General features: G+C 44.5%; 4 protein-coding genes across 15 annotated transcripts in view; 1 reads left to right on the top strand and 3 right to left on the bottom strand.

Annotated features, from left to right (window-relative positions):
* Positions 1-46,648: 46,648 nt before the first annotated feature.
* Positions 46,649-120,792, bottom strand: LRWD1 (leucine rich repeats and WD repeat domain containing 1). Of its 11 annotated transcripts, XM_073565638.1 has the most exons (18): positions 120,585-120,725; positions 116,355-116,463; positions 107,406-107,532; positions 105,775-106,009; positions 105,577-105,696; positions 104,823-104,975; positions 103,875-103,979; positions 101,462-101,872; positions 101,216-101,339; positions 99,037-99,122; positions 70,360-70,567; positions 66,874-66,946; positions 66,572-66,712; positions 63,657-63,760; positions 61,535-61,696; positions 60,515-60,633; positions 54,765-54,829; positions 46,971-47,188 (listed from the first exon to the last, which is right to left on the bottom strand). In XM_073565638.1, exons 3-18 carry the CDS (start codon positions 107,486-107,488, stop codon positions 47,182-47,184), a joined length of 2,196 nt encoding a protein of 731 aa, XP_073421739.1. In that variant the 5' UTR covers positions 107,489-107,532; positions 116,355-116,463; positions 120,585-120,725; the 3' UTR covers positions 46,971-47,181. The 11 variants fall into 11 exon arrangements, with proteins under 11 accessions (XP_073421731.1, XP_073421736.1, XP_073421738.1 ...); XM_073565630.1 differs by lacking the exon at positions 54,765-54,829 and having other exon boundaries at positions 46,649-47,188; positions 120,614-120,792; XM_073565635.1 differs by lacking the exon at positions 54,765-54,829 and having other exon boundaries at positions 46,649-47,188; positions 116,370-116,463; positions 120,614-120,792.
* Positions 120,685-133,168, top strand: ALKBH4 (alkB homolog 4, lysine demethylase). Its single transcript, XM_073565639.1, has 3 exons — positions 120,685-120,819; positions 126,128-126,322; positions 131,509-133,168. The coding sequence occupies exons 1-3, from the start codon at positions 120,718-120,720 to the stop codon at positions 132,160-132,162; spliced, it is 951 nt and encodes a 316-aa protein (XP_073421740.1). The 5' UTR covers positions 120,685-120,717; the 3' UTR covers positions 132,163-133,168.
* Positions 133,169-146,567: 13,399 nt separating this feature from the next.
* On the bottom strand, positions 146,568-182,501 carry PRKRIP1 (PRKR interacting protein 1). Of its 2 annotated transcripts, XM_073565627.1 has the most exons (7): positions 182,306-182,501; positions 172,276-172,354; positions 171,143-171,243; positions 170,835-170,920; positions 157,887-157,939; positions 151,591-151,668; positions 146,568-147,042 (listed from the first exon to the last, which is right to left on the bottom strand). In XM_073565627.1, exons 1-6 carry the CDS (start codon positions 182,426-182,428, stop codon positions 151,616-151,618), a joined length of 495 nt encoding a protein of 164 aa, XP_073421728.1. In that variant the 5' UTR covers positions 182,429-182,501; the 3' UTR covers positions 146,568-147,042; positions 151,591-151,615. The 2 variants fall into 2 exon arrangements, with proteins under 2 accessions (XP_073421728.1, XP_073421727.1); XM_073565626.1 differs by lacking the exon at positions 151,591-151,668 and having other exon boundaries at positions 182,306-182,500.
* A 55,798-nt stretch (positions 182,502-238,299) lies between these two features.
* The window catches only part of SH2B2 (SH2B adaptor protein 2), a 121,422-nt gene continuing 74,691 nt past the window's right edge, over positions 238,300-285,030 (bottom strand). The window contains exons 3-9 of the mRNA XM_073565624.1: positions 267,754-267,855; positions 258,853-258,944; positions 252,697-252,791; positions 248,994-249,179; positions 245,962-246,155; positions 242,662-242,833; positions 238,300-241,079 (exon numbers count right to left, since the gene is read on the bottom strand). Coding sequence (XP_073421725.1) covers positions 240,781-241,079; positions 242,662-242,833; positions 245,962-246,155; positions 248,994-249,179; positions 252,697-252,791; positions 258,853-258,944; positions 267,754-267,855 — 1,140 coding nt within the window. The 3' untranslated portion in view covers positions 238,300-240,780. The remainder of the gene's footprint in view (positions 241,080-242,661; positions 242,834-245,961; positions 246,156-248,993; positions 249,180-252,696; positions 252,792-258,852; positions 258,945-267,753; positions 267,856-285,030) is intronic.

Raw genomic sequence — 285,030 nt, 5'->3', positions numbered from 1 at the left:
GTCTTATTTTTTGCGGGACAAGTTGATGTTTTTATTGGTACCATTTTCAGGCACGTGACTTTTTTGATCGCTTTTTATTCCGATTTTTGTGATGCAGAATGAACAAAAACCAGCGTTTCATGAATTTCTTTTGGGGGGGGGTGCGTTTACACCGTTCCGCGTGCGGTAAAATTGATAAAGCCCTTTTATTTTTCGGGTCAGTATGTTTACAGCGATACCTCATTTATGTCATTTTTTTATGTTTTGTCGGTTTTATGCAAGGAAAACTATTTTATATAAAAAATAATTATTTTTGCATCGCTTTATTCTGCGAGCTATAACTTTTTTATTTTTTCGCTGATGACGCTGCGTGGTGGCTCGTTTTTTGCAGGACAAGATGACGTTTTCAGCGGTACCATGGATATTTATATGCGTCTTTTTAATCGCGCGTTATTGCACTTTTTGTTCGGCGGTACGATAATAAATCATTATTTTTTGCTTCGTTTTTTATTTTTTAAGGGGTTCGCTAAAGGGGTTAACTAATGGGACAGCTTTATAGGGCAGGTCGTTACAGACGCGGTGATACCAAAATACCAAATATGTGTACTTTTATTGTTGTTGTTTTTTTTATTTCCAAAAAATGAATTTATTGGGGGAATATTTTTTTTTTTCTAATTTATTTGGCGATTTTTTTTTAATTATTCTAACACTTTTTTTTTTTTAACTTTATTACATTGTCCCAGGTGGGACATCACTGTCCTGTGACAGATCGCTGAACTGTCACATCACAGATCACTGTGACAGATCAGCGATCTGTCACAGGCAGTGCAGCAGGCTTCCTCGTTGCCTGCACTTTGCAGGCACTGAGGAAGCCAGCTCCCTGCAGGCCCCCGAAGGTCCCCGTCGCCATCTTGGATTCGGGGTCCTGCAGGGAAGGAGCCCCCCGCAGCAGTGCTGCACATTGCGCTGCCGTGGGGGGCTCAGGGAAGCACGGAGGGAGCCCCCTCTCTGCCGATGCGTCCCTTTAACCCCCGGTACACCACGATCGTGTTTGGTCGCGGTGTGCAAGGGGTTAACATGTCGGGGGCAGTCCGTGACCGCCCCTGACACATTGTGCTGGGTGTCAGCTGTGATAATCAGCTGACACCTGGCCGCGATCAGCGGCGCTCACCACGTGGGTGCCGCTGATCGCTATGACGTACTATGCCGTCCCTGGGAATTAAGTCCCAGGGCACATGGACGGGATAGTATGTCATATGGGATTAAGGGGTTAACGGATACATCACCATTCTGTGGTATAGAACACTGTAAATCTTCCTGTAAATGACTGTAGAAAAAGAGTGGCTGGGAAAAAAAACGGATGGAAAATGGATGGAAAAATAAAAAATCGTATAGAAATCGCATGACACTGGCATAACACTCCACCCTTTTTCCGAGTCCAGAAATCGGACCGTTTTTTTAATCGCCCATGGGTATGAGGCCTTACACTCAACACAAGAGCATTCGGCCAAACAAATGTTCCTGTGTAAGGGATTGCTGGTCACGATGGTGGGCGGCCGAACAACGTGTATGTCATGTTTAAGATTAGTCTCAGGCCGACGTCCACGTTCTTGCAAAAAATAAAAAATAAAAAATCTGCATCTCTTCTATTCTACGGAATTGAATTTCAATCACTTTATCTTCCATGTAACTTTGGTTCAGTAGAACTATCGAGCAATCTAAGGGCTGTAACATGAACACTAAAATCCACTTGTATTTACGGTAAGTAGTACTCCAAACACAGAAATTTATGTTATCCACAGGAGCATGGAGGGCTTGGCTGTTTTTCCATACTCTTCTCTAAATTCTCTTCTAGAAGTCCAACCACAAGACAGGAATCCTAATGAATAGACTGATTAAAGTAGCAATTCTAACAAGAGAAAGTAAAAAAAAAAAGTACATTGTATAAAAAAAAATAATATACAGTAGATACACACTCACCTATTTAATTATACCCCATCCATCAAGTTCAAATGAGGGAAGGAAGCGGTTAAAAGGGACAGGGTACAAGCATAATGCACTAACCAACCAATCTACCTTCAAAGAGCAAGTTTTTCCCTCATTTCATTCAGAGCGTAAATCAACAATCAATATTTAGGACAAAAACGTTATGCAGTTACATAAAATAAAACCTTGTTTTCTTCTAAAGGAAAAAAAGTAATTAAAAAAAATCAAGTAAACTTTTTTTTGGAAACAAAATGGTTCCCACTGTATACCGCTCCTAAAGGTAGGAGCTGCAAGAGTACGATGCTTCAGGAAGCATCAGCACTTTTTTTTTTCAGGTGGCAACTTTGCAGCTTTTTTTTTTTCTTGCAGTTTCCTTAGCCTTTTTCACAGTTCTTGTATACCAAAAGTTTTTTTCAGCATTTTTCCTTTTTTTTTTTAAACGTCCAACAATAAAAAAAATTAGTGTTTTTTTAAGCAAAAAAAACAATGGTGACATAACACTCTTAAGGATGTCCGGGCATCTTTAGTTTTCCCATTGAATTCTATTATAAAGTACTAGCTTAGCCCTTGCGAAATTTTCACACATTGGTCATCGGGGGCACAGGCAATTTTAGAAAAAGCAAGCTGGTCAAATGTAAATGTATTTCATGAGCTGATGAACACAGACAGGTATTTATATATGTAGATTGGTAATATCAAAACAATTTATTGTAAGTAGAGGCCAAAAAAATGTTTTCTGGTTGAGGTGCCACCTGCAGGTCAATGTGTCTTTCTGCAGGTTTATGAAAATGAATGTTTAAACTGTATTTAGTGATAAAATTGTGGATGTGTGGTTTGTTTGGCTATTTTCTTGCTGAAGGGGGCAAGTTTACCTTTCAAATGGTGTATCGTGTGTGTGTGGGTGCAGTATGAATGGGGATACAAAGGAATCACCGAAAACTAGTGTTTAGAAATAATAGAATAGATTGAGCGTCTTCATAGCAGAAACCACCTAAAGAATAGTCAGATCACTTTTTTTTTTTTTTTTTTTAACCATTTGGCCTCATTGGGAACCTAAAGGGGTTGAGACGCTCAGAAGACTGAACATATGAACATTAATTTAGTGTTTAGTTAGCACCATTTCAGGTGCTTTTCAGAATGAAAACCACTTGAAAGCTTTGCACCAAATTTTTTGTATGGGTAATTAATCTACTTGCACAAGTTAATCCTGTTCTCTCTTAAAAAGAATATATGTAAAAGAATCAATGTAATTATTCGAATCTTCCCTCATAACCAACATCCTCCATTACCCTTAGGCTGTGTGCACACGCTGTGGATTAGGTGCGGATTCATCCGCGCGGATTTTGTACAATCCGCAGGTGAAACCGCAGGTCAAAAGACCTGCGGTTTTACCTGCGGATTGCTCTGCGGTTTTGCCCTGCGGTTTATCATCTCAATGGAGGAGATGGCAAACCGCAGGGGAATCCGCAGAAAGAATGGACATGTCAATTCTTTCTGCGGATTGAAAACCGCAGATAATCCGCGCGGAAAATTCCGCACCGTCTGCATTGCGGTTTTTGATTCCCATAGGGAATCATGGTACTGTACACCGCAGCAAAAACTGCTGCGGGTCCGCAGCGGCCAAAACCGCTGCGGAACCGCAGCAAAATCCGCAGCGTGTGCACACAGCCTTATTAGCTTTCTTTCTCTTGCACCCTTTAGCTCCTGGGCATCCTTTCTGTAAACTGCTGCCCAGAACTGACCTGCATATTATTATTATTATGCATTTATATAGCGCCATTTATTCCATGGCGCTTTACATGTGAAAAGGGGAATTATAGACAGGTACAATAAACATGTGTAAGACAAGGGACACACAAGTACATAAGGAGAGGGGACACTGCCCGCGAGGGCTCACAGTCTACAGGGATGGGTGAGGATACAGTAGGAGAGGGTAGAGCAGGTCGTGCGGTGGTTCAGTAGACTGAGGATCATTGCAGGCTGTAGGCTTGAAGAGGCCACACTAATACATTAAGTGGTAGTATTTCATCCATATCACATCCTGTGAGTCCCGTGCATCTCTTTTAATACAGGACATGCTGATTGGCATTGGATACTGTTATTTAGTCTGAGTTAAACTGACCTCAGACTTTTAGATCCTTGCAGCACATGGGCCGCACAGTCAGGATCCTCCGGTATTGGTACCGAGAGCGGGCGTTAGGTCAGGATCACACATTCAAGAAACACGGCCGAGTCTCACATGTTAAAGGGAATCTGTCACCGGAAATTTGAGGGCTATGTAAATGCCCTGTGTCCGGTCCGATGGGCGGTGTTTCTTCTTCTTTTCTCCACCCCATCTGATATTTTTCTGAATTAGAGCAGTTCTCCATATTTCGCGCAATTTTGCCTCGCTCACGCGCAGTATGCTTTGCCCAACTGCGGGCAAAGCTGAAAATCATTACTGAGTATGTGCCGGTGCACTATGTCCCGGAACACAGCGAAATACTTCTGGGACATAGTGTACCGGCGCATTGCGCAGTAATGGTTTTCGGCTTTGAAATATCAAAAAAGAGTAAATATACACAGGCGCTTCAGGCTCAAAAGAATTTATTTATAGTTGTAACGAAGTGGGGGGGAGGGTAAACTTAAAAGCTGCAGGTGTTTGAACAGGTTCTGTGTCGTTTCCTGTTGGTAGTGCACCTAAAAAATAAAAAAAGTAGTGAAACACCGTGCTAAAAAAGTTTACAATCAGATAGCCCCAACCAAGGGGGAGTATAGTAAACTTGTTGTACTAATGGCGAGTGGTGGATCCACTTACTTGTTGAATAAAAAGTGTTGACGTGCTTTTGTGTAGAGCTCCTGAGAGACAGCGTGGCTTTTAAATCTGTCATAGGGTTTAGAATATCAAGCGTGCATCAATCACTTATGTTGCCTAGCTGAATGAAGAATCATGTGGGAATTAATGGCTGGATGTGCCTCCTAATGATAGCTAGGCTGGATGGTATATTACTTACTAAGGGTACTATAAGAAATTACCCTCTACTGCTGTGTTTCCATGATGAGTACTTGGTGAGTTTTTGACGCTGCAGATTTTCAGTTTTCAGCTTGCCAGATTGGGTTACTTGTTTTTCTTCATTGAGTTTTTGAGTGTTTTTACATGGGTTTATTGTTTTTTTTTCAGTTTCGCGCATATTTATTTTTGTATATCATGTTTTAATTAAAATTAATTAGTTTTCTAAACTTCCTTTTTGCTGTGAGCTTTGATAATGCTTTATTGAAAATGTTATGTGTGCGTATGGATTGCATCCATTTTTTTGCTGCTGAAATGTAATAAAAACCCATAGGCATTTTTTATATGCAGATATTCAGCGTCTCATTAAAGTGTACCGGAAATCCCACACATAAAACATATAATTCGCAAGATTTAAAAAATTTGTAATAGGGTGAACTGTGATTACACCAGGAGAGCACTAGGACCCTGTGGTGTTTGCCTGCTGCTGCTAAGACCAGGTGCTGTGAGTGCCTGGGAGTCTGTGTGTGCTGGGGGTGGGGCCCAGTGTCAGCTGTCTAGAGCTGTAAGGAAGCTTCCAGATACAGAGTGACTGCCCAGAGAGACACTGTGTGTGTGGAGCAGCTTATGAGAAGCAAGGAGACTGGACACTGTAAGAGACTGTTTACTGCAACCCCTTCATCTTGGGAGCCTGAGGCCTTGCTGTGGAACAAATACATAGCGTTCCTGAGAGCTGTGTGACTGTGGAGCTCTGTTGCGTCCCTGTTGTGATGAGTTGAGAAGCAATATTTGACAGATATTTTATAGAGAAACTGGCGTATTGCTTGTAGGAGAATTCGTGAGGATTACAGGAGGAGAGACAGCGTCTTAAGGCGACAGAACTATAAGTCTCCGGCGTTTGGGCTCGGCACCGGCCGACAAGACGAGGAACCTTGTGTTGCTGCAACTGATTGGCGCCGAAGATTGGGACTGACTGCAGCCTATGCATTCTATATGCCTAAAAGGAGACTCACCTCAGGTTCAAGGTACCATAGTCATAGATACCCGGGTATCCCTAGTTGAAGCGCTTAATGATCTTTGTATTATATTTATATGTATTGTTATTGTAGGATTTTGTAGGCTATACTCGGTGTGCTATTCCAGGGGGTCCCTTGATATCACTACATTTGATTTGCACTTATTCTCTGAGTACCTGAATTGACCTTTCTGTTAGGTAAATTTATTTAAAATCCACTCTTCAGGGAACCTTGCATTGGCCTAGTGATTTCAGCTCCGGCTGAGTTTGTGTACTGTATAAGGGTATTTCAATCTGTTTCTTCCACATGCTAATTTCTACTTTATCTGCTGTTAGAGTAAAGATACTTTTGGGATTTCTGTCTCAGTCTCGGTTTGTGACCCACTGGTTTTTATTCGGACCTCTGGTCATTACAAATTCAACACACCTCAATTTTTGTAGTAAAAAAGTAGACATGTCCAAGAGTGGTAAAGGATCCAGCTTTCAGAATATATATATATATATATATATATATATATATATATATATATATATATATATATATTTTTTTTTTTTTTTTTAATTTAATACATTGAAAAAAGTAAAAACATATACAAACTTTGCAAAAGGTTGAAGTGAACACTTTCTGTAAGAACCAACGCGTTTCAAACGTTACAACATTCTTAGTCCAGGTTCGAAATGTGTTGTTTTTTATGAAGGGTGATCAGAAGGTGAAATCTCTGTTCCCCTGTACTTTACACACTCTCCCCTGCTCCAGGACTGAATCTCTGGTGCCACTTATGGTGTCTGTTATTGTCTTCATCGCTGACTTCATATTGACAGCGCTGCCGGCGATTAGTGAGCTCAGCAGCTTATGTTATCAACTTGAGCAGAGTCATGGAGATAAGTTACTGTCTGCAGCGCTGTCATCGATGTAATGATGAAGTCAGTAAGGATTTAGGGCACTTTTACATGGAGATATTTTGCATCAGTATTTGTTAACTGACTCCAAGAGTGGATCCAAAACACAGACGAGGTGAAAGTGATTGTTATTTTTTTTTCTCTGTGTTTGCTTCTGTCTGTTAATTAGCTTCCAAATACTGATGTAAAATACTGCCCCAAATACTCACTGTGTAAATGAGGCGAGGAAGCTGCTTGTAATCCGATGTAATATAAGTCCTTAGTCCAATGATGACTGCACACTTGCTTGTCTTCTCTGCTCCATGATATTCAGCAGAGCAGGAGCAACACCTGGGGCAAAACTGTGGCCAGCAGATGTGCAGCCCTATGACACAGTGACATGTCATAGACCCCGACTCCCAAACAAAATGAATCTGACAGACGCACACAAAATAAATACACAAAGCATTGTAATTTGGTGTCAAACGTTCTCAATTTTATTTAAATTCATGACACCAAAAATGGCACAACCCCCGACTCACGAAGAGTCACCCTCCAGCACTCAGGAGAGGAAAAACCCCCTGTGGTGGAAACCTCTAGGGAACCAAAGCTGGTGGATCGCCCTTCCCTTGGGCTTAGAGAGTTAGTGCCGATATCGCAGATGTAACTGCAGAATTTTACAATTTGTACATTTTACTAAATTTACAGAGAAAGACATAACAAATATAGACTATAAATGTGATAACCGGATGTGGGAGAGATCTGGCTGCGATATTGGTCACCACATTGGTTGATAGACCCAATTTAGTTGATCTGATTGCCCAGATGGATGAACCATTTCTTCCTTATAGATCCAGGTCCAACTCTCAAAAATGTAGACTTTGTTAATGGGATTGTTCATAATGCATATTCCCTAATAGGAGAAATATCCCCTCCCCCCTTCCTCCACCCCAATTTATCACCCATTAAAGTCATAGGTGCTTCCATGAACTCCCAAAGGAGAGCAGCTCTTTGTAGAGGGTAATAGAAGGGGATCCTGTGCTGGGGACCCCCCTCTGTTACTTTCTCATGCCCTGGGGGTGTCTGAAGCAGACAACCCCTTCCCTGCTAGAACCTCCAAATTTCACCAAGGTCGGCACATTACGTGGGGTGGTCAAGCTCAACGTCCTCAGGCGCATCAGTAATGGCACTGATCGTGGCAGCGCGCCCTTCTATTATGGAATCTTCTTTATCACACGTGTTTATGACCTCATAACAGTTGTCATGGTTACTTCAGGGGCTATTACTGATGCAGGACCCAAGTATTAACCCTTTCATAAATGGTAATTCACTTCATTATAGAGGCAACTAACTGCGCTTGTCACCAAGCAGGCGCCTATCATTATGGCTTTCCTTAGGCACCATAATAAATACAGATTAAATGTGCAATTGTTTCAGGAGGGTTTTGCACTTTTTTGATCCAGGGATTGGGTTTATAGCTAAAATGAGTTTTAAATGTTTCTGGAAGCACAAAAAAACAAACAAAAAACACCTGTTTAGTGTTTGATGAAGTGAAAACCGCCTTAACGAGTGCCCTGTTGTTGGCGTATGCCTGGTTTGACACCCCTTTTCTGTTGTACACAGACGGTAGTCTTCATGAATTGGGGGCGGTACTAGCACAGGCGCAGGATGGCCGAGAGTGTGATTGCCTATGGCAGCAGGTCTTTATGAGACAGAATGCTTTGTCGAGTATCTAGCAGGAGCTGAGGTGCTAGTCATGATAGATTACAACCCGCTGGCTCACTTAGAGAATTCAAAACTGGGAGTGTTGGAGCAGCAGTGGGTCGCCCGCCTTGCTAAGTTCAATTATAGCATTAAATTCCGCTCTGGCTGAGAAAATGGAAATGCAGATGCATTGTCAAGGGTACCCCTTGGGTCCTTGGGGGAAGATGTTGATGACCAACTTGAGGACACTGAAACTACGGCCTTGAGGCAGATACCGTTCTTCCGAAGTGTGGTAAACTCAAGTGGGGTGGCCTCTGGGATGCCCTGTGTCCTGGCTAAAGCGCCCTTAGATTGGACAAAGGTCCAGGATGAGTGTCCAGACATTGAATTTGTGCGCAGTTTGGTACAAAACGAGGTCTGTATGTGCACATGTATTCTCCTTAAAAATCCTTTAATGATTCAAAAAAGGTATATGCCGAGAATATACCCAAAATAGACTAGCCTAACAGATACCGTATATTAGGCCTATGATTGCCCCTACCTGACTGTGGAGGATGGCACTCTAAAGAATGATTTTTTGGTGCCCCCACTCAACGTAGACTATCCCTTACTGCCCTATTACGCCCTATCACAAAGGTGGGAAAACAATATATTAAAGGGCAGAGATGAAGAGAGTCTTGGAACTAAAGATGATTTACCAAAGCTTATCTGATAAACATATACCGTATATACTCGTGTATAAGCCGACCCCCTTAATTTTACCACAAAAAACTGTGAAAACTTATTGACTCACGTATAAGCCTAGGGTGGAAAATGCAGCAGCTACTGGTAAATTTCAAAAATAAAAATAGATACCAATAAAAGTAAAATTAATTGAGACATCAGTAGGTTAAATGTTTTTGAATATCCATATTGAATCAGGAGCCCTATATAATGCTCCATACAGTTCATGATGGCCCCATAAGATGCTCCATACAAAATACACCCCATATAATGCTGCAGAAAGGTCAATAATGGCCCCATAAAATGCTCCATAGAATAATATGCCCCATATGCTGCTCCATAAAGGTTATGGCCCCATAAGATGCTCCATAGAATAATATGCCCTGTCCCCATAAGATGTTCCATAGATTATGCCCCATATGCTGCCCCATAAGATGCTCCATAGAATATTCCCCCATATGCTGCCCCCTTAAGATGCCTTATAGAATATGCTCCCATATGCTGCCCCCATAAGACGCTCCATTGAATACGCCCCCATATGCTGCCCCCATAAGATGCTCCATTGAATATACCCCCATATGCTGCCCCATAAGATGCTCCATTGAATATGTCCCCTTATGCTGCCTCAAAAGATGCTCCATTGAATATACCCCCATATGCTGCCCCATAAGATGCTCCATTGAATATGCCCCCTTATGCTGCCCCATAAGATGCTCCATTAAGTATGCCCCCATATGCTGCCCCCATAAGATGCTCCATTGAATATGGCTCCATATGCTGCCCCCATAAGATGCTCCATTGAATATGCCTCCATATGCTGCCCCCATAAGATGCTCCATTGAATATGCCTCCATATGCTGCTGTGGCGCCCTGCGTCTTTACTAACACAAAAGGGTTAAATATGTACTGTTTTGTATGTGTTTTGTGAGCAATGGGAGTTATGCTTTCTCTGCTAGAGACCACAACACCCCCCCACAATTCACATCCCTCCCTCACTTGTCTGAAGCTTAGAGCTTTGCAGACACACCCTAACTGGGAGGGGGAGGAGTAGAAAGTTGTTGTTTCAGTGAAGAAGGAGGAGAATGCTCTTGGGAGCCATTAGACATGTGCTTGATCCAGGAGGGAGAGCTAGTAGCATCAGGGTGTCAGCCCCTAGACCATCAATGCTTTCAGAGCAGAGTGGTAAGCTGAGAGACTTTGTGGATTATACAACCAACAGCATCGTGTTTTTCCCCGGAAAACTGCAGCGAATTAGGATCAGTGAAGGATTGTGCCAGGAGGAACTTGAGCTGCTTCACAAAGGACCCAAGCTGCAAGTTGCCAGAAGAGAAATACACAGTGATTAGAGGCTATATCGGAAGTTTTAGACTCTGGGAAGCCTTGGTCCCAGAAGGGATTATAATAATAATAATAATAATAATAATCTTTATTTATATAGCGCCAACATATTCCGCAGCGCTTTACAGTTTAACAGTTTCAAAACACAAGTCATAAGTAACAACGCTAATAATACAATAATTAAAGCAAAATAAGACGAAATAAGACTAGCAGGAAGCTTACACTGAGTCACAGCAGCAGAGAGAAAGGATAACTCCCATTTTGCAGAACAGACTGTAACCTGGCGAGAGTTGTAATATCTCCTTTGAACTGCACCTGAACTACAGTAAATGATAAAGTGACTTTCCTTGTCTCCTGCCATATTACTCCGTGCCTTCTACTTCCATCACAATCTCTGGGGATCAGCCCTGGTTGGAGAGGGTTAAACATCTGCACTGCCATCACCATCTACTCCCCCAGGGATCATCTGCAGTGCCGGCTATACTACAGTCGAACACTCCAACTGGCGTCACGAATCACTACCTAAACTTTATTCCCCATTCAATTCTACCCCTTTTACATGACCGCCTGAGGCAATGGACCGGGTCACTGCCACTGTGCCATTTCCCATTGAAGAGAATGGGCCCAGTGCCGAGTATCCCACGGCCTCTGGGGCGCGTCATTTTTGGCGTCATTGACAGGATTCGAACAGGATACCGTGCAAGCCTAAAGTCCTACAGGAGCAACGACCTGCAGCAACTGAAACGGTGAGTCGCACCCCTGCAAGGGTTAACTAGGGGGGAAGATGTCTAATCCCGGCGATGATCAGGGTGCAGCAGCTGCAGCTCCCATATTGCCTCTCACCATGCCTTATATACCGGGTGCGACATGGCTGCCACAGTACAATGGTGAATCGCACACCTTAAGTGACTTTAAAGAGACGCTGTGCAGCATGTTTGAAATTTACCCTATGTCAGAGGACCAGAAAGCTAGTATACTTACACGTAGGCTCAGTGGCGCTGCTCAGAGAGAAGTTAAATCTTGGCCAGCGACTGATAAAAAGACTGTAAAAGGCATTTTTGCTAAATTAAGGGATACTTTTGACACCCGTACTGCTTCAGAAATAAAGATGCAATTTTTCAGCTGCAGACAGAAACCACAGGGCACTGTTAGAGACTATGCCCTTAGCCTGCAGGAGGCGCTGAAGGCCATTAAAGAGAATCTGTCACCTTTTTTGGCCTTTCACCTGCTGGTATAGACATTCTGTAATGCTGTAGATAAGCCTCCGATGTAACCTGAAAGAGAAGAAAAACACGTTATATTATACTCACGGAGGTGGGGGGTCCGGTCCTTCTTCATGCGATGACGTCCTCTTCTCCCATCCTGTAATGGCTCCGGCGCAGGCGCACTGCTCTTGCCTGTTGAGGGCAGAGCAGAGTCCTGCAGTGCGCAGGCATCAGGAGAGGTCTGGCACCTGCGCACTGCAGAATTCTGCTCTGCCATCAACAGGGCAGAGCAATGCGCCTGCGCCGGAGCCATTTCAGGACGGGAGAAGAGGACGTCATCGCATGAAGGGAGGCGCCGGACCGGACCGCAACACCCATCGGACCGGACCGCCCACCTCCGTGAGTATAATATAACATGTTTTTCTTCTATTTCAGGTAACATCGGAGGCTTATCTACAGCATTACAGAATGCTGTAGATAAGCCCCTGATGTCTATGCCGGCAGCTAATAGGGGGAAAAAAGGGTGACAGATTCCCTTTAAACAAATTGATCCAGACAGTGTAAGAGATGAGAACAAAATGCTGAAAGAACAGTTCATTGAAGGTCTTATGTCTGATTATAGTAAGGCACAACTGCGCATGATGTCATTGCAGAACCCTGACATGGACTTTGTTCAGTTTAAGGACAGATCCATCCGTAGCTTAAGAGAATCTACCTATATCTGCACTGAGTCAGTTAAACACCCAGCAGTTACATACCACCAGGAGGCTGTATCCTCACCCTAGGTGCCTGCAGTACAGCACGTGCAGATTCCAGTTGATAATTCTACTGCAGATTTACGGCTGCAAGTACAGGAACTGACTAAAAATATGGCTGATCTATGTAAAACTGTTCAGACTCTCCAGACTTGTTCACCCACAGAGAGGATCCAGCTAGCATCAAGTCCGGATGATCTCCCATGGCGACGGCCAAAGAGGATGTCGCAACATCAGCGACGACTGACTCGCACCGGCAGGAGAACAACAGACCAATTTGACTCTTCTGGTAGACCCATCTGCAGACGGTGCCATAAGTTGATCATATTGAAAGAGAATGTCCTTTAAATGGGCGACCCCTGGGGCCGAGGACCAACCCCCAGGAGTAAGACAATCTGGTCCAACTAACTGGAGAAATAGGTATGTTGGAGGACGTCCACTTATACCCGTGGTAGTGGATGGTATCCCCTTCATTGCCGTCATGGATCACAGGTAACCACAATGCCTCACACACTGTATCAGAGATATTGGACTGATGCTGATTTCACCCAACTTCTTGATAGTGACTTGTCATTAATAGCAAGTAATGGTCAACCTCTGACACAGGTGGGGTACAAGGAGGTTGTCATTAAACTGGGGAAAGTGGAGCTTAAAGCTTAAGGTCTTGTGGTGGTAGAGGTGAACAGAGCAGAGTGTCAACCTATCATAACATTAGGCACAAATGTGATTGAAAATTGTTTAAGTGAGGTCATCACCATTTTGAAAGACATAGCCGAGTCGGCCCCATACAAAGAACAGCATGCCCTCAATAAAGATATCAAGGCCCTTGTGAAGCAACAGCAGGTAGTGTTAACTTGTGGAGAGATTGGTAGTGTAAGGGTACCGTTACACTTAGCGATGCACCAGCGATCCCGACAACGATATGGATCGCTGGTGCATCGCTAAGTGGTCGCTAGTGAGCTGCCACACAGGCAGATCTCACCAGCAACATCGCTGGGGTCGGGGGTCGCTACTTACCTGTCAGACGCGGCGATCCTGACATCCCCCCGCCCGCATCCACGCGTCACTCGTCGGCGCCACAGGAAGCCCAGCAGGAAGCGCCCGACGAGAAATGATCCAGGACCTTCTCGCGCGATCAGCGATAATCAGCGGGGGAGCCGGTCGGAGGTAAGTATCACATGTGGCGATATCGCTAGCAATATCACTGCTACGTCACAAAATCTGAGACTTTACAGTGATATTGCTAGCGATATCGCAGTGCGTAATGGGGGCTTAAAGGTGAGTGATCCCTACTCCATTATGCTTCCTCCTAGGAGTGAAACCCTCATCTGGTGCAGAGCAGCCATAAGCATCAGAGGACGGGACTACCAAGCTCTCCTTGAACCAGTCTATTCAGATAGCAGACCTACTGTGCTGACGGCCAGGGGAATTGTTGATGTTAAAAGGGGAAGGGTCCTGGTTCATGTTCTGAACTGTGGAGAGGAGGAAGCTTGCTTGCCCCATTATGCAACCATAGTAAAACTATTCACAGTCAGCAACAATGATATTCAGGCTTTAGAACCCTTGGATCCGTCAGATGCGACGGATGGCAATGGCTCTTCTGTTCAGACGGAGGAATGGTTCCAAAAGATACATGTTGGCACCAACTCCACTCCTGTACATGAGAAAAATGGAGTGCAGTGGGTGGTACAAGAATATGAGAGGGTTTTCAGTAAGCATCCCTTGGATTTTGGGCAGGTAAAAGGGTTTCAACATAACATCCCCACAGGAGATCACCCACCTATCAAAGAACGGTATCGTCCTGTACCTCCAGATCATTATCAGTGTGCAAAAGGTATGCTAAGAGAAATGAAATAAGCAGGCGTAATCAGGGATAGCTACAGTCCTTGGGCAGCTCCCCTGGTGTTAGTCAAAAAGAAAAATGGTACAATGCGCATGTGTGTAGATTACAGATAACTTAGCAAAATTACTCACAAAGATGCATACCCCTTACCGCGCATAGAGAAGTCTCTAGCAGCGTTAAAATCAGCTAGTTACTTCTCCACTTTGGACTTAACCAGTGGGTACTGGCAGGTTCTTGTTGCTGAGGCAAAGAAAAAACTGCATTCACTACTCCTATGGGGCTATGTGAATTTAACTACATGCCGTTCAGATTGAGCAGTGCTCCTGGGACCTTTTAGAGAATTATGGAATGTTGCCTGGGACATATGAACTTTGAGACTGTGCTATTGTACTTGGATGATGTGATTGTATATTCCAGGACCTATGAGGAACATCTGCAACACCTGGCAGAGGTCTTGGAGGCGTTGTCCAACTTCGGCATAAAGGTAAAACCATCTAAATGTCATCTTCTAAAGCCCAAAGTGCAGTATTTAGGTCATGTCGTGAGTTCAGAAGGAGTAGCACCCGACCCAGACAAAGTGACTCATCAGAGACTGGCAGGTAACCACCAACATCCTTGGGGTTAGATAATTCCTAGGCCTAGTGGGATACTACAGACACTTTATCAAAGACTTCACTAAATTGGCAGCCCCTCTTCAAGATCTCCTATTTGGCCAACCCAAAAAGGCCAGAGGTAAGAGTCCCCTGATTGAGTGGAATGCTAGGTTGGATGAGTCATTCAACAGCCTTAAGCAAGCACTTACAGGAGAAGAGATCTTAGCGTATCCAGACTATGATCAGCCGTTTATCCTGCACACCGATACCAGCAATGTTGGGTTAGGAGCTGTCCTATCTCAAGTGCAACAGGGTAAGGAGAAAGTCATTGCATATGCCAGTCGGAAGCTTCGTCCTACTGAGAGGAACTCTACCAACTATAGGTCCTTCAAGCTAGAATTCTTGGCTATCGTTTGGGCAGTGACCGAGAGGTTCAAGTACTATTTGGCCTCATCTAAATTTACCATCTATACAGACAACAATCCGTTAACCCATCTGGAGACCGCCAGGCTCGGCGCCTTGGAACAAAGATGGATGGCTTGGTTGTCCAATTATGAGTTCGTCATTAAATACCGAGCTGGTACTAAAAACGCCAATACTGATGCTTTGTCCCGTATGTCAAATGCTCCTGATCCAGCAGAAGATCTAGAAGACCTGGAAGAAATAGAGATGCCGGCATTCCACCGCCACGGTACCTCCCAAGACTCTAATCACGTGACAGGGAGAAGTCTTGCCGTTCATGAAGTTTCCCTTAATTCATTACCTCACCATGGTTGAGCTGAGATGCAGGGCAGTGACCCGGCTATATGTATAGTCAAAGAACTCCTTTGACTATACATACAAAAGCAGATTCGTCTCCAGCTCCTGATGCGCCTGCAGATGTCCAGCAGTTGTGGAAAGAGAGGAAGAACCTGTTCCTTTATGAAGGCAAGTTGATCCGAAGAGTTATTTAACACTAAAACTACCGGAGGGGTCATTTTGACCCTTTTGCTATTACTTTTTCCTATAATTTCTAAAATTTTAACAAATGAGTTCTGACTTTTTGTGACTTTTATTTATTCATAGTAGTGTATATTTTAGGACACAAAAATGAATTGTAACTTTTTCAGGGGCCCGGATTTTACAATTCATACCTATAAGTACTGAAGGGGTCAATTTGACCCCATACATAAAAGTAGTAGTAGGCAAGTCACCTAATATTACAGAGTACAGAAAATCACAGTGCTTCTCCCTAGTTGTAGAGTGTAATTGTATCTTTGCATATCAGGGATGATTCAGCATTTTGTTTTGTCTAAACTTGTCTGAACATGTTTGATCCATGTCTCTTGTAGCGATTTCTGTCTGCACTTCAGTAGCAAACATTACAGTTGAAGCTACAACTCTGAATGTTTGTACAGTGTCATTTTATTACTTCTGCGATCTTACAAGTCCCTTTTTGCGACGTATATTTGAAGCATGAGTAAGCAGAGGGGTCTGACAAGTGATGACATTTTGAAATGTCTTCAGAATTTATCTGAAAATGAGTCAGAAAAAGTGGCCCATCATCCGCAATGTCTGAACCACAAACAAAAGGACAAGAAATCCGCAAGCGTCGAAAATGTGGAGTTGGAAGATGCAACGAAATCAAAACAACTAAAACTTGCGCAAGCTGTAACAAACCAGTTTGTGGAAAATGCACTGGGAAAGTGGAAGAAAGTACTGTTTGTGTTAACTGTTGGACACCGCATGCTATGACCATTTAAAAGGAAAATGCGTGCTGTACTTGATCTTAACACTGTTCATACTAAGTTAAAATAAATGTTCTTTAATTTGTTGGCAACAAAAAAAATATTTTTACTCCAGAGTCAGTACTTTTGAATGGGGGTCAAAATGACCCCTAATGGTAGTTATAGGTATTATGAAACATGTGGTAGTTCTAGTGTTAACCCACGTATGCATGAACTGGTTTGGCAGATTGTGGTCCCCAGAAAAGACGTGCCCATGGTCTTAGAAGCTTACCACAATCAAGCGGGACACTTTGGTTGGAAAAATAATAATAATAATCTTTATTTATTGTAACAAATTTTATTCAAGTAAGAGGCACGATCATGGGCTGATGTAGCATGCAACAGGGAATTTACTGAAGTAGGCTTCCTGAATACGTCCGTCTGGATGCGCCGGCCGGCATCGACCTCCAGACGGACGTCCAGGAAGTCCACGCATGCATAATCAAAAGAATATGTTAGACGGATGTTTTTAGTATTACCATTTAGTGTCCTCATAAAATCACCGAGCTGGTCGATCGTCCCATCCCACAAAAACAATATATCGTCTATATAGCGGTACCAGCACAGCACATGGGACGCGTCGCGCGGGCCCCCGTCACCAAAAACCTCCCTCTCCCAGGCGCCAAGGAAGAGATTGGCGTACGAAGGCGCACAAGCCGCGCCCATGGCTGTGCCCCGCTTCTGCAAATAGAACTGATCTTTAAAGACAAAAAAATTGTGGGTAAGGACGAAATCGGCCAGCTCAAGGATCAGCCCACGCAGAGGTCCTTTACTATTTGCCAGTTTGGGATCACATGATTAGGGCTGGGGGCTTTTCTGCAAGGTCCTAATTAGATCTTGTGTTCTTGCAATGATTGGGGCGCATGCGCTGTTGGCGCTTTTTCTATTGGTCAGTCTAGGTCACATGACCGGGGTGGGGGTGGTATAGCCTGGTTCCCCTTTGCCTCCACTCCCGGTAAGTGCCCCTGGGACTTCATTTCCCCATGCTTAGACCGCAATTTTACACTGCGGTTTATTTTCTCACACTTATGCCCTTGAGTGATGTTCACTTTATTGTAATTACATTTAGGCCACTGTGCCTGGGTACTATGTATTAACATTGTTTGTGGGGTTGAAGTATTCCCCGGGGACATAGTCCGGGATTATTTTCCATCAACATGGAGGTGTGGGGCACTGTGGGTGGATACTGTCTGTTTTTTGTCCATGAATGCATACTATTATATACATGTCTTTTGTAGTACTTACTTGAATAAAATTTGTTACAATTTTTATTGCATGCTCTGTGTTTTCTCCTGGTATTTATTGAATTGTTTGAGTTTATGCCTTTTTTTGGCATTGGAGGACAGACTTGCTGTTCCTTCATACGCCATATGATGATTAAAGGGTTTTTGATTTCATTAATCTTTATTTATATAGCTCCAACATATTCCGCACCGCTTTACAGTTTAACAGTTTCAAAACACAAGTCATAAGTAACAACGTTAACCAGGGCCGGCCCGAACGTATAGGCGAACTAGGCGGCCGCCTAGGGCGCCGACCCAAAGGGGGCGCCAGAGAAAAAATAGAAAAAAATTATAAAAAATCTTTTCAAAAGGCAAAAAGTTTTAGGGATGGAAAGAAAAGTGTACATAAATTTTTTTACCATAAATTTAAAAGAAAAACCGTTGAGCTTCAATTTACGCATGGAAAGGAGGCGCAAAACTACAACTATTTGTCCTATACAACTTCTCAGAAGATTAAAGAGTTAGGAGAGAGTTAATTAATTATTGTTGTTGTGGTTTATTTTGCTCCTAAATTTATATCCCAAGTTTTCATCTACTGCCAAGAATAGTAGGGGCGCAACAAAATAGTTTCGCCTAGGGCGCCGTAATCTCTCGGGCCGGCCCTGACGTTAACAATACAATAATTAAAGCAAAATAAGATGAAATAAGACGACCCTGCTCATGAGAGCTTACAATCTACAATGAGGTGAGGGAGATACAAAGTACAGGTGTGTATTTACAATGATGCATTTACAATGAAGGTCCAGCCATCTTGATGGAGTGAAGGATGGATGGAGATAGTGAATGGGCTACACACGTACACCTACACATAGAATGACTTTGATTAGTGAACGTGATAAGCCACTGTGAACAAATGTGTTTTGAGGGAGCGTCTAAAACTATGCAAATTGTGGTTAGTCCTAATTTCTTGGGGTAGAGCATTCCAGAGGATAGGAGCAGCACGAGAGAAGTCTTGGAGTCGGGAGTGGGAGGTACGGATTAGTGCACAGGTTAGTCGAAAGTCGTTTGCAGAGCACAGCGATCAGCTAGGCCGATACACAGAAATGAGGGAGGAGATGTAGGAAGGTGCCGCACCGTGGAGAGCTTTGTGGGTGAGAACAAGTACTCTGAATTGGATCCTATAATGAATGGGCAGCCAGTGTAATGACTGATGAAGAGTGGACACGTCTGAGTACCGATTAGCCAGATGGACAACCCTGGCTGCTGCAATAAGTATGGACTGGAGAGGGGATAGTCGAGTGATGGGGAGGCCAATTAATAGAGTGTTGCAGTAATCCAGGCGGGAGTGGATCAATGCTACAGTGAGGGTTTTTGTTGTTTCCATGGTGAGAAAAGGGCGGATTCTAGAGATGTTCTTTAGGTGTAAGTGGCAAGAGCGGGCAAGAGATTGTATATGGGATGTGAAGGAGAGATTGGTGTCAAACGTAACACTCAGACAGCGCGCCTGCTGCCGGGGTCTTATTGTGGTACCACCCACGGAGAGGGAAATGTCAGATTTAGGGAGGTTAGTAGACGGCGGCAGCAGAAGTTCAGTTTTGGAGAGGTTGAGTTTCAGATGGAGAGTGGACATGATATTGGAGACTGCGGACAGACAGTCACTGGCGTTCTGTAGTACAGAGGGGGGAAGACGTATATAGTTGTGTGTCATCAGCATAAAGATGGTACCAAAAGCCAAATCTGCTGATGGTCTGTCCAATTGGGGCTGTGTAGAGAGAAGAGAAGGGGGCCAAGGACTGAGCCCTGAGGTACTCCGACAGCAAGAGGAAGAGGAGATGAAGTGAAGCCAGAGAATAAAACACTGAAGGAGCGGTCAGAGAGATAGGAAGAGAACCAGGAGAGAGCAGTGTCCTTAATGCCTAGTGACTGGAGCCTAGAGAGTAGGACATGGTGGTCAACCGTATCGAAAGCTGCAGATAGGTCAAGAAGAATGAGCAGAGAGTGGTCACCGTTATGTTTTGCTGTCAGAAGGTCATTGGTCACTTTGATGAGTGCAGTTTCAGTTGAATGTAGGGGGCGGAAGCCGGACTGTGAAGGGTCTAGAAGGGAGTGAGTGGAGAGGTAACGGGTAAGGCGGGAGTAAACTAGGCACTCCAAAAGTTTAGAGATGAAGGGGAGATCGGAGACTGGTCTGTAGTTGTTTGTGCAGGATGGGTCGAGAGTGGGTTTCTTTAGTAATGGAGTAACGATGGCGTGTTTGAAGGAGGATGGGAAAATGCCCGAGGAGAGGGAGAGATTAAAGATTGTAGTTAGGTGGGTTGTGACGACTGGAGAGAGAGACTGGAGGAGATGTGAGGGAATGGGGTCGGTAGTGCATGTAGTCAGACGAGAAGAAGAGAGGAGTCTGGAGACTTCTTCTTCTGTGATAGGATCAAATGTGGAAAGTGAGCCAGGGGAGATGCAGGAAGGGATGGGAGTCACAGCACTTGGTGGTTGGGAGCAGATTTCCTGACGGATATTATCTATTTTTTCTGTAAAGTGGGAGGCCAGGTCATCAGCACAAATGTCTGTGATAGGGGCTTGTGCTTTTGGCCTGAGGAGGGAGTGAAAAGTGTCAAAAAGTTTCTTGGGGTTGATGGCTAGTGAGGAGATCAGGGTGGTGAAGTAGGTCTGTTTGGCGAGGTGAAGGGCAGCGTTATAGGTTCTTAACATAAATTTGAAGTGGATGAAGTCTTCTAGTGCGGGAAAAAGAAATCATCCGTGACCGGTTCTTCTGGACAGGTATGAGACGGTCTATTGAACAGTGGTGTAGGGAATGCGGTCCATGTAATCTCAGAAGAAAGAATTCTGCCAATCAAAGGGCCCCCTTGAAGACCATCATCACTAAACAACCTTTGGAACTGGTGGCCTTAGACCACGTGCAACTAACCCCAAGCCAATCAGGGTATACCTATGCCTTAACAATAGTGGATCACTATTCCCGTTTCCTAGTGGTCGTTCTGGTGAAAGATCAAACAGCAAGAACAGCTGCAAATGCATTCCAGGAATATTTCTGCAGACCCCAAGTGCTGACAGACAAAGTTCCAGTCTTCGAAGCAGAGGTCTTCTAAGAATTTTGCTCCCTGTATGGATGTAAAAAGATCAGAACTACACCATACCATACACAAGGCAATGGTCTTTGCGAAAAAGTGAACCATCTGGTAATCAATTTATTGCAGATCATACCATTAGAAGAAAGGAACCAATGGCCTGAGAAATTGCCTGATTTGATTGAAATGTACAACCATATCCCAACCAGCGCAACAGGATATGCCCCAGCTTACTTGATGCGTGCACAGCCAGGTAAACTCCCCATCGACCTGGAAATGGGAGTCCTATCTCCTGAAACCATATTCAGCCAATTGGACATGGATTGGAATACAGAAAGACAACTGCAGTATCAAAAAGTTCAGCAATGTGTAGAGGAAAGTCTTGCACAAGCCAGGCAAAAACAGGAAAGGAACTTTAATAGACATGCTGTGGCAACCCCCTTACCAACAGGTGAACAAGTGCTAAAGAAAAAGAGAAGAAACCACAAGTTAGATGACCAATGGGAGGCTCAGCCTTCCACTATTCAACCATCTAGCTATGATAACAGCAAAGTGTGTACGATCTCCAAAGACGGCAGAAAAACGTGTACTACCATATTCAGAGACAATCTGAAAGTATGTCCAGCACAACTGCGTGAAAGAGTTGAGAATAAGGAAGACTCTCAGCTAAAGGAAAAGACTGATACAAAGATTTGCACTGTTCTAGGTGAATTCCCTAGTTCATGGCTACAAGTTAACAACGCAGTGGTAGTTCCAGTGATGGTGTTCCCACAAAGGTCTTTACCAGAGACCAGAAACACCAAATTGTTCTGGAAGCGATGAATCGCTAATGCCAACCACTAAAACTGTGCATGAGGAAGAATCAGAAAACTTGCCCACAGTCAGCAGTGAACCTGTTGTACCCATGGTAGGTTCAAAGATTCATAGTAAGCTGCCTAGTATTCCTATCTTGCGCTAATCACAGTGTAGCACACAGGGCCAAACCCTTCTCGCTATAGAAATTATTTGTAAAAATATTCTAAGATTAATAAGTTTTGAGTTGTACTTACAGTGAACTTTGCCTTAGGTAACGTTACTAAAAATGTTAAGTTGTGCCCACAAGGACTGATGTGTGAGATTTTAGTAGTTATTATGCCTTATTCTACTACAAGAACTCTTGTAATGACTTTTAAACTTGAGAAGAGAAAACATTCATAGCGCCTTGGCAGGAAGCCATCTAAAACAGCCAGTGCAGTGAATTTCATATTATGGTCTGTGTGCCATGCAGCTGCACTCAGGGACGATCCAACCAATCAGAAGTGGTTTTGGGCTGTAAGCCACGACTCAACTCAGTTAATGTGACTGTTCACCCATACCCAGGTTAAATGTTATGTCATTTTGTTATATGCTTATGTTCCTTGTGTAGCTGGAGGACGTGCTACCTTTAACTGGGGGGAATGTGGCGCCCTGCGTCTTTACCGCCACAAAAGGGTTAAATATGCAGTTTTGTATGTGTTTTGTGAGGAATGGGAGCTATGCTTTCTCTGCTAGAGACCACAACACACACCCACAATTCACCTCCCTCCCTCACTTGTCTGAAGCTTAGAGCTTTGCAGACACACCCTAACTGGGAGGGGGAGGAGTCAAAAGTTGTTTCAGTGAAGAAGAAGAAAATTGCTCTTGGGAGCCATTAGACATGTGCTCGATCCAGGAGGGAGAGCTAGTAGCATCAGGGTGTCAGCCCCTAGACCATCCATGCTTTCAGAGCAGGGTGGTAAGCTGAGAGACTGTGTGGATTATACAACCAACAGCATCGTGTTTTCCCCCAGAAAACTGCAGCGAATTAGGATCAGTGAAGGATTGTGCCAGGAGAAACATGAGCTGCTTCACAAAGGACCCAAGCTGCAAGTTGCCAGAGGATGCCAAAAACTCATGAACATCACCAATAATGGAAGGCATAACCCTGGTGTGTTATAAAGTCACACAATATAGAAAATTAACTTAAACCAGTGCCGTATTGCTGTGCAAAGACTGCAAGATGTTTTGGCGCATAACTTATCGTGATTCAGATGCACCCCAACGCGTTTCCTCATCAATAGCACGGTTCATCAGGAGGTTACAGAGATACAGATGCCAGATGCCATGATGGATGATGACATACACCGGCAGTTCCAGGGTGGACTTAAATAACTCCCATCAATTAAGCATACCTCAATAAGCTCCGCCCACCCAATCGCTGGCGACATTACCGGGTCATAAAACTATGCTACATTGCAGATATACCAAAAAGTGTCACCCCTAACATGCGCTCCAATGCCTTATTTCTGGTACACCAAGACACGCGCTGTAATATCACAGGATACACTGGGTGGTCCAAAACATGGAATGCAAATGTCATTTCCACCTCCCTACTTCCGGGCGCCCGGGTATCCACCATATGGAACACACGCATCACATCCTGCTCATGCCTATGAAGCACCTGACAGTCACGTTATGCGTTCCAGGTTGTGGAATGCACGGAAATAAACAACAGTAGAGACCTACACACTGTATAACATAGAGGAAATCCCGCACTTCAGTCCTAATATCCACCATTCATAAAAGAAGCAGGGCATTGTCTTTTGGATACAAAATCTATCATTATCAAGAAAGAGCATAGATTATATATAAATGATTAAACAATAAATACTAAAGAACATCTGATACCAATATTTAAACCCTAATAGGGACATGTAAAAAACATGTAATAATATGGCATTTAAACAGAGCATATCATCAATTTAATGGGCAAAGCGAGACAAAACAGGTGCATAATTAATTCAAATGAAACATGTATAAGAGAGGCATTCATTCAGCCCCTTTGGGGAGAGGGATTGCAATCTGAAAATCCACTCAGCCTCCCGTTTCAGGATTAACCTGTCCAGGTCCCCTCCCCTTATTTTGGGATTAACCAGCTCCATCATGGTGAAGGTGATGTCACTCAATCGACCATCATGCACCTCATTCATATGGCGAGCCACTGGTGTATCTCTTTTATTCCTGATGTCACTGCGGTGCTCACCTACCCTCACCCTAAGTTCTCTCTTGGTTTTCCCAACATAGTCCATGGGACAAGTACAAGTGGCCTTATATACGAAGCCCATGGACCTACAGTTTCCAAAATCTCTAATGAAACAAGTCCTACCATTGGCCGCACTAGAAATGGTCTTCCCCTGAGTCATCATACCACATGTAGAGCAATTTCCACACTTATAGAAACCTAGAGGCTTCCTGTCGAGCCAGGTACCTGCCTTACCCGGTCTCTGATAGAGGCTATGGACCAGCCGATCCTCGATCAAGTGACCCCTCCTATATGTAATACTTGGTCTGGCCAAGACAAATTTACTTACATTGAGGTCCACTAGAAAAACCCCAAGTGTTTTTTTAGAACCTGGTAAACCCTTTTCACATTGCCGATCAAATGTTCCAATGAGTGTAACCAGATTCTTTTGATCATCAGTCTGGACCCTATTATTACATGCAGGGGGCATTTATGCACATTTAATCGAAGTACATGTATCAAAGTACTGGCAGTTATAACATGGATGAATGTGACACGCATCTCTATTCTCTTCATACAGGTAACCAGCTCTTTCAATCTCTGCTCTGAATCAACTCCTGTGTTTCTCCACTCCATTCAATGTCAGCAAGCAGTTAATCCTGAATGCTATATATGTGTTTTCAACTATGCAAGCTTATATCTGGTAACCAGCTCTTTCAATCTCTGCTTTGAATCAACTCCTGTTTCTCCACTCCATTCAATGTCAGCAAGCAGTTAATCCTGAATGCTATATATGTGTTTTCAACTATGCAAGCTTATATCTGGTATATAGTTATTTCAACTTACTCTGCTTGTCCCCTTATGTTGTGAGGTCAAGAAACTTTTCAAAGTGCTTTATGATCCATGTAGTGCTTGACATCTGTTTATCTGACCACAACATTTTATTGGGTCCTGCTGTCTCAATTTAGTTTGATTGATTAACGAGAAGAGAGAGAGCACAAAAAAAAAATCTAAGCCTTAGCCTCCTATATATTCAGACATAGCTTGGGTGAGCATTTATGCAGGGGGCATTTATGCACATGTAATCGAAGTACATGTATCAAAGAACTGGCAGTTATAACATGGATGAATGTGACACGCATCTCTATTCTCTTCATACAGGTAACCAGCTCTTTCAATCTCTGCTCTGAATCAACTCCTGTGTTTCTCCACTCCATTCAATGTCAGCAAGCAGTTAATCCTGAATGCTATATATGTGATTTCAACTATGCAAGCTTATATCTGGTATATAGTTATTTCAACTTACTCTGCTTGTCCCCTTATGTTGTGAGGTCAAGAAACTTTTCAAAGTGCTTTATGATCCATGTAGTGCTTGACATCTGTTTATCTGACAACTTTTTATTGGGTCCTGCTGTCTCAATTTAGTTTGATTGATTAACGAGAAGAGAGAGAGCACAAAAAAAATCTAAGCCTTAGCCTCCTATATATTCAGACATAGCTTGGGGGAGCATTTATGCACATGTAATCGAAGTACATGTATCAAAGTACTGGCAGTTATAACATGGCAGTTAGACAGGGCAGGAGACAGGTAAGACCTTTATATACATCTGCTCCCTGTACATCTGGAGTACAACAAATATATACCATATGCATTTGTGTAACTTATATCCTGGCCGTTGCATTCACACACATCCACCGCCCTGGCATTAACTCTCTACACTCCATCCATATCGGCCCCTCCCTCCTTTCCTCTCCTATGTATACCACTCACACTCTTTTCACATTGTTAAATTGCACAGATCCAGTCAGTCCCACCATTCAACATAAGAGACGCTCTCACAAATCACTTAACCATCTGCTCACTCTGTCTATCCTCCTTCTCATCCTTCTCATAGTCGCAGGAGACATTACTCCCAACCCTGGTCCCCCATGTTATAGAAAGTCAAACCCCCCCAACTGCTTCACTCAGAAACCCCTCTAATCTTATTAATATTCCCTGCATGCCATCTGTCTCTCTTAATTGTGCACTTTGGAATTCTCGCTCAGTGTGTAACAAACTCTCCTTCACTCATGACTTTTTCCTTTCTAATTCTCTTAACCTCCTGGCTCTTACTGAAACCTGGATCCAGCAGTCAGACACTACCGCTGCTGCAGCTCTTTCATACGGGGGACTACACTTCTCTCATACCCCAAGATCAGACAATAGAGCAGGTGAAGGCGTTGGTCTGCTATCACCAAAATGTACCTTTCAGGTTATCCCTCAACTACCCTCACTAGTCTTCCCTTCTTTTGAGGTCCATGCCGTCAGACTCTACACCCCCTTCTCCATGCGAGTAGCGGTGGTGTATCGTCCTCCCGGCCCCTCCCATCAGTTCCTGGATCATTTCACCACTTGACTTCCACATTTTCTCTCCTGTGACATATAGGCTGAACTAGATGGACATAAGGTCTTCCTTCAGCCTCCAAAACTATGTTACTGTTACTATGTTATCCCTACCCTCATCATGTGAGATTTCAACATCCCCATTGCTCTTCCCCTCTCCCCATCTGCTACTCACCCTTTATCTCTAACCTCCTCGTTTGGCCTTTCGCAGCTTACTAATTCTCCAACGCATGAAGACGAAAACTCCCTCGACTTGGTCTTCTCTCGGCTTCGTGCAGTGGATGATTATGCAAACTCCCCTCTCCCGCTCTCTGACCACAATTTTCTTTCATTCTCTATCAAGAACTGCCAGGCTGCTCAGGTCACCCCCACTGTCCATACTTATATAGAAACATACAGGCCATTAACACCCAGAAACTTATGAAGAACTTGCAGTCTTCATTGGCCCCTATCTCCTCCCTCTCATGTCCTGATTCTGCATTGAAGCATTACAATGAAACACTTCAAAGTGCCCTGGATGAATTTGCACCCCCTATAAATAGAACACAACACAGACAGCGACAACCCTGGAACACCCTGCAAACACGTTTCCTGCAGCGGTGCTCCAGGTGCGCCGAAAGTCTGTGGAGAATATCCAATCTACACGAAGATTTCATCCATTATAAGTTTATGCTTAGAACATACAACACTGCCCTTCACCTCTCCAAACAAACCTATTTCAACACCCTCATCACCTCGCTGTCCAATAACCCGAAACGTCTCTTTGACACTTTTCATTCTCTACTCAACCCAAGAGTACAGGTCCCAACCACGGAGCTCCGAGCTGACGATCTGGTCAATTACTTCAAAGAAAAAATTGACCAGATTCGACAGGAAATTATCTCCCAATCACCTCATACCGTGCACTGTCCTCCCTCCCCCACTGCATCTAGCTCACTCTCTGATTTTTAACCAGTTACAGAAGAAGTAAGCAGGCTCCTTGCATCTTCTCGCCCAACCACTTGCAACAGTGACCCATTTCCGTCACATCTCCTCCAGTCCCTTTCCCCTGCTGTCACCCCTCACTTAACTAAAATATTTAACCCCTCTCTCTCTCTTCTGGTATCTTTCCCTCCTCATTTAAGCATGCCATCATACATCCACTACTTAAAAAACCATCTCTCGACCAAAACTGTGCCGCTAACTATAGACCTGTCTCTAATCTTCCCTTCATCTCTAAACTCCTGGAACGCCTGGTCCACTCCTGTCTTATCCGCTATCTCTTTGATAACTCTCTTCTCGACCCTCTCCAATCCGGTTTCCGCTCTTTACACTCTACTGAAACTGCCCTCACTAAAGTTTCTAATGATCTACTAACAGCTAAATCAAATGGTCATTACTCCATGCTAATCCTCTTGGATCTCTCTGCAGCATTTGACACTGTGGATCATCAGCTCCTCCTCACTATGCTCTGTTCCATTGGGCTCAAAGACACCGTTCTCTCCTGGTTCTCCTCCTATCTCTCTGACCGATCCTTTACTGTATCTTTTGCCGGTTCCTTCTCTCACCTTCCCCTTACTGTTGGGGTTACTCAAGGATCGGTTCTAGGCCCCCTCCTCTTCTCCTTGTACACTGCCCCTATTGGTCAAACAATCAGTAGATTTGGTTTCCAGTACCATCTCTATGCTGATGACACCCAATTATACGCTTCTTCTCCTGACATCACGCCAGCCTTTCTAGAAAACACCGGCGATTGTCTAAACGCTGTGTCTAACCATCATGTCCTCACTATATCTGAAACTGAACCTGTCAAAGACTGAACTCCTTGTGTTTCCTCCCGCTACTAATGCACCTATACCCAACATTGCCATTTCTATGTGTGGTTCCACTATTACTCCCCAGCAATATGCCCGCTGTCTTGGGGTCATACTTGACTCTGAGCTTTCCTTTGCCCCCCACATTCGATCACTGGTTCACTCTTGTCATCTGCACCTCAAAAACATTTCTAGAATTCGACCTTTTCTTACTTTTGACTTTGCAAAATCTCTTACTGTTTCTCTTATTCATTCTCATCTCGACTATTGTAACTCTCTTCTAATCTAGCCAGGATCATATTCCTCACCAATCGTTACACCGATGCCTCTACCTTGTGCCAGTCATTACACTAGCTACCCATCCACTCCAGAATTCAGTATAAACTTATTACCCTCACCCACAAAGCCCTCCATGGCTCAGCACCACCCTACATCTCCTCCCTTGTTTCAGTATACCACCCTACCCGCACCCTCCGTTCTGCTGATGACCTGAGGTTAGCATCCTCAATAATCAGAACCTCCCACTCCCATCTCCAAGACTTTACACGTGCTGCGCCAATTCTTTGGAATGCACTTCCCAGGTCAATACGATTAGTCCCCAATCCCCACAATTTTAAGCGTGTCCTGAAAACGCATTTATTCAGACTGGCCTAACGCCTCAACACATTAACCTAATCTATCCCTGTGTGGCACAGCCAAAAGTTTTACCATAACCAGGTTCCCCGCATCATGTTCCCACATGCTTTATGCATCCATTAGCCCTCTGTGTCTCTACTGTTACACACTTAACATTATGGCTGGTACATACAATCAGGGCAACTGTTACCACCCACCTTTCGTGTCTACCTCTTTCCTCATAGACTGTAAGTTTGCGAGCAGGGCCCTCATTCCTCTTGGTATTTGTTATAATCTATGTGATTATTGTTATGCTGTAATGTCTATTGTCTGTACAAATCCCCTCTGAAATGTAAAGTGCTGCGGAATATGTCGGCGCTATAGAAATAAAATTTATTATTATTATTATTACTAAGGAGGGTTTGCCTATCAACAAAAGCCTCATTTAGTGGTCCATCCAAAGCTTGTTAAGATGGACGAGTCATCATCCAACCCCTCTTTAATAGGGAATACCCAAAAGACAGTTTCTCCGGATCAGAAGGAACTGTTCTGATTTGGGTACCTTTAGAAGGCAATCTAGGGATCTGTATTACAGATTTAGGAGGAGGGGTTATCGATGCAGTGCTCACCAAGGTGTTGCCATTGTGGGGTACATTTGTTCCTTTGACTGAGAATGAAATACTGAGTCCATCTTATGAAGTCATTACTGTGGGCTTGTATCAGATAATTTTTTATAACGGATGATGAAATGGAGTACTAATCATGGTTCATGATGTTTGATATTTGAAGTATTTATATGTTTATCAGATATCAATCATCTTTAGTTCCAAGACTCTCTTCATCTCTGCCCTTTAATGTATTGTTTTCTCAGCTTTGTGGTAGGGCATAATAGGGCAGAAAGGGATAGTCTACGTTGAGTGGGGGCACCAAAAAATCATTCTTTAGGGTGCCCACCTCCAGTCAGGTAGGGGCAATCATAGGCCTACTATAGGGTATGTGTTAGGCTAATCTATTTTGGGTATATTCTTGGCATATACCTTTTTTCACTGGGTAGTTGTATTTTAAATTGAATCATTAAAGGTTTTTTTAAGGGGAATACATGTGCACATACTCATTTTTGCTTTCCTTAACTTATTTGATATGTCAATACAAAACGAGGTCTGGCCTAGTTCAGAGGACAAGGCTCAACTGTCCACAGAAGGAATGAAACTACTGCGACAATGGGACAAGTTGTGTGTGGAATGGGGCCTTTTGTATTGTAATGTGTACCTAACATCTGAGTTGCAGCACCGGTACCAACTGATAATCCCTGTGTGGATGGGTCCGGTCGTTGCTTGCGAGACGCATGGGGGGCTCACTTTGTAAGTGAAGACACTTCAGTGGTTGCAGGCAGACGCGTGTTGGCAGTGTCGGGTCTGTGGGCTCAGCAAAAGCCCTGAGCAGCAGGCTCCCATGCAGTCTATTAAGACTTCGGCTCTGCTAGAGCTACTCATGATAGAGTACCCTATCAAAACGTAGTCAATGTCGGGGTACTCCTATTGCCTGGTAATGACAGATCACTTTACCAAGTATGCTGTAGCTGTGTCAACAAGAGACCAGATGGCAAAGTCGGCGGCTGCGGCCGTGTGTCGACATTTCTTCCAAGTGTTCGGGTGTCCGCAAGGAATACACTCGGATCAAAGGGCATGCTTCCAGGGGATGCTGATGAAGGAGCTGCACCAGCTGTATGGTATCGAACAGTCGAGAACAATGTTTTATCACCCCCAGGGTAACGGGGCATGTGAGCGCTTTAGTCGGATCCTGTTGCAAATGTTGAGGACATTAGAGGGTCAACAGCAGGCACGCTGGCTTAAGTATCTCCCCGAATTGATGTGGGCCTACAATAATAGAGTGCACAGCACTACTGGCTATTCACCACACATGTTGATGTTTGGGAGACCTGGCCTGGACATTGAGGGTTTGAACATGCCGGATCACTCCTCCAATCCCCCTCAGACTGCATCCGAATGGGTACGAGAACACCAGCGACGGTTGAGGGTGGTGCATCAGGTGGTGGGTGATCGTCTTCATCAGGTGGCCCATAGGGACATGCGACCCGTGCAAACAGAGATATTCTCTCCGAGAGATAGAGTGTCAGTGAGGGCAAAACGACAGTCAGGAAAGCTGAGTGACCGATGGGAGGCGACTCCGTATCTGATAAAAAAAACAAAAAAAAACAAAACAGGTGAATCCTGAAATTCCAGTGTACGAGGTGAAGCCGATGGGGTCAGGGGGGCCAACCCGTAATTTTCACCATAACATGCTACAACGGTGCTGGCTTGAAGATTCGGCTCCCATTCCCAAGGAGCCACAGGCTGCGTCCCAAAGGATGGGTACTCTTAGTGATCTTGAATTTGATGGTGTGCCTTCTCCCGCCCTGGCTTCCTTGCCACCTTTGACCAATCTGTCCCCATGTGACGAGTGTTGAGAATGTGGTGGATCCTGCTGAGCAAAGAGTATCAGGTCAGCTGCTTGGTCCTGACACTGTGTCACAGAACGTCGTGCTGCAGGAGGAGGCAACCTCACTCGCTCCCTCTGGCAACAGCACGGAAAAGGCTTTCGCTCCCTCTGGACCTGCGCCTGTTGGAGTAGGCCTCAGGTGATCTACCCGATCTACGGCAGGAAAACTGCTCCAGCGATATGCTTAGGATGCCTTTGAGTGGAGAGGTATGTCAGGGACGCCAACCTCTAGTGGGGTGGCATGTAAGAGGGTGAACTGTGATTACACCAGGAGAGCACTAGGACCCTGTGGTGTTTGCCTGCTGCAGCTAAGAGCAGGTGCTGTGAGTGCCCGGAAGTCTGTGTGTGCTGGGGGGGTGGGGCCCAGTGTCAGCTGTCTAGAGCTCTAAGGAAGCTTCCAGAATCAGAAAGGCTGCCCAAAGAGACAGTGTGTGGAGCAGCTTGCGAGAAACAAGGAGACTGAACGCTGTAAGAGACAGTTTACTGCAACCCCTTCATCTTGGGAGCCTGAGGCCTTGCTGTGGAACAAATACATAGCGTTCCTGAGAGCTGTGTGACTGTGGAGCTCTGTTGCGTCCCTGTTGTGATGAGCTGAGAAGCAATATTGGACAGATATTTTATAGAGAAACAGGTGCACTGCTTCTAGGAGAATTTGTGGGGACTACAGGAGGAGAGACGGCATCTTGAGGCTACAGAGCTATAAGTTCCCGGCGTTTGGGCTCGGCCCCGGCCGACAAGACGAGGAACCTTGTGTTGCTGCAACTGATTGGCGTCGAAGATTTGGGACTGGCTGCAGCCTATGCATTATGCCTGAGAGGAGACTCACCTCAGGTTAAAGGTACCATAGTCATAGATACTCAGGTATCCCTAGTTGAAGCGCTTAAGGACCTTTGTATTATATTTATATGTATTGTTATTGTAGGTTTTTGTAGGTTATACTTAGTGTTCCATTCTAGAGGGTCCCTTGATATCACTACATTTGATTTACACCTGTTCTCTGGGTACCTGAATTGACCTGTTAGGTAAATTTATTTTAAATCCCAGTGTAATACACTCTTCAGGGAACCTTGGATTGGCATAGTGATTTCAGCTCCGGCAGAGTGGGTGTACTGTATAAGGGTATTTCAATCTGTTTCTTCCACATACTAAGTTCTACTTTATCTGCTGTTTGAGTAAATATACTTTTGGGATTTCTGCCTCAGTCTCGGTTTGTGACCCACTGGATCCTATTCGGATCTCTCCTCATTACAAATTCAACACACCTCAATTTTTGTAGCAAAAAAGTAGACATGTCCAAGAGCGGTAAAGGATCCAGCTTTCAGAATATATATTTTTTTAATTTAATACATTGAAAAAAGTGAAAACATATACAAACTTTGCAAAAGGTTGAAGTGAACACTTTCTGTAAGAACCAGCGTGTTTCAAACGTTACAACATTCTCAGTCCAGGTTCGAAATGTGTTGTTTTTTATGAAGGGTGTTCAGTAGGTGAAATCTCTGTTCCCCTGTACTTTACACACTCTCCCCTGCTCCAGGACTGAATCTCTGGTGCCACTCATGGCGTCTGTTATTGTCTTCAGCGCTGACTTCACATCGACAGCGCTGCCGGCGATTAGTGAGCTCGGCAGCTTATGTTATCAACTCGGGCAGAGTCATGGAGGTAAGTTACTGTGTGCAGCGCTGTCATCGATGTAATGATGAAGTCAGTAAGGATTTAGGGCACTTTTACATGGAGATATTTTGCATCAGTATTTGTTAACAGACTCCAGGAGTGGATTCAAAACACAGACGAGGTGAAAGTGATTCAGTTAATTTTTTTCTCTGTGTTTGCTCCTGTCTGTTTTTTAGCTTCCAAATACTGATGTAAAATACTGCCCCAAATACTCACTGTGTGAATGAGGTGAGGTAGCTGCTTGTAATCCTGCTGTAATATAAGTCCTTATTCCAATGATGACTGCACACTTGCTTGTCTTCTCTGCTCCATGATATTCAGCAGAGCAGGAGCAACACCTGGGGCAAAACTGTGGCCGGCAGATGTCCGGCCCTATGACATAGTGACGTGATAGACCCCGACTCCCAAACAAAATGAATCTGACAGATGCACACAAAATAAATACACAAAGCTTTGTAATTAGGTGTCAAACGTTCTCAATTTTATTTAAATTCATGACACCAAAAATGGCACAACCCCCGACTCACGAAGAGTCACCCTCCAGCACTCAGGAGAGGAAAAAACCCCTGTGGTGGAAACCTCTAGGGAACCATGGCTGGAGGATGGCCCTTCCCTTGGGCTTAGAGAGTTAGTGCCGATATAGCAGATGTAACTGCAGAATTTTACTAAATTTATAGAGAACGACATAACAAATATAGACTATAAATGTGATAACCGGATGTGGGTAGAGATCTGGCTGCGATATCGGTCACCACATTGGTTGCTAGACCCAATTTAGTTGATCTGAGTGCCCAGATGGATGAACCATTTCTTCCTTATAGATCCAGGTCCAACCCTCAAAAATGTAGACTTTTGGTTACTGGGATTGTTCATAATAAATAATCCCTAATAGGAGAAATATCCCCTCCCCCTTCCTCCACCCCAATTTGTCACCCATTAAAGTCATAAGTGCTTCCATGAACTCCCAAAGGAGAGCAGCTCTTTGTAGAGGGTAATAGAAGGGGATCCTGTGCTGGGGACCCCCCTCTGTTACCTTCCCATGCCCTGGGGGTGTCTAAAGCAGACAACCCCTTTCCCTGCTAGAACCTCCAAATTTCACCAAGGTCGGCACATTACGTGGGGTGGTCAAGCTCAACGTCCTCAGGCGCATCAGTAATGGCGCTGATCGTGGCAGCGCAACCTTCTATTATGGAATCACCTTTATCACACGTGTTTATGACCTCATAACAGTTGTCATGGTTACTACAGGGGCTATTACTGATGCAGGACCCAAGTATTAACCCTTTCATAAATGGTAATTCACATCATTATAGAGTCAACTAACTGCGCTTGTTACCAAGCAGGCGCTGATCATTATGGCTTCCTTAGGCACCATATAAAACAAAGATTAAATGTGCAATTGTTTCAGGAGGGGTTTTGCACTTTTTTTGATCCAGGGATTGGGTTTATAGCTAGCACGTTACACTGAAACAAATAAGGGAAATTCTTGGAAAATAATATTATAGGGAATTGCATTTCAAGCATTTTCCTAATGTACAGCTTGCATAATTACATAGTTTGAACTTGATGATTCTAGGTGTTTTTTCAACCTGGGTTTAGTAATGGATAATTTCTTTTCCTCTACTTGATCCATAAATAAAACGTATTTTAATTGCAGTTATTTCAGGTAGTGGGATAAATATTCTCCGGTCACGATTACATAATGTTATCCTTGGATTAAAAGAGGCAGAGGAACATAAAACATGCAAAGGATCCCAGATGGTGATTTGTTCTGGTTGAGCATTAAAGGGAATCTGAGAGCATTATGGCTGTGTTCACACACACAGTGTTTTTAGCGGTATTTTTAGCGGATTTTCCAATAAAACTAAAAATAAGCTTCCCATTCATTTCTATGCATTTTGCACTTTTTGTGCATACTGATGCGTTTTTTACCGCAAAAAAAAATACTTCGCGGTAAGAAAATGCAGCATACTCATTAATTTTGCGGATTTTTCCGCGTTTCTATGCTTCTTGAAAACGCGAGGAAAAAAACGCATAAAACCCGCAGAGAAAAAAAGTGCGGTTTCTGGGAAGGGAGTCAGGTTTTTCAGCAGAAATTTTCTGCTACGTGTGCACACAGCCTAAGATGTAGGGGCAGAAAGCAGCCAATCAGTGGTTGGCAGGGTTACCCAGAGATCATGAATAAGGAGAAAGATCACATGACAGCAGGTGTATTAGTCCTCTAGTGATAGTCTCCTGCTGATAAATCAGTCATTTTATAAGAGTTACAGCAAGCAGCCCAGTAAGTGATCTATCACTGGAATCAGGGTCGCTGCCCCTGTATTATGCTGCTCTCAGATTAGGTGGCAAAAGCCTGGTGACAGATTCTGTTTAATGGCAGTAAAATGAGTTTTAAATGTTTCTTGAAGCACAAAAAACGCCTGTTTAGTGTGTGAAGGGGGATTTTATAGAGAAACTTCTCAGCTACCAAAATTGAAAACTAACTGTTGCTGATTACTTGAATCCTCTGTCCAGTCAGATCAAAGAACGATTCCACCATCATGTGCTGCCAGAGGAAGATCAGGAAATCAGTGATACTGCTCCGTTGTCCTTTAGCACCATAGAATGGATTTATTATACAGCGCTTATTCATATCCGTGGATTGTCGGATACTGCTGGGTATAACAGCCGTCCGGAGGCGAGAGCAAGACATGTTCTCTGTAACCACACTGACCACGAGGATCATGGACAAATGACACCCCTATATTCCCTAGTATTCTTCAAGAGACTGTATCAAAATGTTTTGGGTTTTTTTGTGCATGTTTTTCTTAGCTGGACAATCCCATAATTCAGACCCCAAATTCTCTCCCATTGGCAGCAGACTTGTCTCTCATCTCCCGTCTCACAATCAGTGAAATTACCCTCTACTGCTGGGTTTCCATGATGAGTACTTGGTGAGTTTTTGATGCTGCAGATTTTCTGCAGTATTTCATTTTCCAACTTGCCAGATTAGGTTACTTGTGTTTCTTCGTTGCGTTTGAGTGTTTTTACATGGTTTTATTACTTTTTTTTTTTGTTTTTATTTATTCTTGCATATCATCTTTTAATTAAAATTATTTAGTTTTCTAAACTTCCTTTTTGCTGTGAGCTTTGATAATGGTTTATTGATAATCTTATGGTTGCTTATGGATTGCATCCATTTTTTTTTTGCTGCTGAAATGTAATAAAAACCCATCTGCATTTTTTATATGCAGATATTCGGCATCTCCAGGGGCAGGCTGGGCCGGGCAGCAGATGCCCCCTGGGCTGCCCCCCAGAAGCAGTTTCAGGCCACTGTCTGTACATTTAAATGGGCCGGCTGTCGCATCCCAGCACTGCAGACCAGCCCACACTGTGTGCAGTCAGTAAACTCACCTCACTAGCTCATGGGTTTCTCTCTTTTTTGCAATATGCACAGGATCTGTCTTTTGCACACTTTGACGGATTGTGACTGAGTGCAAAAGACTGAAGTGTGAAAGAGGCCTTAGGCCAGGTTCACATTGTGTTAATGCAGTCCGTTCAACGCATAGCGTTGACGGACTGCATTAACGCTACTGTCATATTGTGATCGCGCTTACCGATCACACTAGTGCAGCTTCCCCATCTGTGCTATCAGTGACGGACCCCTCGACGCTGCAGACCACGTCCAAGGGTCCGTCACAGAATGACGGTACATCGCGAACGCATGCCGGTTATGACATGCGTTGGCGATGCGCTCGTCTATTGCAGTCTATGGGTGCATTAATGCCGCTATGTAACCGTTAAAAGCTGCCCACAAACGCAATATGAACCCAGCCTAAGTCTGATTTATTGCAGCAGCCTGAACTTTCAACAGATAGAGACTGCAGGCCATGTATACAGCACCCTGCTCTGAATGACCCTGGGCCTATAGGACATCATATAGTATTTATAGGACCATATATTATAGCATGTGAGGTTCTGTAGGCGGAGGATCAGTCAGTGCATATTACAGTATATTGTATATTTGTAAACTGTAGAACACCGATAGTGTTACATATCATCTGATGTCTGTAGCCCAGTATATTATACACTAATCTATATACTGTCTGTGCTGTACTGTGTGCACAGACATCACATGGACTGTGGCATAACTAGAATCCTACGAGTACAGGTGCAAAATTTGGACCGAAGCCCCTACTAGTATGTTGGTTGGATCTATGGGCCTGTAATAACGTCACCCATCCTGTAATAACGTCCTTGACCTGTAATAATGTCCCCCATCCTGTAATAACATCCCCTGTCCTGTAATAACACTGCTCAACCTGTAATAATGTCCCTCAACTTGTAATAACATCCCTTGTATTGTAATAACATCCCGTCCTGTAATAAGTCTCCTGTCCTGTAGTAATATTCCATGTCCTGTAATAACATCCCCTGACCTGTAATAGCTTCCCTTGTCACGTAATAAGTCTTCCATCCTGTAATAACATCTCTTCCTTTAATAAGTCTTTCATCCTGTAATAACATCCCTCGTCCTGTAATAAGTCTCCTGACTTTTTAAGCGGGATCACGGGAGGCCAGGTCCCTCCAGCTGCAGAACTGGGGCAATGATGTGGGCCCTGAGCAGGAGTAGGGGGGTGTCCCAGCGGTGCAATGCTGCGGGCCTGGAGTTGGCGGTGAGAAAAGCGGAGTGCATTGCTTTCCTGGCGGCCATGGGCCACCAAAGATTGGGATTTTGGTCCAGCTAAGATTTCAGTCTGCGTATGCGCTGCCTATGGCGTCCATCTTCCTGAAGCCCTCCACCAGGAAGCAATGCACTCCGCTCTGCCTCACCGCCAACAGCGGGCCCGCAGCATCGCACCGCTGGGACACCTCCTCCCACTCACGGCCCACAGCATCGCACCGCTGAGGCACCTCCTCCTTCCACTCACTGCCTGCAGCATCACACCACTGAGACACCCCCTTTTCCCACTCAGGGCCCACAGCATCACACCACTGAGACACCCCCTTTTCCCACTCAGGGCCCACAGCATCGCACACCTTGGACACCCACTCCTCCCACTCAGAGCCTGCAGCATTGCCCCACTTCGTATTGTCAGTGTGTTAATATAGTCACCTATCACTGTCTTCTCTGGTATCCAGTGCCACTCCGCTCCTCTTTAGTGACATGGCAATTTACACCTTCCAGATAACACGGCGGTCTTTTACAATGTGAGAATATGGGGCCTCATTCTGACGCTCCATAGATTTACATTGTGAAAGCCACTCCCAGGTTATGAAGAGCAGAGCGTGAGCTGTACAGTTTGCAGAGCGGTAACGTCATTGAGAAGAGCAGAAGAACAGCGCTGGATACTGGAGTGCTTTACTGCACTTCTACAAGCATATCACTGTCTTAAGGATAGAAATGCAGAAGAACAGTGTGTATTAAGTCTGACGATTGTACTCTGTGGCTCCGCAGAGGACCTTTCATTTCCTTTTTTTCCTTTAATAATAATAATAATAATAACTTTTATTTATATAGCGCCAACATATTCCGCAGCACTTTACAATTAAGCGGGGACATGTACAGACAATAAATTCAATACAAGTTAAGACAATTCAAACAGTGACATTAGGAGTGAGGTCCCTGCTCACAAGCTTGCAATCTACAAGGAAATGGGGGGACACAGTAGGTGAGAAATGCTTGTTAATTCAGGTCTGGCAATTATAATAGGGATTTTCATATAAAGCTGCATGATCCGGTCATCAGCCCGTGTGTTTAAGTGCAATAGACAAGTATCAAATGCAGTTATCATGTGCATGAAGGGTGTGGAGACAGATGAATAGTAGGGTGCAGATTCAGAATAATATTTGGAAGGAGGGAACAGGGCAAAGTTAGCTTGCTGAGTAGTTGATGTGGTAGGCTTGTTTGAAGAGATGGGTTTTCAAAGCGCGCTTGAATAGGTCAGGGCTAGGTATCAGTCTGATCGTCTGGGGAAGTGCATTCCAGACAGCTGGAGCAGCACGAGAGAAGTCTTGGAGACGAAGATGCGAGGTTCGGATTACGGGGGATGTTAGTCTTAGGTCATTTGTAGAACGGAGGGCACGTGTAGTTCCTTTGATTCATGGACTCACTTGGCCGATTGCAGTGATTCTAATGTGAACAACCCTTAGGCTGGATTCTCACCCTATGTCAATATGAAAACTAGGTCCACTACACAGAGGATAGACCTAAAGGCCAATTATATTGTGATTTAAAGAAGCAAAACTCTCCCCCCCCCCCCCCAAAAAAAAATAAATAAATATAGTGTTTCGTAGTGTCAGTGTGTTAATATAGTCACCTATCACTGTCTTCTCTGGTAACCAGTGCCACTCCGCTCCTCTTTAGTGACATGACAGCAATTTACACCTTCCAGATAACACGGCGGTCTTTTACAATGTGAGAATATGGGGCCTCATTCTGACACTCCACAGATTTACATTGTAAAAGACACTCCCAGGACCTTCCATGATGTGACCAATAGAAGCTGCTCAGCTGCGGTCATGTGACTCGCAGTGCACACTGGGAGTCATGTGACCGCAGGTCCTATTGGTCACATCATGCAAAGTCTTGAAGCGATGAGCTGCCTGAATGAGCTGCTGCTGCCGCTCGCCCTGCAAGAGGAGGATGACAGCAGACTCGACACAGGAAAGCCACGGGGGAGCTGGGAGCAGGAGTGATCATCAGTAGATGTCTATAGTGACTGGGGGTGAGAGCAGGCACATGTAATATGCACCGCTCCCGTCTACCAACTCGGCGCCGTTTCAGCACCGAGGTGATGGACAGCGGGTGCAGTGAATATTACATGAGCCTAATGAGCGGGAGCACAGGACCTCCCGCTCACTGTCTCTGCAGCCCCCATCCAGCCCACCCCAGCCCCGACTCCATGCCAGAGCCACCGCGCCCCCCCCCCCCCACTCTATAGCACAGCAGCACACAGATTCGCTTTATAAGATGCACCCCCCACTTTCCCCCAAAATTTGGGGGAACAAAAGTGCGTCTTATAAAGCGAATAATACGGTATTTCACTAGTCCTACCTGTATACCTCATGTTAATGGTCTTGTTGATGAGAAGTGTTATATTCTGTCTTTATGTTAGATTTCTTCCAGGGTGTGCGTTACCTAGAAAAAAATCCCTGGCTCCTGACTTAATTCTAATACTAACCACCTCCCATCAGCGTCAATTATGGCCCCAGAATTCCACATCTGCGCCCTGCACTCCCTCAGAAATACACACCTCATCCTCCTTTCTATGGACGCTGCATTCAGGGATCTTTAAAGCAGGCGCCGGCGAGACACTGTGACCTCCGGTGTGCACGCCGATAATATACTCTCCCCACTTGCTCTCTGCACAGTCATCGCTAGAAACCATGTGTACATGGCGATGACTATGCAGGGAATAAGTGGGGAGAGCACCTTATTGGCGTGCACACTGGAGGTCACAATGTCTCGCCGGCGCCTGCTCAGAAAACCACCATGGTTACTTACCGGTAACCGTTTTTTCCGGAACCCATGACAGCACACCTGAGAGAGGGATCCGCCAGGACAGGAACCTACTGAGATATAAGGGGCGGCACCTCTCCCCTGCTTCAGTTGGTTACAGAGCATTGAGAGGACTTCCCAGTAAGTTACATGTTAATCCAACACCACATCACACAAATGCACCCTACTAATAGTGCACACCCATACGGTGAAAAGGGGGGGGGGGAATATACGGGTGCTGTCATGGGTTCCGGAAAAACCGGCTACCGGTAAGTAACCATGGTGGTTTTCCCTTCACCCATCACAGCACACCTGAGAGACTTTTGGAGACCTCGAAATACCTTAGGGAGGGACCACCGCTTGCAGCACCCTTCTACCAAAGGTTAAGTCAGCAGAGGAGGATAGATTTAATCTATAGTGCTTAAAGAAGGTGGAATGTGAGGCCCAGGTAGCGGCCTTACAAATCTGTTCAATCGATACCTCTGCCTTTTCAGCCCAGGAGGTCGCCACGGCTCTAGTGGAGTGAGCCCTGATGCCGTCAGGAATTGGGATACCACTAGCTGAGTAGGCTACACTAATGGCCTCCCTAATCCATCTAGCAATAGTCCCTTTTGAAACCCCATAGCCTTTCCTGGCACTCTGAAAAGCTACGAATAGGGACTGAGACCTCCTCCATTGGCTAGTGACAGATATGTATTCTAACAGGCAGGGCTGTGGAGTCGGAGTCGTGGAGTCGGTGCTCATTTTGGTGGAGTCGGAGTCGGTATAAAATGGACCGACTCCTAAAATATATAATAAATTGGGTACAGTAATTCAATGCAGGATGTGCTGAATATTTTTTCATAGGAGTTTGGGAAAGTTATGAAATGTCCTATAAATGGCTGTTATATTCCTGATCTAAGGCTACATTCACACACAGCGTTTTTCCTGTGTTTTTTGAGGATACGTTTTTCAGCTGCAAAAGCTGATCATCTTTTTAAAAAACTGCATCACCTGAAAGGTTTTTGAGCTCATAATGTTTTCAATAGCAAAAGCAGATTAGAAATCTGCTCTATCTATCCATTTATCCATATCTGTACCAAAAAGAATGAAAACCGGGTAGTACACCAATATATATTCTGTTCTATCTAAATATCTTGATTATTGGATCATAAAAATGATTAAATGTCTGAGGTTCACATTGTACTACAATAAATTTTTCACTTAAATATAAGCAATATGTGTGGGAGTCGGAGAGTCGGAGTCGGAGTAAGGGAAATTGAGGAGTCGGAGGTTTGGCTTACCGACTCCACAGCCCTGCTAACAGGGCTCTCTTAACATCCAAACTATGGAACTTTTCTTCTCCTGGATTCTTTGGGTTATCGCAGAAGGATGGGAGGATAATCTCTTGACCCCGATGCAAATCTGACGCTACCTTAGGCAGATAAGCGGGGTCAGTTCTTAGCACCACCCTGTCCTGAAAAACTTGTATGTAGGGTGGATTCACAGAGAGCCTGCAGGTCGCTTATTCTACAGGCTGATGTAAGGGCCACTAAAATGATTGTTTTTAGGGTCAGAAATTTTATGGGGAGCTGATGTAATAGCCTCTAGTACTAGGTTTAAATCCCAGGGGGCTATCCTGGGTATTGGAGTAGGCTTAGCCCTATGACAGGATTTGATGAATCTGGCTATCCATCTATTTGCTGCCAGGTTGCAGTTATAGAGAGCCCCTAACGCAGATACCTGAACCTTAAGCGTATTCACCGCTAACCCCAGCTGTAATCCTGTTTGTAAAAACTCCAAGATGGCACTAATCGGGGGTTCTTGTTCTAACGGCTTACTTAAGAACTGCAGGAATTTATTCCATGTTCTGCTGTAGATATTGGTTGTCACCGGTTTCCTACTCTTTAGCAGGGTGGCCACCAACCCGGGAGAGAACCCTCTACCCCTTAAAAGTGACCTTTCAAATTCCACGCCGTCAGATGGAATCCTTTGTCTTGTGCGTGGAATATCGGCCCGTGAGCTAGAAGGTCCGGGATTTCTGGCAGAACCCATGGATCGGAAAGGGACATCTTTCGCAGTAGAGCAAACCAGGGCCTTTTTGGCCAAAATGGGGCATCAGAATTTCTCTGGCTCGATCGCTCCTGATCTTCTTGACCACTGTTGGGATCAGAGCAACTGGGGGGAATGCATAGGCCAGCTTGAAGTCCCACTGAATGTGCAAAGAGTCCACTGCCCATGGATTTTCCCTCAGGTTTAGAGAGCAAAACTTTTGTGTTTGCCTGTTGTGCTTGTTGGCAAAGAGGTCTATTACTGGTTCCCCCCAAAGCTGCGTTATTTTTTGAAAAACAGACCGATTCAGAACCCATTCTCCTTGCCTCAGAGTATTGCGGCTCATGAAATCGGCCTCTATGTTTTCTGCCCCTTTTATGTGTAAAGCTGTTAAGGAGTGTAAGTGTTGTTCCGCCTTGCCCAAGATGTCGTCTGCTGCTTTCATTAGGGAGTGTGATCTTGTCCCCCCTTGGTGGTTCATGTATGCCACCGTCACTTTGTTGTCCGACATGATGCAGACATTGCGGCCCCTGAGTAGGGGGAAAAAAGTGGGATAGGACTTTGTTCACTGCCCACAATTCTCTCAGATTGGAGGATGCCCTCCTTTCGTGAGGTGTCCAGGACCCCTGGCCTACACAACCCCTTAGGTGTGCCCCCCACCCCAAGGAACTTGCATCGGTTAGAATCACATCTGTCACCTGATTGTCCCAAGGTATTCCTGTGGTCAGGTTTGTACTGTCCAGCCACCCGTCGAGAGAGTCTCTGGTCTCTAATGAAAGTTCCATACCTCCTTCTAAACGCCCTTTTAGCGATCTTTGTGCTGATAGTATCTCCCACTGGAGTTGACGGGTGTGAAATTGGGCCCATCTGACCGCCGGAATACAGGACGTCAGGGTGCCCAGTAGAGACATCGCTTTCCTCAATGTCATCTGAGGTTGGTTTCGGGCAGACAAGGCCATGTTCCGTACCTTCCCTATTTTGGCCTCCGGAAGCAGACACGCCTGCTGTTCCGAGTCCAGGATAAATCCTAGGAAGGTCTGTTGCTTTAGGGGTTGTAATTTTGATTTTTTGAAATTATCCACCCTAATTCTTGTAAGGTGTCGGTCACCTGGCTTAACTGCACTGGTTCTCTGAGTTTCCCACTATGAGAAAATCTTCCTGGTAGGGTATTATGATTGTATCGTGAATCCGGAGGAAGGATGTTACTTCCACTACGACCTTGGTGAAAATTTTCGGGGCTATGGATATGCCAAACGGAAGGGCCCTGAATTGGAAATGTCTCAGTACGCCTTGGATATAAAGTGCTACCCTCAAGTATTTTTGGAAATCTGGATGGATAGGGATATGATAATATGCATCCTTCAGATCGACTACAGGCGTAAAGCAATCTTGATGTAGTAGCTTTATGGCCGTAGTCACTGACTCCATTTTGAAGGTCTGATTCCCTATCCACCGATTGAGTCCTCTGAGGTTTATAATTGTCTTGAATGATTGGTCCGGTTTTTTTATCAAAAAAAGTGGTGAATAGAAGCCTCTCTCTTTCTGTGTGTCTGGGACTTCGTAAAGGACCTGTTTGTCTATTAGGTTCAGAATCTCCGCTTCCAAGGACAACTGTTCTTCGGACGCTTTTCTGATAGGGGTAACCACGAACATGGCTTTCGTCTGGTGAACAAAGTGGATTTTCAGGCCTTCTCTTAAGACGCTTAGGATCCAGGTATTGGAGGAGATCTTTTCCCAGGCCTGGGAAAAAAAAAAAGAGTGCCAATCTCCCCCCTACTGGAATACTGGCGTCACTGTGGTGATTTTTTTGAGGTGGAGGTACCCCCACCAAACATAAATCCCAACTTTTTTTTCTTTTGTCCTCCCATCTCCCTCTGTCGGCCGGAGGACGCCCCCTATTGAATCTTCCCCTCCGAAAGGGTGTCTTCTCTGCTCTGTCGGGAACCTAGGGAAGCCTTTTTTCCTGTCGCTTGCCTTTTCCAGAATATCATCTAGGTTCTGCCCGAATAAGAACCGACCATCACAGGGGAGGGAGCACAGTTTAGCTTTAGACTGCAGGTCTCCCGGACAGCCTTTAAGCCAAAGTGCCCGTCTAGCAGCATTTGATAATCCTGCCGCCCTAGCCGACAACCTCATGCAATCCGCCGAGGTGTCTGCTAAAAAAGCTGCTGCTCCATGCAAGAGATACATATCCGCCAATATCTTGTCTCTTGGAACCCTTGATGCTAGCTTTTCCTCCAACTGCTGCAGCCAGATCATCAGGGAGCGTGCCGTGCAGGTGCCCGCTATTCCCGGTTTTAAACCTCCCGCTGTTGCTTCCCATGCATGCCTCAGATACGAGTCTGCTTTCTTGTCTAGCGGGTCCCGAAGAACCCCTGAATCTTCCAGGGGAAAGGCCGATTTCTTAGACCTGTATAACGCCGCGTCTATTTTTGGGACCTTGTCCCATACTTCCGCATCTTTGTGCTCAAAGGGGTATCGCCTCTTAGAGGTGGAGGGAAGAGCCCCTGATTTTTCGAGTTTCCTCCACTCTCTCTCAATAAGCCCCTGGATCTTCGTGGTCACTGGAAAGGTCCGTTTTTTCTCTCTTAGAGTCCCCCAAACATAACGTCTTCTAGGGTTTTTGCAGTTTTCCCTTCCTGTAGGCCCATCGTTGTTCTAATTGCCTTTTTGACCAATTTTAAAAGCGATTACTCCTGTGGTGGAAGGGACGTTAAATAAAAGATACACCTTGACAGAATGCAGCATTAGTGCTGCACAAGGTGGCTTCTGGGGGGTGTGACAGGTTCCCTTTAAATGTGGCTGACAAGCTAGAAAAGCTCGATGACTTTCACTCTAGGGCCTAGAGTCTAGGAGATGCAGAATATCTGTGTCTTATGCCAAGTTCCCACAAAGGGTATTCACTGCATTTTTTATGCTGCATATTTTTTCCCCATCAAAGAGTGGGATTTATAGACTTCTCATGACCACATTTTGTAATGCAGCGCGAACTGATCTGCAGTGCGTTTTTGAAATTCAGAGGTCTTTTTTTTTTGTCTTGCAGTAAATATGCTTTGTATAGACTCGAATGAGATGAGAAAAATCTGCAGGGAGAAAAAAAAAAAAGGAATGACGCATATGCATTTTTCGACAGCGGAAATAAACTAATAAGACATGCAATCAGCATAGGTTTTATCAATAAAGTTTTCACAAAGCTAAGTAATGGGAAATTTCCAAAACAAAGCAGCTTTCAATAAAAAATAAATGTAAAAAAACTCTCAAACACAATGAAAAAAAAAAAACAAGTAGCCTAATATTGTTCATCGGTGCAGAAAATCTGCAACATCAAAAAGGCACAAAATACTTATCTTAGGAACTTGATCTTGGTGAACAAACTTACATCATACCACAACATAGATCAGGAATGTCAAACAAATACAAAGGACCAAAATTAAAAACTTGGACAAAGTCCATGGCCAAACTTGATATGTATTAAAATACCATTGAGGAAGTTTTTTCCTTATGAAATCTATTGATGAAACTTTTTGTATGGAAAAACTTAAAAGGGCTTGTCCCACGTAATAAAGTACCTTTTAATTAATAAATCTTAGAATAAAATAAGCACATCACAAATTGTGAATAATGAGAGAAGTAAAAAACATATGGCCTAATTTAAATATGCAATAAAGTATAAAAAAAAAAATTGAATACAGATAAAATATGATGCCAACAGAAGTGCCTCCCCAAACACAGTATGATACCCCCCACATGCATGGTATGATGACCCTACTTTACCCACCCAGTAAAGTATGGTGATCCATCACAGTATGATGTCGCAAATATGATCCCCGCACAGACCTGCGGATAGCATAATGGGCTGCACATAGTCTTCCATAAAGTATGAGCCCCACATAGTCCTTCATACTGTATAATGGGCACCACACAGTGCTCCATACAGTATAATGGACCAACATAGTCCCTAGTGTCGCGGGCCAAATATAATCACCCTAAGGGCCAGAGTTTGTCTGACTCGCATGTCACTCTTCTTGATTGCAATCAATGAAAAAATAAAATAAAATTAACTCCATTACGAGTAACCGTGGTAAATGTGAACCTTTAATGTTTCCTGTGGTGCCTTTTAATACAACACATTGATCTTTGTAATTCATTCCACAAAAGGTAAAACACATTTAGCCTCTTCCTTTCGGTTCTTGGCATGCAGTAAACAAGATGAAAACAAGATTACCAGGAACAACAACCCTCACAATTTCTGCAACAGTTTAAAATGAGAAAAAAAAACTATCAAGATTTTTAAAAATGTCCTTAAAAGGTTATCACACACATACAGCAACATCTAACATGTACAAATTATTTCTGGTCTGAGAATGGTAAACTGCAAAAAATAAAAAAATGTAAAAAAAAAAAAATAAATAAAATTACGTATTTTCCATTGGGAAATTCCTTGTACAATTAAATATAAAAGTTTTTTCAAATCACAGTATTTTCCATATAGCAATAATATTTTTGTCAGTTAAAGCCACTAAGTATTCCATCCGGGGGTCCACAAGCACGGTGTTAATCACACTTTCTCCAACCTTCTCTTTTTTTGCAACAGGGTATGGCCAGTCTATAATCTGTCAGGATAGAAAGAAAATATTGTATAATGGTAAGATACACTTGTAGAATACATTACCGATGATTGTTAAAATGTATCTATAGTACAGGAGCTATGATACAGTACCACATTCTTACATTACTGTGACCGTGTATCCAGGGCCGGAACTACAGTCCAATGGGCCCTGGTGCAAAAGTTTGGTACGAGGGGGGGGGGCGCGTGGCGATGTAGTGAGCCAGGAGGACGCGCTGAGACGGAGCTCCTCGCATTCTGCTATTCATCCTGCCATTCTAGCAATCTCACTGGCATTTAACCCCACGCACCTTATTCTCCCTAGACCTCAGGAGTCATCCGGTGCCCGGGGGGACGTGATCCGCAGCTTCGGTGAGCCAGGCACTGGGGGCACCGGTGGGGATGCGGGACCTGAGGACGCCGGCCATCTTAGCTGTGCGCTCCGACAGGAAGGAGGCACAGATTTGCAGATCCTAGCCGCGTGGAGCCGCTGGAGTGGAGTCTTTTCTCAGGAGGCACAAGAAGGGGAGACGCGGTGAGAGCTCTGGAAAATGAGCCCCGCGCTCCCTCACTGACATTTTAGCTAACCCTCTGGTGTTTGTGCCGGGCACTCCTGGACCCCCGTGGGAGAGCGCTGCTGGGCTCCTGTGTGCTGGTGGTGGTTGAACGCTGGGACGGCCGGCGGGACCTGCAGAGGCAGCAGCCATTTTTGAAGCACACGCGCTGCCTGTGAAACGCAGTGCTGGTCCCCGTAGCTGCGGCGCTGACGGGCAGGTGAGCACATATCCTTCAAGGACTGTGGAGGGCAAGCGGTGAGTGCCCTGAAAGATTGGGCCCCGCGTTCTTCCTCTTTGCTACGTCACCTAGCCTGCTGGTGCTATTACTTTAAGGGCCTGGGTCCCTTCCTGGCTGCTGTCTTGTGGGGCGCTGTGGTCTCCACCCCCCCCCGCCCCCGCCTCCCGGGTTATAAGGGCCCTTGTTTGCTGCTTGGAGCCAGACATTGTTTCCCTGCGTGGCCGTGTAGCTCTGTGTCACCTTTGGGGCTCTGCTGCCACTGTATGATAGCCCTGCTGCGCCTATAATAAAGGTCCCCAGTGTACTGTTCTTAATAAGCAGCTGTGCCATATTGCTGTTAAAATGAGCCGCTCTAAGGGGACAGGAGCGGCTGAAAGACTGAAAGAACATGCTAGAATAGATCATTCTAACGTCTCAAGACCCCTTAAAAATAACCCCTCACAGGCTCAGCGTAAAAGCCGCTCTTCTGGAGGCGAGGATGAGAGTGAGCAAGAGGAGTTAACCCTTAAACAGGCGTCTGAACAACTCATGCAGGCCATCTCCTTAACCAGGACATCTCTGACTGGGAAGATTGAGGACGTGCACACTGAGGTGGGACGCCTCCGAAAAGATATACAAGCCATGAGGGGCCGCATTACGGAGGTGGAGACACGGTGTCCCAGGTAGAGGATACCATCACACCTATGGAAGCAAAGTTAATGAAGGTGGCAGGCTCTATGAATGCATGGAGGCAAAAAGCAGACGACCTGGAGAACAGAATGCGTCAAAATAATATCCGAATTATTGGGCTCCCGGAACGTTCGGAGGGTCAACACCCGGAGCAATTTCTGGAAGATTGGCTCAAAACTACTTTGGGAGACGAATTCTCTCCAACATTTGCGGTGGAGCGGGCCCACACAGTCCCCACTAGGCCTCTTCCTCCTGGAGCCCCACCTAGACCTTTTTTTGGCACGTCTCCTTAACTGCAGGGACAGGGATGTGGCTCTGCGTTTGGCATGGCAGAAAAGCCCCATTAAGTTCAACAACGCCACGATCTCTATTTTCCCAGACTTCTCCATGGAACTTCAGAAACAACGGGCACAGTTCATGGAGGTCAAAAAGAGCCTCCGGGCGAGGAATGTTATGTACTCATGATTTATCCGGCCCAGCTTCGAGTGGTTCATGAGGGTTCCACCCTGTTTTTCACGGAGGCGACGGAGTGGCTACGGTCCCATAAGGGGTCTGCTGCAAAGGAATCCTAGTGCATATATTGCTAGTCAATACCTTTGCATCAATGGTCTGATTGGAGCTCTATCCGCATGCATCCAATTACCAACAATACCGGACACTCTGCTCAGTGATGGTATCCCCTTGTTTGCTTCGTGACGGGCGTACAGGACTCTGCTCCCATACTGTTTGTTGTTTGTTTACTCTGTTTTTTCTTTGTTGTGGTTTTATATGTTTTTTTAGGTAAGATTCGCAGCCAACGACAATTTTCATCTTTAAGTGATGTCTCCAAATTCTACCTGGGTAATGATGTGCCCCATATTCAGCAGAGTAGAACATGGGGTCTGAGTTGATCTGTATGACATGGAATGTGAGGGGTATAAAAACTCCTCGGAAAAAGATTAAGGCTTTCTCGCAGGTCCGACATTATCACCCTCACATTGTGGCCCTAGTGGAGACGCACCTGACCAGGGATAGTTTGGTGTGCGCAGAAGCCTTGGGTACAATGGTCTGTTCACGCATTCCATACCAGCTACTCGAGAGGGGTTTCATTGTTGGTACATAGAGACGTTAGATGGGAAGCCAGGGAGACTGAAGGTCGCTTTGTTTTTGTGCATGCACTGATAAACGCCAGGGAATGTGTGTCTATAACCCCCCTCCGGCTAGTATGTCCCTTCAGAGGGCAATGAGTTTTGCCCTGGATTATCCGGATGTGGATGTTATTTGTATGGGAGATTTCAATATGGTTATGAACAACTGCCTTGATAAATTGAGGTTGGATGATGGAGTGACTGGGGGGGGCCCCCTTCACTGACTACAACTTCGCCGTCACTGTTTATGGGGGGGGGTGGGTGGCTGGACTTGTGGAGGATGCGTCACCCTGAGTTAAGAGAATATACCTGTCACTCGTCCACTAAACGCTCTCTGTTGCGCATAGATTACATATTTGGTTCCAGCGGTCTGGCGATGTGGGTGGATAACAGAGCATGGCACTAGGGGGATCTCAGACCATAGTCCGGTCATCCTTAAACTTAAATATGGACAATTAAACAAAGGGATAGTCTGGAAGTTGAATCCTTTCTGGTTGAAATTAATAGAAGATATGGCTTTGGTGATAAATTTATAAAATGGATCAAAAATACTATATATGAAACCCAAGGCCCGTATCATAGTAAATAACTCTATAACTGAGTCTTTTCCATTACATAGGGGGACTCGTCAAGGCTGCCCTCTTCGCTCTTGCGACTGAGGCACTAGCAATGCGTATAAGGCCTGGTATTAAGGGAATTGATGTAGCGGGTCGGGTGGACACTTTAGGCCTATATGCTGATGATATGGTGGTATTCATGGATGAAGCGGAAGAAACTTTGCCGCAAGTGATAGCCCTTATAGATAGATTCAGCAAATATTCAGGCTTATATATAAATTGGGAGAAGTCGGCTGTTACCCCTTTCTCATGCCCCGATGCCGCAGCTAGAGGCTCTCTCCTCACTGTCTATTGCATCTAATTTTAAATATCTGGGTGTCTACATATCCCGTGATATTAAGTTATAAATCAAACGCACTATCCACCCACTGCTGGAACGAAAGTTAAATTTGCATCCTGGAGCAAACTTTCGTTGTCTGTAGCCGGGCGCATTAACTTGATTAAAATGATATTACTTCCCAAGCTTAGCTACTCCCTTCAGCACAGTGCTGTGATGGTGCCCAGATCTTTCTTTCTGAATCTCAACTCCCAGATCACGTCTTTTATATGGGGGAAAACTAGGCCCAAACTTAAATTGGCCACCTTACAAAGACCTAAAAAGGGAGGTGGAGCAGCGCTGCCAAATTTTTTCCTGTATTATTTAGCTGGGCAAGCTAAAGCTTTAAGTAACTGGATGCCGGATAGCTACATTCCCAACTCTGAAAGTCACCAGCTTCATGCTGCACAGACTGATTGCCCACTGGGTTTCCTTGAGTTAGAAAGAACTAATACCCCTCATCTGCTGCCCTTGCTCCGATTGGCACGATTAACATGGAGGCAAATCAAGAAAGTGTCTGGGTTCAAAGATTTTATAGCATAAATGCCCCTGTGGAATGATTATTTTCCAGAATTGCTAAACCACCCGTCCACTGAATTTTGGATTCAGCATGACGTTTCTTCGATGGGGGACTTGTATGATCGGGGAACCTTGAGGTCCTTTGAGCAATTACAGGCTACGCATGATATCCCAAGATCCCAGTTTTTCCACTATTTACAACTGAGATCAGCTCTTCAATCGCATGTGAGATATAAGGGTGTAGGCCGTACTATTTCATCTCTGCCTCTGATAGGAATCCTTAAATCGCAGGGCCCTCAGGGTATCATCTCTTTATACACATACATGCTGTCAGCGGGAACAGAATATGTGGGAACGACTCATCCCTAAAACACAGGACGAGGAGTGGGAGGAGATTTTGGAATCTCCGATTGGAGTATCACCATCTATTAACAGAATTATACAATTATATATAATTAATCAGTCGTACATGACTCCGACACGACTTTTTAGGATGGGTCGATTCCAATCATCAGAATGTTTACGGTGCCACTCTCCAGACGCAGATTTTATTCATATGGTATGGCAGTGTCTCGCTGTCCTAGATTACTGGAAAGAGGTTACGTCATTACTGTCATTCCTAGTACAAGCCCCGGTCCCTCTAGAGCCACTGGTCTGCTTGTTTGGGGTATGGGATGAGGAGATCTGGGATCGATATAAGGGGGTCTTCCTGCGTGAGACGTTATTTATTGCACGGAAGGTACTGGCATTATGGTGGATGGGAACTTTGTCCCCCTCCCTTAGAATTTGGATTGACTTGGTGAATTCGATTGTTCCATACGAGCGCACGTTATACCAAAAGGGGATGCCCGGGTAAATTTGAAAAGATTTGGGGGAGGTGGAACTCCTCTCATCTTACCCCTGCAAGGTTGAGACATCACATACGAGATCGTAAGCTGTAGGATACTAGGCTGCGGAATAGTAGGTGTAGGTTGATGTAGTGGTAGTTTAAGAGTTTCTGTTTAGATTTCCTTATCCGAATAATACATGTTAAAGGATTATGTGATTTGTTCGTTATACATGTTTTATGATATATAGTCAACTGTCCTTTGCGAAAAATAGTGTGCAATGTCTTGGTTCTATATTCTATAATGGACGGAAACATGTATGCTCTGTGGAAAATGTTTACTACCATAAAAAAAATGCACAACATTCAATTGGTCTATGTCCTGAAGTTCAATAAACGAATTAAAAAAAAAAAAAAAAGTTTGGTACGAGATCTGTATATATAGTGTACGCCATCCTGAGTGCCTTCCTATTATAATGTACCCTATTCTGCTGCTTTTTTCCCCCTAAGGCTAGTTTCACACTAGCGCTTTTGAGCGCAGCGACGGCCTGCGCACGGCCACTAAGCCCCGCCCCCTGCCGCGCCTCCGCCAGTAGCTCCGCCTACCGGCGCATGATGCTGCATGCGTCCCCTATCTTTATCACTGGGGGCGCAGGCCGTGCGCAGTATGCGTTTGGCGGCGCATGCGCCTTTTTGACGGTGCGCCAAGCGCAACCAATCTGCAGTAGGTTGCGTTTGGCGCAGGTCGGCGCACCGTCAAAAGGACGCATGCGCCGCCAAACGCATACTCCGCACGGCCTGCGCCCCCAGTGATAAAGATAGGGGACGCAGGACGCATGCAGTGTCATGCGCCGGTAGGCGGAGCTACCGGCGGAGGCGCGGCAGGGGGCGGGGCTTAGCGGCCGTGCGCATGCCGTCGCTGCGCTCAAAAGCGCTAGTGTGAAACTAGCCTAACAAAAAAAAAAAAAAACAAACCCACACACAAAAGATGTTCTCACCTTCCTCCACTCCCACGATGTACGGCGTCCTCCGTACCTGGAGAAAAGGCTGGCAGCTGACTTTTACGCCCCAACCACTGGCAGCTGAATGTGCGACCAATGACGCATACAGCGGAGATAAGTGCCAGTGTCTGAAGGCCCCTTTCCCGCATGAGCCCAGCCAGGGTCGAACCCTCTGTGACCGTGATCGTTACGCCCCTGCCTGTACCAGATCTTTTGGAACAACGCAGGCACCCTCCGGCATATAAAGCAGACAGCAATACAGGAGGAGGCGGGGCAGGGACGAAACACAGCGATGGACAGCTGGTAGGCGGCTTAAACAGAGGGACACACAATACCTCTGTGATTGATTCTAGGTATGAGGACCTAGTTATAAAAGTCAATATTTCGCTGTTAATGGGGGGTCAGAAACACAAGAGCCACCATCACAGAATGCAGCCTTAAGGGCCTGTCACACTAAGCGATATCGCTAGCAACATCGTTATAACGTCACAGGTTTTGTGACGTTATAGCGATATTGCTAGCGACATCGCTATGTCTGATACTTACCTCCGACCCGCTCCCCCGCTGATTATCGCTGATCGCGCGAGAACGTCCTGGACCGTTTCTCGTCGTCAGCTTCCTGCTGGGCTTCCTGTGGAGAGACGAGCGTGGACGCGGGCAGGAGGACGTCAGGATCGCCTAGTGTGACAGGTAAGTAGCGACCCCCGACCCCTGCGATGTCGCTGGTGAGATCTGCCTGTGTGGCAGCTCACTAGCGACCACTTAGTGATGTACCAGCGATCCTGACCGCATCATATCGCTGGTCGGGATCGCTGGTACATCGCTAAGTGTGACAGTACCTTTAGTGCTGCTGAACGTGGCTCTTTTAGTTAAAAACGCCTTGGGGGGGTAGAAGAACTTCAAAAACTGACTGATCACACAGTCACTATGGCTTCTATTATATTAACACCTAGAGCAGACTGCTACCAATTCATACCCCTCAGGATTTTACTCCACAAAACACAGAAAAACGCAGCATACTAAAGGTTACTTCACAATTACTGAAAGAGGGCCAGGCTCATGGTACTGTGCCCACAATGGTGTATGGTCAGTGTGTATTGATGTAACAAGAAGCAATAAGCACCGATCCAAGGGAATGTGCCGGCGGGCAGTCAGAACCCAAGGGAATGTGCCGGCGGGCAGTCAGAACCCAAGGGAATGTGCCGGCGGGCAGTCAGAACCCAAGGGAATGTGCCGGCGGGCAGTCAGAACCCAAGGGAATGTGCCGGCGGGCAGTCAGAACCCAAGGGAATGTGCCGGCGGGCAGTCAGAACCCAAGGGAATGTGCCGGCGGGCAGTCAGAACCCAAGGGAATGTGCCGGCGGGCAGTCAGAACCCAAGGGAATGTGCCGGCGGGCAGTCAGAACCCAAGGGAATGTGCCGGCGGGCAGTCAGAACCCAAGGGAATGTGCCGGCGGGCAGTCAGAACCCAAGGGAATGTGCCGGCGGGCAGTCAGAACCCAAGGGAATGTGCCGGCGGGCAGTCAGAACCCAAGGGAATGTGATGGCGGGCAGTCAGAACCCAAGGGAATGTGACGGCGGGCAGTCAGAACCCTTACTGTGCTTTGCAAATCTCGATCTTACTTCATTAGAGAAGTGTAGACAGAATAAATGAAAGTACCAAATTTTTTCACATGCTTCAAACCATACAATGAGAATGATAATGATATTTACTTAGATTTGCAGCTTGTTTGCTTTATGACAGGTGACTGCACTGTTCTGGCATCCTGCAGTAAAACCTTGTAGGAAAAAAATAGTAGCTGTAACGACCAATTACTAGTGATGAGCGAACGTGCTCGTATAACATGTATCCGGGCATGCTTGGGTGTTGACCAAGTGTCTTGGGCATGCTCATATACTATGTTCCAGTCCCCGTGGCTGCATGATTTGCGGCGGTTAGACAGCCTGAACACATGTGGGAGTTGCCTGTTTGTTAGGGAATCCCCCCCACATGTGTTGGTGCTATTGAACAGCCATAAAACATGCAGCTGCAGGGACTCAAACATACCGAGCACACCCAAGATACTCAAATAACTGTTAGTAGTAGTTGTAGTTTAAATTAAGGTGTAGTATCATTTTGAGATTTATGTCACCAAGTGGTTATAAAGACAAGATGTTCTGCTCATCTGTTGACTTGGTTTATTATCCTCACAGCAATGCATGGACCTATGAAACCAAAATTTGGATTAAGAATCTAATGTGCAAGGTTGCTGTCCTTTTATGATTGTGTGGACATATGCATGTATACTACTTGGCTATATACATATGTGTATACGTTGTTTTATGGTTAATAAACAGATTTAAAAAAAAAAAAAAAAAAAAATGATACTTAGATAACACCTTATCCAAGCACGTTCGCTCATCTCTACCAATTACGTTTGTTATATTTCCACAGTGGATTTAATGGCTATGGAAACATGATTTTTTACACATTAGTAGCTACTTTTAGTTAAAGGTAATCTGCCACCCAGTTTTTCCTGTGCTGTCTAAGAGCAGCATAAAGAAGGGGGCAGAGACCACGATTCCAGCAATAGATCACTTACTGGGCTGCTTAGTGCAGTTTTGATAAAATCCATTTTCTCTGCTGCAGATCTAGCAATGCTCCAAATGCTAAGCCCTTTATAACTCCGCCCCCATCCCTGATTGGCAGCTTTCTGTTAATGCACAGTAAGTTGCCAATCAGTGATGTGTAACACTGAGTAGTGGGGACTACATGGCACGAGACAACTAGTCCACTAGTGATAATCTCCTGCGGATTAAACACGGATTTTCAGCCACAAGTCGCCAAGGAGGTGCCATTGCTGCATCAGGGTCTTTGCTGCCACATCATGCTGATTTCAGAGCAAAAACCTGGAAACACATTTCCTTCAGTAAACCTGCACTGAGGGCGCCTGCAGACGAGCGTATGAAAAACTGTCCGAGTTTCAACTAGAAAACGTGGACGATTTTTAACTACTTTTCATCGGGGTGTCAGGTTTATTTTTATGTCCATGCGCTATCCATTTTCATAAGTCTACATTAAAAATTCATATAATCAAATTGTTTCCTAGGATAAAAGAAACACGGATGACACACAAATAATTTGCGTGGGACCAATTTTTTTTTTTGTTATTATTGAACGGAAATGGAATGTTCTGCTTTCATATCGATGTTGTTAAAACCCAATAAATTATTAATTTTTTTTAACCGTCTTTATTGAGTGAAATACAAAGTATACATATGTCCAATAACATAACAGAAGAACATTTATGCAATATTATTAACGTTAAGACGGCATTTTTTCAACTATAACCCCCCCCGCCCCTCCCCCTGGCAAACTCCATAACACAATTTCAATCCAGTCTAACAGCAGGGATATTATCGGCAAGCTGCTCTCATGGTGAGCTGGAAACAACTACCGTATTTTTCGCTTTATAAGACGCACCTGATTATAAGACGCACCCCCAAATTTGGTGAAGAAAAAGAGAAAAAAATGTATGTTAAATGGAGGTGTGTCTTATAATGCCAGTGTCCGTCTTACAAATCATATATATGTCCCTCATCCTGGTATCTATATAACCCCCATCCTGGCACATGGCCCCCTAGTGCTGGCACATAGCCCCCCATCCTATCCTGGATATGACCCCCCCAGTCACTATATGCCCCACTGCTGGCACTCACATGGCTCCCCTCTATATGCCTCCCTGCTGGTACGCACACGGCCCCCCCGTCCCTATATTTCCCCTGCTGGCACACATTGTCCCCCTGTCCCTATATTCTCCCCTGCTGGCATTCACACAGCCCCCCGTCCCTATATTCCCCCATGCTGGCACACATTGTCACCCCGGTCCTATAATCCCCCCTGCTGGCACACATTGTCACCCCGGTCCTATAATGCCCCCTGCTGGCACACATTGTCACCCCGGTCCTATAATCCCCCCCTGCTGGCACACATTGTCCCCCCAGTCCTATAATCCTCCCCTGCTGGCACACATTGTCCCCCCCCTCCATATATTCCCCCCTGCTGGCACATACACATATTGCCCCCTCCCATTCCTTTATTCCCCCCTGCTGGCACACATGGCCCATTGTTCATATATTCCCCCCTGCTGGCACACACTGTCCCCCCATCCCTATATTTCCCCCTGCTGTCACACATGGCCCCCGTCCCTATGTTTCCCCCCTGCTGGCAAGCACATGCTAAAATAATAAACAGTTAACTCACCTACTGATGATCGCTCCTGCTCCCAGCTCCCCATGGCTTATTTGTGTCTATGCTGAGTCATCCTCCTCCTGCAGGGCACACGCAGCTGCTGCTCATTCAAGCAGCTCATTGTAGCTACAGGACCTTCCATGATGTGACCAATAGGAGCTGCTCAGCTGCGGTCATGTGACTAGCAGTGCACACTGGGAGTCATGTGACCGCAGGTCCTATGGTCACATCATGCAAAGTCCTGAAGCGATGAGCTTTCTGAATGAGCTGCTGCTGCTCACCCTGCAGGAGGAGGATGACAGCAGACTAGACACAGGAAAGCCACGGGGGGAGCTGGGAGCAGGAGCGATCATCAGTAGGTAAGTGTCTATAGTGACTGGGGGTGAGTGCAGGCACATGTAATATGCACCGCTCCCCTGTCTACCAACTCGGCACTGTTTCAGCACCGAGGTGATGGACAGCGGGTGCAGTGAATATTACATGAGCCTAATGAGCGGGAGCACAGGACCTCCCGCTGTCTCTGCAGCCCCATCCAGCCCACCCCAGCCCCGACTCCACGCCAGAGCCGCCGCCCCCCCACTATAGCACAGCAGCACACAGATTCACTTTATAAGACGCACCCCCCCACTTTCCCCCAAAGTTTGGGGGAACAAAAGTGCATCTTATAAAGCGAAAAATACGGTATGTATCGCCTGGCGTGTGGAAGATGTCTGAGGACCATGTGAAAAGAAAAAAAAAAAAAAGTGTTCAGTGTCTTAATTATGTAAGGCCTCTATCCAATCCATTTTGAAGAGATATGTTACTTTTGTAGTAATTAGGCTTAAAGAAGGTGTTACATCCTGTGCCCACAAATGGAGAATGCTTTTACGTGCGGCTGCCGCCCATATAAACAAGGTGCGGCACTGCTGGACAGAAAGCCTCACCAACTGGTCCTGTGCGAGAATATTAAATATGGCCCACTCCGGGGAGAGAGAGAGATAGATATGCCAAAAGTGTTGATGAGATGTTGCAGAAGTGTATCCCACACCGCCCTTATTTTTGGGCAGTCCCAACGGCAATGGAAAATATCAGCTGGAGAGTGTAAGAATTTAGGGCAGGGATAGTCCCCTGAAGGGGACATTTTAGACTTGACCTCCGGGGAGATGTATGCTCTATGAAATATCATGAGACATGGTTATGTAACGGTCATTTGGTAATACAGAGTTAATACGTAGAGTGGCTTTCAAAAGGTCATTTACCCGACAGTTCGTTAATTGAGCAACCCATTTTCCTGGGCCTAGTGAAGTCTGACCAATGTATAGAAGGCTTTAATGATTTATATATAAGACTCATAGAATAAGTTTCCATTTGGGTTTTAATGGATATTAAATTTAGAGGGTGTGTTCTAGTATCATCCGGTATGTCTCGCAATATTGAGCTTACGTAATGTCTAATTTGAGAGATCGTAAAATTGTCTTCTGTAAGGATTGGGTATTTGAAAACCATGTCCTCTAAGGTAAGAAGGCATTATTTGTTAATGTATCTCAGACCAGTCTACAGCCATTGTTTCCAAGCACCTTGTAAATGGGAGGTGACTTGCCTTGTCGAAAAGAGGGGTTACCTTGAAAGGGAAGAAACATCGAGATGTGGGGGGTCAAGACCGCTAATTCGTCTAGCTTGACGCCATCCTAAGATTACCGACCATAATAGAGGATTATCTCTAACCTCCACTGGAATTTCAACATTTCGTAGGTGAAGCAATGCTGAGAGGCTGAAGGGTCTACACATGGCCTCATCTACTGGGGTATTAGTGAAGCGATTAAAGGCGTATATCCAATCAAGGGAATGGCGAAAAGCAGCCGCTATACTGTAGAGGCGTAAATTTGGGAGATTAAGTCCACCTGAAGATTTGGTTTGCTGTAGCTTAAAAACACTAATTCTAGAGCCCCCAATAAATTGGCGGAAGGCTCGTGTCAGTAGCCCATCAGCTTTAGAAAGTAGAACCGGGAGCGTCTGTAAAGCAAAGAGTATTTTAGGGAAAGAGATCATTTTAATTAGCTGGGCTTTACCTGCAAAGGATAATTTAAGGGATTTCCAGGATTGAATTTCTTGTATAACTACAGAAATAAGAGGCTGAACATTTAATTTATAGATATCATGAGGATTTGATGGTAGGTCAACGCCAAGATAAGGTAAAGAATTTCTCCTCCACTGAAAGGGAGCAATTTTAAAAATAGCTAAAGCATGAGATTTATTAAAGTTTATACGAAATCCCGAAACTGCTTCAAATTCATTAAAGGCATCAATTATAGAGGAAATGGTTTCCTTAGGATTGGATATCATGAGTAAGATATCATCAGCAAATGCCAACGTTTTAAGTGTATGGTGACCGACCCCTATGCCCCCAAAGGAAGGGATCATCTCCAGATATCTTAGTAAGGGATCAAGGGCAATATTAAACAAAGGTGACAGAGGACAGCCTTGCCTCGTCCCCCTGAAGATGGAAAAAGGGGTTGACTGGATACCATTAAGCCAAATCGAAGATTGGGAGTTAGTGTAAATTGTGCGTATAAAATTAAAAAAGGTAAAGCCAAACAGTCTATACTTCAGAGTTCTGATAAGATGAGACAAGGACACACGGTCAAAAGCCTTATCAGCGTCGAGGCTGACCAGTATATTCTGCTTGGCCTTAGCCTGATAACTGTGTGATGGCCGCTAACGACGTCCTGATATTGTAAGTGATAGACCGACAACTGACAAAGCCCGTTTGAGATGAGGCAAGAATACCAGGAAGCATAGACTGTAATCTATTAGCCATGATTTTGGTGAGCAATTTAAAATTAACATTTAAAAGGGAAATCGGGCGGTACGAGGCAGGGCGAAGCGGATCTTTGCCCGGCTTTAGTAGTAATAACCCAATAAAAATATTTAAAGTAAAAATAAAATATCAGACAGCACAGGTCTGATATATACACACACATCTGCATGAGCCCCAAGTTTCAGTCTGCAATCTACATTCATTTTCAGATCCCCCAATATGAAGTATGCAGCCTGAGCCAAGTTTCAGGTCTCTTTTCCTGGAGCGTTTCTCCCTGCAATACAGGCTGGATGTTAAGTGTGTGTGCATCCAGAGTGCTGCCCGTCATCAGCTAACCTGAACAATGTATAGAGAACATATTGTATGCCTCATACATACACTATAAAAGTCAACATGAGCCAAACATGGCCGAAGCATGCACTGCAGCATACACACCTTTGTTGGCTCCTTTAAAGCCTTGCAAGGCATGCCTTTTTCTAATTCAGCCTTGCAAGACTCAAGATCATATATCCATATCTTTCCAGCTTCATCACCACAAATGACACAGTGTCCATCTGTAAAAAAAAGAATAATTTGTATCACTCGTTCATCAATAAATTCATTCGCTATAATGGGGGAATGGTTCACTTTTAATAAACATTTCGATTTGTGACCGAATTTAATGGCTAAATAAATGAACAGTACTGTTTAAAAACAGGAAGATAGGTAAAAAAAAAAAAAGGCATGTAAAGAGGGTCTATCCCAGAGAAAGGCTATATAGGAAAAGACAAGGATGATCTTACCTCTGGAATGCCCAACAATCCTGAGATCAAAAGGGATTATTGCACTAATGTAACGCTTCATCCCGTTCTAAGTTTTCCCTGCTCAGTGACTCTCCAGCCATCTCACCATGCAGGTAATTACAGCTTACTGCCAATGGGCAGGTGAAGGGGTAGACCTACACCACCACTTCTGCCCTTCTGTCTCAGGAAGGTCAGGATTCCTGAGGCCGGACCTCCAGTAATCACAAAGTAATGATAAATCCCAGTGACGTGATCATTTTTAGATATGGAATTCCCCTATGAAGTGCCAAAGTCTCGTTAATACGTTTTTGATTATTGTTTTAATCGTTTCATTGTATTAGTTGATTTTGTTTGCCCATTTCACACATCTGATTTTCTATGAGTTTGTTCATGCGTTCTTTTATGTTTTTGCAGACTGATTGTCAGTCCTCCACAAAAAAAATACCCATTTGTTTGCAGAAAATACAAAAATAAAAAACTGTACAACATACACAATCTGTGAATCATCAGAGTACTGTTCATAGATTTTTTTTTTTTTTTACTTTTTTGCACACGAGAAAAATAAATGCCACAGTATCAAACAAGAATTAAATAGTTTCTCTCATATGCAATAAAAAAAAAAATAAATAGACAAGTGAAACTGTCCTCATTCTGTGGTAAATGTGCACCTTACCTATAGAGGTCGTCGGGGAAAGGTAAGGCAGATCTGTCTCGGACCATTTCAGTTCTGCCAATACGTGGGCTTCTGCTTTCCTACTGCTTTTAGACTTTGGTTTCTGAAAAGATTTCTTCCAGCTCCATATGTATATCGATCCTTGCATTGCACTTTTAGAAACTGGGGGGGGGGGGGAAAAAAAAAAAAAAAAAAAAAAAAGTTATTACAGTACACCATCAGCCTATTAATTTGTGTGTTGAATCTGCTACATGAACACATCTAAAATACATGCATGTGTGACTTTATGGGGAATTTCTAGCTCAATCAGCTTATGGAAATTCTCCTTTTAAACAGCATTGTTTAAATTTTTTTTCAGTTTGATCTTTAAGACAGAAGATAATCTTTGATAACAATAAAAAAAAAAAAAATCACCAGCACATAATAAAGTGATGGCTTCCAGTCTATAGTAATATAATAGTCCTTTAATAACAGCTCTGCATATTGCCTGTATCACAATATTTCAGGTGACAACGATTGTATCGGCTCTAGCGCCAAGAGACTAAACTATAACAACAACGGATAGGGAAAACCTGTCTAGATCGCCCACCAAAGGCACCTAGTATTCAGTGTAGTCATGTACATAAGGCTGCTCTATAAATCACGTCAAATATGCAATGGTGACTACATAGTGTAATGCATTTTTTTCTGTAAGAAGCTATTTCAGTGTGATGAGATGCTGACTGTATTGGTCTTTAGTGATCACTGGGGTAGACACTTGGGTTTTCATTTCTGAGCCACATTGGTACACAAACAAGATGATATAAGCAGCTTGTCTGTAAGGCTGTGTGCACACGTTGCAGATTTTTAGCGTTTTTGCTGCGTAAACGCAAAAAATCCGCAACCTATTGTAGTCAATGGAATTCCGCACATGCTGTGCTAATGCTACGTATTTTTCTGCGGCAGAATCGCATCACGGAAAATTACACAGCATGCTCATTTTAGGGAATCACGGGGATTCCGCACACACAGGAATGTATTGTTCCACTTACTTTCCGCTTGTGGCTAAGCCCACCATGCCCAAAGTAAGCGGAAAATGTGCGGATGGTACCCAGGGTCTGGAGGAGAGGAGACTCGCCTCCAGGCCCTGGGTACCATATCCCTGTTAATAAAAAATAAATAACTAAAAAAAAAAAATAAAAAAATAAAAAATGGGATATTCTCACCTTAAGGCGTCCCCGCCTGTCAGCCACGCTCCCGGCATCTTCCGGTCCCAGTGATGCCTTGCGACAATGACCTGTGATGACGTAGCGGTCTCGCAAGAGTCTACGTCATCTGGGGTTATTGTCGCAAGGCATCGCTGGGAATGGGACTTGCCAGGAGCATTGCTGAGGCCTGGGAACACTGCGGGGTACGCCGGAAGGGGAGAATATCACGATTTTTTATTTTTAACATTCTATCTTTTAGTATTGATGCTGCATAGGCAGTCTCAATAGTAAAAAGTTGCTCACACTTGTCAAACACTATGTTTGACGAGTGTGACCAACCTGTCAGTTTTCCATGCGATGCTACAGATCGCTTGGAAAACGCTAGCATTCTGCAAGCTAATTATGCTTGCAAAACGCTAGTTTTTCGCGGAAATTCCGCATTCGGATTTCCCGTGGCAGGGAGTTGTGGAATCTCCGTGGCAACTCTGCACGTGTGAACATAGCCTAAAGCTGTAGATTTCACGTAGAGCGATCCATGAGTTTATATTATATCCAAAAAAGATAATTAAAATGGTTTTGCAGAGAAAAGTCTGCAGACAGTATGCTGGATCTGAGTGCGTGATGCTCAGAGTCATGATTCCCCATGACGAAGCTGCACGAGACACGCACGTCTGGGTACGGGGCTGTGTGGTTTGATACACAATGGTATATGGTTGGTATAGTTTACACCTGACTTTTTGGTATAATGCTTTTGTAAGAGCTATTTTTTTTATGTCTGGCTTATTGTATTGTATATATATCTAAAGCACTTTATATAGACAAACTCCAAAAGGATATATTAGCAATATTAGCCAACATTAAAACAATGTACTCAATTAACTTTTCCTTGGACACATACATCGCTTGAATGTTTACATATGTCTTGTAAAACTTACCTACAAGATCATCGCTCAGAAACGCCAAGCCATCCACAATGTGGAAATCTGAATCTTTGGATTCCTTATTGTATATGGGGAAATTAAATTCAACTTCATAAGAGCTGGTGTAAAATAAAATGGTGACACTTCAGAGTTATTTGACTTACTACACATGGGTATTCTTCACCCCTTGCTAAAACATTTTTCTATGATAATTCTATAAGCATCTATTTAATTGATTATTTACACTGCTATCTGCAAGGAGTCTATGTAAGTCTTCGTAAAACAGGCTTCAGACATGACCCTGACGGAGACTGAGTTAAATAAGTCAAAAGGCCCCGTTACTCATAACGATGTCCCAGCGATCCCACCAACGATCCGACATGGATGGGATTACTGGGACATCGTTAGACAGCCCCTCCAGTGATCAAGACCAGCGAGCAAGCTGGTTTCCAATGTAAACTGCGGGTATCCAAGAGCCGCGCGGCTCTTAGTTACCCGATGTTTACGTTGGAAACCAGCGTCGCTGATCGTTGGTCTCTCGCTGTCACACGCAGCGATGCGTGCTGGCCAGCAGAAGACCAACAATCAAAAAATGGCCCAGGACGATCGTGCACGATCAGCGATACCCGGCAGGGAGGCCGGTCGCTGATCCCAGTCACACACAGCGATATCACTGGAGAGATCGCTGATGCGTCACTAAATCAGCGATCTCGCTGTGTGTGACAGGGCCCAAAGAGTCTAGTATGAAAAAGCGACATACTCCTGCCAGTCTGACACAAAATGGACACTACTGGAAATGTGACGAGGAGAGTCCACACTTTCCTACTTTGGATTCCATTTGCCTTATTTAACTCAATGGCGCCATGATCAGCATTTAGACAGAAGTCCAAGACAGGCAAGAACGCAAAACACAGTGTGATCTGCCCCACAGAATCAGAATTTAAAATTTTATTCTTTCATTTATTTCTAATTCCTGGATTTGTTCTATCATTCAAAGGCAAGAAAAATTCCTAATCATAGAAGAATAAAGTTACATTATGTACTTCTGACTGTGTGAAGGCTGTGTTCACATCCATTGGTGGCTCTGGAGCAAAATGCACAATACAGCATTATTTTTTTCCCCTTAAAATAATGGACACCTTAAAGAAACCCGATAGACCCCATAAGCTTAGAATCGGGTCTATTGGGCACTAATCGTGTCTATTGTGCAACATTGCTGAGATGAACAGAGCAAACAAGGGGAATGTCAACTTAGCTGATATACAGTGGGGCAAAAAAGTATTTAGTCAGTCAGCAATAGTGCAAGTTCCACCACTTAAAAAGATGAGAGGCGTCTGTAATTTACATCATAGGTAGACCTCAACTATGGGAGACAAACTGAGAAAAAAAAATACAGAAAATCACATTGTCTGTTTTTTTTTCATTTTATTTGCATATTATGGTGGAAAATAAGTATTTGGTCAGAAACAAAATTTCATCTCAATACTTTGTGATATATCCTTTGTTGGCAATGACAGAGGTCAAACGTTTTCTGTAAGTCTTCACAAGGTTGCCACACACTGTTGTTGGTATGTTGGCCCATTCCTCCATGCAGATCTCCTCTAGAGCAGTGATGTTTTTGGCTTTTCGCTTGGCAACACGGACTTTCAACTCCCTCCAAAGGTTTTCTATTGGGATGAGATCTGGAGACTGGCTAGGCCACTCCAGGACCTTGAAATGCTTCTTACGAAGCCACTCCTTCGTTGCCCTGGCGGTGTGCTTTGGATCATTGTCATGTTGAAAGACCCAGCCACGTTTCATATTCAATGCCCTTGCTGATGGAAGGAGGTTTGCACTCAAAATCTCATGATACATGGCCCCATTCATTCTTTTATGTACCCGGATCAGTCGCCCTGGCCCCTTTGCAGAGAAACAGCCCCAAAGCATGATGTTTCCACCACCATGCTTTACAGTAGGTATGGTGTTTGATGGATGCAACTCAGTATTCTTTTTCCTCCAAACACGACAAGTTGTGTTTCTACCAAACAGTTCCAGTTTGGTTTCATCAGACCATAGGACATTCTCCCAAAACTCCTCTGGATCATCCAAATGCTCTCTAGCAAACTTCAGACGGGCCCGGACATGTACAGGCTTTAGCAGTGGGACACGTCTGGCACTGCAGGATCTGAGTCCATGGTGGCGTAGTGTGTTACTTATGGTAGGCCTTGTTACATTGGTCCCAGCTCTCTGCAGTTCATTCACTAGGTCCCCCCGCGTGGTTCTGGGATTTTTGCTCACCGTTCTTGTGATCATTCTGACCCCACGGGGTGGGATTTTGCGTGGAGCACCAGATCGAGGGAGATTATCAGTGGTCTTGTATGTCTTCCATTTTCTAATTATTGCTCCCACAGTTGATTTCTTCACTCCAAGCTGGTTGGCTATTGCAGATTCAGTCTTCCCAGCCTGGTGCAGGGCTACAATTTTGTTTCTGGTGTCCTTTGACAGCTCTTTGGTCTTCACCATAGTGGAGTTTGGAGTCAGACTGTTTGAGGGTGTGCACAGGTGTCTTTTTATACTGATAACAAGTTTAAACAGGTGCCATTACTACAGGTAATGAGTGGAGGAAAGAGGAGACTCTTAAAGAAGAAGTTACAGGTCTGTGAGAGCCAGAAATCTTGATTGCTTGTTTCTGACCAAATACTTATTTTCCACCATAATATGCAAATAAAATGAAAAAAAAACAGACAATGTGATTTTCTGGATTTTTTTTTCTCAGTTTGTCTCCCATAGTTGAGGTCTACCTATGATGTAAATTACAGACGCCCCTCATCTTTTTAAGTGGTGGAACTTGCACTATTGCTGACTGACTAAATACTTTTTTGCCCCACTGTATTTATAAACCTAGAAAACATTTACTAAAACATTTATGGAACAGAAACTAGAATTATTACCGTTTTCCTTGTTGCTTGTTTAATGTTATGTCCCAAACAAAGCAACCATCTTCACAAGCGGCCATCAAGTGCTGATCTGGGCTTGCAGGGACTGGACATAGACGCAGGGGAGTAGATGTAGTATCCAGGGTTAGCAACTGGCTGATAACCAGATAAACGGTGATAAAATGTCAAACAAAAGTAGATTGCTTTAGCTTAGAACTCAGGGACTGGTAAAAGGGATCATTCGATAAATATCATTTATTTCTCAACTGTCCTACAGAATGCAGCTATACATACATAGCCATAAATACACTCCATACCTGGCTCTAAAGGTATATTCGTGATCAGGCACACCTATGTCCCATAAGATAATTCTCTTGTCATAAGATCCAGCTAATGATAAAAAAAAAAAAATATATATTATATGATCATAACCAGAATATATCAATGTTTGCTAATAAGGAAACATATGCATGAGAAAATTATACGGTAAATGAACCCATCAGGTTTTCTATATTTAAACTAAATTCACTGCCCTTAAAAGTCATCCTGAACAGGACTCCAGCAACCTGCTCATGAGTTCCCAGCACATCTAAGAAAACACGCTAAGTAATCTTCTTGTGTTGTTGGCTAATCGGCGTGGACTGGTCCAGTAGCACAACAATGATCTGCTGAAAGTCTCCGCCAGCTTCCAGCATGCGTAGTGGTACAGTACAGCATTAAAGAATCATAGAAAGTAAGAATTAGAACTGACCTCCAGGGTCGTGTCCAACCCTCTTGCTCAATGCAGGATTCACTAAACCATCTCAGACAGATGTTTGTCCAGCCTGAACTCACCGCTAGTGATGAGCGAGTATACTTGTTGCTCGGGTGTCCTCTGAGTATTTTGGCGTGCTTGTAGATTTAGTTTTCACCTCAGCTGCAGGATTTGCGGCTGCTGGCCAGCCTGAATACATGTGGAGATTCCCTAACAAACAAGCATTCCTCACATGTTTTCAGGCTGGCCAGCAGCCGCAAATCTTGCAGCTGAGACGACGAAAACTAAATCTCCAAGCACGCCAAAATACTCAGAGGACACCCGAGCATGCTCGGGAAAACACGAGCAACGAATATACTCGCTCATCACTAGTCACCGCCTCTCGTGGCAGCCTGTACCACTCATTTATCACTGTCAAAAAGTTTTTTCTAATATCTAAACTGTATCCTCGCCTTTTCAGTTTCATTCCATTGCTTCTCGTGTTTCCATGTGCAAAAGAGAATAAGTATGATCCCTCTACACGGACAGCCCTTCAGATATTTGTAGACAGCTATTAAGTCTCCTCTCAGCCTTCTGTTTTGCAAGCCAAACATTCCCAGATCCTTTAACCGTTCCTTGTAGGACACACTTGCAGTCCGCTAACCATCCTGGTAGTGCTTCTCTGAACTTGTTCCAGCTTTTCAATGTCTTTTTTAAACTATAGTGTCCTGAACTGGACACAGTATTCCAGATGAGATCTGACCAAGGAGTAGTAAAGAGGGATAATCACTTCACATGATCTAGACTCTCTGATTCTCTTCATACATCCTGGAACTGTGTTTGCCTTTTTTGCTGCTGCATCACACTGTTGATTCATGTGCAATCTGACCTATTAGTATACCAAAGTCTTTTTCACACCTGCTGTTGCTTAGTTCTTTCCCTCCCATTCTGTAGATCTAATTTGTTTTTCATGCCCAGATGTGGAATCTTGCATTTCTCCCTGTTAAATACCGTGATGACGTTTATTCTCAATTATGCCAGATGTATTTTCCAGTAGGTCAAGAGACATAAGTCATTGTTCATATGAGCCTGAACACTGACTCCTGAATTAATGCTTGTTGAAGGACTACTGTTTACCCATTATATCAGCTCCTACAGTTTACTGTGCTGCTATCCTTGGAGGACAGGGACACAGGGTCATTAATCAAGGTTTGCTAATATATTGATTACCAATTGTATAAGTCCATGCAGTTTGTTAAACATTGAAGGGCAAACTATGCAGATTGATTGAATACTCAAACAATGAGAGTTAACCTCATCCCACCTGCCCCTTGACCTGTGGATGATGGTATAAAAAAGGGACCTCGACCCTTCTGCACAGAGACTTTACAGAACAGCTGCCAGGCACCACAGCTCCAACCAGAGGAATACAGATTTTATCCACTGCCCACCACTGAGCCCATGGAGATGTTTGGAGTACCCAAGTTGGGACAATCATGCCACCTGACCACGTGCCGCAATGGACTATCAGCTTCCTAAGCTGGTCCTTACCTCCTCTCTGTGGGTGCCCGCCAAAAGCGGGGTGCCACTGGTGGTTGGCCTTGGAAGCCCCGAAATTGCTGCCGCTCTAATCCCAGCAAGCCAGCGGAAGGGTGAAAATCTGTAATTTGAACTCTTATGTGCTTGATGGGACTGTACTATATGTTATTGTCTGTTGGTGGTACAATAAAGTATCACCACACTGTTTTATCCTCACCCTGTGTTCTTTGAGTAGTATTATGGCCATGGAGTATAAAACGTTCAGTGGGATGAGCCCTGATCCATGCGGTCTTTCTAAAGACATTCGGGCCAGCGGACGAGAGCACTCACTGACCCTTGTGTCTCCACAAATTCCATTCTATTAATTGCTGCCCATTGTTCAAGCTTATCAAGATCCTTCTGAAACCCCTTTCTTTGTTATCCATCACTCCTAGCTTTGCATCATCTGCAAATTTGGTTAGTTGACCTTCAGTTCCCTTATCTAGACAAGTGATAAAAATGTTGAACAACACTGGGGCCAGGACAGAACCTTGTGATACCCTACATGGAACACTCTTCCAACTGGATGCGCAACCATTAATTAACCACTCTGAGTACAATCACTAAGCCAGTTATGAATCCAACTAACCGTAGCCTTGTCAATCCCATACTAGGTCATTTTTCGATAAGGATAGTATGAGATACTTTATCAAATGCTTTTCTGGAGTCGAGATATACTATACTGCATTTCCCTGATCCACCCAGTCAGTGATTCCATCATAGAAGGAAGTTAGATTAATCTGGCATGACTTGTTTGCTACAAAACCATCCTGGCTCTGGTTAATTACTGTATTCGTATCCAAGTACTTACATACATGCTGTTTAATAATTTGTTCAAAGATCTTTCATGGTATAGAAACAAGGCTCACTGGCCTGTAATTTCCTGACGTAATCTGTTCTGAACAGAGAGACCATAGGGCTGTGGTGCGAGAGATAGTGCGCACACTAGCGTTGTGGACAGTGTTACTTTATTAGAGGGGCTTCCCTTGTGCCTCAGCAGCACTCTCTGCTGTAATCAATCCATTCTCACACCGATCAGAGCAGAGCTGAAAAACAGTTGCAGACACCAAAGTGCTGCAGGAAAAACTGTGATAAAGTACTACTGGTGATTGGCAAAGAAAACTCTTCTAATGAAGTAAAGCGTTCCCCAATGCAACAGTGGGTACATTACCTTTCCCTTTACAGTCTCTCTGCGTTAAGCAGTGAGAACACGCAAATTAGCAAAAGATCTTGCTGCTTAGTGAAAAATAATATACAGGCTGCTGCCTGTGACAAGTTTTCTTTGCCGCTTCACTGTTCCTCATCATCAGAAGTACCTTATCAGAAATAAGTACTTTATTGATCTCATCTCTGCAGATTCAGCCTCCACACAAATACATATAAGTTTTAAATAAGTAAATTTTTGCAGAATGACTGAAATTTTTTTTTTATTTAAAAAGGGAAGGTCTCCCATCCACTCCCCCACCACCACTATTACTGGCCTTATACTTACTGAATAGGAAGGTGTCCTGCGTTGGGCTGAAACACATGATGGAGATGGCCTTTTTATGCGCCTTTATCTCACCATAGCATAATCCAACTTTAGGCTCCATTAGTTTTATAACACCAAATTTTCCACCAGCAGCTAGAACATTAATTTTTCTTTTCTGTCCTTCTTTGCACATCATTGTTAGCGTTGTCCATGCCAGAGCGAAGAACTCCTACCATTTATAGAGAAATTTATTATAGCGCCATTTATTCCATGGCGCTTTACATGTGAGGAGAGGTATACATAATAAAAAAACAAGTACAGTAATCTTAAACAATACAAGTCACGACTGGTACAGGAGGAGAGAGGACCCTGCCCGGGAGGGCTCACAATCTACAAAGGATGGGTGAGGATACAGTAGGTGAGGGTAGAGCTGGTCGTGCAGTGGTTTGGAGGATTGATGGTTACTGCAGGTTGTAGGCTTGTTGAAAGAGGTATGTCTTTAAGTTCCTTTTGAACGTTTCCATGGTAGGCAAGAGTCTGATATGTTGTGGTAGAGAGTTCCAGAGTAGGGGGGATGCTCGGGAGAAATCTTGTATGGAAATCTTGGATTGTGAGAAGAGGAAATAAGAGGGGAGTAGAGAAGGAGATCTTGTGAGGATCAGAAGGTTGCGTGCAGGTAAGTACCGGGAGAATAGGTCACAGAAGTATGGAGGAGACAGGTTGCGGATGGCTTTGTATGTCATTGTTAGGGTTTTTAACTGGAGTCTTTGGGTATTGGGGAACCAGTGCAGGGATTGACAGAGGGGAGAGGCTGGGTAATAACGGGGGGACAGGTGGATTCGTCGGGCAGCAGAGTTTAGGATAGATTGGAGGGGTGCGAGTGTTAGAGGGGAGGCCACAGAGCAGGAGGTTGCAGTAGTCAAGGTGGGAGATGGAGGCATGGAATGATGACGAATTCTGTTTTGTCCATATTAAGTTTTAGAAATCTAGCGGAGAAGGATGAAATAGACAGACATTGTGGGATTATGAATAGTAGGGATGTGATATCTGGTCCAGAGAGGTAGATCTGTGTGTCATCAACATAGATGTGATACTGCAAGTCGTGAGATTCTACGAGCTGTCCCAGGCCGAAGGTGTAAATGGAGAAGAGCAGTGGCCCTAGGACTGAACCTTGCGGGACTCCGACAGATAGGGGACGAGGTGAGGAGGTGGTGTGCGAGTGGGAGACGTTGAATGTCCGGGTCTGTTAGGTATGATGAGATCAAAGATAGTGATGCCAAGCGATGAGAGTGTCTGTATTAATAGGGAATGGTCCACTGTCAAAGGTAGATAAAATGTCCAGGAGGAAGAGAACAGTAGTTTTGCTTGGCTTTGGCGGTTAATAGGTCATTGCTGACTTTAGTTTCAGTGGAGTGATGCAGTGGGAAGCCAGATTGTGATTGGTCACAGAGGGAGAAGGAAGAGAGGTTGGAGGACAGTTCAAGATGGACGAGTTGTTCCAGTAGTTTTGAGGCATGGGGAGAAGAGATATGGGGCAATAGCTAGACACAGAGGATGGGTGTGATTGAGGCATGTTTGAAACATGAGGGGAAAACACCAGCTGTTAGTGATAGGTTGAAGAGATGGGTTAGGGTTTGGATGAAGACAGTGGTGAGATTTGGGATGAAGTGGGATGGAATCGTGTCAAGTGCACAGGTGGGGAGATGTGATCTTGAGAGTAGAGTAGAGAGTCGATCTTCTGTAATGGTGGAAAATTTGGTTTTGGAGGAGGGCTGAGCAGATAGGAGGAGGAGCTCTGAGGGTTGTAGACCAACGCTTTCTCTGATGTTGTTATCTTCAGCTTGAAAAATGAGGCAAAGTCTTCAACTGAGATGAGTGGAGAGGGAGGAGGTGCTGGGGGACGGAGGAGAGAATTGAAAGTGTTGAATAGCTGTTTAGGTTTGTGAGACAGGGCGGATATGAGAGATGAGAAGTAGGTTTGTTTTACTGCAGCGAGTGTGGCCTTGAAAGTAGTGAGGGACAGTTTGAATGCGTTGAAGTGCTCGTTGGAGTAGGATCTTTACCATCTCCGCTCAGCAACCCTAGAAGCCTGCCTCAGTTCTTTGGTCAGGCTGGTGTGCCAGAGTTGTCTGTTGATTTTGCAAGCTTTGGTATGTGTGAGAGGGGCAACCAATTCCAGAGCTGCAGCTATTGTGGTGTTACATAAAGAGGCAGAAGCATCCACAATGTGTAAGGAACTTATGTTTCTAACAGGGAGAAGGGACTGAGAGTGAGTGTAGACTGATGTTTTTAAGATTTCTGTGAGGATTTGTGGACAAGGAGAGGAGAGGTAAGAGAATGTAAGTAGGTTGTGGTCAGAAAGAGGAAGATGCGAGCTAGAGACGTTAGATAGGGAGCAGAGTCGGATGAAGATGAGGTCCAATGTGTGGCCATCTTTACGAGTGGCTTCAGGTGACCACTGAGCGAGGCCGAAGGAGATAGAAGTTTAGTGGCAGCTGAGAGGGAAGTGTCAATGGGCTGACTCAGAGGGGGTGAGCCAGGTTTCGGTGATGGCTAGGAAGGAAAGACTGTAATAAGATGATCATGGATGTAGGAAAGTTTGTTGTAGACACAGCGAGCGTTCCATAGCGATCCTGTTAGTGGGAATGGGGGTTAGGGGCTTGGTGAATGGGTATAAGGTTAGAGCGGTTACGGAAATGTGTGAGAGCTCGGACAGGAGGTAGAAATGACTGTGTGAATGTGTTGAGGAGGACTAGGATTTCGAAAGATATCGCCGGCAGTGAGGAGGAGCAGAAAAAAAGTGATAGCAGGTTGAAGCACGAGAGGGCTGTCTGTGTTTGGAGAGAGAGGATTGTATGTTGAGGAACAGTTCTGAGGAGGTGGTGAGCTGGATGGGGAGGACGGAGGGAGAGATGACCAGTTGCTTACTAGGTGTAGGGATTATGGGTGTTAGTAGAAAGTGAAGGATTATAGGGGTGATAGTGAAAACAAACATTGTTTACAGTGACTGTATCCAGCTACCTTCATTTTCCTTCTGGTTCAATTCTGGATTAATTCATAGCTCACACTTCTATGATGCACTGGGTAGACTGTTGTCTTGCAGATGTATTGTTTACAATATATTTGCTAAAAAAAAAAAATCAGTTGTGGAGCTGAGGGAAGTGGTCTGTGCTCATCTTGGTCAAATAATTAAGATACTATCATAATAAACTAATGTTTTAACCCCTTAGCGACAGAGCCAGTCTGCAGCTTAATGACCAGGCCAATTTTTCCAATTCTGACCACCGTCCCTTTATGAGGTTATAACTCTGGTACGCTTTAATGGATCCCGCTGATTCTAAGACTGTTTTTTCGTGACATATTGTACTTCATGTTAGTGGTAAAATTTCTTCGATAAGTCTTGTGTTTATTTATGAAAAAAAAACGGAAATATGGCAAAAATTGAGAAAATTTTGCAATTTTAAAACTTTAAATTTTTATGCCCTTAAATCAGAGAGATGTGTCACACAAATTTCTTAATAAATAACATTTCCCACATGTCTACTTTACATCAGCACAATTTTAGAAGCAAAATTTTTTTTTGTTAGGAAGTTAAGGGTTAAAAGTTGACCAGCGATTTCTCATTTTTACAACAAAATTTACAAAACCATTTTTTTTTTTTTTTTAGGGACCACATCATATTTAAAGACATTTTGAGGGGTGTACATGACAGAAAATACCCAAAAGGGGCACCATTCTAAACACTAGACCCCTCAAGGTGCTCAAAACCACATTCAAGAAGTTTATTAACCCTTTAAGTGCTTCACAGGAACTAAAGCAATGTGGAAGGAAAAAATTAACATTTAACTTTTTTTTTGCAAAAAATTTACTTCAGAACCAATTTTTTTTATTTTCACAAGTGTTAAAAGAGAAAATCAACCACAAAATTAGTTGTACAATTTCTCCTGAATACTCCGATACCCCATATGTGGGGGTAAACCACTTTTTCAGCACACGGCAGAGCTCACAAGGGATGGAGCGCCGTTTGACTTTTTCAACGCAGAATTGGCTGGAATTGAGAGCGGATGCCATGTTGCGTTCGGAGAGCCCTTTAATGTGCCTAAACAGTGGAAAACTCCAACAAGTGATCCCATTTTGGAAACTAGACCCATTAAGGAACTTATCTAGATGTGTGGTAAGCACTTAGAACCTTCCAGTGCTTCACAGAAGTTTATAACGTAGAGCCGTGAAAATTAGAAATCTATTTATTACCACAAAAATGATCTTTTCGCCCCAAAATTTTTATTTTTACAAGGGTAACAGGAGAAATCATACCCGCACAGTTGTTGTGTGATTTGTCCTGAGTACGCCAATACCCCATATGTGGGGGGGAACCACTGTTTGGGTGCATGGGAGAGCTCGGAAGGGAAGGAGTGCCATTTAGGAATGCAGACTTTGATGGAATGGTCTGCGGGCATCATGTTGCGTTTGCAGAGCCCCTGATGGGCCTAAACAGTGGAAAACCACCCACAAGTGACCCCATTTTGGAAATTAGACCTGTATGTACTATTTTTTTTTTATTTTGATCACTATGATCCTTTATCACAGTGATCAAAATAATGAATGGAATCTGCCAGCCGGAGCCGGCAGATCACCGGCAGGCGCACTGCGCATGCGCCAGCCATTTTCAAGATGGCGGCGCCCATCGGAGGACGCCGGCGGGACGTGGGACCACTGGGAGGGGACGGAGGGCCACGGAGAGGTACCGGGGGGATCGGGGACCCTATTTCTCTCTCCTCTGATGTGCGATCACATCAGAGGAGAGAGAAATTAAATGTAAAATCGCGGCTTTTTTTTTTTTTATAGGGTTAATAACGGCGATCGCAAAAGCGGGGTCGGTAAAAACCGACCGATTCATGTTCTCTGGGGTCTCGGCTACCCCTGGCAGCCTAGACCCCAGAGAAAATCCGACACTGGGGGGCGCTATTCACTTAAATCACAGCGCCGTGAATTAACGGCGCTGTGGTTTTAGTACCCTTAACTACCGCCGTTAAAAGGCGTATCGGCGGTCGTTAAGGTTAAAATAAGATGGAAAAAAAACAAAAAAACAAACCACCAATTCCCCCCCTAAGGAATTACTAAGATTATGACAGATATTCTCTACGTCAATAACCGACAAAAAACCCTATTAAAATATAACTTTTATTAAGTACAAAAACAAACAATATAAAATTGCGCAGATGTCCCCTATTATAAAGCCTAGTAGAAAACGGGCTATTGTATTGCTGGAAAGAGATAAGGTATTAGGCCGGGGTCACACTGGCGAGGAATGCGGGCGAGTGAGAGGCGCTAAAAGCACACATTAGACACGGACAAATGATTCTCTATGGGGTCACTCGCACCAGGCGTATATTTCTCATCCGTATCCTACGCTCCGTGCCAATCGCAGCATGCTGCGATTGTCAGCGTACTACGCCCGTAGTACGCCAATGCAAGTCTATGGGCGCGCAAAAAATACGGATTACACACGGACCAGACGTGTGACCTGCGAGCAATACGCAGGTCTTTTGGCTGGTGACAGGAAATAGGCCAATCCATCATCAGGAAGCCTTGACATGCAAATGAGCTCAAAAAGCGCTCCAGACATCCAGGAAGTACGCCTCCACGGAGTATAGCAGCAGCATGGCGTCCACGTACATAAATGTTGAGATGCTCATTGTCCTGGTGCAGGAGCGTCCCGAAATATGGGACCAACGCGATGCAAATTATGCAAACCGGGCAAGAAAGGAGGAGTCATGGAGGCGCATCTGTCGCCAGATGTATCATGACTTTTGTGACCGACCACGTGAAGAGCAGCATAAAATTCGTAAGTACAAGCCAAAACATGAGTAACCTTAGCGCGCAACAAAAAAGGAATATAGAATCAGCACCCCCCTTCCTGTGCATGTACTTTTAGCCTCATGAGGCCGTTAGATTTGGATGCGACACGTGGCTTCACACAGGCATAATTTGGGGTTAGGCCACAAGCTCCTCATCCTCCTAGACAAAACAATTAAGTGTAGCTACAGAGACCCTGTGTATCTGCCCAATTACATATGCCACCATGGGTATAAAGCACACCCCAGAAGGCCCCATGCCTAGACTACTGGTAGAAAATGTGACCTCTCAAATATGTGAATTTGACAATATTTCCTGTCACATTGCAGGTGAAGATGTGATGAAACGCTGGCGAAGCATCCGGGACCAGTACCGCCGGGAACACCAGCAGCGGTCCAGGAGTGGGGATGCTGGATGTGTTAAAAGGAAGTACATCTACTATGACCGGCTGTCCTTCCTCGTCCCAATTCTGGATCTGAGACCGTAAGTAGATACCTCACACCACATTACACCGATACTTTACAGGGCCAAAAATATTGATGTATTTTTGCCTCTGTTCTATTTCATAACAGAACTCAATCCAACCTTACGGATCGAGGAACGGCCTCAGAGACAGAGCCCATAATAGATCCTGTAGGGGATGAGGTGGCTGGCCCATCTTCTCCCCCTACAAGAAGGATGGCAGAAGATGAGGCATCACAGGACAACGCAATGGCTGCCCAACACACAACACCACCAGGACGGTCTGCTGCTGCCCCATCACCCATCCTGGAAGAGCCGGGCAACTTGAGCAGCAGCCCAACTGGACAGATCAGGGCCTCCCCACAGGCTGCTCTTACATCACGGCGAACACGAAGAAGGCGCCAGGTCACTATTCAAGAGAGCAGGACCAATGTGGACACAGGGGTGCTCAATTATTTATCAAGAGTAACTACAGATGATGGGGAGGAGGCCTACGCACGTAGCCTCACCCTTTATCTCCGTGCCCTTACCCGTGAGGTCAGGCTCCGTATTAGGGGATGTTTTCAGATCCTGCTTGATGCAAGCACCCCCCCCAATACCCCATATGAGCTATTCGAATATCTGGAGAGGTGGCAGCTCTCCCCCCGAAATCTAATGCGCATGAGACCATCCATACAGATGCTTGCTCAAGCAGGGTCCGAACAGCCCCTAATACGTGGGCCAACACCTCAACCCCTTCCTCCCACTACCCAACCTTCTATTCAGCAGCCACAAATGTCAGCCTCTAGCCAACCCCACCAATATGGCCACTTGTACCCACCCAGTGTTGGAGGCTGGTCCCAACCTGGTTGGGGACGATCTGGCCATCTTGGTGGGTATGAGCCACGTGCCTACCACAGCCAACAAGATGCCCCTCACCATCATTACTCTGGCCAGTATCCCCAACAGTCCCAGGAGGCAGGACAATTCCAGCATCATGGGCAACAGTATGGCCCCACACAGGGCAATGTTGGCCACAGTGTCCAGCAGCACCCACAGGCTGCTCTTCCACGTTCCCCTTCCCCAACCTATGAGGATTTATAAGTCTGATGGCCGGAGATGTCCAGTGCGGTTTAACTGGTGGTCCAAATAGAAAGGAAAAAACAGGTGTTCTCCATCACCAAACTTTACCTAATTTAACATTCTAATTTTTTCACAATGTTTTCCAATCATATGAAAGATTCCATCACGACAGGCAAGGCTACCTCACGCCTTTCAGACAGATATTACATGTGTGTACAAAAGAGAATATTTCAACGCGCTATACTGTAAAATGAAAGGATGAAAATACAATACTCACTTGCTAATGCCTAGGAAAGGCGTGCTGGCCTTAGTGAAGTAGTCACCTTTTTTGCTAGCAATCTATAGTAAAACAAATCAAGGCGACCAGCCTTCAGATTATCACGCTCTCTCTATGTCTTAACAAGTGAGTTTTGTTTTTTCATCCTTTCCAGTATAGCATGGTTAAATATTCTCTGTTCTACAGACAGGCAATATCTGTCTGAAAGCAGTGAGGCAGCCTTGCCTGTCATGGCGGAATATTTCTATGATTGGAAAACATTATGAAGAAATGTGAGTGTTATCTTTTAGCATTAATTTTGGTGATGGAGCTCACCTATTTTTTTCCTTTCTAGTTTAATATTGTCATGCAGCAATGTTATTGCCTAATCTTTTTTTGGGTTATGTTATGTAATGTTACTTTTCAAAAAATTTGAAGGCGGCACAAAGGGTCATTTTGCCCATTGCCAAAATGTTCTTATGGCAATATTATGTTTGCCTTTAAGCAACCAAACAAAAAAAGGCAAAACTAAAAATTTGTCTACTATAGTTAACGTCTCTGTGTGATTTTTCACAAACCCTGTCAACATACTAACATACACTAACCAATGCAATGAAACAGTCATAGAATCATAAGGGGTTGAGTAATATATATTTAGACACACTTTTAAAGAAACAAATTATAACAGACACAGCATGCTCTTGCCAAGAAGTTGCCCCCTCAGGTGAGATAAAGTAATTAGTGAAAATATCACGCACTGAGGCCAGAGAGCGGTCTACGTTGAGGGTTCATAGGTGGTCTCACCCTGCGCACATTGTCCGGCCTACGCACAACACCATCAGAGGAGGAACATTCATGTATCCTGGTAAAGTTATGCAGAACAACACAGGCTTTCACAACTTCATTCACATTTTGTTCACTCAACTGAATGGCAGACTGGAGTACCCGCCATTTTGCACAAAGAATCCCAACGGAACACTCCACCAGTCGCCTAGCACGTGATAGGCGCAAGTTAAAAATTCTGCGCCTGTGGTCAAGGTTGCGCCGGGGATATGGCCTCATGACATTGCGCGATAATTGAAAGGCCTCATCTGCCACAAGGACATAAGGGACTGATTCTTCAGGGGAGCCTGGTAGCTGGCGTGGTGGTGGTAGATCCAACCGGTTGGTGCGTAGCCGCCAAGCCATTATGGAAGTATTGAAGACTCTAGAGTCTCCCGTCCTTCCATAGGCCCCAATGTCAACAATTATAAACTTGTATTGAGGGTCGGCCAGAGCCAACAATACAACAGAAAAGTATTGTTTATAATTGAAGAATTGGGAGCCAGAGTTCGGCGGCTTACGCACCCGGATATGTTTGCCATCCAGGGCCCCAATACAATTTCGAAACTGGCAGTCCTCCTCAAAGTCCCTTGATATCCTCAGCCAATCTTCCATCCTGGGCTCAGGCATGACCACTTGATGGAGTCTTGTCCAGATTTCTGTACATGTAGACCTCACTATGCCTGAAATGGTTGATCTTCCAATGAGAAACTCATGGTGGAGGGCGGCATAAGACAGGCCAGTGGACAGGAAACTGTAGAACAACATAAATTGATAAGTTTAGAATACCTAAAGTCCAAAAACATCAGTTACATGCCGACCAAACTTGGGAGGAATTGAGATAGAATAACACACACATATTTGGTTGCACAATGACTAAGTGATATGCAGTACATATTAGAGCTAACATTCTGGTGTGTAAGTTGAAACATATTTGGAGTAAGATGAGGGCATAAAACTTTGTCCAAGAAGGCAAAAAAACCATACTTTAGCCCACACATTATGAACATAGAGAATGTGGTTGTGTAGTACATACCGTATTGTGAGTAGAAGTCGCTCCTCTGCAGATATCGCTTTGCGCATCCTTGTGTCCTGAAAGGTTATCCCAGGGCGCACTGTCTCCAAGAGTCGATCAAATGTGGAAATGCTCATGCGACAGTACTGGTAAAATTTCAGTGGATGCTCCCGCAGAGAAGAATAGAGGCGGTGAAAATGACCTCTTGTGAGTCGTTGCCTCAAAAGTGGATGGACCCACATGCGTCTCCTCCTCCGCAGATCCACTATCACTGGGTATGGTTGCCCAAAGCGCCGTGACAAAAGCCAGTTAAAGAGAACCTGCTCAGTTGTATTGAATCTCAGACCCTCAGCCATGTTGCACAAAGAACACCAACACACCTCGTGAAAGCAAGCTCACAAATGGACAGAATGGAGGCAGCCACCTGTTTCTGAGTGTATAAATAGGGTGCAGGCTAATGATTTAAATTGTTAGCAGGCCTCAAAACCGTTAAATGTCCATTTTGTAAGGCTGCGAGAAAATCTCGCCATACGGATTGCATACGGATACCATACGGATCACATACGGATGCAGACATGCGCAAAATACGCGACCGCACCTGGCTTACGGATGACCTACGGAGCACTATTTAGGGGTCATTCATCCGTATTACGCATGTAAACTACGGAGCGTATTTTGCGTATTTTAGTGTGACTCCAGCCTAACAGTCAAACAAAATCTAACCAGCTGAATCTACCAATCCAATCATGTGGTCAGAAAAACCTGAATCATAGCAGTTAAAAACTGCACATTACTATTATAGCCCAAAAACCTCAAAAAACAGGGGGGAGAAAAAAAAAAAAAAAAAAAAAAAAAAAAAAAAAAAAAAAGGGGAAATGGACATAAAGAAGATGTATAAAAATTAATACGTGCCACCATCTGATAACCATTTCACTCAGCCGATGTGAAGAAAAGAGTGACCTGGCCCTATACAAGATGACTATCTGAACACCTACCTAGGTGCGGAGGTTGGCACCCTAAGGGTATGTGCACACGCTGCGGATTCCGCAGCAGTTTTAGCTGCGGTGTACAGTACCATTCAAATGAATGGTAAAAAAAAAAAAAAACGCTGTGTAGACGTTGCGGAAAAATCCGCGCGGTTTTGAAACCGCAGAGACATGTCAATTCTTTCTGCGGAATCCGCAGCGGGTTCCTATCTCCACCATTGTGGAGATGGTGAATCCGCAGGACCAAACCGCAGGTCTTTTGACCTGCGGTTTATCTACGGTTTTTGCAAAATTCGTGCGGATTAATCAGCAGCGGATTCCGCAGCGTCTGCACACACCCTAAGGCTGTGTGCACACGTTGCGGATTCTGCTGCGTTTCCGCAGCGGCTTTGGCCCTGCGGAAACGCAGCAGTTTCGCAGACATGGTACAGTACCATGTAACCCTATGACTTTTCAAAACCGCTGTGCTCACGATGCGGTTTTTTCCGCGAGGTTTTGCTGCGGTTTACAAACCACAGCATGTCAATTGTTTGGGCGGTTTCCGCAGCGGTTTCACACCTTTAACATAGTAGAGGTGTGAAACCGCAGGTCACTTTACCTGCGGTTTTACCTGTGGATCCGCGCGGGAAAAAAACGCAGGTGAATCTGCAGCATGTGCACGTAGCCTAAGAAATACGAGAATGGCGCCCCCGCTCGTGCGATGGCTATCCCTAATCTCCTATATCATACTATAAAACGACAGATTAGAAACAGAGGGCCAGATGGCCTGTATCCATTTGCTTAGAATATCTTCATGAATGCAGTAAAGTAGACTTATACAATCATATATGCATGTGAGGAAAGGTAGAAAGTCCAGACAGTCTGAATAGATGAATAACACTCACACAGTAGAACCAGTTACATATAAATTTGTAGCAAATTATGCCCTTTCCCAAAACCACTGTTATGTATATGAATTATATATAAAAATTATCACATCAAGTACCCAGATAAAAACTGCCCATTAGACACAATGATGAATCACTGGTAGGTAAACAGGAACGGCTTATCTGATAAATTGTCAGAAATCATGAAAGCAAACAAAGACACCACTGAATGTACCAGATTTTCAAGTCTCAGTGTAAATTAGTAGGGGTGCTACAGTCACTCCAGATATCAGATGTATATCATACCCCTAGTTTAAATCACCAGATACTGACAACAATAAGCCCATTCATGGGGAAAAAAAAACCGGATTACTTACCGGTAATACTCTTTTGTAGAGTCCACGACAGCACCCACTGAGAGAGGGGATCCGCCCCCGGAACAGGAAACCTACAGAGAGATAAATGGGGCGGTCCCCCTCGCTCCCTCAGTTTGTGTTACCGAGAACAACGGAGGAACCGCCATACATGTTTTAGTCAAACTGTTTGGGCGATTCATCTATCTTACCCCTATGCAGTTTTAAGCTTACTAAGTTTAATCACATATCCAACTTAAATCATAATCTCCACCACCAAGGAGACCCATGTGTGAAAAAATTCTTACGGGAGGGAAGTGAGCGGGTGCTGTCGTGGACTCTACAAAAGAGTATTACCGGTAAGTAATCCGGTTTTTCCTCTTCGCCACGACAGCACCCACTGAGAGATTTTCAGAGATAATCACTTGGGCGGGCACACCGTGTTAAGGACTGATCTACCAAAAGTTAGATCCTCGGTAGAGGACAAATCTAGTCTATAGTGACTATAAAAGGTAGATGGAGAAGACCAGGTTGCAGCCTTACATATTTGTTCAATTGGGACGTTCGCCCTCTCGGCCCAGGAGGATGATATGGCTCTAGTAGAGTGCGCCTTAATCCCCAGTGGAGGGTCTTCTCCTTTTGTCAGATACGCCATTGTGATCGCATCTCTAATCCATCTGGATATCGTGCCTGATGTAACTGCAGACCCCTTCCTGCTGCCCTGGAATGAGACAAAAAGAGACCTACTCTGCCTCCAGGGACTGGTCCTATCAAGGTAGGCTAGCACAGCTCTTTTCACATCTAAGGTGTGATATTTCTCCTCGTCCTGTGTTGACGGGTTCTCATAGAATGAAGGTAGGCATATCTCTTGAGACCTATGAAATTTAGTTGCCCGTTTGGGCAGGTAGGACGGGTCCGTCTTTAAAATGAGACTGTCTCGTGTTGTTAACAGGAACGGTGGGTCTACTGACAGAGCATGAAGATCACTCACTCTCCTGGCCGATACTAAGGCCACCAGCATAGCCGTTTTCAATGAGAGGCACTTTACTGATGCTGAGCTTATGGGCTCAAATGGTGCCTGAGTGAAGGCATCCAAAACCAGAGTAAGGTTCCACGCTGCAAGTCGAGGCACATGCACCGGTTCTGCTCATTGACAGGCCGAGATAAACCGAGTCACCCATCTATTTGCTGCCACGTTATAGTTAAACAGGGCTCCTAGGGCTGACATGTGGACCTTAAGAGTGCTTACTGAGAGTCTAAGTTCTCGGCCTCTTTGTAGAAACTCTAGAATGGCCGTAATGGGTACTTCACCAGCTAGTTTTGTTGGGTGAAAGGCCAGGAACTTCCTCCACACCTTAGCATATATTTTTGTCGTGGACTCCTTCCTGCTTTGTAGCAGGGTATTGATTAGGTTCCTTGAGAAACCCTTCTGCCTCAGTAGCTCCCTTTCAAATTCCAGGCCGCTAGGTGCAGGGCTTTGGCCTGTGGATGGTAGCAGGGTCCCTGCGAGAGAAGATTCTGGTGCAGCGGCAGGATCCACGGGTCGGTTACCGACATGGCTCTCAGCCATGAAAACCACGGTCTTTTTGGCCAAAACGGGGCTATCAAGATGACCCTCGCCCTCTCCTGTCTTATTTTCCTGACTACTGTTGGTAGTAGCACCATCGGAGGAAAGGCATAGGCTAGTTGGAATGCCCAGGGTGCTTGGAGGGCATCTAGAATGTCTGGGTTGTCCGACCTGTAGAGAGAAGCAAACCTTTTTACGCGCCTGTTGGCTCTGGTTGCGAATAGGTCTATCTCCGGTCTGCCCCATTCTGACGCTATCATTTCGAAGACGTCTCTGCTGAGGACCCACTCTCCCTGGTATAGGGCCTGGCGACTGAGATAGTCTGCTCGGGAGTTGTCCACTCCTCTTATATGGAGCGCTGACAAGGAGAGAAGATGGACCTCGGCCATCTCCAGAATCTTTCCCGCAATAGACATCAGTGGCATTGACCGCGTGCCTCCTTGCCGGTTTATATAGGCCACTGCGGTGGTATTGTCTGTCTGGATCTTTACGTGGGCGCCTCTTAACTGCGGGAGGAAGTGAGATATCGCATAAAAAAATCGCTGTTAGCTCCTTTACATTAGAGGAGGCCTCTATTTCATTCTCCCGCCACCAGCCTTGTACCATGTGCTCCTCTAGGTGGGCTCCCCAACCTAAGGGGCTGGCATCCGTGGTAAGTATCTTGGAGGGAGTCACCCACCACTGTACTCCCTTCGATAGATTGGAAGGAATTAACCACCATTTTAGGGATTCAACCACCTCGGGCGATAGGGACATCTTCCCTTCCAGCCGCCCCTGCAGTCTATCTATCTCCTGCAGAATAGCCCACTGTAGTTCTCTAGAGTGGAACTGAGCCCATTGCACCGCTGGAATGCATGATATCAGTGACCCCAGCAAGGACATGCCCTGTCTCAATGATATTACGGGTCTTCCTGTAGCATTCTGTACCTTGTCGATTATGGCCATTACTTTGGCGTTTGGCAGAAAGCACTCCTCAGTTACGGAGTCTACTTGCAGGCCCAAAAACCTTTGACAGGTCACTGGCTCTAGTCTGGATTTCTCCCAGTTAATTAGCCAACCCAGTGTTTGTAGGGATGAGATAATCCTAGCTATTCTTGCTTCACACTGTGAAACAGAATTCCCTACTATGAGTAGGTCGTCTAAGTAAGGGACAACTAGGGTGTCATTCAGCCTTACATATGACATTACTTCCAGCATTAATTTGGTAAATACCCGAGGAGCCAGGGATAGCCCGAATGGCATTGCCGCAAACTGGAAATGCTGAATCCGACCTCTGAACCAGACTGCTACCCGCAGGAACCTTTGGTGCCCTCGATATATGGGGAGATGGTAGTAGGCGTCCTTTAGGTCCAAGACCGCCATATAACACCTGGGAAACAAAAGCTTTATTGCAGACTTAATCGACTCCATTTTAAACGACCTCAGTCTTAGGAAGGTATTAAGTTTCTTTAAATTTATTATAGTCCTGTAAGAGCCATCTGGTTTTGGGACAAAGAATAGAGGAGAATAAAAGCCCATCCCTGTTTCGTCGTCTGGGACCTCCACTAGAACCTGTTTAGTTAGCAGTACCGCAATCTCCATCTCCAGTGCTTCCTGCTGAGATCGGGACTTCGTAGAAGTCAATAAGAAGGAGTTCGGTGGATACCGAACGAATTCTAATTTTAGGCCTGATGATACAATACTTAGGGCCCACGGGTTTGATGTCACCTTCATCCATTGGCGGCTGAATCTTAATAGCCTGCCACCTACCGGTATAACGGTTTTATCGGGATCTGTCTCCTCTGAAGGGACGTTTCCCGAATAGGTTGCCTCTTTGCTTGGGGTCCTTATTTCCCCAGCGATCCTGGGGTCTAAAGTCTTTCTTTTTACCGAACGGCGGCTTCCTGTAGGCCCTCCTGTTGAACGGAACATACGGGTTAGGGAACCCCTTTTTCCTCTCCCCCGCTTTTGTCAAAATTTCATCCAGTTCTGTACCAAACAGGTACTTACCCTGGCAGGGTATAGCACACAATCTAGTTTTTGTTTGTGTGTCTCCTTTCCACCCCTTCAACCATAAGGCCCGCCTGCCTGCATTGGTCAGTCCCGCGGCTCTAGCCGACAACCGGAGAGAAGCCGCGGAGGAGTCGGAGAGGAAGGCCGTTGCTCCCTTAATGAGGGGCATAGAGGAAAGAAGCCTACTCCTAGCTACTCCATTTTTAATATTGTCCTCCAAGTCGTTCAGCCACACCAACATAGATCTTGCCGTACATGTGGCTGCTATTGCGGGCTTAAAGGCTGCCGTACAAGCTTCCCACGATCTTTTGAGGAATGTATCAGTCTTACGATCCGAAGAATCAGCCAAAGTTCCCGAATCCTCCACCGGCAAGGAGGATCTACGGGAGGTAGAGGCCACTGCCGCATCCACCTTGGGGGCTCTCGACCAGGCCGTTAACTCCTCATCGTCAAAGGGATACTTACGCTTTGACGTTAAGGGGAGGAAGGTCCTTTGGCCTTGTTTCTCCCATTCCCTCTTAACTAGGTCCTTTATAGCTGGGACCACTGGGAATGCTCGGACCTTTTTACGAGAAATACCCGCAAACATAATGTCCTGAGGGGTCTTGGGGTCCTTACTCTCCGGCAACCCCATGGTATTTCGGACAGACTTCACAAGATTACTGACACTGTCCGTGGGGAAACACGTCTGATCCTCGTCCTCTGAGGAAAGGTATTCCTGGGACTTATCGGAATCTAGTTCTCCGGTATCTGACGGCGACCTTGACGCCAGCGAGACTCCTCCTTTAGATGAACGTATTTCTCTCACGGAGGAGTGACCCCCTAGACTACTGGAACCGCCTAAGGCCCGTAGTTCCTCTCTTATCATTGCCCGGATATCCTCCTTCTTTCGTGAGGATTCCTCCTGCAAGGCCTCCTCAACACATGATTGGCATAATCTCTTTGGGTGGCCATCCGGGAGGGGCTGCGAACATAAGGCACACTCTCTATGTTTCGCCTTCTCTGTTCTTTTATCCTAAAGGGGGTATGGACCAGAAAGAGAAGGCTATCAATTATCTAACCTAACCAAAAAACACTCACCCGTGAATTTCGTCAGCAACTACCGGCTGCGGTGTCCGGGACCCAGGCTGAGGCGAGGCATGGGACGACTTCTTTTCCTTACGTTTCTTCTCTAACGGCTCATCTTGCTTGGAAGGCCCAATGGATTCCTTCCTAGAGCTGCCACTTCTTCTGGTGCTATTGGGTCTCCTCGTAGCACTGCTCTGTCTACTGCCAAGTGGGGATACCACTAGCTGACCTAATGGGAGCGAAGCTGAGTCATCTAAGGACGACATGACTGCGCACTAGCGCTGTGTCTGTGGCTTCCTTTTAAAGCCTTTGCTATAGCTGCTCCTCCTCTTTTTTCTTTTTTTTTTTGTCCACCATTTTTTTTTTTTCCCCCCTACTGCGCATGAGCGGGCGTTGTCCTGCGGTCTCTGCCTTCAGCCTGATCCCGGAAGTCCTCCTCCACTTCCGGGTTGCCTCTCCTGGAGCGCTGGGTCACCGCAAATAGTGATGCGGCCGGCGACACCGCGCGTCTGCGCCCCCCTCTCCACGCACGGGGTCCTTCTCCTGCCAGGTATGACTTCCAGCAGCGCCGCTCAGCACACACCGCACAAGCCCTTCTGCCACACTGGGAGGGGGGGGGGGGGCGCCGGTCTCAGTACGCCCGATGGCGTTTGTAATGCGTCCACCCCCTCGGGGGGGGGGGGGGAATATAGCCATAACCCCAGTGAGCTTTGGCACCACTTTCGCCTCCAGCCTCACCTGCATTACGCCAGCTCTGGGGGGGGGGGGGGAAATACACCTCTCCGCCCGACGCTGCATCCGGTCCTGGGGCCCCTGCTGCTCATATTCTGCACGCAGGCGGCTACCAGACCAGGCATCCTCTTCTGCGGGTTCCTTTCCAGGAACAGGAAACCAAACTGAGGGAGCGAGGGGGACCGCCCCATTTATCTCTCTGTAGGTTTCCTGTTCCGGGGGCGGATCCCCTCTCTCAGTGGGTGCTGTCGTGGCGAAGAGGAAAAAAAAAGTACTTATCTGTGAATATATACTCCTTCATAATGATATCCATAAGGTCCGTGATAACATCATTCCTCAAATATAGTCCGCACACTCTCAACGAATTTCCCCCTACTGCGAGTTCATCAGGAGAGATGTATATTGGTCAGAGCGGTCTGGCAGTGTAGACTAATCCAATTGATGAGGCTTTTCTTCACATAGGCTGAGTGAAATTGTTATCAGATGGTAGCACGTATTATCAATTTTTATACATCTTTTTGTCCATTTCCCCTTTTTTTCCGTTTTTTGAGGTTTTTGGGCTATAATAGTATTGTGCAGTTTTTAACTGCTATGATTCAGGTTTTTCTGACGACATGATTGGACTGGCAGATTCAGCTGGTTAGATTTGGTTTGACTGTTATACCTTATCTCTTTCCAGCAATACAATAGCCCGTTTTTTTTACTAGGCTTTATAATAGGGGACATCTGTGCAATTTTATATTGTTATTTTTGTACTTAATGAAAGTTATATTTTAATAGGGTTTTTCAGTTAGTCGGTTATAGGTAACCCTTGTTCACATTATACTTGTTAGTTGGTACCTCAATAACCTACTCAAAGTACCTCTGACCCTCATTGATATTTAAAGAGGTACTCCAGGCAAATTAAAAATTTTTGTACGGTCCCTGTTCTCAAACTATAAGAGGAGGAGCTGCCCATTGGTGTTGAATTGAAAATTAAGGTTTGAGAAACAGAAACGTTTACCCAGCATAATAATCCAGAGAATAGAATGCTTTGGGAAAAAGGCCAAAAAACACGGAGATTGTTTTGAATAGCACAAGCTGACAAAAGGTGGTGTTTAAAACAGCAGTTTTATGGAGGAGGAAGAATATTGGACAATAACATGCATCTTCGACCAAAAGAATCTTCAGCAATCCTGGTTGTACAAAATAGGGATTTTTGTGTACTCACCGTAAAATCCTTTTCTCCGAGCCATTCATTGGGGGACACAGAAAGTGGGTGTTATGCTGCTGCCACTAGGAGGACACTAAGCAAATCAGAAAGAAAAAAGTTAACTCCTCCCCTGCAGTATACACCCCGCAGCTGGATGAGATCTCCAGTTCAGTGAAAAAAAGCAGTAGGAGCTTAAACAGTCAACAGTAACGAACTATGTCAAAACCTAAGAATGCTACAAATGAGCCAGTAGGCTAAACAGGGCAGGTGCTGTGTCCCCCAATGAATGGCTCGGAGAAAAGGATTTTACGGTGAGTACAATAAAATCCCTATTTCTCCTACGCCTCATTGGGGGACACAGACAGTGGGACGTCCTAAAGCAGTCCCTGGGTGGGGAGCATACATCTGCTAATACCCCATGTACCTCTGAGTTAAGACTGAGGTACTGCCGATTGCAGGATGCGTCTGCCGAGAGCTGCATCTGCAGAGGCCTGAGAATGAATTTGGTAATGTATGCAGACTGGACCAAGTCGTAGCCTTGCAGACCTGTTCTGCCGCGGCCTGGTGCCGAATGGCCCACGAGGCACCCACTGACCGGGTAGAGTGCGCCTTAATCCCCGCAGGGACGGGAGCGTTACGGACACGGTAGGATTCCTGAATCGCAGAGCGAATCCACCTGGCTAGCGTTGCTTAGGACGCAGCTAGGCCTTTCCTATGCCCTTGAGGAAGTATGAACAGGGCATCTGACATGCGGAAGGGAGCCGTCCGCGAGATGTACCGTCTCAGCGCCCTAACCACATCCAGGGTGTGGAGGGCCTTCTCAATGCGATGGACTGGTGCCGGACAAAAGGAAGGCAAAACAATTTCCTCGTTGAGATGGAAAGAGGAAACGAGCTTGGGCATGAAGGACGGGGACGTTCTGAGAACCACCTTGTCCTGATGAAAATTCAGAAACGGAGAACGGCAGGACAGAGCTGCCAATTCCGAAACTTGTCTGATTGACGTGATGGCTACTAGAAAGACCACTTTCCAAGAGAGGATGGTCAATGACACGTCCTGCAGCGGTTCAAAAGGATCCTCTTGTAAGGCCCCGAGAACCAGGTTAAGGTCCCATGGTTCTAATGGATTCCTATAAGGAGGCGCTACATGGCAGACTCCTTGAATAAACGTCCTGACCTGAGGTTTGGTGGCAATTCTTTGTTGGAAAAGCACTGACAAGGCCGAAACTTGGCCCTTGAGCGAGCTAAGCGCGAGGCCTGATCTTAGTCCGGATTGAAGAAACTCCAATATTCTCGGAATGGAGAATACCAGAGGGGAACGACCATGATCCTTGCACCATGAAAAGAATATTTTCCAGTTGCGGTGATAGATACGTCTGGATGCGGGCTTCCTAGCACTAATCATGATGGAGATGACGTCGGGAGAGAATCCAGGATTCAACAGCCATAGTTTAACATAGTAACATAGTTTTGAAGGCTGAAGGAAGACCTTATGTCCATCTAGTTCAGCCTATTTTTAGTGCAGCTGTTCTACATTGTTGATCCTGGGGAAGGCAAAAAACCCAGAGTAGAAGCCAATTTTCTCCATAGGGAGAAAATACCTTCCCCTAAGCTGGGTCAACCATCTACCTATAATATTCTGTTATTCGTAACCTTCTATACTGTTACTCACAAGAAAAGCATCCATTCCTTTCTTAAATTCATTCATTGAGTTGGCCATCACCACTTCCTCAGGAAGAGAATTCCAGAGCCTCACTGCTCTTACTGTATAGAACCCTCTTCTATGCTGGTGCAGAAACTGTCTTTCCTCCAAATGAAGAAAATGCCCCCTTGTTCTTGTCACAGTCCTTGGTACAAACAGTTCATTGGAGAGATCTCTGTATTGCCCTCTGATATACTTGTACATATATATTGTCTCCCCTAAGTCTTCTCTTTTCTAGAGTAAATAGACTTAATTTTGATAACCTTTCTGGGTTATGCCATCAAAGACAGGGCCCTGGAGTTCTGGTGGTAAATCGGGCCCTGAGAAAGCAGATCCGAGCGATCTGGAAGTCGCCAGGGAACGTCAGCGACTAGCTGTATTAGTTCCGCATACCATGCTCAGTGCGGCCAATCTGGCGCGACTAGGATCACAGGCACTCCCTCTACTCTGATTTTCTTGACGACCCTCGGAAGCAAGGGAAGAGGGGGAAAGATGTACGGAAGCCGGAACCGGTGCCATGGCAGCACCAGGGAGTCCACTCCGATGGGGCATGGATCGCGCAATGAACAGAGACACCTTGTTTAGCCTGGAGGCCATGAGTTCCACATCCGGAGTCCCCCAACGAAGACAGATCTGGTGAAAGACTTCTGGATGAAGAGACCACTCTCCTGAGGCAATGCCTTGGCGACTGAGAAAATCTGCTGCCCAATATTCCATGCCGGGGATGTGAATTGCTGAGATGGAGGAATGGTTGGTCCCGGCCCAATGGAGGATGTGACTCACTTCGTGCATGGCCATCTTGCTCCGGGTACCTCCCTGGCGGTTGATATACGCTACAGCCGTGGCGTTGTCTGATTGGATCCTGATAGGGTGACCTGCGAGGAGATGGTGGAAACTCCGTAGAGCCAATCTGATCGCTCGAATCTCTAAGATGTTGATGGGGAGACGTGATTCTTGGGTTGACCAACGACCCTGTGCCGTGTGGTGACGAAAGACTGCACCCCAGCCGAGAAGACTTGCGTTGGTGGTTACTATCAACCATCTTACTGGGAGAACAGACCTTCCTTGATTCAGGGAGGACATCAGAGTCCACCACTTGAGGGCTTGCCTGACCCGCAGGGACAGAAGGATCCGAAGGTCCAGGGAGAACGGGTTCTTGTCCCAAACTGACAGCAACTGGTGTTGTAAGGGACGAAGATGGAACTGTGCAAACGGAACTGCTTCCATGGCAGCTACCATTTTTCCAAGAACTCTCATGCTGAAACGAATGGAGTGAGAAGCTGGACGGGAAAGAGTTTGCACTGCCTGTTGTAAAGCTTGCATCTTTTCTGGAGGGAGAATGACCAACCCGCGGGAAGTGTCCAAGATCATTCCTAAAAAGGAGATTTGCTCAGCCGGTTTCGAGGGAAGACTTATCGAAGTTTATCTTCCACCCCAGGCGTGAGTGTATTTACTGTTATCTCCACAGATTCTTCACAGGCTGAAAGGGACGGACCCTTGATGAGCAGGTCGTCGAGATATGGTAACACTACTACTCCCCGAGAGTGGAAAATGGCCATGACAGCCACCATGACCTTGGTAAAGACCCTGGGGGCAGTGGCGAGTCCGAAGGGCAAGGCCACGAACTGGAAGTGTTCCTCATGAATTGCAAAGCGCAGGAACTGCTGGTGAGACGGGCAGATCGGGATGTGAAGGTAAGCGTCCTTGATGTCGATGGATGCTAGGAACTCTCCTTTCTCCATGGAAGGGACCACTGACCGGAGAGATTCCATTCGGAATCGCCCAACCGTGACGAACTGATTTAACAGTTTGAGATCCAGAATGGGACGCATCGAGCCGTCTTTCTTTGGAACCACAAAAAGGTTTGAATAAAATCCTCTGAACCTCTCTTGATGAGGGACCGGAATGATGACGCCGTCCCTTAAGAGAGCTTGAACAGCCCGAAGGAAGGCTCTTGTCTTTCCCTTGGGCGGAGAGAAAAGGAAAAACCGAGCTGGAAGGGGGAGAGGAAAACTATCTTGTAATCGGAGGACACTAGCTCCCTGACCCACTTGTCGTGGATGACCGCGAGCCAGGTGTGGCTGAAGGAAAGTAGACGGCTGCCTACCTTGTCGGCGTCCGCCGGATACCGCAACAAGTCATTGGGTAGATCTCTGAGACCTGGCTCCTTTGGAACCAGAAGCCCTAGGTCTGGGTTTCCAAGGATGGTTAGGTCTGCACGAGACCTGGGAGCCTCTGTCCCCACGCGAAGATGGACCTGATCCGGAAGAGAAGGTAGAAGAGGACCAACCGGAGTTGTTGCAAAAGGAACGAAAGCACGCCGGCTGTTGGTTGCGAAACGGCCGAGCAGCTTTTTGTTGAGGGAGAAATGTACTCTTCCCCCCGGTAGCATCAGAAATGAGTTGATCTAGTTTCTCTCCAAAAAGGCGACCTGTTTGAAACGGGAGAGAAGTCAAGGATCTTTTGGATGCGGCATCCGCCCGCCAGTCGCAGAGCCATAGGGCTCTTCTAATGGAGACAGCATTACCGATTTGAGCAGCGCAGTCGGCGGCGTCAAAAGATGCGTCCACTACGAAGTCCGCTGCGTGAGTTATCTGCCTGGCGACCGCGGTTGCTTCCGGAGGAAGATTGGTGTCCTGGAAGGAGGTAATCAAGACCTCTGCCCAAGCAGCCATTGCTTTTGTGACCCAAATTTCCACGAAAGATGGAAAAAACGCTGTTCCTGAAGCTTCAAAAACTGAAAGGTCAAGGTAGTCAATCTGACGATCGGAGGGGTTTTTGATCGAGGACCCCTCGGACACAGACAGAAGTGTCTTTGAAGCCAGGCGTGATACAGGCGGGTCCACCGAAGGGGACTGTAACCAATCTTTCATTAGGTCTGGGTCAAAGGGGTATTTAGCCTGAGTAGACTTGTGCCCTGTGAATCGCTTATGCGGACGATCTCTATGTTGCTGAACCACTTCCTTAAAGTCCGGATGGCTGGTAGATAAAAAAAAACAAAAAAACAAGCGCGTGCGTAGGTTAAGAGAAATAGGATGTGTTGGAGCGGGAACAATATCTTCATCCAACTTCAGGATCTTGTTAACTGATTCTATAAGAGAATCAAGTAACTCTTGATCAGATGGAGGATTCTGAGGGCCAGACGTGTCAGAATCTGAGCGCGAACAGGGCTAGAGGAAGCGTCATGGGTCCGCTTTCTAGAGCCCCGACCATCCCTTGAACGAGAACGGCCCCTGCTGGCGGACGGTTCCCTTTCAACGCCAGAGCTTTCCTCGGGGGGTAAGGATGCCTTCTGGTTTAAAGAGCCCTCTCGAAGGGAGAATATAGCTTGGGTCAGAGACTCTACCGATCGTGACAGGGACACAGCCCACTCAGGGGTACTAGACGCAGGAGCCACGTCGGCAGGGGGCGATTGAGCGCAGGTCCGGGCGCAGGCAGGGTCGCAGTCAGTGCAGAACGGATTAGTCTGTGCACTAGGTAAGCCAGCCTTGCAAGAGGTACACACGGTAAAAAACGCAGTGTGCTTTTTAGCAACCCGATTCGCTTTCTTAGATTGAGACATAGCGCTCCTGAAAGGGTTAACGGCAGAGTCTGCAGCAGGGAACGTGCCGGGAAGGGGTTAAGCTTTAATCTGGGGTAGATGCAGCTTACCCGGTCCCATCTTGTGTCCCCCGGGAGGAATGGCGGTGGCCCTGCGGTGACACCCGGTATCTGGCTGCTCGCCTCACAGCTTGTGTGCAGCTGAGGAAAAAAAAAAAAAAGGATATGGCCCCCGAGATCAGGAGTGCGCGTCTCACACAGGCTGAGGCGCCAAAGCGAGGGGGGGGAGGCGCCAATAGCGCGGGCGGCGCTATTCAAATTGCGGCCTAGTAGGCCGGGGCCTGGATTTTGAACCTACCCGTAGGCGCCGGTGGGTGGGCCGGGGCAGCTCCATTTAAATTGCGGCCTAGCAGGCCAGAAAGCCGGGGACTATATTTTCCACGCTACCTGCTGTAGCGCCGGGGGGCGGGGGGGTTTACGACAGTGAGGGCCGCGATGGGTGCTGAGAACTCCTGGGTGCACCGCCGCTGATGACTACATCAGCGCTACTCCAGAGGGACAGGACCCGACCCCATACCTCCACTCCAGCGTTCAGCGCTGTCCGGCCTCTATGCAGGCTCTCATCCTCCAGGATGAAGCAGAGCTGGAGGAGTTTTTAAAGGGGCCACGCTCAATCGACCCTCCCTATGATAGGGGGATGGAGAGCTATGGGGCTGATTCAGGGCCAACGTAAGCGCTGTCCCAGTCTTCTCCGTTACGTGGGCCTGCCCCGGACGGGAACTCCAAAGGTAGAGGAATCAGCCCCAAAAACGTAGCAGGAAAGGTACGTGAAAGGTTACTCCACGTGCTTGCCTGTTGTTGGTTCGGGGGAGAGCGGGCCGTAGAAAGGAACCGTCGCCCCCTTCACTCCGTTAATTAAAAAATAAAAATTTACAGAAAAATTCAAAATTAAAATAAAAACGATGGGGTCTGAAAACAGACCCAAGTGTCTCCTACAGACACCAAGCAAGAACTGGAGAATCTCATCCAGCTGCGGGGTGTATACTGCAGGGGAGGAGTCTGATTTGCTTAGTGTCCTCCTAGTGGCAGCAACATAACACCCACTGTCTGTGTCCCCCAATGAGGCGTAGGAGAAAGTTCAAATACCAAAGCATTTATGTTACCAGCAAGGTTAATGACTACAATCCTTTTAAATCTGAATCTTCTGGTAGTTAAGTCAAGAAAACGTCGGAGCATGGGGGAAACACGGGTATTACATACCTGGTAATGTGTTTTTTTATGAGACATGACGGCACCACGAGAGAGGGGATCCGCCCCAATGAGGACAGGAAACCTTCAAGATAAAAAGGGGCGGCTCCTCTCTCCGCATCAGTTGTTTTACAGAGCACGAGAGGAATTACGCAGGTTAGTGTACAGATAAATAATACAACTTTAATACTGGTAAATTTCCGACACCAAGGGAGTGTATAATACTAATAATGCACCCAACTAATGACGTGATCAATAGGGCGGGAATATAAGGGTGCCGTCATGTCTCATGAAAAAACACATTACCAGGTATGTAATACCCGTGTTTTTCCATTCTACATGACGGCACCACGAGAGAGTTACAGAGATTTGTATTCTCTTAGGGAGGGATCACTGCTTGTAACACTCTTCTCCCAAATGTGAGATCAGAGGTAGCAAATAGGTTTAACCTATAATGCCGGAGCGGACCAAGAGGCCGCCTCACAGGTTTGGTCTATGGGAGCGTCTGCTCTCTCCATCCCGGGCGTCATCATGGCCCTCGTGGAGTGGGCTTTATACCTTCTGGAATAGCCCTGCCTACACTGCTATATGTTAGCATAATGGCCTTTTTCACTCATCTAGCTATAGTCTGTTTAGAGGCTTTTAAGGCTCTTCCTTGCCCCTTGGAATGAGACAAATAAGGACCTCTGTATTCTCCAAGGACTCGTTACCTCTAAATACTGCAGGAGACATCTCCTCATATCTAGGCAATGAAGCCTCTCCTCCTTCTGGTAGTTAGTATCATGACAAAATAGATAAGATTATCTCCTGAGCCCTATGATATTTTGACATCACCTTGGGAAGGTATGCTGGATCTAATTTTAACACAACTCTATCGTCTATGGCCTGAGTGTAGGGAGGGTCTTATTGATAATGCGAGTGAATGCTCAACCTACTGGCCGACGTGCGTGCCATTAATAAGGCTGTTTAATGTTAGAATCCTTAGCTAATGTTGTGTTTTGATGGTTCAAACAGACTCTGTCCGAGATGACAGGAGTAAATTCAGATCCCAAGGAGGAGTAGGAGGAGTAGAGGACGTGACAGTCAGCTTTAGTACAGGCCTGGATTAACCTGGCCACCCACCTATTGTTTGCCTGGTCGCAGTTGAATAAGGCTGCCAGGGCTGAGACGTGTACTTTGAGGGTACTGACAGCTAACCCCAATCCTAAACCTTTTTGCAGAAATTCCAGTATTGCCCCTATCGGGACTTTCCCTTCCCGTATTGGGTCTGAGGAGATAAGAATTTTTTTACATATCCTCTTAAAAATTTTTGTAGTCACTAGTTTTCTGCTACTGAGTAAGGTGGATATTAACGCTGCTGAGAATCCCTTTTCCTCTAGTAGCGACCTTCTAAATTTCAGGTTGTCAACTGCAGCCTGGATCTCTGAGGGTGATTGAAGGGACGCTGTGTTGGAAGGTCCTAGACCTCTGTTACTGATACTTCCAGAATCTTCAAGAGGTTTTCATCTTGAGGGTTTCCCATCGAGGACAGGAAACCAACTGATGCGGAGAGAGGAGCCGCCCCTTTTTATCTTGAAGGTTTCCTGTCCTCATTGGGGCGGATCCCCTCTCTCGTGGTGCCGTCATGTAGAATGGAAAAAACTACCTCTTACAATTCTCATTAAAATGTGCCTCCTGCCCTCTGAACTCTACTCTACATACAGTAATTCTCCAATTTGGATCCTAAAACACTTCCGGGACCTTGTCTGCAAAAAGGACGTCCCTAGAATAAAGTTGGAAAAACTACAGTTGCTCACGGATCAGGGCTGTTCAGCCCTTCCTAATGTATGGGGTATTTTCTAGCCTCTCAGCTCCAACATTTCAGGGGGTGGGCAGTAGAGATGACTATGGATGCAGGGGCTGTGGTACTTATATACCTGGAGGGAAAGGATAATATTTTGGAACTATCAGTCAAATATCCTTAAAGGCAAATCCAGTAATGCCCCAAACCTCACTCCTCTGCAAAAGGTGTGGTGAACCTATAAAAAGCTGTGTGGTATAGGGGACTATTCTAAATATACTCCAACATGTAATAATCCAGGCTTGAGTGAGCTGTCATCTGGAAAAAGTTTGTGGAATGGAGGAACCAAGGGCTGAAATATTTATATCAGCTATGTTTGGACACACACTTCTGTACTTTGATCACCTAAAAGACATTCGAGTTACAAAACTGACTTCTATGAATATCTACAGTTAAAGCACAGATGAGGGTCCAGGAAAGCACATCTGATCTCACCATTTCTTCCAACAGGCTTCTAGAATATATTGCACAAGCAAAATCAACTAGAAGCCTGTTTTCTTTAATGTACAAATCTTTGCTATACAATGTTTTAGGGAATCTTGTGGTTTTGATCAGGTCTAGTTAGAAAAGGGATATATGGACTATTTTCCAGGAAGAATGGGAAGATATTTTGGAATCCCCTGGAACTTTGTCTATTAACGGGACACAGAAAAGATCCCAGTTATTTTTTATCCATAGAGCATATAGAACTCTAAAAATTATACTAAAGGTGAACCTCAGATAGAATGACCAGTGAACAAGATGTATTGAAGAAGGCGCAGATTTGGGCCATACATTCTGGTCATGTCCCAGACTTGGGGAATTATGGGACAACGCGAGTCGGCTGTTCCATGACGTATAGGACATTTGACTACCTCTGAATCCAAAAATCTTGTGTTTTAGGGCGTGTGAGAAATATTGGAGCCACTCCCCCATTACAACTGGCCATAGGAAAAAAAAAAATCTTTACCATACAAAAAAGTCTATGGCTAACATTGGTTGTCCAACACTCCACATACAATAGAAGCAGTGATCCAGTGTCTAAATGCTTCTATTTTAATGGAGAAAAAGGTTTACATTTAGAAGAGTGCCATAGCTAAATTCGAGAAGCAGTAGGGAGGAGAGTCGTTTCTGAATCACTCACTAGGGATGTGATCATTAATCTGTTTATTCTCAGATATTCCTTGTACTGCTGGAGAGACAACCTCTATTCTTGAGCACTGAAAAATTGGTCCCTATTTGTATACATTCCAACAAGGGTGGTTTTCATTTATATCCATGATCTGAAGAACCATATTTTTCAGACTAAGACTAACTGGACCCTAATATGCATCTAAATTTAGATTAGGAAAAAAAGGATTTTTAATGTGAAAGTGGTGGTCCGTCTTATAGTCTGAATTTAGCTTACCGAGGGGGTGGAGGGGCAAGCAATAGTGGTGGGGGGGCGTGTCACAGGAGGCATGAGCAGAGTCACCGCTGCAGGAAGGTGTTGATGACAGGAATGGGGCGGTGCGAGGCAGGAGCCATTGATCTCTCGGCGGTGGGCTTCAGGAAAACGCTGGTGGTGTGAGGCAGTAGTGGAGTTCCCGCTGCATATATTGACTTCTTGGCGGGGGGTTTCATGAGAATAGCGCAGGTGCATGTACAGATTGAGATTCTCAGCTCGTCATTGAGTAGATATGTTAATCTGCACATGAGCCAACATTAGCTTCATTTTCCTGAAGCCTGTATGCACAGCGGGGACTCGGCTCATGCCTCACACTGCCGACATTTTTCTGAAGCTCACCCACGGGAGATCAATGGCTCCTGCTGACTCGCACCTTGGAACACTCCCTTCTCCCAGCCAAGGGCCTGCTGCAGCACCCCACTCTTGCCCTTGCAGGGTTCTTGCAGTGACGACCCTACATCCTGTGACCTCGTAGCTCCACCCCCCCTCCCGTAGGCTACATTCAGAACATAAGACGCATCCCCATTTTACTCCCAAATTTGGTATAAAATGAGTCTTATAGACTGAAAAATAATACTTTTGGCTAATGTGTCTTTACTTTTTGTAAAAAAATTACTGTACTCATGGTGATCTGGAACTTTCTATATGGTTAGGTTTATACCAGGTTTTGATTAAAAAAAAAAAATAAAAATAAAAATATATATTAGGGGTTACCTCTCCGGGAACTTTATACTTTTTCAGAACTTTCCCAGTCTCACAATCAATCACACAGACCGATCCTCCACCACACGTGGCAATAACTGAAAAAGAAAGCATCCATTAGAGTATCTTCTAGCGCAGCCTATGTATCAACAACTGGGTTTTCCCAGAAACAAAATTTATTCGCTGTGGGAAGAAGAGCACGGCAGCAAGCAATAAGCACAAGATTGAGGGTGGGGTCCTGTTTCCAGGTGGATGGAGAGGTGGTCAAATTGTCAAAGTCTATTTGAATGATGGTATAACCCAGCACATAATTTTTTCTAATCATTTTCTGATTTTATATATTTCTAGTTATTCTATGTTCTGTACAAGATTAAGAGGGACAACCATTGTTCCCTTTTCCTACTTTGCTCTGAACAATATCTGTGAACTGTTCTGTAACTGTCTTCCATAAAAAGTGTTTTGGTCATGATCTGTAGCCAGTGCAGGGGTCATTGTGCAGAGAGGACAACATGGGTTGTTAAAGGGGATATCCGGGACTTTAAACAAAAAAAAGGGTATGTAGTTACTAACAAAGGCAACTACCTACCTGTTGTACCTGGCGCCGGGTCATTGACCGCTCCTGCCAGAGATTCAGCTTCTACTCCCTTGTCTACAGAGCAGCACTTTCTCTTCCTGTTGACAGGGCGGGAACAGTGGTTTCAGGCTGATGGACAGCCAACTTCCCCCAATTAGGCAGCAGAGAGCTGGCTGTCAATCAGCATGACACCAGCAGTCCCATCCTGATACGAGTTAAAGAAACTGCTGCTCTGTTGATGTGATTTTAGCAGAAGTCTGTGACCGCTCTGTGCTGGTAGAGAATGATGCTGGGCACAACAGGCAGGCAGGTAGTAACCTACTGCCTGTTAGTGCTTTTTTTTTTTTTTTTTTTTCTTAGGGCTCATGCATGCGAGAAACTGAGACGAGTCTCGCACGTCAATACCCGGCACTGCCGCCGGCACTCGGATCGGAGCGTTCAGCTGCATGCATTTCTATGCAGCTGAGCGCTACGATCAGAGTGCCGGTGGCAATGCTGGGTATTGACGTGCGAGACTCGTCCGAGTTTCTTGAATGTGAGTATGAGCCCTTAAAGGAGTTGTTGTGCTTGATTTTCTTTGATATCAAATTGTATGATGTAATGACGTGTAAGATGCTGGATGACGTTTCCAAAATATGCCAGGTTTCTTTTTTTTTATTTTTTAAAATACTTAAGTGTTGGGGGTCATTGGGTTATAAGTTTGTATGAATAATTCATTTTTCTGTTAACACAGGGTTACATCATGGACCGTGGCTTTATCTCACCTTCCTGTGTTACAATCTTTGCACAGGCCATAAAACAGTGATGACGAACCTTTTAGAGAACAAGTGCCCAATGTGCAACCTAAAACCCACATATTTATCGCAAAGTGCCAACACGGCACGGTTTTAGTTTAGAAAAAAGAACTCGAGCACATGGGTATAGGAGCAGGGGTACCAGACTGCAGATATAAAGGAATATACTTCCTATCCTGGTATATGCTCACCCAATTCATGTGTATGATCTTCAACCTGGTATATGTCCCCATCATTGTACATGTCTCCCATCCTGCCAATGCTGCTGTTCAACATATAAATTAAGAAAAAACAAAAACACAAAAAACACTGCTACTCACCTTACTTTCTCTACCCCAGGGTGCCATATCTTCTGATGCTCGCAGCATGACGTCACTGCCATGTGCCCCAGTCGCGGAAAGTCGGCGTCAGCTGCTGGCCTCTGATAGGTCAGCAGCGTGTATTTGGTGCATGGACCTGGCAGATCCAGCTGAAGGGCTGGCAGTGACAGGCTCCTCACCCACAGGCCCCAATCCACTGATACAGATCGGTGATGGCGCGTGCCCACTGGGAGGACTTTGTGTGCCCCCTCTGGAACACGTGCCATAGGTTCGCCACCACTGCCATAGAGCATGCCTCCCACTTGTCAATGAGTCACTACCATAACCGTAAGGCACCGCTCAAAAAAGATACCTGCACCCATAAACATGTACAGAAAATAAAATATATAAATCAGGAAATGAAAACAGATGAGAAAAAAGGAAATGGTTCAGTATCTCTTTTTTTGTTAATACGATATGAAGATCTAGGTGGTACATTCCCTTTTCAATTGATATTTTCTCACCTTTGCTTGAAGAATTGAGAATAGGTTCAAAGGCACAAGACCATAACTGAGTGCCGAAATCATCACTCTCGTTATTTTTGCTATGAGTCTGAAGAAAATAGAGGGGTTCCAAATTAAATTGTTTCTACAGTGAAAGGAGAAAAAAAAAATGAAAAAAAGAGTTAATCTCTCACATTTAGTTTTGGGAGGGGAGGGGGGGGGGGGGGGGATTTTTTTTTTTAAATGCAATATAAAATTCATACTCACCTTCTTGCTCGTGTTCTTTTCCTTCACACCAGTCACCGGTCGGCTCACTGTTGGTTTGGATGCCGTGCTCCTTGAAGACACTTTTTCAGGTGTTAATAATCCCCGTGTGGCTTGTGCCTTATCAGGTGTACTAGACATTTTACAAGAGACTGGAGTCGATTTGAGTGGGCTTTCTTGCAATTTTCTTGACCTCTTTGGTGACAGTACAATAGTAAGCAGTTCATTTGACCTAAGTCTTTTAGTAGGAGATGCCACCTCACGGTCAGTCCCAGCACTGGTCCCGAGTCTCTTGAGTGGAGTTCTTGCTACGCAATTGGTTTCTGCATTCGATCGGTGCCTCTTAGATGGAGATCGGACCTCAGAATCCATTTCTTTGATTTGTGTTTGTTTCTTACTAGGCGTTACCGAAGCCTGTAGAACAGTAAGATTAAATTGTTGCTTGCCTCGGTGTATCTATAAATTTGTATATGATGACCAAGTAAATGTACATACACACATTTTTCTAAATTAATCAACATCAGCCCCTTGTGCCCGAACAGAGTGGGGTGGGAACCGGCCGTCCCCCCTGTGCCCGAACGGAGCGGAGTGGGAACCGGCCGTCCCCCGACGTGCTCGAATGGAGTGTGAGTGTGTGTGTGTGTGTTTGTGGCAGAGTGGAGAGAATCAGCTCCCTGAGTCCAAGGAGAGGGTTGGGGAAACTCAGCCGCATGCACTAGGGAAGTGGGAGAAACATCAGAGCCCTGTGCCCGAAGGGGGAAAATCCCTGTTCCCGAGAAGTAGGAGCCATGAAGGCATTTTTTTTTCCAGACCTTTTTCTCCTGCCCTGTAATCCTTCTAGATTGTTGTAAAGAGAATAATTAGTCTGGTCACTGGACGAAGGAGAGGTGGTCCAGAATTATTCCTCTTTCAGCTTTAGGACTCCTGCTCCTATCTACAAACATTCTCTCAACATTTCTAGTAATGGCTGATCAAGCTTGCAACTATTTACAATGGAAAAAGGTGACGCCAGGCTTGTCTCTGGACTACTAAGGTTAGTGATCTAATGTACATGGGAGGAGCCAACGGCTTCTCTTTATAATAAACAGAACACCCTACAGGGAACTCTTGGGTTCTCCTGGAAGGCCTTCCAACAGTCCAGGGAATATGGAGAACTCGCTCTCTATTGGACTCCTAATTGAAGCTTGCAAGTCTTATCCAACATTAGAGCGTTTTCCAAAGCCACTTCCCCACACCTGTTTTTTTTTTTTTCCTCCTCCTTTTCTTAATCTAATCGTTTTTTTCCTGTTTCTTATATAATAAATGCATAACTATCTACCCAATCTGAGAGCAGTATAATGTAGGGACAGACTCTGGTTCCTGTGATGTGTCGCTTACTGGTTAGCTTGTTGTACCTTTTATAAAATTATAGTTTTACAAGCAGAAGATTATCACTAGAGGACTAGTAAACCTGTGTAGTCCAACCATGCCCCACTACTTTCTGCCTATGCACAGTGTACACAGAAAGCTGTCAATCAGTGGTGTGGGCGAGGGATTACAGAGCTCAGCATCCAGACAACTGCAGCAGATAAAACGGCTTTTAATCAACACTACAGCAAGAAGTATAGTAAGTGGCACATCACTGAAATCCTTGCTATGAACTTACTAATATGTGCGTTACTTTTCTTTAAAACTGTTTTTATCTTTTGCTTGACAGGAAAAAAACAAAAAAAAAAAAAGAAATGAAAGAAATGACAGATTTTGGTACAGATAAAATGTCCCAGACATTAACCCCTTCCTGACATAACATGCACCATACATGTATGGCAGATGTTATCAGATATATGTAGCAGGTTCACAGATCAAGCCTGACCCATACTTGGTGGATAACTGATGTGACATGCAGCCAGGAATTGCCTCTACCCATATTAAAAAATCTGAGGGAAAAAAAAAAAAAAAACCACAACACTATTGTATCGTCATGTTCATTAAAGTCTGATCAAAATACAACCCGATCAATAAACACCACAAACAGAAATAAGTTAAAAACGCCAAAATTGCATGGATTTCTTTCTTTGGTAGCTGCAATACAACAAAAAAGAAAAAAAAAAAAAAAAAAAAAAAAAAAAAACGGTGAAAAGCAATAAAAAAAAAAAAAAAAAAAAAAAAAAAAAAAAGTGTCACATCTATCCCCAAATGGTATGAATAACAGCCTTGTCTCACCCCGCAAAAAATGGGACGTGTGGGCTGAAAAATCCGCACGCGAATCTGCAACGTGTGCACATACCCTAAAGGTATAACTCGTTCTGCAAAAAGACAAGCCCTCATACATCTATGTACACAGAAAAATGGCCATGTCTGGAAGATGTTACATAGCATTCACATCCTTTACATTACATGTATAATACACAATGTTAAACATCAGAATGAAGCCCACCTCTGTACTGCCCCCATCTGAAGACGCTTCCTCACACGGGGGCTCCTTGTGACTGTTCTCTTCACCCAACAAAGACGATATTAAACGGTCAGCAATAATTTGCACCTATATTAATAGGAAAAAAAAAAAAACAATTGCACAAAAGTTTATAACGCCAAAACAGTCTCTAGATTCATCTTGTCACATGCTGATTTTTTTTTTTTTTTTTTTCTTCACCAAATTGTTCAAAATGGCACCCCGTTCATAAAATTTGCACACAAAAAAAAAAAAAAAAAAAAAAAACAACCCACAAAAACAATCGCTTTTATTTTTGTAACAAAGTGCAAAAAGAACAACAGAAGAAGAAAGGTACAAATTTGCCATAAATCAAAAAGTCATTAAGAGTAAGTAAATGAAGAAATTGGACCCAAAATTCACTGCAGATTTCGATGCATCTTTTTTAGGACAAAATAAGGAATGAATAAAAGAATCATGAGATTCTCCCTCCTTTATAAAGGGGTCATTGCCTTTAAATGTTAACACTCTAAAGGCTCTGGGAGGAAAAAAAAAACCCTTTTACATTGTTTCTTTCAAGTTTTCTTTGATCGGCTGCAGGGGTGGCATCATATCGAAATCACTGTAGCCAATCGCTGAGCTTAGCTACTCATGTTGTTAATCGGCTGCAGTGGTGTCGTTATGTTGAACGTGCTACAACTAGAGACCGGAGCAGCAGTGCTGTTCACTGGGAGCATGACAAAGCTCGGTTTGTGAGTTTGATTTTGCCTCTTTGTAGCATCGGAGCAATAATTCTTGAAAATGAGAAGAGCCTTTTAAGATTATCCTATCTTTAGGAAATAGAAAAAAATCTGCAACATACCGAGTTGTGTGAATCTGGTCTAAAGGCTTCGCAATCAATAATGGAAGCCAAGACATTGCAGACTACAATAAACATACTGTATGAAATCGTACTTTCCACTTGGTGAAGTCTTTGAGTGAACTTGGGCCATACTTCACATGATTCCCCACAGATTTTAGAAATTCCTTGCTGATAGATTTGATCATTGCTGGAGTCGGCCCATCAGGCATTTTGTCCTTGTAGTTCTTTTCCCAGTATGATTCAACCTACAGAACCAATAGATGCTGATGGAAGCGCTCTACATTACACTGAAAATCCTCATGAAATAACATTTGTGACTGATTCTTTGCATTGTACATACCCTTTATACAGTGTGCTGCAGTAATACTCTGTTATTGTAGGTACAGGGGCTGATAATATGATATATGTACATGTCTGGTTAGGCTAGTTTCACACTAGCGTATGGAAGAGCTGTGGACTTCCTCCGTGAAGCTCCGCCCACTGCCGCACCTCCTCCGGTCAGCTCCGTCGGCATGCGTACCCTATCTTTAGCACTAGGTACGCAGGCCGTGCCAAAGTATGCGGATGCCTCAACATGTTGCGTTCGGCGCAGGTCGCCGCACCCGTCAAAACGACGCATGCGGAGCCATCCGCATACATCGGCACGGCCTGCGTACCTAGTGCTAAAGATAGGGTAACGCAGGTCGCATGCCGACGGAGGTGGAGCTGACCGGAGGAGGTGCAGCTGTGGGCGGAGCTTCACTGAGGAAGTCCGCATCCCTCTGCAGCTCCTCCATAAGCTAGTGTGAAACTAGCCTTAATAGGAGACTGTGCAGATAAACCCCAAGTAACGTCTTGTGTACTCACCCGGCTGCTCAGCTCCCTGTGGTTGACAAACCTGACATGATTAGCCAGGGATGTGATATCTTTATTATTCAGCCTCCGAAGCTTAGGGAGAAGACAGCAAACTTTGTAATTATCGCTAACCTGAGAGAACAAAGAGGAGAAGATGAAGTTCTTCAGTTCTCACTGTGGCTACAAACACAATGTGATGTGACTACTAACCGTCAGGTAGAGATTCTCCTCGTACATCACCTCTTCCAGACTGGGAAACTGCTGTAGAATGGTGACATCTTCAACCTGATTGTCACTGAAGTTTAGAACCTTGAGCTTGGGGAGATTCAGCTTTCCTGGGAGATCACACAGGTTGTTTTGGGAGAGATCTAGCAATTCAAGATTTCGCATTTGGGAGAAGAGTTGGGAATCGAGGTCCTTCGTTTCCAGTTGCATTTTTGATAAACTACATCACGGAAAGGATATATTTACTCTTAATTAAAAGACAATATGTTTATAATCAATTACAAATATACACACACAATCAGGGCTGTGGAGTCGGAGTCGTGGAGTCGGAGCTCATTTTGGTGGAGTCGGAGTCGGTATAAAATGGACCGACTCCTAAAATATATAATAAATTGGGTACAGTAATTCAATGCAGGATGTGCTGAATATTTTTTCATAGGAGTTTGGGAAAGTTATGAAATGTCCTATAAATGGCTGTTATATTCCTGATCTAAGGCTACATTCACACACAGCGTTTTTCCTGTGTTTTTTGAGGATACGTTTTTCAGCTGCAAAAGTTGATCATCTTTTTAAAAAACTGCATCACCTGAAAGGTTTTTGAGCTCATAGATAATGTTTTCAATAGCAAAAGCAGATTAGAAATCTGCTCTATCTATCCATTTATCCATATCTGTCTATCCATATCGTATCTGTACCAAAAAGAATGAAAACCGGGTAGTACACCAATATATATTCTGTTCTATCTAAATATCTTGATTATTGGATCATAAAAATGATTAAATGTCTGAGGTTCACATTGTACTACAATAAATTTTTCACTTAAATATAAGCAATATGTGTGGGAGTCGGAGTTGGAGTCGGTGTAAGGAAAATTGAGGAGTCGGAGTCGCAGGTTTGGCTTACCGACTCCACAGCCCTGCACACAATATTCAATAGAGGCAGCGTCCGAGGAAGGGCCCATTCTCTGCATAAGAGTGCAGTCAGACACCCGTATATATCCGTCCAGGGTCAGACCGCAGTGCACAGACTGGCCATGGGTCTCCTGATCTGAGCACGGTGGTCAAATCGTTGATAGATTTATACGGATGTCAGAATGTGCCCCCCTTACAATAAGGCCGGCAGCACATGTTCACATTTCATGATCCGTCTATATAATGGTGGGGGGGTTATGCAGATGGGACCCTCACTTATCACAAATGAAAATAACATAGGGTTCCTTTTCCCCCCTATTTGAATGGAAAAGCAGTTGCACATGTACAGTACCGCATCATTCCAAGTCTATAAAATCTACTGAACTAATGCGGCACTTCATATATTTCACTCCCATAGACATTGACAGGAGTGGAGGGGAGCATGGGTGAGCGCCACGTCATTCAAACAGGTGAAAGGAGAACACTTTTTTTGTGATCAGTGGAAGTTTCTGGGACTAGACACTTACTAGTCCAAAAGGACACTATTTTGGCATATGGCAGCTAATTAGACCGAATAAATACCCCTCCTGTTTGTGTTAGACAGTTACCCCATGCATGCACTGGACATATTGCAATTAAAAAATTACTAGTACTGGTAACGGTCCTTATCTACACAAGAATGCACAGTTGTATAAATCCACATACTTCAGGGTCTTTACATTCTTCAGATGGTTTGATTTTGGGAGGCCTTTCTTCAGTAGGATGTCTTTTGTTAGCTTAGTCATCATGAAAGCCTGAGAGTTTTCATAAAAATTAAAAAAAAAATCTGGACCTTTAATAAAAATGAAATTAATGTTAGCTATGCATATTAATGATTAAGGGATATTTATCAAATTAGGGTAAAGAATTTAAAGACAACCAGCATTTTCTATGACATATCTCTGTAATCTTTGAGTCTGGCCAACAATCACATAATGTGATTCAACACGTTAGGCCTAGAAAAAAAATGGCACTTCCCAAAAAAACATGTAAACCAAACAGATCAAGGAAGCATATAGCCATAAAATAAACACAGAAAAAACTGGAGAAAAAGTGGAGTCCAGATCCATTTCAAGCATTGTACATTTTATTAGTAATAAAAAGGCACATAACAGATACAGGTTAGTGAAAAAAACAGTAAGATGGGTAATCACATAAATAACCCGGCGCCCCCCGAGGAAGCGGTCCTGCATACCGCGAAACGCGCGTAGGGGTACACAAGCCGGCACCTATTACATATCAAGGACATGATGGGTATGTTTACTCTGCTTATTTAAGATTAGTTTCTCTTTTCTTTCCTCTGTGGACATTGTGCAATATGCCTGGTAATGTGTTGCCTTGGCGGCACACTGCTGTGACTACCATGTATTTACCCTAAACGTTACACCGCAACCAACCGTGTGGTGGAGTCTGCTTCCCCCGGTCTTTATACATAATTTACACAGACATCTGTGTTGATTACTGTTTGATTGATGGGGGCTGCACAATCCACTGCATTACTGGTTACTCACACCTAGCCCATTATTAATGGGTATTACTGCACACTACTATTTGGGCTATGTGCAATTTATTATAGGATCAATTCCGTTTAGCAGAACAAGTTTTGAATACCACTAGTTAGCATTTTTATTGCATAATTTCTCTTGGAGTGTGTTTGAGGCATTCATACTTACCAGCAGGCTGCTGACTTGCTTTTCTCTTTTTGGCTCCGGGTTGTTTATGTGATTACCCATCTTACTGTTTTTTCACTAACCTGTATCTCTGTTATGTGCCTTTTTATTACTAATAAAATGTACAATGCTTAAAATGGATCTGGACTCCACTTTTTCTCCATTTTTTTCTCAGTTTTAATGCGAGTCGTCTCCATATAGTGAGATTTTATGAGGCATTATCCCTGTATTTACAATAATGGAATAAGAATGTTTTTTTGGAGTATTTTCTTTATAAAATAAACACAGCTTTATTGAAATTCATGCAAAAAGACAAAGACAATCATAAAAAGAGATGGATATCCAATTAGATACCACAAATACACATGCCTCTGTAAAGTGCCTAACGCTACACTCACGAATGTCCAACAAATTTAAAGGATCACAGTATAGTACAATCAATGCAGAATATGTGAGATACCAAGTAGAAATGTGACATGCATGATGTCTGCACTGCATGAAATACCACCGAAATATATGTAATAAGAATGCAAACTCTCCGCAAGCTATATAAATATAAGGCTAAATTCCATCTATGCGGGTAATTGACACGATTCAGATTACAAGCAGAAAGCGCATAGTAAAGTGCATAGCAGTGGTGCCATTCTATAGTGGCCAAGTGGCAACAAAAACATATGACACTATATAACAGGGGTTAAGTAAAGACTGTGCTGGGATGGTTAACGTTAAAATACCAGCATAAATGCTTAAATAAATGGCCCATAGGGTTCCTCCATAGCATTAATCCCATTCCCTGAATGTACTACAGCAGCCCCAAAAAGACAGTAACAGACATATGACCTTATGATATCGCAGTCCCCGACGCGCGTTTCACATGAGCTTCGTCCTGGGGGGTAAGTGAGTGTGGCTACATGACTGCCTTAGCCCTATATATAGGGGCATAATCATAAAAATCACTTACATATGTGAGAGCGTGATCGCACAGCACCTCGGGACGCGCCTCCCGGTCGTCCAGCCACTCCCCCATCAGACATGTCATGATGAGGGAGGCGGCAAAGACAGACGAGGAAGGCCGCGTCACCAAGGCAACGCACCACGCTGCGGGATAACGTTGCGGGCGGCCAAGCCACTCCTCCGCCCAGTGTGTCAGGGCAGAGAGGCGGCCTTGGCCCATCCAGCGAACGTATCTACGCAGAGTGCTGATATGGATGGAATGGAGGGGCAAAATTCAAAAAACTAAATGTTACCATAGTTAATGCCGATACACAGGGAATTACTTGCGCAGGCAAACAGCATATATAAAATAGCACATTAATCACATTGCTGTAATGTATAAGAACTTAGTGCAATTAATTTGTGCCCAACAAATCCCCAGTATGTATAACAAAACCCTGCAGCTGTTGGGATGTGAGATAAGTGTGAAGTGGCAGGTTAATTAAATTACAGACATCAAAAAACAGGATTTTTAAGTTGCTTACCGTAAAATCTGTTTCTCGGAGCCTTCATTGGGGGACACAGAGACCATGGGTGTATGCTGCTGCCACTAGGAGGCTGACACTATGCACAAAAAAGGTTAGCTCCTCTGCAGTGTACACCCCACCGACCGGCAGGGAATTCCTCAGTTAGCGAGAAAGCAGTAGGAGAAGCAACAGAATAGATTGAAAAACAGAACAGACAACTCAACTGTAAATAACCAACAAACATAAGGACAGGAGTTGTAGAACTTGGGAGGGTGCTGTGTCCCCCAATGAAGGCTCCGAGAAACAGATTTTACGGTAAGCAACTTAAAAATCCTGTTTTCTCGTTCGCCTTATTGGGGGGACACAGAGACCATGGGACGTCCCAAAGCAGTCCCTGGGGTGGGAAACAAACTTCCATCAGGCCAGCGGACTCACCACCGCCGCCTGCAGAATCCTTCTACCTAGGCTGGCGTCCGCCGAAGCGTAGGTGTGGACTCTGCAGCATTTCACAAACGTGTGAACCGATGAGCAGGATGCAGCTTTGCAAAGCTGCAGCACAGAAGCTCTGTGGCGTACCGCCCAGGAGGCACCCACTGCCCGAGTAGAGTGGGCCCTGATCCCGGAGGGGCTCCGCGACGCTTAACTCGGTAGGCTTCCAAAATTGCCGATTTGATCCAGCGAGCAACAGTGGCCTTTGACGCCGGGAGACCTTTCCGCGCCCCGTCTGGAATAATGAAAAAGCGACTGTCTTTCGGAAGGGAGTCGTCCTAGACAGATCCAGCTTGTTGAAGGACCGCTCTCGGGAATGAGCGGGACTCGGACAGAAGGACGGCAGAACGATCTCCTCCTTGAGGTGAAACGAAGACACCACCTTCGGATGGAAAGAGGGCGGAGGCTGTAGAACCACCTTATCATGATGAAGTACCAGGAAGGGAGATTGGCAAGAAAGAGCTGCCAATTCCGACACGCGCCGGACGGAAGTGATGGCCACCAGAAAGGCTACCTTCCAAGAAAGGAGAGAAAGGGAAATATCTCTGATAGGTTCAAAGGGAGGACCTTGCAGAACCCCTAGAACCAGATTAAGGTCCCATGGATCCACGGGCGCCCGGTACGGCAGAACCGTGTGAGCCACGCCCTGAAGAAAGGTCTTGACCTGAGGACAGGAAGCCAACGTCTTTTGAAACAAAATGGACGGTGCCGAAACCTGACCTTTCAAGGAACTGAGGGCAAGCCCCGCATCCAGTCCTGCCTGAAGAAACGCTAGGATTGAAGGGAGCGAAAAAGACATGGGCGCGAAGCCATAGGACTCACACCAAGTGAAATAGGCCTTCCAAGTACGGTAGTAGATCTTGGAAGAAGATGGCTTTCTGGCTCGGATCATGGCCTGAATTACTTGGTTGGAAAATCCTGCTTGTTTCAAAACCTCGGTCTCAACAGCAACGCCGTTAAAATGAGCGGCCGAGAATTGGGGTGGCAAATCGGACCTTGAGACAGCAGATCTGTTCTGTCTGGAAGCTTCCAGGGGGCGTCCGCGAGAAGGTTGACAATGTCCGCGAACCAAGACCTTCTGGGCCAATTCGGGGCAAGGAGAATGACTGGAATTCCTTCTGCCTTGATCTTCTTCAACAGCTTGGGCAGAAGAGGCAGGGGAGGGAACAGGTAGGGGAGTTCGAACTGCGACCAAGGAACGGCCAGAGTGTCGGCGCCCACTGCCAGAGTGTCTCGAGACCTGGAAACAAACTGTGGGACTTTCCTGTTGAGGCGAGACGCCAGGAGGTCTACGTCCGGGGTGCCCCACCGACGGAAGAGCAGAAGAAACACCTCCGGATGTAGGGACCACTCCCCCGCCGCGAGGCCCTCCCGGCTGAGAAAATCGGCGGCCCAGTTGTCTACGCCGGGAATGTGTACCGTGGAGATTGTCGGAACGGAGATCTCTGCCCAAAGAAGAATCTTGGACACCTCCGCCAGAGCTGAGACACTCTGTGTCCCCCCTTGGCGGTTGACATACGCCACCGCTGTGGCATTGTCTGTCTGAATCCGGACAGGCAGTCCCTTGAGGAGTTTCTCCCAGTGAACGAGAGCCAGATGGATCGCTCGAATCTCTAGGACGTTGATCGGCAGAGCTGAATCCCGGTCCGACCATCGGCCCTGAACCGTGTGGTTGCGGAACACTGCCCCCCAGCCGAGGAGACTGGCATCTGCTGTTACTATCTGCCAGTGAATGGGAAGAAAGGAACGACCCGATAGAATGAGAGGCAACGTCAACCACCAGTTGAGGGACCGCTTGATCCGGTATGAAAGATGAACAGGGCAATCCAGAGACAGAGGCGATCTGTTCCACCTCGACAGAATGGCCTGCAGGAGAGGTCTGGCGTGAAATTGGACAAAGGGAACTGCCTCTATCGCCGCCACCATCTTTCCCAGGACCCTCATGGCTTTACGGAGGGACGGGAGTCGTGTGATCTGCAGCGATCGTACTTCCTGCTGCAGGGAGAGAATCTTCTCTTGTGGGAGAAAGACCCTTGACCGACGAGTGTCGAACCGTAGGCCGCCTAGAAAGACAAGAGGTTGGGTAGGAATCAGAGAGGACTTTTTCCTGTTGATGATCCACCCGAAATTGGAAAGAGTGTCCAGGACGATTGACAAACTTTGGTGAGCCTGTTGAAATGAGGGAGCTTTGATCAGAATATCGTCGAGGTACGGGAAAAGAACGAGACCTCTGACCTTCAATGAAGCCAACAACGCAGCCATGATCTTAGTGAAGACTCTGGGAGCGGTGGCAAGACCGAAGGGCAGTGCGACGAACTGGTAGTGGTGCTGCCGAATCGTGAGACGCAGTAACTTCTGATGTCCGGAGAAAATTGGAACATGTAAATAGGCATCTTGGATGTCTATTGAGCACATAAATTCCTGCTCCTCATTGGAAGCGATGACCGAGCGAAGCGACTCCATGCGGAAGTGGCGAAGGCGGACCCTCTTGTTGAGCGGCTTGAGAACCAAGATGGGTCGAGCTGCGCCGTTTTTTTTTTTTTTTTTTTTTTCGGCACTACAAACAGGTTCGAATAGAACCTTGTGAAGCGCTCTGATTCGGGAAAGGGCACAATCACCCCGGAACTGAGGAGAGAGGCGATAGCCGTAGAGAACCCCGAGATCAAGGCTGGATCTTTTGGAGGCTGGGATTCGAAGAAACGATCCCGTGGAAGAGAGACGAACTCTATCTTGTATCCTGAGGATACGACCTCCCTGACCCAAGCTTCCTCTACGGAGGCCAGCCAAACGTCCCTGAAGGAAGCCGATCTCCCAATTGGAAGGACCCCTCGAGTGCCCGACGATAGTCATGCTGAAGTAGACCGTCCAGATCTAGATCTGGACGGTCTGCCCTGGGAAGAGTGGGATCACCAGGAAGGAGTGGGTCTGAAGGAAACTTTCTATCCTGGCGAGCCTGCGGTCTCTGTTGGCTGGAGTTGTCTGCCGTATTGAAACGGCGGAAAGCCCGAAAGGGTCGAAACTGACGCCTTAGTGGAGGACTGCGAGGCTTGGACTGAGGGAGGAGTGAACTCGTGCCTCCAGAGGCGTCCTTAATAATCTGGTCCGATTGGGACCCAAAGAGGCGCACCCCCTGAAAAGGCAGGTTAGTGAGGGACTTTTTAGAAGACAAGTCCGCTTGCCAGGCCTTTAGCCAAATTGTACGTCGAATTGCAACTACGTTGCTTGACGCCTGAACTGCGCAGGATGCGGCATCCAAGGAAGCGGAAAGAAGATAGACCCCCGCATGGAAGATCTGATTGGTGAGATCGGCCAAACGCTCCGGTTGCGCTTTATCCAAGATGCCCTGACGAAGGTAGTCTGCCCACGTGGCTATGGCCTTTGCTGCCCAGGAAGAAGCCAAGCTTGGACATACCGCCGCTGAAGCCGCTTCGAAGGCAGACTTCGCCAGGGATTCTATAATCCTGTCATTAGAATCCTTTAGGGACGCCACACCTGAAAGCGGGAGAACCGTATTATTGGAAAGCCTGGACACGGGCGGATCCACCGAGGGAGAAGCAGACCAGTTGTCAGTGAGCTCCTTAGCGAATGGATAGAGTACGCCGAGACGCTTTCCTCTTTGAAAGCGTCTGGTCGGATCCTCTCTTTCCCTGGAAAAAATCTTTCCAAACTCGGAATGGAAAGGAAATACCCTGGAGGGAGTTTCTGCCCGCCTGAACGAAACCTCCTGATCTGAGGATTTCGCAGGGGAGTCAGCAATATCGAAGGTATGATGGATCGCTGCAATGAGGTTCTGCACTGTGAACTTCATGTTTGCATCCTGGTCTGAATCCAGCTCTAAAATCCCCTCAGATGACCTGTCCGAAAGCGCTTCACCTGACTCGGGAGAGGAGGCCCGAGTGGGAGGCTGCTGAGAAGGGCTATGCGGTGAGATGGGGCGAGGAGAGGATTCCGGCTGGGTCTTTTGCGACTAACGCTGGCTGACTCAGATGGAATAACTTGGGACCTGCTTGGCCCTGCCGAAGAGTCCAGGGGCAACGTATCTAAAACGGTCACCAGGGACTGAGACTCCTTGGTGAGGTCTGCCACTGATTGAGATAGAGAGGAGGCCCAGCCAGGCGTGGGGGGGGTTCACCCTCACCTGGGGCAGTAGATAGCCCCTGGACGGCGTCAGGCTGAAGTTAGACATAGTGAAAAGCTGAGGTAGTGCCGGAAGGTTGGGGGACAGAGGGCGGAGAAGGGTCAGTCTGCAGTGCAGAGCTACTCACGGTCCGGTGTCCCCAGAAGCGATGCTCTGCGACCTGTCAGTGGATGCGGGTCAGAGCGAAATCCGGCCGACAGACCACCTGAGCGAAAAACCAGCTGGCAGATGGTGATATCCGGTGACGAGCTGTGAACGAAACCTCCTGTGTCCGGCTGACAGGCTGGGAAAATGGCGCCTGCCTGAGAAAGAGCGCGCGTCCAGGAGAGGAGGGAGGGCGGAGCACACCACAGGGTTAAAACTCTCTGCCCTCTGGCCAATAGCAGGCTGGGCAGGTGAAGGACAGGCGGTGGGAGGGCCTGGGAAGAGCGGGAGAGAAGCCCGCTTAGAAGAAAGGGGCGGGGGGCGTGGCCGCGACGCTGCGGTAGGCCCGAACTAAAGCCGGGGCCTAAATTAGTTGCGGCGGCCGCCTGTCAGCAGGGGGTCGGCGCGGAGGTCGGAAAAAGGACGCCGCCGCCGCCGGAAGCCGCGTCCAAGGGAAGAAGGAGAGGAAGAGGCCCTGTACTCTCTGTCCCCAGAAAGGGGGGAGGGAAGGGGGAACACGGGGGCCAGCAATATGGACCATGGTGTGCCTATGGGCGTAGGGCGACTGCGAGCGACCGCAGCGCCCGCTCCCTGTGCCATTGAAGAGGCGCACCCCCTGTCCGTCGGGAATGGGCAGCCAGGTAAATAAAAATAAAAAATCCATACTCACCCATCCCCGATCCGTTACCTGGGACTGAAGAACTCCTGCGTCTCATCCAACTGACAGGCTCTGGTAGGCGAGTGGGAGGGAGACTGGCGACAAGGACCCCTGGAGTCGCTGGCACGTCTTGGTGTCGGCGTCCGTCTGGCTGGTCCTGCCGCGGAGAACTGCAAGGATACGGGGTGGCAGTACACGCCGTACTCGCAGACTCCATGTGGGAGTACAGATGTGACTTTTCACTCTGTATCCCTCCGTAGAACCTGTAAAGGAACGACGCACAACGAGGTAGATATGGGTCTAATGAAAGACCTGTGTCCACCTCCTACTGACACTAAGCTAAACTGAGGAATTCCCTGCCGGTCGGTGGGGTGTACACTGCGGAGGAGGAGCTAACCTTTTTTTGTGCATAGTGTCAGCCTCCTAGTGGCAGCAGCATACACCCATGGTCTCTGTGTCCCCCAATAAGGCGAACGAGAAAAAGAAAATATGAAACTGCCAATAAAAACCTGTCACCTCTCACCCATCTATAGTTCCCTATACAATATGCATATTAAGACCAATGCCAATAGATAAAGGGGCAAAATTCAAAAAAATAAATGCCAGTATAGAGGGAATTTCTTGCGCAAACATACAGCATACTTAAAATAGCACATTAATCACAAATGTGAACAAGTCGGTCGGACAGTGTTCACACCACCCACTGACAAACACAAAAAGAAAACACAGAATGACAAATTTGCAAAAATACTCTGCAGTAAGAAATATGACAGTAGTCAGCAAGTGCTGCTAAAAAAATGATAACAAATACAGGGTATTTAGTTGATACGTTTTTTGCAAAAAATGTATACCAAGCTACTCCACCTCGTCAAGGTAACCCTTAACAGCAGTCCTATATCACCATAGCTCATCATGATCATTGTGGTTTGTCCTGATGAAAAAGTATGAATACTTCAAAACGCGGTGACAAAAACAAAATCTAGACGACTTTCTTGGTCTATTGCATGTTGGACCTTTGGCATCGCAAATTTACATCCACTTTCCCTCTATTCTTACTTATTCTTTGTAAACCTGATAAGACTGTACTGCGCTCACGGTCGTTCCAGCTTTTACTTCACTTAGGGCTCATCAGGAGTTATTCACCACACCAGTTTTGAAGGAGCTGCTGAAAATGGAGTGAAAAAAGCAAAAAAGTTACACATTTTTTGTGCAACCTTGCACGGCGCAGAAATCTTGCATTTTTCTGGCATACACACTTTAATGAATTGGGGTCATCATACTTTGTGTTAGTGGTAAATTGAGAGAAATCGGTTTTATTTGTAAAAATATCAAATCTGACAAAAGTATGTTTGCACTGAAAGTTTACTGTACAGCTGATGGAGTCATCATTACAGTAATTTTACTGTACATATTTTTGCCTACAGAATATCAAACAATAAAGAGACTCGTCCTGGGGACAGGCAACAATGTGTCTGCCTCTAATAGCTTTAGCTTAAAGGGGTTGTGCAGGTTTTTCCCAAGTTTAGCCACTGTGACTGCAGACCGGGAATCCTCTGTATGCGCACTGTCAGGATTCTCTGCTACCAGTGATGAGACCGGGTAGTCATGTAACCGTATGTTATTTGCATACATCTGGCCACATTCCGACTGGATGTGCGTAGCGTCGCTCACTTCATTGGGCTTATGAGCTGCAGCATGTCAATTTCTGTTTCTGACTAGTGTCTCCGCAAAAGAAATTTCCACACTAGAATGTACTGGATGCAGTAAGTCCACATTGTTCAGTGAACGCATGCGGATTTACCTGCGCGATCAGAACACAGCAAAAATATGCTGCATACAAAGTGCTGATACTTCCTGATCATGGGAAGTAGCCTTATGTGAGGGAAAAAAACTGCAAAAAAGTACTGTGGAAACATACTCTAACAGTGTTTATTACACACCGTTAGGCCCAGGTGTTATGAATGGGTCACCGAGGAGGAAAAAATAAACAAGCTAAGTCTCAGAAAACCAGAGAAGTTGGTAACTATGCAGACTGCAGAACCCTGATCTTACCACACAACTAGCAGCAGCCATGGAGCGTGCCTACGATGTTCCTAGACGCCTCGTCACAACCGTAGAGCTACATAAGCCTAAAGCAGGAAAAGAGGAAAACTAACTGCCCCAGAGCAGACCCCAAAGGAAAGACAGCCCCCAACATGTATTGACAGTGAAATAAGATGAAAATACAAACAAAGGCAGGAAAATAGGCTGAGCAAACGATGGGGCCCGGCTAACTAAACAGGACAGGAAAGGAAAGACACTGTCTGCAATCTGCCAAAAACAACCTACAACAATATTGTCCAACACTTCTGATAGCAAAATTAACCCTGAAGTCACTAGACTTCTAAACCTATATCAGCACTCTGAAATATTCTGAGACAGAGCAAAAAAGAGGCCAATCTAATAAGGGACAAAAAGCAGCTTGGCAAATACTGATACATAGGAGTGGAAATTCAGCACAGCCCCAGCAGGGGCAGGCTGACCACACAAGAAACTGAACTGACCAACAAGCGCAAGTGTGAACAATAGCAGAAAACAAACTTAACTTGAGAAGACTGGAAGAGAGCTGAAGTCCAGGACCTGAGAAGCAGACTGAATCACCAGCACCAGGATAGGACGTCGGCTGTCTTACATCCAGTCTGATACTCCAGAGATCCAATCGTTATCTTCCTCATCAGGTGGCAGATCACTACCACTTAAACCAACCTCACTACCTCCTGTCACCACCAGAGGGAGAACGGGAGGGGAACTCTCAACTGGTGGAGCCGAAAATGAGTTCAAACACCCAGAGCTGTGAAGTCAGTTAGGCCTCTTTCACACTTCCGTTTTTGACCATCAGTCAAAATCCGCCAGTTTTTTCCCCATTGAGTTGCATTACCGGCAGATCTTGACAGATGGCCATCCGTTGGATCCGTTTTTTTGCGGATCCGCCAAAATGGTTGCGTCCACCGGCATGCCTAGACGGACCATGTAACGTTTTTTGGCTGTAGGAGCCGCATTTTTCAGTGCGCATGCCCGGAGAAAGGACGTCAGGGGAATTTAACCCTGAAATCCTTTCTGGTGGTGGAAAAAAAATTCTCTCTCTCTCTCCCCTTCCCGGACAGCGGTTACTTTAAAATTCTGCATTCAACGGATACGTCAAAAAAACGGTTCGGTGGAATCCGTTTGCATCAGTTACAAACGGATCCGCTTATCGCCATTTTGGCGGATTTTAACTGACAAGAAAAAACGGAAGTGTGAAAGAGGCCTTAGCCAAACCTCCGACTCCACAGCACTGGTCACTACTGAGCCTGTACATAAAGGGCAGCAAAGACTAATCTCATCTACGACTCCACAGCACTGGTCACTACTGAGCATGTACATAAAGTGCAGCACAGATTCATCTCATCTATGACCCCACAGCACTGATCACTACTGAGCATGTGCATAAAATGCAGCACAGATTCATCTCATCTATGACTCCACAGCACTGGTCACTACTGAGCATGGACATAAAGTGCAGCACAGATTCATCTCATCTATGACCCCACAGCACTGATCACTACTGAGCATGGACATGAAGTGCAGCACAGATTCATCTCATCTATGACCCCACAGCACTGATCACTACTGAGCATGGACATAAAGTGCAGCACAGATTCATCTCATCTATGACCCCACAGCACTGATCACTACTGAGCATGTGCATAAAGTGCAGCACAGATTCATCTCATCTATGACTCCACAGCACTGATCACTACTGAGCATGGACATAAAGTGCAGCACAGATTCATCTCATCTATGACCCCACAGCACTGATCACTACTGAGCATGGACATGAAGTGCAGCACAGATTCATCTCATCTATGACCCCACAGCACTGATCACTACTGAGCATGGACATAAAGTGCAGCACAGATTCATCTCATCTATGACCCCACAGCACTGGTCACTACTGAGCATGGACATAAAGTGCAGCACAGATTCATCTCAACTAAGAGCTGAGATCTTTAGATCAGGGACAGAACAGACATTTATAGGACATCTCAGAACTTTCCCAAATTACCGTATTATGAAAACAGCACATTCTGCATTGTACTGTACACAATGTATTGTATATTTAGGAATCAGAGTCGGTCCATTTTATACCGACTCAGACTCCACAGCCCTGGTCAGGCCTCTTTCAGACCTCCGATATTTTCGTATGAGCGCTATCTGGGGGTTTGCATTGATAGACTATTAGAAGTATCAGTGCTATGGGGCCATTAACATGTTCAGGATTTTTCAAGGACCACAGGGTCCATGGAAAATTGCAGAGATATTGCCTACGTTCATCCGAGGGCCGGTTTAAAGTTGGCAATGCAAGTGTACGGGTCCATGAATTGGGATCCGGACACACTTGGATGAAATCTGAGCGTGGTCTTATTTTCACGGACTGTCAGAAAGGAGAAGGTGAAGAAACTTTCATTTCCTTGACGTATGAAACAAAAAAAAAACAAAAAAAAAAAAAAACACTGATCGCACTCAGACCACTCTCTGATCAGAGTAAGAGGTTGTGCAGACGAGTGGATGTGTAGTCCGAGTGCGAACTAACAAACCATCAGATCGCACTCAGACCAATGCATGAGGCCGTGCACAGGTTCGATTTTTTTCCCTAAGACACAACTTGTCTGAAGAAAAGAGATAACTGCATGGCTGAATTTGATCCGTTTTTAGATTTGCATTCGGCCATGCTAGTCACTGAATGCGCGAGAAACATCGGACTGCACTCGGATGACATCTGAGAGCAGACAGAAGTCCACCGACTGTCCAAAGAGAGATGAAGAGTTTTTTTTCCTCCATCTTCTCCTCCTCCGAGAAAAATCAAATTGAATCCCACTATGCTCACACCCAGATCAGCATCATTGGTACAATCGGCTGATACTCTCAGATGACCTCATGGCAGTGTGCGCCTGCCGGAACCACTGAATATTATCGGTGTGTATAGTGTTATATACTGATCACACACAGCAGTGCTGGGAGTGGCGGAAGTTACCAAACCTAACATCGCCCATAACTGCTCAGATGACAGCACACATTACAAGAGCTTAAAGATCAGTGGACACAGCCCTGCGCCGCCAGTCTCACGCTCCATGGAGTGACCCACATGCATGGTTGTACACACTGGTCACTATCAGTGCGGGATTTCCAGGAGGACGCAGTGACACGTGCATGCTGCCCTCGCTGCGGCAGGCACATCTGTGTGTATGCTCTCTGTCCCGCACTCACCGCCTCCTCCGCAGCGCCCAGACACTCGCCTCCTCCGCTGTCACAGCTGCTCTGTTCGATCTCCCGCCACGATGACGTCACTTCCGGAGGTTGAGTTTGCACCGGAAGTATCGCTGCACTGTGCTCGCTCCTTATGGCTGACGCCAGCGCCCCACCGGCCTGTGGCTGTAAGGGCGTCCGGTCCTGCTTAGTGTGCGAGTCTACGGCCGAGGGGCTGCGACAGGGGCTAGAAAAGGTGACGGCTGATTGTGTGTGATCCTTAGACATGACGTGGGTGACCCCTGCCTGTGTGCTGGAGAGCAGCAGCTGCTCTCTGCTGATTGGCTGCTGTTACTTAACCCCTTTACCCCCAAAGGTGGTTTGCAACTCCCGGGCCAATTTTTACAATTCTGACCACTGTCCCTCTATGAGGTAATAACTCTGGAACGCTTCCATGGATCCCGGTGATTCTGACATTGTTTTCTCGTGACATATTGTACTTCATGTTAGTGGTAAAATTTCATTCAAATAACTTGTGTTTATTTGTGAAAAAAAAAGAAATTTGGCGAAAATTTTGAAAATTTCGCAACTTTGAATTTTTATGCCCTTAAATCACAGAGATACGGCACACAAAAAACTTGATAACTAACATTTCCCACATGTTTACTTTACATCAGCACAATTTTGGAACCAAAATTTTTTTTTGTTAGGAAGTTATAAGGGTTAAAAATTGACCTGCGATTTCTCATTTTTACAACACCATTTTATTTTTAGGACCACATCACATTTGAAGCCACTTTGAGGGGTCTATATGACAGAAAATACCCAAAAGTGACACTATTCTAAAAACTGCACCCCTTAAGGTGCTCAAAACCACATTCAAGAAGTTTATTAACCCTTCAGGTGCTTCACAGGAATTTTTTGAATATTTAAAAAAAAAATAAAAATGAACATTTAACTTTTTATCACAAAAAAAATACTTCAGGTCCAATTTTTTTTATTTTACCAAGGGTAACAGGAGAAATTGGACTGCAAAAGTTATTGTGCAATTTGTCCTGATTACGCTGATACCTGATATGTGGGGGGGAACCACTGTTTCGGCGCATGGCAGAGCTCAGAAGGGAAGGAGCGCCGTTTGACTTTTTCAATGCAAAATTGGCTGGAATTCAGATCGGACGCCCCTGATGTACCTAAAGAGTGGAAACCCCCCCCCCCCACAAGTGGCCCCTTTTTGGAAACTAGACCCCCCAAAGGAACTTATCTAGATGTGTGGTGAGAACTTTAGTTTATAACGTACAGCCGTACAATTAAAAAATGATTTTTTTTCCACAAAAATGATGTTTTCACCCTCAATTCTTATTTTCCCAAGGGTAACAGGACCCTAAAAGTTATTGTGCAATTTGTCCTGAGTACGCTGATACCCCACATGTGGGGGTAAACAACCATTTGGGCGCATGGCAGAGCTCGGAAGGGAAGCAGCGCCATTTGACGTTTTTGTCTGGAATTGAGATCGGACACCATGTCGCGTTTGGAAAGCCCCTGATGTACCAAAACAGTGGAAACCCCCCACAAATTACACCATTTTGGAAACTAGACCCCCTAAGGAACTTATCTAGATGTGTGGTGAGCACTTTGAACCCCCAAGGGCTTCACAGAAGCTTATAATGCCCCGGGCGTGAAAATAAAAAAATCGTATTTTTTCCACAAACATGATCATTTAGTCCCCAATTTTTTTATTTTCCCAAGGGTAACAGGAGAAATTGGACCCCAAAAGTTGTTGTCCAATTTGTCATGAGTATGCTGATACCCCATATGTGGGAGAAAACTACTGTATGGGCACACATCGGGGCTCGGAAGGGAAGCAGTGACATTTTGGAATGCAGACTTTGATGGAATGGTCTGCGGGTGTCATGTGCGTTTGGAGAGCCTCTGATGTGCCTAAACTATTGAAACTCCCCACAAGTGACCCCATTTTGGAAACTAGACCCCCCCCCCACAGAACTTATCTAGATGTGTGGTGAGAACTTTGAACCACCAAGTGCTTCACAGAAGTTTATAACGCCCGGGCGTGAAAATAAAAAAATCATATTTTTTTTTTCCACAAAAATGATATTTTTGCCCCCAATTTTTTATCTTCCTAAGGGCAACAGGAGAAATTGGACCCCAAAAGTTGTTTTGCAATTTGTCCTGAGTACGCTGATACCCCATACGTGGGGGTAAAACACTGTTTGGGCGCATGGCAGAGCTTGGAAGGGAAGGAGCACCATTTGACTTTTTCAATGCAGACTTGGCTGGAATTGAGATCAGATGCCATGTTGCATTTAGGGGGCACCTGATGTGCCTAAACAGTGGAAACCCCCCAATTCTAACTCCAACCCTAACCACAACACACCCCTAACCCTAATCTTAGCCCTAACCCTAATGGGAAAATGGAAATAAATACATTTTCTTTTAATTTTATTATTTTTCTGTAACTAAGGGGGTGATAACGGGGGGTTTGATTTACTATTTATGGTGGTTTTTATGTTTGGCAGCTGTCGCACGCTAAAAGACGCTTTTTATTGTAAAAATAGTTTTTGCATCACCACATATTGAGAGCTATAATTTTTCCATCTTTTGACCCACCGAGTCATGTGAGGTCTTATTTTTTGCGGGACGAGTTGACGTTTTTATTGGTATTATTTTCGGGCACGTGACATGAATTTCTTTTTGGGGGTGCGTTTACACCATTCCGCGTGCGGTAAAATTGATAAAGTGGTTTTCTTCTTCGGGTCAGTACGGTTACAGCGATACCTCATTTATGTCGTTTTTTTATGTTTTGTCAGTTTTATGCAATGAAAACAATTTTATATAAAAAATTATTTTTGCATCGCTTTATTCTACGAGCTATAACTTTTTATTTTTTCGCTGATGACGCTGTATGGCAGCTTGTTTTTTTCCGGGACAAGATGACGTTTTCAGCGGTACAATGGATATTTATATGCGTCTTTTTGATCGTGCGTTGTTGCACTTTTTGTTCGGCAGTATGATAATAAATCTTTTTTTGCTTCGTTTTTTTCTTTTTCTTTTTTAAGGGGTTTGCTAAAGGGGTTAACTAATAGGACAGTTTTATAAGGCGGGTCGTTACGGATGCGGCGATACCAAATGTGTACTTTTATTGTTTGTTTGTTTTTTTCCAAAAAATGAATTTATTAGGGTTTTTTTTTTTTTTTTAAATTTATTTAGCAATTTTTTTTTTTTTTTTTTTTTACACTTTTTTTTAGCTTTATTAGGTTGTCCCAGGGGGGACATCACTGTCCTGTGACAGATCGCTGATCTGTCACATCACTGATCACTGTGACAGATCAGCGATCCCCTCCCTGCTGATGCTTCCCTTTAACTCCTGGTACACCGCGATCGTGTTTGATCGCGGTGTGCAAGGGGTTAACGTGTCAGGGGCGGTCCGTGACCGCCCCTGACACATTGTGCCGGGTGTCAGCTGTGATAATCAGCTGACACCCGGCCGCAATCAGTGGCACTCACCACGTGGGCGCCGCTGATCGCTATGATGTAATATTCCGTCCATGGGACTTAGGTCCCAGGTCACATGGACAGAATATTACGTCCATTGTAGGAAAGGGGTTAAAGGGGGTGGTCTGAAGGCCAAAGTAAATACCCCCTTAAATCCCTATTTAGGGAGTGCTATAATCTAAAGTAATTTCTAATATACTTGAATATCAAATTCTTTTTTTCGCACAAATTTTACTTTATCCCCAAATTTTCTTTGTTCACAAGGTAGAAAATGGACTCCAAAATGTGTTGTGCAATTTCCCCTGAATACGCCGATACCTCATATGTGGAGGATAACTACTGTTTGGGCGCTCGGAAGGGGAGGAGCGCCGTTTCACGTTTTTTAACTTAAAATTTGTTGGAATCATTAGCAGATGCCATGTCGCATTTGGAGAGCCCCTGATGTGCCTAAACAGTGAAAACAAAAAAAAACACAAGTGACCCCATTTTGTAAACTAGACCTCTCGAGAATGTATCTAGATGTGTGGTGAGCACCTTCAACCCTCAGGTGCTTCATAGAAGTGTATAACGTTGAGCTGTGAAAATAAAAAAATCACGTTTTTCACACAATTGTTCTTTTATTCCCTATATTTTTTTATTTTCATAAGAGCAACAGGAGAAATTACACCATACAAGTTGTTGTGCAATTTCTCCTTAGTATAGGCAGATACCCAATATGAGGGAGAAAACTACAGTTTGGGCGCACGGCAGGGCTCGGAATGGAAGGAGCGCCGTTTGATATTTTGAATGCAAGATTGGCTGGAATCATTGACAAACACCATGTTGGGTTTGGAGATCCCCTGATGTTCCTAAACAGTGGAAACCCCCCACAAGTGATGCTATTTTGGAAGATAGACCCTTCAAGGAATTTATCTAGATGGGTGGTGAGCATTTTGATCCACCAGGTGCTTAACAGAAGTTTAGAACGTTGAACTGTGAAATTATAAAAAAAAAAATTCTCGCAAAAATGTTGGTTTTGCCCTAAATTTTTCATTTTCACAAGGGTAACAGGAGCAAAATGGATCATAAAATTTGTTGTGCAATTTCTCCTGTGTGCCAATACCCCATCACACTGGAAATGTGTAAAAATTGCACCAATTCTACTGAATGTGGCAATACCCCATATGTGGCTGTACAGTACTAAGCCATACGGAGAAACTCGGGAAGAACAGATTATTTGCCTCCTGGAGCGCAGATTTTCCTAGAATAGTTTGTGGGCTCCATATACAGAGCCCCTAAGTGCTAGATGAACAGAATCCCTCCCCTCAAGTGACCCCATTTTAGAAATACACCCCTCTAGGAAGTTATCTACAGGTGTAGTGACAATTTTGACTCCATGGGTGTTTTCTCAGAAACAGGCAGCAGTGGATGTTGCTGAGTGAAAATTGCAAACTGCTGTTGTAGTGACCAATACGTTGGAGTGCCTAGCCCGTGCTTCTGGTGACATGCACCCGTAAATTAAGTGGGCTCTTATGATTTACAGTACTTTAATTGATTAAAAAGAATAAAGGGGTTCCTTAATTGTGTTTACGGCTCATTGCCTAGATTACCGGCCACCTTTGCAGTCTTTCTTAGGCAGCTGAACTCCTAGACGAGGAATGCGGAGCTTGTAAGCACTGCGCCGGATTGGATGATCTTCGGCGCCCCTGCGCTCCTCCCCTGCGTTAGAGACAAAGCTGCCTCTGCTTGCATATTGGCAGCGCACAGGGTGATCCAGTGGCTTGGAGATGCTGCTGGTCTGATCGGTCAGTCCACGAGGAGCGCTCCTAATCTGCAATCATGAGACAATCCTGTTTAAGTTTTCCATTGATTATCAGGTAATTGTTTCAATGCTAACTAGTGATTGTCCGTACATAGTGCCAGCCGATGTTCTACCACTAGCTGTAATTAATCATAGCAGGGCAGTAATGATCGCTATGAGTGAGCAGTGCCTTCAGTGGACTTGCAGTTTTCTTTTTTTGCCTTTACCCATATATAATTTTTTTTTTCTTCACTTTCCCTACATTATTCTATAGACTTTATCATTTGTGTACAACCCTGAGGAAGGTATCGGTAAAGGAGCAGAGCGGACCGAGGCAGCTGGCTGGTGGTTCCCATTCCCAGGGGTGACTTTGATAGAAGAGTTTGTTACTGAAAATGAGGAGCTGGATATGGTGCAAGTCATGGATCAGGACGAATGGAGACTTTCCCAGTCTGGGCGAAGAAAGCAGGCATGTATTTTCTCTTGAATACGTGAAAAATGAATGATAATTTTAGCTGTGAATTGCTGTATTTGGTCTTTTGTCTGAATTTAGTACTTCAGAGCTGTAAATTCTAGTCTGTAGAGCAATTAGAGAGATTGTCCCTTACAACCAGGTCTTGCTAGTAGCCCTGATTGGGATCATCAGGTGGAAACTTTAACCACTACTGTAGTTACATCACTGAGTCCTGTTCACATTCAAGAATCCATACACTTTGCTTCAGGGTTTGGTAAAGTATTGAAGATGTTCTCTCCTATGTGCAGTGCCATCACTGTGACAAGTCTTGACTGTAATGGTGAACGTGTGACTGAACACACCGCCTCCAACAGGGCGAATTTATATGACACACGTGACCCTGGATACACCGCCTCCAGTAGGGCCCTGCGATAGGGAACGGGGACGTGGAGACCTCCTGCACTCCCCTGAGTCCGTGTCTCTACACTACTACCGATCCCTAGGCTGGTTTCGCACCGGGCGCCGCTCAGGATACCTTTAAACCCTAACTCACCCTGCACCTACCCCTTTCTAGTGAAATGGCCGGTGCAGAGACTAATCCCACCACTGCACTGAAACAAACATAAAGGAAAGGCACAAACAGGGAAACACCACTTAGCTTTGCTCTGTTGCTCTTGCTCCCAGCAACAGAGTCCACCACCAGAATGCAGCTTTCCTCCTGAACAGTTGCCACCAAGCTCTGTCAGAGCTGCAAGGAAATCCCCTCTGACTCCTTCCATACCAGGGCTCTGACCGTGCTGCAAGGAACTCTCTCTAGCTCCTTTCTCCACCAAGGATGGTTGGAAATGAACACTATCACCAACACCAGTGAGAGCACATGACACACCTTTATAGTTAAGCCAGAGGAATCACACCTGTTAGTGATTCCCGTGTAATAACACTAACCACCACCGGGGGCAAACTAGAACAAAAGGCACCTGTTGTGAGTTCATTCTCACCAGTTGTGAGTTCCCCTTCTGGACTCCCTCTGGTGGTGACAGGAGGTGGTGCGGCTGGTTTGATCGGTGGAGATCTGCCACCTGAGAATGAGGATGACGATTGGATCTCAGGATTCTCAGACTGGATTTAAGACAGCCGACGCCCTATTCACTTGCTGGTGATTCCTTCTGGCCTGTCACCTCTTGGTTTTCAGCTTTGTTCCACTCATCTAAAGCTAAATTTTTCTGCTAATGTTCACACTTGATTTTGTTGGTCTATTCAGTTTTTTGTGTGGTCTGCCAGCCCCGGCTGGGGGCTGAGCTAAATTTCCACTCTTATTTATCAGTATTTTGCCAATTGGCTTTTTGTCCCTTACTAGTTCGGTCTCTTTTTGCTCTGTCTCAGAATATTCCAGAGTGCTGATATAGTGGGTGAAGTCTAGTGACTTCAGGGTTAATTTTGCTATCAGAAGTGTTGGACATTATTTTTGTAGGGTTTTTTGCAGGTTGCAGACAGTGACTTGCCTTTCCTTTCCTGTCTAGTTAGTTTGGGCCCCATCATTTGCTCAGCCTATTTTCCTGCCTGTGTTTGTGCCTTCATCTTGTTTCCCCATCAATACATGTGTGGGGGCTATCTATTCCTTTGGGGTCTGCTCTGGGGCAGTTAGTTTTCCCTTTTCTTGCTTTAGGCTTATGTAGTCCTCTGGCCGTGACGAGGCGTCTAGGAACCGCTCCACGGCTACTGCTAGTTGTGTGGTAAGATCAGGAATCTGCATAGTTACCAACTTCTCTGGTTTTCTGTGGCTTAGCTTGTTTTGCTTTTTTTCTCCTCGGTGACCCATTCATAAGACACCACTGTGTAATAATCCTAATGGCCACTGGGGGCAAAACCAAACTTACGCACACAGTTTAAGAAAAAAAAAGGTTACATGTGCTTTTAACTGTCATCATCCAACCTGGATCATGACATTGACCCTCTGCTGTGAGTCAAATTGTTTTCCCAAAGTACTTGTAAATTGTTGATATAATGGGATAACATGTGGCCCTGTGTTAAGAGAATCCGAAGATTTATTTATTTAATCTGAGAGCAGCACAATATAGGGCATGATAGGCCGTTTACAGGGATGTGTCACTTAGTAGGCTGTGTGCTGTAGTATTAATACAATCAGTATTTTATCAGCAGAAGATTGTCACTACAGGACTACATCTCACTGGCAGACCAGTCTGGCTAATCTGTGTAGTCCCGCCCCCACCACTGATTGGTAGCTTTCTGCCTATGCACAGTGTACACAAGAAGCTGCTAGTAAGGGGGGTTATACACCGCTCTGCTGCATCTACAGCAGAGAAACATGGATTCTATCAAAACTGCACTAAGTAGTTCAGTAAGTGATACATCGTTGGGATCAGGCTTTCTAGCCCTACATTATGCTGCTCTCAAATTATATCGCCAAAACCTACTGACAAATTCTCTATAAATGGCGCAACTTGTCTTTTCTGCTTGCTTTTTGTACGCAAGTAATGTTCCTAAAATATGATCTAAAAAAACTGTCACAATATTATATTTATATTATTACTAGCTGAAGAGCCTGGCGTTGCCCGGGCATAGTACCTAACTGTGGGTCCCGCTCTCTTCCTTAACAGCCCCGTTCTCCACCCGCCATCACGCTCTCTCCTTCCACAGCCCCGCTCTCCACCCGCCATTCTGTTCTATCCCTCCGCAGCCGCGCTCTACATCTGTGTCCCGCTGTCCCTCCACAGCCCCGCTCTCCATGCACCGTCCTGCTGTATCCGTCCACAGCCCCGCTCTCCATCCACGTCCCACTCTGATGCTTTGTGATTGGTTGGTGACACACAGACACATACATACATACATTCATTCACTTTTATATATAGACTAGTTGGTGGCCTGATTCTATCGCATCCGGTATTCTAGAGTCTCTGTTAAAATAAAAAAGTGATATACTCACCTCCCGATGGCCCCCGGACTCTTTCTCTCCTCTCACCACGCTCCCGGCGCATCTTCCGGTCCCAGTAATGCTTAGCGTGAAACACCGCTGATGACGTTGCGCTCTCGCAAGAGTGGCGTCATCTCCGGCCCTTTTCGCTAAGCATTACTGGGACCGGAAGATGCTGGGAGCGTGGTGAGAGGAGAGAAACAGTCCGAGGGCCGTAGGGAGGTGACTATATCACTTTTTTATTTTAACAGAGACTCTAGACTACCTGATGCGAAGAATCGGGCCACCATCTAGTGTATTATACTCCTGTTACACCCGGAGCTGCTGTCACTGTTCTGCTGTTACCTAATGTATTGTACTCTGGTTACAGCCAGAGCTGCTGTCACTGTTCTGCTGTTATCCAATATATTGTACTCCAGTTACACCCAGAGCTGCAGTCACCGTTCTGCTCTTACCTAATGTATTATACTCCTGTTACAGCCAGAGCTGCAGTCACTGTTCTGCTTTTACCTAATGTATTGTACTCCAGTTACACCCAGAGCTGCAGTCAGTGTTCAGATCTTACCTAATGTATTGTACTCCAGTTACACCCAGAGCTGCATTCACTTTTCTGCTGTCACCTAATGTATTGTACGCAAGTTACACCCAGAGCTCCAGTCACTGTTCTACTGTTACCTAATTACCTAATGTTTTGTACTCCAGAATATGTACAGGACTGTGCCTGTGTAATGAGCAACGCAGCAGTGATGCCTTTAACGGCTGTAATGTGCCTGCACAATAAGCGATGCGACGACTTAGGCCTGTTTCACACATCAGTTTTTTTGGTCAGTCAAAAATCGGCTAAAATGGCGGATAACGGATCCGTGTCTGTACTGACCACAACGTTTGGCACCGGACTGTTATTTTAACGGATCCGTCAAAGGAAGAATTTTAAAGGAACCGCTGCCGAAGAGAGAGAGAGAGAGAAATTTTTCAGCCGCCAGAACAGAGTTTAGGGTTAAATTTCCGGCTGAGTGAAGTCTTTCGGGCATGCGCAGTGAGAAATGCGGATCCTGCCGCCCGAAAAAACGTTGCATGGTCCGTTCGGCCATGTCGGCGGACGTCAAAATTTTGGCGGATCTGCAAAAAAAACAGATGGCCATCCGTCAAGATCCGCCGGTAATGCAACTCAATGGGAAAAAAACGGATCCGCCAAGAAAAATGGCCGATCCGTTTTTTTTTGCAAAACGGCGGATTTTGACTGATGGACACAAACGAATGTGTGAAACAGGCCTAAGCAACTGTCGCTGATTGGTCGCGGCAGTTAGGCCACGACCAATCAGCGAGGTGGGATTTCCATTACAGACAGAATTAGACAATTATATAGTAGATTGCTCTGTATATGGATACATTTAGAAAGTGCAGAGATCAGGCCTGTGATACCCTGACACACACGGCCCTATCAGCTCCTATATGGCCATCTTGGCAAATTCATCAATTGTTCAGCAATAGTTTTAGCCATAGATTGTGGCAGAAGTTGTTGCAAATTGTGGACTGTGCCAAAAGTCTGGGTATATATAGAAGTAATGCAGTTCAGAGCTCATATGTACCTGCATGCTATCATACTGCATTTGTGTCTTTTGTTCATTGTTGGGGCAGACAACGTACCTTTACTCTGTTTACCACACTTTGGGAGGGAAGATTTTTATTTTAGATGACTGATGACTTTTCATCTCTTGTAATACTTCATGAATTGAAAAGAGACAAAAATAGATCATTTCTCAAAATAATCTAAAAAAGAAAGCTAAAAATGCCATGCCTAATTTAGTGATAAATGTTCTGACCCCTTAAGAAAGTTAGATTGAAGTCTGGCTCTCCACTGTCGCACTGTTTTTTCAGCTGCGTGATGTTTTATGTTTTTGAGCTGGAAGAGGTAATTGTGTGTGGAGAGATTGGGGAGTGTGCAGCTTGTAAACACAGCGGAGATCTGTGCTGTTGTCTTATCTCACCAGATCAATCAAAAATCAAATTCAAACCTGCATCCCTGACCTACCTATGGGAATCGTCTGTTTTGCTAATGACACATATTTGAGAAAAGCCTTTTAATATCATCTAGCGTCACTTTTTATGTTTTGCTTATAACTGCTGTGTCTCTTCTAAATCCAGTCCCTATTCTTAATCCTTTACCAGATGCGTCTCTACATATGGTGGGAATCTACAGTAGAAAAATTGGGCATCCAGATCATGTGTTTGGCTTGTGCTGAATTATCTGTATCCTTTATGTCCACAGGATTTTGGCCCAAAGGTGAACTTTAAGAAGCAAAAAATCAAAGTTGCCAATTTCAATGGTCTTCCGAGTTTTAGCAAAATCCTCTGGGAAAGGATGAAGAATAATTCTGTCCTGAAAGGGTTCCTGCCTGTTGAGCAATGTAATCTGGATTACAATTCGGACAGGGGGTCTGCCATTGACCCTCACTTTGATGACTCTTGGCTTTGGGGAGAAAGACTAGTAAGTCTGAATCTTCTTACAGATACTGTGCTCACGATGACAAGTTCTTCTGTAGACAATCTGCTGCTGATTTCTACCTTGGATCAACATAGTGAACAGAATGGAAGCTGTCTACAACCTGGGATCTATAGGGATGTGGTGAATCTACAGTCTGACCTCCGGGCCTGTGAGGCCGTCCGCACATCAAAGTCTGCCTTGGTTCCCTATAGTGATGTGAAAGTAGCTATACATCTCCCGCGAAGGTCATTGGTGGTTTTATACGGAGACGCGCGTTATAACTGGATGCATGCGATTCACCGTGAACACATCAAGCAGCGCAGAGTTTGCAGTACATTTAGAGAACTGTCAGCAGAGTTTAGTGCCGGGGGCAAGGAAGAGTCACAGGGACAAATGCTGCTGGATATAGCTCTTGGCTTTGAAGGGAAATCAGTTTAAAGACTCATCATGTACATATCCTTTCTATTTATGGGGCTGCTCACACTATGTTCTGCAGTGCATGCCTTCCATTGCGTTGGGCTTCTGCCTGAATCCTCAGGAAAAAAAGAAAAGGTTCAGACCTGCCCCTGACAGAGGCATTACGTTATGTAAGGCAAGTAGTTGTCCCAAGTAATACAACTTTGAACTCTAATTGTGCTCCTAATTTGTGAAGTACCAAAAAATATTAAGTGAAAATCAATGAAAAAAAACAAAAATCTTAATATATATGTTTAAAGGGAAACTGTCAGTAGGATCAACTCTCCTAAGCTGTCTATATGGGCATGTAGGCGCTAATTAACATGTTACCTTGATATCTGCGATCCGATATCTTATTCCAGAGAAATCCACGTTTTCTTATATGTAAATGAGCTGTTTAGGACTATGGGCCAGACACTGATCTGCATGAGAATCTGCCTCCAGAGATTATTTTATATGGAGTTACTGTTGTGAGAAAAGTAACTTAACACAGAACAGGAGAAATTAAATTTGTCTTCTTGCAAACACGTTTTTTTTTTTCTGCGGCTCTGCTGTATTGCAACAGTATTATAACCCCGTCTGCCTGTAAGACGAGAGGAACCTGCAGATGTGTCAGGTATAATCACACACAGCTCTGCAGTGAAAACAGAGAGCGGCCATTACACATAACTCTGGTAATTCCCCTTCACGTAGAATTATCTCTGGAGGCGGTAGCGATGCTGGACAGGAAACAGAGCTGGAGTGATAGAGGCTTCAGATCTATCATAGCTCTTTAGCCTTATTTTCATATAAATTCAAATGCTGATTTCGTAATAACGGAGGAACAGACTGGAAATGTAAAGTTCTTGCTGGACTTGTCTTTGAAAGAGCTACATGCACCTTTAAACAGTTTGGGAGGTGAAATTCTGTTGACAAGATTCCCTTTCAGAAATTGATATTTTTCCAATTCTGAATTTTTTTAATTAATAAACATTAATTGTTTCTACTATCCTGTCTCCCTCTTTCCGAGTACACCATCTGGTTGAATTATACAGATGTTTCATATTTTCAAAATCTTACTATGTTAAAAACTGCAGATAGACATTCATTTATAGTTTTTGGTAAATTCTGCCCATTTTGAAGGAACCCACTGACAAACTAATGTGTATAAGCGGGGATTGACTGCCACAGACTTCTCTGCTTGGATGTAAGTGGGTTGGATTCAATCTTTTGCTTCTCAGGGATGTAAGTGACTAGCATCTATCTAAAAAACTAAAAGCACCACTCCAGCGTCTTTTTTTTCCTTTTCTTTTGCAGCGCTGGAGTGGAATTGCCTTCTTCTGTTATCGGTGCCGTTCTGGTCGTCTTCTGCAGGTTGTGACCTGACGGATCACTCCAGTGTTTGATACCATACTAGAAGTCAATACTCAATGTAAATCTATGAGAGCCAGAATGAGGATCTCATGGGCTTACACAGAGAGCTGGTGACTGTTTCCTCTGATTGCTGGTTTGTTAGAAATTGCGGTCACAAGATGGCTCATTGGGACCGGAGCAGCAAAGGAAAAAGCTGAAAACAGCGGCTGATGAGTATAAGACTACGGTCAGGGAACTTAGGTTAGTAGCACCACTCCAGCACTGATAAGAAACATGCTGGAGTGGCGCTTTCACCTGGTGTTCAGTAGTGCCAGAGTAGAAAGGTCTTGGATAGCAATCCACCTCTCCTATGTAGATTCAAATTTTGTCAGGCATTTCTTCCTTAGGATAAGTTCCCAAGACAAGCTTTTAATGCTGCTTTTATTCATTGAGCAAAAAATGCAGCATCTTATAGTTCCAACAAAGTGAATGGGATTGACCTGCGCATCCACAACATGTCAATTTCTCTTGCGGATACACTGAGATTTATGTGAAAATTTTCCCCACAGACTTACAGATAAAAAAAAAAAAAAAAAAAAAAAAATGTAATCCACACCTGCCTGTATGTCTCCCGCGAAGGTCATTGGTGGTTTTATACGGAGACGCGCGTTATAACTGGATGCATGCGATTCACCGTGAACACATCAAGCAGCGCAGAGTTTGCAGTACATTTAGAGAACTGTCAGCAGAGTTTAGTGCCCGGGGCAAGGAAGAGTCACAGGGACAAATGCTGCTGGATATAGCTCTTGGCTTTGAAGGGAAATCAGTTTAAAGACTCATCATGTACATATCCTTTCTATTTATGGGGCTGCTCGCACTATGTTCTGCAGTGCATGCCTTCCATTGCGTTGGGCTTCTGCCTGAATCCTCAGAAAAAAAGAAAAGATTCAGCCCTGCCCCTGATAGAGGCATTATGTTATGTAAGGCAAGTGGTAGCCCCAAGTAATACAACTTTGAACTCTAATTGTGCTCCTAATTTGTGAAGTACCAAAAAATATTAAGTGAAAATCAATGAAAAAAAACAAATCTTAATATATATGTTTAAAGGGAAACTGTCAGTAGGATCAACTCTCCCAAGCCGTCTATATGGGCATGTAGGCGCTGATTAACATGTTACCTTGATATCTGCGATCCGATATCTTATTCTAGAGAAATCCACGTTTTCTTCAAAAACAATGCCGCTTTATTTCAAACATGACAAACCAACAAGAGACAAAAAAGCAACATCAAAAACACCATAAAAACACAATGAAGAAACAGAAGTGACCTAATTTACCTAATGGGCACACAAATGCTGCAGAGAATCTGCAATATTAAAAACTCACCAAATACTCATGGGAACGTAGTCATATGTATATCCACCTTTCCTCACAGTTGCATTCATTTTCGAGGCAGGTGCAGACGACTACACTGTGTGCAGAATTATTAGGCAAATGAGTATTTTGATCACATCCTTTTTATACATGTCCTACTGCAAGCTGTATAGGCTTGAAAGCTAACTGCCAATTATGTAAATCAGATGATTTGCATCTCTGTAATGAGGAGGGGTGTGGTCTAATGACATCAACACCCTATATAAGGTGTGCTTAATTATTAGGCAACTTCCTTTCCTTTGGCAAAATGGGTCCGACGAAAGATTTGACGGACTCTGAAAAGTCAAAAATTGTCAGATGTCTTGCAGAGGGATGCAGCAGTCTGGAAATTGCCAAACTTTTGAAGCGTGATCACCGAACAATCAAGCGTTTCATGGTAAATATCTAACAGGGTCACAAGAAGCGTGTTGATAAAAAAAAGGCGCAAAATAACTGCCCATGAATTGAGGAAAATCAAGTGTGAAGCTGCCAAGATGCCATTTGCCACCAGTTTTGCCATATTTCAGAGCTGCAACGTTACTGGAGTATCAAAAAGCTCAAGGTGTGCCATACTCAGGGACATGGCCAAGGTAAGGAAGGCTGGAAAACGACCACGTTTCAACAAGAAACATAAGATAAAACATCAAGACTGGGCCAAGAAATATCTTAAGACTGATTTTTCTAAGGTTTTATGGACTGATGATATGAGAGTGACTCTTGATTGTCCAGATGGATGGGCCCAAGGCTGGATCAGTAAAGGGCAGAGAGCTCCACTCCGACTCAGACACCAGCAAGGTGGAGGTGAGGTACTGGTATGGGCTGGTATCATCAAAGATGAACTTGTGGGACCTTTTCGGGTTGAGGATGGAGTGAAACTCAACTCCCAGACCTACTACCAGTTTCTGGAAGACACCTTCAAGCAGTGGTACAGGAAGAAGTCGGTATTGTTCAAGAAAAACATGATTTTCATGCAGGACAATGCTCCATCACATGCATCCAAATACTCCGCAGCTTGGCTGGCCAGTAAAGGTCTAAAAGGAGAAAATATAATGACATGGCCCCCTTGTTCACCTGATCTGAACCCCATAGAGAACCTGTGGTCCTTCATAAAATGTGAAAACCGTACACCTCTCGGAGCAGTGTCTGGTAGGCTGTGGTGGCTGCGGCACGCAATGTTGATGGTAAACAGATCAAGCAACTGACAATCTATGGATGGAAGGCTTTTGACTGTCATCGTAAAGAAAGGTGGCTATATTGGCCACTGATTTTTTTTATTTTTTTTTGAATGTCAGAAATGTTGATTTCTAAATTTTGTGTTATATTGGTTTACCTGGTGAAAATAAACAAGTGAGAAGGGTATATATTTGTTTTTTATTAAGTTGCCTAATAATTCTGCACTGTAATAGTTACCTGAAAAAAAAGATATCCTCCAAAGATAGCCAAATCTAAAAAAACCCACTCCAACTTCCAAAAATATTAAGGTTTGATATCTGAGTCTTTTCGGTTGATTGAGAACATAGTTGTTGTTGTTCAATAATAAAAAGAATCCTCTCAAATACAACTTGCCTAATAATTCTGCACACGGTGTATTTTCTGTCATCCGAGAGAATCTGGTCGATACTTCAAATCAAACTCTGAGGAGAAAAAAAATAACTCTCCATACTGTGAGGCCACGGCAATCACTCCTCATCTGAGTGCAGTCTGATGATTTCCATGTTCTCGTTGACTTGCATGGCCAAGTTAGATCCAAATATCAGCTCAGTCGGGCATGCAGGGATTTTTTTTCTTCCTCGGACTGAGCCAGTCTTGCGTGCACTGCTTCATAGAATAACATTGGTCCGAAGGCAACTTTTGTCAGATCACACTGGGACTGAAAATCCGGCCATGTGCACGAGCCCTTAGAGCAGTGGTCCCCAACCTTTCTGACCTTGAGAGCCACATTCAGCTTTGAGAGAGGGACGTGAGCCACATTCAGCACTGAGAGGTCGCAAGCCACATCCAGCTCCCACCCCCCCTCAAAGTAGTGTCAACCAAAGCCTCCATTACAGGTATAATCATAACCAAAGCTTTTCCACAGAAGTACACTGAGATCCAGGGGTTCCCACAATACCTCCATTCAGTATTCTGCCATCAAGCACTCCCAACACAGTGGCGCATCCAGCTTCAAGAACCTCCTCTAACAGGTAGTACCATCCTCCAGCGTACCATACCAAAAACATCTCTAAACCCCAAGACAATATATGTGCATCCAGATCTGCTCCTCTGTGCAGTGCTACTCACAAAATTCACCATTTTGAGATGTACTCTTCATACCAGTTTGCTAGACCTGGAGCTAATGCACCAAGCTAGCAGACAGTCGCGAGCCACAATTCATGGGACCGCGAGCCACATGTGCCTCCCGAGCTACAGGTTGGGGATCCCTGCATTAGAGATATATTCCCCCATAGTAGATTGGGCTGAATCCAACAGCTCGCTATACCTTTACATGCCAGATAAACCATTCGCTTAATTCCCATTGAGGTATATTGGTCTATATCTAGATTTCACAACAAACCCAAAAGGCAGGTCTTGGTTTCAGGGAAAAGTGATTTTTCTTGTACACAAAAACAGTCTGATTTTCATCGGTGTTTTGTTTTTATCAGTGTTTCATCAGGTTTTCTTGTATAAAAAAAATTGCAATTCTTTTGCTACCCGTTAGGCCACGTTCACAAGACTATATTCTTGGTCTGAGTCCTGTCTGTCATACACTTGACAGAACATTGACAGCAGAAGGACCAATCTTTTTTTTTTCCATAATTCAGATGAGACTCAGCTATTGAGGTCTATTTGTGCTCAAAAAAACCATATCCCCATACAGATCAACCATGTAGCATCGGAATTTATGGATACATTGCCATTAAGAGGAAATTGGATTTGGTCTTTTAAATGTTAACTGCTGAGTTTAAAAAAAAAAAAAAAAAAAAAATCAGCTAGTGCCATACAAATGCTATACAGACCACCATACAGATTAAGTTCAATTTTTATGAATGAAAATTGTACAATTTTTTTATTCGCTGGTGAACTTAGCCTTACAATGATAAAAATGGACACCCCACTGACTACACACTGATGCCATCCAAGTGCTCTCTGCGATTTTAACAGAACCATAGACTTTTATGGACAATTAGGATTCACAACATGAATATAAATTAGAGCGGTTGCTGTAATTTTATTTGCTGACACACGTTCTGCAACAAGACAGACATGCAACCAGACCCATAGATAATGGGTACGTGCTCTTTCCTTGAAATACACGGCTAGATCATGTACGTGGAAAACGGATGTCTGAATGAGGTCGTACTGGATAAGCTCATAATTGAAATCGATAACTGCATTCTAAAAATGCTGAACATTCCCATGTTAAATGAGTTAAATTGGCATTTTCTATGCCACAGTTAGGGCAGTTGGAGTCCATTCTTGCTCCTATGTTGGAAATTCATGTTAGCTACTAAAATAAACAGCATGCAGTATTTCTTTATAAGGTGGAAAAGAACAAGTCTGTAAAATCCAACATATACTTGCATATATAAGGCCGTGTTCACATGGCACGCATTTGTTACAGGTTAATCTGCAGTTGATTTTTAGTAAATACATGATGAAAATCCACAATGGAATCTCAGATTTTTGCCTTGGAATCTGCAGATTAGCCATATTGCGATTCAGTGGAGCTCATAAGTGTCTTTTCCGATGCAGAATTTGCTGCAATAATTTGCTGTAGATTAACGGAAATGTTATCAGTTTTTATCTGAACTTCCGAGTGTATTCCAGAACTAAATCCTGAGAATTCTGAATGTTTGGATTTATTGTGTGTCAAAAAGTAGAAGTTCCTGAGCCCTAAAGTACAGGCCCCGGTCGCCAACTTCAGCTATGATGATCTGGCCCCTTATTTCCTACAAAAAATAAACCACATCCATCAGGACATTTTTGCACAGTCCCCTCAGAGCCTGGATCTCCTCTCCCGCTCATGTTCCATCTTGGAGCCTGTAACAGAAGAAGTGATTAGGCTCCTTGCTTCTTCTCACCCTACAACCTTCACCAGTGACACTATTCCCTCACATCTCCAGTCTCTCTCCAGTTGTCACTACCTACATAAAATATTTAACCTTTCCCGGTTACTTCTAGCTCTTCATTCAAAACATGCCATCATAATCCCTTTACTAAAAAAAAAAAAAAAAAAAAAAAAAAAAAACTATCCCTCGACCAGAACTGCACTGCTAAATACAGGCTTGCCTGTAATCTTCCCTTTATCTCTAAACTCCTGGAACACTTGGTCCACTTTTGTCTAATCTGCTATGTCTCAGATCACTCTTTTCTTGACTTTTTTCAGTCTGCTTTCTGCTCTTTACACGCTACTGAAACTGCCCTCACTAAAGCATCTAATCCCCTATTAACAGCAAAATCCAATGGCTACTACTCCATGCTGATTCGCCTGGATCTCGCTGCAGCATTTGACACTGGATCAAATGCTCCTCCTCACTATGTTCTGTTCTATCAGCCTCAAGGACACCACGGTCTGCTAGTTCTCCTCCCAACTCTCTGACCTCTCCTCCACTGTATTTTTTGCTGGCTCTTACGCCTCTCCTCATGTCCTTACTATCGGTGATACGCAAGGCTTAGCCTAGGCCTCCTCTCTTTCGTCCACATTAGACAAACCATCAGCGGATTTGGTTTCCAGTATCATCTATGTGCTGATGGCACCCAATTATAGCTCTCCTCTTGAGCGGGGGCATACATAGAAATCATGCAACGCACGCCCCCCCCTTCCAAACAAACAAAAAAAAAAATATACGGTAATAATAAATGTCTAGGTCACAACTTTTCAGTCTTTACATAGTAAGTTTCCTCCTGCTGAAATCCTAGATTCCTCTTTCATTGCCACCATAAAGTATGATGCCAACAAAAGTGTCACCCAAAACCAGTATGATGCCCCCATGGTGAATTCCTCCACATGCACAGTATAATGACCCTACTGTACCCCACCTCAACTGCCAAGGCAAAGTATGGTGAGCCCAACACAGTGATCCCCCAACTGTGTCCGTCACACAGCCCTCCATGCAGTATAATGAGCCTACAAACATTATAAGGGTCCCACATGGACTGCATTAGCCCTCTAAACAGTATGATGAGCCCCACACAAACCTTCACACTGTATAGTTGTGTGTATACAGTATAATGGCCAAGCACAGAGCCCTCCAAATATTATCATGGCCCCACGTAGCCTTCCATATTCTGTAATGCGCTCCCCATGGACCTTGATACAATGTAATGCGCTCCCCATGGACCTTCATACAATATAAGAAACCCCCATGGTCCTCCATACTCTATTATGGCCACCAGTCACGGTTATAAAATAAATAAATCCATACAATACTCACCTCTCCTTGTTCCACCCAATGACGCAGTCTCCTGAGCATGAGGTGTGAAGCGCAGCGGGCATGCTGTAACGATGTCATCGCGCCTGCTACTCTGATACGTCAGACTCCAAGGCAGAATTATGGAGTGGAAGCATCAGCCGACGCTTCCTCCATCATCATTGCTTGCGCTGGCGGACAGAGGGGAACTCGGTGTACGTTCCCCCCTACCAGAAATTGTCTGTCCACTGTCTCTAACATCATGCCATCCCATCTGAAACCGAATCTCTCCAAAACTGACCTCCTTGTATTTCCTCCTTCTACTAACCTACCGATACCCGGATACTGCTACTGCCTTGGATGGTTCAACCATAACTCCCAAGCGACATGGTCACCGTCTTGGGATTATATTTGACACTGAACTTTTCTTTGTTCCCTATATCCAATCGTTCGCTCTTGTTACCCGCATCTTTAAAAAAATATCCAGAATCTGACCTTTTCTCACCTTTGAAACTGAAAAATCTCTTAGTTACAGTTATTATTCTCATTTGGATTACTGCAACTCTTTACTGATCAGTCTCCTTCTAACCAAAACTTTCTCCTCCAAACAGTCCTGAATGCAGCAGCTATGGCCGTATTTCTGTCCAGCCTGTACACTGGCTGCCAATCCGCTACAGAATACAAAATAAACTTCTCTCTCTCACCCACAAAACTCTTCACAGTTCTGCACCACCCTATATCTCCTCCCTCATCTCTGTCTATCACACTACCCATGCTCCTTCCACCACATCTGATCGAAGACTAATACCCTTCATAATCCGAGCCTCCCATCTCCGTCTAAGACTTCTTCCGTGCTGCACCAGTGTTCTGGAATGCACTACCCCAAATAATCCGACTAATATCTAGCCCCCATGTTTATAAGCAGGTGTTAAAAAAACATCTCTTTATATGAAAACCCTGTCTGGACCGTACATAAGCACTTTCCTATGTGTCCCCGCTATTTCCTTGTAGATTTTGAGCAAGGCCCTCACTCCTCCAGTAACTAGTGAACTATGTTTTACTTTGTATTGTTTGTACATATCCACACTTAATTGTAAAGTGCTGCAGAAGATGCTGGCGCTATAGAAGTGGGTGGTTTACTAATATGAGATACTAGCAGAAGATTATTCAGTATATGGCTGATGCTATAGGGTAGGCAGAGGGCCCCTGTCACTGAGGAGACAAAAGAACTTGGTTAGAGCCATGGAGAAGCTCCCAAAATAAGGGCTCCAGCAGTACCACAGAGATGGGAACTGCGGCCATGGACTCAGGCATCCCTTCTCATTTCTATGACCAGCACTTCTCTCCTTCCTTGTGTAGGAGACAAGAAAGGACAGTTGTGCAGTCAGGTGAGATCACACGGCACAGAAGCCGCCCTCGAGTACAGACAGACAACTGTGTTGGGAGAAGATAGTGCTGTTTTTTCTGGAGCCTTTATTCAGCTTTTACACTAAAGAACAGCCCTCATCACTAAGATGTCAGTGAAAAAGTCCTAAGAAAGGGGCAGATGAGAAACAGTTTCATGTTTGGATACATTTGTGCACAGGCCAGGATCAACTGGCCACATTAAAACTCAGGCTAGTCATGTCTGCAAATTATGCCTGGCTCTGTGCGATAGTGTTGCACGTACAAAAAAAATGCTGGATGTTGCAGTTACATAGCAGCACAATGCACGCAAGGTAGTGACACAAGCTAGACGGAGCCAGATTTGTTTTTTCTCTGCGCCATTTTCAGCGTTCTTTTGTTTTTGAATGAACGTATAAAAACAGCAAAAAAGGCAGAAATGCTTACCTGCCCTGGCCTCTAAACAAGTGCACTATCAGGATGCAGTGGACCCATATAGTTAAGATGGCGGCAACACAGGTGCAAGAATACCGATGGGACCACCGCTCACAGCCTACCAATACATGGAGGGCGTGGTTTCTTGGTATATTAATGCACAATGAAGACAATGATGCACAATGAAGTAAGCATCTCTTCCTTTTTTTTCTCTGACATTTTGGAGGATTTTTAAGTCCTCTTTTTGTGCTATCAGCTGAGGTTGGCACCCTACTGGTCAGCGGAATGGCGCTCCCCAATCCACGACGGCTTAGTCTTGAGGTTTTGCCTATCCATCATCAAAACTTGAGTATCTTTCTGTATTTATCAATTATTTTTTGAGACTTTCCGTATTGTGGATTATGTTACGGATTATGCCTTCCAGAGATATTGTTATATTACCCTGGTGTTTTATCATTAGTCATATCAGGGCTCCTTGAGGGTAAGCAGTCGTGGAGCGGGGACGCCATTCCGCTGACAGGAAGGTATACAGTTACAGGGAACAGATAGTTAGGTACTCAATTGTTTTGCACGTCACTTTATTGTCTTGTCATTTTCACTATTTTTGCACTTTTTCTATTGTTGCCTACCCAACTACCTATTTGGCAACCCCTATACACTCCTTTCCTGATTAACTGAGTGACTGCATGTGGAACCTATACAGGGTTATTTAGGAGATATAGGGTACAGCCGCCGTGGAGCGGGGGCACCAACCTCCGCTATTAGGCAGTTTGACATCAGGACCCCTTTGTAGGGTGTAGTAGGTGACACGGTTGTTTGTGTTACTGTGTGGTTGTTTTGTCTTCAATTTAGGCTTTAATAAAAGGTTTAGCTCCTATTTTATATCTATATTTGCTGTAATGGTCCTTGTAAATATTAATCAGTGTAACGGCACCAACCTGACATTGTCTGTAGGTTACTCAGCACAATCCTTCTGACAGGTTTGCCTTTATACTGTACGAGTACCCCACACAGCCCCTATATACTGTAAGAGCCCCCACAATACCCCCTCTAAACATGCAAACATCCCATACACATAAAAAAACACCACCACATACTCGCCTCGCTCCCTTTCCCCTGGCGCTCTGCTCCAGTCTGGTGCACCGACTCTCCACACCTGATGCAATGAAGTAACGTCATCGCGTCTGCTGGCTTATTTGCACACTCTGATTAGTGCAAGAAGGAGCCGGCAGCTTCATCCTCCACCAATGTATTCACCGCTTTCTGCATCCTCAGGATGCGATAACAGTTGCAGCAGACAAACGGCGGGTGAAGGCATGGAACGGCCTGTGGACCACTGTTTCAGCCCTTAAACTGTCTTGGTCCGTGGGCTGGACTAGTACAGACAAATGGCTGGAAATGGCCTGCAGGCTGCAGTTTGCCCAGCTCTACTTTAACAGGAGGCTGAAGTACATTTTTAACAAGTTTTGTGACTTTTAGGTCTCGCTGAAGCAAGATAAAATATTTGGAATGCCTATACATCACCCACAGTGGTCAACAGAAAAAGCTGACTTTAAAAAAGGTGCAAATGAAAAGATAGATGAGACACTAAACATGAAAGGCAGAAACCTGAACAAAAAAAAAAAAAAGCACAAAAGCAATAATGAATCAGCCCCTATATGGTTTTTGTATCAGGCAACAATCATCTCATATCCTCATTATCATCTTGCATATTCAAAATGACCAAACTCTCCCCCTTTGTCTGCAGGTTTTCTTATAATGTTAGTATTATTCTACAGATAACATAATACATTTTTCTCCCAAACCAGATCCCTACTGTGCAGTTTCATTTCACTCACTGCTGACATTCTTTGGGTTAAAGGTAATCCGTCAGTAGGATCCAGCCTCCCAATACGTCTATATGGCAATATAGGTCATAGGACGTTGAATAAAATGATACCTTAATATCTACAATCCAATGTCTTATTCCAGTAAAACCCAAATTTTTCTTAATATGTAAAGATATAGTGGTCGTACACTGATCTTCCTTAAAACCTGCTTACAGAGAATGTTTTAAATAAAAGGGGGTGTTACCAATGTGAGATGTAATCACTCATTGCTGTCATAATCACACAGCTCTGCAGTGAGATCAGATGTAAGGCCGGGGTCACATTAACCGACGCAAAATACAGTCAGTATTTTACATGCGTAATACGGATGAATGGCCCCTAAACAGTGCTCCGTATGTCATCCGTAATCAAGGTGTGGTCGCGTATTTTGCGCATGTAAGCATCCGTATGGCGAGATTTTCTCGCAGGCTTGCAAAATGGACATATAATGGATCCCTATGACAGGGTTTCTAACAGAAACCAAAGAATAGATATAGACACATAGAATACATAGAATATATATATATATTCTATGTGTATATATCTATTCATTCGTTTCTTTATTAAACCTGTCAGTGTGAGTTTACTGTATAGCGCACTGAATTGCCAGCTTTGCTAAAAGGCACCTGGTGCGTATTTCTCGCAAGTCACATGTGTGGTCCGTGTGTAATCCGTATTTTTTGCGCACCCATAGACTTGCATTGGCGTACTACGCTGACAATTGCAGCATGCTGCGATTGGCACGGACCGTAGAATACAGATGAGAAATATACGGCTGGTGCGAGGGACCCCATAGAGAATCATTGGTTCGTGTCTAATGCGTGCTTTTAGCGCCTCTCACTCGGCCGTATTCCTCGCCAGTGTGACCCCGGCCTAATAGTACAGCAGACACGAAGAATGTATCATTACAAACACTTGCAGCAGCACTTGTCCTCTCATAGTACTGGCAGTTCTGCTGCAGAGCTGTGCCTCATTATAGCAGAGCTGATTCTTATCTCATTACAAACACAACAAGCACATTTGCAGTTGTCTTCTCACAGAGCTGTCAGCTCTGCTGTACTGCCCTTCCCTCACACTGGCTGTCTGCGAGATGAAAGCTGAAGCACTATGACAAGACTACAGCTGCAAATAGTTCTGTAATGAGACAAAGTTCGCTGTACTGTGTTAGTTCTGCTCTCACAGCAGAGCTGTGTGATTGTGAGAGCAAACTGTCAGTCATTACATGTCTCAATTGTAATGCCCACTTTTATTCAAAATAAACCCTGGAAAACGGTTGCCTATGACAATCTTGCAGAATTCATGGAGCTCCTGACATACACAGTAGGCGGGGTGCATAGACGCAGTGTGCATATAGCCACAATTTGTTTTTAAACATTTAATATGGAAAAAAAATAAATTCTCTCTAAATGCACACACACTGAATTAAACAGGTCATTTTCTCATGGTACAGTAAGTTATTTTCCATCTATGCAAGCAGAAGAAAGGTTGTCCAAAAGGATTGAGTAAAAAAAAAAACCAAAAAAAAAAACCTCTCAATAAAATTATTTCTATTGGCCATAAAATGTCCCAGATGGAAATATCCTTTAAAACACAGACTCACATATGTAATGGGCACTGTATCTATCCTACGCGAGTTATGATACATGTAGCATAGTGCAGAGAAATCGGCGTTATTGCCTTAGGGCGAATAATGATTTCATCATCCAATTTGTCACTTGCAAAATGAGAATTGAACTAACAATGGAGACTACAGGAACCAGCAGTGTTTTTAGCTGCAATAAACCCAATAGATCAGTTAACTGCAGCAAACCACATTAGGGCAACATCCAGACTTGGTGTTTTGATGCATATTAAAAAAAAAAAAAAAAAAAAGCTCCGATAAAAATCTTGTAGAAGGCACATTCTGATAAATAATAAGCGTATGTACACATGGATCAATTTAAAAAAAAAAAAAAAAAATTGGTGTCCGGATAGAGTCACTAAAGGGCCTGTCACACTAAGTGATATCGCTAGCAATATCGCTATAACGTCACTGGTTTTTGTGATGTTATAGCGATATTGCTAGCGATATCGCCATGTGTGATACTTACCTCCGACCGCTCCCCCACTGGTTATCGCTGATCGCGCGAGAACGGCCTGGACCGTTTTGTCGTCAGCTTCCTGCTGGTCTTCCTGCTGTGGAGACGAACGATGCGTGGACGCGGGCGGGAGGACGTCAGGATCGCCTCATCTACAGGTAAGTAGCGACCCCCAACCCCTGCGATGTCGCTAGTGAGATCTGCCTGTGTGGCAGCTCACTAGCGACCACTTAGAGACGCACCAGCGATTCTGACCGCGTCATATCGCTGGTCGGGATCGCTGGTCATCGCTAAGTGTGACAGTACCTTAAAAATTACAGGTCTTTGGATTTTTAAACCAAGTCGTAAAAGGATGAGGAATATTGTTGTGTGAACATGCCCTTTCTCATGATCATGCCTTCACTGTACTGACCTCAAAAGAGGAAACCATACGCAGAAATAGCTGCAGACATTCCAGCAGCCGATCTCAATTATGGACTTTACCACACAGCTGGAATATAACTTTATGAAAAAAAACTTATCATACTTACAGGTTGAGCTATTATCTGATTACTGTAATTTTAGGGCAATATTTCATATAAAAATGTGTTTATTTCCACAGCAAGACTAATACTGTGTACAGACCAACTTCAGCTTGTGTACATGGTCACTGTGGAACATAAGTCCTCCAAAAGTCAATTTTTCTTTGCGGCCGTATAGTCCACTATCGCTTCTGAGAATTCTGGACATTTTGCACCTGAAACTCTATAAAATGTGATGCAAATAAATGTAATCCTTTGAAGAAAAATTGATAATTTAACAGTTCTCTCGCATATCTTGACACCAATCTTATTAGTTGGTAATAAAGTAAGTCTATAAAAGGTTTTTTTTTTTTTCTTCTTTTTTTATTGACCAGGATCTTCCTCTTCTGAATCGCCAGCACTAGCTTCTGCCTCCTGCCCATTCTCTGTTTTTGTGGCATCAGCTAAAAAAAAAATACATAGAAATAAGAATCAGGAGGGTCAGACTTTTTTTTTATAATACAGCATAAGAAGTGCAGTAATCAGTCTTCTGTAGTTAAATAGCTGTTACTGCCTGTGCAGTGGATAGTGGGTGAGCGCATTTACCCCAACTTCCCCACAAGCTCCAGAAACCCTTGATACAAACATATATTCTGGTATTTATCTGCATTTATTGCTGAAGAGCCTCCTCTCCATGTAAATGGTTTTTCAAGTCAGATCAGGAGCTGCAGCATGACAAACACAACAAGGGACAGATAAAGCATCTTCGTGTCTACAGCAACGAAATAGGTGACATTTTGAGAGGTGGATAGTACAATCCGGACAAACACAATTTTTAGACTTTGCGAAGAATTTTAATTTAACTAGATAACTCCCAAGCACTGTACATTTACAGCACATAATCCTGGGATTTAACCCCAGCAAATGTAAATTACAACCCCAGCCCAAGTCAAAGCAATAGTCCACCTTTCTGTGCAATTTTTAATGTACCGTACTTAAAAGCGTTTATTTTTGACCAAAATCATTTTTGGAATTTGGTTTGATTCAAAATTTTGCCTTGTACGGCCTCTGTGTTGTACTCGCTATTGCTGGCTGCAGAATAAGCGCTGACTTTGGTCAAGACCAAAGACAGATGGTCTTTGGTCAGGGGTTAGTAATGGTGATGAGTCTATAATACATCACTAACCCCATAGTCAAATTGTCAAACAAGTAACACCCAGAATTAAGTCCTTTATTTGAACAAATGATCCAGACTCCTTTATTGGCTTTAAGCCAGAGGTCTCAAACTTGGCAGAGTAAATGTGCCGCAAAAAAAAAAAAAAAAAAAATTTAAGCTGACGGGCCGCATTCCTTTCAAACTTAATACAGCCACAATTGATAGCGGTATCTAAGGGGTTAAACAGCAGCGATCGGTGCGAATACTGATCGTGGCCGTTCATATAGGTTGTCAGCTGCAACGTACAGCTTACCTCAGCAGTGATAGTGTCGGCTCTGCATGTGAGCAGGTGCCATCATCTCCCTGTACATGCACAGCCACCTGCAAATTCCAGCAATTGGGGGGGTTTGAGAGTCATGCCTCCGCTGTCTGAGCCCTGGCGTGATGTCATTACACAGCGCCAGAGGGATGTCATCACGCAGGGCCACAGCCACTACGGAGCGGCGCACTCCTCCTCTCTTCTAGCGTGAGCAGTGGCGTAACTACAAAGTTATGGGCCCTGGTGCGAACTTTCAAATGGGGGCCCCCCCATGCCAAAATACACGCTCCGCACACATCGGTCCTCGTACACACACGACTCTGCTGCATCCACCCTGTAAACCCCTCCTGATCCCACACAGAAACTTACCCGCATCCAGCACCATGACAACCAGCACAGCAGAGTCCTGCGTACAGGAGGCTCCTGATCATGTGACCCCTGACTCCTCCCCCTCCTGTGACTTCATCCCAGGTCCTGTGCACACAGAACAGCCATCCCACACTCCTGAATGCGTGCCTTCCCCCTTCTACCTGCCTCTGGGAGACATGTAGTGCACCACAGGCTGCAGATGACTGCCTCAGGGGCCACATGCAGCCCACGTGTTTGAGACCGCTGCTCTAAACTAACCAAAATCACTTATGCTCACCTTACACCCAATCCACTGAAGCCAATGTCCCCTGTAAAAGAATTAACATAAACAATCATATTCCTCACTTGACCGCCAAGAAGATGATAATCCAATTGGCCCGTGATGTGTCTAGCTCTGTTACATCTAGATGGCAGGCTGCATTATTTCATTATGCGACTATACAGCCTGCCATCCAGCAGAGTCACTGAACTGTGTGTGCTTGTTCAGCTCAGTGCCTCACGGTGACGTACTAAAGTTGAGCGGATTTCATATCCAATGAACTCCTTTGACCTCACTAACTTTACCATGAGAAACTTCTGACGCTCACAGTGCCGTCAGAAAAGTCAGAGAGCAGAGCCAGTGAACTCAGTTGAACTCAATGTTGTCAGTGTGAGTGCCAAACTCAGATGACCTTTATGATATCACCGCAAGCGTGAGAACTTTCACACGCTTGCGACGTCAGTGAAATGAAAGGAGTTCATTGGATATGAACTCCACTCAACATTAAAACGTCACCGCTAGGCACTGAACTGAGCAAGCACAAGCAAATCAGTGTCTCTGCTGGATGGCAGGCTGTATAGTCTCATCATGCAACAATGCAGCATTCCATCTAGATGTAGCAGAGCTAGACACGTCGCATGCCAATTGGATTATGATCTTAGCGGACAGGTGAGAAATATGGTTTTAATTATTTTACAGGGGACAGTTTCGGTGGATGGGTATAAGGAGAGTATGTGTTTTTTGTTAATTTGGAGTCAATAAAAGGTGTTTGTCATTTGTTTAAATAAAGGAGATTATTATAGGTTTTTTTTATTATTGGAATATGGGGTTAGTAATGGCGTGTCTTATAGACTACACCAGGTCAAGTGGGAAGAGCGAGGTTAAGTGCCAGATTTGGTGCATCATATGGATGATGTTTTTAGTCTGGAATGGGGGGGGGCAATATCCATGACCACTTCCTTGGCTATTACTATCAGCCCACAGCTTTCTGCTTAGCCTTTGCCGGTTATTAATTATAGTGGGACCCTATGTTATTTTTTTGGGAGGGACCCTCATTTTAAGAACCAGTAAAGGCCAAGTACACAGCTGTAAGACAATATTAATAGTCTGGGAACCTCCATGGGTATTACCCCCTTCTCTGGCTATAAACATCAGCCCCCAGCTGTCCGCTTTCCCTCTGCTGGTTAATAAATTTAGAGGGACCCCACACCATTTCTTTCCGAAAATAAATTTATTCATAAAATACATGTACAGTAAGCTACATAGGCAAAGCACTGATTATATATATTTATCCCACCAAGGACAACATCTGCAAGGAGTTTGTATGTTCTCCCCGTGTTTGCGTGGGTTTCCTCCAGGTTCTTGGGTTTTCTCCCACACTCCAAAGACATAGGGAATTTAGATTGTAAGCCCCATAAGGGACAGCGGTGATATTGTGTCAAAACTGTAAAGCGTTGCAGAATATGGTAGCACTATAGAAAAATAAAGATTAATATATACATATACACACATAAACTTCGTTTGTAAACTGTGTGTAAATGACAGAGTTACGCTATGTAAAAGCTCATGTTAAAATCGCAATGCAATCACCCTAATACCAATTATGTATTGTCCTTTGCCCACTATGTAGTGCTTAGCAAGGCTGGGGTCACACTACGTTATGGCAGTCCGTTAGACGGACTGCGTTACACCACGGCATAACGCGATGTAACGCAGTCCGTTAACGCTGCCATTCCCTCCCATTATCGGGCGCATCGCTAACGCATGCCATAATCAGCATGCGTTAGCGATGTGCAGTCATTCTGTGACGGAGCCTCGGACGCGGGCCGTCACCGCTAGCGCAGATGAAGCATCTGCTATAGCGGTATAGCATAACGCTATGCGTTGAACAGACTGCTTTAACGCAGTGTGATCCTAGCCTTAGTACTATACAGCAAACAGAAGCTTCAGCAGGTCTGTAGGACCTGGCAATCACATGGTTTCTGGGTCTCTGCTGGTATAGCAGGGTTGCTGGGTTATAGCAGACACAGATCAGCTATGCAGGGACTCCTATGGATGACCGGTAACACTGGGGAAAAAATGAACATTATAAAAAAAAAAAAAATTCCTTGGATGATCTCTTGGGGGACAAATTATATAAACAAATGTGAAAAGAACAGCATGTTTGAAACTTTAAACAAAAAAAAAAAAAAAAAAAAAAAAAAAAAGTGGGACGGGGTCCGAACAGGTGGACATAGCTGATAACAGCAGCATTCACTACAAAGTAATACCTCTGATTAAGGCTGTTTTCACATTAGCTCAGCGCATCGTGCGCGTCCATGTGCATGCGCTCCTATGTTTAACATGGCGGGCGCATGGTCTAGCGATTGCACGTGCACGCATGTGGTTTCGTGCGCATGCGGTTTTTTTTGTAGTGTGCACCTAGGAGCGCCTGACGCAACCTGTTGCATTTTTGGGTCCGTCCAAAGGCGTGCAGTCTATGGGAACGCAGGCGTGCGCATGGACATGCGCACGCCTGCGTTTGAAATCGAATGTGTTTTAAGAGTTAACATGACTACAAACTGGTTAAAACGCATGTGCCTAAAAACGCAAATGCATGCAAAGCGCATGACGTGTTTTTTTGCATGCGTTTCTATTGCGCACGAAGTGCAGCACTAAAAAACGCTAATGTGAAACTAGCCTAAGCCAATAACCATCAATAACAATGAGACAATGTGATCATGAGACATAAGTTTATGTAACGCCATCCTGCTTACACATTACTCCCTGAGCTTGGACCACGTCTCAACAGCTCGTATATGAAGGTATACATGGAGTAATGGGTAAGCGGGATATTTAAACATTCACCTTTATAATATACATATAACAAAAAAAAAAAAAAAAAAAAAAAGGGATTTTTGTGTACTCACCGTAAAATCCTTTTCTCCGAGCCAATCATTTGGGGACACAGACCATGGGTGTATGCTGCTGCCACCAGGAGGCTGACACTAAGTAATACAGAGAAAGTTAGCTCCTCCTCTGCAGTATACACTCTCATGCTGGCTCCCAGAGAACCAGTTCAGGGCAAAAGCAGTACGAGATCAATAACATATAAGAGTATAACATGTCAATTTACAGGACAAGCACAGAGCCATTAACAGGGTGGGTGCTGTGTCCCCCAATGATTGGCTCGGAGAAAAAGATTTTACGATGAGTACACAAAAATCCCTATTTCTTCTTCACCTCATTGGGGGACACAGACCATAGGACGTCCCATAGCAGTCCTTGGGTGGGGACAACATAACAGATCAGGCACAGCAGAACTGCGGCCTGTAGAGTCCGCCTGTCAAGACTCACATCTGCAGAAGTCTGGATGTGAATATGATAGTGCTTCAAGAATGTGTGCAGACTGGACAAAACCGCAGTCTTGCCGGCCTGCTGTGCCAACACCTGGTGCCTAATGGCCCAAGAAACCCCTATCAACCAAGTAGAGCGTGCCCTGATCTGCTGGGAAACGCTGGCCTCTGACGCAGAGGGACTCCCGGAAGGAGAAATGAATCTACCTGGCGATCATAGTCAAAGCGGCTAAACTCTTCCTGCGACCATCAGGAAGCTTGAGTAAAGCATCCAACTTTCGAAAGGATGCCGTCCTCGATACGAACCTTATGAGAGCTCTCACTTCGTCCAGAGTATGGAGAACCAGTTCCACTTTGTGGATGTCCGATACCACCTTGACAACAAGGGGCGAAAACGGCCCGAGGACAACCTTGCCTTCATGGAAATAAGGAAAGGGTGTCTGAAAAAACAGAGCGAGACCTCCGAAAAGTCGCCTGATTGAAATGACCGCAGAGGAAAGAAGTGCGATCTTCCATGACCGTAATGTCAGTCCGGATCAAAAGGAGTCTCTTGTAAGACCCCCAGGACCAGTTAAGGTCCCAAAAATCTTACAGTATGCGATAGGGAAGTATCACATGAGATACTCCCTGCGTGAAAGACCTTACTTGCAGATTTATTGCAATAAGGCCGGTAAGGACAAAAACTGGATTTTCAGCTAACTGAGCACCAGGCCTGAATCCAGATTGTTTTGAAGGAAAAAAGGGGAAGTTATCCGTGATCTCTGCCCCAGGCAAAATGTGTGCTGAGGCAGCCTTACAGCACTAGTCGCTCACAACTTGTTGTGAGAGTCCTGCCTGGGTCAGAACTCGAGTACTTTGGCGTTCAATCTGTATGCCATCAGATCTACATCCAAGTGCCCTAGCGAAGACAGATTTTTTGGAAGACTTCTGGATGAAGTTCCCACTTGCCTGAGGCGAGACCCTGACGGCTGAGGAAGTCTGCAGTCCAGTTTCCCACTCCTGGGACGAGCCCTGCTGAGATCACCGGAATTTGGATGGGGGGACCCACCAGAAGACGGTGGAACTGCTGTAGAGCTAGTCATATCACTTGGATCTCCAGAACGTTGATCGGGAGTCTGGGAGCCCGAGTTGGCCGGCGGCCTTGAGTAGTGTGGTAAAGACTGGCCATCGGTAGACACTACTAACATTAAACTGGAAAAAAGGATCTCCCGTAGTTGAGGGAGGAGCTGAAGTCCACTGACTAAGAGCAAGTCTGACCCACAGACAAGCGGAGCGAAGGGGACTGCTTCCATTGCCGCCACCTTTTTCCCCAGAACCCTCATAGCAACTTGGATGGAATGAGGGGAAGAGGGACAGAGTGCGCGAGCTTCCTGCTGGAGGATCAAGGCCTTGTCTAGAGGGAGAAGCACCAACCCTCTGGAGGTGTCCAGGAACATCCTCAAAAAGGAAACAGCTGAGCTGGAAGTGGGGAAGACTTTCTTAGGCTTAACAGCCAGCCCAAGCGAGACAGGGTATCGTAAGTGATACATACAGACTCAGCGCAGTTCTGGAAGTACGGTCCCTTGACTAGAAAATCGTCCAGATAGGACAGGACGGCCGCGCCCAGGGAATGCAAGATGGGTATTACAGCTGCCATGACCCTTGTGAACACTATGGGAGCGGTAGCAAGACCGAAGGGCAAAGCCGTGAACCGAAAATGCTGTTCGCAAATGGCGAAGTGCAGAAATCTTTGGTGAGAGGTAAAAAAAAAAATTGGAGTGTGGAGGTAAGCATCCCGATCGATGGATGTGAGAAACTTCACCTTTTCCCGTTGAGGTAATAACCGAACGGAGGAATTCCATCCAAAAAGGCAGACCCTAATAAACTTGTTAGAAATTTGAGGTCCAGGACCGGTCCTTTTTCCGGTGTGGGGAACACCCCGATTGGGAGGAAGTAGAGGGCTAGCCTGGATTGGTTCCAACTTCTCACCGAATAACCGACCACTCTGGTAAGGGAGAGATGTTGGAAACTGTTTTGGATGCAGAGTCCGTTTCCATTTACTGAGCCATAATGCCCTTCTGATTGTAATGGCATTCGCTGCTGACAGCGCCGCATAACTAAACGCATCCAAAGAGGAGTGGATCCATAGTTTCCCAATCGAGAGAATTGATTGGCTAGTTGCGCTTCCTCCGGGAGAAGGTTACTATTCCCAGTTGGGATACTGGAGGGTCTTCTACAGGAGATTCGGCTCAAACTTCCTTCAGATCCTTTTTTTTTTCTTGCACATACCCGGAGAAGCTGCCGGGTGGTGGAATGCGCAGTTGTATCCAGCAGGTCAGGATAAACGTCTCTTGCTCTCGCTGCTGTCTTTGGACGGTGCAGAATTAAGGTGATGAACCCTCGATCCACCATCCGCTTAACATGGAGAGGAGGGACCATCTGCCACCTTGCATCATCCGCTAAACAGTGGTGATGCAGTGGGGAATGCTCGGACGCCAAAAAAAGGGTGCCCGCCTGCACGTTTCTAGAATGCTTGCGGCCCCTGCTAGCTGGCGACTCCCTTGTATGAAAGGCACCATCTACCTCAGTCATGGAAGCTGCCGGATCTACAGAGGGATTAAATCGCATTGGCCAGAGAGGCCATGGATTGTGACAATGACGAAGCCCACTTAAAAGGGACTAGGTACACTGAACTCGGTGACAGTGGAGGGCTCCTGAGCGTATTAGGGGTCGCAAGCTGCGATTAGGATCACAGAGCGGAGTAGTTTGTACACTGCAGGGAATGCTAGTTCTGCAAAGTTGTGCAACAGAACAATTTGTCTAAAAAGGGGATCTCACCGCAGATCAACAGGAAGGGATATGTTTCTTCAAGAGGCTTCCAACCAGTGAAGGGTTTATCCGGTCTCTCCCTGTGCTGATTAACTAGCACGAAAGTCCAGCAGAATGGCATAAGTTCTATACGGGAGTTTAGTCTTTTTAAGGGACACTGTATGATCCAGAGCAGAGCCGGAGTCCTCGTCAATCTCCAGATACTGGTTGACATGGATGCTGAAACTCTGGTGAGACCAGATTCAAGGAAACATCCTAATCATACTCTGAACTTTGATCGCTACAGATTCCAGGTGAGGGAGAGTGACAGATTGCACCCACGGACGCCAACGGATGACGTACTACGGATCCGTTTTGTAGAAACATGTGCAGTTCTAGAGCGCTTGTGGCCCCTGCTAGTAGACGGCTCCCATGTAGGGGATGATCCATCTACAACAGTCATGGGAATGCTCCTATCTCCGGAGGGATTCAATTGCCTCGACCAGAGAATCCGTGAGAATGCCCATTCAGGGGGACTACGTACACTGGGCTGGGCGGCAGGAGGGGGTATGTGGCGGCAACACTACGTGTTCCCGCCTGTTGTAGGTTTGGGGAGAGCAGAGCCCTTAAGGCAGGGTTCCCCAACTCCAGTCCCCAAGGCCCACCAACAGATCATGTTTTCAGGACTTCCTTTGTATTGGACAGTTGAAGCAATTATGACCTGAGCAATACAAAGGAAATCCTGAAACATGATCTGTTGGTGGGTCTTGAGGACTGGAGTTGGGGAACCCTGCCGTAAGGGATCCATCTCCCCTGTGTAATCTAGAGCGGATTAATCCTCCCAAGCGGTTAGAGACAGTCCCGGCCGATAGAGGAGGGACTATATTGCTTTTGACAGTGGCGCCATGGACTGCAACGGTAACGAAGCCCGCTCATGGGGGCTAGATACACTTGTTTCGGTAGCGGTGGAGGTCTCCTGCGCAAAAAGTGTCCATTCTTATCACATGGGCCTACTAGAGTGTTAAGAGCCATTAAGACCATTACGTAATCCACAGGGTCCAGTGGCGTCCATAGATGGTGTACATAGATTCAAATGTCCACCGCAAAATGATGTCGGGTTAACCTACGAAGGGTCAATGTGAACTAATGTGTCTGCTGCAGGGTCATGCTCTTACCCAGGTCCTGTGCCGAGGATCCGCTGTGCCCCTTTTAAAAAAATGCCACCGGTACATGCTCATTGCAGATCGTTGCCTGGCGCCGCGTCATGTCCTGCAAAGCCGTCACCCCTGTGTAAGCAGGCTAGGTGGACCAAGATGGCCGCCAGGAGTTGCAGAGGTGGCAAAGTCCCTCAGTGAAGCGCCAGATCGGGGGCGGGGCCACGACAGCGGTATCATCCAGTGGGCGGAGCTTCATGGATTGCTTCATGAATAGGCCCAAGCCGGAACCTAAATTTCTGTGGCCGGCAGGAGCGTTACCCGGGGAGGAGGACGCCGCGTGGGAGCGCCGAAAACCCTGCTGCAGGAGCCAATCGCCGACCTCCCTTACCAGCGGTGCGCGTCCCGGCATGGAGCCGCTGCAGATGATCAGGCTGCAGCATGGACGGGAATGCCATCTAGAAGAGGGGAAATACCATCCGCCTTCCCGCCAACGCCTCTGTACATCAGGGGCAATGGGGAGGTAGCTGCATGGGCGCAGAGTTTAGACCTTCTGTGGGTGCAACGTGGACGGTGCAGGGAGCCCTCCATCCACCATCCCCTTGTCATGGAGGTGGAAAGGGAACGTCCGCCTCTTCCATCACCGCTGTTATATCAGTGGTGATCCAGTCGGGGCCGCACGGACACCTCTGTACATTCCAGGGGTTCACTCCCCTAGAATGGGGACAGGGCTGTTGTCCAGCTGTAGCCTGGTTTCAGAAGGGGGTAAATGGAGGCGACACTGCATGTTCCCGTCTGTTGCTGGTGCGGGGAGAACAGTGCCCTGTCGCCCCTAAAAGAAAGCTCAGGAATGGCTTGCATGTTGCAGGAGAGGATACGTGGAGGCGACACTCCATGTGCTCGCCTGTTGTTGATTTGGGAAGATCGGACCCTTGAAAGGATCCATCGCCCCTGTCAGGAAAAAGTAAAAAATAAGAGTCAAAAAAAACAAAAAAAAAAACACTATGGTCTGAATACCAGAACAGTGTGCCTCCTACGGACACTAAGCAAGAACTAGTTCTCTGGAAGCCAGCATGAGGGTGTACACTGCAGAGGAAGAGCTAACGATCTTTGTATTACTTGGTGACAGCAGCATACACCCATGGTCTCTGTCCCCCAATGAGGTGAAGGAGAAAAACTGCACTCAATCATAATCTTCTTTATTTTTTAATATAGCGCTAACATATTCCGCAGCGCTTTACAGTTTGCACACATTATCATCACTGTCCCCTGATGGGGCTCACAATCAAAATTCCCTATCAGTATGTCTTTGGAATGTGGGAGGAAACCGGAGTACCCAGAAGAAACCCACGCAAACACGGGGAGAACATACAAAAGGTAATAGCCTGGAGAATTAAGTCAACTGGTAATTTGGTGTAAAATGTGGGAACAGATCACTGCATTAGAAAAAAAACTTAAATTACAGTTATTTACAGTATGCATATCCCCAAAACAGCGCTAAAAATATTGCAATTTGTTCTGCATACAGCAAAGCCTCATACAGCCACGTCAAAAAAAAGGAAAAAAAAAAAAAAAAAATACATACATATATATATTATGGATGAAGAGAGGCAAAATGGAAAAAATATAACCAGTCATTAAGGGTTCCTTCCCGTGCTGCGTTTTTTGAACAACCCCCCCCCCCCCCTTTTTTTTCCTCAGTGTTTTTCACCCATTCGAATGAATCGAAAAATAACGCAAGTTAAAAACGGTGCGAGAATTCATTTTAAAAAAAACACATATTTAGGCAGTAAATTTCAAGACAACACTGATTTTTGGCGACAAAAAATCTGCTGCAAATACTCAACGTGTGCACATACCCCAAGGCCCTGTCAGGGATGGTCACTTGGTGGGTTAAACTTAGTTTTTTTTTATAAGTAAAAACTATACCTTTTTCCTCTCTTTTTGCTTTTTTCATCTTTTTCTTCTCTTTCTTTTTAAGCCTGAAAAGGAAGAAAAAGGCCAGTGAATATCTAACCCTTTAACACCATTAACACCAACAAGTCAGCATGGACCTTCCTAACCACACAGTCTTTCAAATCGGACATGTCACTTCATGTAATAAGTCTGGAAATCTTCTTCCATTCCATTCCCAGTTATTCAGAGATTGCTTTTTCATGTCACTTCATAATTGATGGCAGTGGTATAATTCAAGATAATACGATTCGCGCTTATGAAACAATTGCAAAATTTGGCAACAATTTTGAAAAACATGCAATTTTTCAAACTGACTTTTTATGCACTTAAAACAGTTCGACCTTGTTCACACTGCTTTTCCGTAGCAAGTCCAGGTATTCTGTATGAATCCTCTGCCAACAGAGCCATACAGCTCATTGGAATCCTCTCTTGTCTACATTGGTAAATAATGTATTGCTGTGTAATGATTTATTTGGATTATCACATATCCCCCTCTGCTTTGCAAATTGCTGCAGAATATGTTGATGCTACAGAAATAAAAGAATATTTTATTATTATTAGTATAAACTCTTCAGGTGGTTCACAGGAATTAGGAATTAGTGCAAAATGGAATAAAAAAAAAAATGCATTCTTCTAACTAAAATCTTGGTTTAGCCTCCCCCCCCCCAAGGGCAATGAGAAAAAAAATACACACAAAAATCTACTGTTTGGACGCACGGCAGGGAAGGAGCGCCAATTGACTTTTTGGAGCACAAATTTCATTGGAATACATTACGGATGCCATGTCGCATTTACAGAGCCCCAAATGTGCCAAAACAGAATATATTCCCCCACAAATCACCCCGTACAGTAAGCTATACGCCTCAGGAAATATTTCCAAATGGTGTGGTGAGCATTTTGAACCCACATCCGTTTCATAGAATTTTATAATGCTGGCATGTGGAAACAAAAACTTTCTTAAGTGGTTCTAGGAAAAAATGGACCTTATAATTTGTATTGCAGTTGATCCCGAATGCGACAACACCAAGTATGTTGTCAGAAATTTCTGAGTGGACACATGGAGAGCTCCGAAGGAAGGAGAAGCCAACTTTTGTAATACAAATTGCCAAAGACTTAAAAAGGAGGATGTGCGGTCTTCTGGTGAAAGTCTGCAGTCACGGGCATGGCCTAGCAGAGCATGGTGCTGGTCACATAATCCAGGAGCTCTGACGACTTCAGGCGGTGAAGCGGCTCACACATCTTACCGGCAGTTCCTTCAGCGGTGAATCTTTCTCCAGGCACTTAGTATCACCCTGGGATCAGATGAGGCGGTCCAAAACCGGGCTCCGGAGCTCCCCCAGAAAGGTATCTGACTTCTTTGCCAGAGGCTCCAGGCTGGAGAGGAGTTCTAAGATGGCTGCTGCCTCCCCTCATGCTGCAAAGTCTGCAGGATCAGCACGTTCTGCTACTTCCTCTGCCTCAAGCAGAGAAGGCTCCATGGAGACTGCGGGCACTGTGGAAATGGCAAGCCCTGACAACTAGCCTGTCACAAAGGAGGAGATGAAATCCCTCTTTGCAGCTTTCAGGAAGTCTATGCAAAATGATATAAAGAGCATGTTGGCAGAGCTGAAGGGGGAAGTAGGAGCTATAGGGAACCGCACAGATCATTTAGTTAACAAAATGGAGGAGATAACAGGGTCCCACAATGCACTGATAGAGGAGCATGAGGAGCTTAAAGCTGAAGTCCGCAAGTTAACATCTAAAATGCTGGACATGGAGGACAGATCCAGGAGAAACAATGTTAGAATAAGAGGAATCCCAGAAGAAGTACATGATAAAGATTTGCTCCCCCTGTTACAGGACTTTATTCAAGCTGTTGTGCCTGAAGCAGAAGGGAGAGATATCTTAGTGGACCGGATTCACAGAATCCCTAAGCCTCGAGGACTTAACCCTTCGATTCCCAGAGATACTATTGCCGGCATTCACTTCTATAAAACAAAGGAGGCCTTCCTGCTTGGTTTAAAGAAGAAACCTTCCCTGCCAGACAGATTTGCTCGCCTTTCGGTAGTCCCAGACCTCTCAGCTGGCACGCTTGCGAGGAGGAGAGAATTCACCCCTTTTACAAAGATTCTACGGGATAAAGGCATTATATATCGTTGGGGTTTCCCTATCAAGCTCATTGTCAGTAAAAATGGTAACACTCGGGTTTGCTTCTCTACTGCTCAACTTGGGAAAGTGTTTGAGGACTGGGATATTCCACCCCCTCCGCCATCTTCCTTGGATAAAGGTTCACCCCAAAACAGGAGAATTAACCCTGAATGGTTTAAAGCTTGAAGTTCCCATAACTTTCGCCTTTTGAGGTTGTGGTCTCCATTTTTCTGGATTTTTTTTTTTTTTTGTTTCTGCAGAGGGTGCTGGCTACTAAATTTTGTGGCCGCATCCAGCCCACCAGCAGTTCCTGCCCCACGAGCGTCTTTATCGCTCTTACTGCTTTGACTGCTTGTCAGTCCTTGTGTGTCCTTGCGTCATGTTATGTGAGGAGCAACTTGTTTCTCAGTTTTTCTTTAATTGTTATGTCATGTTATTTGTTGATAGGTCTTGCCTGTTTGTACCGTTTCTTTCTGCAGGGTTAATACTCCAAAGGAAGCAGATTCTCGGCTATCACAGCCACTTCTGGCCTTACATACCATGGGTTTAAAAGGTATTGTCTCTAAATGTGAAGGGATTAAATTCTCCGCATAAAAGGTCATGGGTCTGGAAGGAGGCAGGGAAGGCGAGTAGTGATGTTTTGTGCATTCAAGAATCACATTTATTAGCACAGGATAATGGTAGAATGAAAAATGTTAATTATCCTCATCAGTTTTTTGCCAATAATGTCCACAAAGGGGCGGGTGTGGGAATCCTCATTAAAAGCTCTGTAGCCTTCCAGCTTGAAAGGGTGGTGGGGGAAATTGAGGGGAGATATGTCATTTTAATTGGTCTACTAAACAATGTGCAATTTACTATTGCTTCAGTGTATGCTCCCAATGTGGGCCAGTTGCGATTCATACGTACATTTTTGGAGACTTTTAGGGGAATAGCAAAGGGTTCCTCGGTGATATGCGGAGACTTTAATGTCCCTATGTGTAAATTCCTAGATTGTTCCCACCAAGCCCCGGCCAGAAAAGAGATGGGCCACCTGATCCGTGAGTTTCGTTTTCATGATATATGGTGATATGCTCATGCAGGAGAGAGAGACTACTCTTTTCACTCCCTAAGGTTTAATACCTACTCTAGAATAGATTATATCTTAGTAGATGATTCGTTACTGTTGGGTTGTGACCAGATTAACATTGGCCCCATTACGTGGTCGGACCACGCGCCCGTTATGTTAACAATTTCAGACGGGGGTCGTACCCGGTCTCCTTCCAAATGGAAACAATGATTATATCCTCACTAACCAAGATACCAGCGATGAAATCGCTCAGCAATTAAAAGAATTTTTTACCATTAATGATAATCAAATGGTCTCGGATGAAACTCTTTGGGCGGCCCATAAGGCCTTTGCTAGAGGTGTCCTCATCAAAATTGCAGCAATGGAGAAAAGGGAAAGGTTAAAAACATTTTATGATATTTTGTCTAAACTCCAGCTCCTGGAAAGGGCAAACAAGGCCCACCCCTCTGACATTTTCCTTGACTCTATTAGAGGTCTGAGAGATCAGCTGAGATCAATTATGCTGTATTCCTGTGAAAAAAAATCTAAAAAAAGCTTAAATCCAAATTCTATTGCTTGGGTGATAGAGCCGGTAGGATTCTAGCAAGTCGAGTGAAGAAAAGGGAGGCTCGGATGGCCATTCCCTTTTTGATTAAGCACGACGGGTCCAAAGTTTTAAACCCTACTCATATAGCTAGTGAGTGTAAAGAATACTACTACTCCCAACTATATAATCTCAAGTCAGATCCTAAAACACACCAGCCCACGAAGGGTGAAATTTCTTCTTTCCTTGCTAAACTAAATTTGCCCAAACTTTCCCCCACGGCTCTGGCTGCTCTTAATGCCCCCCTTACTGAGGAGGAAGTAGTTCGGGTTATTAATTCCTCTAAGAGACTTTCTGCCCCCGGGCCAGATGGTTTTTCTAATTCTTACTACCGCCAGTTTGCGCACATCTTGGCTCCATGTCATGTCGGACGCTGTTCACACCACAGCGTCCGGCAGGCAGAGGTAGTTCCACCTCCAGCCACTATAGCCTCAGTGGCGCCGGCCTGATCTTCAGGCTCTCGGGGGTTAATCCTGCTGGAGACCAGGTTGGATGGTTAGTCACGCCCACGGTCTTTAAATAGTCATGCTGGCCTATGGGCGTCGCCGATTATAGCTTGTGTTTCATACCAAGTGGTTCCGGTCTGGAGTGGAGGTGTTGCAGAGAGAGATTCGTATCTGGTGTCGTATGATCCGTCATTATCCTTTCTCCTTCCCATATTTGTGTTTAGTTGTGCCCTGTTCACATTACTGTATATTCCTGTGTGGGTGCGGCGCAGTGCAGTTTTTTTTTTTAATCAGATAGTTTTTATTAAAAGTTTTGGAAATGACAGGCATGTACAACTTACAACATGTTGTCAAACATTCCCTTAGCGCAGTGCAGTTTAAGTTCTCCCTGTCTGTCTTTATTTGTGTGGGGGCTTTGGTGGTTTGTCTCCTCACTGGGTGGAGGGTTAAGTGCAGGGCTGAGCAGGAGACAAGGAAAGGTTGGAGGCTCAGGCATTTGCACCATCAGCAAAAACCCTGGGTTGAGGGTCAGACAGGGTTTCCCCTAGTTATAGGGACACCACAGGGGCCCCGGGTATTACAGCCTTAGTGGGACTAAGCCCCACGTGACACTCCATTTCTGGTTAGAACGTTCTCATTATGGAGGGACTCATCTGATATCCAATCTGAAAGATTGGCTCCGACAATCACTACTATTCCTAAACCGGGGAAGCCTCCAACCTCTCCTGGTAACGTCAGACCTCTATCTCTTTTGAATCGTGACGTGAAGTTATATGCAAAAGTCTGGGCTAATAGACTCCTCTCAGTTTTGCCGGCCCTGGTCTCCCCTGACCAAGTGGGATTTGTCCCATGGAGGCAGGCTAGAGATGGCACTAGAAGAGTGATTGATTTGATGGATTTTCTTGAGTCCAGTGGTACCCCCGCTGTATTACTGTCGCTAGATGCGGAAAAAGCGTTTGACAGGGTACACTGGGGCTATGTGGATGCTGTTTTGGACACATTTGGTTTCTCTGGTAATATAAAGGGTGCTATTAAGGCCTTATACAAAAAAACAAATGCTTCGGTCTGTGCAGCTGGCTTCTATTCTGATAGATTTGACCTGACTAATGGGACCCGCCAGGGTTGCCCCCTTTCCCCTATAATTTTTGCTTTAGTCATGGAGCCCCTGGCGGAGTCCATTAGGCTCAACCCGGAAATCTCTGGAGTTAAAATAGGCCCTGTAGAGCATAAGATCGGTCTATATGCAGACTATGTAATTCTCTCTTGCACCGATAGTGAAAGATCATTGACAGGGATCAAAAACGCTCTCCTTGAATTTTCTAAGATTTCATATTACAAGCTAAACGAAGGAAAATCGGTTCTCTTCTCGGTTAATGTTCCACCATCTGTTAGAAATAGAATCTCCTCACTTGTCCCAAATACTTGGGCCCGGGACGGCTTCTCATACCTAGGACTAAGGATTTGTAAACTTTCCAATATTGTCAAACAGAATTTTAATACTCTGCTTGATTCCATTCGAAAGGACATAGACAATCAAATACATTTACCCCTTTCTTGGATGGCGCGCATTCAGATAGTTAAGAGGATGTTCCTACCAAAAATTATTTATTTATTCCGTTGTCTTCCCTTGAGGTTCCCCAAGAGGTTTCTCTCTCTTCTGCAGGCAGTTGTGAGCAGATTTATTTGGGCAGGAAAGAAACCTAGGGTTGGCATGTCTACCTTATTTTATAGTTATTCACATGGTGGTCTGAGGGTCACGAATTTTTATTTGTACCATAAAGCAGCAGTTCTAGAGGCGTTAAGGGAGTGGTATGATGATTCTAGTACTCACAAATGGGTGCTTGTGGAGAAATACTTGGCCCCGCGTGGGACTTTGAGATTTCTACTGGAGGCCCGAGTGCTTGGTTCCTTTGCCCCCTCTCTTCCCTTGCAGACAATGAAACTGGCATTTTCTTATTGGTCTGATCTGGTCTCTTCTCGTCAGATAATTAAATTGGAGTCTCTCTCTATTAGAGCCTCGGAGCTTCATGTGGATGGCCTCACGTTACGCAATTGGGTGAGGAATGGTATTGTGGTCATGAAAGATATCCTCTTAATTCAGGAGTTGAAACCTTTCTCTGTCCTAATGGATGAATTTGTCCTTCACAGAAATAACTTCTACCAGTACCTGCAAATTCGGCATTTTTTTAAATTAATGTGTATTTCCCTTATCCTGCCATAATGCTGTTTGCTCGCCAATACAGCGGTTTTTTAGTTCTTCCTCCTCTCAAAAACACGGCCTCTCGGTAGTATATAAAGTGTTTAATTCCCCCGGTAATGGTCCTAAACAAGCGTATATGAGGCGCTGGGAAGGGGCTCTTGCTTTCTCCTCAACCCCCGAACCAATGGTGGTCCGCTTCTGGCGACTTGCAGAAATATTCCTCCTGTATCAATCATCTTGAGCAGCTTAAGAAAGTTCACTTTTGACTGGTATTACACCCCGCTGAAGATTTCCAAATTCCGTGGTTCCTATCCCTGATCCTGCTGGAAGCGCTGCTCGGGTGTTGGTTCCCTAGGGCACGTGTGGTGGGATTGCCTGCTCATCCGGCCTTTTTGAGAAGAAGTGTCTAACATTATTACCTCAGTTACAGGCCTGGCTGGAAGTTTGAGTGGTCCGCTAGCGGTTTTGGGGATCGGTTTACATATATTCCCTGGCGATTTGAGACCAATTGTATCACACATTCTAATAGCAGCACGTATGTGTCTGGCAGACCACTGGAGAGAAATAACTATCCCCTCTAAATTGGAAATTATCCAAAATATCAATAAACATTACCAATACGAGCTCCTTCTGACCTCAGGTATATTTACCAAAAATAAAATAAGGAATCGCTGGTTCCCCTGGGTGGTGTCCAAATTCTCGTCCTTCCAGTCCTGTGATCTTATTACCCATCATCCCTACCCTTGCTTCCTATGTTGCAAATTGTATCCCCTAACCCTACTATGCAGAATTTTCAGCTGTTATCTGTTTTTACTTTGAATTTTATTGTCCTGCTGTTATAGGACAAATTTTTCAACTGTCTGCATATTTGCTACGGTGTATAATCTGTTTTATATAAAATCTTAATAAAAATTATTGATATAAAGAAAGTCTGCAGTCACTGTATATGATTTCATCACTCCAACTCTTTATAGTGTGCACATCGGTGTTGGCGGTGAGAGTGGACACTCACGTGACTGCCAGTGTGCGATTTGCATACATGAGGTCATGCCAACTAGATGGGCATGGCCTTGCTGAATGAAGTATATTGAGTGAGGCTGAACAAGTCTAGTCGTAATGTGGCCGGAATTATGCAAATCACTGACTTGTGGTGACGTGACTGCCCACTCTCACCAGTAATAGCGGAAAATCCTGACTTTCACCAGAAGACAGGACAATGCCTTTAACAACTGAGGACCTATCTTAAAATGAGATGTGGGTTTGGTCCGTACACCCCCACAGATCATCTGAATACTGCTCCAAAAGCGAACAAAACTAAGCAGTGCATGGGCAGAACACAAAAGCATTGAGCATTGGTTAGTGGCTGCTACATAGTACATTCATGTCACTGGGAGATAAAGCACAGTACACAGCAGCAGCCAACATGCAGTGATCAGACCTGTTGTGTTCCACCTGTTTATTTCTTTGTTCCGGAGATAATTGGAGAAATTTTCGGATGAGTGAGAGTTCCGGCTGTTGGACCCCATCCATCTCAAATGGATGACCTATCCACTGAATAGCTCAATCATTAAGTCCTGAAGAACCCCTTTAAGTGGGTTTTCCCCTCTGCAGCAAGGAAATACATGTCAACGTTTACTCTGGTTTGGGCAAGCTCTGGGACTACTAACGGGGTGGAAAAAGGTGAATATTTGGCTCTGGAGTGTAGATTTTACTGGATTTGTGTTAGGGTGTCATGTTGCTTTTACAGCACCTCTGAGCTATTAGTCACATTGAAAATCTTTATTTTTCCGTTGACAGACATCCGATATGAGTGTGTCACTTCGAAACACGTTGACAAATAAACCACATATCAAACCATCATCCTATTCTGCTCATCACTGTACCACCAGCAGCACAGGTTTATCCCACTCTTCAGCAGCTTCACATGTTCTGTATACTGTTGATCTACAGCAGCCTTTTAAGCTTCTAAAGAAGTTGCGACCTCATAACTCCCATCAGGTGAGCATTACTCCAGTTTGTCTCCCTCGTTCTTCCCAGATGAGACCCTACTGTGCTTTGTTTTTCCAGTATTCCTTTGTTCGTAGATGAGAAGCATGCCAGAATCTCTCTGAATGGAGACTGTATGGGTCAGCTAGGAAAGCTGAGCAGTCTGTGTGTTGGAGCTGCCAAGAACCGTGTGGAAGATGCAGCCTGTTCAGTATGAGTTGAATACTTCTGTTTGGCACTGGAAGCTGATGGGGCTCAGGCTGAATGGGATGCAGAGACTGGTGGGATTGTGTCTTTGCTGTGTATGAAGTTTGCTCAGGGAGATAGGACTGTAATCCGTTGGGGTGAGACCACACTAACATATTTCATTTCATAAATGAACTGCTTATTTGCTGTGATACCTTTGTGCCCAGAAGAAGCTGTTTTGGTTTGGAATCCTTTGGAGTGTTATGAAAGTAATAAAACTGAACCTGCTTAGACCAAACCATTGCCGTGTGAATTGCTACCTAATGCCTACCTGAGAGTGTGACTCCCTACAATGGGTTTCATATTGGGACAGCTCATGTTATTCCATTTTTATTATAAATGACTACATGCAGAAATTAACTTAAAAAAAGACCTACTTGTCTACTCTGCACCGCATGTTTTTATATTGTGCAGAAAGCCCAAAAAAGAAAGAAAAAAAAAAAAAAAACACAGACAAAAAATACGTTTAATAATCTCTGCCATCCCCAATGGTCTACAAGAATAGACTTTCAGTTGGGACAGGCATGTGCTAGTTGCACGTGTCCATACAACCGAAAATGGATGTGCAGAGTGAGCTCTATATACAGTGGGTACGGAAAGTATTCAGATCCCTTTAAATTTTTCACTGTTTGTTTCATCGCAGCCATTTGGTAAATTCAAAAAAGTTCATTTTTTTCTCATTAATGTACACTCTGCACCCCATCTCGACTGAAAAGAAACAGAAATGTAGAAATTTTTGCAAATTTTTTTAAAAGAAAAACTGAAATATCACAAGGTCATAAGTATTCAGACCCTTTGCACAGTATTGAGTAGAAGCACCCTTTTGAGCTACTACAGCCATGAGCCTTCTTGGGAATGATGCAACAAGTTTTTCACACCTGGATTTGGGGATCCACTGCCATTCTTCCTTGCAGATCCTCTCCAGTTCCGTCAGGTTGGATGGTGAACAGCCATTTTCAGGTCTCTCCAGAGATGCTCAATTGGCCACTCCTTTGTTATTTTAGCTGTGTGCTTAGGGTCATTGTCTTGTTGGAAGGTGAACCTTTGGCCAAGTCTGAGGTCCAGAGCACTCTGGAAGAGGTTTTCATCCAGGATATCTCTGTACTTGGCCGCATTCATGTTTCCTTCAATTGCAACCAGTCGTCCTGTCCCTGCAGCTGAAAAACACCCCTATAAGCATGATGCTGCCACCACCATGTTTCACTGTTGGGATTGTATTGGGCAGGTGATGAACAGTGCCTGGTGTTCGCCACACATACCGCTTAGAATGATCACCACAAAGTTCTTTGTCTCATCAGACCAGAGAATCTTATTTCTCATAGTCTGGGAGTCCTTCATGTGTTTTTTAGCAAACTCTATGCGGGCTTTCATATGTCTTGCACTGCGGAGAGGCCTCCTTCAGGCCACTCTGCCAGAAAGGCCCGACTGGTGAAGAGCTGCAGTGACAGTTGACTTTGTGGAACTTTCTCCCATCTGCATACTGCATCTGTGGAGCTCAGCCACAGTGATCTTGGGTTCTTCTTTGCCTCTCTTACTAAGGCTCTTCTCCCACTATTACTCAGTTTGGCTGGACGGCCAGGTCTAGGAAGACTTCTGGTGATCCTAAACTTCTTCCATTTAAGGATTATGTTCTAAGACTCAAGTATACCCGGCATAAGGAGTATTGGGGGAGGGGGGGATGGCTTTGATTGTATTACTACAAGATATGTGAATTGTTACATGTATAGTGATATCCACTGTTTATTGTTTAAAATCTTTTGAAACCTAAATAAAAATAACTGGTTTAAAAAAATTAAAAAAAAAAAAAAAAAAAAAAAGGATTATGGAGGCAACTGTGCTCTTAGGAACCTTGAGTACGGCAGAAATTCTTTTGTAACCTTGGCCAGATCTGTTCCTTGCCACAATTCTGTCTCTGAGCTCCTTGGCCAGTTCCTTTGACCTCCCGATTCTCATTTGGTCTGACATGCACTGTGAGCTGTGAGGTCTTATATAGACAGGTGTGTGCCTTTACAAATCAAGTCCTATTAGTTTAATTAAACACAGCTGGACTCCAATGAAGGAGTAGAACCAGCTCAAGGAGGATCACAAGGAAATGAACAGCGTATGAGTATTAAATACGAGTGTCTGAGCAAAGGGTCTGAAGACTTATGACGATGTGATATTTCAGTTTTTCTTTTTTAATAAATTTGCAAAAATTTCTACATTTCTGTTTTTTTTCAGTCAAGGTGGGGTGCAGCGTGTACATTAATGAGGGAAAAAAAATGAACTTTTTTGAATTTACCAAATGGTTGCAATGAAACAAACAGTGAAAATTGTAAAGGGGCCTGAATACTTTCCGTACCCACTGTATATTCTGATTTTGCCTCTGCAGTCAATCACTAACCGTGGCTGTGACGTTTTTATCACCACAGTTGACAGCGATTGACTGCAGCCATTGCCCATGGTGCCTAAATTACAGCTTTTAAGGATGCTTGAGATGAGCATAATAAATGTGTCTGTATTATAGATGCACATTCTGGCCTGTGGGTCCAATCACCTAATCTCACATCATCGTAGATCTCCACGATGCCATGAGTCTAGAATATTAGACCAGCGGACAGGTTGTAACTTGTGTCCATGATATAAGCTAGAAATATGCCAGAAATAGGCTTGGGTCACACGAGCGTACATTCTTTAATGTGAGTGAATCAGACTGATTAGGTTAATGACACTCCGATCTGAGTTTCAGCTTAGTGTGATCAGTGATCAGATTTTCTTGGAGGGGAGGATCGAGTGCAGTGAGGAGAAGATGGGAGAACATAATTTCTCCATCTTCTCCACACTGAGTCAGCACTCAGACTGCACTCGGATGTCAACCGAGGGCACTCCAATGACATCCACACATTAGACTTGAATGGGTGCATGCCATCCGATTTGCAGAGCTACTCACAGCATGCTGCAATTTTTTTCTCACACCGAATCAGTATGAGAAAAAAATGCTGATCAGCAATGCCCATAGAAAAACATTGATTCGAGTGCTATCCAATAAAATATCGGATAAAACTTATCCGATGTATAATCTGGTGTGAGAGAGCCCTTATACTCTTCTGAAAATGGTGTCATGCCAACATGAAAAACTTAAAAAGCTGTAACATTTTGCTAAATTCACACTACATTTGTACTCATGCTATTTTTTTCCTGACACTGCATAGCAAACACAGCAGTTCAAAAAAAAAAAAAAAAAAAATTAAAGGGAATCTGTCAAGTTTTTTGCCCATCAGCTGTGGCCACCGGCATTAGGGGCTTATCTACAGCATTCTGTAATGCTGTAGATAAGCCCCCGATGTTACCTGAAAGAGAAGAAAAAGGAGTTATACTTACCCAGGGGCGTTCCGGGTTCGGTTCGGGTACGGAGGGTGTCACGGTCCGGTGCTTCCCTTCTTGCAGCGATGACATCCTCTTCATTTCTGGCCGTCACGGCTCAGGCACACTGCTCTGCCCTGTTGAGGGCAGAGCAGATTACTGCAGTGCGCAAGCGCCGGAAGAGGGCCTGCGCACTGCAGGACTCTGCTCTGCCATCAACAGGGCAGAGCAATGCGCCTGCGCCACGACAGGAATGGAAGAAGAGGACGGCATCGTATGAAGATGGGAGGCACCGGACCCCAACCCCCTCCGAACGCCCCTGGGTGAGTATAATTAACTCCTTTTTCTTTTTTCAGGTAACATCGGGGGCTTATTTACAGCATTACAGAATGCTGTAGATAAGCCCCTGATGCCGGTGGCCGCAGCTGATATCAATTTTTTTGCCTGACAGATTCCCTTTAAAGCATAAGGGTATTGGCACACGATCAGTAAACTCTTCAGGTCAATGAACACATGCGGATTCACCTATGTTCAATAGCTGAACATGCGCTGCGTCCAAAGCGCTGTCAATTCCTGATCGTGTACACATACCCTTAAGAGAATCTGAAGGAATCCTTCATGAACAATTACAACGCACAACTCCATTTTTTTTTCTAACTTGGGCTTCATTCACATCAGTGTGAGAGGCACCAGACACAACCACCGAAACCAGACAGACCCATTTATAGCAAATTGAGTCTTTCAGGTGCCGTATGTGTCCGTAATAAAAAGGATCCATTTCCTATTTGAATTTATTTTTCTGGTGCTATCACACAACTTAAAAAATAAATTTACTAGCACAAATGTGAACAAATCCTCACCTACAAACACTGATATGCTGGAGTTTTACTATTACTAAACATGCTCTAAAACTGTTAAACTTTACCGTTTTAATCTTCGCTTCGCTGTTCTTTCTTCAGCCTCGATTTGGTTCGCTCTTAATTTCTTTTGAAAGTCTTCATCTAATTTTTGCTAACAAAAAAAAAAATTGGACACGGTAAAGCTGAGAAATTCTACTTGATCTGTTTTATATGAAAATCCCACATTTACTTCATGCGGTTCCTTTACAAACATCTCATAGTACAGCTTAATACTTAGTTTCCTAAAGTACTGATAGCAAAGTGTTGGTTGCCATTTAGAGCAATTACGACAACAAATCAGATCACTTCTCGATTGAAGGCCAATACAACCCACCTTCTCAGACATGGAATCCATAAAATCTTGTCTTTGATACTCTCTGCGGCGAAGGTGTCTATAAACATGAAATTCTCCGCTGCCAGCCCCGGCACTGGACCCTAAAAGATAAAGTGATTAGATTCTACTGCGTAAAGGGGAAGTGCTATAATGACAAACTTATTGACATGAACTTAATATTTATACCTCTTCAAATTTAAGGAAATCTAACAAAATTTAATTCTGCAATTCATCCTAATTGGGGTGTGTAAGTATATTAAAATACTTAGCCGCTTTCCACAGGTATCAGCATCGCTCCAGTCCTTTTCTGGCTCCTGTGACCTGAAATCAGACTGTTTGACACTGGATTTTATTCACCGGATGGTTGTGCCGAATATTTCCATTTTCACTCAATGTAAGTTTATGGAATCTTGCTCCGAGTCTCACATGCTTACATTGGGAAAGCAAATGCCACTTCACATAGTAGATGCTGTAGGAGCCCGGCAAAGCTGCAGAGCGATTACATGGCACTGGAGCAGCGATGGAAAACGGAGTAAACCTCAATCGGTAAGGATTGTAACGCACTTACATACCATTTTATACCTAATTAGGGCAGATTACGGAGTAACAATTTTTAAGAGATGTCTTTAAAATGAAGCAAACATAGTGACTCATAATATACTTACTACCCCATTCTGTCCAGAACACATGATCAATTACACTAATACAGACACAAGGGCTTCTAAATATACAATAGTATAGAATGAATATGAACAACACCGAAGATTTCGGACTATTCCCACGAGTGACACTATCAGCTGATCTGTGCTTTGGTGTTGCCCGCTTGACTTACTCTTCATAATGTATTTTTGTCACATTACACCATGTCACATCTGTCTGCCATAGGGCAAGAGCCAATGTTGCTGTGGTGCAATGAGACACTATAAAACTTTACTATAATGTCACATTAAATAAGTGGAATGAACCCAGCAAAACAAAAAGAACGTCCCTTTATTACAGCAGCTGCAAAACATTAGGCAAAGTCCAACTTTGTGGATAGGAAAACAGTAGCAGTTGCCGATCTATCAGGATTCGCTTTCGCGCTCATTGTCATCTGAAACTAAACAGAAATGAACAAAAACAGAACTATTCACCCATAACGTCTCTTACAAACTCCGGGGCAGATCTTGGTGTCCATTCTTTTGGTTTTTCAGGTATTGGAACGGCCTTATCCTGTAATAAACAAAATTTATTGTAAGAAGTCTGATCAAAAAGATAAGACATTTCTCAATAGGTTTACCAGCACGGTGGCTCAGTGGTTAGCGCTGCAGCCTTGCAGCGCTGGGGTCCTGGGTTCGAATCCCACCAAGGACAACATCTGCAAGGAGTTTGTATGTTCTCCCCGTGTTTGCGTGGGTTTCCTCCGGGCACTCCGGTTTCCTCCCACACTCCAAAGACATACTGATAGGGAATTTAGATTGTGAGCCCCATCGGGGACAGTGATGAAATGTGTGCAAACTGTAAAGCGCTGCGGAATATGTTAGCGCTATATAAAAATAAAGATTATTATTATTATTATTATTATTAAGTATTGTCACTGTTACCTCGCTGCTGCTTGGGTCCACAATGCACCAGTTTATAATTCCTACCATGACTTATGTAAGCCGACCAGACAATCACAGGCTGCACGAATATAACAGGATTTTGGTTGCTTACTGTAAAATCTGTTTCTCAGAGTCTTCATTGGGGGACACAGGAACTGTGGGTGTATGCTGCTGTCATTAGGAGGTTGACACTATGCCATGAAAAAAATGTTGCCTCCGCAATTTACAACCCTCCGACCAGCTGTAGGACAATCAGTTAGTGAAAAAGCAGGAGGAGATATCATGTAAGTCATATATTCATTACAAGTAACAAAATCATGGGAGGGCGCTGTGTCCCCCAATGAAGACTCTGAGAAACAGATTTTACGGTAAGCGACCAAAATCCTGTTTTCTCTTTCGTCTCATTGGGGGACACAGGAACCGTGGGACGTCCAAAAGCAGTCCTTGGGGTGAGAAGACAGAAACTTCCTTCAGGTCAAAGAAGTCCCCACTGCCGCCTGCAAGATTCTTCTGCCTGTGCTTCAGCGGACGCCAGCCTAGGTATGGACCATATAGAACCTTGAAAAGGTATGCATGGATGACCATGTGGCTGCCTTGCACAACTGTATGGCTAATGCTCTATTGTGTACCGCCCAGGAGGCGCCCACCCACAAGGTTGAATGGGCCTTGACCCCAGCTGGGGACACCCTGTCCTTCAACCGGTAGGCTTCCAGAATTGCCATTCTGATCCAGCGGGCAATTGTTGCCTTAGAGGCCAGCAGGCCTCTTCTCACCCCATTGGGGATAACAAAGAGCAAGTCTGCCTTCCTGAAGGGAGCGGTCCTGGCCAGATAGACACTTATCGCCCTAACCAGGTCTAGCTTATTCAAAGAACGCTCCAGAGGATGGGTTGGAGCGGGGCAAAAAGACAGAAGGATTATATCCTCGTTCAGGTGGAAGGCAGATACCACCTTGGAAAGAAAGTTAGGGGGAGGCCGCAAAACAACCTTGTCCTGGTGCATACTTAAGAATGGAGGGCGACAGGACAATGCCGCCGATTCTGAAACCCGCCTAATAGAGGTGATGGCTACGAGAAATACCACCTTCCAGGACAACAAAGCCATGGGAGCTTCCTTGAGGAGTTCAAAGGGTGAATCTGTCAGGGCTTCCAAGACCAAGTTAAGATCCCATAGAGCCACTGGGGATCTGTAAGGAGGGGCTGCATGTTCCACCCCTTGCAGAAAGGTCTTATCCTGTAAGCGGGAGGCCAAATTTCTTTGAACAAGAATAGAGAGAGTAGATACCTGGCCTTTCCAAGAACTTAGGGCCAGACCGGCATCTAACCCTGCCTGTAGAAAAGCTAGGACAGATGGTAGGGAACAGGGCATAGGTGTGATGTGACTAGACTCACACCAGACAAAATAGGCCTTCCAGGCTCGATAATGGACCCTGGAAGAGGATGGCTTCCTAGCCTAGATCATTGTATTAATGACTCGGTCCAAAAATCCTGCTGCTCTCAGTATTGTGGTTTCAACGGCCAAATTGAGCAACCGAGAATTCGGGTGGTAAAACAGCCCCTGAGCCAGGAGATCTGGTCTGTCGGGGAGTCTCCAGGGGTTGCCTGCGAGAAGATTTATAATTTCTGGAACCAGGCTCTCCTGGGCCAGTACGGGGCGATCAATATGACCGGCACCCCTTCCGCCCTTGATCTTCTTTAGAAGTCTGGGCAGGAGAGGAAGGGGAGGGAACAGGTAAGGGAGTCTGAACTGTGTCCAGGGAATGACCAGCGCGTCGTCCCCTATTGCTATAGGATCGCGGAATCTCGAGACAAATTGTTGGACCCTTCTGTTCTGTCGCGACGCCAGAAGGTCCACGTTTGGAGTCCCCCATAGCCGGCATATCTGACGTAACACGTCCTGATGCAAGGACCATTCTCCTACCGCGAGCCCCTCCCGTTTGAGGAAGTCGGCGGCCGTGTTGTCTGTGCCGGGAATGTAAACTGCCGAAATTGTCAGAATTGCGGTTTCCGCCCAGTTGAAGATTCTGGATACCTCGGCCAGTGCCCAGGGACTCCTGGTTCCCCCTTGGTGATTGATGTGCGGTGGCATTGTCCGTTTGAATCCGGACTGGCTGGTTGTTGAGGTATCTTTCCCAATGAGGAGTGCTAGAAAGACCGCCTTCAGTTCTAGAATGTTGATTGATAGTGAGGATTCTCGCCTTGACCATCGTCCCTGGACAATCAGGTGACGGAATACCGCACCCCAGCACAGGAGACTGGTATCTGTAGTTGCCAACTGCCAGTGGACAGGGGAAAAAGGCAGTCCCAGATGAACGAGGGGGGAGGTCAGCCACCACTTGAGGGACTCCCTGGTCTGAATGGAAGGGAGGAAGGGGCAATCCAGTGAAGAGATTTACCTGTCCCACTGAAGGAGGATGCTCCTCTGCAGTATCCTGGAACGGAACAGGGCAAAGGGTATTGCCTCTGAGGCTGGCACCTTCCTCCCCAGGACTCTCATGGCAGCGCAAAAGGATAGAAGTCGGAATTTTAACAGAGAGCGAATTCCTTGCTGGAGGGTTATCCACTTTCTTCCTGGGAGAAAGACCCTCGAGCGGCGGGTGTCGACTATCATCCCTAAGAATTCTAGGCGTTGTGTTGGCGTTAGGTGAGATTTCTCCCTGTTTACGATCCAACCAAACTGGGACAGCATGTTTAAAACCACCGCTAGGTTTTCCTGGGCCTGAGCGAAGGAGGGCGCTTTGATAAGAATATCGTCGAGATATGGTACTAATATTATGCCTCTGACCCTTAATATAGCTACCATTGCTGCCATAATCTTTGTAAAAATTCTGGGGGTTGTTGCCAGCCCAAATGGCAGGGCCACAAACTGAAAATGCTGCTCTTGGACAGCAAAACGCAGAAACCTTTGATGTCCCTGAAAATGGGGACGTGCAGGTAGGCGTCCCGAATATCTATGGAACATAGGAATTCCTGATCCTCCATAAATGTAATTACCGACCGAATCGACTCCATCCTGAAATGGCGTAAGTGGACCCATCCGTTTAGCCTTTTGAGGTCTAGTACGGGACGAACTGAGCCATCCTTTTTTGGTATCACAAACAGGTTTGAGTAAAAGCCGGTAAAATGTTCCTGCTCGAGAACGGGGACAATTACTCCTGCGTTGAGGAGAAAGTCGATTGCCGCAAAAAAACCTAGAGCCACAGCAGCGTCTTTTGGAGGTTGCGATAGAAACGGTCTCGCGGAAGCGCGTTGAAGTCTATCTTGCATCTTGTGGGTACCACCTCCTTTACCTAGATATTCTCTACTGAACTCTGCCAGACATCTCTGAAGAGGAGAAAGCGGCCTCCTAATCTGGGAGAGGTACTGGGAAGGGAGTTGGATTCCCTGCCGGGGTCAGGCTAAAGTGGCTCTGCTCGGCCCTGACCTGGTAGCTCTGCGGGAATGCCATGAAAGGGTGGCCTGAAAGGATACCCTCCTCCTATCTCTAGGCGTTTGCGACCTCTGTGGGCCCTGAGTATAAGCGCCTGTCGCTGGGGTACGGCGAAAGGGCTGAGCCCTACGTTTGAAAACATATCGAAGAGGCTTGGCCTGAGGGAGAAGGAAGCTTGCACCACCCGTTGCATCCTTAAATGATTTGATCTAACATTGACCCAAAGAGACGGGCACCCTGAAACAGCAGATTGGTCAGTGATTTCTTTGAGGACAAATCAGCCTGCCAAGCCTTTAGCCAGACCGTCCGCTGGACGGCTACCACGTTACTGGATGCTTGAGCTGGGCAAGACGCGGCATCCAAGGCTGCTGATACTATATAACTCCCGGCATGAGAGATTTGATCTGCAAACTCTGCCAGTTCCGCTGGTGGTGCCACGGCCAATATGCCCTGTCTAAGCTGTTTGGCCCATTCTGTAACGGACTTAGCTACCCAGGCTGAGGCGAAGGCTGGACACAATGTAGCGGCTGCTGCCTCAAAAGGCGGATTTTTCCAGGGATTCTATCCTCCTATCATTGGGATCCTTTAGGGCTGCCCCACTGGCGAGAGGGAGGACTGTATTGGTAGAGAGTCTGGACACTGGTGGATCCACCGAAGGGGAGGCGGTCCAGTTGGCAGTGAGATCTGGAGGGAAAGGATATAGAATTCCAAGACAACTTCCGCTCTGAAACCGCCTGGTTGGTTTTTCCCTTTCCCTGGCCAACACTTCCTCAAAATCCTTGTGGGAGGCGAAGACCCTAGAGGGGGACTTATGATGCTTGAATGAAAAAGCTGATCTTTAGGTTTTGATGTGGTGTCCCCAATGTTAAAGGGTCTCATTGACTGCGGCAATGAGGACCTGAACCATATCCTTGACGCCCTGGGACTATTCTGGCCCGTACTCAGAACCCTCTTCTGAGTGTGTCTCTGATAATGCCTCGCCTGATTCCGAGGATGAGGACCGGGAGGAGGCAGACGGCCAGAGGAATTCTGGCGGTGAGATGGAGATGGGGACCTGGCTTGGTGGTCCTGTCTAAACCTTTTACGGCCTCTAGAAGACCCAAAAAGAGGCTCCTTTGATGCTCCTGTGTCCACTGGAGTCTGAAGTGGCAATCTGTCAAGCACCGTTACCAAGGTCTGTGATACCTTGGTAAGGTCAGCCACGGACTTGGATAAGGAAGAGGCCCATCCTGGACACTCACTGTCTCCCGTGGCGATGGATGGCCCCTGGGCGGCAGGCAGTGTGGCTTCCTCCTGCTCCAGGGATAATGCAGGAGCTCTGACAGGTAAGGCGGGGGGGCTGCACCTGCTCTCTAGTGTACAATTGTGGCCAAAAGTATTGACACCCCTGCAATTCTGTCAGATAATACTCAGTTTCTTCCTGAAAATGATTGCAAACACAAATTCTTTGGTATTATCTTCATTTAATTTGTCTTAAATGAAAAAACACAAAAAGAATTGTCCTAAAGCCAAATTGGATATAATTCCACACCAAACATAAAAAAGAGGGTGGACAAAAGTATTGGCACTGTTCGAAAAATCATGTGATGCTTCTCTAATTTGTGTAATTAACAGCACCTGTAACTTACCTGTGGCACCTAACAGGTGTTGGCAATAACAATCACACTTGCAGCCAGTTGACATGGATTAAAGTTGACTCAACCTCTGTCCTGTGTCCTTGTGTGTACTACATTGAGCATGGAGAAAAGAAAGAAGACCAAAGAACTGTCTGAGGACTTGAGAAACCAAATTGTGAGGAAGCATGAGCAATCTCAAGGCTACAAGTCCATCTCCAAAGACCAGAATGTTCCTATGTCTACCGTGCGCAGTGTCATCAAGAAGTTTAAAGCCCATGGCACTGTAACTAACCTCCCTAGATGTGGACGGAAAAGAAAAATTGACAAGAGATTTCAACGCAAGATTGTGCGGATGTTGGATAAAGAACCTCGACTAACATCCAAACAAGTTCAAGCTGCCCTGCAGTCCTAAGGTACAACAGTGTCAACCCGTACTATCCATCGGCGTCTGAATGAAAACGGACTGTATGGTAGGAGACCCAGGAAGACCCCACTTCTTACCCCGAGACATAAAAAAGGCAGGCTGGAGTTTGCCAAAACTTACCTGAAAAAGCCTTAAATGTTTTGGAAGAATGTTCTCTGGTCAGATGAGACAAAAGTAGAGCTTTTTGGGCAAAGGCATCAACATAGTGTTTACAGGAGAAAAAAAGAGGCATTCAAAGAAAAGAACACGGTCCCTACAGTCAAACATGGTGGAGGTTCCCTGATGTTTTGGGGTTGCTTTGCTGCCTCTGGCACTGGACTGCTTGACCGTGTGCATGGCATTATGAAGTCTGAAGACTACCAACAAATTTTGCAGCATAATGTAGGGCCCAGAGTGAGAAAGCTGGGTCTCCCTCAGAGGTCATGGGTCTTCCAGCAGAACAATGACCCAAAACACACTTCAAAAAGCACTAGCAAATGGTTTGAGAGAAAGCACTGGAGACTTCTAAGGTGGCCAGCAATGAGTCCAGACCTGAATCCCATAGAACACCTGTGGAGAGATCTAAAAATGGCAGCTTGGAGAAGGCACCCTTCAAATATCAGGGACCTGGAGCAGTTTGCCAAAGAAGAATGGTCTAAAATTCCAGCAGAGCATTGTAAGAAACTCATTGATGGTTACCGGAAGAGGTTGGTCGCAGTTATTTTGCCTAAAGGTTGTGCAACCAAGTATTAGGCTGAGGGTGCCAATACTTTTGTCTGGCCCATTTTTGGAGTTTTGTGTGAAATGATCAATGTTTTGCTTTTTGCTTCATTCTCTTTTGTGTTTTTTCATTTAAGACAATTTAAATGAAGATAATACCAAAGAATTTGTGATTGAAATCATTTTCAGGAAGAAGCTGAGTATTATCTGACAGAGTTGCAGGGGTGTCAATACTTTTGGCCACAACTGTAGGTGACACCGTGGGTCTGCTGAAAACTGAGCAGAGTGGTGAGGACTGACCTGAAGGAAGCCTGACATTGCATTTGGTACATAAAAAATATTTGACCAAGGTCGCTGAAGTGGATGAGGAGGAGCGGGACTGCTCTCCCTTGGGTATACTAGCAGGCTTTACCTGGTGCAGACCGTCGGGGGGTAGAAAGCGGAGTAAGGGAGCAACCTGTAGTTTAGTACACACATACCCACGACCTGTGTCCCCGCCGCAGCTGCCGCCCGAAGGCTGATGAGGGAGACGGAGAGAGAGAGAGAGGTGAACAGCCCCCGCTGCCTAGAAGCTTTATGAAATCCCCGCCCGGAAGCGGTGGGCGGGGCGCTGCTCCGGCCTCCTGGAGCACCAAGATGGCGCTGGTACAGGAAGAGGAAGCCGAGGGGCGGAGCCTGCCGGAAGCCGGAATCTGGCGTCGGCCGTGCTGGGCTCCTGCTGGAGCCCAGGGTCATAACGCTGCCACGGGAGGAGGCTGGAACCGTGCTGCACTGCGTGCTTGAAAGCAAGTGTTGGCTCTTAAACTAAGTATAGAGCCATGGACTGCAAGCCCGAGCGCTGATTAGAGTGGTCACATTCAGCCTAGGGCGGCTGGTGAGCAGAATATAAAACGCTGCAGCCTCTTACCTCCAGTTCACCCCATAACAGGGGTCGATTATCTGCATGAAAAGATTGCTGTCCCAAACCTTTTCTGCAGGGCGTCTCTCTCGATCATCAGGCTCTGGTGGGCGAGTGATGGGAGACGAAGATCAGGACCAGGAGCGGCCACCTGAACACGAGTCCTGTGTTAGGGTCCTGCCAGTGGGATTCATGAGGATACGGGGTGGCAGTACACGCCGTACTCATAATCCCAGTATGGGAATACAGATGTAGCAGATCTACTCTGTATCCCTCCATACCTGAAAAGCAACGACGCACATTGAGGTAGGCATAGGTCTGTGAGAGACCCCTGTCCACCTCTTGCTGACACTAAGCAAACTGATTGTCATACAGCCGGTCGAAGGGGTGTATACTGCGGAGGCGGAGTTAACATTTTTTTCTTAGCAGCACACACCGACGGTTCGTGTGTCCCCCAATGAGACGAAAGAGAAAACAGCACTACGCAATCATTGCCTTCAGAAGCTATGTGCCCTACATAAAAAAAAAATCACCACTGAGTCAAAGAGATTGACTGCAGCGGTCACTGATGAATGGGATGACCTCTTTTCAGGGCTGGTGGTGAACAACAGAGGGGTAATATTGAGACTACTATATTGTATCATAAGCTTTGAAATCCTCTTTTACCCTCATTGGTGATATCTGCCATGCATGGACTTGTATGGAGTGGGCTCAGGAACTGAGCGGGTGTCGACTGTTATACAACTTACACCTGAGACTAATTGATACTATTGGAGTTAGCTCTCATTTCAAAAGTTTACATGCTGCTTTCAACCGTGACAGAGACAATTAAAAGGCTTCAACATGGCAGCCATCAGTCCACACAAGACACGATCAGATGGTACTATGGAAGCCCCCCCGTGTCTGCTGAGCTTGATAGATCATCAATTTCACAAGACAGTGCAATACTACAGTATTGCATAGTTGATCACAGGTTCAAACCCTGCTATCTATTATACAATACACTGCAAGACTCACTAACATTAAAATAAATACCGTAGTAATTACTAAAAAAAATATATACAAACACATTTTGTGGGGTGGAGGGGTTGATTTTTTTTTTACATCAGCATGCAGGTCATTATAATAACGTCGATGGATTTACATTTCATCTTCTGTTGCTACATTCCCGAGTAATTAGCAGTTTTATAACGAGTAATTAGCAGTTTTATACATATGCAAATTAGACATTAAGTGGTCTGGATGTAACAAAACACTTCCCAAGCCTCTGCCTCCAGAACTTGTTTCCTCACCCAGTACCAGCTTCTTTAACTTGATTGATGGCTCACTGTCTGCTTTCATTGCCTAATGTTACCCGAGCTGGCCAGGGAAACAAGCTCTGGAGGCAGAGGCTCAGAACGTGCTCTGTTAGGCCTCATTCAGACATCCATTTTTTCATGGCTACAGCATGTACCCATTAGAATTTATGGTGCTATTCATATATCCAGGCTTTTACACAAACCGTGTGTCCGTGCAAAACACAGAGACATGACCATTTTATTCCAGTATCACTAATGACAAGGGCCAAAAGAACGCCTTTAACCTGCAGATTAACAGCGTTATTTTACATGACAGACGCTCTTTAAACACGGACATCTGAATGAGGCTTTATGCTCAGAGCACTTAATGCGACATTTGCATATAAAAGAAAATAATTACTCAGAAATGCAGCAACAGATGGAAGCTAGAAAAGCGTCAATGGATACAAACGGCATTTGGGGGGGTTTGATCTTAACCCAAGAGAACATTTCTTTTTTTTGAACGGCTATTATCCAATTTTCAAGAACAATGAAAATATTAACAACTAAAATCATATACATACAATTAGTACATACAACCTCAAACACAATACACAATCATACCGGTCACATGCCCATGTCCCAAGTTGTAATTTATGAACACCTTTTGCAGCCATATGATAGAAGTAAATATACAGAAGGCTCTGCTGGGAACGCTATTGGGCAGTGTCTGCTATACCTACTGTCCCCAAACTTTTACACATCTCATACCCTACAGAGGCCTATATACAACATGGGAATAGATGTGACTAATTGCAGTCAGTGCAGCATATTATACAAGGGGCTTCCGTGGATCTCCATTCCATTATAATTATTTTCCAAGAGAACACTTCAAAACGAAAGATTAATAATAGATTCATGCAAGATTTATGGGGAAATATTAGTATTTAACCCCTAGAAAACCTGAGTAAATAGAGAATTCTAATGATTTTACGCTAATCTTCGATACTTCCATGATGCAATCCTTCAGATGTGTGTGTCTGTCCATACACGTCACCTCAGTACTGTCTGCGTGGTGCACGGAGCGGGACCTGCCGGCTGCGCACCGGGACAGACCAGTGGGCTGCGTACGAGACCGGCCCTGCGGGACAGAACCTGCTGCTGCGCCCTACAGACAAATACTCCCTGGTAACTGATGTGGGAGGGGAGCCCTGCTCTGCAGAATGTCAGCAGCTCACCGGATTCCTCAGCAGCCTCTCCAGCTTCAGCCTCTGCTCGTCGGTGGCATTTTTCGGGATAATCAGCGGCTGCGGCTCCTTTTTTGGTCGCGCCGGCTTTGTCGCCCCTGTCTCTGCCGCCATATTACAGATTACTTGTTGTTTACCTCGACCCGAGCTAATGACGTCATCCACGAGGCGCCGTCTCTCCCCGCGCAACTTTATTTATAAGAAACAAAGCTCGGCTGCCTCAAGTGGTCAAAAGTATAAACTACAACATGGAGCGTCTAGTGTGAGGGGCGGGCACGGAGGCCGCGCAGTGTGCAGAGCCGTCATTTTGGCGGTGCCTCCGTGCACACTGACTGGACAGACATGTTGGATAAATGTTCAGCACTCTCCAGTTGGCATATATTGGGGAAATTAGAGGGGTTGTCCACCTCCTAGGACGATTTATTGTTACCTTAACGTCTATTTGGGGTAAAAGATTAATTATGCAATGCAGGGTCATAACAATTCTTCAGCATTTTGTTTTTACAGTCTCTGTTTTTCTACATATTTAATTTTTTTTAAATCAAATACTTTTTATTGCTACATATTTAACTTTAATGTGTTTTGCGGTCATAAAACAGATAAAAGTGAAATAAAAAAGCCAGACGGGCCGTGTGCACACCTCAACGTTAAACTGCTGAACCCTATGAGTTTTTCGAGCAGAAGATGCTTCAGGAAACCGGCGATTTTTATCTGAAGAGTTTCTTGTTTCATTTTTCTTTTTCAGTCATTTCTGGTTTTCCACCAGTTTTGGCTGCTGGCGTTTATTTGGGGTTTTTCCATAGTTTTTGTCACGCGCAGCCTTCCCGGGCCTCAGCGTTCCCAGTAATGCCTTGCGGCAAGGTCCTGTGATGACGTAGTCTCGCGTTTCTCTAGCGGTCTCGTGAGATCGCTATAGCAACGCGAGACCAACGTCATCACAGGTCTCGCAAGGCATTACTGGGAACGGGAGCGTCGCTGAGACTGCGCGGGACGTCGGAAGATAAATATACCCCGATTTTTTTATTTTTTTTAGCATTTTTAACATTCTATCTTTTACTATTGATGCAGCATAAGCGGCCTCAATAGTAAAAAGCTGCTCACACTTGTCAAACACTATGTTTGACGAGTGTGACCAACCTGTCAATCACTTTCCAAGAGATGCTTCAAATCGCTTGGAAAGTGCTTGAATATCGCACGTGAAAATCGCAAACATAATCGCGATAAAATCGCACGGAAAAAGCCGTGCGATTTCTGGGAAGGAGTCCGGTTTTGAGTGTCCGGATTAAAACGCAACGTGGGCACATAGCCTTAAACGTTGTTCACTTAAACATAACATTACTTAAACATTACCATTTTGTTCAGTTTTAAACAGCTACTTAAACATTTGTTTCCTAACTTTCGGAGAAGCGAATTCATCAATTACTTTGTCAAAGTTGATCTGTTGAGCTCGATCATTCTCAATTGAAAGTAAAGCTAAGCTGCTGAGTCTTTCTTGAGCCATAGTACTTCTTGAGTAGTTTTTTATGAGTTTAAACTTAGAGAAGGATCGTTCAGCCTTAGACACAGTCACAGGAACAGTTAAATACATGATGCACGCTGTGCAAACATCTGGATAGCTTGATGAAAGTGAAGAATGCTCAACTGTTAGGAAATCAGCAAATTCCTTAACACTTTTCATTTTTTCCAGTTGCTTTTGAAACAAATTTTTTACTGAACATAACTGTGAAGGAAAGGCTGGAGTTACATCATCTGCAAACTTGTTAACAAAATCAACAGCTTTTTTGTGAATATCTCTTTCACTTGCACTGGCCAAAAAATAAGGTTGTATTACTTCATAAGAGTCAGCTTTCATCCCTTCAAAGCGGCGATGAAGTTGAGTACAAAGTGTGTCTACCATTGGATAGAACTCAGTAACTCGGAAACAAGTTTTTGGGTCTGCTGATCTCTCGTTTTCACACAACTCATCAAAGTGTTTCTTCACTTTCCTTACTCTGTTCTGGTGAAATTCATTTTTATTCCCCATCGACTACACACATCTGATGCTTCAGAAACAAGTGCTTCCAACCTTTCACGCATTTCGGTTATCTTTAACAATGCATTACCCAATAACTCATATGCAGACAAGAGGTCCATGGTTTCAGATTGTAAGGATTTCGATACGAGGTTGAGAGTCTCTAAGACTTCACACTGCACAACCAAAAGTAATACAAAATCAAAACTTTCAAGTTTGTTCTTTAGCTGCTCTGCTTCATTTCTTTCCTTGCTTTTTTTGGAAGTCAAAGTTATGCGAGTAAGACTTTTCATCACGTCACAAAACCTGTGCTTCAGTGCATACACTGCATCATGTCTGCCCGACCAACGAGTTGGATTAAGAGTTTTCAGTGTTACTTTCGATTTCGAATTCAGGGAATCGGGCTGAGCTTCGATGCAGTACACTGATTTCAAATCTTGCCAGCGAACAATACTATTACCAAAAAAGCAATATACACTTTGAATTGTTTAAAAAAACTGGCTCACCACAAGGTTCTCTTCCACAGCATCCTTCAAGGCTAAATTAAGGTTATGAGAAGCACAGTGCACAAAGTATGTGTGTGGGGCTTTTTCTTTTATATACTGCTGCACTCCATTGTATACCCCACTCATGACTGCAGCACCATCATAGCCTTGTCCCGGACATTTGGTCAAATCCAAGTTTTTCTCTTTCAATGAAGTTATTATTTCTTCTGCAAGACCTTGCGCAGACTGATCTTTTATCTCTCTAAAGGATACAAAAGTTTCACATATTTTGATTTCAGTAGGTTCCCCTCTTCATCATTAACTATTTTGACATACCGGTAAACTTCACTCATCTGATCAATTTTAGCTATGTCCTGGGTGGTATCTAGGATCAATGAAAAAAACAAGGAATTTTGAAGCTCAACTACAATTTCATCTTTGATTTGTAAGGCTAATAGATTAATAAGCTCATTCTGAATTTTAGGACTGAGGTATTTCACAGTCGCTTGCGGACGCTGAAGCAATTCTTGTAGTACTGGGTCATATTTTGACAAAAGCTCAACTATCGAGAGAAAGTTTCCTTTGTTACTATATTCTGACTTTTCAATAGATCCACGAAATGCAAGATTACATGTTGCAAGTGTTAATGTCACATTCAGGATTCTTTCAAGAACTTTACGCCAAAAGCTTCTTTCACTCTCCACATTTTTGTCGAAAACGTCTTCTAAAGTACCAAGTTTCCGCCATTGCTCATAAACTACACAAGCATGTGTATGGCTTTTGGATGCTTCATGAACTGAAATACTTTCTGAAATATGCTTCCAGTCTCAAACTCCGGATGTTGAAAACAGTAATACATGATTTCTGTATTCAAGTGCTTCCGACTGTGACTGAGGGAATAGCCAACATGGCAAGCAATAAACACAATCTAATTTTGTTGAGTAACATAACCAACTTCTTTTAAGCGTCAACCCTGACTTTGTGTTGATAAAATAATATTTACAGTCATATGTAAAAGTTTGGGCACCCCTATTAATGTTAACCTTTTTTCTTTATAACAATTTTGGCTTTTGCAACAGCTATTTCAGTTTCATATATCTAATAACTGATGGACTCAGTTATATTTCTGGATTCAAATGAGGTTTATTGTACTAACAGAAAATGTTCAATCTGCATTTATACAAAATTTGACCGGTGCAAAAGTATGGGCACCCTTATCATTTTCTTGATTTGAACACTCCTAACTACTTTTTACTGACTTCCTGAAGCACTAAAATGGTTTTGTAACCTCATTGAGCTTTGAACTTCATAGCCAGGTGTATCAAATCATGAGAAAAGGTATTTAAGGTGGCCACTTGCAAGTAGTTCTCCTATTTGATTCTCCTATGAAGAGTGGCATCATGGGCTCCTCAAAACAACTCTCAAATGATCTGAAAACAAAGATTATTCAACATAGCTTTTCAGGGGAAGGATACAAAAAGTTGTCTCAGAGATTTAACCTGTCAGTTTCCACTGTGAGGAACATAGTAAGGAAATGGAAGAACACAAGTACAGTTCTTGTTAAGCCCAGAAGTGGCAGGCCAAGAAAAATATCAGAAAGGCAGAGAAGAAGAATGGTGAGAACAGTCAAGGACAATCCACAGACCACCTCCAAAGACCTGCAGCATCATCTTGCTGCAGATGGTGTCACTGTGCATCGGTCAACAATACACAAGGAGAAGCTGTATGGGAGAGTGATGTGAAAGAAGCCGTTTCTGCAAGCACGCCACAAACAGAGTCGCCTGAGGTATGCAAAAGCACATTTGGACAAGCCAGTTACATTTTGGAAGAAGGTCCTGTGGACTGATGAAACAAAGATTGAGTTGTTTGGTCATACAAAAATGCGTTCTGCATGGAGGCTAAAAAACACAGCATTCCAAGAAAAACACTTGCTACCCACAGTAAAATTTGGTGGAGGTTCCATCATGCTTTGGGGCTGTGTGGCTAATGTCGGCACCGGGAATCTTGTTAAAGTTGAGGGTCGCATGGATTCAACTCAGTATCAGCAGATTCTTGACAATGATGTGCAAGAATCAGTGACGAAGTTGAAGTTACGCAGGGGATGGATATTTCAGCAAGACAATGATCCAAAACACCGCTCCAAATCTACTCAGGCATTCATGCAGAGGAACAATTACAATGTTCTGGAATGGCCATCCCAGTCCCCAGACCTGAATATCACTGAACATCTGTGAGATGATTTGAAGCGGGCTGTCCATGCTCGGCGACCATCAAACTTAACTGAACTGGAATTGTTTTGTAAACAGGAATGGTCACAAATACCTTCATCCAGGATCCAGGAACTCATTAATAGCTACAGGAAGCGACTAGAGGCTGTTATTTTTGCAAAAGGAGGATCTACGAAATATTAATGTCACTTTTATGTTGAGGTGCCCATACTTTTGCACCGGTCAAATTTTGTTAAAATGCAGATTGCACATTTTCTGTTAGTACAATAAACCTCATTTGAATCCAGAAATATAACTGAGTCCATCAGTTATTAGATATATGAAACTGAAATAGCTGTTGCAAAAACCAAAATTGTTATAAAGAAAAAAGGTTAACATTAATAGGGGTGCCCAAACTTTTACATATGACTGTACTTGAAAAAGATCAACCTTGTTGATTCATATCCTTGGGAAATGGTCCGTCAGGGTGTATTGGACCAGACGCTATCAGCCTACGTTTCTTATCTTGATTTTCAATCACAGTAGGAAAGGCGTTGTAGTAGGCAGAATCTTCATCTTCCAAAAAATTTGGTTTATCATTGGTTGGGTCTGTTATATCTTCTTCGCCAATAAATTTTTGTTTTTTCGAGTCATTATCATTATTATGGTTGTCTTGTTCCGACGCATCGGAATTTAATTTTTGTGAGATTTCAATATCATTCCCTGTCGAGTGGTTTTCAACATCCAGCCATGCTGCTAAGTTCTTCAAACTTTTTTCAGCCTCCAAGTTTCTTCTTTTCGCAGTCTGTCTTTTTTTATTTCCACTTGGCTGGTGCTGAATTTGTTTAATAATAAACGGTTTTATTAACACACACAATCACAGTACCGTATTTTCCTTTTCCGGCAAATAAGACTACTTTTTAACCCCTGAAAATCTCAGAAGTCAGGGGTCGTCTTATACGCCAGGTGCAGGGAGCCACCTACTGGCAAAGAGACAGCACAGTGTGGCTGCCCAGGATATGTGCACTGTGTCCAGCTGCTCTCTCCAGGAGGAGAGAGACTGGAGCTGACATTTCTGCCTCCCCCAGCAGGTGCCAGACATCAAATACTACAACCCCTGACCACAGGTACAGCAGTCACTATTGCTCCCTCCCGGTTGTGAGGAGAGACTGAGTGGGGGTTGTACACAGGTCTGATTATTGAAAACAAGAGGCAGATGACTCACTGAGAACATAGATACTGCATGACCTGGGAGGAATGTGTGATTATGGAGACTTCCTCCTGACCTCCTCCCCTCCCCCTCGCAACAGCATAGACCTGAAGACTGGAGAGGGGCAGGGCTTCTCACAGTTTGTCACAGAGATATTTGTGTCTGCTGAGACTGTCTCCTCTCAATGCAGAGAGTTTGTTACAGTGTGCACTGTGCCTGCCTTGCCAATGCCAACTCTCTGTGATCTCCAGACTAACATATTGTTACAAATCTTGTGCTATGAGACTCTCCAGGCCAGTGCAGGTTTCCATTCATTGACAGCTGGCAGAGCTCCTGAAAATTATTGAATGAGAGTCTCCTGTCCTCCGGGTGACATTGTCTGACAGGAAAGTTTGCCCCCTGTACTCCCCCAACCACCCCCCATTTTGACACAGGCACAAACCCCTCTCCATGTCACCTACCCCCTCATGGTGCTGGCACATCCCAATCCCCATATTCCACCCCCCTCCACACGATGCTGGCACATCACCCATCTCCATGTTTATAGTATATGGAGGACTATGGGGGTGCAGTATACTATATGGAGCACTATGATGGTGCATTATAATGGGTGACTATGGATGGTGCACTATAATATACGGAGCCAATTATACTATGTGGAAGCCATTATAATACTGGGAGGGCTCTGTGGGGGCATGATAATACTTGAAGGACTATGAGGAAGCCTTTATACTTTATGGAGGGCGATTTAAAGGGAAACTGTCAGCAGTGTCACTTACTGGGCTGCTCAGTGTAGTTTTCATAAAATCACTGTTCAATCAGTTTGAGATTAACATTGTAGGACTAATCAAATAGTCCAGCACATTCATTTACTGCTAAATATGAAGCAGGGAAAACAGTAATTATATTAAAATTACAGCAAGCAGCTCAGTAAGTGACACATCGCTGGAATCCGGGTCTCTATCTCTACATTATGCTGCTATCAGATGGGATGGCAAAATCTTGGTGACAGTGTCCCTTTAAGGCTGTATGGGGGCCATAATACAGTGTGAAGAGATGTAGGGGTCATTATACTGTATGAAGGGCTGTGTGGGGTTCACAATGGGAATCATACCGTAGAAGAGGGGTAGTCATATACGGCGAGTATATTCCAAACTCTATATTTTAACTGGAAAAGTTGGGGGTCGTCTTATACGCCCAGTCATCTTATACGCCGGAAAATACGGTAATACTAAATACTATCTACCTACACACGCACAACAACTACTATATGCGACACAGACTGCACTGACGATCCGACACTGGCCGCTGACCGATGAGCAATGGCCAATGAGCAGTTCAGCAGTTGGGGTAAACAAGACCTCAGTGTCAGTGCACGTCGTGTCGCGGCCGCTGCCTGAACTATTGGCTGAGTCACCGCCTGGCGCGACACCACACCATCAGCTAACAGTCTACTGTCTGCCATAGAGCTCCTGTTACTAAGCGAAATAGCATTTCCCCGTTTAAAGTATAAACGAACTAAAAACATTTACACTTGCACTTTCATGGATCTTTTCGTTATTTTTATTAACTTTAAACTCGAATAATATAGGAGCTGGGTATTTTATGGGAAATTAAAGTATTAAAATACAATTTTTTACCATCAGTTTGGGGCCCCTTGGGAGGTTGGGGCCCCGGGGCAGTGCCCCGTATGCCCTGGTTGTAGTTACGGCCCTGACTAAAAAGCCTAAAGAATGGAACAGTCACTGAACCTCTGGGCGTTTTTACAAATTTGAAGTAGTTAAAAAGACATTCAAAAGCTAGAATGTACTGTATCTTTTGGACTATAATGCACTTTTTTTTCTCCAAAATTTGGGAGGAAAAATGGGGTGCGTCTTATAGTCCGAATGTATCTTACATGGGAGGCATTGGTGGTGGAGAGGGGGCCAAGGTCGCTGATTCAGGAGGTCGGCAACGACAGGACGAGTGCTGCAGGCTCCGCCCTCTCTGAAGATTTCGTCACCAGTGAGTGGAGGTCCTCTCTCCTGTACATGTCTCTGGTCTCTGCGGTGGGCTTTGGGAAAATGGTCACCGGAGGCAACGAATGCTCAGATTGAGATGTCGGGAGACGAGATCTGTGCAGCATCGCCCTACTCCCCCTGCCCCACCGACCACCTAAATCTGCGATCCTGGCTCATGTGACCCTGCTCCACCATCGTCGCTGCCCACCAAGTAAGCTACCGTTAAAACAGATAATAAGGCACACCACCATTTTATTTAAAAATGTTTTTTTCCTATTTTCCATCCCAAAATTTGGGGTGCGTCTTAAAATCTGCAAAATACTGTAAGCATAGAAAGTTGTTTTTATATAGAATTGCTTATGTTTATTCTTTTGAGCGTTTTCTGATAGGTTTTTCCAGAATTCGGAAAAAGGAACAGTGTCTACAGGTTGCAATCTCTTCCCTTGGACTGTCGAAACAAATTCACTGACGGTACTCAGCTAACTCATTCTGCACCCAGCAATAAACAGTAAAACACGGGGACTACAGAAAGCAATTGATGCACAATTTTAAAGAAACCCAATTACAAAAATGATTTTTATTCAAAAGTACATGCAATCAAGTAAGGAAAAACGTCCCCAAATGTTGACAACTCTTATTTCATGGACGAATGCCAGCAAATCTAGTGGGTTTGGTTCACAAAGAAAAAATATTTATGTTTTGTGCTAACATTACTCTCTTACATCACATTCCATTAAACGACCAGAGATGGCGCATAGAAGGGTGCGCTGTGTAACCGAGAACTAAATAGACATTATATATATATATATATATCTATCTAAATAATAGAAAAAAAAATCATATACCTGAACTTTCGCTTGGACAAGGTTCAGTCTCTGTTGGAGGCTTCTATTACCCCCTGTCATCATCTCATCCAGGAGTTTTTGCTTTTGACCTTGAGCCTCCTGGATATTGCAGCAGAGTTGGAAAGTATGGCCTAAGTGGTTATCCCACCACAAACATTTATCACTTTTCCACCAGTGATAGGCAATCAATGAGCCATTACTGGGACCCCTATAGATCACTAGAATAGGGGCTCCAAACTCTCTCTTCTGGAAGACTTTAAATAGGGCGGTGGTCACACACATATGATAACACACTACGGAAATAAACCTATGGATGGAACTGATGGAAATAGCTGAGTATAAAGCTCCATTCAATGTCCTCCAAAATGGCACACTGGGGACCCCCATTCTTATGAATGGTCACCGGTGAAGCTCCCAGATTACCACCAATACTATGAATAGATGATAAATGTTTGTTGGGGAAAACCGCATTAAGTACAATTCTGCTTTCTTACTCAATAGTATTTTAAAGGGAACCTGTCACCAGGTTTTTGCTACCTCATTTCAGATCAGCATAATGTAGAGACAGAGACCCTGATTCCAGTGATGCATCACTGCAGCAGTTGTGATACAATCAGAGTTTTTTCATGTAGCGTGAATCAGAGCTCAGAAAGCTGCCCCCACCCACACCACAGCTTGCTGTGTACATTAATATACATGATTGGAAACAAGCAGTCATAGAATCCATAGCAATCATCGTCTTTATTAAACAGATATATTAAAATAAGTTACACAGACAAACAGACACATAGGACTAAAAGATGGTAACATGATGATACCAGCATCAAAAAATGCCCAAGGTTAGGTATGTCACTGGATATAAACCATATCACCTCATAGAAAAAATGTAGCGTCCACACAAGAAAGTTCCAATTACCATATAGTAAAGGTCAGCTCAATGGCAAAAATATACAATGTATACACAATACCTTGAATATGGTGGACAATTCTCCAGGACAGTACCCGTCCACCTCGACGTGTGTTTCGGCAGCAGTACCTTCCTCAGGGGGCCCCTGTTTCTCTGTTGAGTTGACTTTTGCTTCTAGTCACTTGACCTGAGAAAGTCATGTTATCTGAAGGTACTTCAGTCTCTGTATCAAGAGTTGGGAACCCACGGCTAGCAGGCTGTAAACATAAATGTCCTTTCTCCAGCCTCCTGGGCAGATTCCAGAGGACCGCATTGCTCTGGCCGGCAGCCACATTTTTCTGTGGTGCGTGCAGTCAAGGAATATGTCCTGACGCGGGCCAGTGCCAGGACGTACTTTGTGGCCAGAGTCAACGCGCTCTGCACGGAAATCCCACCGATGAAAATAGAAGCCTCAATGTCTCCAGTGATGTATATGCTGCGGCCCCAGGGACTCCTGTGATATACTTTATATGCTCCATCCCAGCATATCCTATGTGATGCATATGCTCCAGCCCCAGCATCTCCTATGTGATGCATATACTTCAGCAACAGTGTATCCTATGCTATGTATATACTCCAGCTCCAATATCTCCTGTGTGATGCATTTGCTCCAGTCCGAGCGTCTTTTGTGTGATGTATATGCTGCAGCCCCAGCGTCTTCTGTGTGATGTAAATGCTGCAGCCCCACCATTTCCTGTGATGTATATGCTGCAGCCCCATCGTCTACTGCAGGGCTGTGGAGTCGGTAAGCCAAACCTGCGACTCCGACTCCTCAATTTCCCTTACACCGACTCCGACTCCACGACTCCGACTCCCACATATATTGCTTATATTTAAGTGAAAAATTTATTGTAGTACAATGTGAACATCAGACATTTAATCATTTCTATGATACAATAATCAAGATATTTAGATAGAACATAATATCTATTTATTGGAATACAACTTTAGAACACAAAAAACTGTAATAAATTGTAAATGTCATACACTATGTAATATCGATTACATATATCTAGTACAGACCAAAAGTTTGTACACGCCTTCTCATTCAAAGAGGTTTCTTTATTTTCAGGACTATGAAAATTGTAGATTTACTCTGAAGGCATCAAAACTATGAATTAACACATGTGGAATTATATAATTAACAAAAAAGTGTGAAACAACTGAAAATATGTCTTATATTCTAGGTTCTTCAAAGTAGCCACCTTTTGCTTTGATTACTGCTTTGCACACTCTTGGCATTCTCTTGATGAGCTTCAAGAGGTAGTCACTGGAAATGGTCTTCCAACAGTCTTGAAGGAGTTCCCAGAGATGCTTAGCACTTGTTGGCCCTTTTGCCTTTATTCTGCGGTCCAGCTCACCCCAAACCATCTCGATTTGGTTCAGGTCTGGTGACTGTGGAGGCCAGGTCATCTGGCGTAGCACCCCATCACTCTCCTTCTTGGTCAAATAGCCCTTACACAGCCTGGAGGTGTGTTTGAGGTAATTGTCCTGTTGAAAAATAAATGATCGTTCAACTAAACACAAACCGGAAGGAATAGCATGCCGCTGCAAGATGCTGTGGTAGCCATGCTGGTTCAGTATGCCTTCAATTTTGAATAAATCCCCAACAGTGTCTCCAGCAAAGCACCCCCACACCATCACACCTCCTCCTCCATGCTTCACGGTGGGAACCAGGCATGTAGAGTCCATCCGTTCACCTTTTCTGCGTTACACAAAGATAGGAGGTTGGAACCAAAGATCTCAAATTTGGACTCATCAGACCAAAGCACAGATTTCCACTGGTCTAATGTCATGTTCTTTAGCCCAAACAAGCCTCTTCTACTTGTTGCCTGTCCTTAGCAGTGGTTTCCTAGCAGCTATTTTACCATGAAGGCCTGCTGCACAGTCTCCTCTTAACAGTTGTTGTAGAGATGTGTCTGCTGCTAGAACTCTGTGTGGCATTGACCTGGTCTCTAATCTGAGCTGCTGTTAACCTGCGATTTCTGAGGCTGGTGACTCGGATGAACTTATCCTCCGCAGCAGAGGTGACTCTTGGTCTTCCTTTCCTTTGGCGGTCCTCATGTGAGCCAGTTTCTTTGTAGCGCTTGACGTTTTTTGCCACTGCACTTGGGGACACTTTCAAAGTTTTCCCAATTTTTTGGACTGACTGACCTTCATTTCTTAAAGTAATGATGGCCACTCATTTTTCTTTACTCAGCTGCTTTTTTCTTGCCATAATACAAATTCTAACAGTCTATTCAGTAGGACTAACACCTGTATCCACCAGACTTCTGCACAACACAACTGATGGTACCAACCCCATTTATAAGGCAAGAAATCCCACTTATTAAACCTGACAGGGCACACCTGTGAAGTGAAAACCATTTCCAGTGACTACCTCTTGAAGCTCATCAAGAGAATGCCAAGAGTGTGCAAAGCAGAAATCAAAGCAAAAGGTGGCTACTTTGAAGAACCTAGAAAAAAAGACATACAGTATTTTCAGTTGTTTCACACTTTTTTTGTTAATGATATAATTCCACATGTGTTAATTCATAGTTTTGATGCCTTCAGAGTGAATCATACACACACTATGACTTATCTCGGCTAAGATAAAGCTTAGATCCTCAGGCTACATTCACACTATGGGCGTAGCCAGGATCAAACCTAGGGGGGGCAGAACCTCATACTGTTCGGCAGAATTTCATACTGCACACCTCAGCTGCTGCAGAACCTCAAACTGCACACCCCTACACTTGAAAATAAAGCCTGCACCTTAAGAAGATGTGGTGATGAATGCAGTCTATTTATTCCAACTATCAATTGATGTTGATGTGTTACTGAAGACGAGCAATGCCTGTCCTGGGCGTCCTTTTGGGCAGCTATGAGGTGTACCTGACTGGTGCTAAAAAAAGGAGTGTTAGTCTGTGTGCTATCCAGCTTTCATTCTTTTTGGTACAGATATGATCTGGATAGACAGATATGGATAAATGGATATATAGTTAGAGCAGATTTCTAATCTGCTTTTGCTATTGAAAACATTAGCTATGAGCTCAAAAACCTTTCAGGTGATGCGGTTTTCTAAAAAAAGCTAAACTGCTTTTGCAACTGAAAAACGTATCCTCAAAAAACGCAGGAAAAACGCTACTGTACCCAATTTATTAAATATTTTAGGAGTCGGAGTCGGTCCATTTTATACCGACTCCAACTCCGACTCCACCAAAATGAGCTCCGACTCCACGACTCTGACTTCACAGCCCTGGTCTCCTGCGTGATGTATATGCTGCAGCCTCATCTCCTGTGTGATGTATATGCTGCAACCCCAGCGTCTCATATGTGATGTCTGTTCTAGCCCCATCATCTTCTGTGTGATGTATATGCTGCACCACTAGCATCTTCTGTGTGATGTATATGCTACGTCACCAGCGTCTCCTGTGTGATGTACAGTATATGCTGCAGCCTCAGTGTCTTCTATGTTATGTCTATGCTCCAACCACTGTGTCTCATATGTGATGTATACAGAGAAGTCTTTTTGTATCCTATGTGATGTGAACAGCAGACCTCCCACTGCTTGAGTTCTAGAAATGTTACATGAGCTGTAATGAATTTCCCACTGTGAGGAGGGATACAGTGTAATATACATCTGCTTTCAAAAATTATTGCTGCAAGTTCTTTTAAAAATTCAATGCAAAGAGTCGGATGCACTCCACACTGACACAAATTATTATTAATTATTATAGCGCCTTTTATTCCATGGCGCTTTACATGTGAAGAGGGGTATATGTGGCGCCCCTGCGGCTCAGTCGCCACAGAGGTATTGCACCTCCTCCTGAGGTGTGGTGCCCCACCATCCAGGTAAGTTGGAGGCTCCTGACCACGCTCCAACACTCGCACCCCACACAACAGAGTAGTTCAGCAAAGCCACATTGCGGCTCCCTGTTTGGAGTGTAGCAGAGCACCTTTGGTGGCTCCCTGCTTGGAACACGAAACGTGCTGGGAGGCGGGTGGAGTTGAGAATACATAACAGAGCGGGAATGTTTAGGATTACAGGTCAGTCTGGGAGAGGAAGCCACTCAGAGAGGAGTGCGGAAAGAAGATCCCTGAGAGAGGGATGGAGGAAGGAGGTGCTGCAGAAGACCTCAGTGACCTGAGTCTGCTGGCACGGGAAAGGAAAGAAGGAGAAAGACATTGAACTGAAACCTGATCTTCCATAAGAGAGAGAGATTAGTACGGAACGAAGGAGTAAAAGGGAACAGAGGACGTGGGTTAGGAGAGAACCCTGCCTAGAAGTTCTAAGCGCAAGGCCGGGGCCCGGTCCCCGTGGTTGTATGGATGCTAATGGTCTTGCAGCAGACACCGGTGGAGTAGTGGGCTGTAAATGCACTACTCCCATCTAAGACTTGGGGGCACAACAGCAACTTGGATAGTGAGCCGGGACTCAGGAGTGAGGAGTCCCCGAAGCAGGCTACAGCTGTCTGCCGTACAAGTAGAGTTCTTGGGAACATCTGTCAGGAGGAACTTCAGTGTAACTCAGTACTAGGAGATCTTCACACTTAAAGGTGCTATAAGAGGAGACGTTCAGAAAGGTATATGTTGGCGGGGCGTTGGAAGGGACCTGGAGGTTGATTGAGCCTCTGACCCGGAGGACACAGTACGGAGGCAGGCACCTGTGTGTACTACAGACTGTGAGTAAAGCTTTGGAACTACAAGCCCTGGTGTCCTCCATTGATTCTTGCCTCAACACACCCAGCACTGCTACATCTGGGTACCCACTTCCACACCGCTTGTGCCTCTCCGCTAACTCCACATCTACACTGCCCTGGGGCTATAGCTTCACCTGTGGGGAGCTTCACCATCTTGGCTGCAACACACCACCAGCCCCAGAGGATCTGCAAGCAGTCGGCTTAACATCTCACTTGCCAAACACCACAGGTGGCGTCACGAACTATTCCATTAACTACATTCCACCATTCAAACTCCCCCTATTAATTGCGTGCCCAGGGCCACGGACCGGGTCACCGATGCTGTGACACATCCCGCCGACGCTGACCCGGTACCGAGTACCCCACGGCCCTGGGAGGGCGACCCATATACATAATAAAAAACCAAGTACAGTAATCTTAAACAATACAAGTCACGACTGGTAGAGGAGAGAGGACCCTGTCCGCGAGGGCTCACATTCTACAAGGGATGGGTGAGTGTTGTGAACTCATTTTCTGCACCACCAGTTGAGAGTTCTCCTTCCGTTCTCCCTCTGGTGGTGACAGGAGGTAGTGAGGTTGGTTTAATTGGTAGTGATCTGCCACCTGATGAGGAGGATAACGATTGGATCTCTGGAGTATCAGACTGGATATAAGACAGCCGACGCCCTATCCTGGTGCTGGTGATTCAGTCTGCTTCTCAGGTCTTGGACTTCAGCTCTGTTCCAGTCTTCTCAAGTTAAGTTTGTTTTTGCTATTGTTCACACTTGCTCTTGTTGGTCAATTCAGTTTTTTGTGGTCAGCCAGCCCCTGCTGGGGTTGTGCTGAATTTCCACTCGTATTTATCTGTATTTGCCTTTTGGTCCCTTATTAGATTGGCCTCTTTTTGCTCTGTCTCAGAATATTTCAGAGTGCTGATAGAGTGGGAGAAGTCTAGTGACTTCAGGGTTAATTTTGCTATCAGAAGTGTTGGACATTATTTTGGTAGGGTTTTTGGCAGATTGCAGACAGTGTCTTTCCTTTCCTGTCCTTTCTAGTTAGTCGGGCTCCATCGTATGCTCAGCCTATTTTTCTGCCTTTGTGTTTTCATCTTGTTTCACCGTCAATACATGTGGGGGGCTGTCTTTCCTTTGGGGTCTGCTTTGGGGCAGGTAGTTTTCCTCTTTTCCTGCTTTAGGCTTATGTAGCTCTCCGGTTGTGACGAGGCGTCTAGGATCATCGTTGGTATGCTCTACGACTGCTGCTAGTTGTGTGGTAAGATCAGGGATCTGCAATCTGCATAGTTACCAACCTCTCTGGTTTTCTGAGACTTGGCTTGTGTTGTTTTTACCTCCTCGGTGACCCATTCATAACAGAATCACCAGCCAAACCGCAGATTCTAGGGTACTCAAAAGCAGGAGAAAACTGTTTAAAAAGGAAAGAAAAAAAAAGAAAAAAGTGTCAGAATTTTTTTATTATATTTTTTCCTCTTTTTCTCTGGGGCCGTAGGAGGATTTTTTTTTTCCTCTCCTAATGGAGATTAAGCAACTGTCTGATCGTGTGGAGCAACTTGCTGCTGAAGTACAGGGAATTTCCACCTAGCCATTCAAGTTGATCGGCGTTTACGTGAACGTAAAACTACACGGGAGGCGCTGCCACCTTTTGAACAAATGTCTGAACCTGTGCAATGTGATGGGGTTTTATCTAGGGCACAACGTCAGGAGTTTAGAAGGCGTAATAAGCTGTGTTTTTTCTGTGGAGACGCCTCATACTATTTCTGTCTGCCCTAAACGAGAGAAACGTTTTGCACACACATTTGCTGTGGGCAGTGTACAACCTAAGTTCCTTTTGGCAATTACTCTGATCTGCTCCTTGTCCACATTTTCCACTAAGGCTTTTGTGGATTCAGGAGCAGCTCTGAATCTGATGGATTTGGACTTTGCTAAACATTGTGGTTTGTCCATGATGCCTCTGCAGACGCCTATTCCTTTGAGAGGTATTGATGCCACTCCTTTGGCGGAGAATAAACCTCAGTATTGGACCCAGGTCATAATGCGAGTTGCCCCAGACCACCAAGAAAATTGTAAATTTTTGGTGCTGCATAATTTGCATGATACTATTGTTCTGGGTTTCCCCTGGTTGCAAACTCATAACCCAGATTTGGATTGGAAATCTGTGTCTGTGGTGAGTTGGGGTTGTCAGTGTGTTCTTAGGGACGCTCCTGTTTTCTCCACCTCTCCTCAGTCTCATGATATTCCTGATTATCTGGCTGATTTCTCTGATGTATTTAGTGAGAGTAAGTCTGCTTCTTTGCCTCCTCATAGGAGTTATGACTGTGCAATTGAGTTGATGCCTGGGTGTAAATTTCCCAAGGGTCGGCTTTTCAACTTATCTGTACCCGAACATGATGCTATGCGATCCTATATTAAGGAGTCGTTGGAGAAGGGTCATATTAGACCATCCTCGTCACCTTTAGGCGCTGGGTTTTATTTTGTGGCCAATAAAGATGGTTCATTAAGACCGTGTATTGATTATCGTTCCCTTAACAAAATGACAGTTAAATATCAGTACCCGTTACCTCTGATGTCTGATTTATTCTCCAGAGTTAAGAGTGCCTGCTGGTTTACTAAGCTTGACCTCAGGGGGGCGTATAATCTTATTTGCATCAAGCACGGGGCTGAATGGAAGACGGCGTTTAATACTCCGGAGGGACATTTTGAGTACCTGGTGATGCCGTTTGGGCTCTCTAATGCCCCTTCTGTCTTCCAGTCCTTTATGAATGATATTTTCCGAGACTTTGTGGATAAGTTTTTGATCATCTATCTGGATGATATTTTGATCTTTTCTAGTGATTGAGATTCCCATGTGAAACATGTCTGGACTGTGTTCCGGATTTTGAGGGAGAATTCCCTGTTTGTTAAGGGATCGAAATGCCTCTTTGGTGTACAGAGGATTTCATTTTTGGGATTTATCTTATCTCCATTGACTATTGAAATGGACTCGGCCAAGGTACAGGCCATTTATGATTGGGTTCAGCCTACTTCTTTGAAGGCCCTCCAGAAGTTTTTGGGTTTTGCTAATTTCTATCGTAAATTTATAGGTAATTTTTCTAGTATTGTCAAACCACTGACTGATCTGTCCAAGAAGGGAGCTGATGTGCTGAATTGGTCTCCTGAGGCTGTCTCAGCATTTCCAGAGCTTAAGCGGAGATTTACTTCAGCTCCAGTTTTACGGCAACCTGATGTCTCACTTCCATTTCAAGTGGAGGTAGACGCTTCTGAGATTGGTGCAGGAGCTGTTTTGTACCAAAAAGACCCTGTGACTTCTAAGATGAATCCCTGTGCCTTCTTTTCTCAAAAGTTTTCCCCATCTGAACGCAACTATGATGTGGGGAATCGGGAATTGCTGGCCATGAAATGGGCATTTGAGGAGTGGAGACATTGGTTGGAGGGAGCTAGACATCAATTTGTGGTCCTCACCGATCACAAGAATCTGATTTATCTGGAGTCGGCCAAACGCTTGAATCCTAGACAGGCTAGATGGGCCTTGTTTTTCACGCGTTTTAATTTTGTGGTCTCTTTTCTTCCGGGCACTAAGAATGTTAAGACAGATGCCCTTTCTAGGAGTTTCTTTCCTGATTCTCTTAATGTAACCGAGCCTACTACTATCCTAAGTGAGGGGGTAGTTCTTTCTGCCACTTCGCCTGATTTGAGACGTGCCCTGGAGGAATTTCAGGAGAATAAGCCTGAGCGTTGCCCTATGGGAAGATTGTATGTTCCTGACCAGTGGAGAAAGAGAGTGATGTCTGAAGTCCATTGCTCCGCATTGGCTGGTCATCCAGGTATTTTTGGTACCAGAGATTTGGCGAGTCGGTCGTTTTGGTGGCCTGCCTTGTCTCGTGATGTCAGGAATTTTGTACAGTCCTGGGGAACTTGTTCTCGGTCTAAACCCTGTTCTCGTTCTAGTGGGTTGCTGATGCCCCTGCCGGTGCCCAAGAGGCCATGGACCCATATCTCAATGGATTTTATTTCTGATCTTCCTGTCTCTCAGAGAATGACTGTTATCTGGGTGATTTGTGATAGATTTTCGAAGATGGTCCATCTTGTACCACTCCCAAAGTTGCCAAATTCTGCTGAGTTGGTACCCTTGTTTTTACAACAGGTGTTTGGGTTACACGGGATTCCTGAAAACATTGTGTCCGATAGAGGGGTCCAGTTTGTTTCCAGATTCTGGAAAGCCTTTTGTTCCAATCTGGGAATTCAGTTATCCTTCTCCTCCGCGTTTCATCCCCAGACCAATGGGCAGACTGAGAGAACAAACCAGACCCTGGAGTCTTATTTAAGATGTTTTATATCTGCTAATCAAGATGATTGGGTCTCATTTTTGCCCTTGGCCGAATTTGCGCTGAACAATAGAGCTAGTTCTGCCACTTTGATGCCACCCTTTTTCTGTAATTTTGGGTCTCTTCCTCGATTCTCTTCAGGGCAAGTGGAATCTTCGTCCTGCCCAGGTGTGGACACTGTGGTTGTGAGAATGCAGCAGATATGGGACCAAGTGGTGGATAAGTTGTCACTCTCTCAGGAAAAGGCCAAGCGTTTTTCCAACCGGCATAGGACCATTGGTCCCCGGTTTAAAGTGGGTGATATGGTTTGGTTGTCATCTAAGAATATTCCTATGAAGGTTGCATCTCCAAAATTTAAGCCAAGATTTATTGGACCTTATAAGATTTTGGAGATTCTTAATCCTGTTTCTTTTCAATTGGCTCTTCCAGTTACGTTCAAAATCCATAACGTATTTCACAAGTCACTGTTGAAGAGGTTTATGAGCCAGTAGTTCCTGTGGCGGCACCTCCTGACCCTGTGTATACTATGATTTATTTTTAATGGTTTCAACACTCCCAATTAATTAATACCAACTATTGATATAGTTTCAATCAGTTATACTATATATTCTTTGAACCTTCCTAGAAGGTCATTGAAACTTGTTTCAACCAGATGGTCAAATTGTCCAAGCAGAGCTTACACTTATCTACCAACAAAGGACCTTCATTGCCATAATTAGATTGGGTGTGTTAACTTTCCCCATGGATGTTATCTGGTGAATTCTCATCTATTTGGCCTCAGGGGGTCATCTCACTGGCATCCAAGGATAGATACTGTTTAAGTCTCACACTTGCTTTGGGACATCAAAGGCTTTAGATAAGTTTTTACATATAAAAGGAGGGTACTGATTAGCAGAGAGAGAGAGATACAGAGAAAGAGATGTGACAGACCAGAGAGGACTGAGATGAGACTATCTGAATAATGTAATGTATGAATAATGCCTGTTTCTGATTAATGCATATGTATTTATAGTTTTATACTGTTTATTATTTGAGCTTATCACTTATTAAGTAAATCAATTTAGTAAATTCAATTCTTGTGTGAGCATTTTCTTATTCATCACAATCCATTGGAATCCTTACAATACAAATTGGTGGCAGCAGTGGGATTGTTTTGAATAAAAATGTTTGCAAAATTGAATATGTTTGTTAAGAGTAGGAAAGCAGTTGAGAGTAGTGTCAGATCTTTGCCAGAATGGGTGTTACCAGGAAAGTGGTCCCCAATGGCACAAGAATATAGCAAATATATGGAGGGACAGCGGTTATCAAATCCTCAGGATGTGGCTGGAAAACTTTATCTCTCAAGGTATGATGCAAAAGAGCAGAAAGCTGCAGCAGCCGTTGGATGGATCTGTGTGCAAGTGTCCCAAAGATTACAGGAGGAGATAGACAATTTGCGTTTAGAGCTGCATACAGTTTTAGAGCAAAGGATTAGCTTGCAGTCAGCCTTGAGAGACCAAATGAAACAGCATGAAAATATGCAAAGGAATTTTGAAGCTTATGTAATGAAAAATGTGAATAAGAATAGGCGCAGGAGGAGACAGCAGCCAGTGTCAGATATTTGTACTGCACAGATTAGAACCATGATTGCATGTGAGAAATGGTCAGATTTGCTAGAATGGGATGGATGTGAGACAGATGAGGAAGAAAAGCAAGCCAGACCGATTGTGACTACTAAAACTAGGAGAGAAGTCACACAGCGTAGTGGAGATAGGATGGATGCAGGAAACGCAGCTACAGGAGCAGAAGCTTCAATGACCGAAGAAACTAGGAATTATACAGCCGGAGAATTATCAGAATTAGCTACCAGGTACAGGCAGCAAGCAGGAGAACCTTTGTTAGCATGGATTCTCAGATTATGGGATCAGGGAGCCGATACTATAATCTTGAACCATCTTGAGGCAGTAGGACTTTGCAGTATTTGTATTGATCCTATGGTGCATCTAAAAATGAGACGTGCAAGGGACACTACAGAGACTTTCTCTTTGCTGCATTTGGTGAGGGATTCTGTGGCACAAGTGTATGACTCTCCCATGGAATTAATACCACAGACACGATGGGAGACTCTTGCAGATGGAGTTCAGAGATTGAGAGAAATCGCAGGTATAGGTGGCATAACTCGCAATCCTTTGCCAGATCTGAATGATCATTTTGCTGTTGTTGAGGATTGGAAGGGACCAGATGCTGCAATATTGACGGTATTGATGAAGAATAAGTTCATAGAAGGTGCCCCAGCTGCTTACAAAGCCCCATTGTTCACTATGTTCAGTGCACTTATGGGAAATTCCACTACTGTCTACACAGCATGCAATCTAATCTCCCAGCTATATGCTCTAGAGAGAGCAAAAGTGTCAAAAAATAGTACAGTAGAGAGAGTAGATCAAGAAAGGAGAAAAGAGGATGATACTCAAATTAGAAAGAGCAGGAAAGAGTTGTTTTGTGACCTGATAGCTAGTGGAGTTCCATTCCAGGAGATAGATGGGATCTCTACAAGTGACCTGTTGAGGAGATGGCGAGATCTGAGGAGAAAAGGTAAATTGCAACTCGCCAGACCCAAGAGGGTGGCGACAAATGAGATAGGGGGTGGGAAAGATAGAGGTGGGAAGCCTGATGGAGGCATGCAAAGCCCCCACTGTAACCGCCCCTTGCATTCTTCCAATACCATGGCATACTACACCCCCTGCCAAGATTCCCTCATGGACTAATTTTAAATGCAGATTTTAGATAAAAGTTCTTGAATATCCCTGAAAATTGTTGTTTGAACAGTTTTGCCATTTTTTGATGTCTAATGATGTTTTTTTTCATTCTAGAGTTTCTTAGAGAAATACTCCTGTGAGCATACTGTGACGTATGCGCTGGCTGATATATGATGAATTGGGTTTGGTCTTGGTGATGCATAAATGTGCATTCCTCACCTGAGGGTTTGTAATAGACCTTGATGTTTTAAAAGGCAAAAGACCACAGCAGATATAAGATGATTCTGTATGTGGGAGCCATTGTGAGAGAAACATACAAGGCAAAGAGGGAGTGACAGTACAGACAATGAATTTAAGACTGACCTAAAGTTAGATGACTGATAATATACTGGGGGGTTGACAAGATAAATAGATGACTTATTTGTACTAAGTGTTTGTCTTTGTCACTGTATGTGCTTTGTGTATTTGTCATGGATATCCCTTGATTAAAATTGGTTCACAGCCAAAGAAAAAATCCACGTGGTATTTTTATTTTTACTTTTTTATTTGGTATATTTTTATTTTTATGAGCTCATTTTTCTGAATTTTAATTGTACTGTGTTTAGCATTCTTGGTTTTTAAAGGAATTGTTTTTTCTCTTTTCAGTCCACTACATGTTGGATTGGGGGGTGGGGTGTGTAATTAACATTTTGTTTGTTTGCAGTAGTGAAAGAAGAAACCTTGGCCATTTAATTAACATGTAAATACAGTGCACAGTAAATAGTTAATTCCTGCAGTAGTGAAAAAGGAGTCCATCTACCTAATATAAGATTATATTTTATGACTTATTTTTGAGTTTTTGTTTTTTTATTTTTTGGGAGCTCCCGTGCAAATTGGGTTTTGAAGAATATATATGTTAAATGATTTCAATGAATGCTAGTTTTGTTAATGTCTTGATATAGCTTTGTTCACCTACACCTGAGTCATGCAATGCAAATGTGTGGGTACCCAAAGTGTGTGTTTGTCTATATATAAATGAGAATCTCTCCTGCTTACTGAATGAGTGCATTAGGTTAAGCCAGAGTGTGTGTTGATGTAATGTGTATATTATGTAAAAATAATAATTTGCTAGAATTGGGTTAATAGCAAATTGGTTTGGGTTCGGTTTTCCTTAACATGTAATTGTACTGATTCTGATTAGTAGTAACATTATTTTGTGATCTCCATGAACATGATTGTACTGGTAATTATGATCATCGTTCTTATGCAAATGTGATTGACATGAATTTGATGTGTTTGATCAGTGTATAAGTCCATACACATATGATATATATTTTATGTAGTATTATTATCTAGAGTAGAAATATTTGCTACAGTAGAAAATTTCAAAAGGTCATTCTGGGCACAATTTGGACCAACAAACTTACAGTAATTTTGTTTGATTCATTTGATCAAGGGGTGGAAAACAAGCCACCAGGACTGAGTTATATTGAACAAGTTAATCTATCTTGGACTGTGAATATATCATGGACTGAGTTATTTTGGACTGTTGCTTTGGACTGAGTTAGCTCTGCCAAGACTTTGGAACTTTCAAGTATGATTGTGAACTTCACTTTCCCTCAGTGCAGGCTGTGTCATGTGTAGACTGAAGATGTCCAATTGAGCGATGAGACTGAGCCCAGATGCTGCTAAAGCGTCACCAGGGTGAATAAGGCCCTGAACAGCGGCAGCAATAGAAGATAAAGGTACTCTTATGCTCAGCCATAGACACCTGCATTTCCCTCACCCATTGCTTTGGAGAAACGAGGGGTTAATGTCATGGAGAGCAGGGACAGATTGCTCTTTAGAGTCTGTTCTTTTGCTAACCAGGGAAAGTAGTGAAGTCACCCCAAAGTGATGAGGGCATAATAATCCCCGTGCTTCCCTGCAACAGAGACCCATTTAAAAATTGCGGTCAAGAAGAGCAATGCAAATAATGATAAATGGTATAGTTTAGTGTCAGGTTAATTAATTAAAGTGATTGAAACCAAGGGGTGGAATGTATAGTATGATTTATTTTTAATGGTTTCAACACTCCCAGTTAATTAATACCAACTATTGATATAGTTTCAATCAGTTATACTATATATTCTTTGAACCTTCCTAGAAGGTCATTGAAACTTGTTTCAACCAGATGGTCAAATTGTCCAAGCAGAGCTTACACTTATCTACCAACAAAGGACCTTCATTGCCATAATTAGATTGGGTGTGTTAACTTTCCCCATGGATGTTATCTGGTGATTTCTCATCTATTTGGCCTCAGGGGGTCGTCTCACTGGCATCCAAGGATAGATACTGTTTAAGTCTCACACTTGCTTTGGGACATCAAAGGCTTTAGAGAAGTTTTTACATATAAAAGGAGGGTACTGATTAACAGAGAGAGAGAGACACAGAGAAAGATAGACACAGAGAAAGAGATGTGACAGACTAGAGAGGACTGAGATGAGACTATCTGAATAATGTAATGTATGAATAATGCCTGTTTCTGATTAATGCATATGTATTTATAGTTTTATACTGTTTATTATTTGATCTTATCACTTATTAAGTAAATCAATTTAGTAAATTCAATTCTTGTGTGAGCATTTTCTTATTCATCACAATCCATTGGAGCCCTTACAATACACCCTGTATTGGTTAAAGGCAATGTGGAATATGAGGTAGAGAAAATATTGGATTCTCGTTTGGTTAGACGGAGAATCCAGTATTTGGTCAAATGGATGGGTTATGGCCAGGAGGATAATTCTTGGGTCTCTGCCTCTGATATTCATGCCAATTAATTGGTTCTTGCTTTTCACCGGGCCCATCCTGATCGGCCTGGTGGCATGGATGAGGGTTCGGTGACCTCTCCTCAAGGGGGGGTACTGTTGTGAACTCATTTTCTGCTCCACCAGTTGAGAGTTCTCCTTCCGTTCTCCCTCTGGTGGTGACAGGAGGTAGTGAGGTTGGTTTAATTGGTAGTGATCTGCCACCTGAAGAGGAGGATAACGATTGGATCTCTGGAGTATCAGACTGGATATAAGACAGCCGACGCCCTATCCTGGTGCTGGTGATTCAGTCTGCTTCTCAGGTCTTGGACTTCAGCTCTGTTCCAGTCTTCTCAAGTTAAGTTTGTTTTTGCTATTGTTCACCTTGCTATTGTTGGTCAATTCAGTTTTTTGTGGTCAGCCAGCCCCTGCTGGGGTTGTGCTGAATTTCCACTCCTATTTATCTGTATTTGCCTTTTGGTCCCTTATTAGATTGGCCTCTTTTTGCTCTGTCTCAGAATATTTCAGAGTGCTGATAGAGTGGGAGAAGTCTAGTGACTTCAGGGTTAATTTTGCTATCAGAAGTGTTGGACATTATTTTGGTAGGGTGTTGTGAGTTCATTTTCCCCTTCGTCACTGAGGTCTGGTGAACTCCCTATTCTGGTAAAGGAAGGTAATGAGCCTGATTATCAGGCACCTTAGCCTAATGAGGATGACTGGCTGAGTGGAGTTACGGACTGGATATAAGGCTGCCAACTCCCTTCTGCCCTGTGGGTGATTTCTCTGTGGACTTCTAGGACACCAGTCTGATTCCTGCTCCTCTAACGCTAAGTTTTCTGCTTTGCTTGTTAGCATTTGTGTTTTGTTTTTGTTTTCCTTGCTTTTCTGGATTCTGCCATTCCCTGCTGGGGTGAGCTGAATCTCCTTTTGCCGGTTGCTCTGTCTTCAGAATATTCCTGAGTACTGACATAGCTTTTTTGAAGCCTAGCGTCTTCAGGGCCTTTTTCACTGTCAGTCTGTTGGCTCTTATTTTCATAGGGTTTTTCACGGATTGCAGACAGCAGCCTTCCTGTCCTTTCCTATCTAGTTAGCTTGGGCCCCGTCTTTGCTCAGTCTATCTTTCTGTCTGTGTTTGTGGTTTCATCTTGCTTCACCGTCATTATATGTTGGAGGCTGCCTATTGCTTTGGGGTCTGCTCTGGGGCAGTTTAGATTTCCCCTTTCTTTCTTTAGGCCTATTTAATTCTCCGGCTGTGATCGAGGGGTCTAGGGCATCGTAGGAACCCCCCACGGCTACTGTTAGTTGTTGTGGATAGGATCAAGGGTCTGCAATCTGATAGCTGCCAACCTCTCTGGTTTTCTGGACTTAGCTAGCATTTCTGTTTTTGCCTCCTACGGTGACTCAATCATAACAGTAGGGTTTTTGGCAGATTGCAGACAGTGTCTTTCCTTTCCTGTCCTTTCTAGTTAGTCGGGCCCCATCGTTTGCTCAGCCTATTTTTCTGCCTTTGTTTGTGTTTTCATCTTGTTTCACCGTCAATACATGTGGGGGGCTGTCTTTCCTTTGGGGTCTGCTCTGGGGCAGTTAGTTTTCCTCTTTTCCTGCTTTAGGCTTATGTAGCTCTCCGGTTGTGACGAGGCGTCTAGGATCATCATAGGTACGCTCCACGACTGCTGCTAGTTGTGTGGTAAGATCAGGGATCTGCAATCTGCATAGTTACCAACCTCTCTGGTTTTCTGAGACTTGGCTTGTGTTGTTTTTTCCTCCTCGGTGACCCATTCATAACAGGTGAGGATACTGTAGGTGAGGGTAGAGCTGGTCGTGCAGCGGTTTGGTGGATCCATGGTTACTGCAGGTTGTAGGCTTGTTGGAACAGGTAGGTCTTCAGGTTATTTTTGAAGGTTTCCATGGTAGGCGAGAGTCTGATATGTTATGGCAGAGTTCCAGAGTAGGGGGGGATGCATGGGAGAAATCTTGTATGCGATTGTGGGAAGAAGAGATAAGAGGGGAGTAGAGAAGGAGATCTTGTGAGGATCGGAGGTTGCGTGCAGGTAGGTACCGGGAGACAAGGTCACAGATGTATTGAGGACACAGGATGTGGATGACTTTGTATGTCATGGTTAGGGTTTTGAACTGGAGTCTTTGGGTAATGGGGAGCCAGTGCAGGGATTGATAGAGGGGAGAGGCCGGGGAATAGCGGGGGGACAGGTGGATTAGTTGGGCAGCAGAGTTTAGAATAGATTGGAGGGGTGCGAGAGTGTTAGGCTGGGGTCACACTGCATTTTTGGCATAGCATTGATGGACTGCATTACACCGCAGTATAACGTGGTGTAACATAGTCCGTTAACGCTGCCATTCAGCCCCATTATGTGGCGCATCGCGACGTATGCCATAAGGCGGCACGCGTTCGTGATGTGCCGTCAAGCACTGACGGAGCCTCGGACGTGACCTGCAGCGTCTGAGGCTCCGTCACCGCTAGCGCTGATGATAGCATATCGAGTTATGCTATAGCGTTAACGCAGCCCGTCAACACTATATGTTCAACGGGCTGTGTTAACGCTATGTGAACCTGGCCTTAGAGGGGAGGCCACAGAGCAGGAGATTGCAGTAGTCAATGTGGGAGATGATGAGGGCATGGACTAGGGTTTTTGCAGATTCTTGGTTGAGGAATGTACGGATTCGTGAAATATTTTTGAGTTGAAGTCAGCAGGTAGTGGAAAGGGCTTGTATATGTGGCTTGAAAGTGAGATCAGCGGCAAGGATAACCCCGAGGCAACGAGCTTGTGGGACTGGGGAGAGTGGGCAGACACTTACTTTAATGGATAGGTCCATTGGGGGGGTCGCGTGAGATGGGGGAAAGATGATGAATTCTGTTTTGTCCATAATAAGTTTTACAAATCTAGCGGAGAAGAAGGATGAAATAGCAGACAGACATTGAGGGATTCTGGTTAGTAGGGAAGTGATATCTGGTCCAGAGCTGTAGATCTGTGTGTTATCAGCATAGAGGTGAAACTGAAAGCCGTAAGATTCTATGAGCTGTCTGAGGCCAAAGGTGTAAATGGAGAAGAGCAGGGGCCCTAGGACTGAACCTTACAGGACTCCAACAGATATTGGGCGCGGTGAGGAGGTGGTGTGTGAATGGCAGACGCTGGATGTCCGGTCTGTTAGGTATGATGCGATCCAAGATAGGGCCAAGTACCAAGAGACGAGAGGGTCTGTAGTAATAGGAAATGGTCCACTGTGTCAAAGGCAGAGCACAGGTCTAGGAGGAGGAGGACAGAGTAGTGTCGCTTGGCCTTGGCAGTTAGTAGGTCATTGGTGACCTTAGTTAGGGCAGTTTCAGTGGAGTGGTGTGGCCAGAAGCCAGATTGTAAGCTGTCGAAGAGGGAGCAAGAAGAGAGTTGGGAGGACAGTTCAAGATGGACATATTTTTCCAGTAGTTTTGAGGCATAAGGGAGAAGTGATATAGGGTGATAGCTACATACAGAGGATGGGTCAAGAGAGGGCTTTTTGAGGATAAGTGTGATTGAGGCATGTTTAAAGCGTGAGGGGAAAACACCAGTTGTTAGTGATAGATGGAAGAGATGGGTTAGGGTTGGGATGAAGACTGTGGTGAGGTTTGGGATGAAGTGGGATGGGATAGGGTCAAGTGCACAGGTGGTGAGATATGATCTTGAGAGTAGAGTGGAGAGTCGATCTTCGGTAATGGTAGAGAAGTTGGTTTTGGAGGAGGAGGGCTGGGCAGTTTGGGGGAAGGGCTCTGGAAATGTGGAAAAATGTGGGAAAACAGTTGCGAGTACTATAATCAACAGTACCTAACATCACAGGTTCCACCAAAGCGAAGCAGTCCCAGCCATCACATTGTGTGTGAGTTATTTAATGAATGACCAAATATAGCAGGATAAATTTCAAGTTAATCATTTTGTTCAGCCCCTAAATGAAAGTGTAAATATCCAAATAGCCCCTAGCACAAAAAAGGTTCCCTACCCCTGCTCTACATAGGTGATATTATGGGGAGAGGTGGCAGTCGCCGCAAGCTCTGAAGGGCCCACCCGGAGCTACTACTGTTAACTGTATTGGCGTGCTCAGCGTGCCCATACAGAGACTCTGCGGCAGAGCAGGAAAACTATCTCCATGTACTGCCACCAGGTCGCTATGGGGCCCTTAAGCGGGGGGCCCCATGCCAGTATCGGGCCCCCCCACCCATCATCGCAAGTTGAACTGTTTCTGCTGGATTCTGATGCAGTTGAAAGCAATGGTGAGAGAGCGAGTATCACACTCCCTCTCCCATCATTCTCTCTCTGCATCTAATGTCACAGATGCAGACAATAACAGCTGGCACAATGACATTCGTACATGGCACCCATTGTCCTGAGCTGTGCAGGCGGTCAGTTCAGTGGGGGAACATCAAGGAGAGGTGAGTATTGTATTTTTGTATATTTTATATGGGCAGTGCATTATACTGTATGGAGGCCTATGGACAGTGCATTATACTGTAGAGGCCTATGGGGGTGAATTATACTATAGAGGCCTATGGAGGTGCATTATACTGTATAGAGGCCTATGGAAAGTGTATTATACTATATAGAGTCTGCCTATGGGGAGTGCATTATATTATATAGAGGCCTATAGAGAATGCATTATACTATAGAGGCTTATGGGTTGTGCATTATACTGTATTTAGGCCCATTGAGGAGTGCATTACACTATAGATCAGGGGTGGGGAACCTCAGGCCCCAGGGCCATTTACGGCCCTCGATGACCTTTTATCAGGTCCCCAAGCAGATTCTCAAGGACTGCATTCTTGCGCTGGGAGCTGTATTTTGATTGCCACAAACTCATTCATTTCTTCTTGCTCTGTTAGCACACACATGCAGTGTTCACTACTGAACACTGAAGGGCATGCAATGAAAGATTAAGTCATGAAACCAGTGCCAGAGTCAGGATGTACTTTGTGGGTGGAGTTTGTATGGCCCCCGAAGGATGGTATAAATATCCAAATGGCCCTTGGCAGAAAAAATGGTTTGAGAGAAAGCACTGGAGACTTCTAAGGTGGCCAGCAATGAGTCCAGACCTGAATCCCATAGAACACCTGTGGAGAGATCTAAAAATGGCAGTTTGGAGAAGGCACCCTTCAAATATCAGGGACCTGGAGCAGTTTGCCAAAGAAGAATGGTCTAAAATTCCAGCAGAGCATTGTAAGAAACTCTATTAGGCTGAGGGTGCCAACACTTTTGTCTGGCCCATTTTTGGAGTTTTGTGTGAAATGATCAATATTTTGCTTTTTGCTTCATTCTCTTTTGTGTTTTTTTCATTTAAGACAAATTAAATGAAGATAATAATACCAAAGAATTTGTGTTTGCAATCATTTTCAGGAAGAAACTGAGTATTATCTGACAGAATTGCAGGGGTGTCAATACTTTTTGCCACAACTGTATAGTCACATGGGGAGTGCATTATACTATATAGAGGCCGATGGGAAGTGCATTACACTATATAGAGGCCTATTGGGAGTTCATTACACTATATGAAGGACTATGGGGGTGAATTAAACTATAGAGGCCTATGGAGGTGCATTATACTATATAGATGCCTGTTATGAGTTCATTTTCCCCTTCACCATTGAGGTCTGATGAACTCCCTCTTCTGGTGAAGGAAGGTAGTGAGGCTGATTACCAAGCACCTGAGCTGGGAGAGGATGACTGGGCGACGGGGATCTCTGACTGGATATAAGGCAGCCGACGCCCTTCTGCCTCGCTGGTGATTTCTCTGTGGAATTCTAGGAGTCCAGTCTGATTCCTGCTCCTCAAAAGCTAAGTTTTCTGCTTTGCCTTTTTGCATTTGTGTTTTGGTTTTAGTTTGCCTTGCTTTTCTGGATTCTGCCATTCCCTGCTGGGGTGAGCTGAATTCCTTTTTGTCGGTTTGCTCTGTCTTCAGAAAATACCTGAGTACTGACATAGTCTTTTTGAAGCCTAGCGTCTTCAGGGCCTTTTTCCCTGTCAGTCTGTTGGCTCTTATTTTGATAGGGTTTTTCACGGATTGCAGACAGCAGCCTTCCTATCCTGTCCTATCTAGTTAGCTTGGGCCCCATCATTTGCTCAGTCTATCTTTATCTGTGTTAGTGTTTTTTCTTCTTGCTTCACCGTCATTATATGTTGGGGGTTGCCTATTGCTTTGGGGTCTACTCTGGGGCAGTTTAGATTTCCCTTTCTGTCTTTAGGCTAGGCAGTTCTCCGGCTGTGATCGAGGGGTCTAGGGCATCGTAGGAACCCCCCACGGCTACTGCTAGTTGTTTTTGATAGGTTCAGGGGTCTGCAATCCGATAGCTGCCAACTTCTCTGGTTTTCTGGACTTAGCATTTCTGTTTTTGCCTCCTACGGTGACTCATTCATAACAGATGCCTATGGGGAGTGCATTATACAATATAGTCTGCCTATGGGGAGTGCATTATATTATATAGAGGCCTATAGAGAGTGCATTATACTATAGAGGCTTATGGGGAGTGCATTATACTGTATTTAGGCCCATGGGGAGTGCATTATACTATATATAGGCTCATGGGGAGTTCATTATACTATATAAAGCCCTATAGGGAGTTCATTATACTATATAAAGCCCTATAGGGAGTGCATTACACTATATAGAGGACTATGGTGAGTGCATTATACTATAAGCTGTAACTGTGCCCGCTGCTACAGAGAAATGAATATTCACTGCACTGGCAATTAATTTTCATTTGTCTTATAGCTCGCACAGCTATAGCCACAGCCGCTGGCTTCCAGCAGCGGACAAGCTAGTACGGGTGCCCGCTCATTAAGTTAATGAACATTCACCTCTCTCCACTCCCATATGCGTGAAGAGAAGTGAATAGTAATTCCCTTAATGAGTGGGGACACGTGATCGCCTGGTTGCAGAAGCTGCTGGCACCAAAACAAGATGCTGCATTGGCGTGCAGGGAAGGAAAGTAGAACTTTTTTTTTTTTTAAAATACTTTTCTCATGGGGCCACGCATACAAGGATAGGGATGAGGAACCATGCATAACAGGATAGGGATGAGAAGCCATGCATGCAAGGATGGGAATAAGGAGCCATGTAGACAAGGAGTCATGTATACAAGGATGGGGTTGAGGATCCATGCATACCGGGATAGGGACGAGGGGACAATGCATACCCGGCTTATACTCAAGTCAATACGTTTTCCCAGTTATTTTGTGGCAAAATTAGGTGCCTCAGCTTATACTCGGGATGGCTTATACATGAGTATATATGGTAATAGAAACTAGTCCCTGGCACATTACATAGACCTTAATGATTTAATTGACAATAATGCTGAGCTTCCGTTTGCCTGTAATGGTTCAAAAGTGAAATACGGTAAGTCACTTGCTACATGTTCTATAGATTAGACATGCTCTCTGGAGGAACCAGCATCCTAATAGTAAAAGCAGTTTACCCTTCTTATACCTTCATTGATAGTCTCATTGACTTCTGTCAGGTACATATTGTTCCTGTCAAACTATCAGTAACTTCTTAGTATGGTGTGTAGTATTAAAGGGTTTTCCTATAAGTTTTGAAAATTAGGACTAAAGGAACCCTGCTCAAATTGGTAAGGATAACCACCTGTTCACATGTCACCCCCAACTGTCTGCTGCAACTAATTTCAGGCCTTGACAGCCACAGGCCAAATATGCACGAAATTCCATCACACTGTGATCAGACCACATATTACCACCACATAATTCGGCTTACAAGGGAGAAATACCACCATACCGTTACCAGACCACATATTACCACCACATAGTCATTGAATAGTACAATACTGATCATGAATTAAAACCACAATACTAATAACACTAATATTACCACTGGTGATATTATACACAAGCGCTCTGTATATAGTGTACAGGTAATATAGTTATCATCAGTGACATTATACACAGGAGCTCTGTATTGTCACAGGATTACCATGTCAGAGAGGGATCAGAAGACTGCCATGTCTGATTCCACATACTCCCACACTGATTAGAAGCACTTCATCATCATATTAAATGGTGAAGGTTCTGCTAGCACTGCAGGGGTTAAGTACATTCAGTTGAGAGTCTCTGAAGATTTCCTTCTTTGATAGTCTCAGCTGTTCATTGTTGGCCACTCCCCTCTGCTATATATACTTGCCTCTGGCAATCAGAATTGTCAGAGTAAAGCCCCCGTCACACATAGCGATCTCGCTAGCGAGATCGCTGCTGAGTCACAAGATTTGTGACACAACAGCGATCTCACCAGCGAGATCGTTGTGTGTGACAGCGATCAGCGACCGGCCCCCCTGCCGGTATCGCTGATCGCTCTTGGAAACCTCTGGACATTTCTTCCATCGCTGGTCTCCCGCTGGCCAGAACGCATCGCTGCGTGTAACAGGCGGGAGACCAGCGATCGGCTGGTAACATACACATCGGGTATCCAAGGGACGTGCGTCCCTTAGAAGCCCGATGTGTACGTTAGTTACCAGCACGCTGATGCAGGGAGCTGGTAACTAACGTACACATCGGGTATCTAAGGGACGCACGTCCCTTAGATACCCGATGTGTACGTTAGTTACCAGCTCCCTGCATCAGCGCGCTAGTAACTAACGAACACAGTGACGCCGCGCGCTCGGCGTCGTTGTGCTGATCGCTGGTGAAGCTGTCTGACAGCTCACCAGCGATCATGTAGCGACTTACCAGTGATCCTGACACGTTGATATCATTGTCGGGATCGCTGGTGAGTCGCTGTGTGACTCCAGCTTAAGGGTATGTGCACACGTTGTGGATTTGGCTGCGGATCCGCAGCGGATTTGGCCCTGTGGATCCGCAGCAGTTTTCCATGCTGTGTACAGTACCATGTAAACCTATGGAAAACGAAATCCGCTGTGCACATGCTGCTGAAAAATTCCGTGAAGATTTTCTGCGGTTTATTTTCCGCAGCATGTCAATTCTTTGAGCGGAATCCGCAGCGTTTTTACACCTCTTCCATTATAGTAATCCGCAATTGTAAAAATGCAGGTGAAATCCGCAGTAAATCTGCACTAAATTTGCAGGTAAAACACAGGTCATTTTATCTGCGGATTCAACCAAGTCCATGCAGAAAAATCCGCAGCCAAATCCACAATGTGTGCATATACCCTTAGGCCGGGGTTACATTTGCGAAAAACTCGCATGAGTCTCGCGTCTCAATACTCCGCACTGCCGCCGGCACTCGGACCGGAGTGCTCAGCTGCATAGAAATACATGCAGCCGTGTACTCCGGCCCCGAGTGCAGTGCCGGGTATTGAGATGCGAGACTTGTGCGAGTTTCTCGCAAGTGTGACCCCAGCCTTAGTTTTATACTGCCTGGTGTGGAGTTTGAGGTTTTTGTTGAGGAGGCATTCTTCCAAAGACTGTTGCTTTGGTTGTTCTTTCCTTTTACTTCCCAGTGTTTCAGTGTAGTTTGTGAGTGCATATTTGTATGATTGGTATTTTCATTTATCCCTGTGCATCTTCCCTTGCTAGTCTGGTTTGTATATTCTTATATACAACTACTCCCTACTTCTTTTGGTGGAGGAGGGGACAAATAAGGGCTGATTCAGCAAGGTATGTGGCTCTGGCATCTTCGCCATTAGAATTCTGGGCGCAAGGATAGCTAGGGCGTCCCTAGCTTTAGGGATAGGGAAGGAGCCCCTAGCCACAGGATATCAAACTACAGTCTTGTTACATTTATATAATGTGTAGCTTACAGGTAATTGTTATGCACCTGTCCTGGTCCGTTAGATTTTCTTTTGCTCCACGTCGGGCTTTGCAAGTAGCCCAGCGTGCTCCCATGTGTTGTATTTCTTAGGCCTATACAAGGCCTCCCAAGACACACACCTGTATCTTGGTATTGTAAAAAGACTTTCTAGTAACTCTTTTAGTTTGATTTTGCACAGTCCAGTTTCCAGTAACCTTGCTGTCAGAGGAGGACTTCACCCGTTTGTGGTTTCCAGTAACCCCTCTACCTGCCAGTGGTCTTCAAGACTTCACTTATTTGTCTGCAGTTTCCAGTAACCTTGCTATCCGACAGTGGTCTTCAGGATTTCACCTGTTTGCCTGCAGCTTCCATACTATGCGTACTTAAGTCTCTAGTTAATCTGGACATCTGTCTGTTTCCTGTTCTTGGTCTTCTAGGAACTCTACTGTGTGTCCAGTGGTTTTCAGGATGTCTCCTATTTTCCTGTGGCTTCCATGGAGTTAAGACTTTCTTGTTACTCCGGAGTTTTCTCTTGTGTCTGCCATCTTCAGGACTCCTTTAGGACTTTCAGGTTGCCTCTACGAGTCCGTCTGCAGCTTCCAGAATCTCATAAAGACTTGCAGTTTACCGCTACATGTCCGCCTGTGGCTTCCAGGAGTCCTTTAAGACTTTTATTTTGCCTCCAGTAATTGCTATTTTCCGCATGCAACACCCAATGACGCCTGTGTGCCCACACAGACCTTGGGCTTAGAGGATCCACCTCACCTGTGTGCTCACTTTCTGTAACAGTAATACAGTGATCACTAGTGACACAGGAGGCCAATTTATAACATAAAGTGTATAGTGTAAATGTACAAGTAATAGAAATGTACAAGTAATAGAGTGACTTACCAGTGATGTCTATAAACGAAGTCTTTCATTTTCGGCTTTCTTCTTCATCCAATGCAGACTACTATGACTTTTTCCATCCCGGACTCGTCTCTGCAGAAAGTAACAGGCAGTCATCTATATCTTCTGCAGCACATTCCCAACTTTTTCCCAGACCTCTATACTACGCCAGATGGAGAAAAAAAGCAACAAAGTGCCGTCATGCACAGTTACAGGACCTCCCTTTTGTTCCCTCTATAGAAAACCGTATCCTTAAAAGTAAATTAAATTACAGTAGTAATAATGTCCCCTGATTGGCCCCTACAGTAAAAATGTCCCTTACTTGCCACCATGAACCAATAATCTATGTTCCTCATTCTGGCCCCCACACAGTAATTATGTCACCCATCATGGTTCCATCCTGTAATAATGTCCTCCATACTGTCACCTTCCTGGACTCCTATGTCCCCCTTTCTGTGCCCTTGTATCTCCCACCCTGGGCCCTCATACCCTCCATCCTAGTCCCCTGTGTCCCCATTATTACCACTCTTCTGTAACATACAAATAAAAAAAAAGATCCTTCTTACCTGCCAGTGTTCCCACAGCGTCCACTTCTACCTGCTCCATATGTGGCACAAAAATGACTGTCTACTGACGTCGGAACAAATGTCGCCGGCAACGTATGATGTCATTGACCCCCTGTCCTCAGTACCAAATCCGGGCATTGCTTCTTGCCAGTTTGGCGAGCCTGCTAGCAATTTTAACAACCGGTTCCACCAAACTAGGGAGAGCCGGCTGAATTCCACCCCTGGTGAGAGTAGAAGGTCGCTGCAAGACACCTATATTAGAAGCTTATCTTGCCTGCAAACAAAAAAATTTGGCATTGAAATGTAAACTGCCTGATCCTTGTGCAAATGATTTCAGACAACAGCTGCTTATGTTTTCTGAAAACCAATGGGTCACATAGTGAAATTCCACCTTCTTGACTTCTCCGATATCAGCTATGAGGGGGACAGTTTGGGAGGTACCCATACATATCACCTTGTCATACAGTAAGGTTTAGAGGTCATAGATATTGCTAAAACATGGATTTTTGTTATAACTCACCGTAAAATCCTTTTCTCCGAGACGCTCATTGGGGGACACAGGTACTGTGGGTGTATGCTACTGCCGCCTGGAGGCTGACACTAAGTGAAAAAAAGAGGTTAGCTCCTCCTCCACCGTATACTCCCTCGCCCCGATTGCGGGCGGAAACCAGTTTGGTACAAAAGCAGTAGGAGATCAAACAAAAATCCGACAACATCAACCTTAATGCAGGTAACAACATGTCTAGAAAATAACCACCCTAATTTCATACAGAAAGCATATTAATTAAATAAACAGAAGCCAACTTGCCTAACAGAGCGGGTGCTGTGTCCCCCAATGAGCGTCTCGGAGAAAAGGATTTTACGGTGAGTTGTCACAAAAATCCATGTTTCTCCTTCATCTCATTGGGGGACACAGGTACTGTGGGACGTCCTAAAGCAGTCCCTGGCTGGGAGACTGACTCACCGATCCAAGCTACATGCACCTCTTGTCTAAAGGTGCGCCACCGCTGCTTGGAGAATCCTTCTACCCATGCTCGCATCCGCCGAAGACTGAGTATGGACATTGTAATGTTTAGTAAACGTGTGCAGGCTGGACCAGGTTGCTGCCTTGCAAACCTGTTCCGCCGAAGCCTGGCGTCGAAGCGCCCAAGAGGTGCCCACTGCCCGAGTAGAGTCTGCTCTGATCCCTGCTGGAATCGGCGCGCCTCTGACGCGGTAGGACTCCTGAATAACCAAATTAATCCATCTGGCTATGGTCGATTTTGAGGCAGCGAGTCCCTTCCTGCGACCCTCAGGGAGCACGAATAGCGCGTCAGACTGACAAAAGGGTGCCGTCCGCGACACGTACCTCCTGAGAGCTCTCACCAGGTCCAACGTATGAAGAGCCTTTTCCACACGATGCACCGGTGCTGGACAGAAAGAGGGCAAGACAATATCCTCATTAATATGAAATGAGGAAACAACCTTTGGTAAAAAGGAGGAGCTGGTCTAAGAACCACTGTCATGATCCAGGTTGGATTATGACAGATAAATGCACTAGTCACCTTTTTTTTTCCTTAAGCTGTGTGCTTAAAGATAGTTTTGCCCCCGGTGGCCATTAGGGTCATTGCACTGTGGTGGTTTCAGTTCTAGTTTTGCCCCCGGTGGCCGTTAGGGTCATTGCACTCTGGTTACATTAGTTTAGTGCACGTGATTATGAAGCAGGTGTGATTGCTGGCTCTTACCTATAAAAAAGTGTCAGGTGTTGCAATCACTGTTGGTGATATTGCTCATTTCCAACCAAGTCTGGTGGAGGAAGGAACTACAGAGAGGAGTTCCTTGCAGCTCAGGAGAGCTCTGGTGTAAAGTCTGGTGAAGGAAGGAATTACAGAGAGGTGTTCCTTGCAGCTCTGACAAAGCTTCGAGAAGTAGCAGCGATTCTGGAGGAAAGCTGCATTCTGGTGGTGGACTATGTTGATGGGAGCAAGAGCAACAGAGCAAAGCTAAGTGGAGTTATCCCTGTTTGTGACTTCCCTTATGTGTGTTTCAGTGCAGTGGTGGGTTTAGTTTCTGCACCGTCCATTTCACTAGAGAGGGCTAGGTGCAGGGCGAGCTAGGGTTCTTAGGTTCCAGCTCGGCGACAGGTGCGGAGCCTGTATAGGGACTGTTAGGAGTGTAGAGACTGGCTCAGGGGAGTGTAGGAGGTCTCCACGTCCCCGTTCCCTATCGCAGGGCCCTCCATTGTATCGGTTTCCCTGGTGTTTACCCTTATTTAAATTCACCTGCTGGAGGTGGTGTATCCGGCTGCACGTTATATTATTTAAATTCTCCCTACTGGAGGCGGTGTATCCAGGGTCACATGTGTGAGTCGGAGATGAGCTGATCTAACCTCTCTCCGAACAGGCGGCCACATTGGTATGGTAGCACTGTCAATGACTTTTTTGAAGCTGAATCGGCCTGCCATGTCCTTAACCATAGCGCTCTTCTAATAGAGATTGCATTTGCGGCTGCAAGTGCCGTGCAGTTGGCCGCATCTAAAGATGCATTAATCAAGTAGTCCCCCGCATGGCTATCTGATTTGGGATTTCTGACACTTCCGCTGGTAGGTCTAGGTCCTGCAAGGCTTTATTCAAAGTTTCTGACCAAGAAATCATGGCCTTTGCTACCCACGTTGCTGCGAACGAAGGAGAGAGTGCTGATCCTGATGCCTCAAACACTGAGTGAGCCAAGTTCTCTATGAGATGATCAGTGGGATCCTTAATAGAAGAACCACTAGGCACAGATAGAGTTTTCGTAGCCAAGCGCGAAACTGGTGGATCCACCGTTGGGGATTCCGTCCACTTGTTACGGAGATCCGGGGGAAAAGGGTACTTCACCTCGAGTGCCCTCTGACCCGAGAACCGCCTGTCCGACCGTTCTCTGAGTCTTTGCACTATGTCCTCAAATTCAGGGTGAGTGCAAAATACCCTATGGGGCCGCTTGACACGCTTAAATGACACCTTATGGCCCGCAGCCAGAGTGGAATCATCCTCAATCCTGTTACGAGCTCATTTTCTCCTTCACCTTTGATGTCCGATGAACTCCCTCTGCTGGTGAAAGGAGGTAGTGAAATTGATTTGGATGGGAAAAAACTGTCATCTGAACAGCTGGAGTGTGATTGGACATCCGGAATCTCTGAGTGGATATAAGACCGCCGACGCCCTGCTGGGTTGCTGGTGATCCTCTCTGCTCTGAGCTCTGGCCTCCAGTTTAGTCCTGTCTACTAAAGCTAAGTTTTTGCTCTGCTATTGTTCCATGAGATTTTGTCTGGTTTACTTAGTGTTTGTGTTCAGCCAGCCCTGGTTGGGACTGGCTGAACTCCATTTTTGTCTCTGATCAGTTGATCTCTTTTCTCTGTTTTCAGAATATACCTGAGTGCTGATATAGTGATTTTTCAGGGCCTTTTCTATCAGACATGTTGGACATTATTTTTGGCAGGGTTTTTGCGTGATTGCAGACAGTTGCTTTTCTTTCCTGTCCTATCTAGTTAGTGAGGGCCCCATCGTTTGCTCAGCCTGTCTTTCTGTCTGTGTTTGTGTTTTCATCTGTTTTTACCGTCAATACATGTTGAGGGTTGTCTATTGCTTTGGGGTCTGCTCTGGGGCAGTTTAGACTTCCCCTTTCTTTCTTTAGGTTTATTTAGTTCTCCGGCTGTGAACGAGATGTCTAGGACCACCGTAGGAACACCCCACGGCTACTGTTAGTTGTTGTGAATAGGATCAGGGGTCTGCAATCCGCTAGCTACCAACCTCTCCGGTTTTCTGGACTTAGCTTGTATTTTTGTTTTTTCCTCCTCCGGTGACTCATTCATAACAGAATCATCAGCCATACCGCAGATTCTAGGGTACTCAATAGCAGGAAAGAATTGTAAAAAAAAAAAAAAGTGTCAGAATTTTTTTTAATGTATATTTTTTCCTCTTTTTCTCTGGGGCCGTAGGAGGAATTTTCTTAATGGAGATTAAGCAACTGTCTGATCGTGTGGAGCAGCTGGCTGCGGAAGTGCGGTGAATTTCCGCCTATCTTGCTCATTCACATGCTGCTGAACCAAAGATTCCTACTCCTGATGTGTTGTTTGGGGATTGGTCTAAATTTTTGAATTTTAAGAATAATTGTAAACTATTTCTTGCCTTGAAGCCTAGCTCATCGGGGAGCTCTGCGCAGCAGGTTAAAATTGTCATCTCTTTGCTGCGCGGCGATCCCCAGGATTGGGCATTTTCTTTGACACCTGGTGATCCTATTCTAACTAATGTGGACGCATTTTTTCAAGCCTTGGGGTTGTTGTATGATGAACCTAATGCTATTGATCAAGCTGAGAAAGAACTGTTGGCACTGAGCCAGGGTCAGGATTCTGCAGTATTATACTGTCAAAAATTCTGAAAGTGGGCGGTCCTTACTACCTGGAATGATGGTGCCTTGGCAGCTCTCTTTCGGAAGGGTTTGTCAGAAACCGTAAAAGATACTATGGTGGGATTTCCTGTTCCCTCTGGTCTTGACAATTCTATGTCATTAGCCATTCAGGTTGATCGGCGTTTACGTGAACATAAAAGTACACGAGAAATGTTGCCACCTGTTGAACAAATGTCTGAACCTATGCAATATGACAGAGTTTTGTTTAGGGCGCAACGTCAGGAGTTCAGAAGGCGTAATAAGCTGTGTTTTTTCTGTGGAGATGCCTCTCATATGATTTCTGTCTGCCCTAAACGAGAGAAACGTTTTGCACACACATTTGCTGTGGGTGGTGTTCAACCTAAGTTTCTTCTGGCAATTACTCTGATCTGCTCCCTGTCCACATTTTCCGCTAAGGCTTTTGTGGATTCGGGAGCAGCTCTGAACCTGATGGACTTGGATTTTGCTAAACGTTGTGGGTTTCCTATGACACCTCTGCGGACGCCTATCCCTTTGAGGGGTATTGATGCTACTCCTTTGGCGATGAAGAAACCTCAGTTTTGGACCCAGGTGGTAATGCGGGTCGCCCCAGACCATCAAGAAAATTGCAGATTTTTGGTGTTGCATAATTTGCATGATACCATTGTTCTGGGATTTCCCTGGTTGCAAATCCAAAATCCAGTTTTGGATTGGAAATCTGGGTCTGTGGTGAGTTGGGGTTGACGGTGTGCTCTTGGTGACGCTCCTGTTTTCTCCACCTCTCCCCAGTCGCATGATGTTCCTGACTATTTGGCTGATTTTTATGATGTATTTAGTGAGAATAAGTCTGCGTCTTTGCCTCCTCATAGGAGATATGACTGTGCAATTGAGTTGAGCCCTGGGTGTAAATTTCCCAAGGGTCGACTTTTCAATTTATCTGTACCCGAGCACGAGGCTAAGCGATCTTATATTAAGGAGTCATTGGAGAAGGGTCATATTAGACCATCCTCTTCACCCTTGGGTGCTGGGTTTTTTTTCATGGCCAAGAAAGATGGTTCATTAAGGCCTTGTATTGACTATCGTTCCCTCAACAAAAGTACTGTTAAATATCAGTATCCGTTACCCCTGATTTCTGATCTATTCTCCAGAGTTAAAGGTGCTTGCTGGTTTACCAAGCTTGACCTCAGGGGGGCGTATAATCTTATTCGCATTAAGCATGGGGATGAATGGAAGATGGCGTTTAATACTCTGGAGGGACATTGAGTACCTGGTGATGCCTTTTGGGCTCGCTAATGCCCCTTCTGTCTTCCAGTGCTTCATGAATATTTTCCGGGACTTTGTGGATAAATTTTTGATCATCTATCTGGATGATATTTTGATCTTTTCCAGGGATTGGGACTCTCATGTGGAACATGTTCGGACTGTGTTCCGGATTTTGAGGGATAATTCCCTGTATGTTAAGGGATCGAAATGCCTTTTTGGTGTACAGAGGATTTCATTTTTGGGATTTATTTTGTCTCCGTCAACTATTGAAATGGACCCGGCCAAGGTACAGGCCATTTATGATTGGGTTCAACACACTTCTTTGAAGGCCCTCCAGAAGTTTTGGGGTTTTGCTAATTTTTATCGTAAATTTATAGCTAATTTTTCTGGTATTGACAAACCATTGACTGATTTGACTAAGAAGGGTGCTGATGTGCTGAATTGGTCTCCAGAGGCTGTTTCTTCCTTTCAGGAGCTGAAGCGGAGGTTCACTTCTGCTCCGGTTTTGCGGCAACCTGATGTCTCACTCCCATTTCAGGTAGAGGTGGACGCTTCTGAGATTGGTGCAGGAGCTGTTTTGTCCCAAAAAGATCCAGTAACATCTAAAATGAATCTCTGTGCTTTCGTTTCCCGAAAGTTCTCCCCATCCGAACGCAACTATGATGTGGGGAATCGGGAACTGTTAGCCATGAAATGGGCATTTGAGGAGTGGAGACATTGGTTGGAGGGAGCTAAACATTAAGTCGTGGTCCTTATTGACCACAAGAATTTGATTTACCTTGAGTCGGCCAAATGCTTGAATCCTAGACAGGCTAGGTGGGCCTTGTTTTTCACACGTTTTGATTTTGTGGTCTCTTTTCTTCCGGGCACTAAGAATGTCAAGGCAGATGCCCTCTCTAGGAGTTTCTTTGCTGATTCTCCTATTGTGACCAAGCCTGCCACCATCTTAGGTGAGGGGGTAGTTCTTTCTGCCATCTCGCCCGATTTGAGACGTGCTCTGGAAGAGTTTCAGGAGGACAAACCTGAGTGTTGTCCCATTGGAAAATTGTATGTTCCTGACCAGTGGAGGAAGAGAGTAATGTCTGAAGTTCATTGCTCCGCATTGGCTGGTCATCCAGGTATTTTTGGTACTAGAAATTTGGTGAGTCGATCTTTTTGGTGGCCCGCCTTGTCTTGTGATGTCAGGAATTTTGTGCAGTCCTGTGGGACCTGCTCCCGGTCTAAACCTTGTTCTCTCTCTAGTGGGTTGTTGATGCCTTTGCCGGTCCCCAGGAGGCCATGGACCCATATTTCAATGGATTTTATTTCTGATATGCCTGTCTCTCAGAGAATGACTGTTATTTGGGTGATTTGTGATAGATTCTCTAAGATGGTCCATCTTGTACCACTCCCTAAGTTGACATCTTCCTCAGAGTTGGTGCCCTTGTTTTTGCAACAGGTGATTTGCTTGCATGGGATTCCTGAGAATATTGTGTCTGACAGAGGAGTTCAGTTTGTTTCTAGATTTTGGAGGACTTTTTGTTCCAAGCAGGGAATTCAGTTGTCCTTCTCCTCTGCGTTTCACCCTCAGACCAATGGGCAGACGGAGAGAACAAACCAGACTTTGGAGTCTTATTTGAGATGTTTTATTTCTGCTGATCAGGATGATTGGGTTTCATTTTTGCCCTTGGCCAAATTTGCTTTAAATAATAGAGCTAGTTCTGCCACTTTGATGTCACCTTTTTTTTTGTAACTTTGGGTTTCATCCTCGATTCTCTTCAGGGCAGGTGGAGTCTTCTGCCTGCCCAGGTGTTGACACTGTGGTGGAGAGAATGCACCAGATCTGGGACCAAGTGGTGGATAAGTTGTCTCTCTCCCAGGAAAAGGCCCAGCGGTTTTCCAACCGGCATAGGACCATTGGTCCCCGGTTTAAGGTGAGTGATATGGTTTGGTTGTCATCAAAGAATATCTCTATGAAGGTGGCTTCTCCAAAGTTTAAACCTAGATTTATTGGACCTTACAAGATTTTGGAGATTCTTAATCTGGTTTCTTTTCGAATGGCTCTTCCTGTTACATTCAAGATCCATAACGTGTTTCATAAGTCTCTGTTAAAGAGGTTTGTTGAGCCAGTAGTTCCTGTGGTGGCTCCTCCTGACCCTGTATTGGTTGAAGGTAATGTGGAATATGAGGTTGAGAAGATACTGGATTCTCATCTGGCTAGACGGAGACTCCAGTATTTGGTTAAGTGGAAGGGTTATGGCCAGGAGGATAATTCTTGGGTCTCTGCATCCGATATTCATGCCGAAAGCTTGGTTCGTGTTTTTCATCGGGCCCATCCTGATCGCCCTGGTGGCGTGGATGAGGGTTCGGTGACCCCTCCTCAAGGGGGAGGTACTGTTATGAACTCATTTTCTCCTTCACCTTTGATGTCCGATGAACTCCCTCTGCTGGTGAAAGGAGGTAGTGAAATTGATTTGGATCGGAAAAACCTGTCATCTGAACAGCTGGAGTGTGATTGGACATCCGGAATCTCTGAGTGGATATAAGGCCGCCGACGCCCTGCTGGGTTGCTGGTGATCCTCTCTGCTCTGAGCTCTGGCCTCCAGTTTAGTCCTGTCTACTAAAGCTAAGTTTTTGCTCTGCTATTGTTCCATGAGATTTTGTCTGGTTTACTTAGTGTTTGTGTTCAGCCAGCCCTGGTTGGGACTGGCTGAACTCCATTTTTGTCTCTGATCAGTTGATCTCTTTGCTCTGTTTTCAGAATATACCTGAGTGCTGATATAGTGATTTTGAAGTCTAGTGACTTCAGGGCCTTTTCTATCAGACATGTTGGACATTATTTTTGGCAGGGTTTTTGCGTGATTGCAGACAGTTGCTTTTCTTTCCTGTCCTATCTAGTTAGTGAGGGCCCCATCGTTTGCTCAGCCTGTCTTTCTGTCTGTGTTTGTTTTCATCTGTTTTCACCGTCAATACATGTTGGGGGCTGTTCTATTGCTTTGGGGTCTGCTCTGGGGCAGTTTAGATTTCCACTTTCTCTCTTTAGGTTTATTTAGTTCTCCGGCTGTGAACGAGGTGTCTAGGACCACCGTAGGAACACCCCACGGCTACTGTTAGTTGTTGTGAATAGGATCAGGGGTCTGCAATCCGCTAGCTACCAACCTCTCCGGTTTTCTGGACTTAGCTTGTATTTTTGTTTTTTCCTCCTCCGGTGACTCGTTCATAACACAATCCCCAGAGTCTGGTTGACGGCTCCTATGAGACTGTCAACCATTTCCTGAGCACCTGGTGTATCTAGGTCAAGGGGTATATCCGAGTCATAGTCAGAGCCCTGCTCGCTATCGACTGCTGGCGACGGGGAGCGAGAAGCAGAGCTCACGGATGCCGAGGCACCGGATGGACCAGGATACGCCTGCCTGGAGTGAGAGTGGCCCCTGCAGGCTGGAGGCTCCTGTGAGGTAGAGGACCCCTCTAAGACAGGAGAGCCACTGTGTCTGCCCCTATCTGGGGCCCGAAGGGACTCGATTGCTCTCGCAAGTGACGCCATAGATTGCGACAGTGATAACGCCAATTCCGGGGGACTTGGTACCCTGGGCTCGGTCACAGGGGAGGGCTCCTGAGTGCGTTTGGACTCGCAAGCTTCACATACCCGCTTGGTCTGCGCCTGCGGAAAAGCCGACTGACAGGAGATCCATGCAGCGTATAGGAACGTATGTGTCTTAGATTTTCCTGACTTGTTGTACCTGTCAGGTCTCCGTGCTGACAAAACCTGCCGGGGGAGGGCGCTTTGTTCCCGATAGCGTGGCCTCTCAGTGGAACTGGGGGGCAGCACTTACCCCGGTCCTGTGTCCTCAGCGTGCTGCAGGCTGGCCCCCGGAAGAAAAAGGATCCTGGGGACGGTCTTCTCTTTGCGGCCTAGTTCCGGCCTAAATCCGGGGCCTAAATTTCCTCCGGCGTCTTCCCAGGCCACGGGGGCAGGGCCACCGTGACGCGATGCCGGGGACTTCCGGCCGCGGCCTAGCGCCGGCTGAAGCCGCGGCCTCGATTTATTCCCCCATCCGCCATGGGGGGGGGCGGGCGGAACCGCCGGACCTCCAGAATCACGACGGAACCGGATCCCCGGATGCTACAGGAGCCCTCCCTGGCCATATTCCTCAGGTAGAGGTGAGGGGGGCCCTATTCGATAAGGACGATGCAGGCCCCCTAGCTCCATCTAACCCCTTGCAGGGGTGAGAAGGACCATCCGCCACCTTGCCCCCCGCAGTCCTTAGCATTGGTGGGGCAGCGGGGGCCGCACGGACTACGCTTGTGCCTCTGTGCAGCGTAGGGTTTCAATACCCTAGGGTGGACAGGGCTAAGTCCGGAATCATGTCCCATGGCGCGGGAGAGGATACGTGGAGGGACACTCACATGTGCTCGCCCGTTGCTGGTTTGGGGAGATCGGACCCCTTCCATAGGGTCCGTCGCCCGTATCTCACCTCCGTGGTCTGACTATATCCCACGGTGCGGGAGAGGATACGTGGAGGGACACTCACACGTGCTCGCCCATTGCTGGTTTGGGGAGATCGGACCCTTTCATAAGATCCATCGCCCCATCTCATCTTCATGGTGAAAAAACGGAGCATCCGGAAAAAAATCCCCGTTGCGGAAGAGGATACGTGGAGGGACACTCGCACATGCTCGCCCGTTGTTGGTTTGGGGAGATCGGACCCTTTCAATAGGGTCCGTCGCCCCTGTTTTATCTTCATGGGGAAAAAGAAAGGGAAAAAAAAAAATCAGTCTTGAGACAGACCAACGTATGCCTCCAACAGATACTAAGCAAAAAACTTGTTTCCGCCCCAATCGGGGCGAGGGTGTATATGGCGGAGGAGGAGCTAACCTTTTTTTTCACTTAGTGTCAGCCTCCAGGCGGTAGTAGCATACACCCACAGTACCTGTGTCCCCCATTGAGACGAAGGAGAAATATGCAAAAGGGCTTCTCAATATGGCAATGTATATTGAATAAAATAATTTGATGGTTGACCGATAGTTATGCCCTGCATGTTGCAGCTCATATTGGCTGATACGGTCTTTCATTTTGGCCACACATATTCAACCAACAATTTTTCTTTGAAAATTGTTTCAAGCAAGAGAAAAAGATATTTCATTCAACTATCAGACAAAATAATCTAACATGGCCAACTTCAATTGATTGGTCAGCTACAATGATCATTCATTGTTACATTCTATCTGACAAATGTTTATTATGATTTATTAAATTATTAATATGGTTTATTATATCATCTATTTTTGACAACTTTAGTGTGCTGTGTATATTGGCACTTTTATTGAAATGACTATGAATATTGCATTATATTAATGCATTCATGTCCATTTTGAACACGTTCCTATCAACTCTTCTCACACGTTACATATAAAATTAACAAGACATAATTAAGCATCTTTTATTAACGACTTTAAAAGCAACGAACACTAAGAGAAAGGAAACATAGAAATATGCATTACCTTACCAAAACTTCTGTTTCTTACATGGGTATTTTGGCAGTTTTTTAAATTACGTAACAATTATACAACAACACAAATGTTTACACTTGGTCTACAATGTATACAAGGTTCTCTAAAAAATAAAACATAGTAATTATTGACCGTCTTCATTGTGGTAACAGAATTCATATCAAACCAATGGTGCTTTTATTCTCTTGAATATGTAAAAATAAAGCCAAAGGATAGATGGACTCTGTGTTTAGTTCTGACTAGTTATTACCTACTCAGCCATTCCTCTATTCACAGTACTAACCCAGTGGAGTCTTGTAAAGCACAAATATAGTGGGGCTTCAAGTCTACAAAATAATTCATTTCTGAGGTCTGCAGGCTCTTTTTCTTCATAAATGGTGACCATTTATGATCAGAGATCATGGGCTACTAAAAACTTTAGATGTCGGACAATACATTGATTTTTTTTAACTAGCTAATATAATTTTTTTACCTTATTTCATATTTTATGGCATAGCGATAGACCTACTGATCTGATACTATCCTTTGTCTTTCTCAGTTACCATAATCAGAAGATTCTTTAGATGGTTTACATCATCACAATTATTGAACCTTTAATGAAAACATATTTGATAGTACCAGCAATAAAGTTCAAAACTGATAAGTTTACATAGTCAGCAAATTAAGGTTTCTGTCCATAATGGACCAATCATTTCTGGCTAAAATGATCCGCCAAATGGTAAAATGCTCACAGGACTTCCAGCTGGTTGTAGAGCTAGGCTTTAATTGATAGCATAAGCAATGGAAATAACGGATGGCTTACTGTCGTAGGAAGAAGAATGATGGATGCCAACCTAAATAGTAAGTGATTTATTAGTCAACACATTTCAAAGCATATAGCTTCTTCATCAGCACAATCACCATTGTGTTTGTCCTGATGAAGAAGCTATATGTCTCGAAACTCGCAGAATTAACCCACCTGTTTTTTTCCATTGCTTATGCTTTAATTCCTTGTGGGTCTGTAGCAGCCTCAAGCGTTTTTAGCGGTTGTGTGTACACAACTCAAACCGGGTGACCACAATTATGCTATTTTCCTCCATAATTGTTTTCCCGGATAAGACCCTATTTGCGCTTTGAGTCTCTCCCTTAGGCCGGAATCACACGTGCGAAGAATACGGCTGAGTCTCGCAAGTTAATACTCGTCACTGCCGCCGGCACTCAGGAGAGGAGTGTGCTGCTCCATGTATTGCTATGCGGCCGCACGTTCCAATCCGAGTGTCTGTGGCAGTGCCGGGTATTAACATGCGAGACTCGGCCGTATTACTCGCATGTGTGATCCTGGCCTTATGCTTTAATTTATGAAAGGACCTGGAAGTTAGTTAGTGTTCATTTCCCCTACAGCCCTACCACATGGGAAATGAAGCATCACGTTTCCCATTGAAATCAAGGTTTTTTTCTTACTAAGAAATGCTCTTTGTAGCCTCTTTCCGGTCTTCCTAATAGATGATGTTCCCAAACAGAGTATGCCCTTGAGGACATTTAAAAGTTTGTGATCAAAGCCAAACATCCCCTTAAAATAAAAAGTAAAAAATGTGTTTAAGGATGAACAACAGATTTCATAGGATAATTTTATCTTTGCATTTCCATTGGGCAAATATTTATTTCTAGCTATGTTATTTTTGTTCGGAATATACATTTACTACTATACACACGTGGTCAAAATTGTTGGTACCCCTCGTTTAATGACAGAAAAACTCACAATGGTGACAGAAATAGCTTGAATCTGACAAAAGTAATAATAAATCAAAAATCTATGAAAATGAACAAATGAATGTCAGACATTGCTTTTCAACCATGTTTCCATAGAATTAAAAAAAATAAAGCTCATGAAATAGGCCTGGACAGAAATGATGGTACCCCTGAAAATAATGTGACAATAGGGACACGTTAAATCAAGGTGTGTCCACTAATTGGCATCACAGGTGTCTACAATCTTGGAATCGGTGAGTGGCCTGTATAGAGGGCTACAGATACTCACTGTGCTATTTGGTGACATGGTGCGTATCACACTTAACATGGACCAGAGGAAGCGAAGGAAAGAGTTGTCTCAGGAAATTAGAAAGAAAATTATAGACAAACCTGTTAAAGGTAAAAATTATAAGACCATCTCCAAGCAGCTTGATATTCCTGTGACTACAGTTGCACATATTATTCAGAAATTTAAGCTCCATGGGACTGCAGCCAACCTCCCTGGACGTGGCCGCAGGAGGAAAATTGATGACAAATCAAAGAGACAGATCATACTAATGGTAAAAAAAGAACCCAGAAAAACTTCTAAACAGATTAAAGGTGAACTTCAAGCTCAAGGAACATCAGTGTCAGATCGCACCATCCATCGTTGTATGAGCCAAAGTGGACTTCATGGGAAATGACCAAGGAGGACACCATTGTTGAAAAAAAATCATAAAAAGCCAGACTGGAACTTGCCAAACTACATGTTGACAAGCCACAAAGCTTCTGTGAGAATGTCCTATGGACAGATGAGACAAAAATGGAAGTTTTTGGCAATGCACATCAGCTCTATGTTCACAGATGGAAAAATGAAGCATATCAAGAAAAGAACACTGCCCCTACTGTGAAACATGGAGGAGGCTCTGTTATGTTCTGGGCTGCTTTGCTGCATCTGGCACAGCGTGTCTAGAATCTGTGCAGGGTACAAAGAAATCTCAAGACTATCAAGGGATTCTAGAGAGAAATGTGCTACCAAGTGTCGGAAAGCTTGGTCTCAGTCGCAGGTCATGGGTCTTGCAACAGGATAATGACCCAAAACACACAGCTATAAACACCCAAGAATGGCAAAGAGGAAAACATTGGAGTATTCTGAAGTGGCCTTATATGAGCCCTGACCTAAATCTTATTGAGCATCTTTAGAAAAAGCTGAACCATGCCATCTGGAAAAGGCAACCTTCAAACACGAGACAACTGGATCAGTTTGCTCTTGAGGAGTGGGCCAAAATACCTGTCGAGAGGTGCAGAAGTCTCATTGACAGTTACAGGAATCGTTTGACTGCAGAAATTGCCTCAAAAGGTTGTGAAACAAAATATTAACGTTAAGGGCACCATCATTTCTGTCCAGGCCTATTTCATGAGATTTATTTTCTCCTTCGACTCATTGGGGGACACAGAGACTGTGGGTGTGTGCTTCTGCCGTCTGGAGGCTGACACTAAGTATACAAAAAAAGAGTTAGCTCCTCCTCCGCCGCATACACCCTCGCCCCCAGACCGGGCGTAACTCAGTTTTTTGCTTAGTGTCTGATGGAGGCACACGCAGTCTGGAGCTCCAGACTAGATTTTTTTTTTTTTTTTTTGGCCTCTTTCTATGAAGATAAGATAGGGGCGACGGATCCTATAGAGAGGGTCCGATCTCCCCAAATCATCAACGGGCGACCACGTGTGAGTAGCCCTCCACGTGTTTTCTCTCCCGCACCGAGGGACACATCTGGGACTTTTCCCCAGACAACCATTTTTCTTTGTTATTTTTTTAAAGAGGTGGCAACGCGTCCTAATAAGAGGATTCGGTTCCCCATAAACCCCAGCGGGCGAGCAAGTGTGAGTGATCCTCCACGTTGTTACTCTCCTGCAACGTGGGAATGCATTAATGCCCCTACCACCCCTAGGTAGGAGACCAGGGGTGGTCCTCTAGGCGCAGGTGAGAAGCGTCGAAGACCGGTGCAGTAGCCTCCCCCTCCCTGCCCAGGGATGGGGTTGAGAGCACCACAAGCCCACGGCGGCCCGGCTCACCTTTTTTGGTGATGGGCGTGGAGTGTGGCCAGAGCCCCGTTGGCGGCCGCGGCCCCCGCTGTATGGTGAGGTCCGAGGTTCCGCCCGCCCGCCCGCCGACTTCCGGGGGTAGCCGGAAGCCCCGCCCACTAACTTCCGGGGGCGGAGAGCGGCGGGCGCACACAGTTACCGGGGAGCTCCCGCCCTCCTCCCTCGAACGCCGCACGTGTAGTGCGGCCAGAAGCCCCGTCGGCGGCCGCGGTCCCCGCTGTATGGGGAGGTCCGGAGTTCCGCGCGCCCGCCCGCCGACTTCCGGGGGTAGCCGGAAGCCCCGCCCACTAGCTTCCGGGGGCGGAGAGCGGCGGGCGCGCACAGTTACCGGGAAGCTCCCCGCCCCCCTCCCCCTCCTCATTTCCTCGCGAAGTGCGGCCGGAAGCCGCCGCCTATCTCCCGGAGTGCGCCGCAAGTGCCCCGGCGAGTAACGCCGCACGCCCCGTGGAAGAGACGCAAGGTGGACATTACCGGTGAGTGAGTGCAACCCCGTTTCGAGTGCCGCACTAGTGGTCAAGGAAGGGGTTATCCTCCTCCTCCTACCCTACCCTGCAATATGTCTGGCAAAGGGAAAGCTCATTCTTTCCTATATGCTGTTTGCGTTTCCTGTGGGGTCAGGCTGCCTAAAGCGCAGCCGGGTAAATTTTGTGAAGCCTGCGAGTCGGAGCGAGCCCAGGAGCCCCCCATTGTTGCAGAGCCCAGAAGTCAGGACCCCCCAGAATGGGCGGTGTCTTTATCACACTCTATGATGTCCCTTACAAGGGCAATTGAGTCTCTTCGAGGCCCGGGCAGGGACAAGGATGGTGGTCTGCCAGCGGAAGACAGCTCGTCCATGTCTCAGGACCCTCCGACCGTTAGAGGCCGCTCCAGCACCAGACAAGCTCATAGCAAAAGAGCTCGTTCCCCGTCGGCCGGACCCTCTGGGGCTTCGGCGGCGGGTATTAGGGCATCGCGTTCCCCGTCGCCGAGCTCAGGAAGCGAGCAGGATGAGGGCGAGGAGGAGGGGGAGGAGGCCTAGAATCCAGAAAGCCTGGGATACCAAGACTCGGTGGACAGCCTCATTGAGGCAGTCAACCAGACATTAGAGATCGAGGACGATGTGTCCATGGCCTCAGGTCACAAGGTCTCCTTCAAGAAGACCAGGCGACCGCATAGAAGGTTTGCCACGCATCCGGAGTTCGAGGAGCTAGTCCAGAAACATAGGGAACACCCGGATAAGCGTTTTGCAATGCAAAAAGCGCTGCAAGCAAAGTATCCGTTTCCTCCTGAACTCCATAAAGGATGGGTGGAGTCGCCAGTAGTGGACCCACCGGTATCACGTTTGGCATCAAGATCGCTATTGTCGATACCCAGCGGTTCTTCTATCAAGGACCCAACTGATCGCCTTATTGAGGGGCTTGCCCGCTCGGTGTATGAGGCAGCGGGGTCGGCCCTGGCCCCCTCCTTTGCGGCTACTTGGGTGGCGAAGGCCATGGTTTCATGGGCGGACGCTCTGCATAATGCCCTCCAAAACAGAGATCTGCCTGCGGAGGTCTTGGAGGTTACAAATCAGATATCAGGGGCAAGTGATTTTCTCGTCAGCGCCTCTCTGGACGCGGCCGAGTGTTCTGCTGTGGCAGCAGCAAATGCGATCGCCGTTAGGCGAGCATTATGGCTGAGATTGTGGAAAGCGGATTCTATCTCCAAAAAATCCTTGACCTCATTGCCTTTTCAGGGCAATCGGTTGTTCGGTGAGAAGCTTGATAAGCTTATCTCAGAAGCCACAGGGGGGAGGAGTAGTTTCCTCCCGCAGCAGAGGACTTGGCCAGCATTCAGGCAAACACAGATGCGTTTTCGGCCTTTTCGTAACCCCTGGAGGGGGACTTCGGCCAGAGCATCCACCTCCGCAAATGATGGTCAGATTAGGGAAAGGCAAACCTCTTACAGAGCCAATCCGCTGGGCAGAGGCCGAGGCCGTTTGCCCAGAACGAGGGGGGCCAGATCCCAAAAGCCTCCAGCAAAATGACTCGAGGCGCTCCGTACCTACGGACGACAGAGTGGGCGGACGCCTACTAAGGTTCAGCCACGTTTGGGTCGCAGTGGCACGCAACGCTTGGGTGGCAGAATTGATATCGTCCGGGTACAAGATAGAGTTTGTCGGACCCCCGCCACGGCGATTCTTCCATTCCCGGCTTTCCGGAACAGTATCGCAGGCAGAGGGTTTGTTACAGGCCATAACGACGCTACGGCGCAACGGGGTCATTGTCCCAGTGCCGAAAAGCGAAGAGACACAAGGTTTTTACTCCAACCTGTTTTCGGTCCCCAAAAAAGACGGGACAGTAAGACCAGTACTAGATCTAAAAATCCTGAACAAATTCATCAGAGTCAGGCGGTTCCGGATGGAATCCCTCCGTTCGTTCATTGCAGCCATGGATCCAGGGGAGTTCCTGGCCTCGATCGATGTGCAGGATGCATATCTGCACATTCCGATTTTTCCTCCACACCAGAGGTTCCTGCGTTTTGCGATCGGAGGGCGACATTTTCAATTTGTTGCTCTGCCCTTCGGTCTGGCCACTGCTCCCAGAGTCTTTACGAAGATAATGGCGGTGGTTATGGCCATCCTGCATGCTCGGGGCATAATGGTACTACTTTACCTGGACGACCTGTTGGTAAAGGGGCCGTCGTTTCAGGCGTGCCAGGAGAATGTCAGTATCACGCTGGATACCCTGGCCCGGCTAGGCTGGTTGATCAATCGGAGCAAGTCGTCCTTGGTTCCAGCCCAAAGAATCGTGTTCCTAGGCATGATTTTCGACACCTCCCGGGGGCTGGTGATCCTCCCTCAGGACAAGGCGCGAAAAATCAAGCAAGGAGTACGGAACCTTCTGCAGCCGGGCACCAGATCCATCCGGTACGGCATGAGTGTGTTGGGCAGAATGGTGGCGGCAATGGAGGCAATCCCGTTTGCCCAGTTCCATCTCCGTCCGCTTCAGCATGCGCTCTTGTCAGCATGGGACCGGAGGCTGCTGTCTCTCAGTCATCGGTGCAAGTTGTCTCCGCTGGTCCGACATTCACTCCGGTGGTGGACTCGCGACTCGTCTCTGGTCCAGGGGAAACCTTTTCCCCCGGAGCAGTGGTTGGTGGTGACGACCGATGCAAGCCTGCATGGTTGGGGAGCAGTTTTCCAGAGTCACACAGCCCAGGGGCGGTGGTCCATTCAGGAGATAATTCTCCCGATCAACATTCTGGAGATACGGGCAATACGATTGGCCCTGCAACATTTCCAGTGTTTCCTGAGACACCGGCCGGTACGCATTCAGTCGGACAATGCTACAGCAGTAGCATATGTCAACCATCAAGGGGGCACGCGCAGCCAGGCAGCCATGCGCGAGGTCGGGCTGGTACTGCGTTGGGCAGAGAAGAACCGCGTGGTAATTTCAGCGGTGCACATTCCGGGAGTCGAAAACTGGGCGGCAGATTTTCTCAGCCGACGGAGGGTCGCGGCAGGGGAATGGTCCCTGCACCCCGAGGTTTTTCAACAGATCTGCCAACGGTGGGGGACACCAGACGTGGACCTTATGGCATCCAAAGAGAACGCCAAAGTACAAAGGTTCGTCGCTCGGTCCCTCGACCCGCAGGCAATCACAGCAGACGCTCTGGTGCTTCCGTGGAGCCAGTTTCGTCTCCCGTACTTGTCCCCCCCGCTACCTCTGCTTCCAAGAGTCATCAGAAAGTTAAGGAGAGAGAAGGTTCCAGCAATTCTGCTGGCCCCAGACTGGCCTCGGCGGGCCTGGTATGCAGATCTGGTTCAGCTAGTGGTGGATGTACCCTGGCGTCTCCCAGATCGGCCGGACTTGCTGTCCCAGGGGCCGATCTACCGTCCGAACTTAGGGGCCCTGTGTTTGACGGCGTGGCCATTGAATCTTGGCTGTTAACACAGGCAGGATTCAGGCGCGATGTGGTAGCCACGATGGTGAGTGCCCGAAAGCCTTCCTCGGCGAGAGTATATCATCGGACTTGGGAAGTTTTTTCCGTTGGTGTAGGGATCGCAGAGTGGCTCCTCTGGTTTTTTCGATCCCCAACGTACTGGTTTTTCTGCAGGCAGGGCTGGACGCAGGATTGGCTCCGAGGATCTCGGCTCTGTCGGTGCTTTTCCAACGAAAGGTCGCTTCGGTCTGGCAGGTTAGGACGTTTATGCAGGGGGTCGCACATTTAGTACCCCCCTATAAGGCGCCGACGGAATCATGGGACCTGAACTTGGTGCTCAGGGCCCTTCAGGAGGCTCCTTTCGAACCGTTACAAGAAGTCTCCTTACCTTACCTGTCCAGGAAGGTCGTTTTTCTGGTAGCTATTACGTCTATTAGGCGGGTTTCGGAATTGGCGGCTTTATCTTGTAAACCGCCGTTCCTGACCTTTTATAAGGATAAGGTAGTTTTAAGGCCAGCTCCTCCCTTCTTGCCGAAGGTTGTCTCTGCATTCCATATCAACGAAGACATTGTCTTACCCTCGTTTTGCCCGGCACCAGTGCACAGGGTAGAAAAGGCATTGCACACCTTGGATCTGGTAAGAGCTCTTAGGAGGTATGTGACAAGGACAGCTCCTTTCCGCCGGACAGACTCTCTATTCGTGATCCCAGAAGGGCGGCGGAAGGGGCTCGCTGCGTCCAAAGCGACTTTGGCCAGATGGGTTCGCCTGACGATCCAAGAATCTTATGAAATTAGTGGCACGCCGATTCCGGCAGGGATCAAGGCACACTCGGCTCGAGCAGTGGGTGCCTCATGGGCACTGCGACACCAAGCTTCAGCGGAACAGGTGTGCAAAGCAGCTACCTGGTCCAGCTTGCATACGTTTGTCAAACATTATAACGTACATACCCAGGCATCCTCGGATGCAAGCCTAGGAAGAAAGATTCTCCAGGCAGCAGTTGCGCACCTCTAATCAGGGGCGCAAAATAGCATGGATTGGGTGAGCCAAGATCCCGCCCAGGGACTGCTTTAGAACGTCCCACAGTCTCTGTGTCCCCCAATGAGTCGAAGGAGAAACATGGATTTTTGTGAGTACTCACCGTAAAATCCTTTTCTCCGAGACGCTCATTGGGGGACACAGCACCCACCCTACTAGCCAGTTGGCTTTTGCTTATTTTGAGTTATACAAATCCTTATGTAAGGATCAGGGTGGTCCCTTTTCCAGACGTATAATTTCTTGCCTGAATTTAAGGCGCGTTCTCCTACTGCGTATGCACTAAACTGAGTTACGCCCGGTCTGGGGGCGAGGGTGTATGCGGCGGAGGAGGAGCTAACTCTTTTTTTGTATACTTAGTGTCAGCCTCCAGACGGCAGAAGCACACACCCACAGTCTCTGTGTCCCCCAATGAGCGTCTCGGAGAAAAGGATTTTACGGTGAGTACTCACAAAAATCCATGTTTTTTTTTAATTCTGTGGAAGCATGGTTGGAAAGCAATGTCTGACTTTCATTTGTTCATTTTCATAGATTTTGTATTTATTATTTAACTTTTGTCAGATTCAAGTTATTTCTGTGACCATTGTAGGTTTTTATGCCATTAAGCGAGGGGTACCAACAATTTTGATCACGTGTGTATATTTGATAATGCATCATTGCAACTTGAAGATCATAAGATAAGAGGGCCACTCAATGCAACACATCACAAATAAATAACAATAAAAAGGTTAGTCTTTTTAATTAAGCAAGTAATTAATCAAGTTGATTTCACGTTTGCTTTTCTGCTCTCTTGCAGAATCTGCCAATCTAAGCATTTGTTTTTTTCTCCTTCTCTCCGTATTAGCTCTACAAAATAAAAATATTTTCCTGCAAATGTGAAACATATAATATCATAAATATCCTAAATTAGAACTTTAAATCACAACGTCAATGTGTTCAAGGTCGCATTATTAATTTATGAATCTGATTTTTGTGCTGTAACCAAATATTAACATATATAACTAATCCAAGATGCCACTGATTTTTTGTTTAATGACTGAGGCTACGTTCCCACCATGAGCTTTTTGATGTGCAGAATTTTCTGCACCATTTTTGCTCCCATTAAGTAAAATAACTTTTTTTTTTTTTTTTAAAAATACACAGCATAAAAAGCTCACAAAAACCTCATCATGGGAACGTAGCCTCTATGGAAATGTTATCACTTAATTTAGAGTGTGAATGGGTGGGAAAGTGATGAGTTGTTATAGCAGCATTTTATGTTTTACAAAATATCTTACCTCCAGTTATACTACCGAGTTATGGAAAGCAGTTTTATAATCGGAGGTACACTTTGATAAACATTACCATTAGATAAGCAACACTTATTAAAGAATACATACCGTGCCTTATAAGAACAGTACAGGGGCTAAAAGTATATGTGCTCAATTAGCCCTGACCCATGTAGACCTGCAACACTCTGCTGGTGCGGATCTGGCAGACGCTGGAGAACGGTGCACTATGTAACATGATGCATTTGGATGACCCTTGAACGGCCCAATTTCCATAGCAGAGGGTCTGTGTCTCTTCTATGAAAGACTAAAATCTACATTATCTTCTATGGGGTGTTGTGACAATGGCCCTTGTTCTTGAAAAGTCAATGTAAATGCTGGTGAACACCCTAGATTACACTTTTAGTACAACTTAAAGGGGTATTTTCCATCTCTGAGATCCAATCCCTATATACAGTAAGTGTAATAATAATATTAGCAACTGCATCCAATTAGAAATGTAGTATAGTTCTCCTGATTCGCGTTGTCGCTCACACAGTGTGCAGTAGCGGAGATAATCCATGGTTACGACTAGAGATGAGTAAATATTTCAATATTTGGTTCGGATTACCGTCACCATATTTGCAATCTTCGCCGAACATAGCCGAACACCACTGGAGTCAATTCAAGTACAGATGAGCCAATATGTTCGGAAACAATCGTCAAACATAAATTTGGCACAAATATGGTACACGAAAATGGGAAATTCGGATTTGGCGATCATTTTCCGAATATATTCGCTCATCCCTAGTTACAACCACTAACTGTCACTATATGAGTAGTCGTAACCATGGATACCCTAAGCTACTGCAATGCCCTGCACACGATGTAAGCGACAAAGCAAATCAGAAGAACTATACTACATTTCTAATTGGAGATATTTGCTAATATTATATTATTACACCTACTACATTTTGGGATAGGATTTTGGAGATGGGAATACTCCTTTAAGTGTGTGAGTAAAATTAAATGTAAGTTGTGTATGCAATGCAGCTGACAGTGTCACCCGTAGCCTGGATTTGTTGGCTAAACTTTTCAGGAATGAGTTGTGCTGTGCACCTTTGTGCTTTTGCTACAAGAATTGAGGAGTATAAGATTTAGATGTTCAGAGTCATTGTGTGTGAATCAACAGGAAAGAAACATGGTGGGGACCAGGGGTTTCCAAAGTGTGGCAGCTGCTGACAGTCTCTGACACTACTATTTTATTGCCAAACTTGCAATATACGACTATATTTTAGCCATTCTGATAAGGACTGGAATTATGTTAGCAAAACACTAATCCATGTTCAACACATGATACACCGGTTTACAATAAATGTATCCATTTAGACAACTTGGAAAAAAGTTTTTCAGGACCCTGGTACAGAGGCTACTTCAAGAGTCTGTGGCCACCGGATAAAAGCTCTTCAAATTTCTCCTATATGTCCTCATCCCTGGTATCTCTTTTAATTAGTACACCTGGTGCAACATCACGCGTGCATTGTGCCACAGCCACTGTTGTATTGGGCTTACTATTCAGAAGAAGGGCAGGGGAAGTTGACATTTAGTAGAAGTTCAAAGGGCTTTGGTACGCTGTCCAAGGACTACCGATACGTTGCAGCTTTACCAGGGTCCGGATAATCTTTTTGCTCAACTCGAGTATTCAATAATCTGCAGTAAACTTTATAAACAACTGGACTTCAAACCGGTAAGATGGGGTATTAACTACCAGCCATTGCCACTGGACTCCATGGCACAAGTTTCTCATCTCTTGGTTAATACAGTTTGAATTCTGTTGTTGGTCTGGCTTCTAATAACATTAAATGGCTTACTAATAATTATTGTAGGCCATATTACTCAAATTATAAATGTGGAAAATTATTAGTGCTGTGATTTAAAATTGCATTTTTCAGTAAAAAGAATATTGATTTTCGACAGCTCTTGTCCTACTCCGAGACCCATCAGTTTCATGGTAGTCTTCCGTGCTTCCATTTGATGATTCTAGCAACAGCTCAGCGCTGTTGCTTCGACTTCTTACACCTAGAGTCCCTTCCACTCTGTGATATGCTGGATGGGGAGTGGAAGATGAGTTTTCTGGAGGAGTTACAGGTTGGATGTTTGTTCCACCAGAAGTAGAAAAGTAGTGTTGGGATTGGGTTTCAGTCCTGCAGATTTGTTGCTGGAAACCAACACTAGAAGGTCCAGGTTCTTAAAAAATAATAAAAGACTGGGTTAACAAATGATCAGTTGTACCGTTGTAATCAAAATTATTCAACCCCCATTGTAAATTAACTAATTAATTTAATAGCAAAATTTACAAATGTTCTGCTGTTTGCAATAAACTAATGAAACAAGAACAATTTAACTAGTTTGACACAACTAATATACCAAGTGGTCTGTCAATATTTAACCCAAAATGCTTCTTTTAATTACTGCTGCAGTTTCAGAATTGTTCATCCCCTTTATAAGCGTCTTTAGTACTTCGTACAGCCACTCTGGCTGTTATGACCTGCTGTAAATATGATGCATAGCCAGACACCAGCTTCTGGAAGTGTACCTGAGGAATCTTGGGTCATTCTAGAGTCTTCTAGGCCTTGGTGGACATTGAGGTATACTTGGACCCATTGTCTTGATGGAAGATCCAATGATGCCTAAGAGTTAGCTTCCTCAAAGAAGACCTGATATTTTCTCCTAGGTATTTCATGACTGTTGAGTGAATAAATCTTACCCTCCACATGAGGCAGGTTTCCAATGTGAGAAAAAGCACAGCAGTCCCAGAGAATCAATGAGCCACCACAATGCTTCACTGTAGGCAGGGTGTTCTTTTCAGCATACGCTTCATTATTCCTCCTTCAGACAAACTGAAGATCTATAGACTTGAAAAGCTCCAATTTTGTTCCATTGTTCCACAGAATAAAATCCCAAAACATCTGTGCCTTACTTTAATGGTTTTGAGCATATTTGAGCTTTAGAGAAATCAGTTGTTATATTAGTTTGGTTGAGGTATTAAAAACTGTTCTGGTTCGATTGATGTATTGCACAGTGCAGAAACGTTGTATATTTTGCTAATTAACCAAATTTTGGAGATTAATAATTTTGATTGCAACTATATACATGTTTGCTGCAAAAGGTATGGGTTGTTTGTAATTATGCTACACAGTTTTCAGACCATGGGTAGTCAACCCAACATATTGTGAGGGGTCTCAAATGCAACCCTTGACTACAGCGCGTTTCCAAGGTATAGACACATACATATAAAGCTTTTTTATTTTACTAAGGATTGGCTGTAAAACAAAATCCTTCCAGGTGTGCCTTTTAGACATGAACATACCCTTAATGCCCTGAAAAAGAAGATTATGGGCAGAGCACTGAAATTCTAGAGCACTCTTATATGATCACTGTTGTGGGAAAAGTGAGGCATCTTAACAATATATCTACACGTAAGGGATGAACGTTTTGGGTAGAAGGGTTCATGTGGACCCCGGGCTGCTAGTCAGGCATCACTTGTGCCAAAAGATTGGACCAGAAATGCAAAAATAACATAGCATGACACAATGTACAAGTAAAGAATATTTTCCTGTACAGGTTCCCATGCAGCTCATGACATTTGCTCTTTAGGACCTGGACAGGCAACTATGTGAAAGAAGCCACTGGCACTAAAACTCTCATGGATCTCCACACCAACAGGGACCTGTAAACCTTTAGAGTTGGGCTCACATCCCTCCATGACAAAGCAGAGTTTTCAGCTTTACTCTAGAGGGTTACTGTAAAGCAGACCAGCAAGTCTTACCGGCTGATGGGTTCTGTGCAACAACATAACTACGCAGAGTGATGTCCGCAGAGCCACCAGATTCCAGAGGTATTGGATGGGAGTGAAAGTGTTTCAGCATATCAAAGATGGTCTGGAACCAAAGATGCTGCACATGACACTGACCATTCTCATTCAGAGACAATCGCAGGTGCTGAGAAAAAAAAAAAGAACAGCACTTAAAACCTGTACAATTATTGATTGAAAAGCCTTTTCATCGTACTAAGGGTGTGTGCACACGTTGCGGATTCTGCTGCGGAATTTTCCGCGCGGATTTATCTAAATCCGCAGGTAAATCCACAGGTCAAAAGACCTGCGGTTTATCTGCAGATTTTCTGTGGATTAGCCTGCGGTTTGACACCTGTCATGGAGCAGGTGCTAAACCGCTGCGGAATCCGCACAAAGAAGTGACATGCTGTGGTTTTGAAACCGCAGCAAATCCGCGCGGAAAAATCCGCAACGTGTGCACTGTGGTTTTCATTTTACATAGACTTATATGGTACTGTACAACGCAGCAGAAACCGCTGCGGATCCACAGAGCCAAATCCGCTGCGGATCAAAAAAGTCATGAAAATATCAATTTTAAGATATGGATTTCTATGATTAGAGTTAAGGGGTTATCTTTATGATTGCCATGTTTTAAAGTAATAGCACATTGCTAGGATATGCCATCAGTTTATGACCATTGGGTGTCACATCCCTGGGACCTCCCATAGGTCGGACCCCCACTGATCATAGAATGATGGCATATTCTAGAAATATGCAATCACTTGACAGTATTATCCCTTTAACAATGACCGTTACATCTATGTGTGATTGATTAGGCACCAGCAATCTACATCATGAACACATTTTCTACATATATACAATTTTGGTAGACTACTAATTAAAATGATAGAATTGCTGCATGTATTTGGGATTTGCTTTCTTTGCTTCCAACAGACTCGCTGACAATTCACCACATTGCTGCAGCCTTCAGAAAAATATGGAAAGTTTAGTTGTTAAAACATCAACGATTAAAAAAACCCCAGAAAACAGGTTTTGTTATATTGCTTACTAAAGCGGATCTGTCAGATTTCACAGTATAAGCGGCATACAATAATTTTTTCAGACCTAATGAGACTGGTATACTTCCTTTGAAAAATCAATGTCAGAATGGCTGCATAATCCTTGAATTAATATTTTATGACCCCAGAAATAGAGTTTGAGTTAAAAATCAATTCAGTTCTTACTCTCACCGCCTGACTAATACCTGCAGCTTGTACTTTGCAGTGTGAGATCTCAGCAGCGAGGAGGGACACTGATTTGTAGACATGCACACAATCTGGTACATGTGGGGTGAAATACCTCTTAGCAGCAGCCCATGCAAACAGGATGAGGACTTTCCAAGTACTTGTTTTTTCCAAGACCTGAATCGGAGTGCTGGACTTTACTTAGATTGTTCTAAATTTGCTCAGTTCACATTGCTGCACACCCGATTTTGTTAGCTAATGTTTCTTACTATACAGAATAGTGAATTATAATACAGCTATAATAGCTTGGCACACACTGCTGCTAACACAGTATATGACCATAGGCAATGTATGAGGCAGCCAATACCACAGTCTGGTATCATACCGCCAGACACCTATGACATGGCTTATCACCAGGAAAACAAAAGAATGAGAAGGTTAAAGGGTATCTCCAGTTTTGGAAACCACCTCTCCTGTAGTTGCAGTTTGTTAGAAAAAGAAACAAACAAGCAAAAACCTATCCTTTTCTTTCCCTCCTTGGATCTTGCGATGAACTTCTACCACTGTCCTGAGACTTTTATTGTCTGCAGCGCTCACGTCATCTTAACGGTGCTGCAGCCAATCAGCGGCTCAGTGGCTTGTATCGTCAACTTAGGCATAGCCACTCAGCTCAGTTATTGGTTGCAGCGCCGTCGACGTGATGTACGCACTGCAAACAATCACAGAAACCGGGAGCATCAGCGCAGGCTCAGTGCTGGACCCGGTGAGGGTGAGTAATGAATAGGTTGTTTCTCTAAAGAAAAAAAAAAAAAAAAACTGCAGCCAACGAATGGATTTTACGGAAACAGAAACCACTTTTAAAATCCAATTCTTCTAAACACTTGTTTCGCTTAAAGGTCGAAGTCAAGTAGCTGTAGGTAGTGATGAACGAATGTGCTCAGATAAGGTGTTATTCGACCATGCTCGAGTGCTAACAGAGAGTCTTTAGCATGCTCGAATAATATGTTCGAGTCCCCGCAGCTGCATGTCTCGCGGCTGTTTGACAGCCACAACACATGTAGGGATTACCTGTTTTTTAGGCAATCCCTGCAACTGTTGCGGCTGTCGAACAGCCACGAGATAAGAAGCTGCGGGGACTCAAACATTTTATTCGACCATGTCGAAGACACTCGGCTAGCACATCACTAGCGCTAGGCTGTGCCCATACACCCAGAAAATACTGGAAGACAATGTAAAAACTGGTAGGATTTACTGACAGCACTATAATTTGCATGGCCAGATAGAATAGAAAAAGCTGAAGGGGACACAGCTTCGCTTTACGTGGAAGGTCTCCAAACTGTGCTACCGGTGGCCCAATCCTAGAAGGACTAAAAATGTATACAGTTGACAGGATGGATACTAGACATATCCCCCCTACCTGGCAGCTAAAAGGGCCAGAGACTCAATCACCTGCCAGTTCAGTAGGATGTTTGTGTCACTTACAGGAGACAGATTCTGAATTAGAACCAACAATGGTGGTCAGAGTGGAAAAATCCAAGTCAGAAGATAAAAAAGACATAAAACTGGTCTCATGAGCTCACAAACAATTCACGTCAATGTAGGGTAAGACTACTCTCTAATGCTAAGGATTAGCGTGGGGAAAATATAAGTATTGTTTTTAAGAATCGGAAATAGAAACTGTGATTTCTGAAACAGATCTGCACATTGCTTTTCCATGCGGTATCCGAGCAAAATGTTAGCCAAGCTGTAGAATTTAAAATCTGTAACGCAATTATTATTCTGCACAGAAATAATATAGAAGATACGCCGGTCAATTGCATTAGTTGTCGAATTTCAAAGGATTTTCTCGGCACTTGGATGTGGTACCCTATCAGAATCCTGAATGTAAGAACTTGGCCTGAGTAGGAAACCTGACCAATTACTTTATGAGGAGCATACTTAAATTGGGATTTAACCAGAAAGTTTTGATCCTGAACGGCGCATACGTTACTTACGGCCTCTTTTGCTAACTTTTCAATAGATCGGAGGACTTATTCCATAGCACACTTGCCTTTGCTTTGCCTTGAAAGTTGAAAGTGAGCACATACTCTCCTGGACGCGTTTCACTTTGCCTGACGACAAACAGTCCGTGACTCCGAGTTCCACCCGCGAGCACAAGCTGGGCGGCCTTTATTCTTGACAGCGTCCCATGGAACCATGGATACTCCAACAGATTTATCTCTGCGTCTTTCTCCCCTTCTTCACCTAATGCCACAAAGGTTTAAAATAAGTAATTTCATCATTAAAATACCACTGTAGTTGATTGACTTGCATTATGCATTCTCCAGGGTTTTATGGGATTCTTCACTTTAAGCAGAACCTATTTGTTAGAAGGGGAAAACCCGGAAGTAAGTTTTTAATTTCCCTGAAGCGCCTCCACAGGAAAAATTATTCACTACACTATGTCCATCCAAATGAATAGGATGTCTGTGTAATACAGGACAAGTGTTACCACTCGGTTTGCTCCGTTCTTCAATGTGATTAAGTAATAACGATTCTAATCAGTTGACCACCTTCTATTTACTTACAATTCCCCAACAGGGAATATGAATACAGGTTCTAAACTGAACAAGCCCTTTAAGCCGAGGAAATCAAATTACAGATATGACTTAAAGGACAATTTTATTTGCATGCTGTACGTAGCAAAAAAAAAAAAAATGGCGCCTTATTGAAGAACAAAGGTGTACAGAGATGAGCCGGCACTCAGTAAATGAGCATTTGTAAGAATGCACAATCCTTATAATGAGCTCATGTAACCATATTGTTGATCAACTGACAAACTAGCAAAATACTCATTCGTTGGGTGATTGGACCATTGGGTGAAACATCAGCAGCAGGAAAGTCCCTACAACAAAAGGTTTCAGTGCCTGCAGTGTCAGGTCCCAGCATAAGGACCTCAAATCTAAGTCCGGGATCACACATGCGAGAAACTCGGACGAGTCTCGCATCTTAATACCTGGCACTGTCACCAGCACTTGGGAGTGAAGCGTGCTGCTGCATAGAAATACATGGAGCCGCAGGCTCCGCTCCCGAGTGCTGGTGGCAGTGCCGGGTATTAAGATGCGAGACTCGTCTGAGTTTCTCGCAAGTATGATCCCGGCCTAATAAAGACGAAAAACACACACTCGCTCCAAGAAAAGACAACTATGAAAAGCTTTATTTACCCAAAAACATTGCAACGTTTCTGACTTTGTCAAGAGCTGGGGCTTGAGAAGACCCAATACTTGGGATGAAATGTTGTGGCGTTTTTGGGTCAATAAGGATAAGTGCACACGTACTTTTTAGCCCTGCGGATTTTTCCGCGCAGAATTGAAGAAATCCGCAGGTCAAATGACCTGCATTTTTCCTGCGGTTTTCTTCCTTTTATTCTTGCGGTTTTCTTGCGGTTTTTGTGCGGATTTGGAGAATGGAGCAGGTGGAAAACCGCACAAAAGAAGTGACATGCTGCATATTTTGAACCACAAGAAAACCGGGCGGAAAAATCCGCAGCGTCTGCACAGCGTTTTTTTTTCCAATTGACTAACATGCTACTGTACATCACAATGCGGATATGCAACGTTTCTGTGCGGTAAAATCCGCTGCGGATCCGCTGGATATCTGCACCGTGTGCACATGGCCTCTCTTCATAGCAGATTTTTCTTGGCTTTAGTACTTTTGATTTTTTTTCATTTTTAGGATAAAAATCATCATTTCTTCACAGCACGGAAATTTGCTGCCAATGTCATGATACTGTACGGTGGCAGAACAATCATATTAACGATCATTCTGTTCCCATCAGTTGTCATAAGACTGTGTAAATAGGCTGGTAATAGAGCACCAAATCGAATTGGTTCCTCCAAAAAACAATTTTATTGTATTATGCAAACAAGGGTGCTCAGTGCAATCTTGGTATGGATAATGCCTGTGTACAGCATTCCTATCCACTTGCTTAGATTATGGCCAATCCTGCTATGTTGATTGACAGATTGAGAAAGTTGTCTAAATGTAAGACGTATGTGTGCATTGTTCCCTGCGCATAAGCGAAATGACACATCACTCTCTCCTTGCTGCAGTCATGGCTCGGTTATAGCTAGGTAGTGAGCAATGTCAGCTGCAAGAAGACAGTGATTTGTGTGCCCACTCGCACACTGACGTGATAACAGAAAAGCAGGGCTGCGCTGGCATCAGAGAATCCTCACAGCGTGCAGTGTGTGTGATGAGCGGATTCACAAGTCTGCAGTCACATAGTATTATTCTAGACTTGTAGGGTCGACAAGCCCTTTAATCTGAACAAATTTCTCCAACTTTCAAATCACAAACTTCAAATTTTTAAGGACAGGGGGGGAAAAAACATTTATTTTTACGGAGTTTCCAGGAATTTGACAGTTGGCAACCCTGAAGGGAGGTCGAGTGATGTCAGCAGTGCGTAGAGAGTGATGTGTGTGCTCACTCCTGCCTTGAAGTGATAGCAGAGGAGTCAAGTGATGTCAGCAGAGAGGAGAGAGTGAGGAGTCTTCTCATTTTTGCACAGGGACAGTAAAGTGATGACATAATGGAGGTTTATCTTCATCCAGCGCCAATCAATTTAGAAGGAGTAGCTGTAATCTAAATAAGTGGGTGCACAGAGGCATTTAGCCACGACAAGGGCTCACTGAGCACCCTCATTTGCATATTACAACAAAGTAGTTTTTTGGGGGAATAGATTTAAAAAAAAAAAAGTAACTTTTTTATTATTGCTCCACGTGCTCTACACAGATCTCTTCTCTGGGAGACAGACAAAGATTGCTAGATGTGGGTAATGTTGGCCACACATCATATGGTGCAGTTAACATTAATTATAAATTATAACCTAAACTAGTTACAGCAGAGCAGCAACCCATTTTAGTTCCATATAGTTAGTTATTAATGATCTTTTATAGCCAGTTCATTGTTTATTTTTTGCCTTTCCATTTTGAGCTCATCTGCTGCAGCCAATTATTTTTTCTTTTTCTTTTTTTAATTAAAAGCACAATCCGAGTGACCGTTACTGAGATTAATCGATTTCTAATTAGCTGCTTCATGTACCTGCCCCTTGGTTAGATGCCGCAGTCTCCAGGGTCTGCAGAAAGTTCTCTAGAGGGACGTGTATCAGGTGGTCTGCTGAAGCATGCTCCCGGCTCCGGATCTGAGGAGTTACAGCAGGTGGCGGATGAGGAATGGCAGACATTGCAGAAACATCCTGACCACACATTTCGAGTGGTCGGTAAGATCCTGATACAAGTAGAAGAATATCATGCTCAGTGCATAATGCATGCACCACATTTTACATATTTCATTTACTGAAACCCATCATACATTTACAAGCTAAAATGACGAAACTAAGGCAAAAATCATATAGAAACCACGGAATAAAATATGTAGCAATGGCTCCTAATACAATGAAATATATTGGTGCATACAACGAGCCTAGTTTCTCTCATCCCGCTGAATTGTGACTGCGCTGTAACAGCAGAGCACCATCCTGGATCCCATATGTTCTGTTTATGGATCCTGCACATACAGCTGATTACAGGATCATTAATCTTTCTATAACATGGCCAGAAATGAGAAATGTTATTGCTTTCCGCTGTGAAGGCCAAAAACTAGACAGATCATATTAATATTCATGGTTAATTACAAGTATGGCTGCTGTGAGGTCTGACACTACTCTGGTTAATCATAGATACAAACAGACTAATGAGTTTATCTTCCCGCTGCTCATCCGCTGTCTGTGCTCTTACTATAAAGTTGGCCATACACATTACATAGATGCCGCCTACAAATTAGACAGTCAGCCGATCCTGACAAAATTGGCGGGTTTGGGCTTTTTTATCTACATTAAGGCCTCTTTCACACATGTGTCTCCGGTACGTTTGGGGACAGTTTTCACACGTACCAGAGATGTACCAGAGACACGTACACATGTAGACCCAAATGAATGGGTCTGTGCACATGTCAGTGTGTGTTTCCACGGACCGTGTGTCTGTGGACAAAACACGCTGACATGTCCGTTTTTTTAACGTCAGCACGGATGGCAAAACGTCCCGCACACGGAGAACACACATTGATGTGCTCCATGTGAGACGCATCGGCACCGGGGAATAAGCGCTACAGTAAGCAGCTCATTCAACAGTGGTTTTCAGCTGGGATGGTCACGTCTTGGCACCGTCCAGGTTGAAAACTATTTAGCCCCCAAATAGGGATTACGGCGTGGGATACAACGACGGACAGGTATGGTATATTGTTTCTTTTTAATTTTATTTTATTACAGGAGATCGAGGACTTTGCTGGAATTAGGCGACGCAGTAAGTATGGTTTAATTGAGATTAATAACGGAGTCTGTCATTTTTTCATTTAAAGGATTTTATTCTGGCTGTCTCTATTTAAAATATAACTAAAGGATTAGTAATGGAGAGGTGTCTTATAGATCCGTGGGCTTGGTGTCACCTGACAATACAAAGGTGACATCAACCCCACAAATATTAACCCCACTTGCGACTGCTACAGGGCAAGTGGGAAAAGCCGGGCAAAGCCCCAGAATTGGCGCATCTTATAGATGTGCCTTTTCTGGGCAGCTGCGGGATGCTATTTGTAGGCTGGGGGGCCTATATCAATGGCTCCTTACCAGCCTGAGAATACCAGCCCCCAGCTGTGAGCTTTAACAAGGCTGGTTGTCAAAAATAGGGGGGAACCCCATGTCATTTTTTTACATAATTTATTTAAATAATTTAAAAAAAATAGAGTGGGAACCCCTCTATTCTTGATAACCAACCTTGCTGAAGCTGACAGCTGAGGGTTGCAACCCCCAGCTGTGAGTTTTGCCTGGTTGGTTCAAGAAAATAGGAGGGAACCCACACCAGGTTTTTCATTCATTTATTTAGATATATCGCAGGCGGCGGCTGAGGAAAACCCTGATCATCCACTCCTGCTGTCACTGTTATTAGTAGGCAGTAATTGTCGGATGATGGGAGTAATTGTCCCAAAAGCCCCCACCTGCTGTCATCATTCTGACTTTAATATAACTGTCATCATTCTCCTTTGCTCACGCTGATTGCCGGCAGAGCAGGGAAAAATGATGAGAGCGTCTTCAGCACCCGCAGCCGGGGAACAGCGCTTACTGTAGTACTTCTTCCCCAGCGGCCATCCAATTAAAGATAATGGCGTAGATTTGGTTGTTTGTGACCAATGGTAAGTACTGTATTTTTTGGACTTTAGGACACATTATTATAAGCGCACCCCAGGTGTAGTTATCATAAAATAGAAAAATATGTCTCCTAATAACTAAAACTAAAAAAAGAAGTGGAGGGTCAATATCACTGTATTAGGGTAGACTAGAAAGTTCGTATAGCTACTGTTAGTGGTATTCTGCAGCATATGTATTATACATGTAGCTTTACAGCACACACACTATGTATACTCTATGCATACATATACACAACATTGCTGCATGCATACTCAGCTTTACTGTAAATACACATACAACTCTGCTACATGTACATGTGTACACACAAAGTGCTGCTACATGCAAACATACAGTCGTGCTACATACATACACAAGCCTGTTACATTCATGCACACACACAGCTCTGCTAGATAAACAAAAACACACATTTTAAGTGGTGTTTGTTACCACATTTTGATGTTCCTTCCAGGTGTGACACTGATCACGAACAGAAAAGTCCTTAAATTAAACAAGTGTGGCTGTCTCTCCTGTCCTGCACTGATCAGACAGATCAGTATCGGGCTGGAGGAGAGAGAACTACACCACTGCATAGTTCTCTCACTAATCGGGAAGGTCGCCATGTCAGCACTCGCCTCGATCACAGGACGCAGCCTCCAGGCAATAATACACAAACACGTATAGGAACAATTTTTCTTGCCCACAGTGCACCTTATAGTCCAAAAAAATACAGTATATAAAATGTGATGATCTAAGGACTGAATTACACAAAATTATTTTTAAAATATCACTGATGAACTTTTAACCAAAATCTTCTTGGATGTGCTTCAGACGCTACTACGTGATTGTGTATAAAGTATAAAATAAATGTATGCAGGATTCTGCTCGTCCTGCAGCTGTACTTGCATGCTTAGCTTCAGACTATTTGTAATGACTAGTACACCCTGCGCTGTACCGTCAGCTGAGCCACACACGTAATAGCGCCCTTATCTTCTATGGGTTTTCATGTTGTGGCTGTTGTATGAAGCTGACACCACGTAGTCATGCAGTGCACGATTTTAAAGGTAACCAGTCTCTACTGGCAGAATCATGCATCAATTAGCCAATGCACAGCGGTTTGCTTTTTGGCCATATGCAGGAGCTACAGGCTGAAAACCAACCTTAAATGTACATCCTACCAGGACAACTCTGGACTGGAGAGCAAACGGTGGTAACAGATCTCTTAGCTGTCACCCCCAGCATCTGCTCAATGACAGGGGAAAGCTGTCTGCGGGGTCACATTTCCCATACAGTACTAGCTGAAGGATAAATACAGTAGTATAAGGTGCCTATCCAAAAATAAATAGGCGACAGTGTATTTACCATGTTCTTCATTCTAGTTTTTGGCTAATAAAGGGTGTTCTGCATGTGGCACCCTGCCTTTCTTTAGGAAGAAGCAAGGAATAAGTCATGTGAGGAGCAGAGAGCCTGTGGATGGTGCTAGTCACTACCTAGGTCACTGACTTTACAATGCTTTTTTTAGTACAGGCTGTGTTTCATTTTAATCAGCATCATAGAATAAATCCTTACCTTCAGCAAGAAACTCACAGCTACATGATGAGACGCGACTGGGCAGACATGCGCCCTGCTCACAAGAAGAAAGTTCAATGTCATCTCCACTATCTCTGCAAGGAAAGACGAGAATTACCTGTGTTCCTAATGTCACTGGAGATTAACGTATTTTCAGGATCATAAGACGCATTAACTATATGTTGAGAGAATAACAATCTACCATCTCTCCTACTAAACAAAATTCTAATGTGACATCCGACATGGCGACATTCCCTATTGTTGCATTTGTTAATATTGCCAGTCTAACAAAACAGAAAAATGCCAATATTCCTGTAAAAGATAATTATCGGCAATTATAAAACTATAATTGTTAATGCTTGGGCATTTTAAGGTTAAAGAGGTTTTCCCACATTAAAAAAAGTGTTCCTCAAAGGATTGCAGTCATGTTAAAGAACAAATACAGATAGTACCCACCGCCTTTCTGTCTCGGTGTTTTGGAACATCACCGCTGAAACCAATCACTGACCTCAGCAATTCTGCTGATATAGACAACCTGAGATGCTGAGCTCAATGATTGGCTGCAGCAATGATTGGCTCCAGCAGTGATGTGCGCTGTAGTTGTGTGATGTCATCACTGCAGCCAAAACACAATTCAATGGTATAGAGCCAACCCTGGACCTGAGGAGGGCAAATACTATGTGCGTTTGCTCTTTTAAATGTCTGTAATAGTTTGGGGATATTTTTTTTTTAAAGTGGAAAACCCCTTTAATCATTTTTTACAGTCAGAAACAATCTATAATACTTGCTTTATATCACATTCTACTACACGTAATTTCTTGTGACAGTAATATTCATGATATGTAAAATACAACAAGGAAATAAATAACAGATTCAAGAACACCCAAAACTACCAAGAGTGCATAGTAAATGTAATATAATGTGTGGGTACTGTAAGGTAGCGCTTGTCTTTAAGGTCGGGGATACTCGCTTTGCAGCCAAATAACCAGATCCGGCACGGATTTTCCATAAAACAATGACAGTCCATGCAGTTTATTCAGGAATCATAAACCCAAAGCAATAGAAAGTTCATATCAAACAGCATAGCGTCCATGACAGAGCTCCACTCCGTTAACCCATATTTCAATGGATTTTATCTCGGATATGCCTGTCTCTCAGAGAATGACCGTTATTTGGGTGATTTGTGATAGATTCTCTAAGATGGTCCATCTTGTACCACTCCCTAAGTTGCCATCTTCCTCTGAGTTGGTGCCCTTGTTTTTGCAACAGGTAGTTCGCTTGCACGGGATTCCTGAGAACATTGTGTCTGACAGAGGAGTTCAGTTTGTGTCTAGATTTTGGAGGACTTTCTGTTCCAAGCTGGGAATTCAGTTGTCCTTCTCCTCTGCATTTCACCCTCAGACCAACGGGCAGACGGAGAGAACAAACCAGACTTTGGAGTCGTATTTGAGATGTTTTATTTCTGCTGATCAGGATGATTGGGTTTCATTTTTGCCCTTGGCCGAATTTGCTTTAAATAATAGAGCTAGTTCTGCCACTTTGATGTCACCTTTTTTTTGTAACTTTGGGTTTCATCCTCGATTTTCTTTTTCTTCAGGGCAGGTGGAGCCTTCTGCCTGCCCAGGTGTTGACACTGTGGTGGAGAGAATGCACCAGATCTGGGACCAAGTGGTGGATAAGTTGTCTCTCTCCCAGGAAAAGGCCCAGCGGTTTTCCAACCGGCATAGGACCATTGGTCCGCAGTTTAAGGTGGGTGATATGGTTTGGTTGTCATCAAAAAATATCGCTATGAAGGTGGCTTCTCCTAAGTTTAAGCCTAGATTTATTGGACCTTACAAGATTTTGGAGATTATTAATCCGGTCTCTTTTCGGTTGGCTCTTCCTGTCACGTTTAAGATTCATAATGTGTTACATAAATCCTTGTTGAAGAGGTTTGTTGAACCAGTAGTTCCTGGGGTGGCACCTCCTGACCCTGTATTGGTTGAAGGTACCATGGAGTATGAGGTAGAGAAGAAACTGGATTCCCGTCTGGCTAAACGGAGACTCCAGTATTTGGTTAAGTGGAAGGGTTATGGTCAGGAGGATAATTCCTGGGTCTCTGCCTCTGATATTCATGCCAAAAGATTGGTGCGTGCCTTTCATCGGGCTCACCTTGATCGCCCTGGTGGCATGGATGAGGGTTCGGTGACCCCTCCTCAAGGGGGAGGTACTGTTGTGAATTCATTTTTCCCTTCACCAGTGAGGTCTGATGAACTCCCTCTTCTGGCGAAGGAAGGTAGTGAGGCAGATTACCAAACAGCTGAGCAGGTAGATGATGACTGGATATAAGGCAGCCGACGCCCTGCTGCCTTGCTGTGATCTTCCTGCTGGATTCTTGAAGACCAGTCTGATTTCTGCTTCTCAAAGCTAAGTTTTGCTCTGCCTTTTGTACACTTTAGTTCTGGTTTTGTTTGCCTTGTTTTTTGGAGTTCAGCCATCCCCGGCCGGGGGTGAGCTGAATTCCATTTTTGTCTCTGATCTCTGGCTCTGTCTTCAGAATATACCTGAGTGCTGATGTAGTCTTTTTGAAGCCTAGCGACTTCAGGGCCTATTTTTCCTATCAGTCTGTTGGTTCATTTTTGTATAGGGTTTTTGCGGATTGCAGACAGCAGCTTTTCTATCCTGTCCTATTTAGTTAGCTTGGGCCCCATCATTTGCTCAACCTATCTTTCTATCTGTGTTAGTGTTTTTCATCTTGCTTCACAGTCATTATATGTTGGGGGCTGCCTATTGCTTTGGGGTCTGCTCTGGGGCAGTTTAGATTTCCCCTTTCTGTCTTTAGGCTAATTTAGTTCTCCGGCTGTGATTGAGGGGTCTAGGGCACCGTAGGAACCCCCCACGGCTACTGCTAGTTGTTGTGGATAGGTTCAGGGGTCTGCAATCCGATAGCTTCCAACTTCTCTGGTTTTCTGGACTTAGCTATTATTTTTGTTTTTTCCTCCTTCGGTGACTCATCCATAACAGCAGCCACATCTTCCAGCGAGCCTTTCATACGGACCAACTGGGTCCAAGCATCCACTCATGTGACCTACCCTGGCCACCTTATATGGTCTGTAGCCTCGCCCACCGCATCACATGGCTATGACCTCATCACAGGTCCTAAAAGCATTCACACAGCTTAATTTATTTGGCTTTTTGCTATGAGAATATTCAAGCTATATGCCAGGAATTTATAGTTAGGCTATTTATCCCATGGTATACTAATAATTGAGCACATTTATTATTATTATTATTATAATGCACTAGTGGGTCTCTCCTTCTTCATGTTATATTTTGTACTTATAAGCCGATTATGTGTCCTATCACAGAGGTTTCATCAGTTGTTTGTTTTAATGTGTTTTCAATAAAATATATGTTTTATCATGAATTTGTATAGTGCTATTTCTGTTCCTGGATAATTCACACTATCAGTGGGACAGATGGGTTGTAGTATTGCATTGTGGCACTTCAAAATTATTTGTTGGATCTTGTTTCTTGATTTAACCCCAGTACATTAGTAGTAATTTTAGTCGACCCCACTAATTTCAACAGGACTCAACGAGCATTTAATTAACAACCCAAAGTCTAAAACAGTTGTGAAGCTCTGTAAAATGTAAAGAAAACAAGCATGCAATGATTAGGAAATCGCTTATATCATTTTTTTATTCACAACAGAACATAAGACACAGATCAGAAGGTGAATGGTTTTTTTTTTTCTTTCTTTGAATAAATTAACTCCTTTAGAAATTGATGGCAGCAGCAAATCTCAAAAAAATTGGGACAAGGCCATGTCTAGCATTGGGCAGTATCCCCTCTTCTCTCTACAACAGTCTGTGAAGATCTGGGAAGTCAGGAGACCAATTGCTGGAGTTTAGGGAGAGGGACATTATCACGTTCTTGTCTGATAGAGAGTTCCTGCTGCTCAACACTCCTGGGTCTTCTTTGTCAGATATTTTGTTTCATAATGCGACAAATGTCTTCTATTGGTGAAGGGTCTGGACCCCTGGAGACCAGGTCATTACCTGAATTCTTCCTCTGGGAAGCCATGCTGTTGTGATGGATGTTTAGCACTATCTTGCTGAAATATGCAAGGCCTGGCCTGAAATAGATGTTGTCTAGATGGAAGGATATGTTCTAAAACCTCTATATAATGATCAAGATGCGCAAGTTGCCGATGTCATAGGCACCAATACAACCCCATACCATCAGAGATGCAAGAACTGTGTGCTGAAAACAAGCTGGATGGTCCCTCTCCTCTCAAGTCCACAGGACTTGACATCCATAGCTTCCACAAAAAAAAAAAAAAAAATCACATTTTGAACCATCTGACCACAGAACAGTTTTCCATTTTGCCTCAGTCTATTATAAATGAGTTTTGGCACAAAGAAGATGGCAGAGTGTCTGAATTGTGTTGATATTTGGCCTCTTGAGAGAATTTTCAATGGCATTTGTGGATTGAACAGACAACAGGGTTCACATACATTGATTTCTGGAAGTATTCCTGAGCACAGGCAGAGATCTGCATGATCATATTATGCCTGCTTTTAATGTAGTACCTCCTTGAGGTCCTGTAGAATAGATGACAAGCATCCAATATTGACCGTTCATCTGGTCTCTTGTCCACATGTATTTCTACAGAATCTCTGCAGTTTGTGATGATATTATGTACTATAGATGGTGGCATATTCAAAGTCTTTGCAATTTTACAAAAAGGAACTTTTTTTTTTTTTTTTTTAAATCCTTCATCATTTTTTTTAGATGTAGTTATTCACAGATTGGTGACCTCTGACCATCTTTGCTCCTGAGAGACTCTGCCTCTCTATCATGCTCTGTTTATACCATCATGTGACTTAATTGAAAATTGCCCCTCCAGATGTTTTTCATTAGTACAACTTACTTTTCAAGCCTTTTGTTGACCCTGTCCCAACTTTTTTGTGTTGCTTTCATCAACTTCTCAATGGGGTAATTTTTTTCAAATAGAAAATGTGTAACTTTCACCTTTTGATCTGTATTCCATGTTCTGTTGTAAATAAAATATGGAGATACGAGATCTCCAACTTATTGCATTCTTGTTTTCTTTACATTTTACACAGCGTCCTGACTTTTGAGGGATCAGGGTTGTATATGGAAGTGTCCCAACTATCCCAGATGACAGATGTTAGGGACAGGCATGGTCGGGAAGGTGGGATTTTTAACATGCCCATTCCTTCATTCTCATAACAGAAAAGCTGCCTACAGAGCTGTCTGGCATTGACATATTCTTCTCTTAAATAAAATAAAATACGGACCATATAAAGACAACTAATAAATGGTCTAAATTTAGATCAGACAGTATAAAGAGGTGACAGATGAATCACACAGCGAGAGCACATTTTACAACTATCTGGTCGAATTCCCCCATCTAAAACATAGACCCCATTGTCCATGAAATTGCTACTTTCAGGAGTAGAAAACATATTCCACCATAGATGTTAATACAAATGCCCATGTTCCATGTGTCAATGTATTGTACAGAGCAGTCACATCATTGGTCACTATCATGCATTATAACTGCCACATGCAGTAAGGGGCTTAATGGCTCAGGAAAACGGAAAAGGACTTGGGAAACTGACATAATAAAATCATTTGGATTTCATCTAATTAATAATGTGGTTTTCATGTCTCTACAGCCTTTACCTACCTGACATTGAGGACGCATCCTAAGGATACTACAAAAAACTGACCAGCACGTCTGTACATGATAAAGCAAGTGTGAACAGGTGCAAGCTGCTATGACTGCATAATGTACAAACAAGAGAATACAGTGACCTCTGTAAGCACCAAGATGTATGCAAACATTGAATATATGAAATTTTAACTGCTCTACTGCTATATAGAAAAGATGACCTTTCCGTGGTTGAAGAGCTCTCATGAAATGGCCAAATTATTCCCTAACTTCCTTTATTTTTGTAAGTATTTTCTGTATAGCAGTAATGCCGTGCAAATTTCAAATATTTAATGTTTGCATACATTTTGGCGCTTACAGAGTGCTGCTGTACTCTCATCTTTCTTAATCATACATTATAAAAGCTGAAAATGAACAAAAACTGGTGCAAAACTTGTCAAATCAAGGGTTAATATATTTCCCATAACACTCACCCTGGGTCTATACAGTCCTGTATATCAGCCACCCAAGAATGCTTCTGAAGAGAATCAATGGTTTCTAAAATATATTCTGCGCTGTTCTCTACCTGAGGAGCAAAAATACATAAATCGTGTTATTGAATAATAGCATTCGATATTCAGTGAAATTATTCATAATCACATAGAATTCCCATGGAATGTGATCCTGCTATACAGTGGGTACGGAAAGTATTCAGACCCCTTTACATTGTCCACTCTTTGTTTCATTGCAGCCATTTGGTAAATTCAAAAAAGTTCAGTTTTTTTTTCAGATTAATGTACACGCTGCACCCCATCTTGACTGAAAAAAACAGGAATGTAGAAATTTTTGCAAATTTATTAAAAAAGAAAAACTGAAATATCACATGGTCATAAGTATTCAGACCCTTTGCTCAGTATTGAGTAGAAGCACCCTTTTGAGCTAGTACAGCCATTAGTCTTCTTGGGGATGATGCAACAAGTTTTTCACACCTTGAGTTTGGGATCCACAGTACACGAGTGGATGTTTATTTTTTTTTTAAGCATGTCGAGTAAGTTATGGAGACAGAATATAAAAGTGTGTATATGTGTAAATAACTTATTTGACATGCTTAAAAACAAGTAATCACAAATCCATCTGGTCTCACTTCTGATTATACGTCTCACCCTCATGCTTTACACTGCAGTTTTTGTTAAGATTTGCCATATATAATCCCAAGGTCTCTATTTATTTCACTCACTTATATAGCGCCATTGATTCCACAGCGCTTTACAGACATTATCATCATTGTCGTCATTGGGGCTCACAATCTAGATTCCCTATCAGTATGTCTTTGGAATGTGGGAGGAAACCGGAGATCCCCCGAGGAAACCCACGCAAACACAGGGAGAACATACAAACTCCTTGCAGATGATGTCCTTGGTGGGATTTGACCCCAGCACTGTAAAGCATTAGTGCTAACCACTGAGCCTCTGTGCTGCCTCTTTATTTCTACTATAGAATGACTATAATTTCTTAGGCCTCTTTTTCACACTTCAGTCTTTTGACGACAGTTGCAAACTGTCAAAGTGTGAAAAAACGGATCCATTTCTGCTTTTCAAAAAACGGATGACCAGATCCGTGTTTTAGACGGATCCGCTGCAGCCGCCAGTGTATGAAATTTAAAGAGAGAGCGAGAATGAATGAGAGAGAATTTGGGGGGGTTAAATTACATGAATGGAAGCTGTTCCGGGCATGCTCAGTATACAAAACAGGAATTCGTTGGCGGATTCCGTCAATTAACGGTTTGCAACGGATCCATCGCCCATAGGCGTCCATGATAGCACATGGCGGACAGCGACGGATCCGTCGCGATCCGCTGTTTCAACGCAAACAAAAAATGTTTTTTAATGTCCGTCCACTCCAGACAGCGGACACCAAAATTATGACGAATCCGTCAAAAAACGGATGCAACGGATGACCATCCGTCACTAATGTAAGTCTATGGGAAAAAAACAGATTCTGCCCAAAAAAATGGCGGATCTGTTTTTTCCTTAAAATGGCAGATTTCAACTGACGTCAAAAGACTGAAGTGTGAAAGAGGCCTTAGCAGCTAAAGTGTGGTAACTGAAGCTCAGTTTATTAGTACCTACATACTGTATGTGTCTATTAATATAATGAGCATGTATGGTGTCAGTATAAGGTGATGAATCCATCTGATGACTGCCCTGCACTTATCACCCACTGAATGCAGTGATATTTGCTGGACGTATATTCATCCACTCCACTTGTTTTTGTGTTCCCATTTATAGAAATGGTTATTCCCCAAAAAGCAAGTTATCATAACTAGTTGATTGTTGTGCGTTCAGCCCTAGGGATGCCGAGATTGTGGCCTCTGTACCCTTGTCTTGAATGGAGCAGGGATTTGCATGCTTGACCTAGTCTCCATTCATTTTATAAGGGACTGCTGGAAATAGCCATGAGCGGTACTTGGCAGTCCTATAGTCAATGAATGGAGTGGAAGCTGGAAATACACACCGCTGCTCCATTCAGGACAAGACTTTGCAGAGCCCGATTCTCAGGTTCTAGAGCCCTGTTCTTGGAAAATTGGATCTTAAGGGTTGGATCCCTCAGCGATCAGCAAGATATCCCTCATACCACACATAGGGCCAAAAGCGGACACAGACAGAAGAGGGCCCTTGTGGAAGAACAGTATATGGGCCCTTTGCAGTCCAACAGCAGCTCATTATAATCCACAATTCCACCTGTTTTGGAAGTAGAAGTTGGGTCCCTTTACATCTGGGGCCCCTGTGCGACTATACAGGTTGCAGTAATGGTAGATCCACCCCTGCAAAGAGCATAACTTGCTTTATTTTGGAATCTTTAACTGTCAAGGGCCTTGTTCATGTTTTTTTGTGCTTTTCTTGCCATGTTAATATCTTTTTATTAAAATTTTACTAATTGATTTATGTTTTTTGTTGGCATATGCAACAGAAATGGACTTATTGTTTATATAAAAAAAGGTTACCTGTGCTTTATCAGTCCTGATCCAGCATGGATCATGACAAGCGGCAGTTTCCTAACTACTCGTGTCACATGGGAAGCCGGAAGGTGATGCAACTTACGGCGCTCTTGTTGTGTGCGCATGCGCCGCTGGCTATGTCCTAATTATAAAACAGCTGCTGGGTACATATATAAGATGGTGAATACACAATATTACGGCCCCTGAGGAAGCCCATGCGAAACGTGCGTTGGGGCTGCATGGTCTGACGTCACACAAGGATTCACATGGGCAAGGAGCATTCCTGCAGCGCTGTGTTGCTTTACACATTCATTTGATGTGTACCCCTATCTATACTTGGGTAGTTGGCTGATACTTTTCCCTAAAATATAGTTTATATGCTGCTATACTTAATATCTCTTGGGTTTGTTACATCTTTAACCCCTGGAATGCTGACCCCTTTTGTTTCACATAGGAATGTGATTCCCTGATCCTTATATTTATTGTGCTAACCTCAGACCTATTTCATCCGAGTCCTTCATTCCAAATTCTTTTGTCTCTATCTAATGTCTATTCTTACTGATTTTTTGTGATATGATGTAATTACAATAAAATGTTTCTATACATCTTTTAAACAGATTATTTCTAATACTTTGTCCTCCTGATTTTGCACTTTATACTTGTATATTTTGCAGTTTTCATTTTAATATGAAAAAAAAACACATCAGAGGAAAAGAGGTGGTTGGCTTTTTTTTTTTTTTTTTTTTAATTTTTGTGCATTCTCTATTTTTAGCTAAACCTGTTTTTATTTCCCATTAGTGCCAATCTTCCTAATTGGCCATGTCTGGTATTGCATGTACTAAAATGGAAATGAGCAGCTACATATCTGACAAAGGCCATGGACAGGGGTAGTGCTGTTTCTTTAAAATGCCATTGTGGTTTATTAAATAGATGCAGACGGTAACACAGCATTTACACAGTAACAATACACAGTATTTACCACATTCTCAATCCCTACCACCACATGAAGCATAAGAAGGAAACATTGCATACATATCATAAGCTAACTTTGGATATAGTAGTTTATAGTGCAGTATTATTTATGATTTCATCTAAGTTTGTTAAGAAAATGTCTGATGCTTGATCTGTGAGCCGGAGATATGTTCATGTTCGCTTCTATTTTCTTACACATATCTGATATCACATCCCCTAGATGAAGCAGTAAGCGAAACGTACGTCGGGGCACATGCATCCCTGTGGGTCCATGAGTAAGTACCGTATATTCTCCTACTATTATTATCGTTTACATTAGGTTGTCTTCAACATTTTGGGCTAATGTCTGGATGCATGTCTTGGGTTATAATTTATACACCTGTGCTTTTGATAATTATTTGTGAGATTATTCATTGGAATGCAGATATACTCATATTTCCATATATTGCTTTATTAACTATTGTTATATTGATATTTGAACCGACAATTATATGCATTTACCCCAACCCATGGATGTCTAATTCTTACATTATGTATTTCCCTGGTTTAATTATATTTACTTGATGTTTTTCTCTTTTAAAATGGTCCAATAAAAATTATATATATTTTATTATATTAAATAGTGTGACACAATTTTTTTTATAGGTTTATAAAACCTATCTGCTATCAGTGTTTGGATGCATTTAAACAGGCTGTTTGTGACAATTAAATGACCACTGATCAGCTACATGCAAGAGGAATGGTGGTCATTTAATGGAATCGTCTAGATCTAGACAAACACTGCCTTTTGCACAGCACAATTGTGAAGAAGATCGTTCTGTGCACATTGAATATCGCTGTTCTCAACAGTACATCACCTTTTTACACAGGATAATGATGATTATTAGGCAAGTAGGTGGACACAGTAAAACTAAAATAGGACAACAGCTCCACCGCAACAAGATGTCACCTTTATATCTGTTCTGTCCAGCCATATAATTGCTGTCTAGAAGGTCTAGTCATTTTTTATGTCTTCGATTATTACAGACATTGTATTTTTGTGTATTAATCCTTCATATATTTCATACTGTAAGGTAACAGCACCACCTGCTGGCCGTTTAATGCATAGATTCTAGTTTAATTTGCAATGTATTGTGGGATTGTTCCTGTTACATCATAGTCTTGTTTATGACACTGTGAGGGGAACAGCAGCCATTATTCTTCCATGTGTCTTAGGAGAAACTACGCCATTCGTGTTCTTCATGCTTCTTAAACAGCCTGCTCTACGCATAGTTGGTAAGCACTATCTAGGTGTTATAATCCTGTGTTTATAACGTTTGTTGTATTAAATAGGTAATCATCAGCTATGTATTACCCCATGGTACCTATGTATTACCTCATGGTACCTATGTATTACCTCATGTTACTGTGTATTGCAGACTATCTGTATTTTATGCTCTGTGCAGTTATATATTCTGAAATGCTCCTGTTATTGCATCCTATAGTTTCACCCTTTCCTGTCACATCTGCAATCAATAAAAGGTTACAATTTTACAGCCTCTTTTCTTAAAGAAGACAGGGGGTTTAGCTACATGTCTCATTGCGCACCCTGCTAATGTGTATGAGGACAGTATAATATCATTGTAAAACTGTTCATCTCACACCTCAATTCCAGTATAAAGAAAACGCAAAATGACAGGTGACCTTGTAATCATCCCCAGACATACGGACATGTTTGGATTTGGGTTGAGCTCCACATGGCTACTAGTTGTGTGGGATTTCTAAAAAATTCTCATTATTTGTGGGAAAAAGTTATCCCACGTCATAATTTTTGCAATATTACTACAAATCCAATAGTAAGAATATTTCATTGCAATGTCACAGTAATGCCACAATTATATTTTGTCTTGCAGGAGACTCTGTGTTGCCATGTTGTGCTAACCAAAAATAATATAAAATCTGGCTGCCATACAAATACGGCATTCATGTTATTCTAAAAGAAGAGTCAGAAAACTGCTTACTTGTTGGTTAAATTTCTTCAAAATTGCAGATCACCCCTTAAAAAGGTATTATCATAATCCAAGCTATCCACTATCCATTCCCTTGAAAGAGTTACTCCCATCCAGGGCTGTGGAGTCGGAGTAATGGAGTCGGAGCCCATTTTGGTGGAGTGAGAGAGTCGGTGTCATGGAAATTGAGGAGTCGGAGTCAGAGGTTTGGCTTACCGACTTCACAGCCCTGGTATCAGGGAATCGGAGTCGTGGAGTATCACGTTGAAGTCGGAGTCATGGAAATTGAGGAGTCGGAGGTTTGGCTTACCGACTCCACAGCCCTGCTCCCATCTTCCCATATAAACAAAAGAAAAAAGTGTTAATATCTCAAAATCGTCTGAAAACTTTTAAGCAGGAAGTTGGAAGAGTGTTTTCTTCAGACGTATATTTATTGGAGCAGTTCATAGATAAGCAGTGTGAAGGTTTTATTGCCCTCTGATTGCGGTCTGGTTCTGTGTTGTGATAACCCCAGAAGGTCTGAGGAGCAAATTCCTTAATTGATGAAAAAAGACATAAATCCATGCGACACATTCATACCTGCACTGAATGTGTCGAAAGTTTTCATAAATTTGTACTCAGAGATTCTTTTCTCTCTCTGTGACTTGAAGTTGCCTTTTAATACAAGTAATTTAATGTCCATCATGCTATGACCAGGGATACAAAAATGTTTTGCCACAGGTAGATCTGTGGTATTTTAATCATCTGGACGGAGACTGAGCAACAGCTAAAGACGTTCCACGAACAGTTTAATCAATTTCATTCCACCATCAACTTAACACTCAACTATTCCAGCACTGAAATTAACATTTTAGACACCATCATTAAGCTAAAGAACAATGAAATAGAGACATCCCTGTAACAGAAGCCAATCGACCCGTCCAACATACCTTAAATGGGACAGTTTCCATCCAAAACACATAAAGAACTCTATTATCTACAGCCAAGCCATCAGATACAATTGTATATGTTCCAACCCCATGGATAGAGGCAAACACCTCGGTCGCCTCAGAAAAACCTTTCTGAATCAGGGCTACCATCCAAGAACAATTGAAAACCAAATTACATGGGCCACCAGAATATCAAGGAATCACCTGCTACATTACAAAGCTAAAGAAGAGAATAACCGGGTGCCTCTAGTGGTCACCTACAATCCAAATCTGGAGGTGCTAAGGGGAGCTGCACATAAATTACAACCTTTACTGCAAAAAGATGCTCGACTACAATTCATATTTCCAGACCCCCCACTGCTGTGTTTTAGGCAGCTCCCAAATTTTAGAAGCATAATTGTCAGAAGCTCCCTGTCCTCTCCAACAGCTGCAGGAACCATTCCTTGCAACCAGAAAAAATGTAAAACCTGTCCATTTATAATGACCACAGACAAGATAAAGATCCCCAACTCAGATCAGGACTACAAGATCCTAGGTACTTTCAGCTGCGTCACATCTAAAGTGGTGTACTTAATTATTTGTACTAAATGTCCAACTGGGGGTCTGTATGTGGGGGAGACCGGGCAAAAACTGAGAACAAGGATGAATTCTCATCGTCACACAATAAGAGAAAAAAGAATGGATCTACCTGTGGCAAAACATTTTTGTATCCCTGGTCATAGCATGATGGACATTAAATTACTTGTATTAAAAGGTAACTTCAAGTCTCAGAGAGAGAAAAGAATCTCTGAGTACAAATTTATGAAAACTTTCGACACATTCAGTGCAGGAATGAATGTGTCGCATGGATTTATGTCTTTTTACATCAATTAAGGAATTTGCCCCTCAGACCTTCTGGGGTTATCACAACACAGAACCAGACCGCAATCAGAGGGCAATAAAACCTTCACACTGCTTATCTATGAACTGCTCCAATATTTATGCTTATCCCTCTCCCATAACGACTATTCCGCTTCACATCACTTGTCTTATCTATTGTGTAATTTCTGTGCTGTCTTGTGTATAAATATGTGATTCTTCAGATTTTGTATTAGTCTAGCCTGAGGAAGAGACCCAAGTAGTCTCGAAAGCTTGCAATATGTTACCATCTTTTCAGTTAGCCATTAAAATGTATCAACCACTGAGGACTCTCAATTCTAAATATTCTTCTATCTACTGGCTAACAAGGATCAAAGATATATATCTTTCCTTCTTCAGACGTGTGATGTTGGGTGGAAGCGATGAGGTTACTACTCCTAACTGCTTTTCCAGGTTTGCATTGGTCTGGAGTCAACTCTTTGTGATGAATTTTGAAAACAACTCAAAGGAGACGCCCCGGGCATATAGACATCGCAGGAAACACCGGGGGAGTACAGACATCGCAGGAGACGCCAGGGGAAAATAGACATCGCAGGAGACGACAAGGGTGTATAGACATTGCAGGAAACACCGGGAACATACAGACATCGCAGGAGACGCCCAGGGCGTATAGACATGGCAGGAAACACCGGGGCGTATAGACATGGCAGGAGACGCCAGGGGCGTATAGACATGGCAGGAGACGCCAGGGGCGTATAGACATGGCAGGAGACGCCGGGGCGTATAGACATGGCAGGAGACGCCAGGGGCGTATAGACATGGCAGGAGACGCCAGGGGCGTATAGACATGGCAGGAGACGCCGGGGCGTATAGACATGGCAGGAGACGCCGGGGCGTATAGACATGGCAGGAGACGCCAGGGGCGTATAGACATGGCAGGAGACGCCAGGGGCGTATAGACATGGCAGGAGACGCCGGGGCGTATAGACATGGCAGGAGACGCCAGGGGCGTATAGACATGGCAGGAGACGCCAGGGGCGTATAGACATGGCAGGAGACGCCGGGGCGTATAGACATGGCAGGAGACGCCGGGGCGTATAGACATGGCAGGAGACGCCAGGGGCGTATAGACATGGCAGGAGACGCCAGGGGCGTATAGACATGGCAGGAGACGCCAGGGGTGTATAGACATGGAAGGAGACGCCAGGGGCGTATAGACTTCGCAGGAAATGCCCGGGGCGTATTGACATCGCAGGAGATGCCCGGGGCGTAAAGACACCGCAGGACAGGCTGGGGACATGTGCACATCACAGGACAGTCTGGGGCTGCAGCTGCTATCATGGTTATACATGGGACTGTAGTACGGGGTGCAGAGCACGTTGACTCCAAGGCACGTCATCATCTTCAGTGTACGCGCCGCAGCATTCTGCATTGAACGCTGTGTGTGCATGCTCGCAGTCTCAGGAGCAATTAAAGGGTCCATGGACGGCAAAATGCATCCGCTAGCCTGAGCACAACAATATCCAGGAATCTGCCCAGGGGCCACACAGAGGGCCGCAAACGGTGCGGGGGGGGGCGGAGGTTCCCCACCCCTGATCTACATGATAAAAATGTCAGTATCTATACATGTGTCTGCAAAAAAAGTTTTACCTTCAGTACAAACGTGTTGTCCTTGTCAGGCATCTCCAGCGGCATCGTAGTGCGGACCTCGATAATCGCAGAGAGAGGAATGCTTACTTTAGGCTTTGAAGACTGTAAGAAATAAATGAGCGTATTACTACCATATACAGTAGATGTATGGTTCCAGTAGCTCAAGTACTATCATTGGCATTAACATAAAAGTAAAGGAAAGAAAAGAAAATGAAATTTCTCCACTGTCATAATAAAAGAATATTTCCAAACATGAACCTTGCGAGGTGGCACCTAAATGATGTCTGGGCAGCACTCGTGTGACTGATCCCCTGTGATATCGTTTTGAGTAGTTCAGTAAGGCTAAGTGCACACATTGTTTTTGCTCCCTGTTTTGCGGTGGCTCTCTGCTACTTTCCTTCACAATAAAACCCCTTAGACTGTGTGCCCAAAATGAGTTTTTGATGCTGCATATTTTTGCAGGGTCCAAAACGCAGCATCTTACAAATTAGGGTCTATAGGAACATCAAAGTATATGCTGGGAAATTTGCAGACAACTCTTCTGAAAAATGCTGCAGGCTGCTGCCACAAGGAGGAGCTAGCTGCACATGTATTTATATTGTCATTATGGCCTTCAAATATGTATTTACAAGGATTGAAAGAGGAAGTCAACAGGATATCCAATGTGTAACTAAAGGTATGAGTATATGGCCCCTTTAATGCTTCGTTCATACCTTTTCTAGCAGAATCCCTTTGGGGCATTTTTGAAGTTTTAACCTCAAGAACATATCGGTGAGGGGCTTCACTCACTCGCTCTGCTGTATTTCATCACCCACCGCCGGCCTCTGGTCATTGAATTTCAGAAGGTCACTTTTCCCTCATAGACCGGTCTCACCTGTACAGGCATCTTTATTACCCGGGTTCGTTAAATCAGAAGAGAGGTGCCTGAGCATTATAGATAGATGATAAAGATAGATAGATAGATAGACACACACACTGAATATGTTGCATTGTTTACAAGATATCTTCTTGTCATTCCTATAGGGGTTCGCATATATACCCCATTAGTCGCCTGTGCCCCTATAAATTTGGCATTGCCCTCCTTGTTGTGATATGGGCATTTTTTATCTTGAGCATTTTTCGCCTTTTGTACTTTTTTTTTCTCTTTCGTATGACATTAAGGGATTGATTTCATATAGATTTTTTCAGATTTTTTTTTTTTTTCAACCTGCCCGTTATCCATCTTACTGTATATGAAATAAAAAAAGAAGAAATAAAGAATTTCTGAACTTCTCATACCACTATTCCTAGACCCATTGACATGAATGGGTGATTGTGATAAGATTTGTGGATCGGCAGGTCTCCTTTTTATTTTATTTTTTGTAAACAATTGGCAGGCAAATTAAAAACATACATGGGAACATGCCTATAGAGTATACAGTAATGAGCACTAGCTCTATCTGCAAGAAAAAAATGGACAGAACATGAAAATAAAATACCAATGTGTGAACGGGGCCTAAAATTCAGAAATTCAAGGGAACTATTTCTCATATTAACTCGGTATGATGGCAGCCCTGAGCCTAATTTTGAATGAAACTGAGCAATCCCTTTAATTTATTCTGAGAAGCCCCTAAAAATCAGGAGGGTTGTCACATCTGCGATCTGCTCAGGAAATGTTTTCCTTACATGCGACAGACAGCTGGGAAGCAGGCAGCGACATTGCAATTTGCTAACAAATCACCCTGCACAATATGAAGTGTCTGGATCTGTACAATTTATGTTTTCACATATGTCACTAGATGTGCCATGTATGTGATCATTATAGACCAGACCATCACACAAGCCACTGGTATCTCCCAAATGGAGTAAAAAGTCATCAAAGGGTCAAAAGAAAGCTCCTAATTTCCGAGAGGAAAGGAGCAATCACTTAATGAAGACGTCACAGGGTAGAATTTCATTGAAAGAGTCCAAAACAGAAAAATAATCCAGGAGAAAAAGATTCTCCAGGGAACAATTAATTGTATCAGAAGCTGCGAGAAGCATCTGTAATGTAAAATACCCAGTCGCTCTCCCAAATAAGAAGACAATGCATTATGGAAGGAATTAGCATGTCTCCTATGACCCAGCACAATATTGAGAGCTGATGATGAGGGCTCATACATAATTCACACACGTTATGTTACAGTCTGTGCCTTAGGCAAATCTCCCAGCCTCCAGCGCCAATTATGCAGAATTGTAATGTCTTATGTAGCATGCTGCATGGATTATTATGTTACCGTTCACATTATCGCCAGCTGAAAGTGTTGGAGTATTTAGCAGATCTGGAAACTACATCAGAATATATCTGGTAACACAATGATCAGCGACTTAATAGAACAAGGATACTAATGTTTCGCTAGTGTCGTCCTAATTCTCTATTTAAGCCTTTCTTCTACTCCTCTCTATAGATCTTGTGCCAAAATTCCGATCACGTTAGCGCCCTCTATAGGTGGTAGCTGCCCGGTCATCAAAGTCCCATCTATTAAAGCATCACTCCAGCAGTTTTTTTTATTCTAACCCTGGAGTTGTGCCAGTAATTTAAGTTCTCGGTCCCTACTATTTTACTCACCTGCTGCCATCTTCATCCGTTATCGGTGCCGGTCTGGTCGGTCTCCCAACAGTTTGTGACCTACCGGGTTGCTCCAGTGTTTGCTGGTGATCCAAAAGTCACTACTCAGTTTAAGTCTATGAGAGCCAGAGCAGGAATCCCATAGACTTACACTGAAAGCTGGTGACCGTTACAGCTGACTTCCAGTCAGAAGTTGCGATTACAAGATGAATGTTTAGGCCTGGTAGAGCAGAAGACAGCGGCTGCTGAGTATAATACTAAGGTCAGGGAACTTAGATTAGTGGCGTCACTCCAGCGCTGAAATAAAAAAAAAATGCTGGAGTGGTGTTTTAAAGGGAATAAGTCATCAGAAGATTACCTGTTGTTTAAATCAGGTTTTTATGTTTTATTTTCCGTGTAAATCTCTGAAATATGTGATTCAAATGGAACCCCCAGCAGAAGATTCCCTATAATGAGGCAGATGAAGGCACAGTGGACGCCGTCAGACCTATTTTATGTGTCCATAAAAGTGCAGCCGGCCACAGTTTTGTGCATTCTGAAAAGGAAGACATTGCTGAACAGAGACCAGACAGAGTCTAGAATAATTCTGCTGCCTCATTATAGTGAAGGGATCCATCGGAGGTTTCATCTGAATCATGTCACTGAGAGATTTAGATTTAAGATGTTAGTGCTCAGCGTAGAGCGCAGGATAAATGTGATCCCAAACATTATGTGTGATCCCAAACATTATGTAAAATATTCACACTAAAAGCTTCAACTCAATACACAAAAAAAACCAAGTCTCCACTCAGGTTCATCATCTGTTAACAGAAATATAGGGGGGGTTCCACGTAACTGGTAGTACAAAGGCTCTGTAAAAGCGAAATTGCTCCTCACCCTCCAAAAGAAAGTCAGCAAATTCTGAGCTCCCAAACCCTCTCCCTTCTGAGCCCCAGTGTGCCTAAACCACATATAGTGTACACATGCTTGGTATTTCTTTAGTGACGAGAGCCCACCTAACTTATGGGTGCATGTCTCCAGAAGCACAGCACAGGCTGGGCTTAATGTACTGGTCACTACAATAACAGTTTTCAATTTTCACTCTGAAACATCCCCTGCTGCTTGTTTCTGGAAAATATCGATGGAGTCAAAATCGTCACTACATCTGTAGATAAATTCTCAAAGGGGTATAATTTCCAAAATAGGGTCAATTGAGGCAGGGATTCTGCTTTTCTATCACTTAGGGGCTCTTTATATGGAGTCCGCAAACTATTCTAGGAAAAACTGTGCTCCAGGAGGCAAAGAGCTCTCTGTCCCGCTCCGTCCCTCCTGAGGCTCATCTTGTGGCTAAGCAGTACTGTACAGCCACATATGGGGTATTGCCACATTCAGTAGAAATTGTGGGAAAAATTTTTATGCTGCTATTTCTACCCACTTCTTGTGTGAAAATTTAAAATCTGGAGCTAAGAGGCTCTCCCAGTGGGTGATGACATTTACAAACTGTAAAATCGGCACTATAATATGGCGCTCCTTCCCTTCTGAGCTTTCTGTGCCTGAGAAGTATTTCCCGATTACATGTAGGGTATTAGTGCACTCAGGAAAAAAATGGACCACAGTTTGTTGTAAAAATTTCTTTTATTAGCCCTTAGAAAAATAAAAACTTGGGGCTAAAACAACATTTTAGTGGTAAAAATGTAATTTATTCTTTCTTCACCGCTCAATGGCATAAAATTCTGTGAGGCACATGTAGTGTCAATGTAAGGTTCAGCCAGGACCGTAGTCGTGGCCAAGGACTCCGGGGCAAAGTAGTCCTGGCCTCCCCTCACATAGACATGACCGTTTTCTGTCAGCATACCTGTTGCTTTCTCCAGCTCCCCCTCAGGGCTTTCTGTTATGCGCTACACATTCTCCTCAGACGATGTGGAACAAACAGAGTCACAGCCCTGTTCAATACTTGAACAATCAACTTTACTGTTTCCTTTACACAACGAATACATATTCACTCCAGCATCAGCATCAGGGTTGGCAATGGACATTTTCTCCTCTGTCCCAGTCTTTCCCTCTCTCCCACTAAGCTCGCTTCCGGGATGGACCGTGCTCTCCGGTCTTTCAGCATCAACTCTGCTCAGCCTTACTCCAGTAGTGGACCCTCTTAACCGTTTAGCCCCAGGCTCAAGAATATCCACAGATGAAATAAGCTGCCACATTCTAAGTGACCTGCCCATACTGCTTAGTCGTCTTCTGGCAACTGCAGACCCACTAATTCTGCACTGTGAGCACTTCTCCTCGTGTTACTCCCCGATGAGATACTAGCCCGAATTCTGAATGACTGGGCTCTTGACTTTAACATTACGGAGCCAACAGCCCTGTCAGGGCGCTCCTACCCAACTGATTCAAATTCCAGATGCTCCCTGGCTTAACAGCTGTTAGCCCCTCTTCCCAAAGCCATAACTTTTTTTATTTTTTGGTCTAAATGGCCATGTGAGAGTTGGTTGTACTTTTGAATGACTCCATTGGTTTTAACATATCATGTACTGGAAATGGGGAAAAAAAATCCAAGGGCGGTGTAATTGCAAAAAACAGTGCAATCCCACAGTTGTTTTTTTAAACCATGTTCACTAAATGCTAAAACTGATCTGCCATTATGATTCTCCGGGTCATTACGCGTTCATAGACATCAAACATGTACAGGTTTTTTTCTTTAAGTGGTGAAAAAAAATTCCAAAAAGTTTTTTAAAAAACCGTGCCATTATGCAATACACGTAGTGTCTCCATTTTTCGTGATCTCGGGTTGGGTGAGGGCTTATGTATTGCGTGCCGAGCTGCCGTTATTATTGATAACATTTTGATGCAGATACTATCTTTTGTTCTCCCGTTATTGCATTCTAATGCAATGTTGCTGCGACCAAAAAAACGTAATTCTGGCGTTTTTACTTTTTTCTCGTTATGCCGTTTAACGATCGGGTTAATTTTTTTTCATATTGATAGATCGGGCGATTCTATTGATTTTTTAATTGCTTTATTTCAAATGAGGAGAAAAGGGAGGTGATTCAAACGTTTTTTTAACTTTTTGCCACCAGGTGGCGCTCACAGTAATCTGGCTATGACAACCATAGAGGTCTGCTGGAGACCTCTGGCTGTCATACCAACCCATCGGTGACCCGCGATCACATGTCGTGGTGACCAATGGGCGGGATTTCCGGCGCGCTTGCCGGAAGCGCGAGTTAAATGCTGCTGTCAGAGACGGACAGCGGCATTTAATGGGTGAACAGCTGTGGGTGGATCACGATTCCACCCGCGGCTGTTACGGACACATGTCAGCTGTATATATCAGCTGACATGTGCCTGGAAAGATGCGGGCTCAGCGACGGAGCCTGCACCAAACAGGGGAAGTCCGACATTGGTGTACTATTACGCCCGATATCGGAAAGGGGTTAATATATATAAAAAATCTGAAGTCTTGCAGGTTTATAATGGAATCATATTTCCTGAGATGTTTCAAGAGTCTCATTATCATTACAGGCAGGATTACAATGAAAGGTTGCATCTCTATGTACAGTAAATAACACAGGATCCATCGCTCACTAGAGGTGATATGCAGCTCCCCTCATATGCACTCACAATTATCAAAACTCTGATGACAGCGTGCTCACTACAGCAATACAATTCAGTATGGCCTGAGTCAGTCTGTTGCTGCTCATGTCGAGGTGCCCAACAGTTTTGTTTTGTTTTGTTTGTGTACAAGAAAAGACACTGCTGTCTGAATGAAGTTTTAAAGTGAATACATTTTAAATCAATAATTTATAGATGCATCCAAAAATGGTGTCATTAAAAATATATCCATTATGAAAAAACAAATCCTCAAATTGATGGAAAAATTAAAAAAAAACAAAACTTCTCCTTGTTGAAAAATGCAAAATGAAAAAAAGTTGCTTAATCATCAAAGCACAAAATGCTCATTATACCACAATAAGTCAGACACGGAGCAGCTAATCAGAAACAGGGAAACGATAAGCATAGAGTGCGGCCTGGAAACCATATTTTATTCTTCCCTGTAAGTGTACACATCCGTACATTAGACCGGTGCTGCTTGTAGGCCAAATGAATCATGGAGACGGCACTGTAAGTAGTGACCTAGAGCCTATCGATCTAATGGGCTCCTGGAGCTTATTGATCTCGTGCGCTTCATTGCGGTGCATCTTACTAACTAGCGCACTTCTTGGGATACAGTGTAATAGTCTTTCCTTTGTTCTCATCATTAGCTACAGTATATGTCGGATTTCGGAGTGCATGACCTCTTACTTACAACAAGCTCCATCCCCTTCGCTGTGTTGTGGAAATGTATCCTAAGACTCCTGGGAATTTGGGGTCATTCTTCATTCCTGTTCTGCATTTATTTAACTAATTCACCATCTGTCTCCCCTAAAATACCATCTGCCCCCGCACTAGAATAGATTACTTGGTCATGCTTGAAGGCCGTCACATACTTACCCAAATTTAAAAAGAAAAAAAAAAGCAAAAACACATAAAAAGTTGTATAATTTCATCTGTATCTCCCGCACCCGCATTATGAGTACCGGAGCCATAGTTTGCTGATGCCCAGGGTTTATGTAATACACCTTTATATTTTATTTGTTATATGCCATTTATTTCTTACCTTCTTTGCTGTATATGCCTCCAGCTTTCGTAAATGTCCCTTTCAAAAATTACCTTTTCCCCTTGAGTTTTGGAGTCTACTAAACACATGTAACCTCAAATGATGGGCCTGAGAATAATTCCAGGCTAGACGTTATCATTTACACATTTGTTTCAAAGGGTTACATCTCCCAAAATATGAAAGGGGAAAACTTAATGATTGCTAGGAGTCCAAACACTGGGATCCCCACTGATCCCTAACAATGGGGCCGTGGAACCAAGAGAATACCCATCTTGAATGAAGCAGAGGGTAACACGCTCTACCTTCGCTCGTCTGAGTGCAGCGCAGACCATGAATAAAGCGGAAGTCGAGCGTGCTTGCCTCTTCTTCCTTCAAGATGGGTGTGCTCCTGGTTCCAGAATCCCATTCTAAGTATCGTTGGAGGTGCCCATGGCCGGAGCCCCATCGATCACTAAGTGATCCTTTATTCTGTAAATAACCCTTTAACCTCATCAAGGAATAAAAATGTATCTTTACTTGGAATATACCAATGTTTTTGAAACCTGACAGCACCCAAAGATATTCTCTCTATTAACTTTCATGCGTCCATAATGTAATACCATCGTATTTTTTCACTTAGACCCAGATCCCAAATTATTTCACTGAATCAAACGCAAAAACATAAAAATCACTAAACTTCTATGCAGAGAACGGTCAATAGTCCTCTATTCCCTGCACAGCGGCCAATAGAAATAGCTTTCTGATTGGCTGGTCAGGGAAGGAGCACAGCGGAAATAAGTAAGGGACAATATTCTCAGATGCCAGAGGGGGAAGAAGACTCATTCTACAGTTGTGGGAAAGTGTTTGCCCTCTTCCTGATCTCCTACATGCTTGTCACACTTAAATGTTTCAGATCACCAAACAAATTTAAATATTTGACAAAGATAACACAAGTAATCACAACATGCAAGTGTATAAAAGAAGGTCTTTATTATTAAGGGAAAAATAAATCCAAGCCTACAGTGCTCCGTGTGAAAAAGTGATTGCGCCCTAAACCTAATAACTGGTTGAGCCACCTTTAGCAGCAACAACTGCAATCAAGCGTTTGCGATAACTGGCAATGAGCCTTTTGGAGTCTCTGGAGTAATTTTGTCCCACTCTTCTTTGCAGAATTGTTGTAATTCAGCCTCATTGGAGGGTTCCGAGCATGAACCATGTTTTTAAGTCATGCCACAGCATCTCAATTGCACTAAGGTCAGGAATTTGACTAGGCCACGTCAAAAGTCTTAATTTTGCTTTTCTTAAGCGATTCAGAGGTGGACTTGCTGGTGTTTTGGATCATTGTCCTGCTGCATAACCCAAGTGCACTTCAGCTTGAGGTCACGAACAAATGGACAGACATTGGCCTCCAGGATTTTTTGGTAGACAGCAGAATTCATAGTTCCATTTACCATGCAAGTCTTCCAGGTCCTGAAGCAGCAAAACAGCCCTAGACCATAACACTACCACCACCATATTTTACTGTTGGTATGATGTTCCTTTTCTGAAATGCTGTGTTATTTCTACATCAGAAGTAATGGAACATACACCTCTCAAAAAGTTCAACTTTTGTCTCATCAATCCACGGAGTATTCTTCCAAAAGTTTTGGGGATCATCAAGAAGTTTTCTGGCAAAACAGATGCGAGCCTTTATGTTTTTATGGCTCAGCAGCGGTTTTCATATTGGAACTCTGCCATGCATGCTATCTTTGCCCAGTTTCTTTCTTTTGGTGCATTCATGAACACTGACCTTAATTAACTGAAGCAAGTGAGGCCTGCAGTTAATTGAATGTTGTTGTGGGGTCTTTTGTGACCTCTTGCATGAGTCGTCGCTGTGCTTTTGGCGTATTTTTGGTTGGCCAGCCACCACTGTTCCATGTTTTCACCATTTGTGGTTCGCTGGAGTCCCAAAGCTTTAGAAATGGCTTTATAACCTTTTCCAGACTGATATATCTCACTTAATTTGTTTCTCATTTTTTCCAGAATTTCTTTGAATCGTGGTATGATATCTAGCTTTTGAGGATCTTTTGGTCTATTTCACTTTGTCAGGCAGGTCCTATTTAAGTGATTTCTTGATTGAGAACAGATGTGAAAGTAATCAGGCCTGCGTGTGGCTAGGGAGTTTGAACTACGCTTCCCAAAGATGTGATAAACCTCACTTAATTTATGTTTTTATTCACTTTTTCATACAGGGCCCTGCAGCTTTGGATTTTTTTTCCTTTAAAATTAAAGACCTTCATTTAAAAACTGCATTTTGTGTTTACTTGTGTTATTCTTTGTCAAAAGTTTCAGATCACCAAACAAATTTAAATATTAAATTGTGACAAACATGCAAAAGAATAGGAAATCAGGAAGGGAACAAACACTTTTTCACACAATTGTATCTAGGACTCATCCCACAGCAGCAAAGATGTGCAGCATCAAAAACGAAAGCAAATTATTACATATTTTTATGGTAGGAATGCTAAAAATTTCTTTTAAAAATTAATAAGAAAAATAGTTGAAGGGTGTTCTGCCACACACCATTTCCCCTCATCCCCACCATTCAGTAATTTTGACCATACATAGAGAAATTTAACATGTACAAAAGCAAACACAATAAAGCATCATTCAGACATCTATAAAATCATGCACATAGTTTTCAAGGACAGAATATCCATATGATTTATGGGGCTTCTCACATGTCTCCAGTTTTTGCGGACACATGAACATCTCCTTTTTTGATCTGAATTATGGATCATGGATCAAAATTACCCATACAAGTTTATGGGTCCATATAAAATCACTGACAGCCCATATTACAATCCATGTGCTGCGCATGATTAATACTGTAGTGGATTGGAGAAGTTTTGCAATTTATATATTTTTTTTCATATGAGAAAACCAGTGATCATAAAAACTGACACACGGACCAAAATCTGATGAAAATTGGACCTTTTTGAGCCCCAAAAACATTACTTAAAACGCCACTCCAGCATTTTCTTTTCAGTCCTGGGGTGGTGCTTCTAACGTGAGGTCACTGCCCCCGGTCTTATATACAACCCCATCATCTCCACCTTTTTTCGACGCCGCTCCGGTCCTGAGGCACCAACTACTGACCGCAGCTTCTGATTGGCGGGAAGTCAGAAGTTACATCACAAGCTCTCAATGCAAGTCTAAAAGAGCCAGAATGATGGTCTTATTGACTTGCATTGAGGAGTGGCCTCCAGCTCGCTCCAGTAGACCCTGTAGCAGTCGACAGGAGTGGCAGCGATAGAAGGGGAAGACGGCGACAGGTTGGTATAAGACTAGGGGCAGGGACCTTAGAATAAAAGCATCACTCCAGAGATAGAATAAAGAAACCTGCTGGAGTGGTGCTTTAAGTCTGAATGAGGCCTACAAGGATATATGAAATGTATTGTCCTTCTACATAAGATATATAAAATTAATGAAATTGATCGCAGTGTATCACTGAAGCTTCACACTCCATGGTAAATGAATTAATGGAAGGATTTTATTCCCTTGTCTCACAAGATGTACAAACAGAATATTCAACTAGCGTCTCTTGGCATCAGCTGCTCTTCTCACAGCCATACACTTTGTTTTGTGGTTGTGCTAATTGATCTGGGTAGGAGTATCATGAATTCAATGGCAGCCTTAACAAAGGCAGACACCGTGAAAGAACCTACTATAAGGAGTAAAAAGCTGTTTAAGTTTTTTTTGTATTTGTCAGACCATTAAGAGAATCACAGAGGTTCATTGTCCAGGCAAATAATTCCTGTTCTAGCTCAGACTCCGATTCCATAATGAGACTGTCATTTTATTTAGCCGAGAGAATTACGCGCTCGATACGGTTTTGTCGCTTACTGTTTTATATTATAGTATAAGGGCACATAGGAAATGCTAATCTGGCAATTAACCCCTTAAAGAGAAAATCTGTCACCATGTTTTTGCTGATACATGTGAGAAAAGCATAATGTAGGGGCAGAGACCCGGATTTCAGTTATGCATCACTTACTAGGCTGCTTGCTGTATGTTTTTATAAAATCACTTTTATCTACTACAGACCTAGCAGTTATCTAAATGCTGAGCTCTCTATAACCCATCCACACCACTGATTGACAGTTTCTGCCTATGCACAGTGTACTCAGAAAGCTGCCAATCAGTGGTGGGGGCAGAAATACTCAGAAGGGGGCACTTTTATTCACTTTAGAATGGAACGTTAGTGCATATGAGCAACCGCTGCCCCAATCACTCACTCTCTATCGGCCTGCCGAGTGCTGCACTTTTTCTCAAATGAATGGAGCGGTGTTCAGACATGCACACTGCTTCTGCATTCTCAGCCTGCCGGGGGGAATAAAGTTAATTTCCTCCCAGCAGTGGGGCTCTCAGAGAGCCAGGCAGCTTGAGAATGCTGTTAGTCTGAAGATTAACCCCATATCTATAGGTTAATAGCGTTTTTTTACATGACTAGTTCTCTTTAAATGCCAATGTTCTAGTGGATCTCTTGGGCCAGCTCAATACACCCGCACCACCTTGAAGACGTGTTGTTACGTCATGGAGTGTCAAGTGGTAATAGTGGACCTGACGGTCTCCTGTCTTATTTATTGTAGTAAATATACTTGTATTCCCCGTGAAGGAACAATTTTGGATCATGTTTTCACAAACAGACATTACCGCTTGGGGGGCGGATCACTGCCCCCCAGAGAGTATGACTTTTCATGAAATCACATGCACTTTACTTGAACTGTTAAAACGCAGCAGATTTTTCTGCACAGAAAAAGGCAGTGGAAAAAAAACTGAGGTTTTCCCTACATAGGTAACATGGATCCGGATTCATCATGACCGGCATGAACAAAACCGTTCTTGATGAGGGGGCGTGTGGGAGCCAGACTCTCCGGATTCATTGAGGGGGGCACATTTCTTATTGAATCCGGTACGTCTGGAAAGTGGCATAAATTTCACTCCAGTTGGTGAAACTGGGGTGAAAACGTAAAAGTTGAGACATTTTTGTGCAGCCTCGAGTTGCAACTTATCAAAGTGTTTTACGGCAGATTTCTGGTGAAAACTCTTTGATGAATCAGGGCCATGGCCTAAAGGTTCTTATGTTACTTTATGCCATTTTCACAATTTAGCCATTTTTCCTGCAGATCTGGGAAAACTCCCTATACTATATAACAACCCCATATACTACACATGCCATCTATACAGTATACCTCCACCATCACACATCTAGGCAGCGGTGTAGCACGCATTAGGATAAATCAGGGCATACATTCAGAACTCGCTGAAATCTGGCACCAGGTTTTTGCTATGTAATCTGAGAGTATATTTCAGCAAATAAGGTTCCTATCAATCAAATATGAGCAGCAGCAATGATAAATATTAGGGGGTGTTTTAGATTACATTATTAGGGTAATTGTACAATGATCTCACAAGCTATTCAATGGACTGCATGAGCTATTATCTCATTAATCTATCATCAACTAAGGTAAAAGGTCTGGAGCTGAAATTTATTTCTGCAAGAACATTCATGTTTCATATTTTACAAGCATGCGTGTTATAATAAATGTTCCAATCTTATATATTTATTCTACAAGTCATTCATATTTCATATTGCAGTATTGTGCTGGGTTAATGTGATGTCACACAGGGGTGATGTCATAATGATGACATCACCGGATTCTAGACACGTCGTCAGCAGATGTAGATGTGATTGTGAAAGTATAGAGAGGAGAGAGCGTCACTTTTGCTGTTACTGAAAAAAAAAATGCTTAAACTTTTGTCGATAATTGTTTGGACGTCACATATTTTGTGCCGACCATTACCTCCACATGACGTGGAGCCTGAGAGTGAGAAGGAAGAGAACACTAACTCTGAAGACGGATTTTCTTTCGACACTGAGGCAGAGCAGAAAGTAGAGAGTAAGTGTCCTCCATGGGCTTAGAAACTGGGACATTATGCATTACCAACAATGTCTAATTAGCTTATTAATTTAAGACACAAAGTCAACTAATTGGTGGCTTAAACTTAGACAATTATTATTATACAGCATGAATGATACAGAATTATAAATTTGGATAATTTTTAGACTGTCTAATCTGTGATTGCAATATCCAAAAATTAGACATTACTGATTAATATGCCCTGATGTGTGACTGGAAAGATTCACAATCTTGGAAGTCAAAATCCAGCACATTGGTATACCGAACTACATGCGACTTTACCTGGTCTTGTAGCTCAGCCGCATACTCTTAATCTATATCATAAATCTCCCTAAAGAATAAATCACACGAGCCTCACTGTACCTAAAAAGGTACAAACGTTTATATAGAAATTGCTCATTTTGAAAAGATCCAACTTTACAATCTGAATTATATCTGTAATTTTCAGAGTTGAATTAAATATTCTAGTGTTCCTCACAAGTAGTTGGCTTATTTGGGGCTTTCAGTCCCATCCCGGACGGCAATGGACGGACTGGCAGTGTCTTTCCTACCCCAAGTGTGACAGCCTCATAGAAATACATGAAGCTGTCATGCTCTGGTCAGAAGATCCGTGGCCAGTCCGTGAATTAGCAGTTAAGAAACAACAAAACAAAATAAAACATTTTTCCCACCTGCAGCACGGTAGGCAAGCTAAAAACTTAATGGTGTGGCTGACACTAAGCTTGTTCTCAGTCACATGGAGTGACAGCTGCAGTCCGCAAAATCGCACACAGTTCAGTGTGTTCCTGTGGACGGCAGCTTTACCTCCAAAGGTACAAATCAGTCACAGGACGGCTAAAAGTCTCAGTGCGGCCCAGGCCTAATGGTAACATGAATACTGTTTGTTGTAGGGATCCGGAGATCTTTGTCGTCTGATCTACAAGAATGGATGGAACATGTGCAGAACGCCCCGAGAGCGGTGATCGCTGGTCTGCCGTTCCTCATCATCTTCTTCGCCATCCTTTGTTTCTGCACGTATGTAGTATTTTACATGGTCTATAACCCTGACATCAGGAACTAACCTCCCCCCTTGTTGTCCTTATTAGTGATGTCATGATAGAGAGGTAAAGCATATAGTGTCACCCTCCAAGCAGCACATTCTTCCATTATATCTCCCTGATATATATATATATGGTCAAAATTTCTGTTATTGTGAATGAACAGTTAGGCAAGTTGAAGATGAAATGATCTCTAAAGGCCTAAAGTTAAGGATGACACATCTCCTTTGCATTTTAGGGAAGACAGGAATTTTGACCAGGGGTGCCCAAATTTTTATACTCCACTGTATACACACACGTGTAGTATAATAATTACTTTGTGTTTATTACAGATGCCTGGATCCAGAACAGACATAACACCAACAGGAAGCTCCACAGGCAGCGATTTAAAGGGCTATTTATTAATCCAATTTTTCTATGCTGGCCTACCGCTTTGATGGTTTGCACCAAAAATTTGGCTGCTCCCATCCATCATTACCGGCTGATGCTGATGTCTCCTGACATGCGCTCCCATATAAATGGTTTATCTATAAAACTCCTAACCAGCTTCTCCCCAGTAATGTCCTCCCCGCTGCCGACATGTCTTCTCTACACTAGAGCAGCTGGATGTTCTACCTTCTCCATCCCTCACATCCAGTAAAGCCCGAGCACATGTGGTAGCAGACCGGACCCAAATTCAAGGAGCGTCCCCCAGATAACACCACGGTCATGTCTTACTCCTGATAGTAAAGACTTAGAAGTTATAATATATATTCATGTGTTTCCATGTGATTTATTCCCCCACAAAGAGTTATCTGTGACTTATATATTACAAGAAAATATTCTTACATTGTTTTATTTGCCTCTAACTTTAGCATTTTGAATCGGTTTCTCATACATGGGCATCAATATCATCCATGTATCACGAAGCAAGCAATCAATCCACTTCTTACATTTATGAGAATAAACTCAATATTTCATCTATTGAAATGGGCTGTCCATTGATAACTTCCCGGGAGACACAGTGATCGCCAGAACGAGGAATCTCTTATCCCCGATAGAAAATGAGGCAGCAGATCATTCTAAAGTGGGTAAAACAGGGGTGTACCGCCCATAGTGGCAGATCACGCAGCTGCTATGGGCCCGTGATCTTGGGGGGCACTTCCTGTCCTTGTAATTTAAATGGTATGTGCATCTGTAGAGCCGCTGAATAGAATGGTGCAGGTTAGGGCCGTCAGCTCCCAGCTGCACCACTCTGACAGACGGAACATCAGTCGGCACACTGCAACAACCAGAGCAGACATCGGGGGAACAGCGGAAGGCGAGTAATTTTTTATGGTCAGGGGCATCATAGTGAGTGTGTCTGTTTGTCTCTGCAGGACTATCAGACTGTGTGTGGGGGTCCCCATACTGTGGTGGCAGCCCTTATACTGAGTGGAGGGCTCTGGGTGCCATCATGATGCGCGTGTGGGTCCTCAAACTGCAAGTTGCGGCTTTAGGAGACATCATAATTTGTGGGGGGCATCATATAGTGTGTATGGGTCCTCATACTATGTAGAGGGTTGTGGGGACCCTCATACTGCATGTTGAGGTTGTAGGGGACATCATATTGTGTGTGGGGGTTCTCATACTTTGTGGTGAGCAGTGAGTAACATTATACTGTGTGTGGGAGCCCTCACACTGCCTGTTGGATTTGTAGGGAACATCATATTGAGTGGAGGAGCCATGGGGAGCATCATACTGTGTATAGAGGGCTTTGGGTCTTCCATGCTATAAATAGGGGAGCTGTGGGGCCATCACTGTGTGGAGAAGACTTAGGGGCATCATACTGTGGGGGAAATTATACTATGTTGGGATTACGGTGCGTCCATTATTATGGGAAGTGCCTTGGTTGGGTTGGAAATAAATAAGAGGATATCATCGGCAAACGCCGCAATTTTAACTGCAGCGTTCCCTACGGTCATTCCCTCATACTCTGACATACCCTGTAAAGTCCTAATCAATGGATCCAAGGCTATGTTAAATAATAGGGGTGATAAGGGGCAACCTTGACGGGTGCCCCTTTGAATCCTGAAAGCCGACGATAGTGACCCATTTATGGCCAGCCTAGACACTGGTTCATGATATATCATAGTGATGGCCTTACAGAACCATGACCCAAAGCCTCTAAGTGCCAAGACATCATCAAGATAGTCCCAAGCGACCCTGTAGAATGCCTTATCGGCATCCAGGCTGACCACAATAGCCCCCAAATGCCCACTCACTCTCCCATAAGAAATAGCCCCCAGAGCCGTGCGTATATTATACGTTATTGATTTCCCATGGACAAAGCCAATCTGTTGGGGTGATATTAATTGGGGGATTAGTTGTTGGACTCCGTTTGCTAATATTTTCGTGAAAATTTTGAAATCTGAGTTCAGCAGGGAGATCGGACGGTATCCATCTACTCGCAATGGGTCCCTGCCCGGTTTGGGAAGTACAATTATATCTGCATCAGTAAACCCATCAGGTAGCCGTCCCGTTTGGACAATTTGGTTGAAAACCGCACACAAGTGAGGGCCTAGTGCTCCTCCCAGTATTCTGTAGTACTCATTACTATATCCGTCAGCGCCAGGGGACTTAGATATTTTTAGGGTACTTATGGTTTGGACGACTTCTGCTATGGATATCGGAGCATTCAAGGTTTCTCTGTGCTCCTCGGTCAATTTAGGTAGTACATCCGGCTTCAAGAACTCAGGGGCATCATTCCCTGTCTTTGGCGCTGCACTATAGAGAGACTCAAAAAAAGCTCTAAACTCTTCAATAATTTCCTCATTGCCAGTCCGGACGGTGCCATGCTTGTTTTTAATTTTGTGAATTCTTGTGGCTTTACAGTATGGCCTAGCAAGTGATGCGAGCAGTTTGCCAGGTTTGTTGCCCCACTTAAAATATTTTTGTTTTTGGTAGTCAAGATTAAAGACTGCTCTCTCATGGGCCAGAACGTCCGCTGCTCTCTTTGAGCGCTTTTTCTTTGTGGTATTGTCTGTTTTGATATATTCCCTTGTTTTCATATTATCACAATAAAAGTTAGGTTTTAAACACCCTACTAATATCTAT

Source organism: Dendrobates tinctorius, unplaced genomic scaffold, assembly GCF_039654945.1.
Source record: "Dendrobates tinctorius isolate UK_male_01 unplaced genomic scaffold, ASM3965494v1 ptg000016l, whole genome shotgun sequence".
In the NCBI taxonomy this organism is placed as follows: Eukaryota; Metazoa; Chordata; class Amphibia; order Anura; family Dendrobatidae; genus Dendrobates; species Dendrobates tinctorius.
This window is presented reverse-complemented; position numbering and strand designations above follow the sequence as displayed.

Bases quoted from the DNA above. Each gene is read 5' to 3' on its own strand.
- LRWD1 (XM_073565630.1), bottom strand. From the start codon at position 107,488: ATGATGACTAAGCTAACAAAAGACATCCTACTGAAGAAAGGCCTCCCA. The intron at 106,010-107,405 runs GTATGTGGATTT...TCCGTGATGTAG, and splicing joins AAGAATGTAAAGACCCTGAA to TTTATCAAAAATGCAACTGG. The intron at 99,123-101,215 runs GTGAGAAAATAT...TTTCTTTTTCAG, and splicing joins TCTCAATTCTTCAAGCAAAG to TTATTGCCACGTGTGGTGGA.
- ALKBH4 (XM_073565639.1), top strand. From the start codon at position 120,718: ATGGCTGACGCCAGCGCCCCACCGGCCTGTGGCTGTAAGGGCGTCCGG. The intron at 120,820-126,127 runs GTGACGGCTGAT...ATTATTCTATAG, and splicing joins TGCGACAGGGGCTAGAAAAG to ACTTTATCATTTGTGTACAA. The intron at 126,323-131,508 runs GCATGTATTTTC...TTATGTCCACAG, and splicing joins AGTCTGGGCGAAGAAAGCAG to GATTTTGGCCCAAAGGTGAA.
- PRKRIP1 (XM_073565626.1), bottom strand. From the start codon at position 182,428: ATGGCGGCAGAGACAGGGGCGACAAAGCCGGCGCGACCAAAAAAGGAG. The intron at 171,244-172,275 runs GTGAATAGTTCT...TTTATCTTTTAG, and splicing joins GTTTGTAAGAGACGTTATGG to GGTCCAGTGCCGGGGCTGGC. The intron at 170,921-171,142 runs GTGGGTTGTATT...TTTTTTTGTTAG, and splicing joins TGGATTCCATGTCTGAGAAG to CAAAAATTAGATGAAGACTT.